The sequence below is a fragment of the Heloderma suspectum genome, chromosome 5, assembly GCF_057233095.1.
Source record: "Heloderma suspectum isolate Gila_16-S chromosome 5, 16-S_ref, whole genome shotgun sequence".
In the NCBI taxonomy this organism is placed as follows: domain Eukaryota; kingdom Metazoa; phylum Chordata; class Lepidosauria; order Squamata; family Helodermatidae; genus Heloderma; species Heloderma suspectum.
Window position 1 is genome coordinate 45333427 of NC_139462.1, and position 249635 is coordinate 45583061.

The 249635-nt window shown below is 44.0% G+C and overlaps 2 protein-coding genes and 1 pseudogene across 3 annotated transcripts; 2 read left to right on the forward strand and 1 right to left on the reverse strand.

Moving 5' to 3' along the window:
* The first annotated feature begins 8468 nt into the window (after window positions 1–8468).
* Window positions 8469–189231, forward strand: SYNPO2 (synaptopodin 2). Its single transcript, XM_084855912.1, has 5 exons — window positions 8469–8756; window positions 135300–135451; window positions 153736–154550; window positions 159395–161607; window positions 188659–189231. The coding sequence occupies exons 1-5, from the start codon at window positions 8652–8654 to the stop codon at window positions 189229–189231; spliced, it is 3858 nt and encodes a 1285-aa protein (XP_084712038.1). The 5' UTR covers window positions 8469–8651.
* Window positions 145400–146675, reverse strand: LOC146343838 (arylacetamide deacetylase-like 4 pseudogene; annotated as a pseudogene). Its single transcript, XR_014792049.1, has one exon. The product of XR_014792049.1 is annotated as an arylacetamide deacetylase-like 4 pseudogene (transcript).
* Window positions 189232–235793: 46562 nt separating the features above from the next.
* On the forward strand, window positions 235794–238798 carry LOC146343839 (uncharacterized). The gene is made up of 3 exons (XM_084855913.1): window positions 235794–235929; window positions 237172–237520; window positions 237939–238798. The coding sequence occupies exons 2-3, from the start codon at window positions 237243–237245 to the stop codon at window positions 237961–237963; spliced, it is 303 nt and encodes a 100-aa protein (XP_084712039.1). The 5' UTR covers window positions 235794–235929; window positions 237172–237242; the 3' UTR covers window positions 237964–238798.
* The last annotated feature ends 10837 nt before the right edge of the window (window positions 238799–249635 follow it).

The following is a 249635-nucleotide window of genomic DNA, read 5'->3' on the forward strand; positions in this document are numbered from 1 at the left end:
TGTGTTTAATACATTGTATTAGTTTTATTATAAATACAAAATCCCATGTGTTGGTTTGTTTTATTACTCTACCCGATTTTTTTTTTTTAACTATTTCCTTGTTACTTCTCCTGTTTTGGGTTGAAGAAACCAATTAATCATATTGGGTGTCTCGTTGGCCCCGAGTAAAAGGGCTGAAGCTTTGTGTGTCAGTGAGGACATGTAACCAAAGTGGAGGCAGAGGTCCAGAGGGGTTTTTCAGTTTCAACAAGGTGCAGAAGGTGTAACCCCAGAGCAGGAGTGTCACACTGGCTTTAGGTCCTATGCACCTTGACATGGGTGGGAGGTAGGCTCCTCCTCCTCTGCCTCAGGCAGAAAAATGTCTTGGGTGGGCCTTGGCCAATAAGTAGCTTTACCTATTCTGAAAATTTCTTAATTCATTAGTGAGTGGATAACATTCAAAGTTTTTCTGTAAAGAAATGGAAAATGTTGAAGAACATGCTAAAATGTAAGAGCATTTGCTATGAACAGAAATATTCTAGCCTGAGATGGCTTACAAGCCCCCTTAAATCGATGTCGTCTCATTGGTACTCTGCATTGTGCATTTGCCTAAATATTTAGTTATTTGCATGAAGGAGAGAATATAACCTGAGCATATCAACTAAGAAAATAAAGAGGTCCTGTGACAATTAACCTCTGCCTTTTACTGACATGTTTTCATTCTGGTCCTTTGAGTTATGTAAACATAGTTCAGTGCTTATACAATTATTTTTATCTCAAGATATAAAACCTTTTGAAAAGTAGGTCATGGAACTGATCCCTGTAGGGTCTATAATGTTGGTTGGCTCTTTTTTATTTTTATTTTTTACCAGTGTCCTATTTGTAAAAATGGGAAGGGTAAAAATGCATGCCATAAAACAGATACATTCTCATTTAATACAGTCACTAGAATTTTGGCCATGTAATGAAATAATGATTTAATCAGCTTTCTGGAGTCTCATTCAGCATGGATGCACGCTTAGGTCGCATAAGCATATAAGTGACAAGCAAGGTCGTATTGCAGATACTGGCCCCAAACCTCCATTTCTCAGAGTAGAAGACTGGACTTGGAAACTGAACTCATGTGGGCAAGGGGCTTGATTCAAAACAAAAGGGATCACACATTATAAATGTTAAGTGATTTTGTGATTTTATCTTTGAAGATTTTATGTGTTTATATTTGAAGATTTTATGACTTGGAATGTCAGAAAGCTAGGATTAAACAGTCAGAGCAATGTTTAATGTGTTTATTTAAACACTCAGAGCAACCATTGACTAGCCCATGTTAAATTGCCCATGTGCTTTCTATAAGTATTTCTACATGAGGCAGTTTATCGTCTGTTAATCCACTGTATCTACTTTCAGTTTCGTCTCAGAACTGAGATCCGAGCACTACGTTTCCTTTCCTGCTTTTCTGCTACATAACCTTTAGGAGGCACTGTGCTATAGTGGGATAGCACAAACACGCAAGAGGAAATTGCACTTTCTTTTGCTTTCACAATGAAATGCTGCATTTTCCCTGCTCTAAAAAACCTTGCTGAAAGTGCTGGTTAGACACAGAAGTGAAACTGAAGGGTCATGATATCATCTAAAGAACCCATAAACAACTATAAGTAGGGCATGACGAGTGTGTGATAAATGCCTCATGCAGAAAGGCCCTACAGCTCCCCTCTACCATTAACAAACTCTCTTAGGAAACAGAAATGGGGAAGTGGAGGTGGAGGCGGAGAGTGACAGTAGTACTGCTCTCAGTATTTCTTTTAGCATATATTTATTATCATTAATTATTATTATTATTATTATCAGTTATATATCACCTTATTTGCTAAAAAGCTGTCAAGGTGGTATATAACAATTTAAAACAATAAAACCTTAACAGAGGAATCCTATGGTCCCTGGGAACACATCCCAGAGATCATAGGATAGAGCAGATTTCCCCTCCTGAGGCTGTAGACACAGCTACGACCTTGCGAGGGGAAATCCAAGTGGCTATTTCTCCTCCCCCACCCCTAGCTGCCCCAGAAAGCACTGCAGTGGCTTTTCTTGCAAGGATTCAACAGCATCCTTCAAAGAGGTCCAGGAGCGTGCAAAGGGGGAGGGGTGTGGGATGGAGAGACATGGATCCACACAATCCATGAGGCTTGCTCTCTCCCTGCTCTGCTTCTAGGTGAGTATGTGAGCTGGATGGGCAAAGAGGCCTGCCTTGCTCTACATAGCAAAATGGAGGAACAGGAGGCTGTAAAAGGCTCTGCTGTTCCTCCCACTCTGCCTGGCTCTGGCCAACAGGGCATGGGATAGACAGAGCATCAGTCCCTTCGGATTGTTCTCTAACACATTTTTTTAAAGCCAAGAACATTACAAACAGCAAAACATGAAAAACATAAACCTACATAATTTCAAATCCTAAATTAAGAAGATGTGTTTTTGCATCCTTCGTAAAAGCCAAGACAGTGGGAGACAATTGTAGTTCTTGGGGGAGCTCATTTCACACAGGAGAAACCCCTTTCACATGCGCTTAACAAATGGGCCTCTGTCCTGAAGATATCTTCTCCTGTCAGTCTATATAACCAGGCAGGTTCAAAACTAGACAGGCAGTCCCTTAGATAGCTAGGCCCTAAGCCACTTAGGGCTTAAAAGGTTAAAACCAACACCTTAAATTGAATCTGGAAAGCAATTGACAAACACTGCAGGTCTTTCAAGTCAAGTATAATATGGTCCCAGTACCGTGCGCTGGTTAGCAGCCTACCTACCTCATTTTACATCAATTGAAGCTTCCGTACACTCTTCAGGGGTAGCCCCAGGTAGAGTTCATTGCAGTTGCCTAAACGTAATGTATAGCAGGAAAGAGGATAAAGAAAGTAGCAATGGTAACATTCCATTCCACCAGAAGAGAGGAAGGAGGTAGATATGTTCTCCTGTGGAGAATATATAGCTTTATATGCAGAGAGAACAGAACACTGGCCTGCTTTTTTCTAGAAGGGCAAGGTGTGCAATAAAATCAATGCACATGACCTAAATAAAGACATTTTACTTTGATGTTACTGTGCATATGCTGCAGCTAAATGAGTAAATGTAACTTTTTAAAGGCTCGGACAGATGGTGCAGGGACACTTCCATTGTGAAGAATGGTAGCTAGCCGCTTGTCTTTTAAAAGCTGTATCTTTGTTCTCCAAATCTTGCATTTTAAAGCTGGAGGCAAGGAAACAGGGGGCGTTCTAATTAGGGTTGGGGAGAAACTGTGATTCCACCAAAATTTTGTGAAATTGACCCAGTTTTATTAAATGGTTCCTCCCCCAACTTAGTTTTAACATGCATGTTTGGTCTCTCTCTTAGCTTTCACAAATAAGACAGCTGCTAATGTTTGCTTTGAAGTCTTTTCTGATTTATGAACATACAGAAATCCCAAAAGATGCAGACTGTGAAAGGAGATAAAGCTAACTATAAAAACAAGATGCACCAATAAATAGCATTTAAGGAAGTTATATATGGTAATAGGAATTATGGATACTCAATAAAGACACTAGGGCTGTTTTTAAGAGATATTTTTAAACCTTTCTTCTGTGGGAATGAGTTACTCACATTCTTGAAATGAATATTTCTCCAAGTTGGACTACTTATATAGCAAATGGCCCTACAGTTTGATGGAGCATATAGGCGTGAATAGTAAGAAGCAGAGACATCACCTTGCCGACAAAGGTCCGTCTAATCAAAGCTATGGTTTTCCCAGTGGTAACGTATGGCTGTGAGAGCTGGACTATAAGGAAGGCTGAGCGTCGAAGAATTGATGCTTTCGAACTGTGGTGCTGGAGAAGACTCTTACGAGTCCCCTGGACTGCAAGGAGGTCAAATCAGTCCATCCTAAAGGAAATCAACCCTGAGTGCTCATTGGAAGGAAAGATAATGAAGCTGAAGCTCCAATATTTTGGCCACCTAATGCGAAGAGAAAACTCCCTGGAAAAGACCCTGATGCTGGGAAAGACTGAAGGCAAAAGGAGAAGGGGACGGCAGAGGATGAGATGGCTAGATAGCATCACGGATGCAATGAATATGAACTTGAGCACGCTCCGGGAGAGAGCGCAGGACAGGAAGGCCTGGCGTGCTATGGTCCATGGGGTCACGAAGAGTCGGACACGACTGAACGACTGAACAACAACAACAAATAGGCGTGAATCACCAGTCCTCATGTCCAGTCTCCAAAATCCTCTTTCTCTTTCAGGGTGACTAGCAAATGAAGTGAGGGGGTGGCCATTTCAGTTCTGGACACCCCAGTTGTGGAATGCACTCCCCAGAGAGGCTCACCTGGCACTTACATTGTGGTCTTTTTGATACCAGATGAAGACCTTTATATTCTCCAAGACAATATAGTCCTTCAGTTTCACTTGTTTTAAATCTGTCATTGTATTTTTAGTCTTACACTGTTGCTGGTTTTTACTTTGGTTTTATACTGTCGTTTAAAACTTATGTTTTATCATGTTGTTGTATTTTATGTTGTGAACTGTCCAGAGAGCTTTGGCTATTGGGTGGTATAGAAATATAATACATAAATAAATGCAAGTGTAGGTGCCAGCCTCTCCAGTATAGCCTGGCAAAGCTCTATTGAGGCTTTTCAGGACTTCTGTGTCTTCAATTAGAAGCTTGTTTTCTCTGGAAGGAATCTCTCCTCTTTCTCTTTCCTCTTCAAGATGGCCAGCATTACTGGTGAATAACTGATGAGCCGTCCTTTAAGTGTACCATTATTAGTCAGTTCTTATTCCCCACAATACATACACACACGTGTGTGTGTTCAGTTACAAGTTTATTTTCATTTTACCCTTTTCTTATTTTTATAATGAAGTAGCACCACTTCACAGTAAAAGTTGGGAGGAAGGAAAGTGAAAAGAAACCAGTAATAATTGCACACTCTCCTTTTCTGGTGGGGAAGAGGAACTGACTAATAAAAGGAGAATTAACACGCAATTTACACATAATGTGGGCTGTACTGAACAGGAAACCATAACAAGGAGACACTGCAAATAGCAACTGCTAACTAAAGTTGCAGGGGACCTTTTCTGAATGACACTTTCTTCTGAGCAAACATTATAGAAGAATCTTGCCCATGGGATGGGTGTCAGATACCTGGTCCATGGTTTTCCTTGTAGTCAAGCTGTCAAGTTGTATTTCCAGTCAATTACTTTTATTAAGCATACTACAAACAAACAGGCATTGCCTCAAGCTACAGACAGCAGCATCATGGAGCAATAACTATACAGACAGGTTTTCCTAAGACGTTTTGCATAATACAGTATCGCACAGACCTCAGGTCGCTACCCAGAATTAAAGCACCAGGAAAGATAGTTGCTACAAAGCTGCCACTGGCTACTACAGACTTCCCTTCTCAACCTGAGAGGGCTGCCTCAAAGTGGGTCTTTTCATGGGCTCACCTTCCTTGCTGTATATCTCTTAAAGTGCCTCGTGACCCAGTGTTGCTCCTCCCATTTCATCGGTTGCCCATCCCTTGGATCACTTATTCCTACCCCCTCCTCCTCTTTGTTAAAAGCCTGCATTTTCACAGGTTCAGAGGGCCCGACACAGCTGTCATCCAACTGGGCTTCATCCTCTTTGTCACTGCTATTCTCTGTTAACTCTGACCTCCTACTCCCATGACCTTGGTGCCCTGACAACACCCCCCCCCCCGCCCCCGTCTAACTCAAAATCACTATACATGTCTTCTTGGGGCATGTCTGCAATGATGCTGGGACCAATCCCTACAATGGGATCTGGTAGATAATAATTCCATCGGAAGTGTTCTGTGGAACCATTGTTTCATTTCCACTTCCAGTTGGTCACAGAAAAGAAATGCCTCAGCAGTGCTATATGGCCCTAGTGTGGAAGCAACCATAGTCTGGTCCATCTCACCTTCTGAAGCAGCCATGGCAGGCTTTCCCTTCTGTCACATACATACATATTCAAGCAAGTACACACAGCCAACAAACTTTTCTTATACCTTGCCCAAATAAAGGGAACAAAAGAGAGCACAAAGTTGCACGAAGGAAATGGAAATAACAATGGGACATGCAAAAAAGCATTTTGAAGAGCATATTGCTAACAATATCAAGGCCAACAATAAAGAATTCTTTAAATATATCCAAAGCAGAAAACCAGCTAGGGAGGCAATTGCACTGTTGGATGACAATGGAGTCAAAGGAATACTAAAGGAGGATAAGGAAATTGTGAAAAAAGCTGAATGAATTATTTTCATCTGTCCTTACTGCAGAAGATGTAAGACAGATACCTGTGCCTGAATTGATGTTTTCAGGAAGGGAGTTTGAGGAACTGATGCAAACAGTGGTGACAAAAGATGAAGTTCTCAACCTTACTGACAAATTGAAAGTTAATAAAGTTAATAAATCACTGGGCCCAGATCGTATCCATCCTAGAGTCCTTAAAGAACTCAAATATGAAGCTGCTGATCTTCTAATAAAAATATATAACATGTCCTTAAGAACAGCCTCCATAGCAGAGGACTGGAGAATGGACAATGTAATGCCAATTTTTAAAAAGGGATCCAAGGGTATCTGGGGAATTACAGGCTGGTTAGCTTAACATCTGTTCCAGGTAAATTGGTTGAAAGCATTATTAAAGATAAAACTAGTAGGCACATATAAGGACAAGCCCTACTGAAAAAAAATGAACATGGCTTCCACAAAGGTAAGCCCTGTCTCACTAACCTTTTAGAGTTCTTTGAGAGTGTCAATAAACATGTGGGCAGGGGGGATCCAGTAGACCTTGTTTACTTGGATTTCCAAAAGGCCTTTAATGAAGTCCCCCATCAAAGACTCCTGAACAAACTCAGCAGTCATGGAATAAGAGGACAGGTCCTCTTATGGGTCAGTAACCAGTTAAAGAAGAGAAAGCAGAGAGTGGGAATAAAAGGTAAGGATGTAAACAGTGGGGTCCTACATCTTTATTGGGACCGGTGCTTTTCAACTTGCGTATAAATGATCTGGAATTAGGAGTGAGCAGTGAGGTGGCCAAGTTATTCGTTGGCATAGCTCTTGTGCTGGTGGTCTGTCTGTCTGTCTGTCTGTCTGTCTGTCTGTCTATCTATCTATCTATCTATCTATCTATCTATCTATCTATCTATCATCTTCACTTGCATGATCCTCTACCAATTGGTTCATCAGTTCTTCATTTCATTCATTTCATTTATCACATTTCTATACCACCCAATAGCCAAATTTCTCTAGGCAGTTTACAAAGATTAAAAACCTTTAATAAAAACAGTTTAGCTACAAACATATAAACAGAGCAGACACACATATACACACATATATCCAAACAACATCCCATGATCTGATTAAAAAAAACACCCTATCATTTGCTGCCAAATGCCTGGGACTAGAGGACGGTCTTAACCTGGTGCCAGACCACCCCTGAGAAGGTCCTTTCCCTTGATGCCAACTTCCAAGGAGGCCCCTGGAAGAGGGCCTGGGGTGATGAATGTAGTGTATGGGTAGGGCCATGACAGGAGAGATGCTCCATCAGCTATTGCAGTCCCAAGCCATGTAAGGCTTTATAGGTCAAAAACAGCACCTTGAATTGGGCTCTGAAAGCATTCAGGCAGCCAGTGCAAGCGGCCCAGAATTGGAGTTCTATGTTCGGATCTTCTTGTCCCTGTCATCAGTTTGGCTGCTACATTTTGCACAACCTGCGGCTTCTGAACCATTCTTCCCATATACCTTGGTGCGAAGCTACTTTTTGTGCCGCCAAATCCACTGGCCCTCTGTCCACCACATGCTGAGCACCTCTGATTTGTCATGCTTGCCCATTCTGTGTGTATTTCTCGGGGAACAAGATGCATTATGTTGCTTTCATATCTCACGGTAGGAGAAAAGCAATTATGGCACAACCCTAGATGCTTACTGCTTAGACATAATGGCAAGTCTATAACGGGGAGAACGAGAGGCACATGGTAAAAGCTTCGAAAGATCAGACTAGTGCCACTTGATAATTATCCCATGAATGTGAATATCATTGTTGCTAATCCATTCTCTGTGGGACATTTCAGTACAGTGTACAGTGTCTGTTGCAGGGGAGGGGGTCCCCCCTTTCTGTTTTCCTCTGACACTTTGTTTGGATTATGAAAATACAAAACGTGCTGTGATGATAGCTTAACAAGTCTGGTACCATTTACAAAAGTAAACTCTTTGTCTAAAACCATTGCTGGGAGATTTACAAGTCCTCTGCTCTGCTGTTTTGATTTCGCTGTGAGGGGCAAAAGGCCCTTGGGTTTAAATATAGCCTGCCCCTGCCCCCCCTTCACAGCCAAGTCCTTTTCATTTGTGTTCTGTTTCCTCAACATTATTTTGCTTTACCATGAAGGTGGGCTGAGAGCAGAGCAGAGCAGAACTGACGCAAGAGTGGGCTGTTCCTTTGGTCTGGGAGAACTCGCTCACGCTCAGTAAATGAGCATGCTACAAGAGTGCAGTGCACAGGCAGTGTCAGCAGGAGTGAGTCTGCTGGTCCTCTCTTGCTAACACCATCTGGAAGGCAAGCTTCCAGTTCAGGGAACATCCACTGTTTCTAGGCGTTGCTGTTTTTTAATTAAATTACTTCTGCCAATGAATACTGCCTGATCTTCCCCAGGAAGAAAAATGGGTACAGGGGATTATATCTGTATCACCATGACTGGTGGGGCACCTTGGGGTTTTCGACTTCAAGGTGGCAAAGAAGAAAAGCAGCCTTTGCAGATTGCCAAGGTAAGACAATAGGAGGATGTTACCACCTTTATCAGTGTTTTGTAAAAAGGATGGAAAAGTTGTCTGTAAGATGTGTATTTTTAGTGGAAGGGGAGCAAGGGCAGTGTTTCCAATTTTAAGATCTTGATGGAGACTTTATTCCAGCCCTTATTTTAAACTTGCAGTGGTACTCCCAAATGTATTCTTAGCAAGTGTGGTGTTTGATTTGAAGAAAATGAACATTTCCTAAACTTTCTTACCTTGATCAGATAGGAAGGACAAAGAATTATTTTTCTCTCCCTGCACATAAATATGCAGGTCCTCTGAGATGCTGATTGTTTTCACCTCCTGTTGAACTTGCTGAATGGTGTTGAAAGAATTCTGTACAGTAAGGACTGGTTCTTGAGGTAGCAAACCCTCCCTTGATGAAAGATTTGTGACACTTTTCCTCTAGTCTTGGCAAAGGAATAAATGCATGCCAGAGAGAGAGAGAGAGAGAGAGAGAGAGAGCAAAATACACCTACCGTTTTGAGCAATGTTGGAAAGCATGATGATGAAGCTGTTGCTTAATATGAATCAAACCCACAATCTCTAGAATTGCTTTTATGAGATGCTGCTTATGTCCTGGTATATATTTCATAGATTATAACTGAATATTTGTGATCCACATCATGGATCATGTAGGAAATTTAACACATTGCTCTGAAATCTTCTGCATCTTCAAGGGATTTGTATGAAATCTGGTATATATGTATATATATGTATGTATGTATAACAAAAATTAATGGGGAACAAATTGTGCCCATCATTGAATTCAACATTTCTACATCCGTAATGCTTGAGACAGTAGGATTTAGGATTAATTAATATAAATCAAAACATGCTAACTGAACTTAAAGAAGCAGCCCAATTCTATACATATTTACTTATAAGGAAGTTCCAATGCAATTCTACCCAAACTTACTTGGGAGTAAGACAGTGAGATTTACTCCAAAGTATTTGCATATAAGTTCATGCTGCATGGCCATATCCTAAAGCCTCATTTAATTCAGTGAAATTTACTTCTCAGTAAACGTGCATAACTTCAAGCTGCACTATACAGCTTGTTTCCAATAAAGGAAAAGATAATAATAGTTCTATGAAACAAATATTTAGTAATATGATGTATTCTGCTAGCTGGAGGACTCCCAAGAGAAACATTAAACTTTGCTGGAACCTATTAGCTCAGTTTGTTTTCATATAGATAAAAAATATTACTTGGAAGTAGATGTTTATAACTCTGTTAGAATAGTTAACTTCCCTTGGTCAAGGAATATTGCCTATCATTCTTTATGAAAAAACTACATCACATTTTTCTTAATCCTGAAACCAGTGTACAAATATAAAATACATGTATTGTGATCTGATATGAAACATTTTTGTAATGTACAAGTAGATCTCTCTCATTTTAGTAAAAAAATAAAAATAAAAAGTCCTCTGTCTTGAATGCAACCGTTGTTTCACATGGGACAGTAGAATCCTGCCACCTAGTGAAACTTTGGTAGGTTAAAGTATAGAAATAATTTGAATAAAAGAGATTGGGGCGGGGGAGGGGGGAGAACACAATCTAAAATAATAGTAACAGCAACCTATGCTGGAGTTTAAAGTTTTGGAACATCCAACTCAGATTCAAGGGCTGAAAAGCAAAGTCACTGCATCCTTAAACAAGGATCCTTACAAGGACCTTGAAGGATGCATCTTTGCAAGGCTGGCAGCTACATCCAAAGTGAGATTTTATACAATGCAAGGATTAGCAGTAACTAGTTCTATTGCTCATATCATAAGAACATAAGAACTGCCTTGCCAATTGAAACCAAGACTGATCTGTCTAGTCCAGCATTTTCTTTCCAACAGCAGCCAGTCAGATAGGAGGAGCTCACAACTAGGGCGTAAAGGTGATGGTCATCCCTGTTGTTTGTCTACAGCATCTGGTTTTCAGAGGTATACTACCTCTGTGGATGGATGTTGCATTTTGCTATCATGCCTAATAGCCCTTGCTAGGCCGATCCTCCATGAATTCATCTAAACCTTAAAAAAAATCACCACCACCATCCCTTTATTCATATGCTTCATTTCTGTGGTAAATATTACTACTACTACTACTACTACTACTAATGAATTGTTGTTGTTGTTGTTGTTATTATTATTAACAGCATTTTTACCCACTCTTCAGCCAAAAAAGGCTTCCATTACGATTCTCACAACAACATCAGCGAAGTTTACATAAAAATAGCAACATTTCAAGATAATTTACCAAACAATTACAAGACATAACAAAATTCCAACAGCCATACATGTATGAATAGGCTCATGAAAATATCTCGTATTAATTAATTTACACTAAGAATAAGCATTCCAAGAATTCATGCTAAGGCCTAACAGTAGAATTTTTTTTAAAAAAACAACGTTCCAAATAGAAGCAAAGATGCAACTTATCCAAGACTAAATGTTGCCCCCAGCAACAAGCCCCCCAAAATACCCCCTGATGGTCTCTCAACACCTGGAACAGCAGGAGCAGCAACAATCAGTTGGGGCCCTGCCCTCACAGCCAAAGTGGAAATGAGCCAGAGGAAGGAACTGGGACCAGGTTTTGCAGGACTCCACAGCTAAATGGTCCTTCTAAGGGAATGGCTAAAACCCAACTTGTAGGAGTGAATTCGTAAGTAAATCCAAATATTGCTTGAAAACGTCGTTCAGCCCTAAGTTATTCAATGATATCCTCCATTTAGAACTGAGTAAATGTGTATTCTCCAGAATTATTGATGTTTACTGTTTGAAGATGTATATTGAGGAAGAAGCAATCCACTAAGCATCACTAATGCTCAACCTCCATTTTCTGCTGTGACGTTCCTTCTTGTCAAGCCATACTGAAATGAATTTAGGTAATTCAGCAATAGTGTCTGATTGGGTCTTTCCATTGAAAACTGAGGAATGCATTTTTGTGTGAAGCAGTCTCTAATCCATGAAAGTTTATGCCATATAAATCTGTCAGCCTTTACAATATTTTTTGGTGAAATGGTTATAAAATTGAAGAGAGAGAAAAAGCTCCCCAGAGTTTACTTTTGATAGGCTTGTAATGGAATATGAAGTCTATTCAAGTTACATATTTTTTCCTTCTCTGTGTGTTAATTCACTATTTCTTACTATTTGAGCTGAGCCATTGGTTATAATGTAAAACTACTGGGATTAAATGCATTTAACTATCTATTTTAAAAATAGGAAGCTTAGAAAGAGGGCTTGGTGAAACAACCCCTTGCAAAAAATCCATGGTAGTCATGAGACTCCATTGGATTAGAATCTTTCCCAGCATATTGTTGGCCTGTGAGGGAGAGGGAAGCCTGCCAAACTTTGTTCCAGTATGTTCTGCTATCAAAATTTCCCAAGAGAACTAGTGACTCAGCACATCTTCCGAATATCCTGCTCTGATATCTAGGCTCTGCAAAGGAATTCTGGGGTCTCAGGCATGGATGGCATTGAAAGCTCCTTCAATTACTTCGGTCTGTTTGGCTCTGCAATCTTTCATCTTACATATATATGTGATTACTCTCCATTTATCCTGTGATATCCACCCAAGAATTTGCTTTAGCCTTTGGTTTATACAGGATATGACCCATAGGTTAAAGTAAGCTGCAAGCGTATTTAGTACCCTGCCAAGACCAGAGGTTCCTGACTCATCTCTTTAACCCCTTTCACAAGTTCTTGCAGCGGTGCAGACTGAAACTATGGAGGGAAAGCATGATCAGGCTGCTGTCTCTACCCCCGGCCTCCACATATTGACAATGCCTGTGAGCAGAGAGCCTACATGCATACAACTTTTATGTGCAAAGGCTCTCTTCATATGATCAGGGATCCAGTGTTGATGGCACCAAGTTAACCTCTTTGGGAAGTCTATAACTGGGGTGCCATTGCTGAGAAAGGCCTCTTCCTTGTAGATGATCTTCATACCTCAGATGACCTTAAAGAAAGAGCAGGTTGATATGAGAGTAAGTACCATAGCAAGAACCTATTGGACCAATGAGATTTATGCGCCTTTTCTATACAGCAGCACCATGGTTGACTAGGAAACCAGTAAAGTAGGCAGGTATGCCTGATGACTGCAACCATCTATTAGTAACTTCTATGGGCTTCAACACACTAGGCTTTTTATCCCACAACTTATCATGGTTTCTGCTTCCAGATTCTTTGAGGGATTAAGATCAGCTCCTTACCCAGGCTGACATGGGCTGTTTTCTTTGGGGCTGTCTTTCTCGGCAAGTTCTCAGCAAGTTCTATACGTTTCATTTCACAGCCTTTATGTATGTATGTATGTATGTATGTATTCATTCACTCATTCATTCATTTCTATACTGCCCAATAGCGGAAGCTCTTTGGGTGGGCCACAAAAATTAAAGCCACAGCGTGCAACTAAAAACAATATAAAATATAAAAGCTTAAAACCACAATATAACAATACAACCAAAATAAAACCTAGCATTTAAAATACAGATTTAAAATACCAGAGCTAGAAGATTAAGGGTGCATCTATATGACACCGCTTTGATCCCCCACCCCGTAGCAACTGTGCAGAAATGCGGCTTCGAGTCAGCATGCCCTGTGATACACCCATGATGTACTGTGTGCTTCCCTAACAGACTCGCCGCGCCCTTTTCTTTTTCCATTATACTAAGGATGGACAAAAGTCCCTTACCTGGTCCCGCAGCTTGCTTCGCGGTGGGAGGGAGGCGCTTCGGTTCTCCCCCCAAAGTTCTTGGTGGGGGGGAGGCGCCCCACCCCTCCCGGCCGAAATTCAGGCCGGGGGAGAGGCGCCCCATCCCTCACCGCTGAAATTCAGGCCGGGGGGGAGCGCCCCGTCTCCCTGGCTGCGAAATAAAAAAAGTAAAGTAAAAAAAAAAACATGATAGGCTACGTAACGATTTACGTAGGCTATCACGGCTAGATTTTCAAAGTCAGCCGTGATAGGCTACGTAAATCTTTACGTAGCCTATCACGGGTGACTTTGAAAAGAAAAAAAAAAGCGCGTACACAAATGGCGGCGCCCATGGGCGCCGCCATCTGCATTCCTTATTTGGGCAGGGGTAGTCTACATAAAGATTTACATAGACTACGGCGAAAATAAGGGCAATGCAAATAGCGTTGCCCTTATTTTCGCCGTAGTCTACGTAAATCTTTACGTAGACTACCCCTGCCCAAATATGGAACGCAAATGGCGGCGCCCATGGGCGCCACCATTTGCGTAAACGCTTTTTTTTTTCCCAAAGTCACCCGTGATAGGCTACGTAAAGATTTACGTAGCCTATCACGGCTGACTTTGAAAATCTAGCCGTGATAGGCTACGTAAATCGTTACATAGCCTATCACGGGGTTTGTTTGTTTTTTTCTTTACTTTGTAATGGCGGCGGCGGCAGCCGGTCGGAAGACCGGCCGCCGCCCCCGCCCCCGCCGAACCGCCGCCGGGACCCACTGCCGAGAGGGACATTTGAAGGAGGTAAGTCCCATCCCGGGGGGGGCCCCGGAGAATTTCACCACCAATTTTGGGGGGCTGAATGCGTTGGCATTCAGCCTCCCGGGGATTCGTGGAGAAATTCTCCACCATCCCTACATTATACTGAAAAGCACGGCTGGTCAGTCCCGTGAGCATGGGGGTGCAATGCTTCACTGGCTGTTTTGTATTTGAGGGGCTCTGCTGTGTCTTTCCATCCCTTTTTAGGTAAAAAGTGGGTGTTTTGTGCTCCTTCATTTCTGCACTGTCAGTTTGTCAATTCCCCAGCCCAAGACTCTCATGATGGTTCTCACTCACAAGCGTGAGCACTACGTGCCTAGCCATTGCTCCAAAATGGTGGCCGGAGCAATGTTGGTCCTTCCCCAAGACCCCACCCCCCCTCCCCTTGGGTACTGAGTCCAAAAGCAACCGTTGCGAAGATATGAAGCTGCAAATATGTGTGAAAGTGTGATTAAATAGATGAAAACATCCCTCTGTTCCTCTGTAACTGTGCAGCTGCGAAGGGATGGGGGAAGTAAAGGGGTGTCACAGAGTGATGCAGGCACTACGCATGCCTACAACGCGCCCACTGCAAAATGTGAAGTTGGTTCAGGGAAGGAACAGAAAGCAGCAACTCCAAAGAATCGCAGTAAAATGACTCCTTGGAACTCTGCATTTTCTGGGTGAAAACCACAGCTGGCTGCAAAGTCACAACTGTGTCATCTATCATGAGGGACCTTGACTCGCACCTGCCCCGGCATAAAAGCCTGGTATAGATGGGGCCTAAGAAGCTAAAATGCTAAAATAATGGGAGAATAAAAAAAAGTAAAGTCTTCACCTGGCGCTGGAAGGAGAATGTAGGCGCTAGGTGAACCTCTCTAGGAGCTCATTCCACAGCTGGGGGGCCACAGCAGAAAAGGCCCTCCTCCTGGTAGCCACCCGCATCACTTCCTTTGGCAGGGGCTTCCAGAGAAGGACCCCTGAGGATGATATTAGGGTGCTCGCAGGCACATATGGAGGAGGCAATCCTTCAGATAATCTGGCCCCAAGCCATTGAGGGCTTTGAATGTTAATACCAGCACTTTGAATCGAGCCCAGAAATGGACTAGCAACCAGCGCAGCTGGAAAAGTACTGGCATGATATGATCTCATTGGCCAGTCCCTGTTAACCACTAGATGGTGCTGTGGTTATAGCACAACTCTGTCATTACACACACCCAATATATTGGATTAATGTTCCTTACTGGGTTATCTCTGATCTTTTAAAAAGTGGGGTAAAAGAAAGTGTGGGAGATACCCTGGAGGTTGATGATGTCGTGTAAAGAACTTGAAAACGTCCGTGAGTGACCAATCACGAGTGAGCAATAAAAGCCTTGTGTAGAAATGCTCTATGTCTTGGCTTTCTTCAACACAGGTTTTCCATCATAGCCCTTTCCTCTAATTCAGGTCCCTTGAGAGTTGTTTATGATTAGATATGGTTGCAATCTTGTACACATTTACCTGGGAATAAACCCCATTTAACACAGTGGGATTTACTTCTGTGTAGGCATGAATAGCATTATGCTGTTAATTACCATACAAATGGCTTGTCCGAATCCATCCTGTTATATTGACCGATTCGTTGCAGATGACTGGAGTAAATATTGCCAAATAGGTTTAATTCACTATCTGTGGTAAACAGCAATTTAATGAGCTCCTTTGCTTACATTTGTCAAAGTCTTGTTGGTTTTCTGTAGGATGCTACACAAAAGGAGTCAGGCTAATCAAACACCATACATTCCATTCCTCAGGCAGATACATGATTGAAAAATGTGTTAGTCGGAGCAGTACATTCTCAGAAATGTGTCAGACAACCATGAGAATATATGTGATTTAGGCCTTCTGGCATGTTATCAAACAGAAGTTGGAAAATAATTGTTTTTTTCACAGGATTCCCAGGGGTAAATATATCAGAATAAACTTTTCCTCAAAAACTGCACTGGTAGATGTCACCCAGGGCAGCTTCACCTGAACTGGTATAAAGGTTTGAAGTCTGACTATTGCTGTGTGTCTGTTGGCGAGAACTGAGGGACGGAGGATGGAATAAAGAGAGAGTATGAGTTAAAGTGCTTCATGTTTTAGTTTAACATTTCCTGTGTGTATAATTGTGCCAAATAGGGCCTCTTTGTTGCAATCTTGAAATTTGCGAAACAAAGATTATACAACAGGAGTAAGGCAAAGCAGCTCTGAACACATGGTGTGAACTTCTGAATGTATTGCTTTTATAATGATATCATGACATCTAGGCCAGGCCAGAAATGATCAATAACAGCTTTGTGTGAAGGAACCTCAAATGCATGTTTGACATGAAAAAGGCAAAAATAGTGGGCTGGATCCAAACTTAGACATACTTAGAGCAGACACATTGAAATCAAAGAGATTTAAATCCGTCATGACTAACTCAAGATTGAGATCAGCGGGTCTAAGTCTGGATCCAATCCAATATTTTGTAAAAACAATTATTTCTGGACAATTGTTGCTACATTCCATGCCTTCTACCCTAAGTTCCTGAATTTGTTTTCAATGTTTGGGACAATTCAGTATTTCAGAACTGTTGTTAAGACTATTGGGGGACATCTTAAAGATGCTGACTATTTATCATTTATGTAGGACTTTTAGCATGCAGAATGCTTTATTTTTATCACAGTTCCTTTCAGCAATACTGTTATATAGGTCAGAATTAATACAATTTCACAGCGTAGAATCTGAGCCTTTGTGACTCTACATTGGAAGGGCAGGCTGATCACATAGGTGTTTCCCAGCCAATTGGCAACCTCCCAGCACGGATTTTACTGATCACATAGGAAAGACCCATGTGATCAGCTGCAGCTACTTGGTTGTAATACTCGCACGTGCTTGCCAGCGGTGTGTGGTCATGCCAAAGTGGTTCCTACTCAGTTCTGAACCATCAGATCCCCAGATTTAAGCTTTCTATATTATCCTTTGGGCCACACCGGCTCTTATTTGAAATCAATCATAACGCTTAATGAAGACCAGCTTTATCTGAATAATAGTTTTCTTATGACAGTTTGTGCGTTACATATTGAGTTTCTGTGGCAACCACTCTCTAATCTTTTTTATCATCCCTAAAATTAAATTGGCACTATTCTTCTCTGCTGGGTTTTGCCATGTTAAAAACTATGTAGATCACTTTTATAAGCATTGTACCAAATAGTACCAACGCAATACTAGTGAACTGTGTGGTATCTAGCAGAAACATATTTGTATCCCAGTGGATGTCTGTGCGAATGTGAATAAACTGCACCTAATCTTTTATTTAAAAGTGTAAAAGCTGCTAGAGTCTTGGAGGGAGCAATCTTATGGCCCCTAGACAGCATCTAACCCCCTCCCACTCCTCCTCCCAGCATCTAACCCCCTCCCACTCCTCCTCCCAGCATCTAACCCCCTCGCACCCAACCTCGGAGAAAGGGGCATTCCAGTGGCAGGGAATGGAGGAGACTGGAGAGGCCAGGATATGAGTCTTCCTGAGTCTTCTTCAGCCTCCTTCTCTCCCTCTCTGAAGACCCCCAACTAAATGGGCAAAAAAGCCCATCTAGCGAAAAATGCAGGGCAGGAGGGCAGGGAGGTGACGATCGCCTCCACCGCTCATCCTGCCCCTCATTGGATGATGAAAAACCACCGACTTCAGGGGCTTACGATGATCATAGATTGCTCATAGGACAGTGCCAAAGATACAAGTTTCACACTGAATATCATAGTTCCTGAAGTATTTAGGAGGAATCTGTTGAACAAGCCTAGCATTCAAGAATGCCATGAGTAGGAGCATGTTGTTAGAACTAGAAGGGATAATTGTAAATATTGTTTTTCTCTAAAAGGAGACTTCAACCTATCACATGACAAATATCTACAGAGAAGCCATTTTTCCAAATAAATTCAATGCTTCCCATCCAGCAAGACTGATTTTTAAAAGTTGGCTGGATGCAAACAGTTTAACAATGTCATAATCAAAGCTTTCTGCAAAGAGCTCCCGGAAAATGTTGTTTCATGTACTGGAGGATTTCAATACTTCATAACACTAAAAAAGAAAAGAAAAGCAAAAGACCAAAGTGAATTGGAGAACACCCACCCATATTATACTGCAGCCATCCATACTGTACTGTGTGTGCACTGGTTTCTCTGACACTGATGGGGTGAGCTGGTATAATGGTAGTGAATTTCAAGTTGCACAGGAAACAAAGCAACTTTCAGTACAGCTTCTGTGAGGAGTAGATAAGTTGCCTATTTGGCTAGGATGATATCCTCCCCCAATGGGTGGCAGAGGACTGGGAACAGATTTTGACATATAGGGAAACTGAGGAACAGGGAACCCTGAGGCATGGAAGTTGAGAAGGGTGCAGAATAGGAAATGGACTGAGAGAGAGTGTAATCTGAATGAAAGGTAGAGGAGGCTGGGAATTGAGGCAAGACGGGCACAATCCCTTCTAACTTTAGCAAAAAAAATCAAGGTAAAGCTCCACGCTGAAAGTCCTCAAACACTTACGGATTTTCTGTGCGAGGATTTTATTGTGCACTCATGATTCGTTACTTACAGTAGTTTGCGGGTCCTTAACACGACGTTGTCAACCTCCAGGGCCTCTCCCATGCTTTCTGACTGTTATCGCAGCTTTTTTCTTAATGGAGAAAATGCAGCATTTAATTTTACTTGCAGATTTAAGTGCTCCAACAGCTCATGTACTTCCGCAATTCCAGTATATCACAACTATACCACAGTGCCATCTAGTGGCTGTATAATGAAATATATCGAACTTGCAGAGACAGGAAATCCCTGAAAAAAGCATGTGTAAAGGAGCTGATGTTAATCCCACAAAGAATCTAGAAGCAGAAGCCCTGGTAAAGGTGTGGGATAAAAGCCTGGTGTGGTGAAGCCCTTACTCTGGGATAGTCCCAGTGACACATCAGAACAACCTGATTTTGTAAACCAGCATCGGCCCAAACCTCACTGAAGCAAATACAAAGCCTTTGTGTCTTATGTTGGTTCTGTATTGCACCTAGGTTTTACAAGTACCATGTGAACGAATGTTGCTATTAAAAAAACAAAATCAGAATATCACAATTTTTCCCTTTTACCGGAAGAGCCAAAGAAGGGGCAGCACAAGGCAAAGCAGATTGGACAGGTCTCCTTTGCTTCTACAAATATGAGGCAATTATCTTCGATTTCCAGAAATAAATTACACATTCTGTTTGGGGGTATATTTACACATCAGGTTTGACACATTGTTAAGCTGGGCAGCATGTAGGAAAAAGTAGCTCACTGCAAGCCAGTCCTCTTTTATAGGCGCTTTCCCAGGGTGTTGCGTTTGGGTAATATAGCCTGGAAGGAATGTTTCAGCCACTTTCATTGCCAAATAAGTAATACAAGAATTTAACTTCAGCACAGCACGGCAATTATAGAGCAAGAGTCTGGGCTGCTTTTGCCTACCTGAGAAGGTACACATTTTCCAATGATTGCAACAAAAGGACTTTTGTATGGGTATAAGGTACATGAGTCCTATGAAGCAACTGATTTATGTGGGGCACCCCAAAGAACCATCCCAAATACGATTTGGTTTACCTCCTAACAGGCACGGCTGAAATCTGTGCCATTTTGTGTAGAAATGTTTCTTGGCCTATAAAAATGCTAAAATGTGACACAATTTTAGTAGGGCCAGATCAGATGGTCTCAAGACAGCTGTGGATAGTTAGTTGGACTAGGCCCTAATGGACTTGGGTTGAATGCCACACTCAGCCATGAAGCTGACTGGGTGACCTTGGGCCAACCATCATATCTCAGCCTAATCTACTTCACAGGATTGTTGTGAGAATAAAAAGGCAGATTGGCAGGAAGGACCATGAATGTTGTCCTGAGCTCAGTGGATGAAGGGCAGAATAAAAATATAATAAATACATATTTTGGCCACTTAATGCGAAAGGAAAACTCACTGGAAAAGACCCTGATGCTGGGAAAGACTGAAGGCAAAAGGAGAAGGGGATGGCAGAGGATGAGAAGGCTAGATAGCATCACGGATGCAATGAATATGAACTTGAGCACGCTCCGGGAGAGAGCGCAGGACAGGAAGGCCTGGCGTGCTATGGTCCATGGGGTCACGAAGAGTCGGACACGACTGAACGACTGAACAACAACAACAACAACAACACAGATGTTATAAGGCACATGACTGAAACCACATTTGTGTGGAAATGTGCCCTAGCATATAAAATATTTAACTCTGACATGGGGGGGGGGGAGGCTCCTCAGTCAGACTTCCATACATAGGCCCTTTATTTACCTATGTTTACCTAAGACAGCTTCGGCTATTGGGTGGTATAGAAATAAATAAATACCTCACAATGTTCCTGATTAAAATCTTGGAGGCTGTTCCAAGTGGTCCGGAGCCTGGTCGGTCCTGTGGCTCCGGAACCACTGGAGCATTCTAAGGCCTCCTGTGAGGCCTTGGCAAGGGACTTTGCAGATAAAATTGATCAGATTAGGTGTGTTACTCTGCATGCTGTGGATACAGTTAGTGAGCAAGAGGCGGCCTGTGGCAAACCGGTTTTGTGGGATCGGTTCCAGCTTCTTCCTCCTGATGAAGTGGACAAGGTGCTTTCATCTGTAAGGCTGACCACCTGCTTACTTGATCCTTGCCCATCTTGGCTCATTATGAGCTGCAGAGAGAGACTGGGTGAGGGGATCAAGGCGGTGGTGAACGCCTCCCTTGAGGAGGGAGTGATGCCATCAGCCCTCAAGGAGGCAGTGATAAGACCGCTCTTAAAGAAGCCCTCCTTGGATCCTCAAGTTCTGAACAACTTTCGCCCAGTCTCAAATCTGCCATTTTTGGGCAAGGTGATTGAGCGGGTGGTGGCGGTGCAGTTGAAGGCACACTTGGAAGAAACTGATTATCTTGACCCATTTCAGTTGGGCTTCAGGCCTGGGCATGGGACAGAAATGGCCTTGGTCGCCTTGGTGGATGATATGAGGAGGGCTCTGGATAGGGGTGAATGCTCCTTCCTTGTTCTCCTCGACCTCTCAGCGGCTTTTGATACCGTTGACCATGGTATCCTCCTGGACCGCCTGGAGGGGTTGGGCATTGGAGACACTGTATTGCGGTGGTTCCGATCCTTCCTCTCCGGCAGGTACCAGAGGGTAGCGCTGGGAGAGGAGGTTTCGGACCCGTGGCCACTTACTTGTGGGGTGCCACAGGGTTCCATCCTCTCCCCGATGCTATTTAACATCTATGTGAAGCCGCTGGGGGCTATCATCAGGAGGTTTGGGGTGCAGTGTCATCAATATGCGGATGACACGCAGCTCTACCTCTCATTCAAATCTTCACCAAGGTTGGCCGTAGAATCCCTATCCAAATGTCTGGAGACGGTGAGTGGCTGGATGGGGAGGAATAAGCTGAAGCTCAACCCTGACAAGACCGAGGTACTTTTGGTGGGAAACAAGAGGAGGCTGGGGGATGTTGACCTGGTGTTGAATGGGGTACAGCTACCCTTGAAAGACCAGGTCCGCAGCCTGGGGGTCATTTTGGACTCCCAGCTGTCCATGGAGGCTCAGGTGTCAGCTGTGAGCCAGACAGCGCTGTATCAACTCCATCTGATACGGCGGCTGCGCCCCTTCCTTCCCGACCATCTGCTCCCATCGGTAGTACATGCCCTGGTCTCCTCTCGTTTAGACTACTGTAATGCGCTCTACGTGGGGTTACCCTTGAAGACGGTTCGGAAGCTGCAGCTGGTACAGAACGCAGCGGCTTGCCTGATTAAAGGCAGCCGCCGGCGAGATCACATCACTCCAGTGCTGAAGGAGTTGCACTGGTTACCAGTTGTTTTCCGGGCCAAATTCAAGGTGTTGGTTTTGACCTTTAAAACCCTATATGGTTCCAGCCCAGCCTATCTTAAGGAGCGCCTCCAGCAACACCAGACAGGCCGCTTAACAAGATCAGCCTCGGATGGCCTTCTGTCTGTCCCATCAGCCAGGACAGCTAGACTGGTGGGGACGAGGGAGAGGGCCTTTTCTGTGGTGGCCCCCACTCTGTGGAACTCCCTCCCTAGGGAACTCCGTCATGCCCCCTCTTTAATGAGCTTCCGTCGTGCATTAAAAACGTGGTTGTTCAGGCAGGCATTTGGGGTGGGTTAGGGTATTTAAAAAAAAAAATTATGGTAGAATTTTATTGTTTTAAATTGTTTTATGGTGTGTTGTACATCGCCCAGAGTGGCTGGGTGACCAGCCAGATGGGCGATTAATAAATTTAATAAATAAATAAATAAATAAATAAATAATCTGTGCCATTTTGTGTGTAAGCTTTTCCTCAATCAACCAAACAGATTATTGTAAACATTTTGTACTCATTATAGTAACAGTGCAACATAATAATCATGTATAAAATTCAGTAAGCCTAACAAGTCTTATTGATTGTATAAAAGGTTGTATTCATTAACCATCACAATGTGTTTATTCAGGTATGGATCACGTTTTTTTAATGCCAATAGGCCAGGGCAGCTGCCAAAATAGGGTCTCGGTTCTTCATGCTGAACACAGAAAATAATTTTATATGTGCCATTGTATCTTGTACAGCATGCAGAAATTTCACTTGAACATGCTGCACTACCATCATAATAACACCCAAATTTACCCATCTTTACATTGCCAACCTTGGATGCATCCAGTGGTGCCATTCCACTAGTGCAAAGCTTCTACCGCTTATGGAAACCCTGTTTTCATCCTTCTGCTAGTGTCAAATCCAATGCTTTGATTTCACTTTTGCAAGGAGTTACACAACCCATTACAACTTCATTAGGCTAGGTGTTGCTTGCTCTAGTTATGCTAATTGTTCTGCTAGCGGTTTGGCTACTGCTAGCAGAACAATGGCAACTCATGTAATTTTTCTGCTAACATACCATTAGATACATAGATAGTTCCTCAGCTGGACTTTTTCATCTTTCAATAGGGCTATTCACAAGAGATCCATCCATACATAATGGAGGAGTCATCAGACTGTACCCACTGATCTCACATCCAGTGTCTGCATGCCACACCCAGTGTCTCCTGTCCCTGATTTCTGTGTGTTGAAAAAGAGTGGCTTATGGACATTCAACTGTATGTGCACAAGCTCTCCATGCCAGTGGGTACCCCAGTTGTGCGGGGTTCCCACTGGTATGGAGAGCCTACATGTGTATAGCTGTATGCATTGGCAACTTCCAGAGCAGGCCAATGAGATATGTGAAAGGGTGCAAGAGGAGGGCAATCGTTGTATATGCAATGTGTGGCTCACCAGATGTTTTGGCCTACAATTTCCATCAGCCCTAGCCAGTATAGACAATGGTGAGGGGTCATGGGAATTGTTGGCCAAAACATCTGGAGTGCCACAAGCTGCCCACCCCTGTGTTTACAAATGGTGTTTTCAGTGGTATGCCAAAAAGTCAAATCTTGCAAGTGGTGGCAAACACATATGGCCTGCTTGTCATTGGCCAAAGCAGCCAGGGACAGGGGGGAGACATGAGCAACCCTTTACTTGCAGCCCACATATGCATGAAAATAAGTCCCAAATATTGTATTACAAGCTTTTCAAAGGCTTGTTTACCAAAAGCAGAACTGTAAAAAGCACTCGACAGTACGGCTTAATTAAACTCACCATTCCAGTTGCCATTCCAACAATGTGTGAAGAGAGACGGCTGGAACATGAACAAGAACATTCCCCATATTTGTGCTTCAGCCACTGCAAAAATATCACGCTCGTATTTGAATACAGCCATTCAAACGTTTCTCCAAGGTGGGAAAATTTCCGTAATGAAAAGGCTGTGGCTGACAAGTCAAATCTTAGAATCATACGGTTGGAAGGGGCCTACAAGACCACTGAATCCAACCCCCTGCTCAATGCAGGAAGCCTGATTCCCAGGCAGTTTCCCATCCAAGTACTAACCAGGGCTGACCCCGCTTAGCTTCCAAGATCAGACGAAATCAGGCGCATCCAGCCCTTTGCTCTGGCATGTTGTTTAAGGAAACTGCCACGAGGAGGAAATTATCGTCCATACATCTTAAAAGCTGTGCTAGTAAGTAGTGGAGCAGACAATCTCTAAGATAGCTTTCCCAACTAATTGCCCTCCAGATGTGCTGGGCTGCAGCACCCATCATCCCCAGCATGCCCATTGGACAAATGGTCCAACACATCTGGAGGGCGACAGGTTGAGGAAGGCTGCTCTAAGATATACAGTACAGCTGTAAATGTGTCACTATCAGTGTCACAGTCAAGCCAGAATAGCCCTATGCATTGAGGGCATTGAAAAATCCATTACCTGTACACATGAGCAGGTAGCAGGGCCACGCTGTGCAGCCCCTACAGGAAAGACTACAGCTCACTTGTAGAGCACCTGCTTTGCATGTAGAAGGTCCCAGTTTGATCGCCGTCATCTCCCAGCAGGGCAGGAAAAGCTCCTGCCTGAAACCCTGGACAGCCACTGCCAGTCAGTGCCGACAATACTGGGCTAGATGGACCCATGGTCTGACTCAGTATAAGGCAGCTTCCTCTGATCCTATATGTGTGTGAGCATGTGTGAGCCGTAATGTTAACTATAAAAAGGATATCCTGAAGTTATAGTAGGACTTTCTCTCAGAAGGGAGCATATTTTGCAGAACGCTTCATATCCCACGAGACTTGCATGCAGCTCCGGAGAATGTTCACGCAGTTCAGTTAATGGGTAAAATGTAGCAAGAGAAGCTGCCAGCTCTCTAAAGTGAAGAGTGGGTCTCTTCTCTTTAAGTATGAGTTCAAAAATACAAACTTTGATGCAGATACTTGAATCGGGTTTGGAAGATACCGGTGAAACAAATCCTTTGAGTGATCCCGCACCCAGTATTCCAGGTTCTCTACATGGAGCTGTGTTTAAGATGTTTTCCATAAACCTTCACATTGTTTGCAAAATTCATTTTTTCACATGAGATTAATAAATGCTTCCCATCTGGATGCTTTCTCATAAACATAGAGCAGAAAATGCATGTTGTTGTTGCTGTTGCTTTCAAACTCCTATCCTTGGTAAAAACCGCTCAGTTTGAGGTGATCTCATTGGGTGAAAAGATACAGGTGGCTGGCTGACATGGATACTGTATTAACATGTGAAACAGCAAGATATGTGAATTAATCTGAAGGGTAATGTTTAAATATTTGAGGTGGCAGTTAGATATTTGTGCTTGGAGAATGATAACGTTCCCATAAGTAAAAAAAAAATGAGAGAAATCAGTAAACAAACAAACACAGGGAACTGCTTACTTCATGTGTCTTCTACCATAACAGTTATGATTGTTAATGCTTCTAAGAACTGACCTCTTGTTAAGAGGGCCTCATTACATGTGTCACTGACTGAAAGAAGAGCCATAATCCTCCATTATGCAGATTAAATCAATTATAAGTTTGCTATGGCTGGATAGAGCAATGGACATTCAGGTAAGACACAACTGTCTATCCAGATGGATCCGAAAGCTACTTTTCCTTTGTTCTCATGGGGTTTGGGGGAGACCTAGATGCAAACCATTTCAAGTGGTGAGCAAAGGTCCTTTGATGAAACAAGGATATTTGAGGAAGAATCCAACTCTATGCAATCTGCTGTTCAGGTTGAGGGCCCAGCTCAGACTACTTGTTGGAGCATCTCCCCTATCATGAGAGAAGGTTACAACAGCTGGGATTGTTTAGCCTGGAAAAAAGGAGGCTAAGGAGAGACAAGATAGAAGTGTACAAAATCATGCATGATGTGGAGAATGTGGATAAGGAGACATTTTGCTCCCTCTCTCATAATACTAGAACCTAGGGTCATCCCATGAAGCTGCATGGTGGGAGATTCAGGACAGATAAAAGGAAGTACTTCTTCACATGACACATAGTTAAACTATGGAATTTGTTACCACAGAAAGTAGTGATGGCCACCCATTTGGATGGCTTTAAAAAGGGGTTAGACAAATTCCTGGAGGAGAAGGCTATCAGTGGCTACTAGTCTTGATGGCTATGTGCTACCTCCAGTACCAGAGGCAGTGAGCCTGTGTACACCAGTTGCTGGGGAACATGGGTGGAACGGCGCTGTTGTGCTCATGCCCTGCTTGTGGGTCCCTGGTCGACAGCTGGTTGGCCACTGTGTGAACAGAATGTTGGATTAGATGGACCCTTGGTCTGATCCAGCAAGGCTCTTCTTATGTTATCTACATGACTCTCTATGGGTATCAGGAGTGTCTATGTTGTTATTCTCTATAGATTCCCCAAGGGCTTAATCCTATGCATGTTTGGACAGAAAAAATTCCTACAACTCCCAGCATCCCCCAGCCAACCATGCTGGCTGGGGGATGCTGGGATTTGTAGCACTTTTCTTCTGTCCAAACATGCATAGGATTGAGCCCTATGCATAGGATGCATAGGAGCCATGACACAAGTAGCCTGTTGGCCCATTATGTGGAAGCAGCATAACAGGGAAAGATAGCCTACATCTCAGCCCTGGTGCAAGCTCTCCCGCTGCCTAAGGCACAGACGCTGCCATGTCATGACCCCTCCAACTCCCTTCCCTTTACTATACTGTGCCCCCACCTTCTCCATCGCACCACCATGTCATGCCCCCGCCCACCCCTTCTTTTTACCCTTTACATTCTAGTTTAACTCAGCGCACAGATTGGGTTGGAGGAAACCTCTGTTTAGAATGGTCAATCATTTTGAGCCAGGATTGAAAACGTACAATCTAAACTTGGGTGATTCAGATGATTCAGAGGAGGATAATGTAAGCCGCCTTGAGTTCCTTGCGAGAGGGAGAAAGGCAGGGTATAAATGCAATAAATAAATAAATAAATAAATGATACATGCTGATCAATATGTATGTTTCCCACCCACCCTCCCCACCCCCACGAGTGACATTTTGTTTCTGTACCACTTGCTTCAAAGACCAGCTGCCACTGCCAGATTTAACTGACCCAGTTTTGAAAAGCATATGGAAATCATCTGAAAGGCAAGAATAATTTCATGACGAATGGACTTAGGAAGGTAATAAAGTCCCGAGCAAGTAAGTAAAATGTCATGTAGCTGATTCGATGGCCAGTTGTACAAATATTACTTCAGTAGAGCTTGGAAGACTGGTAGATATGGGTATTCATTTTAGACCAGTATTGAATAACAACCAATACACTGAACAAGCTGCAAAAGTCAGTATCCCTTGTGTTGAGTGTAAGCAAAGCTAAATTAACCTCCAAGACAGGGGTGAGCCATCTCTTTTGGTCTCGGCTGGATTGGTCCCCTGGACAAAGCTGGTGGCTCCTCCCCCTCCCATGATGTCACCCAGCCCTGCCCACTTTTCTTTTCTCCATGCCTCTCTGCATGGAGAAAGGAGTGCCAGCCAAGTCCTGCATCTTCTTCCCACTCTGCTTTAGGAAGGAACTCCACAAGTGCCTGTGCAGTCCAGGTAAATCAGAAATAACAAAGAGATTCCCTTTCATGCTCTCCCATGAAAGCACAACTTTTGAAGTATAGGGGCGTTGGTACAGTGCCTAGTGGAGTTCTATTCTTCCCCTCTTATATCTATAGGATCTACCTGATGCACCAGCTTACAAGTTTCTTGAGCACAGGTTTTACTCACACAGGGATAGATTACATCCACGGAGATTAAGATTTTGAATGTGAAGTCCTGTTATGATTTCTGTATGCTGTAGTACAGGATAATTATTTCACTAGGTAGTGCTTATTTCTCTATAACACAAAGGGCTTTTCTACATGAGGCTTTTAACCCGCCTCTTTACCGAGGCTTCTGCTTTCAGATCTTTTGTGGGATTAAGATCAGCTCCTTTACATGTGTTTTTTTCCCCAGGGTTTTCTTTCCCTGCCTTTCTATATCTTCAATTACCCAATGACTAGGTGGTGCTATGGTACAGTAGAATTGCACAAATGCACCAGGGTTTCATGCCGCCATTCATGGAAGTACCAGACTTTCCTCATTAGAAACCCCCCCACCCCCACTATAATGGTTGAAAAGCACAGGAGAGTCCCTCAAGGATGACGACATAATGTAAAGCACCCATAAACTACCATGAATGAGGAATCACGAGTGTACAATAAATGCCTTGTGTAAAAAGGCTCAAGATGTCCTGTCCATCTCTAAACCGAGTCTTGATATCACAAGACCACTTAGGGTGCTTCCAGATGCAGTTTTTATCGTGCCATCACCCTGCCCCATTCAAGGAATTTTACAGAGGGCCTAGATGACAATCTCATTCACTTACAGCCCTCCTGGTGTTTTCCCACCACTTCTTCTATTTTTTTTTAGTGCTGTGCCAAAAATTTATCCCACATTTTTTTGACCATTCTCATTCAATTTGATAGAAAAGAAGTTGCTTTTGAAAAGAAATTCAAAGGAGGAGAAATTTCAGAGAAATTCTCATAGGTTGGGTTTGGGGTTCTTGGGCTTACCTTACTTATGAGGTGGCTGAGGAGTGTGCATGATCGTCCTGTTTGTCATTGTACAATAATCTCTGTGGCAGCCTGTAGCCTCCTCGGCTTCCCACACTTCAGTTAAAGCCATCCTGAGGAAGACATCATGGGGCAATTCCTCCCATGGGGCTTTTTCAGAAGTGCAGGTGGCCTGGAAGGCTGCACAGCAATGTAAAGATATGTAATAGAGAGAGAAAACACATACCTCAGCCACTTCGCAGTGATTAGGTAAGCTCAAAAATATCACCAAAAGAAATTCAAAATTCTGCCTCAAAAAAGTGGAAGCCTCAACACAGCTGATGCTGTTGCCACCTACAGAAGCAGTACAATAAATCAAAAACCCTTAGAAAAAAAGGAAGAACCTGTGTTACAACTGCTGCCAATCGTCAGCCCTATCTGTGAGAAACTGTTGGAGAACTTCTCTCCTAGGTGAAATTCGGTGAAATTGTCCCCCCAATTTCCCTGCCCACAAATAGGCTGGAGAATTTTAAGAGGCCATCTGTGCACAACTCTAGTTTATTTCCTTACTGCAGAAAACCCATTAAGGAAAAAAAAAAGATGGAATTGCTGCATAATGCTTCCTGGTTGGTAGCGCTAGGAGCCCTCCATCTGGAAGCATCCTTATAGCTACCCTCCCATTACAATTATAAAAGCACCACAGATACCTATGGCATTTGAGGAAAGAATATCCACGTAGACAAACTAGTACTGGAGTAGTAAGAACATTTTCCAGTACTTGACTGAATTTTTTGACTGGATTTCTGCTCGACTGGATTTTTGCTTGAATGCTCAGGGTATAACTGTAAACGATACTAGCGATAGGAAAAGAACCTGGATAGATTGGCTGCTGAGTGGCTCTTGTGGTTTTCAGTGTCTCATGGGAACAATTTTGGCTAAAAGAGTGATCTGAAATTCAGACCTACATTACTCTACAGTGGGGAAAACATAACAGACCTTCCTCTGTTGTGGCTATTGTTAAAACCAAGTTGAGTGAATTATAAAATTATCTAATGTGAAGTGATGCAGTAAAATCTCAAGAGGGAATGGGATGCACAGCATGATAATTAGTTTCAGGTTTGGGGAAGACGATCATCTTTGTCCTTTATTTTAAAATGTCTCATGAATAAACAGAAAATTGAAATAGTCACAGAGAACAAAGGCATATTGCATGCATCTCTTGTTTGCCCCCTCACTTTCTGTTTTCGTCAGATTTTCATTTGCATCGCTGGCCTAGAAAAAGCACTGTTGATCACAGTTAACAAAAACATACAGTTGGTACCACTGGGTGAAACTAAAAATCAGACCAAAACACTTGGCTTTAGGTATTGTTGCTTGGCCAGGCCATAGGAAAGGAGAGGAGAGATAAGTCTCTTCAGTGCAAGGAAAGTTATCGTAGCATTTGGCTAATAAAACTTGCCATTTCTTGGCTAAATCTTTGTTGAATTAGAAAAGAATACAAACACAGTTGTCATATCCCAGTCCTAAGCATATTTATCTATTGAATTGCTGGACATAATCTAGTCTATAAATAATAATACAAGATAGCCAGCAAGACATAAAATTGAATATGCATGCTCCCGTGAGCTTTTTAAAGGAAGGGCTGAATTTTTTAAAAATGTGACAAACGAAATAAGAACTAACTTGTGGTTATTCTTAAACTTTAACCAATACTTTTGCAGTAACTTCATATTTCACAATAAATGGTCCATCTTTTTTAATCCCCATGTTTGCCTTCTATAGGCAGTCTGCTTTCATGTACAACAGCCCCAGTTTTTTGCTTACTTAAAATATTAATGAACCTTATAACTAATTTTAGGATTCCTAAAAGCTACATGTAAAACTACCCACTAAGAGACACAGAGCGGTAGGCGGCAGTATCGCAACCGAAACTCTCCCCACGACCTGAGTTCGATCCCAGTGGAAGCTGGGTCTCGGGCAGCTGGCTCAGGTCAACTCAGCCCTCCATCCTTCCGAGGTCGGTAAAATTAGGACCCAGCTTGCTGGGGGAAAGGTAGTCACGACTGTGGAAGGCAATGGCAAACCACCCCGCTATAGTCTGCCATGAAAACGCCAGCGCAAGTGGCGTCCCTCTAGGGGTCAGTAATGACCCGGTGCTTGCACAGGAGGAACCTTTCCTTTCCTTTCCTTTCCTTTCCTTTCCTTTCCTTTCCTTTCCTTTCCTTTCCTTTCCTTTCCTTTCCTTTCCTTTCCTTTCCTTTCCTTTCCTTTCCTTTCCTTCTCATAACTCCAGTGCAGGAGTGAGGGGGATGGCAGTGGGATTGCTCAGCCCTTCCTCCCTCTGTTAATTCTCACCTGCAAATATCCTCCCTCTACCGTTTTCATTTTCATTTTTTTCCCAAGCCAGCAGTAGAGGCTGGTGGCTCCAGTGTCAGTGGGGTTGTAAATCTGTTCCAGGTTTCAGTCAGAACCTGTCAGAATCTTCACACCTTGGATGGTTCCTTTAGAGTTCTGACTGGTTCTGACTGAAACCTGGAGCGGATTCCCTGCCCCACTGACATCAAAGCCATCAACCTTCACTTTAAGCCAGTTACCCAGAAATAAAGCCCAGATGGGGGGTGGGGTGGAACACAAGGTCTTCGGGGGGAAGGCAAGAGGGTGAATTGGTCACCATTGAGGAGGTTAAGCGCATCTACCAATTCTCCCCTGTGCGTATTCTTCACCCCAACCCTGTATTTGGCAAACGTGTGTTTGGAAACTTGCATTTTTTCTGACATTTGCCCTCAGAGAGAAAGAAAGATTACAGAACATATAAAACAGAATGATGTGGTTCAGCTGTTTGTACTTAGTGTTGCATGCAGCTTTATTCAAAAGAAGCTGACAGTTTCAAGTAAAGATTGTCATTGCCTTGACAAGCTTTCATAGCTAAAAGTGAGCCCTGATTGCATGCATGATTTGCTCAGACTTATGATATCCTAAGGACTGTCCTGGTGTTGAAATATTTGACCAGTATCTAGCTGGGATGGAGTAGTCCAAAAGAAAAAGGGGTAAATTATATAAGACAGCATCCCCCAATTTGGTGCCCTTCAGATGTTTTGGACTTCAACTCCCATCAGCCCCAGCCAGCATGGCTAATGGTTGGGAATGCTGGGAGTTGTAGTCCAAAACATCAGGAGGGCACTAGATTGGGGAAGGCTGATTTAAGCCATGAATAAGGAGAAATGTAAATGTAGTTCCTGTTTTCCCTTTCTGCAGGGATCATTTCCAAAGAACCAGCCAGCAGCAATCTAGTATTTTGCTCAAAGATCTTTGCTGGAAAATTCAAGCAGCTCAGTTCAGACCAAACATTTTCCACATGTAGTCCTTTACAGGGAAGGATGCAAAAAGCAATACCGTAGAGGAAAGCATTAGTCCGGCCTTGTCCTAAGGCTAGTACAGCGGTGGTGCAAGATGGCCTGAGGCAGGAAGTCACATGCCACAGCCACTGGCATGCCCCCTGGAATGGGTGAGATCGGACGGGTGACCTCTCTGGAGAGGCGCCCAGGCCTGAATGCTGCACTTTGAAAGGTCTCCAGGGCTACCTCACAATGATGCACTTTGAGAAGGACCCCTCAAAGCATGGCATTAGGGCGTGGGTGCCTTTCCAGGGAGGCTGCCTGCCTGATCTCTCATTCAGGAGACTCTCCCGGAGAGGCCACCTGCCTGCTGGATCTCTCACTCTGGGCAAGTTCCCCAAATGGGAAATTGGGCAGGCAGCATCTCCAGAGAGGCACGTCGGATGGTTTGTGTGGCTGACGCAGCTCTCAGGAGAGGCTGCCTACCCAATCTCTCTCTTTGGGAGAGTCCTCAAAGTGAGAGATTGGGTGGGCAAATGGGTGGCCTCTCCAAAGAGCACATCCCATCTCACACTCTGAGCCCTCTCCCAAAATGAGAGATCAGGTAGGCAACCTCTCCAGAGGGCCTGCCCACCTGATCTCTCACTTTGGGAGAGGTCTCAGAGCAAGTGATGGGGGGTTACATGTCCTCCAAGGAGCCCTACTGACTTGCTGCTCTCCCGCTGTGGCATTTACTGCAGTGGGCAAGCAAGGCTGGTGCAGAGGCAGCAGTGTCCGCAGGAGCCCTCCCAGTGGAGTGTGTGTGTGCATTCTGCTGCCCCTCCTGGTCTTCCACCTAAGCAGGGGATTCATCGTGCCTCATGGAAGGGCTGGCCCTGGGCTAGTACCTATTCACTCGAGACTGGTGTATACGATCAGGGGAAATAGGGCAATTATAGAGATTGCTAATTCAGCTAGAATCGACAACTTTGCTTGCACAATCCAAGGCTGCTACCACAGGACCGGACCAAGAGACAGACAAAATTTGGAGATGGAGTGCCATTCCTGTCAATGGCAATTTTGGCTTTAATGGGAAGTGGACTGCCTCCATTCGAGAAGGTTAGCCATCTAGATGGAACATCTGACTCTTCTTGGGTCATAAGAATCATGACTGACCATTGTCTATCTTTTTCCCTGTATACGGTCAAGAAAAATTAAAATAGGTTCAGTAGCCCTGAAACAACTGCTTATAAAGAAATGGAAGGTATATATTATAAGAATGAAGTTATATGGGGTTGAATATTATACATTGAGTCACATAAATGTTGGAGAACAATTCCCTTGTTAAACACAAATATTTTATTAATGATTCTACATAGATCTATCAGGGAAAGGTAAGTCTCAGGTCAAAATAATAAAAGGAACAGGAAACGGCACACATCTTAACTTTATTTTCATTTATAATGGTAATTACTTCTGACATCTGTTTAAAGACCATCCAGACCTTTAAAGTCTGTTTCCTGGAGAAAGCTGAACTGGTTTTTGTAGTTTTTACAGCTGAGAGTATTGGAATGGACTGTTCCTCAGAATTAGATTAATGAAGATAATGCCACAACAGTTGAAGCCATTTACGAAGGCACATATGGCTGAGGTAATCTGAAGTAAAAGAAAAGTGACACCATGTGTTAAATTCCTACTTAGATGTTTGATACCTTAAACACCACAGGAAGATCACTAGTTGGTGTGACTGCACCAGTTTTAGCCAATCACTTTACTAAAATGTTGAAATAGATTAAATAGAATAAATGTTTTATCTTTAGGGCACCCCATTATGGGCTGAAATGGGCTTGTTACCTCTTGGGTTCAATTGATATTGCTCTCATGGATCTAACGTAGCCTTCCCCAACCTGTGCCCTTCCGATGTGTTGGATTACAATGCCTATCATCACCAGGCAGCACTACCATTGGCTGTGCAGGCTGGGAATGATAGGAGTTGTAATCCAACACATCTGGAAGTCACCAGGTCGGGGAAGGCCTATCTAACAGTGATAAATGTTCCTGAATATGTATGTGTGTGAATTAGTATTATGAATTATTGATACGGTCTAAATTCCATCAAAGTCCTATGCATTTTCTTAAGTACTTCCCAAATGAGAGAACAGTAGGACATGACCATGTCAGCACTCTCAGCAGGGCCAGGCAGCTGGGTCTAGCCTTCATTTAACTTTCCCCCCATGCCCTGACATACTGCCACACTGGGGCATTATGGGAAATCAAAATGGTGGCCAGTCTGCCCACCCCACCCCACCCCACCCCCCACACAACCAAGCCTGCCAGAGGGAACCCTCCAGATAGCACTTTGACCAGGACTGCATCAAACCTGGAGCCAACCCTGGCTTTGTGTCTCTTTAACTGCCATCGCTCTCACCAAATAAATTAATCCTGGGAATCACAGGTGCTGAGAATTCTCCTAGCTACCATTTCCCTGTCAGAACTACAATTCCCAGTGTTCCCTAGGAAAAGGGCAGGACTATTATGGGGCAAGGCTATGCATGTCTACTAAAAAGTAATTTTCTTTGAGTTCAATGGGACTTACCCTAAGTGAGTGTGTATATGATTATAGCCTTACATCAGTTTAAGAGCTTTTCTACATGAGGCATTTATTGTGTGCTCATGATTCCTTACAGTTGTTTACAGATTCTTTAGATGACATCGTAATCCTCCAATTTTGCTTCTGTTTTTTAATAGCACTTTCCCTGTTTTTTTTAAGAGCAGGGAAAACAGGGTATCTTTTCTGAAGTGAAAGAACTACTTGTGTATTCCACTATAACACAGTGCCGCCTCGAGGTTATGTAGCGGAAGAGCAGGAAAGGAAAAGCTGTTTGTGTAGAGCTCAGGTCTCAATTCTGCAATGAAACTGGAAGTAGATACAGTGATTAACAGCCTCGTGTAGAAAAGCTCTAAGAACGCATGTAGGGATGCCCTGTGAGATAAACTCTTTCAGACATTTGGAAGGGAGGAGCCTGAACCCATATAGTGGCATGTTCTGCTGCCCCTGTGTGTACCATTGCACATCTGCAATGTGCCAACCTGTGCATATGCTTCTTTCCATGATCAGGAACCCTGCCTCACAGGGAGAGATGCGTAGGCATGTAGATACATTGCAAGCATGCGACTGAAGGAACATACATAGGGTGGTGGTAGAACCTGCCATCACAATTCTGCCACCCTGACCTACACACATTAATTGAACACATGGAACCCCTCACAAAATCTTAAACATGGCTACTGTGACAGAGACCACCTAATAATCTTCCTAAGGGAGCAGGATTTGAACATAAGACTCCTGTGTTGAAAACCAATGACCAGAAACCCACTAACTTACCTAGAGGTCACCACACACCATTGGCAAGGTTTGATCTATTATTGATTTGTTTAACCCTAGCGCTTTTCTTTTCCTGTTTATTTCTCTTCTTCGTGTTATTCCTACTTCATTGCATTCAAAAGACACCCAACATTTTTGTTCTGAAACATCAACTAGGGCTGGCCAACATCAAACCTTCTTTCTGACATGTTTCCCAAGACAAATATATTATATCAATATCAGGCCTTACCTCTGGATTATTTTTCTTTTCACTAAGAATCTCTGAGGGGGGAAAATAGCACTCGGGCTATGACAGGGAGCAGATGGCGCAAATTCCATTTCCTGTTCAATTCCACTCTCGTGTATGTGACCTCCATCTGGGGCTTAGTGTGCCCTGCAGAGCTCAGATCTGAAGGGAAACACTACACTGGAACTTTATGTTTTGTTCTTATAGTTGCCCTTTCCTTAATCTCCATCACTGAAACCCCTGGTAAAGGACTCAGTTTCAGCGGTGTAAAAAAAAATAATAATGAAGCAATCTCTTACTTTGTTGTGGAGAAACATTTTGTTCATCCTCAAGTATGATGGTCTGGAGTATAGAAGCATAAATACAAGGATAATATTTTGAGAAATCGTCATGTCTACCTTTACCAGGTTAGACTTGTAATGCAAGCAATGATTATACTTGATAAGGAGACAGATGCACTGCCAAGTCACCAGTTGGGCAAAATAATTCCCTCATACAAACCATGCTCCTAGCAAATGGAGGAACCGAAAATCAAAAGGAACCCTTAACTCCTATGGTAAAATAGTTGTAGCTCTGATCTACAAGCCAACTAAATGGAGTGCCTTTGTTAAGACAATTCCAAGCTTTGATAAACCAGTGCAGTCACATAACTGAATTAGAGAACAAACTGTATGAATTCTGGGCATATTTTACTTGCTCAGTTACCCACTGGAATAAAGATTTCAAATAGGTATTTAAATTTAAAAAAATAGTTTCAACTGTACATGTTATTTGAATTGCACATACTATTTAGTGAATGTATTTGTTTAAAATCTCTACATAAGAATCGTAGACATATGTAGGCAGGATGGCTTAAGGCTTAGGCTAAGCAAAAAAGGGATTGATACAGCAGGAGGCTGCATTCTGGGATGATCGAGAAGAGATCCTGGCCTTCCTCTGTGTGACAACCTTTCAAGTACTTGAAGAGCGCTATCATATCTCCCCTCAGTCTTCTCAACTTGTGGCCTGCCAGATGTTCTGGCCTACAACTCCCATGATCCCTCACCATTGGCTATGCTAACTAGGGCTCATGGGAGTTGTAGGCCAAAGTATACAGAGGGCCATAAGTTGTCTATCCATACTCTAGAGGATTGGAGCAGTAAATATCTCACAAAAATTACAGGCGGACAGGTCTGTAAGGCAGAGTGACATATTGTTTTTTTTGGGGGGGGAACCCACAGCCAAATATCTGGCTACCAGTGGAGGCTGGTGGCTCCAATTTCGGTGAGGATATAAATCTATTCCAGGTTTCCGTCAGATCCAGACAGAACTCTAAAGGAGCTACGTAAGGTGCTGAAGATAGTTTGGGGATAGGGTTCAGCACCTTGGATAGCTCATTTAGAGTTCTGGTTGGTTCTGACTGAAACCTGGAATGGATGCACAGCCCCACCGAAATCGGAGCCACCAGCCTCCACTGCTGGCTCCATACTTACAGTACTCTGAGATGCCACAGAGAGCCTAGTGGAACTTGGTGCCTTGTTTACACTAATGGTGCTTACAGTGCTTATGGAATACTTTGGGGGCATTTCACACTCTAGCATGGCTGTTGCCACAGGAAGGGGCCACGATGTGAAATGTGGCACAATTGTTTCCCACTGTTATGTACACAGACTGGATCAATCAATGTAGGGTGTGAAAAATCACGGCCCACTAGAACCAAATCCTCCAGCATTTCAGTGAAAGAAACAGGAACGCAAAAGTATAATAGTAAACCACTGTGCTCCAGCCAGGGTCTCTTGAAAAAGGGTGCTTTGGTACTATACATCTGCTTTTTGAGTGCTGTCAGGACTGGCATCAATAGCTGGCATGGAGGAGAAATCCCCACCACATCTGACGGTGGTCTCCCTTCGTTTTCATTGTTTATTTTTAAAACAATTCCCTTAAAAAAAAAATCATTTTAAGGGCCCAGCACTCTGAAAAGAAGCATCGGGTGACTTGACATCTTAATTTATCCAGAATGTCTTGGGCCCTCATTCTGGGAAATGAAGATGATGTCTGCTGCCGCCACTTCACCCGGTATTCTCTTTCATGCTTACGCAGGGCCCCCTCAAAGCTGGTGCTGGCCCTGAGTAGTGTAGTTGGGTTTTTTTGTTTTGTTTTTAAACCCACTTAAATGAACCAGAGAAGTAAGGATTTTCATCTAAATCAATAGGGATAATATTTACATACTGTATCTCTAATGCTGAAGTTTCTAAAAATAAAATGAAAGTTCATGTTTATTTAAATCTTCCAACTCCCCCACCCCGCCATCTAACACTGCATAATATTAATCCCTTTATGGTTTACTTTTTTCTGAGAAGTTTATACAATACAGTACTGAAATGTGAAGAAAAAAGTGTGTGAGACTGATATCGAATGAATAGGATGGGATTTGTTCTAAATTTTGTAAAGATGTCATTTAACATGGATTTACAGTACAATCCTACCTTTGTCTTATACTTGCTGGACAAGGATAGGGTTGCTATAAATCACTTGTGGCTGTGATCTGTGCTCACATTGTACCAGAGATCCATCACTGTAACCTGTGCCTCTCAAGAGTGCCTGACAGGCAGCAGTGCAACAGGTGCAGCTGTACCTAGCATGGAGGTGTGCTGATGGGGATATGTATGATATGCTGCTTTCAAAGTTACAGGGACCTATATTGCTGGCTGGGGATGATGGAAGTTGCAGGCTAACACATCTGGAGGGCACCAGGTCAGGGAAGGCTGAAATAGATGAAAAGAAGCATACAAATCTATGGTGGACCACACTTAGAATACTGTGTACAGTTCTGGTCACTGAACCTAAGAAAGGATGTCGTAGAGCTGGAAAAAGTGCAGAAAAGGCCAATTGAAATGATCAAGGGGCTGGAGCATTTCCCCTATGAGGGAAGGTAAAAAACAGCTGGGATTTTTTAGCTTGGAAAAAAAGGATGCTAAGGGGAGACATGGTAGAGGTGTACAAAATTATGCATGGTGTGGAGAATGTGGATAGGGAGACATTTTTCTCCCTCTCTCAAAATACTAGAACCTAGTGGGGTCATCCCATGTGGCTGATTGGTGGGAGATTCAGGAAGTACGTCTTCACACAGCACATAGTTAAACTATGGAATTCACTACCACAAGATGGAGAGTTGGCCACCAATTTGGATGGCTTTAAAAGAGGGTTAGATAAATTTCTGGAGGAGAAGGCTATCCATGGCTACTAGTCCTGATGGCTATCCAGTATCAGAGGCAGTATGCCAGTGTACACCAGTTGCGGGAGAACATGGGTAGGAGAGTGCTGCTTCACTTGTGTCCTCTTTGTGGGTTCCTGGTTGACAGCTGGTTGGCCACTGTGTGATCAGACGACGAGATGGATCCTTGCTCTGATCCAGCATGGCTCTTCTTATGTTCTTAAATACTGAATTACTGGAGCACAAACTGGCCATCAAGAAGAGGTATGTGATATATTGCTATCTCTCTCAGTTCTCATAATGGAGGTGGGATGGTAAATTCCCTGGGTTTTGTGGCTTACTTATATATATTTGGCAATACACAAGTAGTTAAAAACAAAACTAAAACTAAATACATTAGCCAATTTTAAATCATTTCATATATTAAAAGTGCAATCCTATGCATGTTTAAATGGGTAAGAAGTCCTACAACTCCTAGCATTCAGCCAGCATCACTGGCTTGGGAATGTTGAGAATTGTAGGACTTTTTTCTATCTAAATGTGCAGAGGATTGTGCCCTGAATTATTTAAAACACACACACACACACATACGTTTCTGTTACAAATGCTGAGATAATATAGTAAATATTGAAGTTATGGTGGGAAAGAATCTCTAATCTTGTGGGTTTTGAGGCTCAGCAGCATCCAGATTTGAAGCAGTGGCATACTGGCTTTCCTGGGTGTGAATGCAGCTTCTTTGTTTTAAGTGGTGGAACCATGCCAAAGCCAGATGGATGTTCGATATCTTTCCCTGCCTTGTATCAACCAGAAATGAGCTCAAGCAATCTTTTTACTAGCCCCGGGGCACATGGGAGGAAAGCTATGAATAGTTGTACAGCTCTAGAAAGATTCTGTAGTAAACAGTGAAGCTACATGCCAGATTTGAGGAGGTCCTGGTGGGCCCCCTGGAAACTTGCTAGGGCAGCGATGGGGTAGACAGTGAGAAGCAGTGAGGACAGGTGGTGGAGCACAACCTTGTGCTCAACAAAAAGCATTATATGAGACGGCTGCAGCTGCCATACTAAGATCCAGTGTGGCATAGTGGCTAGAGTGTTGGGCTGGGACTCGGTAGATCTGGGTTCTAGTCCCCACTTGACCATGAAGCTCACTGGGTGTCTTTGGGCCAGGCACCGGCTCTCAGCCTAACCTACCTCACAGGGTTGTTGTGAGGATAAAATGGAGAGGAGGAAGGGGAAAAGGTAGGATATCATCATCATCCCCAGACTGCCTCTGGGCTTTACATTGGGGCCCAGAGGCATTCTGGGGAAAGTACACGGAAGCAGCTATAGCTGCCGTGCCTGCACTTTTCTTCAGAATGCTGTGCTTAAACAAACTAAATAAAAATATTCATTAAAAAACAAGCAGTGGTGTTGAATCTCTTCCAGCCCAAGAAGGCTGAGAAACTGCGGGAGGGCTCATTCCAGTGGTGGGTGAGAATGAAGGCAAAACCAGGTGGGGCCAATGGCAAAATGCCAGCATGTTTTAGCTTAATGCTTTTACTGTCAGTAACTCAGCCTTAGGAGAGGCATCTCAACCTTTTTAGAATGGGCGGGGGAAGCCTGCACAAAATCCAGGAGTCAGCGGAAAGGAGGTGGTGCCTGGCTAAGAGGGAATCCCAAAAGGCCAGATTTCTGCACTCCAGTTTTCAAGGAAGCCAGCGTCAGTGTCCCATGTCAAGTGCTGGAGCCAAGCCTTCTATGGGCTTACCGGGCTTGTTTTTCAGCAGGATTTGAGGAAGACCGAAAAATGTAGAGTTGTGATAAGATGCCAATGTCTTGATCCAAAGTGTTTGTGGGGCTGCACCTGATACGTAAAGTTAAAGCTGAAAAAATAATGGGTTAGATCCAAAAGTGCACTTCCACATGCAGAAAGCACCTTTTGCTCACAGAAGAGCTGCTCTACACCTCTCACTAAGGGCTTTTCTACACAAGGCTATTAAGCTGCTGCATCTACTTTTGGTTTCGTAGCAAAACTGAGCTCCGAGCACTACACGAGGAGTGTTTCCTTTCCTGCATTTCTGCCACATAACCTCTAGGTGGCCCTGTGGTATAGCAGAATAGAGCAAATACACAAGGGGAAATCACAATTTCTTTTGCTATCAGAAAGAATACCCAATTTTCCCTGCTCTAAAAAAAATTAAAAAAAACCTCACGGAAAGTGCTGTTTATGAGGGATCGCGGCATCGGCTAAAGAACCCATAAACAGCCATGACTAAATCCAAAGATGCTCTTCTGCGTGCAAACAATTTATTGCGCAATGTTTTTCCCAAAAGGAAGCAGGAGATCTAGTATTTTAGATGTGTGTGAGTTCTTGTGCAAGGTCTTCTTCAAGCATTTGTGGAACAGCACTTGCAGTTATTTTCCTTCCACCTATAGTTCCTTGGACCAAGCCCTATGACTACTATGATCATGATGTTTTTTATATCTTGCCACATAATGTTATAGAACAACATTAGTTGTATAAACTGGGGGACCTATTTATGTTTTAAATTTTCAAGGTTAGGTAAAATAAAACGGAAGACATCTCCAGGTCCTAATCCCCACCCCCCTGCCCTTAATACAAGCTAATATGTAGCTTGTAGCACCCGTATTTCAGGCATTGCATATATGTAAACTGTAGAGCATGTTAAACAAAGCACTCTGCTCCTAATGTGTACGTATCTTCCAAATAAAAGGAGGTGATGTTTTTATAACTATCAATTCTTGGGCTATGGAGAATGTCTTCAAATAGGACTGGAAAGAAGTTTATCACAGCAAACAGATCTGATTCCCTTAAAAGGAAGCAGCTTAGTTTTTCTTCTGCCTCTCTGGAGAACTGGCTACAAACTGGGAATTGTTATTGTATGACTCATTGGAGGACCATAGCTACACAGAGTTCAGATAGGATTTTAATAAAACAGACCCCAGATTACGGGAAGGCAGCCTTTTCTTTAAGGAGGAAAATCTCAAACTGTTTCAAGGCAACATGATAAATGAATTTTCTGTAAAGCAGCAACAGCCAAGATGGCGTTAAAATCCCAGATGCTGGTCTTAACTGCACTGGGGAAAATTCTGCCCCGTGCAAAGGAAATTCTGCATTGAAGTTTTACAGCTCTGCTGATCAACGGGGTGATGCAGGTTTTTATAGACATAAGCATGCAAACCACTGAGAACTGATAATAAGCACAAGAGTGCTTAGAGTTACAGATAGGTCATCCAGCTGTGCTAGGATATTGCAGTTTATCTCCTCTCCTTCCACTGTGGCTTCCTTACAACCTCAATGTAACAAAAATACGAGATGACATATTTTGGATTTGATTTCCATTGATTAGAGATGTACTTCATGCTAATGCACACAAGGCATCTGGGCAGAAAATCCCGCAGTAAAATCTTTTCAGAGCACCAGACTGCCCACATCACACCCATCACCACTTCTACGTTCCCCTCTGCTCCTTGGCAAACTCACAGGAGGGAGAGGGGATCATGGCAGTGTTTGCCCAGCCCCCCCCCCCCCCCCGATCCTATTCTGTTCACACTGAGTTCCAAGTCTGAAGGAAGGCACAGGATCAAATAACAAGCAGCGTGATGACTCCCTAAAATTTTCATGTAACTTCTCTGTGTCAGTGTTCAACATGGTGGAAAGGCTGAGTTGGATCCTAATACCCTCTGCATTTAGACAGGGGGATTCAGGTGCATTCCTGATGGCTTTGGGGGAGTTTCCTGTTGTCATGATGGGGGCTTCTGTCAAAGCCTTGATTAACCTTTGGAATGGGGAGATGGCTTGGGCAGTAGACACAGTTGCTCTTAAGCAACACCTCTGACTTGTAAGAGTCTGGGACAGACTTCCCGGTTTTCTAGAAAGCTGGGGGCAATGAAACAGCAGGGACGTGATGGAGGAAAATGAATGGCCAGCCTGATCAAACACAGCCTAGAGACCATTTTAGGAGCTACTCTGTCCGTGGTGGTAATGGCAGCAAAGAAATCTTACCTGTCCAACACCCTTGAGTCTGTACAGTGTTGGCCAGCTGATCAGTGGTGAGAGGCCTGTTACGTCTTGTCCCTTGAGGAGTGGGAATGAGCACTCAGTGGCTCACTGCAAGCAATTTGCAAGACAATTTGTAGATAACATTGTAGATAACTATTCCAACTTGGTCTCCACTTTGACTGTGGAGTCTGTGGATGTGCCTCTGGCTTCTCTCTCTCTGTATTGTTGTTATGGGTACTTTTCAGCTTGTCAGCCAAAGACCGTAGACAGGATCTTTGGAGGTGTGGCACTGACCACCTGCATTCTCAACTCTTCCCCATCCTGGCTCATTAATGCAATCAGTTAGGTGGGTGAAGAGATTAGAACAGGCTGCTGACTCCGATGTCAGTGCAGTGGTGAATCCACTCCGGGTTTCAGTCAGAACCAGTTAGAACTTGGAGCTATCCAAGGTGTGAAGGTTCTGACTGGTTCTGACTGAAACCCGCAGCGGATTTACTGCCTCACTGACATCAGAGCCACCAGCCTCCACTGGATTAGAAATGCTTCCTTGAAAGTGAACACAATGCCAACTGTTTTGAAGGAAGGCCTCCTTATATTCCACCATCCTGGGCAAAGTGATTGATCATGTGATGGTGTTCAGATTCAGGTATTTCTGGATAGTAATGATAAGCTTGATCCTTATTAATCTAGCTTCCAACCTGGCTTTGGTGCTGAGATGGCCTTGATCACCCTGGTGGGCAACTGATGCTGGGAGTGGACAGTGGGAATGTGTCTCTGAGGTTTTCTACATGAGGCTGTTAATTGGCTGCATCTACTTTCAGTTTCATTGGAGAACTGAGCTCTGCGCACTACACGAGGAACATTTCCTTTCCCGCATTTCTGCTACATAACCTCTAGGTGGCACTGTGGTATAGCAGAATAGTGCAAATACACAAAAGGCAATCATGCTTTCTTTCACTTTTACAATTAAATGCCACATTTTCCCCGCTCTAAAATAAAATCACTGAAAGTGCTGGTTAGACACAGAAGTGAAACTGGCAGGTCACAGCATCATCTAAAGAACCCATAAACAACCATGAGTAGGGAGTGACAAGTGCACAATAAGTGTCTCATGTCGAAAAGCCCTCTGTTGGTCTTAAAAGATGGTGCTGGGGTATACAGACAGACCCATAGCTATTGGTTTATGGAATCCCACAGGGATCCATCTTGTCCCTAATGCTGTTTTAACATCTACCTAACACTGTTGGGCAAGTTTGTCCAGAGATTTATAGTATAGTATCAGTATGCTGATAATAGCCAACCCTATCTCTCCTTTCTCTCAGACTCCAGGGAGGCATTTGACTGGTGTCTGAAGTCAGTGATGGACTGGATGTGGGCTAACAAGCTGAGACATAATCCAGACAAAATAAGGGGGGCGGGGTTGTTCAGTAAGAAAACTGATTTTTCTAAAAATAAAAAATAAAAACCAATATATGATGGCTAGAACTGCTATAGTTACTCTGAGATATACACAAGAAAATAATCACAACACATGCTCTGAAAAATAAATTGTATTGCCTCCCCCCACCCCCTGCCCCAGAATTTTAATTGTTAATGTATTGGAGCCTTACAGAACCCCCAATCTCCTCACAAGATAAATAAATAATGGCACCCCAATACAATGTATTTTATGTACAAAGTGAAATAAAGTCAACATATTTTGATGTCTGACTGTGTCCCACCTGGGGGCTTTCTCCACGACAAGAGAAGGAGACAGAAGGAGAAGCCAGTCATGGCTTACCTGAATTTTTCAAGGAGCTGGCTTTGCTCTGTGCAGGGCTCCACGAGCAAGTGTATCATACCAGTAAAGGTTGCTTCACAGAACATACTTCCGGGTGGGGTGGGGTAGGGGTGGGGTTTGGAATGAATTACATCTGACGGAAAGGGGCTGCTCAACCAATAAGAGAGGCTCCCCCCCTCCCTTTCTCCTTTGATAAAATCCCAGGAGGTTTCTTCCTGTGTCAATACATAAATCACTCTCCTTCTCTCTCTCTCTCTGTCTCCCCCACCCCAACATTATTTACTCCATTAAAGAACAATCACTAAAAGAACACAGCATGCTCCTTCCCCTGAAACTGAACAATCTGCTTCTCTCCTCACCCTGCCCCTCAGCTCACTTAAAGAGCAATCACTAAAAGAACATAATGTTGTTTCTGCCTTGATCAGCAGATGATGCGATCAGTTGAAGCTTCGAAGCTTCAAAGCACCTAAATTAAGGCTTCTAAATGCATTATTTCCATTCATGGGGACCTAGTAACTCTGGGAGTGCACATTTTAGGGACAAGCCTCATTAACTACAGTGGGAGTTACTTCTGAGTAGACACAGATACGCTTATGCTGAGAAAGACAGAGGGGAAATGAAGGGATGGGAAACCAGCCCGCTTTCTAACCTGATGCTGCACAGGATCCGGTGATCGAAGGTGGAAGTAGTTACTTCCAAATGGCAATAAATCAAACAACAGAGAATCGCAGCTTCTGGAAAGCGCTTTACAGCCTTTAGGGAATTAATGCTTTAAAATCTGCTGTTTCGGTTGAGGGGGATCTCTGTAAATGGTGGTGTGTGCATTCAGGGACCAAGCCTCATTGACCACAATTGGAGTTACTTCTGAGTAGACACTAACTGGTTTATATGGGGATGGGAAACACACAGGAAACACGCCTAGACCAGGGTCATGGTGAAAGGCACACCCCTGGCAGGGCTAGCATACCTGAGGTCAATGCGGGGGTTGGGGCACACAGCAACTATACAGAGGAGAACCCGACTTGAGGAAAAGAATCGGACTTTGAGCAGTCTCAGGAAATCCGGGTTTTCTGTGATAAGCTCCGGGGTGGCTGCTGGATGGCCACGACATCATATATCCCTAACGACCTCCAGACACTGCCAGCTTGGAGTAAATTCCTCATGGAGACACCCCCCTGGTCATTCATCCTCACTGAATGATCAAGACTTCATTCCAAATCATAAGAATTTCTCCCCAAGGAAGCAACATGAAATTGTATATCACTTATGCTCATCATTATAACCTGAATGCCCACTAAAATATGGTTTGTGAGTGAGTTGTGTGTATGTGTGTTAAAGGTGTCATGGCTGGGAAACAGCTGCCAATAATTTCTTTTAAAAGCCGTCAAGAGGAAGGATTATTTTCATTCTTAACTTTAGTCACTGATCTGCGCAAAGGGAATGTATATGCAGTAGATTGAACCTGTGCCATGACCATCTTAGTTCGGCTTACTGTCCAGACAATTTAGGGCACAATCCACCGGGAACTTCTCCCACACATTAGAATTAATAGGAAGCATGCAAAAGAAACCTTTGTACATCGCTTTTCCATTTCAATGAGGCTTGCAAAGGAAGAGACGTGCCCCTATGGATTGCAGCTGCTATTGATTTATCCACAGTTGGGTGGGATGCTGCACTTCTGATAATAATCATCCCACTTAAATATCTGCTAAGCTTAATAATTTGCACACACAAAAATTGGACACGTTGCCCTCTTTGTTTAAACTGTTTGAGACTAGTGGGATGACAGGCCATAATGCTGGGAGTATCACTGCCAATATCATGGGAGTAGTCATCTGGAAAGAAATATAGTATACTGAAAAAGATTACTTTAAACAAAGAGCTTGCAAAGCAAAATCAGAGAGAGATATGGGACATAACTGGGCATCCGTTTGCTCTGCATTCCACTCTATCTTTGGTGTTTGTATTTGGGGTTGTATTTTCAGATTCCACTTATCTGAGTGGAGGTCCTAGGTTCTTCTTGGTTCTCTCTTTTCTTTCTTCTGTGGGTTCAAATTTACCAATTTATTTTAATTTATATCCCGCCTTTCCACCAGTGGCGGTTACTCACAAACAGTAAGGGCCAATTGACACTATGCCGTGCTTAACCCTTTCCCCCTTGTGCCATTTTCCCAATCCAACTTGTTCTCCCAAAGCTGTCGCTGGCCCACTGTGGCAGCGGGAGGGGGAAATAGAGACATGATACCATTACTGGTATTTCCCACCCACCACACCACACAGTGAGGCTAGCAGCCAGAAACTTGGGAGTGGGGGAACAAATTTAAATCAGGAAAATGCAGTCAGCTCTCTGAACTTTAAAACAACAACAGACGTTTAAAACATCCATGAGGGGCTTTGCAATTGATTGGAGTGGCAGCACTGGGGAGGGGGTGTTGAGAACTTTCTGCTGGGACATTTTCCTGATCTATATCCCCCCCCTCCTTTAAAGCTGCCCTGGAGGCTGACAGCATTGGTATGGGAAATAAGCAATCATCCAGCCTTCCTATGTCGGTTGCATATATCACACACACTGGAGTGGTGTGGGAAGCAGCACAGGGAAACATCAGCACCACCACTCCAGTAGCATAAGAACAGGGACCAAAGGCTAGTTCATTTCTGGCCTGTTCCCGAACCAGTACCAAACAATTCTTTGTTGTTTGTTTGAAATGTTTAGATGTGTTTGGTCAGTCTGCTCTCTGCTGCTTCCTGCCTTTGTGTGATGATGCCAGGACCTGTTCACTAGTTTACTAAAAGGAACAGAAATTGATTAGGATTACAGTGCTTTTCAGGCATAATGAATATGCATGGGTGTGTGTGTATGAGGAAAGGACATTCTGGCAGCAGCTTACAACTCCTGATCTATGCAAGTTGCTGCTGCTGCTGTTGTTGTTTCTTACATTTCTATACCATCCCATAGCTGAAGCTCTGGGCGGTTTAGGGAGGAATCCTATCTAGATAGGCAGCTGCCTCTGAACTCTGAGGCAACCGCCTATCCAAAGCAGGGCAGGAGAAGCACGGAGGGGATCATTCCCTCCACGCTCCTCCTGCCCTGCATTTTCGGCTAGACAGCCGATTGCGGCTGTCTAGCCACAGGAGGATGGAGCAGGGAAGGAGGCTGCTGTACGACACATAGGATGTGTCATACAGGCAGTTACGCTCTCCCCGCCCTGGAACGCCCTCAGCCGCATTCTTTGCAGGCCAGCTATACTCCTCTTGCGAGCACAGAGGATGGGGCTGTCCCATGCTGCCTCCAAAGCAGCACAGAAGCGGGGGGAGGTCGGTTCCCGGAAAACAACATATCCTATGGCTGTCTAGCCGCTGTCTAGCGGCCATAGGATTGCTCCCTTACAGAAGTTAACACATTAAAATACAATATACAAAGTTTAAAAGCCATTTACATAAAATTGCTCCCTTACAGAAGTTAACACATTAAAATACAATATACAAAGTTTAAAAGCCATTTACATAAAAATGCACAGACAATATACACAAACAACATATAACTAAAAATACATGTTGGTAGAACATATGAAGAGCTCCCTTCTGTATATGGCTTTATGCACAGAGGGCTGTCTTCAGACAGCCTGAGGGCCAAAACAGACTTTATTTTAACATGCTTTCTATATGAGGCTTTTATTGTGCACCCGTGATTGCTCACTCATGGTAGTTTGTGTCTTTGACACAACATCGTCCTCCTCCAGGGCCTCTCCCGTGCTTTGCAACTATTATTGCAGGGTTTTTTAGATCGAGGAAAGTGCTGTATTTTCTGAATAGCATTATATTTATAGTGTGTACTTGTGCAATTCCACTATACCACAGCACCATCTAGAGGCTGCATAATGAAACATATAGATAGGCAGAGAAGAAAAAACCCTGGGAAAAAAAGCATGTGTAACAGAGTCGAACTTAATACCACAAAGAATCCGGAAGCAGACGCCCCAGTAAAGCAGATGCCCAGTGCAGAATAAAAGCCTTATATAGAAATGCCCTAAATCCGTAGCATATATGTCTGCTGCTGCTGCTTCTTTTTACATTTTTATTCTAGAGTACATGCAGGGAGCCCAATGCAGAGCTTAAAAGCCCCCCCCCCCATGCCCACACTGGGGTTCTGATCCAGATTGTGGCCCCTATGACTATTCTAGAGTAAAAATGAAAAAAGAAGATGTAGCTTCTAGATACAGATTTAAAATTATGTCTGTTTTAGCTCTAAGGCAGCCTCTCCCAATGGGAGCCCTGCAGATGTGATGGACTACAACTCCCCAAATCCACCAGCTGACTGGTGGATTCTGGGAGTTGTAGTCCAACACATCTGAAGGGCTCCAGGTTTCGGGGGCAACTCTAAGGAATGCATGCAGGCCAAAAGCCTGCACCCACACTGTGTGTCTTGATTATCCCCAAACTGAACACCCAAGAAGGGCTCATAGACAAATCATACAAGCCGCTTTCCAAGTAACTTGTTTAAAAATACATCGCCTCCACCACACCTCACTGGATTGCTGCTTTTCACATTAGTGAAAGGTAGTTTTTAAAGACATGGCTGCAATTTGATGAAATTATGCCTTATGAGCCTGGAATTCCCTTTCTAGCAAAGTCTATCTAACTTCCTCTCAGATGGTCTTCCACCAACAGATAAAGACCTTTTTCTTTAGATGGACCTTTAGTTGATTGCTGTTTAGTTGATTACTCTTTCCTGCAGCTGGTTGGTGGTTTTAGTTTAGTTGGCTGCTGTTTTTATACTGTGTAGTATATTTGTTTTATTCTACTGTAATGTGATTATCTTATAAATTTATTATTGTTAGCTGACCTGGGTGGTTAGACCAGAGAGGCATGATAGAAGTTCAAATAATAAATGAATAAGGCTACACTCCTATACATACTTACCAGGGAGTAAGCTCCATTGAAGTCAATGGGGCTTACTTCTGAGTAGGCATGTATAGGCTTGCACTGTAAATGGCAAGGTGATGTCAGACACAAATGGAACTGAGAACAGGGCATGGCATGAAACTGTAGTTGCTGATGTGAGCGGGGGGGGGGGAATCAAACATTTTTCTTGGAGGTTCGGAGGTTTTCAATGCATTTCCAGTTCTACTTCTGCAGATGTCTCTTCTTCAAATCACTTCCCATTTTTAGTGTGAAAATGAGAAGCAAAAGTATGATGCCTCTCGATGATGAATAGATGCTAACAAGCTGTGCTGTGTAATGTGAGATGATTAAGATGCCAGAAAATCTTCACATAATAAATCACACCATTTTAACACAGCTGGCAACAGTCCCAAGTCCACAGGTGTTCAGTGTGTCGCTCTGAGTAGCAGCACCTTTGTGATGCTCTTCCTCCAATCTTCTTATGAGGCCTTAATCCGTGCCAGTATTCAGCTGACCTAAACATGGTCTGAGGCAACCTTCCCCAGCCTGTGCCCTCCAGATGTGTTGGACTACAACTCCCAGCATTCCCAACCAGCCATGCTGGTCTGAGGGCACCTTACACAGCCACCTTGCTGAAGCTTAGCAGGTCTGGGTCTGATGAGTGCCGGCACAGAAGACCCCTTGGGAACCCCACACATGCCTCTGTGGTGCTTCCAAGATGGCTGGGCCCTAGTGCTGCCAGTCAAAAGGCATTCTGCCAGTGGAGGCTGGTGGTTCCGATGTCAATGGGGCAGTGAATCCACTCCAGGTTTCAGTCAGAACCAGTCAGAGCTCTAAAAGAGCTATCCAAGGTGCTTCACAGGTGGTGGCAGAATTCTGAAGTGATTGAAGGGACTGTTCCACTTTGGGCTACAGATGATGGATGCCCCCTCCCCCCATGTACATAAGCACATCACAGTGGAAGGTTCCAGCTCAGCTTACTCTCTACTATGATATTCTACCTACATGAGTTTTGGGTTGTGGTTGTTGTTTTTAAAACACACACACATAGAGAGCCATTCAAAAATGTGGTTTTCTTTCTGTGCAAAATCTGAATTGTTATAGTCCATTCTACCATTTTGGGACCCCACCACGTAATTCCCCCCCCCCCAATTAGGAATTTAGGAAGATGCCTCATACCAAGTCAGACCATGGGTCCATCGAGCCCAGTATTGTCAACGCTGACTGGCAGTGGGTCTTCAGAGTTTCAGGCAGGAGGTTTTCTTAAGCCCTCCGTGGACATGCTCTACGTGGGATTGAACCTGGGCTGTTCTGCATGCAAAGCAGGTCACTGAGCTATGGCCGCTCCCTGCTGCATGCCTAGAGCAGGCTTTAGTTACTGAGCCTTTCTACATGAGGCTTTTATTGTGCACTAGTGATTGCTCACTCAGGGATGACACTGTCATCCTCCAGGGCCTCTCCCGCTCAAGCCATTTCCTTGGCTTTTTTTAGATCAAGGAAAGTGTGGTATTATTTAGAAATGGCAGAATGAGACTCTTGTGTAATTGCACAATTCTGCAGTACCACAGTGCCATCTAGTGTAATGAAACACATAGAAAGGCAGAGAGAGAAACCCCTGGAAAAAATCTTGTGTAAAGGAGCCAAACTCAATCCCGCAAAGAATCCGGAAGCAGAAGGCTCGGTAAAGGTGCAGGTTAAAAGCCTCATTTAGAAAAGCCCATTGATGAACCCCACTCTATATGCTAAATACATGAAGGCAGCCAGTGCACTGAAAGAGCAGTGGGTCCACACCATTGGTCCACCCCTGATATTGTGCCATTTTCCCAGTCCCATCCCCCAGTGTCCATGCATTAGGCACAGGTGTCTGAGCCGGGGAAACTAAGACGATGCTAAGATTGCATGCTAAGACTTCCAATGGGAGCTGGAACCCTGACCCCAGAGGGTTCCAGTTCCTGTGGAAGCCTAGCCCAACATATGTTGGGGTGGGGCTGGAGAAGTCATGTGATGGTTGGGGCAGGCACAGCAGCGCAACCCCACTGCCCCTTTCAATGTGTGGGCCCCCTTCATGCATATAATATGTGAGGGGGGCTTATATTTGTGCATTTCATGTGTTTTTCACAAGGAGAAAATGTTTCCCATCTGTACTTTGCTTGTCATGAAAGGCTAAGCACACTCCCAGGGTTGAGTGATTTGGTGTGGTGTGTGAAAGCATTTATTTAGGGCAATATGGTAACCGGGACATCATACCCAGTGGCTATATCTGTATGCACAATCCCTCCTTTTCTTCGGAGGAATGAGCAAAAATTCCACAAGCAGAAGTTCCACAAGCAGAGGGCCACTTCCAAGAAGACCCTATCACTCATGCCCACCAGCCCAATTGTTCTGACAGGCAGGCACACACGCAGGGCCTCTGATGCTGATCTCAGAGTGCAGGCAGGTTGGTATGGGTGAAGGCAGTTCTTCATGTAACTGTCAGCATGGAAACTGAGCCCATAGAGCCCCAGAGCAGTTCTGATTCTGAGGAAGAGCAACAACCCTTGGGAAAGGAGCTCGCTCATCTCTCACAGGCACAGCAGCAGAGAGAGATTCCTCCTGCCTGCATTCCTGAGAGAGATAGTGACCCTGGCAGTGAGAGACCGGGGGATGGGGCCTTACTGGATACTCGGCACAGACGCAGGGAGTGGTGCCAGATGGAGGGCGCCGAGAGGAGGCACTCTGCTTGCTTGGTGCTAAAACAACGGTCATGTCCTGAGGACCCAAGAGTAAGAGGGAGGACCTCTCCAAGTTCAGAGTCTTCCCGCCCTCCTCCTTCAAACGGGGACCGACTGCCTAACCTGGAGCTTAGGCTACTCTGCTACTACCCCAGTGCAGTTCCTTGCTTAGTCGCTGGTGATTAGCATCTGAAAGAGTCATTAAGTTGTAAAGGGAATAAAGCCTTGGAAAGAATCCTTTTCATCTGTGTTTTGAGTTGGCTATTGGAGGGGACTGTAAGAGGCAGCTAGGGCGCTCCTGACAGTAACCTGGACCCAAAGTGTTTAGGGCTTTAAAGGCCAATATCAGCACTTTAAAATGGGCTTGGAAATGCACTGGCAACCAGTGCAACTGGTACGAAATAGGTTTCACCCAGTGGAGCTGCTCCAGGTTTCAGTCAGAACTCTAAAGGAGCTCTCTAAGTTGCAGAGCCCTACCCCAAAATGAGTTCAGCACCCTGGAGAGATCCTTTAGAGCTGGTTCTGACTGAAACCCGGAGTGAATTTATCACCCCACTGGCATCGGAGCCACCAGCCTCCACTGGTTCAAGCCATACTTGAGCAACTGCATTTCATACCAGATGAAGTTTCCAAACAGTCTTTAAAGGCTGCCCCACACAGAGTGCATTACAATAATCCAGCCTGGAAGTCACTAGAGCATGGATAACTGAAGCAAGGTCCATCCCCTGTAGACAGGGTTGCAGTTGGCAGACCAGCCTAAGCTGGTTGGACGCACCCCCGACCACTGCCGCCATATGAGGTTCTCCAATCCAGGAGAATTCCCCAAATGTGCACTTAGTCCTTCATACTTGGTCACACATAAGACACATATTCAGTATCTCCGTGTATCCAAGTCAGCAGAGTGTGTCCATCCCTTGGAAAACATTATTCCCTTAGGGCATTATGTTGTGCTTGTTAAAACCAATTGCATAGTTCCTGTTTTTGTAAGAACTACACTGAGGACAAATTGGGTTGCAGAACACAGGATTTGGCCCTATGTCTTTTATGGCTGGTTGTTATTACCATTCTTTATACCGAACGCAACTATCTTGAGATAAATCTGCTAACTCCTAACAGTGAACAACTTGAAATTGTCTCCTGGACAGCTTCCATGCTAAAATGTGCCTATTTTGATTCCTATAAAACACTAGGATTTCTGCCCTGAATTACAGTGGCTTAAAACAGTCATTTGGGATATTGTCTTTTAAATGCAGAAGTCTGAATGTATGAGCTACCATTTTACAATTTATATCATTTCAGCTGGACAACAGAAGGAAGCTTCAACTGCTTGTAAGGTTGTGGGTTTTTGGGTTTTTTTAATGGCATGCTCTTAAAAATAAAACAGTGAAAAATCAGTTTGGGGCTTGGACTACAGTGCTTATTCTTATAACTTGCATTTATATCTGGCTTCCTTCTTCTAGCAGTATTCCATGTCAAAAGCATATGCTGGAGCAATCCATCCAAAGTCAAGCATGTCTAAATCTCACTGAAGTCAATGGAAAAATTAAGCATGTTCTTAAATCTGTCCCTTTGAAGTCAGTGGGGCTTAAAAGTGCTGAACTTTGGATGGATCATGTGTTTAGGGTTGCATTTGTTGGATTTTTCTGAGTAAACTGAGTTTCCTCAGGGGTATGCAACTGCCATTTAGTTGCCATGATTATTAATAATTGCTTTAGTACTTTATCTCTTTTAACCTCACAATATTTATTTATTTATTTATCATATTTTTAGTCTACCCCAAAACAGATGTTCTCTGTGGACAGCTCACAAGAACTAAAAGAATACAATACAATATAAAATCATACAACAAAACAGCACTGGAATAAATATAAAGTATATAAGAACAGCCATAAAATCTAAAAAAAAAACCCCTAAATTCTAAAATGCCTGGGAGAAAAGTAAGGTCTTCACCTAGCCCTTGAAAAGATAACAACATAGGCATGAGGTGAGCCTCCATGGGGAAGGTATTCCATAAATGGACCACCACAAGCCTCCTGTCTTGTGGCCACCTATCTAACCTCCTTTGGTGAGGGCTCTCTGCATTGCGTCTGAAAAGTAAAGCCTACGTATGAGCAGCTGTGATCTGATTGCCATTTTCTTCTGCCTCAATCCCCCTCTGGCTCCAAGGAAGACTCAGAGAAGGAGGAGGCATCATCCAGTGAGCCATCATCCACTATTCCAGGACTTTCGAAGCTGAGGATGTGGCCCTCTGGAGGCCTGGAGGCCCCTTCCCCTGATGCAGTAGGAGTCAGTGGCTACAGATTCAGGCAATGACCCTTTTAGGAATACAGACAGCTTCTCAGAGGGGGCAGGGTTAACGGCAGGTCCAGACCAGCTGTTCATGAGCAACATGTAGAGGCCTTCATAAGGCCTCTACATGTCGCTGAGTCAACAGATCTCCTTGGGTGAGTGCCTGTTACCGTCCTTTGTCTAATGGCCTGGCCTGTTTTGATATAGTCTGATGTGACCATATAGGCTACCATATAGCCTGATGTGACTATTGGATGTGACCCTACCCTTCCAGTAATCAGCTTCCCCCTGGGAGCCTTGAGCCAAGCTAAAACAGGACACTGATTTTGCAGGTGTCATGACTGTGTGGAACCCCTAGGCATGAACAATTGTTCATGTGTAGGATTTGCTGTTTTAGATAACCATGCTCAATGTGCAAAGATTGGAGGCAGAGCTAACCCAGGGATGCAAAGTTAGTGGTGGGGGCAGCAGTGTGGTTTTGCTCCTGTTGCAACACATGAGTGCCCTATACATGAGTAATGTATGAATAAGACTTGTGTTAGCATTCTATCTTAATGAGCTCTTCGGCCCAGTAGGCATGGTGGCATTCCAGTAATATGGGAACCACAGCAGTGCTGCTCATTCCCATCTGTTAGAATCATGTAAGAAACCTGGACCAGGCTGGAGGAGCTAATGATAAAGCTCCTTCTCATACTAGCATCAACATTTGGGAAACTGGGCTAACAGTCGCATGGGAAATACTCATAGTGTGCGCTTCTTTCACATGGTGTCTTCCAGTGGTGACACTACTGAGGGCTTCTCCACACAAAGGCTTTTTATCTTGCAATTTTACTGGGGCTTCTGCTTCCAGATTCTTTGTAGGATTAAGATTGGCTCTTTACATGCACTTCCCTCTCCCCCACCCTACTCCCCCCCTTTATCTGCGAGTTTTATATGTTTCATTACACAGCCACTAGATGGTGCTGTTGTTATAGCACCACTTCCTCTTTACATGGACAAATTCAAATGTATTCAAACTGGTTCTTTTTATTAGCTCATTATTTCTGTTTCAAATTAAGCCCTGGAAATGGTTGGAAACCACAGGAGAGGCTCTGGGGGTTGACGATGTCATGTAAAGGACCCATAAATTTCTGTGAGTAACCAATCTCAATCAAAGGGGGAAAAGCCCCATGTGGAGAAGCCCGGAGGCTCCCACATCACAAGAGTGATGTAACCACCAGCCCTGAGTGACTTTCAGCTTTCCTATCTCAAAGAATATCAAGGGCTCATCTAGTGAATGTGTGCAACTATAAAATGTCTAATCAAGAAGAAAGCCCTGTATATCTCATCCTTTGAAACATGGGCAGTTGGACTGAACAGGACTATGGAGCAAGGCAGATAATGACTTAGGCTTTACTCACATTTGTCATTACTCTGGGAGATGGTTCAGCATAGGGATGTCAGAGGATTCCGCCACGGGTTTCAAACAAAGCCCCTCCGCTCCACCACCCCACGAAAGGCATGCAAAACGGAGCACTTACCTGGCGCCATTCACGCTGCTATGCGAATGACGACCACATCTGCGGCCGCCATTCGCTTCCCCATTTTTGCCGTGATAGACGACGTAAATACTTACGTAGCCTATCACAGCTAATGCAGGGACACCATTTGTGTCCCTGCAGAGGCCGTGATAGGCTATGTAAATATTTACATAGCATATCACAGCAGAAAAGGGAACGCAAATGGCGGCAGCTACGGCGGCCGCCATTTGCGTTCCTGTTTTTTTGTCATGATAGGCTACATAAATATTTACGTAGCCTATCACAGTGAAAGTCAGGGGCACAAATGGCAGCCGCTACGCCATTTGCGCCCCTGTTTTTTTGCCGTGATAGGCTACATAAATATTTACGTAGCCTATCATGGCAAAAAAACAGGAATGTAAATGGCAGCCGCCATAGCCGCTGCCATTTGCATCCGCAGACTCCGCATGCCTGTGAATGCACCCGGCTGGCAGCTCCGCAGAGCTGCCACAGAGCGGAGCTGGCCAGGTTAGGATTTCGGGGGGAGGTGCAGAGCGCCTCCCCTCCCCCACGAATCACCCGTTCAAAAAGGTAAGTGACTTTCGCACATCCCTAGTTCAGCATGGTTCTTTCTCACACTACCAGGGTAACATCAGTGGAAGCCCTGGGCCATGTGGCAGGTGTTTTCTTCCCAAATCAAACATTGTTACTCCTGATACTGACATGGGAAGGAAGCATGCCATGGATTAATCCCATGTGGCCCAGGGCACTGCCGCAGCTCTCACTCTGCTTAGGTAACATCAGAGTGTTCCAGTTGACAGTCAACAGTTGTAGCATATAATTAGCTGAGTTCTAGCTGCAAACATGTTTGTAGCAGCAGACACTGAAGTTGCAAGTTTTGGCTCCAAACAAGTGACATCTCTTAACTTCAAAAAATAAAGACATATATCTTATAAATTATGCAGCCACCCATCCTTCAGTTCAGGTATACCATTAATTTTCTTTAATAGTTTGGTAATTCCAAGGGTGCCTCCCTCCCTCTTTCCACCCTGTCTTTTTCTCTCACACATGTGTGTCTCAAGGAACCCAATTGGTATTTAAGTGGAGTTGTTAAGGTCCAAGTAAAACACAAGTTCCGTATATTCACAGCCTGGCATGGCATAGTTGGTCTGATGTGGCATTTACCAATGCAAGCCTCTTGACTTGTCCTATTTAGGAAATGATTATTTTGTTTTTCGTCCTTCAGTTGGATGTGAATTCACAATGTAACTAGGAACCATGGTGATTAAAAAAAATGGTAACAAGATTTATTCATTCTAAATAGAGAAGAAATATGGTCTCAAAGATCACCTTTCTTCATTTGTCTAGGGTCAAACTGTCTGACTTTTGGCAAGGACGTTCTGGGTATCAAGGGCTTGCAAGGCATTTGGCCTTACGTTTCTGTTTATTTCTTATGAAATGTAGTGATGAAAAGTTTTTAAAAGGCAATTTCAGTTTCCTGCACAGCACCACCGTTCAAGACTTAAGGGCACTCCCAGATGTGGCTTTTAGCATGCCATCTCCCTGCCTCATCTGGGAGCGCCCTTAAGTCTCGAATGATAGTGTTGTGTGGGAAAGAAGCAGTTTCCCTACCGCTTCTTCCAACTCTTAGTTCTCTTAGTTTTCTCCATTAAAAAGAAAAAGATGGAATCGCTGCACAATGTCTTCCCATGAGTAACACTAGGAACCCTCCATCTAGCAGCACCCTCAGCGGAGGGCCAAATTATATGTTACGCATCAGACATGTGTTACAGTCTCCTGATTTTTTTTCTCTTAATGAAAAGCAGATGTGAGAAGCTGAAAGTTTGAGAAGAAGCTGCTTAATTTTGATGATTTGATGAGAAGAAGCTGCTTAATTTTGATGCTTTGATGAGAAGAAGCTGCTTAATTTTGATGATTTGATGAGAAGAAGCTACTTAATTTTGATGATTTGAAGAAGAAGCTGCTTAATTTTGATGATTTGATGAGAAGAAGGTGCTTAATTTTGATGATTTGATGAGAAGAAGCTGCTTAATTTTGATGATTTGATGAGAAGAAGCTGCTTAATTTTGACAATTTTCTGAGAAGAAGCTGCTTAATTTTTATGATTTCTGCTCAAACTCCATTCCCTCCAGCTGCTTTTCCACCTGTGAACACCCAAATCTTTCCTTCCCTAGTTGGAAAAGCAGCTAATGTCAATACAATGCTCTACTTTTGTTTTTTGGATAGGAAATGAGTCAATTCCCCCACCTCACACGATCATAGTATCTTAGGGCCAATCTACATTGGTGGATCTTACGGATCCATCGCAATGGATTCGGTGTCCCGTTGGGTTAAACACTCTCACATTAAAACGTGATTATTCACACTCACCCATTTTCCCCGTTGCAGTGCTTCATTGAATGCGCGAGCTCGGTTCACACTCGAGCGCTGTGCTGTTTTCCTGCGTGCACTTGTCTGATCTCGGATGCTAAGCAGGATCGGCCCCAGTCAGTAGTTGGATGGGCGACCACCTGGGAATCAGGCTTCACAACTTCAAATCTTCGAAGATCATGCCTGAATTAGAAAAAAAAACATTGCGGAGAAGCCCCAATTCTGCGAGGATAACACCTTAATTTTAAAAAAAACATCCAGAGCGGGGGATAGGAGGGGGTAAAACTTAGTCTCATTTGAAGGGATAGAACAACCCCCTGCTCAGTGCAGGAAGCCTGATTCCCAGGTGGTCTCCCATCCAAGCACTGACCAAGACCGCCCCTGCTTAGCTTCTCAGATCAGACAAGAGCACACACATCCAGCCCTTTGCTTGTTGCTGAGGAAATGGGGGCTGCTGAGGAAGCTATGCGATCAGTAGCCGGAAGAAGACATGGGGCCGTCGAGAGCTGTGATTGGACAGGAGGGAAATACAAACACTGCTGTATATGGACAGGCAGGGGAGGGGACTACGACCGGATACGGTAGCGAAGGCGGAAAATCAGAGCACATTAAGGGGAAATACCAGGATATTAGGGTAGTGAAAGTGGGAGCACAGAAGTGGGAAATTCCAGTTCCAATTCGAGGCGGGTACTGCGTCGTGTGAAAGGTGGGTGGTGAAACCTCATTGGAAGCGAAAAAAGGGGGTAAGTGTAGTTCCAGCCTTAGAACTGGAATGGATCTTCAAGATCATCCAGTCCGGGGGTGGACAGACTTCAGGCTTGTGGGATCTACTTTGGGTTTGTTTGTTTGTTTGCTTGCTTGTTTTTACTAGAACTGTAAGATCCACAAACCAGAGTCTGGTGCTAAAGGCATACCTTTAGAATTAATTCTGAGCCCAGGAATTTGTTTGGAGTACCAGAACTGAACAGAGCTTACAGTCCTTCCACACATCCACTCCTGCTTACCCTAAGCTTTCTTCATTGCAGTAGTATAATTTAGGGCAGGACAGGAAAGACATTTTGTTACTGCTATTGTTAAACATCTGGATGTCAGAAATCCTTGTTGATCTGCAGCAAATCGCCCAGAGACCAACCAGTAGATCTTCTGTCTTTGTTGTTGTTCAGTCGTTCAGTCGTGTCCGACTCTTCGTGACCCCATGGACCATAGCACGCCAGGCCTTCCTGTCCTGCGTTCTCTCCCGGAGCATGCTCAAGTCCATATTCATTGCATCAGTGATGCTATCTAGCCATCTCATCCTCTGCCGTCCCCTTCTCCTTTTGCCTTCAGTCTTTCCCAGCATCAGGGTCTTTTCCAGAGAGTTTTCTCTTCGCATTAGGTGGCCAAAATATTTGAGCTTCAGCTTCAGTATCTGTCCTTCCAATGAGCACTCAGGGTTGATTTCCTTTAGTATGGACTGGTTTGACCTCCTTGCAGTCCAGGGGACTCGGAAGAGACTTCTCCAGCACCACAGTTCGAAAGCATCAATTCTTCGGCGCTCAGCCTTCCTTATAGTCCAGCTCTCACAGCCATATGTTACTACTGGGAAAACCATAGCTTTGATTATATGGACCTTTGTTGGCAAGGTGAATTCTCTGCTTCTTACTATGCTGTCTAGGTTTGCCATAGCTTTCCTCCCAAGGAGCAAGCGTCTTTTAATTTCATGGCTACAGTCACCATCTGCGGTGATCTTGGAGCCCAAGAAAATAAAATCTGTCACAGCTTCCATTTCTTCCCCTTCCATATGCCAGGAAGTGATGGGGCCAGATGCCATGATCTTCGTTTTTTTAATGTTGAGTTTCAAACCAGCTTTTGCACTCTCCTCTTTCACCCTCAACAAGAGACTCTTTAGATCCTCTTCGCTTTCTGCCATTAGGGTGGTATCATCTGCATATCTGAGGTTGTTGATAATTCTCCTGGCAATCTTAATTCCGACCTGTGATTCATCCAACCCGGCGTTTCTCATGATGTACTCTGCATATAAGTTAAATAAGCAGGGCGACAATATGCAGCCTTGTCGTACTCCTTTCCCAATTTGGAACCAATCGGTTGTTCCATGTCTGGTTCTTACTGTTGCTTCTTGACCCTCATACAGGTTTCTCAGGAGACAGGTAAGGTGGTCTGGTATCCCCATCTCTTTCAGAATTTGCCACAGTTTGTTGTGATCCACACAATCAAAGGCTTTAGCGTAGTCAATGAAGCAGAAACAGATCTTCTGTCTACCCTGGGTATAAAGTGCCTTAGCCTTAAAGTGCCTTTTGTTAAAGTACCTGAGACATTTTAAACACTTTCAAATACTCTTGCAAAGTTGTTTAATGGCTCTGTAAGACAAGAGTGAAGTAATACAGGATGAAGTAATATGAAATTACATGAAATTATATGAAATGCCTAACGAGTAATGGAAGAAATCAGACGCAGTGTTCTCTTAATCCTATCTTCTTCTTTTTAAATGAAAAATACTTTTTTCATTAGAGAAATCCTGTTAACAAATTCTTGGTAGACAGACCTAACTTATAGTAGGGAGCTTTCAAAAAGCGGAATACTATCCTCATTCTAAATATCGTAGTGTCCAAATATTCTCCATATTTCATTATTTCGGTAAAGTCTTTGAGACTAGGACTTGCCTTTTGGTTATGTTACTATGCAAAGAGCCAGGTATGCTGAAGGTGCTATATAAATTAAGGTTGAGCTGAAATATTGCGCATGGGAAGCAGTGGAGTGACATGGAGGTTATGGGTTTCAAAATGTCTCTGCCAAATATACTCCCACATGTACACTATAAATTTCTCCTGTCGTGGTTTGCACCCACAGTGACTGGCATTTTTTAATTCTTCCTGAACAATTCCATGCCTAAAAATAGGGAGGGTCACCCGGTTGTCTAGTGCTGGAAAACAGGGAGTATTTGTCTGGACTGTGTATAGATATCTTAAATGTGGGCTATAAATGGTCATATAAAATAAATATCCCCACAGTTCCAGAATACAGAGAAGCATATCCACACTGTCGAAGGCAATGCAGCCACTCATCCTGTCTTCCAGCCTTTGCCAGTATGAAAGATAGGAATGCATTGCCCACACAATATTTGTTTGTTTGTTTGTTTATTTATAACATTTATATCCCACTCTGTATCATTAAGATCTCAGGGCGGCTTACAGTTAAAATCAATGTAAACAGTATAAAACAATAAAATTATACCCATTGATTAAAAGAGGTAATCAATCAATCAAAAAAAATGAGGGGTCCAACATGAAGTCAATGGGACTGTTTTGGGATAGTCCTAATATAAATGATAAAGATCAAGTGCAAATGTTGCATGGAATAGCCTCAATCTCTTACTGCCAGTAACTAAGAATGTAAGAAGAGCCCTGCTGGATCAGACCATGGGTCCATCTAGTCCAAAGCAGGGAAACCACACCAACAAATCAATGGTCAGAAGAAAGGGGCCAGAGCCAGAGGAAGGGGCCATGGCCATCTGGGGAACACAGGAGGGCTGGATTTAGTCCATGCACCTGAGGTTCTACAACCCTGCTTGAGATGCTGTGACGCAAATGGTGATTGTCATTACAATACCCGAAATAGCATAGAATTTGCATTTGACTGTTTGAGGAGGGTGACCTGGTGTTGAGGGGTCAAAGATGGTGAGGAACAAAGGGAAGAGCTGGGTACATTCAGCCTGAAGAACAGAAGATTAGGAGGAGAAATGGTAGCGGTCTTGCAGATGATGGAGCAGATGTGTTTTCTGTTGCTTCAGAGGGCAGGGTTAACCAACAGGTGGAAATTGCAGGGAAGCAGATTTCAGCTCAACTTTAGTAGAAAGTTACTAGAAACTTCCTAATGGTCAGAGCTATTTGACAGTAGAGCAAACTGCCTTGGGAGGTGGTGGGTTCTCCTTAGCTAGAGGTATTTAAGCAGAGGATGGACAGCCATCTGTTGGAGACATTGTAGTTGCATCCTGCATTGCAGGTCCTGCATTGAGTTGTGGGCTGGACTAGATCTGCCCTCCCCAACCTGGTGCCCTGCAGATATTTTAGACTTCCAATTTCCATCAGCTCAGCCGGCATGGAATGCTGGGAGTTGTGGTCCAAAAGTTCTGGAGGGCTTCAGGTAGGTAAAGGCTGGCCTAGATTAAAGGTGGACATAAGGTAGATTGGGATATACTGGTAGATCTTGGGGTGGTTTGCAGTAGATTGTCAAGGGTTTCTCACTCCCAATTGTTTAACAGGAACAACAAAAAGACTCCCCACCCTAAATTAGACTGCTGAAATGAAGAAAGCTGTTTGGGGAAGATCAGAAGTGAATGGTTTTGCAAATAGGATTGTAAATTTAGTTCGTGTACAACAACTAATTTCAGGACTTAGGCCAGGTTCAAAAGATATACATTTAGAATTAAAGGGGAGGGTGCCCCTGAGCACATTCTGAGCTCAGAAATTTGCACTCGGTACCGGAACTGAATTGAGATCACAGTTCTTTCACACAAAACTCCACTCCTGGTTACCCCAAGCTTTCTTCATGTCAGCAGCCTAATTTACAGTAGGTGGGAAATTTGCTGTTGGCACTGTTAACAATTGAGAGTCAGGGCATCTCCACATAAGGCTTTTATCATGCACTCATGGAAGTTTGCGGGTCCTTTACGTGACATCATCAACCTCCAGGGCCTTTCCTGTGCTTTATAACCTTTATCCCATTTTTTTTTTAAGATTGGGGAAAGTCCGGCGTTTTTCCTAGAAGTACAACAATGGCTGCATACAATTGGGCAATTCCGCTATATCACAGCACCATCTAGTGGCTGTATAATAAAACTTATAGAACTTGCAGAGAAAGGAAATCCCTGAAAAAAGCATGTGTAGCATGTGTAAAGGAGCCAATCTTAATCCCTCAAAGAATCTGGAAGCAGAAGCCGTGGTAAAGGCTCAAGATAAAACCCTGGTGTAGAGAAGCCCTCAGAAACTTTTGCCAATCTACTCCAAATCATACCAGTAGACCTTCTGCTCACCCTGAAGTAACAACAGCAACAAAGTAGATCCTGCAAGCCTGAAGTTTGCTCCCCCTTGCCCGTCAATACCATTTAAAAAAACCACATTTCTATGCCCATGCTCTGTTAATCGGGAGAGTGACAGTGCTTGCATAATGAAGGTTTTGAATGCTTCAATCAACACATTAAAACACTTCACAGTGATGTGCAAAAAGTGTGACCCTGTGTGGCAGTTGCACAAGATCAGCTGGCCATCAGCCGGGAGACAGCACTGAATGTTCCCTACTAGATCAAAATGGATCATCATCTACATTTCATTGTTACACAAAAATGGCCACCTCTCTCAAACTGATCTAGACACTCTTGTCAAGGAGTGTACCATTTGTTATTACAAAGAGGTGTGACTTTCATACGACAATTGTACATCAGTGAACACATGGAGGGCAGAAGTGTTATTATGCCTGCTCACCCTCCCCTGGCTCTTTTGTGTTCAGCTGAAGGTCTGAACAGAGACTGCATGTGTTCTTCTATAAGACAACATGAACAACTCTCCAAGTTTATATGATATTATATCATAATGGCTATTAAATGATAGCATCCCAGTTGTGAAATGCCCTGTCCAAAGAGGTTCACCAAGCACCACCTTTATAGTCTTTTCAGGTCCAGGCAAAGCATTTTTTTTTAATTCTCCCAGGCTTTTTAGGAGTTTTTTAGACTTTTTAGCTAAAGTCTATTTAGCTTTAATAGACTTTGAGATTTCTGCTTTTTAAAGTTTGAAGTCCTTTCTGTGTTTAAGCAAGGCAATTAAACTTTGTTATGCATTTTATACTGTGATTGTATCTCTATTATTTATCATGTATTTTAACAACTTTTTATTTACACGGCCCAGATAACTTTGTTTATAGGATGACATAGCAACACAATAGAGTAAATAAATCAATAGTGCATGCATAGGTTCTATTCACACATTTAGCTGAATGCATTCAGGCTGAGAGCGAGGCCAGAGGGTGCAAATCCAACTCTTTGCTCTATGCATTCTCTGAACATGTGAAAGCGGCTTTTGTCTTTTCTAATTTTATCGGATCTGCCTTAAATCCAACCTACTCAACAATATCACCCAAATCAACACCAGTGTATTTACCAGCCCTTCTAAGAGCAACAGGTAAGAGTGAGAAAGCACATACAAGGAACACAGCCTGTGTAAGCATCAGTGGAGGCTAGTGGCTCCGATTTTGGTGGGGCTGTGGATCCAATTTTGGTTTCAGTAAGAACCAGCCAGAGCTCTAGAGGAGCGATCCAAGTTGCTGAACCTAGCTTGGAGGTCAGTTTCAGCACCTTGGATGGCTCCTTTAGAGGCCTAGCTGGTTCTGACTGAAACCCATAAAGGATTCACAGCACACACACACCCGCCGAAATTAGAGCCACCAGCCTCCACTGGAGGCTTGTAGGACTGACTTTGTGTGTGAACATGTGCTGTGGTAAATTGTGAAATGCAGATACTCATCATAACAGCCCCCCTAGACATGCCCCCAAGGGGAGTCCAAAAATGCAGGCAGCTGTGTTGATCCATATCAATAAACGAGTACTTGCCTGGAGCAGGTCCTTTGTAAAGTGAATGCATGTTAATTGCCCATTCAAGACCAGGCCAAATACTTTGCATTAAAACAGGGATCACCCCCAGCAATATATTGTTGCTTGGAAAATTAATCCCCCTCTCCCTCCGGCCCAGCTAAGCTCAGAGGGAACAAGGAAGTCTGACGTGGGCCCCAGCCAATGCAATCATATCTGCTAATCAAAAACTCCTGGGACTTTGACCCTGTGAGCCCTGGCTCCACTAAAACACACACACACACACACACACACACGTGTGTGTGTGTGTGTGTGTGTATATATATATATATATATATATATATATATATATACACATATACACATACATATATATTCCAGCACAATGAACAAACTTACCTATCACTAGCAAATCATCAGCAATCATATCAGATTTGTTATTAAGTATTTATTATATACCATATAATAAATATGCCATGCCCCCTCTTTAATGAGCTTCCGTTGTGCATTAAAAACGTGGTTGTTCAGGCAGGCATTTGGGGTGGGTTAGGGTATTTTAGAAAATGTTTTTACTGTAGAATTTTATTGTTTTAAACTGTTTTGTTGTATGTTGTACATCACCCAGAGTGGCTGGGTGACCGGCCAGATGGGCGATTAATAAATTTAATAATAATAATAATAATAATAATAATAATAATACACCCAATAATCGATGTTCTCTGGGCGGATTACAAACAGATTACTAAAATTCCATACAGGTAGTTAAAAATATAAAATACAACACAAAACACACAGCACAGGGCTGTTTATAACAGCCATAACAATCTAGAACTAGGGTCTAAAATGCCTAGGAGAAAAGAAAGGTCTTTGCCTGGTATCAAAAAGATAAAATCATAGGCACCAGGGAAACTGCTTTGGGGAGGATGTGGCATAAGCAGGGTGCCTCCACTGAGAAGGCCCTCTCTTTTGTAACCACCTGCCTTAATTCCTTTGACAGGGGCACCTGGAGGAGGGCCTCTGAAGATGACTTAAGGGTCTGAGCAGGTATATATAGGCTTGATATATCTGCAGAGTGGGTCAGAAACAAAATCTCAACACTGGTCCCCAGCTGACACCACTTTCTCACTGAAGGTCCCAGGCAAACACTCTCAACCAGTTATAAGAGGACATTCTGAATTTCTGGCCAATTTAGGTAAAAGACAAGATAGAAACATGATCAACTGCATTATTCAGGGGGAGTGCAATCTCAGTAACATTGATCACTGCCTTGTTGTGGCAAAGGGGTTTGCGTAACTCAGTGAAGCCATAAGCTATGCCGTGCAGGCCCACCCAAGACAGACAGGTCATGGCAGAGAGTTCTGACAAAATGTGGTCCACTGGAGAAGGAAATGGCAACCCACTCCAGTATTCTTGACAAAAAAACCCCATGGAACGCATCACAAGGCCAAAAGATAGGACGCAGGAAGATGAGCCCCTCAGGTCGGAAGGTGTCCAATATACTACTGGGGAAGAGCAGAGGGAATTTCCAAGTAGCGCCAGAAAGAGTGAAGCGGCTTGGCCAAAGCCGAAAGGACACTCAGCTGTGGATGTGTCTGTGGTGAAAAGAAAATCCGATGCTGTAAAGAACAATATTGTTTAGGAACCTGGAATGTAAGATCAATGAATCAAGGTAAGCTGGAGTCAAACATGAGATGGCAAGACTGAACATCGACATCTTGGGAATCAGCGAACTCAAATGGACAAGCATGGGCGAATTAAATTCAGGTGACCTTATATCTACTACTGTGGGCAAGAATCCCATAGAAGAAATGGAGTAGCACTCATAGTCAACAAAAGGGTGGGAAAAGCAGTACTGGGGTACAATCTCAAAAACAATAGAATGATCTCAGTACGAATCCAAGGCAAACCATTCAACACCACAGTAATTCAAGTCTATGCCCCAACCACTGAGGCCGAAGAAGCTGAGGTTGATCGGTTCTATGAAGACCTACACCTTCTAGATCTAACACCAAAAAAAGATGTCCTCTTCATCATAGGGGATTGGAATGCTAAAGTAGGAAGTCAAGAAATCACCGGGATAACAGGCAAGCATGGCCTTGGTGTACAAAATGAAGCAGGACAAAGCCTAATAGAGTTTTGCCAAGAGATCACGCTGATCATAGCAAACACTCTTTTCCAACAGCACAAGAGGCAACTCTATACATGGACATCACCAGATGGTCAATACTGAAAGCAGATGGATTATGTACTTTGCAGCCAAAGATGGAGAAGCTCTATACAGTCAGTAAAAACAAGACCTGGAGCTGACTGTGGCTCAGATCATGAGCTTCTTGTTGCAAAATTTCAACTTAAATTGAAGAACGTAGGGAAAACCACTAAACCATTCAGGTATGACCTCAATCATATCCCTGATGAATATACAGTGGAGGTGAGGAATAGATTTCAGGGATTAGACCTGATAGACAGAGTGCCTGAGGAACTATGGATGGAGGTCCGTAACATTGTTCAGGAGGCAGCAACGAAATCCATCCCAAAGAAAAAGAAATGTAAGAAAGCAAAGTGGCTGTCTGAGGAGGCTTTACAAGTAGCTGAGGAAAGAAGGGAAGCGAAAAGCAAGGGAGAAAGGGGAAGATATATCCAACTGAATGCAGAGTTCCAGAGAATAGCAAGGAGAGACAAGAAGGCCTTCTTAAATGAACAATGCAAAGAAATTGAGGAAAACAATAGAATGGGAAAGACTAGAGATCTTTTCAAGAAAATCGGAGAATTCAAGGGAAAGTTTTGTGCAAAGACGGGCATGATAAAGGACAAAGAAGGCAGGGACCTAACAGAAGCAGATGAGATTAAGAGGTGGAAAGAATACACAGAAGTACTATACAGGAAAGATCTGAATGTCCCTGATAGCCACGATAGTGCGGTCACTGAATTTGAGCCGGACATCCTCGAGAGTGAAGTCAAGTGGGCCTTAGGAAGCATTAGTAACAACAAAGCTAGTGGAGATGACAGTATTCCAGCTGAGCTATTTAAAATCCTAAAAGATGATGCTGTTAAAGTGCTGCACTCAATATGCCAACACATTTGGAACACTCAACAGTGGCCACAAGACTGGAAAAGGTCAGTTTACATTCCAATTCCAAAGAAGGGCAATGCCAAAGGGTGTTCAAACTACCGTATAATTGCGCTCATTTCACATGCCAGCAAGGTGATGCTCAAAATCCTACAAGCTAGGCTTCAGCAGCATGTGAACCGAAAACTACCGGAAGTACAAGCTGGGTTTCGAAGAGGCAGAGGAACTAGAGATCAAATCGCCAACGTTTGCTGGATGATGGAGAAAGCAAGAGAATTCCAGAAAAACGTCTATTTCTGCTTCATTGACTATGCTAAAGCCTTTGATTGTGTGGATCACAACAAACTGTGGCAAATTCTTAAAGAGATGGGAGTACCAGACCACCTTACCTGTCTCCTGAGAAACCTGTACGAGGGTCAAGAAGCAGACATGGAACAACCGATTGGTTCCAAATTGGGAAAGGAGTACGACAAGGCTGCATATTGTCGCCCTGCTTATTTAACTTATATGCAGAGTACATCATGAGAAACGCCGGGTTGGATGAATCACAGGTCGGAATTAAGATTGCCAGGAGAATTATCAACAACCTCAGATATGCAGATGATACCACCCTAATGGCAGAAAGCGAAGAGGATCTAAAGAGTCTCTTGTTGAGGGTGAAAGAGGAGAGTACAAAAGCTGGTTTGAAACTCAACATTAAAAAAACGAAGATCATGGCATCTGGCCCCATCACTTCCTGGCATATGGAAGGGGAAGAAATGGAAGCTGTGACAGCTTTTACTTTCTTGGGCTCCAAGATCACCGCAGATGGTGACTATAGCCATGAAATTAAAAGACGCTTGTTCCTTGGGAGGAAAGCTGTGGCAAACCCAGACAGCATAGTAAGACGCAGAGACATCACCTTGCCGACAAAGGTCCATATAATCAAAGCTATGGTTTCCCAGTAGTAATGTATGGCTGTGAGAGCTGGACTATAAGGAAGGCTGAGCGCCGAAGAATTGATGCTTTTGAACTGTGGTGCTGGAGAAGACTCTTCCGAGTCTCCTGGACTGCAAGGAGGTCAAATCAGTCAATCCTAAAGGAAATCAACCCTGGCTGCTCATTGGAAGGACTGATACTGAAGCTGAAGCTCAAATATTTTGGCCACCTAATGCGAAGAGAAAACTCCCTGGAAAAGACCCTGATGCTGGGAAAGATTGAAGGCAAAAGGAGAAGGGGACGGCAGAGGGTGAGATGGCTAGATAGCATCACTGATGCAATGAATATGAACTTGAGCACGCTCCGGGAGAGAGCGGAGGACAGGAAGGCCTGGCGTGCTATGGTCCATGGGATCACGAAGAGTCGGACATGACTTAACGACTGAACAACAAAAAGAAGAACCAAAGAGTTAGGTTCAATGATACAGATTGTTATTGAATCCTCCTTCACGACCTCTAAGCGCTCCTTGTTTTTCATTTTATTTTAGAAACTATAAGACAAAGAATTTGCACCCTTATTCTTTCCCCCGCTTTGGGGTTGTCATTTGTCTTGTCTCTTGTCATTCTAAATCACAAAGGCTTTTAATGATCCTTGTTTTAAAATGTTGATATAAGCTTCTACCTTTGGTACTTACATTGTTCTCTTTATAAACTAGAAATTCTGACAGTATAGACACGGTGTGACTTGCTCATGCTGGACTCCCACTGATGGGAAAGGAATCAAACTGAAGTCTTTGGCAACTCAATGATTATATTATAAGGCCCACATTTTGGAAGTCCTCCCTCTTCCAAGAAAACTTGTGTTGTGGTCCCTTAACTTTGAACAGTTAAAGACATGAATTATCTTTAGAATTTTAATCCCCAGAAAATAAACACAGCTTCAATACACAGTTTTTCATGCTAGAATGTTCATTTTCAACATGAAAACAAAGTAAGTATAAGATGCCTGAACTTGTGCATAATTGACCCTCCAATGGGCTCAGAGTGGCTAATCTATTACAGTTGTTATTTCTGGCATTCTCCTGCATGTGAATAATGCTGAATGCTATTTTCTTGCTTCAAATCCCCAGATAACTGCTCTGAAATGCATTACAAAAAAGAAAGAAATGAAGGAAGGAAGGAAGGAAGGAAGGAAGGAAGGAAGGTGGGGGAAGAACTTTTAAGGCAAGAAAGCAATCAGTGACTGAAGATGTACACCCAGATGACCTTTCCTCTGGCCTGTCTCTTCCGTTTTGGTTAGGCAAATACAGGCAATCTGTTGCTATGGGAATTAAGATGGCCCAAGAAGATTAGGTGATGTTGGAGGCAGTGATGTACTGGTAAATTTTCAACTGCAAGTGTTCATCACAACAGTCCCCATAAGCATGCCCCCAAAGAGAATCCAAAAATTGAGGCAGCTGTGTTGATTCATATCAACAAATCAGTTCTAGCAGTTGTCCTCTCCACCAGGAGCAGATCTTTTGTAAAGCTGATGGGTCTTAATTGCCCATTCAAGACCAAACATCCCCCCAATACTTCGCATTACAACAGGGATTTTTACCAGGGTTCCAGACAAACCCTGTGTATTTTCCCACTGCTTCTTCCATATTTTTTCTTTCCACAAAAAATCTGTTAAAGAAGAAAAGATGGGATAGCTATACAGTGCCTTCGGATTGGTAGTGCTTTGTGAGAATCACCCACAGAGAGATGAGTTTTGTGCTCTGGAAACCTCTTAGGGTGGTGTCTGTCTTCCCAGGCATCTGATATGGAATCTGGACTCTTGACCGCCTATTTTTTTAATTTATTACACAGGTTTATATACTACTTACCAGTGAACTATCAAAGCAGTTAGCAATAATAATGTAACCATAACTATAAATAAAATAATCACAAGTTGGCAATAAAACTATAACTATACTGGCTGGGTCATACTTCAGGGGCAAGCTGCGCAAAGAGGTGGGTCTTAAGTAGATGTCCAAAGATCAAAACTTAAGACACACATCTAACATGAACAGGGAGTGCGTTCCAGAGGGTGGGTGCTGTGGCACTAACTGCTCTGTTAGAAGTATTCCTGAGGCAAAACTCAGGAACATGTGCCACCATCAGAAGTTCTCCTTCTGAGGACCACAAGGACCAGGCAAGGCCATAAGAGGCGAGACGTTTCCTAAGATAACCTGGTCCCAAGTCTTTTAGGGCTCTGTATGTTAACAACAGAACCATAAACTTGGCCTGATAGCTTATTGGCAGCCAGTACAGTTCTTTTAGGAGAGGTGTAACCCTATCAGAGGCCCCATCAGTAGCCTTGCAGCTGCATTTGGCACCAGCTGCAGCTTTCGGACCAGGCCCAAAGGTAGCCCCACGCAGAGCGCATTACAATAATTCAATCCTGAGGTTACCTGAGTGTTACCTGAGTGAAATCCTGAGTGAGGTTACCTGAGTGAAATCCTGAGTGTTTTAAGCTGTGTGCCCATCCTATGCTCATTTGGTTCATTCAGAGCACAATCCTATGGCAATGCCCACAAGCCTCCGAACTCAAAGGCTTACAGGCATCCTATGCAGAGCAGGAGCAATCTTCGCCTCTGTGCTCCTCCCGCTCTGCATTTTGGCAAGATGGGCTTTTTCAGCCATCTAGCTGGGATGCATCATAATCTGGCTTCCTCAGTCCCCTCCCCTCACCACCCACCAGTATGCCCCCTTTACCCCCTCTGACGTAAATAACACACTGGTGACCTCAGAAAGGGGGTAAAGGGGGTTTGTGACCTCAGAGAGGAAGGTGGTGCAGTTTTCTCCATGCTGGCTGTGAGCGGGAGGGGACAGGGAGCACGAATTCTTGGATCCATGGTCAGAGGGCTGTCTCCAACCTTGGATCCAGGAATCCAAATTATCCCATGGCCCCGCAGATTCTTCCTAGCGGCCATAGGATTGCTTCCTTGGAAAGAAAGGCAAATACTACAGAACACCAATAAACCTCCGCTAAGGATGTCTGGTGTGGGGACACCCTGCCCTCTTGGGGCTCAACGGATTTCCCTGGACTCCATGGCTCAGCTTGTGTTTGTGAGCCAAGCCACAGACTCCACACTGGAACTCACCAACTCCCACCCATGCCAGCAGCTGTGTGCAAGTCTCTCCCTTCTCCCTGCTGGAGCCTGGCAGGGAGAACCAGGGACTGCGCCCAGCCACCTGTGGCGGCAGGAAGCCAGTGTTATGCTCCTTCCCTCCCTCCCTGCCACCGCCACCACCGCGATCACCCACCAGCTGCTCTGCACAACTCTTTTGAGCAAGGAAGGTGTGCAGAGCAGCTGGCAACGGCAGAGGCAGTGGAAGTTTGCGAGCAGGCCTGTCTCGACACAGGTCAAGTCAGGCCAGCTTGTGGAAAGCAAGCTGGAGTCCCGGGGGCCAAGCCACCAAAAGCTTGGTGGACTTGATGCCTTGGACAGATTCCTCTGACATCCCTAACCTCCAGTAATCTCCTTCCAAATCTGGGGAAATGCTGTGCTTCTCCCAGCTCCCAGAAGTGGTATGTGAATAACAATATTATCTTCGCTAGAGTAAGGTTATCACCCCACATCCAAAATATGCAATTCAGACTCCCCACCCGCTCCTCATACATACCATCCTTTATCTGAACACTTCAGTTGTTCAATTTTTACTGCAGACAGTGAGGATACATCCACACAGCAAATGTCCTTTATGGACTGACTTCTCCACAGAGACAGCTGCCAATCTTGGGGGCACTTCCTATGCCTGCATGGGCTGAACAAATGACAAAGATGTCCTCAGGGGAATTTAGCAGTAGAAGTTGCAGACAAATTTCATGCCATTTCAAGGTTCTGCCTTACTTGGACTAACTTCCCTTAGTGATAGAACGAAACAAAGTTTCTGAAGTTTGGGCATCTGTAGAGAATCATAAAGCTGGAAAGGGCCAGACACTGTTTGTTCTACAGAAGGATTCTATCCATGCATCACTCTAAGCCACATTTTGGTGTAGGGCTGGGAACATTTTGGAGTTGCTAAGAGTGTAGACACAGAGCTGGTGGTTTAATGTTTTTTGGATGAGCCACAGGAAAGCTTGGGCCTGTACAGTTTCCTGCTCCCATTCTCCAGCAAGGCTGAGTTGAAACGTGAAGTGTCTGCTAATGTTTTAGATTAACCACAGCTATGCATAGTCGCCAAACCCTAAACTGTGGCTAACCTTAATCTTAACTATGGTTAGTGGAAACAAGCCAGCTTTGTAAACTGTGGTTTGAAGTGGGCTTCTTTGTACTAACCATAGTTAGGGTTAACCACAGCTTGTCAGGTTTGAATGATAGGAGAAGCTGTAATTAATAAAAAATGGAAACAAAATCTTCAAAACTCTTCACAGAGGAGGAGGAGGGAGCATGCAAGCCCAAAGCTTGACAAAGATCATTCTTGTATGATCCTAAACAATGTGTAGCATTACAAATGCACATTGTCCTAGTACACTTATACAACTTCATGACAACTGGGAGCCCAGTTGAAGTGGCACCTTACCTCTACCCTTTAGTAAGCTTACCCCAATGAAAACAGTCAACACAGGAGGACAGTGTGTAAATGTGCAAACGATTCTTGGGAAATAGAATGAGTTTTTTGTAAAATGTTTTTTTGAGAAAAATAAATAAATGGAAACCTTAATTCAAAGAAAAAGAAAGGGTGCATGAGACTGTTTGAAATATCCTCTACAGCAGGGGAGGGAAACTGTGGCCTCTTCAAATGTTCTTGAATGACAAATCCCATCATCCCTGTCCATTGGCCACACTATTGGGGCTGGTGGGAGCTGTAGTCCAACAACATCTGGAGGCCGCTGGTTCCCCACCCTGCTTTACGGAATATCCAGCTGTAATAAAGATGGAAGGTGCAACTAGAAACATATGCATTTGTATTCTATTAAAAATTTCAACTCACAGTAATCTTTCCAGTGCCATCTAGGGTTCTGCAGTGACTTAGTAGGGGATATAGTTCCTAATTTGTGGGTGGGGGGAGGGTTCAAATGGTGTTTCAAAATGAATGTAGCATGAAGGAGCAGCATCTGCAACTCATAAACTAGATTCGGCATCTTTATTTCCAACCCCAGTATGCAGGACTGACTGTCATCCCCTTTCTGTTTAATCCCAAGCAGTAAATTGGGCTGAAAGCTCTTAAAATCCCCCTCTCTTCTGCCTGTAAAATGCTTAGCAATGAATTCCATGGGTGTGGTTCAGGCACGATGAGACTGGAGGACCTGAGTAAGCCAAGCTTTGAAGAAATCCATTGCCTCAAATGGAGCAGCAACTTTACATAACCACATAAACATGTGTTTATTATGACATTTTCAGCACCAGACAGGACCACAGTCGCTATGGTCCTGTATGTAGCTGACAGAATGAGATGCTTCCGTTCCACCAAGCAGTCACAACTTGAGCCCTAAATGTAGCTCCAAACTTTGTTGTAATACCTAAGGAATTTGCTAAATCATTTTCAGGTGCTTTTAGACCTGTGTGGCCTCTGCAATGGAACTGAGCAGGAAAGGAGTATAAGGTTACTATTTTGTTTTGTCATAAGGAGCAAGTCTTTTCCTCCTCAAGATTCTTTGCCTGAACTGTAGATGGCTACCTCCAGGGATCTCGACTTAAAGAAAGCCAGCTGTACATGTACATTTGCCTTAGGAACTCCCCCCTCCCCCATTCTATGTGGCCACCATGTGTGTCCACCATGCCGGCAAAAAGAATGCCATGAAAAATACAGTGGTATTATATATTGCTATTCTTACCGACACCTTTGCTGAGCAGATTTATTCCTAAGTATTTCTATGCTTCAAGCAGTATCAGGGCTTGTATGTGAGGCACTGATGAACATCATTCAGATTGGGAGGCATTTGTGCAAAAAGAAACTATGATAAAGTTACCACACCAGCCAAGGTGGTGGAAGCTGGCATCTGGACAGGAGCAGGGAATACTAGTTTTCAAGCTGCAATCATTCCACACACACTCAAAGCAAAAAGATGAGAGCTTTCTTGGAACCAGGGCAGGGGTCCTAGCTAGGACATTAAAAATTTACAAGAGGAAAGAAGGCAGGGAAACTGGCCAAAAAGCCAAACTACATGTGACATTAAATTCATTTTTGCATTTAATGTGCAGGTCCTTTCAGCGCCAGGTGAAGACCTTTTTATTTTTCCAACATTTTAGCACCCTAGTCTTTTAGCTCTGCTGTTTTAAATCTGTATTTCAAATCTCTGCTTTGCTGCTAGGTTTTATTCTGGTTGTACTTTATACTGTAGTTTTAAGCTTTCATATTTTATATTGTTTTATGCTGTACTTTGTGGTTTAAATTTTTGTGACCCACCCAGACAACTTCGGCTATTGGGCAGTATAGAAATGAAATAAAGAACTAAAGAAATAAATATTTTTAAAAATGCAAATAACATCAGCTGATGGGGATGGGGGTGCTGACAATTATTGTGATTGCAGCAGGCTGATTTTCCTCAGTGGTTCTGCGGAAAATCTCTCCCCTGAAGCTGCTATTTACACTGGAGCAATCCCTTTTGATGCTAATGGGGAATTCCCCCTCCCTGCAAAAAAGCAAATCTCAGCTTCAAAGGAGGGATTTTCCCCAGGATTGCCGCATCGGAGGAAAGGATTATTCCCTGTGTTATACTGCTGTGATCCCAAAAATTATCACACACAACCCCAACACACACATATTGATACTATTTGCATTTTTTAAAAAATCCTGCTCGTTAAATACAGCGATGTATTTAACATCACATGCCAATAAGGGAAACAGTTATCCACAGCTTGCTTGACCTGACCAGCTGCATACACCAGGGGTGGGTAACTTCTGGGGTCAGGGGGCCACAGCGTCCCAGCGGGGCTACACCCCATGCCTGCTGCTACCAAAATTGCTGCCAAATCAGCTGCCACAGTGGCAGTGGCAGCCAAAATTGTGGCAATCTTGCAAGGAAACCAGGTGTGCCTTGTTTGCAAGCAGGATGGCAGAGCGTGATTCTCCTGGCAAATAAGGAACATGCTCCCCATGTGCCTTGTTTCCTTGTGAAATCACTGTGTTGTGTATGTGTTTTTGACACCTGTGCCACAGCAGCAAATTTGAAACATAGGTGTCTCACACAGCTGTCTTCCACTGAGTCGATGCCATTAGTACATCTAGCCCGGTATTGTCAACATTGACTGGCAGTAGCTCTCCAGGGTGGCAGGCAGGATTCTTCCCTAGCCCTATCTGGACACACCGGGGATTGAACCTGGGTCCTTCTGCATGCAAAGCAGCTGCTCTTCCAGTGAACTACAGCCCCTCTTTCCACAGCGGCAGGGGAATGCATGTGGTCTGCAGGCCGCATGTTGCACACCCCTGGCATATACTGAAGAGGCAGAGGGAGAGCAAGCAGGATTGTGGCTGCAGGCCCCTCTTATGAGCTCCATGTCTTCGTTGGCTCTTCGGCATGGAGCTGGCATGTATGCAAGTTGTCTGTATGTAGGCTCTTTCTGCACAGTCAGGGACTCTGAAAAAGCTGAGTTTCTGATTGTGCAATCCTACAAGCATCCAGGTTGTTTGCACATAGGTGTTTCTTTTTGTGATCTTTTGATTGGCCTAATGAAGGTATTACACTGATATGGATTTGGGAATTTTGCTTGTGGTCAACATGGCTACCTTTGTTTTTAGGACTGAAGAATTCGGAGCCCAGGAATTTGTTTGGAGTACCAGAAATGAATGGAGCACATGGTCCTTCCACCCCAAAATTGAAGCCTTTTTCATTTCAGAAGTATAATTAAGGGCAGGAAGGGAGTCACTTCATTGCTGCTTTTGTTAAACAATTAGGAGTCAGAAATCCTTGCTGATCAAATCACCCAGAGAACTGCCAGTAGATCTAGATCTACCTTCTGCCCGCCCCTGCCATACGGCAGGTTTGCATATGCCTTTAGGGACGTTTCTTCTCTCTGATTGGTCTGGTGCTCCCCCATCCCACCCCACTCAGAAAGGTGCACCCGAAGGCAGCTGCCAGGGCTTTGTTTTAGTAATGTGTTTCCTTTCTGTATCACATGCCTGCAAAAAAGCAGGCAGTTATGTGTTGTTAAAAATAGCTGCAGGATAGATCCGCTTTCACACATGCACCTCTGGTGGGGAGCATTAAGCAGAGAGTAGAAGAAAGCTCCCAAATGCCTGTGGGACGCTTCTCCCTAGTTGCAATGCTGAAAAATGTGGGCCCATTTAATGACTAGCCTTTTATGGCAAAGTAACTAAAGCATGGGAATTAGTCAAGGCAAATTTCTCTGGTAGTTTAAAATATTATCTTCAGAGTGATACCAAGAAGGATTTAGTCAGCTCCCATTAAGGTAAAGGCTGGGCTCAAATGCCACACATCAGGAGAACAACATGTCCTTCTAACTTGGCACAGGGTCACACACACAATGCAAGTACTCATCTGTAGGAGAGAGAGAGAGAGAGAGAATGAGAGAGCTTATTTTCCCCATCTAAACACTATTCAACTACTGAGATGCCTTGTAATTAGGGATGCATGGATTTTGTTAAATCCATTCCGTCTGCGTTTTGCAGATTGTCAGGCGCCTTTTGTTCCATCATCTGCTCATTGACAGAATCAATTTTTAAAACAAACCAACAAACAGAATTTAGTTCTACTTGCACCAATGCACATTAGTGCTGATCTCCCCCCAAAGTGAAAAACTGGTCAGCAAGTCCACAGAATCTGCTTGACTCAGAAAAAGCCAGTCCTCTGCAGAATCCACAGGTCAGATTCATAGAAATTTGAATTCATTTGAATCCATTGAGCATTTCTCCAACATCCCTACTTGTAATGAATGTTCTCCAAGTACAAAGCCTAGTTAACATATTCTCCAGACAGTTCTATCCCCATTTAGTTCATGGAGTTTTGAGTTCAGCCTTCTTAAGACAATTCCCTTCAAAACAAAGTATTGGGGTGATTGTGACTTCAGAAAAGTTGGCCAGGATCCACAGAGCCCCATGCCGGTGTCAGAGATGCTTCATCTCTCTCACATACAGAGAGATGGAAGGGTTGCCCATTTTCTTTTCTGACTGCAGCCCTTCACAGTGCATCAGATGCTACTCTGGTGAATGCTCTGACCTTCAGGAACATGTTCTTGGGAGAGGGTTGATTTGAACAGCATACTTTGCTTCATGATCACAGCCGAAGCAGATTTGCGAATAGTACGTATTCGATATTAGAAAAACCTTCTGCTATTTTATGTTCTTGCCACTTACAACAAACAGTGCATACTAATAGCCCAGTTGTCACAATAAGATATCTGAGACAGGGATGGGTGAACCTGTCAGTTTCCCTTTTTTCCTGCACTAAAGTTGTCTCTTCCAAATATGAACTTTGCAAATTTTGCTAAATTCTGATCAAAAACAAACTGAACTGAAATGCTCATCCATCTGCACCAGCAAAATTCAATAGGTTCAGCTATTACCCTTGATAATGGGTACCTGTCTGCCCTATAGCTGTTGAAGATGAGGAGCCTGACAAAAAAAAGAGGTAGCAACCCTAATTCAGTATGAACATGGTTGAATACACAGAGATTCAGGCCTAGGCCTTTAAAGAGCAAAGCACGTCCCTGCATCTGGGTGGATGGCTTCACTTTCTCCCACATTTGAATTCTTTTACATCTCAACCTCTTTCTGTCCCAAATGTGGAAAACCTTGTGAATGTTGGAAAATTCTGATCAAAACCAAACTGAAATGAAATTCTCACCCGTCCCTAACCTGAGACAGTCATTCTTATCTGCAACTATTATTGGGCGAAGTGCTTCATATTTCTGAGCTGCCATCTTGCACCTATTGAATGGACCTTACAGATGTTTAGCTGGGGACATGAGGAGGATGGGGAAAAACCTATCTATGTGGCATTCTAAATACACAAGTGGAAGGCCAATATGTGAGCTGAGCCTTGACTGTTTGTCTCCCACGTCGCACCAGTGCCAGCTCCAGGTTTTGGAAGGCCAAATGTCCTCAGTGGCCCAGCTCTTCCTTGTCAATGTCACTGCCCATTTACTTACCCTCTCCCTCTGGACCCTATCTGTGCATGCAAGACTGGGTCCAGAGGGATGCTCCTTCTCCGCCCAGAAGGAGCGTGCAAGTACACAATACATAATTAATTTCTGTGGTTCACTGCCACAAGATCTGGTGAGGGTGGCCACTAGCTTAGATGATTTTAAAAGTGGGTTAGGCAAACCCATGGAGGACAGGCCTGTCAATAGCTAAATTGAACCTCCGTTGTCACTGTGCCTCTGAATAGCAGTTGCCGGGAGAGGACAAATAGCAGGGAGAAGAACTGTTGCCTTCATTGCTGCTGCTGCTGCCGCCGCCGCCGCCACCACCCGCACTTTGTGGACTTCCCAGAGGGATGCAGTTGGCCATTGTTGGTAACAAGATGCTGAACAAGATGATGAACCTTTGGTCTGAAACATGAGAGCTTTCCTGATACGCTTATGTAGAAGTGAGTGCATCCATATATTAAAGCAGGGTTGTTGAACCGCTTTCAGCCTGAAGGCCAAGTTCCATTTTGGATGAGCTCTCGGGAGCCGCATTCCAGTGGTGGGAGGGTCCAAAGGCAAAAGGGGTGGGGCCCAAAACAAAGTCAAAAAAGAAACAGCCGCACCAATTGAATTCACAATGTATTTTGACACTTGGTCTTTATCAAGGGAAAAACTCTTGGAGATCCTTTTGGAGGATTCCCTCTCCCTTGCTTCTTCCAAAGAAGATGAAGTGTCGAAACACGTTGGGAATTCAACTGGTGCAGCTGTTTCTTTTTTGACTTTGGCTTCCAGCCTTACAGCTGTTTTTTCTGGTGCCTATTGGTGGGGCCCAAAACACCCAAAATGCCACCATGTTTTAACCTAAAGCTCCAGTTGCCTGTAACTAAGCCTTAGGAGAGGCATTTCAACATTTTAGAATGTGGGGGAAGAACTACACAAAAGCCGGGATGCCACCAAACGATTGGTGATTGGGGAAAAGGAGGTGGTGCCTGAGAAAGGGTGTGGAGCCATCTGGGGAATCCCAGAGGGCCAGTTTTGGCCCCTGGGCCTGAGTTTCTGCACCTCTGCATTAAAGCATACCATAAATGCACTCAAAAGGCATTGCCCTTTGTACATGTGGAGTGTTTTAAGGCAGCCCTTTGATTTAAACCAGAAAACCTTTTCATTCCTCCATCCTTGAATCAAGCTGGCACATTTCCTTCAGGAGAACAAGGCAGCTTGCTCAAGATTATTCATTCGAATGGAGCCACCTTCCAAGCACTGAGCAGATCATCTGTTTCTTCTTCTCAATGTTGGCGTGGAAGCCAGTTGAATGATTTCATATCGAGTGTGAGAAAGATCAAGACAGCCACACAGGGAGAGCTGCTCTGCCAAAAAATTTCAGCAGGGTGTTGCATTGGGGTGTCTTATCTATTTATTCGCTTACGCCTACCTGAGCAAGGGAGAATGATCCACTGTGCGTCCAAGGACTCTTTTGGTATTGAATAGAGCGAGGGAGGTCGCATTCTTTTCAGATCTTGCAAAACTGGAGAGCACCGCTCGTGTTCAGCAGGGGGTGAGTGTAAAATGTTACACAAGAGAGAAAGGGAGCCAAGTGTACACACAGTATATGAAGGTTAGCTGGCCAGGCAGTAGCATTTCTGAGAAGTCTTGTGGGTTATTGTGGCTAATGAATTGAACACGAATCAGCAATGCGATGCTTTGGCACAAAAGGCGAATGACATGTTTGATCGTATTAGCATGAGGACTGCATGCAGGACTCAGGAATTAATAGCGCTTTCAAGGTCAGGGATAGGGGAAATATGATGGATGGCTTTTATTTATTATGATATATCAGAAAGAAAGAAAGAAAGAAAGAAAGAAAGAAAGAAAGAAAGAAAGAAAGACAGACAGACAGACAGACAGACAGACAACAGTGTTGCCCTTTACTCACTCGGGGCAATCTACAAAACACTGGGTTTAAATTATAAGGAGAGTTGTTGGCCAGTCCTCCTGTCCTAAGGAAACTGTCCAGCTGCTTTCTACAGCAAAACCACCCTCCGAAGTATGCAATCGGAGCAGGCTTGCCATTCAAACAGCTAGGAAGCACTATATTTCCCCTTACTGTATATTTCCTAGCCTGGTGTTCTCATCATACTGTGGATCTCCCGATTTCTCCAGCGGTTTTTTGGATCCCATTCAAGGGGTTGTTGGTAGCTCCAGTGGTCCATCTGTCAACAGACTGAGAAATCCTTGCCCATAGAGGCATTCTGGAGATGGAAATGTACATGGAACAGCAGTGCCAATGTGGCTACTGTTCAGCCAAAATGGGGGTTGGGGTTGGGCTCCAAGGGCTTTCCTCTTGCACCAGTTCTAGGGCCCGAATGTAGGATCTCATCCGCATCAGTACACCAGCTGATAGGACTAGGCAGCTAGTCACACAACAGGAGCAGTGCAGTGGCTAAGAGCTGAATTAGGACATTCCTGGTTCAAATTGCACCTCAGCCATGAACTTACTTAGATAAGCGACTGCCTTTCTGCCTCTGTGGTGGAGCACATGCTTTCCATGCAGGAGGTCCCAGCAGGGCTGGGGTCAAGAGTAGGCATGGTTGGGCAGCTGCCAAGGGACCACACCCCACAAGGGCCTACTGGCAAGAGCCCCCTGGACTTGCTCCTCCTCTTCTCCATTGCTCACCAGCCTCTCATTCTTGCCCAGGCAATGGTGGTGGCGAGAAGGAAGAAGAATAGATGCCACAGCTGGCTTGCTCCCTGGCTCTCTGCCTGTCAAGCAAGCGAGTGGCAGCAATGAGGAGAAAGAGGTGGAGGAGCAAGCGCAGCTGGTGATGATGGTGGTGAGAAGCTAGGCTCACAGAGGCCCACTGAAGGTGTCTTGTCCAAGGGCCCTTAAAACCCTGGAGCCAGCACTGCGTCCCCCAGATTCAGTCGCAACCTCTCCAGCTAAAAGGATCAGGTAGCAGGTGACAGGAAACACTTCTCTCTACCTGAGACCCCAGAAAGCTGGTGCCAGTCAGAATAGTGGTCTAGATCCAGGGTGGGCAGACTTCAGGTTTGTGGGCTCAGTGGACACGGGTGGCTCTGATTTTGGTGGAGCTGTGATTCCATTCTGGGTGTTAGCCAGAACCAGCCAAAACTCTAGGAGCTATCCAAGGTGCTGAACCCCCCCCCAAAAAAAAATAGTTTCAGCACCTTGGATAGCTCCTTTAGAGGCCTGTCTGGTTCCGAGTGAAACCCAGAATGGAATCACAGCCCCCCAGCCTCCACTGTGTGGGATCTACATTCTTTGGGCTCCTTCACACAGAGCTTTTATCCTGTGATTGAAATTGCTCCCTCACAGACATTTGTGGGCAGTTTACATGACGCCGTGATCCTCCAAGGCGTCTCCTGCACTAAATGCCCTTTGTTGTGTTTTTAAATAGATCGCAGATAATGAGCTATCAAATTACCCCGTGGTGTTCTGCTTTGGTTTCCTCCATGAAAAGAGTAAAAGCAACAAGAAGAGGAACAAGATCAATGAAAGATAATAGAAGACTCAGATACGGGAAGAAGGGGGGGAGGCAGGGAAGGAAGCACATGGAAAAGGGAGTTGTGATCCTGCATTTAAAACAGAAGCAGAAAGCCCTTTTTAAATGCAGGATTTTAGGCTGGTGTAGAGTTGCCCTGTTTTTACTAAAATCCCAAGACCCACCATCTGAAGCCTGATGCCAAAGGCATTCACTTGATTTCTTAAATTAATTTTTAACTGTAAATTTCAACAAAACAAAACCATACAAGAGAAAAAAGGAGAAAAATGAATATAATATAGCTGCATGATTTAAATGCATCAATTTCAGTTGATATATATGAAATGCGCACGCGTGTGTGTGTGTGTGTGTGTATGAAAATACAGCTTTCTAGAAAGAGAAAATTATGTGTAAACTTCAACAAAAGCAGACCAAATGTCGATGTACTGTATGTGTCCATTTGTGAGGGGCGTCTATATGTCACACATTCAAATGTTGGTAGCGTTGAAAGATCCTCAATCCATTGCATTATATTAGGTGAGCATTTATCCTTCCAATGTTGTAATATCAGCCTTTCAGTTGTCAAGAGGGTGGAGAGAAACCATTTACACTGACCATGTGTTCACTTCCAGGAAGCCAGTAAATAATTTATGAGGACATGTATGTCAGTAAATAAGAAAGAGTGTTCCAATGCAAAGTTATTTGAAAAACAACTTCCTCCCAAAAGGAGGCAACTATTGGGTGTTGTGAAAACATATGGTTAAGAGAAGCATTAGCTGTGTTACACCTCCAGCAATTAGCTGACTTGGACAAACCCTTATTGACCAGATATTGTAGCAGCAAACGTACACTTAAAACTAAAGAATTCTGAGTAAGGATTCTGTTTTGGTGTACTGGAACTGAATGGAATTCACAGTCCTTCCACACAAAAAGCCACTCCCGGTTACCCAATCTTTCTTCATTTTGGAAGTATGATTTATGGCAGGGAGGAGCCATATTGTTGCTGCTATTGTTAAACAATTGGGAGTCAGAAATCCTTGCTGATCTACTAAGATTTACCATTGGATCATCTTCTACCCACCCCTGGTATAGACGGACAGATAGTCTGACCTAATATAAGGCAGCATTCCATGTTACCTTTTGCAACGATGACGACATAATACTAAATATCTTACAACAGGGGTGGGCAACATATGGCCCACAGGCTGCATGTGCCACCCCACTGACCCCCCTGGCCCTGCCACCAACATTATGCCACCAAAATTTGTGATGGTGGCACAAAAAATGGGTAGTTGGCAGCTGAATATGGACAGCGGACCACTACAGAAGGCTAAAACAGTCACATTTAGCTTGTTTTCAATGTAAATTTGGCTGCTGCAGTCTTCCATAGCAGCTTGCCACTGGAAATTGGTGGCAAGTTCCAGATTCCTTTTTTAATTGCCACCACCACTAAATTCAACTCCTCCACAGTGTGTGGGATGACAGGGGCGGGGGTGAAAATGACCCCCAGACACCCAAAGTTGCTTAGCCCTGCCTTACAAGATTATTGCAAGGACTGCTGAACATACTTGAAGCATTTTGAACATTCCAAATATATAACAAATAGGATCAAGATTTAGTCAGACTTGGGGTAGACCCATTGAAATCAATGGGATTTAAGTTAGTCTACTCTAAGTATGCCTACATCTGGGCCCTATCATTCATATGTGTGTGTGTGTATATATATATATGTATATATATATATATATATATATATATATATACACACACACACACACACACAAACACACACGATTTCACTACACCCAACTCTGTTTTTAACACTGTCCAGCCAGGTACCTCTGGAACCTCTGTCGGTCCCTGTCGTTTGTCTCTAATCAGATGTTGTAATCAGAAGTTCCATTTTAACCTCCCCCACTGAGGTTCCTTTTAGCTTTCATTGCTAGTAGCCCCTCATAGACTTAACCTATGTGCCTTGGTCTAATCCTTTTTAAAGCCATTTACTGTGCAACCCTATACATGTCTACTTACAAGGAAACCCCAGTGAGTTCATAGAATCATAGAATCATAGAATATAGCCTACAAGGCCATCGAGTCCAACCCCCTGCTCAATGCAGGAATCCAAGTCAGAGCAGCCCTGACAGATGGCTGTCCAGCCTCGTCTTGAAGGCCTCCAGTGTGGGAGAGCCCACCACCTCCCCAGGTAATTGGTTCCATTGTCGTATTGCTCTTACAGTCAGGAAGTTTTTCCTGATGTTCAGCCGGAATCTGGCTTCCTGTAACTTGAGCCCAGTATTCCGTGTCCTGCACTCTGGGATGATCAAGAAGAGATCCTGGCCTTCTTCTCTGTGACAACCTTTCAAGTACTTGAAGAGCGCTATCCTATCGCCCCTCAGTCTTCTCTTCTCAAGGCTAAACATGCCCAGTTCTTTCAGTCTCTCTTCATAGGGCTTTGCTTCCAGTCCCCTGATCATCTTTGTTGCCCCCCTCTGAACCCTCTCCAGTTTGTCTGCATCCTTCTTAAAGTGTGGTGCCCAGAACTGGATACAGTACTCCAGATGAGGCCTAACCAGTGCTGAGTAGAGGGGAACTAGTACTTCCCGGGATTTGGAAGCGATGCTTCTATGAATGCAGCCCAAAATAGCATTTGCCTTTTTTGCAGCCACCTCACATTGTTGGCTCATATTCAGCTTGTGATCGACAACAATTCCAAGATCCTTCTCGCTTGTAGTGTGGTTGAGCCACGTATCCCCCATCTTGTAACTGTGCATTTGGTTTCTTTTTCCTAGGTGCAGAACTTGGCATTTATCCCTATTAAATGTCATTCTGTTGTTTTCTGCCCAGCACTCCAGTCTATCCAGATCACTTTGAATTTTGTTTCTATCTTCCAAAGTATTAGCTATCCCTCCCAATTTGGAGGGATAAGTTCAATGGGACTTATTCCCTGAGAAGTCTATATAGCCTTGCAGGTTTAAGCTACTGAGTTGCTGTCATCACACAACTTGAGCTGTGCCATAAGCTCCACCCGTCAATTGTGCATTGTCTGTAGACATCCCTTGGTGTGTCCTGAACTGCCAATTTCATTGAGTTCCATATACTATACAATGATAAGGGAGGTCTGTATCAAAATGTTGCAATGTGAAGTGGTCCCTGTCCAGGATTCCAGCTACTCCATTTCATTCCCCCTCCCACCTAAACAGCATTTCATGGCCACTGAGCACATTCAGTCTTCATTGGGCCATTTCTGGGGTCCCCCTTAGAGGGTCATGTCCCCCCCCCCCCCGCAAGATTGTGTGAACTTCTGCAAACCTTGGGGTTTCCTGAAGCCTGCTGATACCTCTCTCTTTTTCATGGCTGGTAACATTTTGGCTGCATAAGTAACGGCACTCGCAGCCTGAACATCAGATATAGTGGGGAAAATGATGATGTTGACCACCATCACCATCAACATCTCCATCACCTGCTTAACTCTTCTCCCCAGCATTTGGCAGCATATGATAAGTTTTAATCGATCCTGGAATGTCTTATTGTTAGGGTTGTTTGCTTTTGAGATTATTTGTCTGAAGTTGTTTTAGATACATGTGTTTCTTTTGTGTATATTGTTGTTCATTTTTTTTTAATGTAAATGGTTTTTAATCTCTGTATATTATATTTTTAATGTTTTTAATCTTTGTAAACTGCCCAGAGAGCTCCAGCTATTGGGAAGTATAGAAATGTAATAACAGCAGCAACAACAACAACAACAACAACAACAACAACTCAATTACTGAAAAGAACAACTCATACATACTGAACTTTTCCATTTCCACAAGAAACGGAATGAAAATAAACATAATATACATGAAGTAGCTTCTCCTTTCCAGGGACTTCCACACCAGCTTTCTAAGTGAAATTTGAAATGGTTAAAGTAGCCACCCAACTTAGATGGGAACTCAAGCTGTTTCCAAAGGTATTTTTGGTCCCTTGTATAATGGAAATCAGTAAAATAATCTTTTGCCTGTCAAATGTGAGATTCAGGTGGAGCCTTAATTATGTTTTTGCTATCATTTCCCCCCCATAACAGGATAGTTCCCCCCAGTTAATCATACTTGTTTCTCCCCTTCTGTGAATTCACTGCCCCCTGCTGCCAAGAACAATGAACACATAGAATCTGTTGATTTTGGAGAAAACTATTAATAATATCAATTTAAGAGAGACGGTTATTGTTGAATTGCCAAGTTAAACATTATCTGACTTGGAGATGCTGTCATTGTGAAAGAACTGGTAATAAATCTAGCCAGTTTTGTTAATAGAAAAGGCCCCTGTGGCATGAAAAGAGCTTTCATTTAAAAATACCATGGGGATTTTCATTGATGGTTTTTGATATAGTTTCATGAAAGCAAGTTGCATTCATTTATACTGAGGGGGAAAGGGATAGCAATGGCCACATTGTAAATAATAAACCACCATCACCTTAGAGTTTTTCCCCTTAAGATTATACTTCCGGAAACCTTGGAATTCCCTGAAGCCTACTGATACCTCCTTCTTGTGCGTGGATTTTGCAACAGCACTCACAGCCTGAACATAAGTTATAGAGGGAATAATGATGATGTTGACCACCATTGTCATTAATATCTGCATCACATCACCATCACCTGATTAACTCAAATTACAGAAAAGAGCTCATGGTTTTCCCTAGGGGAGCTGTACAGCCTGATCCTATGCAAGTTTACTCAGAGGTAAGTTCCACTGTGTTTGGTGTACATCCAAGTAAACGTGCATAGGATTGTAGCTTAAGCCTTTTTACAGAGCAATCCAATACTCTAGTGGAAAAGATATGCCACCACTACACTACGAAAATAGCCACTGTATCCTATACCTGGTCAGCTGAGTGCAGAGGGAAAACCCTTGGGAAAAAACCAAGATGGCATAAAATGGCACTTCCAGGAAATACTGCTGAAATGGCCCAATCAGGGAATGTACTGGCAACACTGCCCCCATGCTGCCCATATACTGCCCACGTGCTGCCCACACATGAACTTATGATGATGGGGACCCTGCTCCGGCCCACACTTCTGCATCACAATACATATCACCCCCCCCCCACCAGAGGGTCCCCACTCTATCATCCGCTGTGGAACAGCCAACAATGACTTCTGATAGCACATCCAGCAACTAGACCTCAGGCATCCCTCCAGGCAGGGGTTCAAATCCTCATATGGTCCTCACAAATTTTGGAGCACAACACACCAAGGGGAGGAATGACAGCCCAAACCACACAGCATTCACATAGCTCACTGGGCAGGATGCCTGCAGAAAGCAGAAATGACCCTCCATCCAAGGAGGAAAGGGGCTTCTCTACACCAGGGTTTTATTCCACACTTTTACTGGGGCTTCTGCTTCTGGATTCTTTGTGGATTAAGATCTCCTCCTTTACGGGTGCTTACACATGCTTTTTTCAGGGATTTCCTTTCTCTGAAAATTCTATATGTCTCATTATACAGCCACTAGAAGGCACTGTGGTATAGTGGAATTGTGGATGTACATTGTACACACAGCTGTTGCAGAGCTTCAGCATGCTTCAAGAAAAAATGCTGGACTTTCTCCCAATCTTAAAAAAAAACCAGGATAAAGGTTATAAAGCACAGGAGAGGCCCTAAAGGTTGACGACGTTGTGTAAAGGACCCACAAACATCCATGAGTGCCCAATCATAAGCGCATGATAAAAGCCTCGTGTAGAGATGCACAAATACTCTTTTACCAAGCAGGCAAAGGGGAGCTGGGAGAGAGAGACAGGACTCCCAGGAAGGGCAGCCACAGACACATTGGCAGCAGCATCCTCCACTGGCTCCCTGAAGAAGGCATAAGGTTGAGAAACAGGGCACAGGAGTTCAAACCACACCATGGGGAAGGGGTGAATATGGCCCCACTCAATTTTTGCCAGCCCCCCAAAAAGCCATGTCTGGGGCAAACATGATATGGAACCCATGCTGCAAACACCACAGAGTGGTTCCCTAAGCACTTAGCTACAGCCTCCATCAAGGGGCACTTGTCTTCCCCAATGTCCAACTCCAAGACCCAGTCATGGATGGCAGGAACATTGTGTGCCTGCAGAAGGAGGCCTGGTCTGGTGGAGCTGCTTACAATTTACATGCAGTGGGTCCTGAGTGCGAATGCAGGATACAGACCCACACTAGGTGAGGGAGGGAGACCCCTACCACACACACAGGCCTGAGGCAATCAAGAGGAGAGCCTCATGGGCCAACCAGACGTTTTGTGCCACCCTTTCCCCTGGCACCCTGTGTGACCAATCTACCCCTGCTATTTTACCCAACAGGCTAATCAGGAAGTCTCCTTGCACCATCCCCTCCTCAGCCCTCCTTCTCCCCCAAGTCTAGAGTCCCAGACCATCCTCTGTTTGAAGGTCTTCCCAGTCCAAATCTGGTATAGAGATCCAGAACACCAGAAGGAAGCGCTGGGCCTTGAAGTTGCCCATCAGTATTTAGCACCTGGACAGGAGACTGAGCAAGGCACACAGGACACCTGGTCACAACCTTCCCCATGATGAAATTGTATTTCTATGTAAATTACAAGAATGATGTCTAAATCTGCATTTATACATAAAAATTAGTGTATGCAACTCTTATGCAAGTCAGTGTCCCCTTGTGTCCCTTTTGTCGGCACCCTGCTCCCCCCCCTTAAGCCACAGACTCTCAGCCCAACCTACCTCACAGGGTTGTTGTTGTGAGGATAAAAGGGAGAGGAGGTGGATCATGTAAGCCTCCTTGGGTTCCTTGCAAGAGGAAAAAAGGCGGGGTATAAATGCAATAAATAAATACATAAATAAAAACACAGTGCTCATACTAGCAGCAGCACCCATTCCATCCGCCCAGAGAGGCCCATCCCCTCACAGTCCAGGGCCACCTATGCACTGCCAAAAAAGAGGGCACCAATTTGCCCAAGATTTGCATATGTTAATGTATAGATGCAAATTTGGAAGTAATTACTCTAATTTTCAAACAGAAATGCAGTCCATCTCACCATAGTGTGGAAGAGTGTGACCAGGTGACCTTGCTCAATCTGCTGCTCACGTGTGGTTGATGGGCAGCTTCAAGGCCCAGCTGTTCCTTCTGCTGCCGAGGACCTGTAGATGGGCAAGTTCAGGGCCCAGCTCTCCCTTCTTAGGGTTCTTGACCATTAAACTGGACTTGGATTACTCATCTCTGGATGTCTTCAAAACAGATGACAGTCCTCTGGCAGCCCTTCAAAGAGGGAGATGTCTTGTGTCAAAGAGTACACAAGGCCACCCTATGTCCCGAGGGAAGCTGAGTGAGCAGACTGGAGAACCCATCAAGCTCCCTGCCCGCCCACCCCCTCCCAGCCCGGTCGGGAAGCCCAGCTGAAGCCGCATTGTACTGGGGTGTGGGAAGGGGATCCCTCTTTAAAAGGACTCCCTAGTAACAAAGAAACAACACATGCCACAGTCAAAGCCCTCATAGCATCTGGGATGGAGAATATCCTGGAGGAGAAAAGACCTTTGTAGGGTTGCCAACCAGTCACTCCAGCATGACTCTTCTGCCTTGGACAGTGGCTCGAAAGACAGCAGGGCAGGTGCAGGGTCCCTTATGGCATAAGCGGGCAGTTCCACCAGCATGACTGCCATGGCAGTACAGTGTCTCCTGTTCCGCCCAATCCTAGAGCCCCTCAGCTGCCGTAACCTGCATATAGGGTTGCTCTGTGAATCATACATCATTTTTGTGTTTGGAATTATTTTTTTCACATGAAGGTATGTTTAAGGGCTCAGAACTGAATCCATTCCAGCCCAGCATATCACCAGCACTTTTGACCCAATTTCGCATGGCATATTCTAGATATTCGTGACTCCTAATGTCTATACTCATTTCTCCTCCCATCACCATTTGGAGAGATATCAGTCGTGTAGTTATTAAATGTATTGTCCATGGCTTGGCCTCATTAAAAAAAATGTTTATTTTATTTTTTATTTTATTAGAACATTTCTATCCAACTTTTTTCCTCTTCCAAGGAACCCAAGATGGCTTACATGGTCCTCCTCCTCTCCATTTTATTCTCACAACAAGGTAGGTTAGGCTGAGATCCAGTGACTGGCCCAAAGTCACCCAGTGAGCTTCGTGGCTGAGTAGGGACTAGAACCCTGATCTCCTGAGTCCCAGCCTGGCTCTAACCACTACACCACACTGGCTCTCAATTGCTTCTTTATCAACTCTACTATAATGCCATCTTGCCTGCACTCAGATCCATCAAACTACTGAGCCATCTATCTCAAAATGCCTTCAAACAGCACTGGAGCAATTATTCAAGCACTGGTGACTGAAATCAGACAACTTCCTGTAACTTTTAATGAGTGACCAAGATGAATTGTTGTCTGAGGGAAAGCCAGAGGACTGTTGTTGTTGTTCAGTCGTTCAGTCGTGTCCAACTCTTCGTGATCCCATGGACCATAGCACACCAGGCCTTCCTGTCCTGCGCTCTCTCCCGGAGCGTGCTCAAGTCCATATTCATTGCATTGGTGATGCTATCTAGCCATCTCATCCTCTGCCATCCCCTTCTCCTTTTGCCTTCAGACTTTCCCAGCATCAGGGTCTTTTCCAGAGAGTTTTCTCTTCGCATTAGGTGGCCAAAATATTTGAGCTTCAGCTTCAGTATCTCTGAGCATCAGGAAAAACTTCCTGACTGTTAGAGCAATACGACAATGGAACAAATTACCTAGGGAGGTGGTGGGCTCTCCCACACTGGAGGCATTCAAGGTGAGGCTGGACAGCCATCTGTCAGGGCTGCTCTGACTTGGATTCCTGCATTGAGCAGGGGGTTGGACTCAATGATCTTGTAGACCGCTTCCAACCCTACTATTCTATGATTCTATGATTAATTATTAATTCCTTGCAAATACCTGACACTGAGCTCCTTTTACAGATAAATGACACTTTTACAATAATAAATGAATATCATATGGTGCTCATTAGAATTCTTATATTATGAAGAACTTGTCTTAAGATTCAGAATCCAAGTCTTGGACCTTCTATACAAGGTATTTCATGGCCTTCAGCATTCCAGAAGCCATATACTGGGGGTGAGTAATATGGTGCCAGTGGGTACAAGTGCACTTCTGGACACCTTTCATGGTGCCCATGGAGATGGTACTCTTCCCACTTTGGGGCTCAGAGACATTCTTAGGAAAGGAAGATGATGGGCAGCTACAGGATGAAGCTTTTCTCTGCAGCACACCCTACCACCAAGAAAGAGGGAGAAAAGGAAAAGGGACTTTTGTCACTTCTGTCTGGTAAACTATGGGGGGCTAAAGTATATGGGCAGGTTCCAACGATGCCCTTGCTCGGGTGACCAGGTCTGCTGGTTCTGGTATGCGTGCAGCCATCCCTACCATCCCTGGTGCACTAGCAGCCCCTACCACTGGAGGACACGATATAGCTCTTCCAGAGCGAGCCGCACAATAAGCAGAAATGCTCATTTCTGGAAGGGTGCAACCTGTCCCTTCCAGAAACCAGCATGTCCACTCATCTTGCGGCTCGCCCCCAGAAACGCTACATCGTGGCTACCAGCGGTAAGGGCCATTCAGTTGGTAGACTGGTCTAAGGCCTAAAGCCCCCCAGCCTCTTAAAGAGATGATTCCAAAGGTTATTGCAGAGTGCCCATGACTGCCATCCTCAAAAGCCTCATCCCTGAGTCAAGCAATGCATCAATTGTGGCAGCAATACATCATCCCAGAGCAATGAGTTGCTATGAGATGGTGGGGAAAATCATGCTACCAAGTGCTAGTGTAGTTCCTGGAATGCATCTATATCTATCCCTGTATATCCTAGCCCTGATGTCAGCACCCAGTGAAGTGTGTAGTGAGACACAGTTCCACAAAACTACCTACAGACATGATAGGGCCGTAGGAAGCCTATCTGAGCGCTGAGGCCTTGTCCCTCTTTTATGGCCCCAGGGTGGGCTGAACAGGAGAAGTCTTTCCTGAGGTTCCCCCTAAAAGATAACGTGAGGTTCAACTCTTCCTTTTCCTAAAGCTTACGAGAGCTACCTTCACATGTTGCAAAAATGTTTACCTGAGAATATTCTTTGCTAATTTGCAATGTGTGACAAAAGTTGACCTTCCATAAATGATAGCCCTATTCAGGCGATAAAACCCACGCATCGTAGAACGTGTGAGGGTAGGCAGCAGGGAAGGGATGCATCACCATGCCCAGCTCAGGGTTCTGTCACATGGGGAGCCTACTGAAGTGCAGCAGTCTCCCCACTGCAGATGTTTGCCCTGCAACATGTGTCGGGCTCCAGAACTGGGCATGGTGATGTGATGGAGGGGGTGGGGCCGATGAGTGCTTCCCTGCTACTTCCCCCCCCCCCGTATTCTACCACATGTGCATTTTAACACCTGAATAGGGCCATCGTAAAGAGTAGAACTGCATTGTTCTCAGTGCATACGGAGGCATTTTTTCTCCTTCTTTCCTAATACTAGAAGCCAAAGAAGTCACCCCATGAAGCTAAATGATGGGAGATTCAGGACAGGTAAAAGGAAATACTTCTTCTCACTGCACATAGTTGAACTATGGAATTCACTACCACAGGATGTAGATTAGACAAATTAGACACATTCATCAGGGAGAAGGCTGTCAATGACTACTGGTCATTATGGCTATATGCTCCCCCCAGTATCATGTTGCTGGGGAACATGAGCATGATGGTGCTGTTGCACTCATTTCCTATTTGTGGTTTCCCACAGGCAGCTGCTCTGAACAGAATGGTGGATGAGATAGGCCCTTGGTCTGATCCAACTGGGCTCTTACATATAGAGAGACAGGCAGTTATTCTCGAAACATCACTCATTAATGCCTCTTGCCTACTGTTTTCCAAGAAATCCTTTCTTTTGCCCATTACAAAACTGGCTGAGATATTCCTCATGTCAGGTTAATTTGGAGTCTACCTTCTGACATGTAAAAGTAACCCTCACATTTTTATAAAATGCAGAGATAGCAGGGCACATTAATTTTCTTTCAAGAAAAGTTGATCAAAGGGCTTGTAGAGTTTTGCCAGGGAACATGATTTAAAAACAAAATCCTTGGGAATGCTCCAATGACCTATGTCAGTGGCTTTGGTCCAGTCCTGAGGAAAGAGATGTTCACATCACCATGAAAATGAGCATTAATTAGAAACACTGGCAAGCAGGAGGCCGAAAGCTGGATGGGTATGGACAATGAACCTTCCTTAAAGATGTTCTCTCCAGTTCAGGAATGGTCACATTGGCTGAAAATCTAAACCCGTGATAGGGCCTTATTATTTTTCATCTCCAATGGAGTTTACCCACACACAAACATGGGACTGGGGCCACTGTAATATGGGCAATACACAAATTTGTATAACATATTGAATTTGCCTAAGTTTGTAGGGGGAAAGGCTGTAGCTCAGTGGTTGAACACATGCTCTGCAAGCAGAAGGTCCCAGGTTTGATCCCCAGCATCTCCAGGTAGGGCTGGAAAAAACTCCTGCCTGAAGCCCTGGAGAGCCGCTGTCTGTCAGTGTTGACAATGCTGGACGAGATGAACCAGTGATCTGACTCAGTATAAGGCAACTACCTATGTTCCAAAGTCTTGAAGCAGCACAATAAAGAGACATGCAGGATCCAAACCAGTAAATCAGTAGTAACTTCCATACACTATCAAGGTCAGAGCTGTAGAGGTTTCACCAAGTACTTTGCAAGGAAGAAGAAAACTACAGAAACTGCTGGTTAATAGGGGTGACATTTAGGAGAAGATACAAGAGAAACTTATGCTCCATGCCTCCGTTGCTTTTATGTTCTCCAAATCATTAGTATAGTTCTACTACCACAACTATATTTAGCATTTATTTAGTACCAGCCATGTTCTAAGTCAGCCTTATCCAACCGGTGTCCTCCAGATATTTCAGACTCCCCAGGCATTCCTGGCTGGGTGGGGCTGAATGCTGTTGAAGTCCAAAACATCTGGAGGCCACTGGGGCTTGATCTACATTCCTGCTTTTTATCACTTTAGAAGCGCACTGATAACAGTTGGAGCACATTACGTATTCTGTATACTGCTTTTCTAGCATTACTTCCCACTTTTTATTCCCTATTATCCAAAATACCACAACAGATGTCATTGTGCATGCTACGAGGCATAAATGTGCAAGAAGGGATATAGCATCACCATGATGGGATTGTATCGATATGTCATGAGGTGTAGATCTGGCCCTGGTTGAGCAAGCCTGCTCCAAGTCCTATGCAGAACAGTGATATGGTCCTTGTCCAGGAGGTTAAATCTACATCAGAGAGACAAGACAAGGAGGGCAATTTATTTATTTATTTATTTATTTATTTATTATTAAATTTATTAATCGCCCATCTGGCTGGTCACCCAGACACTCTGGGCGATGTACAACATACAATAAAAACAGTTTAAAACAATAAAATTCTACAATAAAAACATTTTCTAAAATACCCTAACCCACCCCAAATGCCTGCCTGAACAACAACGTTTTTAATGCACGACGGAAGCTCATTAAAGAGGGGGCATGACGGAGTTCCCTAGGGAGGGAGTTCCACAGAGTGGGGGCCACCACAGAAAAGGCCCTCTCCCTCGTCCCCACCAGTCTAGCTGTCCTGGCTGATGGGACAGAGAGAAGGCCATCCGAGGCTGATTTGTTAAGCGGCCTGTCTGGTGCTGCTGGAGGTGCTCCTTAAGATAGGCTGGGCCGGAACCATATAGGGTTTTAAAGGTCAAAACCAACACCTTGAATTTGGCCCGGAAAACAACTGGTAACCAGTGCAACTCCTTCAGCACTGGAGTGATGTGATCTCGCCGGCGGCTGCCTTTAATCAGGCGAGCCGCTGTGTTCTGTACCAGCTGCAGTTTCCGAACCGTCTTCAAGGGTAACCCCACGTAGAGCGCATTACAGTAGTCTAAACGAGAGGAGACCAGGGCATGTACTACTGATGGGAGCAGATGGTCGGGAAGGAAGGGGCGCAGCCGCCGTATCAGATGGAGTTGATACAGCGCTGTCCAGCTCACAGCTGACACCTGAGCCTCCATGGACAGCTGGGAGTCCAAAATGACCCCCAGGCTGTGGACCTGGTCTTTCAAGGGTAGCTGTACCCCATTCAACACCAGGTCAACATCCCCCAGCCTCCTCTTGTCTCCCACCAAAAGTACCTCGGTCTTGTCAGGGTTCAGCTTCAGCCTATTCCTCCCCATCCAGCCACTCACCGTCTCCAGACATTTGGACAGGGATTCTATGGCCAACCTTGGTGAAGATTTAAATGAGAGGTAGAGCTGCGTGTCATCCGCATATTGATGACAATGCACCCCAAACCTCCTGATGATAGCCCCCAGCGGCTTCACATAGATGTTAAATAGCATCGGGGAGAGGATGGAACCCTGTGGCACCCCACAAGTAAGTGGCCACGGGTCCGAAACCTCCTCTCCCAGTGCTACCCTCTGGTACCTGCCAGAGAGGAAGGACCGGAACCACCGCAATACAGTGTCCCCAATGCCCAACCCCTCCAGGTGGTCCAGGAGGATACCGTGGTCAATGGTATCAAAAGCCACTGAGAGGTCAAGGAGAACAAGGAAGGCGCATTCTTCCCTATCCAGAGCCCTCCTCATATCATCTACCAAGGCGACCAAGGCCGTTTCTGCCCCATGCCCAGGCCTGAAGCCCGACTGAAATGGGTCTAGATAATCAGTTTCTTCCAAGTGTGCCTTCAACTGCACCGCCACCACCCGCTCAATCACCTTGCCCAAAAATGGCAGATTTGAGACTGGGCGAAAGTTGTTCAAAACTTGAGGATCCAAGGAGGGCTTCTTTAAGAGCGGTCTTATCACTGCCTCCTTGAGGGCTGATGGCATCACTCCCTCCTCAAGGGAGGCGTTCACCACCGCCTTGATCCCCTCACCCAGTCTCTCTCTGCAGCTCATAATGAGCCAAGATGGGCAAGGATCAAGTAAGCAGGTGGTCGGCCGTACCAATGAAAGCACCTTGTCCACTTCATCAGGAGGAAGAAGCTGGAACCGATCCCACAAAACCGGTTTGCCACAGGCCGCCTCTTGCTCACTAACTGTATCCACAGCGTGCAGCGTACACACCTAATCTGATCAATTTTATCTGCAAAGTGCCTTGCCAAGGCCTCACAGGAGGCCTTAGAATGCTCCAGTGGTTCCGGAATTGAGCCAGAAACAAAAAATAGCAAAATCAGTTAAAACCAGTAGCTCCAACTCAGCAATATTATTTCACATATCAGAATTCAGTTAATTTCAGAGATTCATTAACATTGGACTGTCACCTATGCTTCCTAAAACTGCAGCAGACCAGATTTCTGTATGACACATTACAACAGTATTCAATTATCTAAAATACAGTGTTACCATAAGATTACCAGATTAGTTTGATTCAAAGCTGATTACCACATTACTGCAGCCAAAAATGCTTCCTGATGGTGGTGGCTCTACCCAGCGGCCTTATCATGCAGGAACCCATGCATTAAATGAATCACTCCAATTGTGAGAAGATTTTCCATGGTAGTGCTATGCATTTCTAGATGTGGCTGGTACTAGTGTGGAAGGGCACACTATTAGATATCGATATCGTATCATGTTTGTAGCAGTTAAGACAAATAATTCCACCCATGGGCATCCCAACTGCTCAGGAAGCCCTGCCATCAGAATGTTTGCAGAGAGATGTGAGGCCAGAAGAGGACCTGAAGAAATCCCATAGTGCTAAAGGTCAGGAGAGAGTAGGGCTGTATACTATGTGCAGAGAAGGAGAAAGGCGTTCTAGGGAGGGGGGTCTGGCCAAGAGACAGATTGACCACAAGAAATGGAACAAAGTACACAATGGATTAGAAAACAGAGACCTGGGGAAACCAATGGGCAGTACAGAGATGGAATAAACCAGGGGTGGGCAAGAAGTAGACCTCCAGATGTTTTGTACTTCAACTCCCAGCATTCCTGACCATTGGCCATGCTGGCAGGGGCTTCTGGGTGTTAAAGACCAAAACACCTGGAGAATTTCTGCCCACCCCTCATGTAGACCGCATATGGGCAACTCCAATATAACTGTGCGCGTGCGTGCGTGCGTGCGTGGGAAGCATAGGATTGCTTGGTCCGATACTAATGAACAGATCAACAAAGGGTCAAACTATACATGCTGCTGGTTTTGTGCAAGCAGACAGTCTCAGTTATGTGAATGGTTTTAAAAGTAAATAACAGGAGGGGGCAATCCAGATAGGATCATTTATGGGGTGAGGGGAAGGGAGCTTGATCCAGTTAGGGACCATGGAATAAGGGGAACAAAGGGTTGAAGGTCCCCTACACCACTGCCAGAATCCCAATATGAATTGGGACCCTCTGACTCCTTTTTACTATTTCAAAAAGCAGCCGTGCAATTGCTAATTGCATAAAGGTTGGTAGGTCTAGTGTTCCCCTCAAAATATATAGTTAAAATTTGGGCTTGCCAGCCAAGTCTGGCAAGCCCAAATTGAGTGACTTTGCCACCAGGTGGCAGCATTGTCTTATTTTAAAGTCTCCCCCCCTCCCTCTGAAACTGAATAACTATAGGTCCATGCACTCTGTTTTCTCATTCGTCAATTCCTGGCTTGCCTTGTCTTGGTATGATACTGGTCATTTTTTGCTTGTCTTAAGATAGTAGAATATGAACCATTATAGGCCCATCTCCTCACACCCCCTCACCCAGAATTCAGTGAACCTTAATTGAAACCCGCTCACATACCGTCTGCTTGCACGAAAACATTTGGTGGTGGATGCTTATTCTTCAAATCGCATGACTTAAAAAATATTTTTCCTCTCTCCAAATATTTTCTCCCAGGAAAAGAAATGAGCTGTCCATCTCAGGCACATCTGGCCAGATATACATAATAACAAATTCCAGTTTGGAGAAGTGCTTGGGGGGGGGGGAAGAGGGTGCATTCTGAAGGTGGGTGGGGCCAATGGAAAAAGGTGTGGAGCCAAAGTAATCAAAATACTGAAAAATGCTCAAATTACTCAAAATACGCAACATACCAGCATATTGTAGCTTAGAGCTCTTACTGTCATTAACTAAGCTCTAGGAAAGGAATTTCAAACTCTTGGAATGAGGGGAAAATTGCAGAAAGTCTGAGAAACCACCCAACAATTGGGGTGGCTCCAGGGGAGGGGGCATGGTCACCCTAGGGAGTGCCAAGTCCTTTCCAATCTTTATCATTTGGAGTCACCCAGCTCCAAGGTAGCTCACTATTCCTCCCATTTTACAGATGTGTATCTCAGGCTGAGAGCTGGTGAGCTGTCTGAGGCCATAAATGAATCCATGACGAAAGTAGGACTTTGACCTTTAGTTTCCTTAACGCAAGGCCAAAACTCAGTTGGATGGACCGTGTGGGCAGCCTCTCTTTTTGTTTAACTAATCTGAGTCATTGAAGTTGTTGAGACAAATTGGAAAAAGGGACACTGGTATCTGTCTATCAATCCATCCCACTCTACCCCAGGGTCATATAGAAATTGTTCTAAATGTTATTAGTTCTGTCCACAAGGGGATCTAAGAAAATAAAATGATTTGGGGGACAAGGGAGGACACATGAAATTAAAATGACATTGTGAACATCAAATCGAGAGCTAATGTGGTGTAGTGGTTAGAGTGTTGGACTGGAATTCAGGAGGTCCCACTTGGCCGTGAAGCTCACTGGTTGACTTTGGGCCAGTCACTGACTCTCAGCCTAACCTACTTCACAGGGCTGTTGTGAGGATGAAATGGAGAAGAGGAAGCCCACGTGAGCCACCATGGGTTCCTTGCAAGAGGAAAAAAAGTGGGATATAAATGTCGTCATCATCATCATCTGTTTTAAAATGTAACCTTCCCATAACAAACTGGTCTAAAAAGCCTCCTAAATGACAGTGGGGTTTTTTGGTTTTGTTTTTTTGTCCTGCAGGCAGTTACCTATTAAATGTCTCTCTGTCACAGAGGCCCTGTAGATTTGAAATGGGCTGGATGGGAGCACAGCTCAGTTCCATATGTGTGATAATGGTTTCTCTGGAGCTCTGCCCAGGAGGTAGATGGATCTTTATTCCTGGGTCTTGGAATCAGAATCTGATCCTGCTGTGTTAAAAGCTTGTACTCTTAACATGATAAAAACCATGAATTTAACGGCGTAGTTCTACCCTTGAAAGCAGCCCCTTCCATTGCTAGTGGGGTCAATCCAGATTGGGACCCTGGCATGGCAGGTTAAGGTGGTGTTAACCCGTTGTTGTGGCTGAATCCAGAGCAGCCCCTCCCCACACACCTACAATTTGCATTGCATTTTTTTTAACGATCTAATTAATTTCAATGGGACAATTTTTGCACGGTAAATTGCAGGCTCAGAAGAGAGGCAATCTAGATCAGTGCTACAGAGGAGGGCAAAGGGGTAAAGCCCCCAACCTTCACACTAGGTTCCCCTCCAAATTGTCCTCCCTCCCCCATGCTGATAATTTGTGTGTGTTGGGGCGGGCGGGCGAGGGAACTAGTTCTCAAGGGCAGAGTTTTTATAGAGTTTGGCCCCTAGAAATATAATATTTGGAGACATCATGAAATTGAGATGCTTGCATCTTTATTTTCTAAGTCCGTTTACAGAATGTGGTGATACTGTCTGAAAATGCTTCACATTTGGGGTGACAAGTTGCAGAATAAAGATAGTTATGACAGAGTGCAACATGCCCAGCATAAGAATATCTACATTTGATGTTGTATTTAAGTCACACACCTTTACAAACAAAGATGCTTCTGGTTCTGTGAGGAGAAAAGATGAAAATAGGGGGAATGTTTAATCCAAACTAACTATAGTGTCCAATACATTTCATGTCATGACTCTGAAGGCGGATCATTGTGATTTTGGGTTCCTTGGGGCTGACAATTCTGTGTAGCCCAAATAATGCCACTGGGCCTAGAATTATTGCTTTTTCTACCCTCAGCAACCTTGAAGCAGCCTCTGATTTAACTTCTGTGGAAGGCATAGAGTCGGTGTCCTTAATTTAGCCCTGATATCTCATCTAACCCTGACAGTTGAAGGCCAGGCTGGCCTTCCGAAAGACTGCTATGTGAACATTGTGTGTTTGCAGCAGCTGCTGCTACAGCTTTTTGCCATTCTTAAGTGCCCGCATCGGGACCAACGCAATCCTGCCCCTGAAAAGATTGTGGCACACTAAGTGGGTGCAATACCTCGGGATGCTTCAGAAATTCACCTTATCTACATTACCTCCTGGATTCTGGAATCCCGAGTTACCTGGTCTTGTTACCGAAGCGTAATCAGTGTATTAGGAATTCTCCATTGTAGTTGCTGTTGCTGCTTTTGTTCCTAAATTTTGTACAGAATGCAGTGCCGGAACAGTTTGCTGCAGTTTTTCATTCCTTCATGTCTTCCACACACACACCCTCCATTACCGAGGGGCTTATGCGCATTGTTAAAACTTGCAAACCATCATTTTGGTTTGATCATATGCATCAGATTGGATCAAGATTCTTTTAGTACAGTGTTTTACCAATGTGTGGGTGCACTTGTGTGCCTTGATAAAACACCACAAAAAGCAAGGCTGGTGTGTGACGGTGCCCCTTGTTGAATCAAGAATCTTTTTGTGTAGTGTTCTACCAATGTGCAGGACCTTCATTTATTAGTAAGAAACCACACAAAAAGATGATTCTAGGCAGCACTGCATCAAGATTGCTCTCTGAAGTGTCTTATTAATAAACACATGCACACTGGTAACACTGAGGGACAACAAGAGGCAAACCATGCATGCTCCAGTTTCAGCATTTAATTGAAAACTTCTCTTCATTAAACTGGAATTCAGGAGGCAGGGCAAAGGGAACCAGAGGAACAATAAAGGAATGGAATGGGAGGAATTCCTTCACCCCTAACTATAACAACATGACCATTGTAGGCGTGTCCAGTACACATTTAGAAAAGCAACATATTGGGTGTGATTCAGACTTATTCATACTTAGAGTAGACCATAGAAATCAACAGGACTTAAATTAGCCATGACTAACTTAGTCGAAGTATGACTAAGTCAGTATCCACCCCATTGTGGATGATATTTTTGACATCTTTCTTTAATGCCTGATTAGACCAAGCGTGCATAATCTGGCCCTCTGGGATTCCCCAGAGGGCCACGCCTCCTTCCCTTGGCCCCACCTCCTTTCCCCCAGCCACCAGTCATCTGGTGGTTTCCCACCTTTAGATAATACAAGGTACATGTGACTGGTACGTTTGTATCGGAAGTTGGGTTGGATCCAGATTTTGTTATACTTAGAGAAGACCAATTGAAATCAATGGAACTTAGGATAGTCATGACTAACTCAAGTCTCATTAATTTCAGTGGGTCTACTCTAAGAATGACTAAATCTGGATCTAGCCCTTGCTTCTGTCCTGATCACTTCACCATGATTATTAAAATGAAGTAATTATTGTATTAGAGAAGGCATACCTTGGCAGAGGATGGGAAGATGGGACATGTGCATTTGAAAAAGAGAACCACACACCTGTATTGTGTAAATGTAAAACACTGACAATAATATACATTCCAGCTGGACTGATTTCATACTGATATCAGTAACATTTCTCCTTATCTGCATTCAGGTCCCTGAGAATAGAATCAGTTCTTTCTTCCTTCACAGAATAACTGCCACTTTGATGTATTATACAAAAGCACCTGTCTTTCCAGCACAGCCTTATATAGCTGGTTGACTGGGACGTCCCTCTAAAAATAGCATTCTCTTTGACGTTGAGGTGCCTGGCAATATGGAAACTGTTATATTTCAAGTTGACATTTTGGGAAATGTATCCAGGATTCCTTTCATTGTCTAGCAACCATGTAAAATACATGAACTGGTCCATCAGGCCCTATGAAAATAAAACACAGCAAGCCGAAGCATTTTTCCTAGGCATAATAAAAGATAGAACCACCTTGATTTGATGCTGCTTGAGTCACACCTTTGGAGGTTTAAGACCTTTCTTAGGATATTAGCCCTATTCCCCAGCCAGAAGTCAGTGGGGAAACTGGAACTTCTTTTAACAGATATGGATGCAACATTTATACCTGAACCCAAATATATTTAGGATCAGGTTGTATGCTGCTGGTGATGTAGGATTGCATCATCAAAGTGTCCTGCTGATATGATTCAGTACTGACTCAGAAAAAAAAAATCTCCCTGTAGTTGGATAAGGACGCTTTAATAGCTGCTGTCATGCCACTTCTGCAATGCTGAAGGGAAGCAAGAGGAGTCAAAATGCCTTCAACCATTGAGAGTGTTCTAGCTATGAGAAAACTCTGCATGCTGGTTCTCAGCCTGTGGCTAACCAAGTCCAAGCCAGGACATGGGTAGCATAACTAGGGAAAATTAAAGGCAAAATAGGCAGAAAACAGGAATGGTGGGTAAGATACAGGGAGAGACAAGGTGGAGCAAGATGAAGGGAAGCACAGAGAGGTCTGATACTCAACCAAAGAGCTCTAACTGGAGCTACTGAGCAACATAGCAGCAGCCACTCTGGCTTCCTTTTAAAAGGGCTGCGAAGAGACTGGAGCAAAGCTTAAACAGAGCTGTAACAGTCCACAGGCTTATCTAGTGCATATGTGATTGAGTTGCCCAGCAGGGATCCTGGTTAGGACCTGGCTTTAGGTCCTAACCAGGATCAGCATGGTCCTTGGAATTTCACTCAGTGTAAAAGATGCCCATGCATTAGTGGGATATATTTGGGGCAAATGGGATTTGGCAAAGGGGCATGCTGCATGGTTTAGTAAGGCCGCACTAATGCCTACTCTTTTACACCACTAGAAAGCAAATAAAACCCCAAATGTACACAACTGGATTCAGGATCTATTGACCTTAGCTGCCCATGAAAATGTATATCATGCCCAATTACTAAAAAATAAAATAACCTGCAGTTAATATGGGGACATTTACTTGAATCATATGCAGAGTAATATTGAGTTTCAGTTACTGAGGCCTGAGGATGCGGACAAGGTGCTTGGCCAAGTCCGATCGACCACTTGTGTGCTTGACCCTTGCCCTTCATGGCTTATTAAATCAAACAAGGAGGGGTTGTCCGGCTGGGTCCAGGAGGTTGTAAATTCCTCCTTGAGAGAGGGAGTGGTGCCTGCTGCTTTAAAAGAGGCAGTAATTAGACCACTCCTGAAAAAGCCTAACCTGGACCCAGAGGTTGTTAACAATTATAGGCCAGTGGCCAACATCCCTTTCCTGGGCAAGGTGCTTGAGCGGGTGGTTGTAGGACAGCTCCAGGCACTCTTGAATGAAACGGATTATCTAGATCCATTTCAATCAGGCTTCAGGCCTGGTTTTGGAATGGAAACTGCCTTGGTCGCCCTGTGGGATGATCTCTGCTGGGAGAGGGACAGGGGGAGTGCGACCCTGTTGATTCTCCTGGACCTCTCAGCGGCATTCGATACCATCGACCATGGTATCCTTCTGGATAGGTTGTCTGGGTTGGGAGTTGGAGGCACTGCACTACAGTGGTTCCGCTCCTACTTGGATGGCCGATTCCAGAAGGTGGTGCTGGGGGATTATTGCTCTGTGCCATGGCAATTGTGCCATGGGGTTCCACAGGGCTCTATTCTATCCCCCATGCTGTTTAACATCTACATGAAACCGCTGGGGGAGGTTATCCGGAGGTGTGGGCTGAGGTGCCATCAATATGCGGATGACACCCAGCTCTACCTCTCTTTTTCATCAAAACCAGGTGAGGCAGTGGCTGTTCTGAACCAGTGCCTGGGCACGGTAATGGACTGGATGAGGGCTAATAAACTGAAACTCAATCCAGACAAGACGGAGGTACTGTTAGTGGGTGGTTCGTCTGCCCAGCTAGGTGATATTCAACCTGTTCTGGAGGGGGTTGCACTCCCCCTAAAGGATCAGGTTCGTAGTTTGGGGGTGCTCTTGGATCCAGAACTGTCACTTGAGGCACAGGTGAACTCAGTGGCACGGACCACTTTTTATCAGCTTAGGCTGGTATACCAACTACGCCCTTATCTGGACAGAGATAGCCTAGCTACAGTTATCCATGCTCTGATAACTTCTCGTCTGGATTACTGCAATGCGTTATACGTGGGGCTGCCTTTGAAAACGGTCCAGAAACTTCAGCTGGTCCAAAATAGGGCAGCAAGATTGTTAACAGAGACTGGCCTGCGAGCTCATATTACGCCAGTACTTTTCCAGCTGCACTGGCTGCCAGTCCGTTTCCGGGCCCAATTCAAAGTGCTGGTGTTAACATTCAAAGCCCTTAACGGCTTGGGGCCAGGTTACCTGAAGGATCACCTCCTCCCATATGTGACTGCCCGGACCTTAAGATCATCATCAGCGGCCCTTCTCCATGAGCCCCTGCCAAAGGAAGTGAGGCGGGTGGCTACTAGGAGGAGGGCTTTTTCTGTTGTGGCACCCCGGCTCTGGAATGAGCTCCCTAGTGAGGTTCGCCTGGCGCCTACATTGTACTCCTTTCGGCGCCAGGTGAAGACCTTTTTATTTTCCCAGGCATTTTAGCTTTCTAAATTTTTATCTTTGCTGTTTTAAATCTGTATTTTAAACTCCTGTACTGCTGCTAGGTTTTATTGTGGTTGTATTGTTATATTGTGGTTTTAATGTTCTATATATTTTAAATTGTTTTATTGTGTGTTGTTTGGTTTTAGTTTTTGTGAACCGCCCAGAGAGCTTCGGCTATTGGGCGGTATAGAAATGAAATGAATAAATAAATAAATAAATAAATTGATCCACTGCAAAACCAGTGCAGGCCTTTTATTTTATTTATTTTTAAAAAATCAATGTAACTATTCATTTATCCAAGTTTTGATTAAAGAATTTACTTATATACATGAAAACTTTACTCTTTTAGTATAGGATGATATGACGAAGGAAGGGGAACCCTAAATGGGAGGGAATGGGAGCTGAGTTTACTGTTCGTATTGTGCTGTAAAATGAAAAACAGCAACAATGAATAAACTGTTAATAATACCAACAAGCAGAGTCTCTTCAAGAGTGCTTCTGTTCCTAAACAGAGGCTGAGCTACTCTCAATAGTTGTTGTTGTTGTTGTTCAGTCGTTAAGTCGTGTCCGACTCTTTGTGACCCCATGGACCATAGCACGCCAGGCCTTCCTGTCCTCCGCTCTCTCACGGAGTGTGCTTAAGTTCATATTCATTGCATCAGTGATGCTATCTAGCCATCTCATCCTCTGCTGTCCCCTTCTCCTTTTGCCTTCAATCTTTCCCAGCATCAGGGTCTTTTCCAGGGAGTTTTCTCTTCGCATTAGGTGGCCAAAATATTTGAGCTTCAGCTTCAGTATCTGTCCTTCCAATGAGCAGTCAGGGTTGATTTCCTTTAGTATTGACTGATTTGACCTAATGGTCACGTGAATTAAATTCGCCCATGCCTGTCCATTTTAGTTCGCTGATTCCCAAGATGTCGATGTCCAATCTTGCCATCTCATGTTTGACCACCTCCAGCTTACTTTGATTCATTGATCTGACATTCCAGGTTCCTAAACAATATTGTTCTTTACAGCATTGGACTTTCTTTTCGCCACCAGACACATCCACAGCTGAGTGTCCTTTCAGCTTTGGCCCAGCGGCTTCACTCTTTCTGGAGCTACTTGGAAATACCCTCTGCTCTTCCCCAGTAATATATTGGACACCTTCCGACCTGAGGGGCTCACCTTCCGGCATCATATCTTTTAGCCTTGTGATACGTTCCATGGGGTTTTCTTGGCAAGAATACTGGAGTGGGTTGTCATTTCCTTCTCCAGTGGACCACATTTTGTCAGAACTCTCTGCCATGACCTGTCCGTCTTGGGTGGCCCTGCACGGCATAGCTTATGGCTTCACTGAGTTACGCAAGCCCCTTCGCCACAATAAGGCAGTGATCCATGAAGGGGTCTCTCAATAGTATCCTTACCCTTATTACTATTGAGTTTCTCTCAATAGTATCCTTACCCTTATGGAAACCTTTTGGCAAACTATTGTGTCACTTTTCAAATGTGGTTAAAAAGGGGGGGGGGACAAAAACAAAGCTGAATTCTGCACGTGGGGGTAGATGTACATGACAACACATGCATGACCATTCCATGGCTACTACAGAAGAAGGTGGTTGTGTGAGTCAGCCGTGTATCTCTGCATGAAAAGCGGAACAATGCATAGAATCCTAGAAGCCTCCCTAAATTATTATTGTCCTGGGCCTTCTGGCAACTTTAATCAGCTCCTAGAAACCTGAAATTGGACCCTTAATGGACTGATCTAGCATTTGTCAGGTCAACATTCCAAAATGAAAGGTCACCAGCAAAATGGTTCTGAACAAATGGATATGTACTATGATGCATGAAGCTACAATGTTTGAGAAAAAGTTTGTGTCAATATCTGAACTAGGTTTGAAGCTCCGGAATCTTGTTTTTACACTCAGTGAATCTTGTTCTCTTCTTTTGACAGCATGGCAATAGCTCTCTTCTTACAGAGTAGTCCCAGAGAGCTGAATACCACCACTGTAGAGTAAAATGGTTTTTAAGTCAGTGCTCAAATTAGTGGGTGGGTAGGTGGGTTGGGGAAAATAGGAGGCCCTTAATGAAATCCACAAACCTTACCCCGTCCTCTCTCAAGTTCTAGCCAAATCATGCCCTCCTGTGCCTTTAAAAAGAGCAGCTAAAGGAAGTCACAAATCCCTCCCCTGTCATTTGAGTGCTGTTTTAAATCCAGCTCCGGTGCTTTGTGGCTCCTGGCGGACTGAGAGCTGCCCAGGCAATGAGACAAGTAGCAAAAAATACTGCCTTGAGTGTATATTTCAATATTACCCAGTGATATCACTGAGAGTGATCATTGCATACTGGGTGAAAAAGATGCCTATAAAATGGTCTCATTTCTCTTCATGCCGCTTGCAGTACTCCTGTTGGGCAAAGACACGCATACCTTCCTGGTTTATTTATGTCATCAAGTGCAGGAAAGCAATAAATTAGATCAATTGGAAGAAACAGATCCAGGCAATAGAAGCAGCAATTAGCTGTAGCTGCTGCAAGGATTATTGATGCTGAGATTATGATCAAGCATGATTTGTAATAGACATTATCCTCTATCAGCAACATCTGAACTGACAATTTATAGAGAGAAAGCCAAACCATACTGAGGTGGAAGCAGGTACCACATCTGTGTGAGGTCCATGAAACAACAAGCCCCCACGTAAACACACAGTTATGCTGCCTTACCAAGAAGGCATCTATAAACACTCTGTGCTTCTAGTCTGGCAGATAGGGCAGATTCTGACAAGGTGTTGCTGTTACTTTGTGTACTTTTAACAGTATATGTGTGAAAAGCAGGGAGAAAGGCTTGTACTGTTGTGTTAATGAAAAAAAAACCAGAACTTTGTGAAGAATTAAAAACAAAGTATGAGGCAAGATTATGGGACCAGGAACACGAAAGACTTCAGACCATATAGAGCAGCCTTCTCCAAAATGGTGTCCCCCAGACGTTTTAGACTTCAACTCCGACCAGCCCCAGCCAGTATGGTCAATGGGGCGGCATGATGGAAACTGCAGTCCAACAACATCTGGATGGCACTGTGTTGTAGATGGATGATGTAGAGGAAGGTAGGCAATGGTACCATAGTGAGCAACAATTTGTCTCTTTTCCCTGTTCGTGTCCTGGTAACACATTCCTCAAGATGAAAGAAGTGTTAGCAGGGCAAGCTATACAACAGTAAGATCTGTAAAACAATATATATTGGAGAGTGGACAAAATAAGGGTAAACACTGTGCTAATGGACTTGCACAATATCCTCTCATAGAACATGAAGTTCTAGTGTGATGCCTGGAGCTCCCTGTTCAGAAATGTGCTGTGTTGTCAGTTTACCAGATTGGAGATCATGACCTCATTCCTCCTTCAGTTGCTCACCTTGGAATTCTGCCAGCCTGGGGGTGGGGGGCAGAGAGGGAAGGAGGGAAAGGCAATCATTAGCAAGATGATAATGATAGGCCATTTAAGTCCTGCTTTTGAAATTCAAGCAAGCTTTTCCTTCCCCTGAAGTCAACTGGTTGTTTGGCTGCAGTCATCGAAAGTGGGCCTGGATGTACAGAGCGGGATGGCTGGTCTCTCACAGCGTTCCATTTTTGCCTGTGTAACAAAACTGAGATGTGTACCACAAAAGGTGGCATTCCTTCTGCCATATCTTTGAAGCCTGTGTATCTAAACAAGCTCCACTGATGTCATGTTTAGGACTGGGGACATGGCACAGCCAGGAGGGGAGAGAGATAAGCCTCATATGCAATATATAGAATAATGGGAGACAAGTTTATTTTGGAACGGAGCAAAGGTGAAGAACCTGCACACATACAAACTCTCTAGACTAGGGATAGGCAGAAGATAGATCAGGATCTATTGGTAGATCTCTGGCTGGTTTTCACTAGAACAGCAAGAATTGCCAACTTGCACTTGTTTAGCAATAGCAACAAAAGCCACTGTGGTGTAGTGGTTAGAGTGTTGGCCTGGGACTCAGGAGATCCAGGTTCAAGTTCCCGCTCAGCCATGAAGTGCACTGGGTGACTTTGGGATAGATATCAACTCTTAGCCTAACCTACCTCACAGGGTTGTTGTGAAGATAAAATGGAGGAGGATTATGTAAGCTGCCCTGGGTTCCTTGGAGGGTAAAAGGCAGGATATAAATGAAATAATAATAAAATTAAATAAAAAACAACAAAATGACTTGCCCATCTATATTAGGGTGCTGAAATGAAGCAAGCTTGGGGGTTAACCAGGATTCTTGTGAAAAAGAACTGCAAACTCAGTTCTGGGTCTTGAAAAAAAATATTGGGCTCAACGTTCGCTCAGAGGCATCTAGTTCCCTTATTACTTCTGCCCCCAGATCCCCTGTTTTGCACTTGGCTCCAATTGGTGGACTTCGGGTTCATAGAATCATAGAATCATAGAATGGTAGGGTTGGAAGGGCCTACAAGGCCATTGAGTCCACCCCTTGCTCCATGCAGGAATCCAAGTCAGAGCTAGGGTTGGCGGAGAATTTCTCCCCGAAACTTCGGGGGGCCGAGCGCCAACGTGTTCGGCCCCCCGAACAAGTTTCGGGGAGAAATCCTCCAACCCCCCCCCCCCGGGACGGGACTTACCTTCGCCGAATGTCCCTCTCGGCGGCGGGTCCGGCCGGCGGTTCTGCGGGTGTTCGAGCAGGGCGGGAGCGGCAGCCGGTCTTTCGGCAGCCGCCATTGCAATAAAAAAAAAACACCCCCTGATAGGCTACGTAACGATTAACGTAGCCTATCACGGCTAGATTTGCAAAGTCATCCGTGATAGGCTACGTCAATCGTCACGTAGCCTATCATGGGTGACTTAAAAAAAAAAGCGCGTACGGATAAAGGCGGCCCCCATAGGGAGCCGCCATTCCCGTTCCTTATTTGGTCACTGTAGTCTACGTAAAGATTTACGTAGACTACGGTGACTAAATAAGGAACGCGAATGGCGGCTCCCTATGGGGGCCGCCATTAGCGTACACGCTTTTTTTTTTTTAAGTCACCCGTGATAGGCTACGTGACGATTGACGTAGCCTATCACGGCTGACTTTGCAGATCTAGCCGTGATAGGCTACGTTAATCGTCACGTAGCCTATCAGGGGGCGTTTAAAAAAAAAAAAAAAAACTTTCGTGTTTGCGGCCGGGCGAGGTGGGAAGCCTCCCCCCCGGCCTGAATTTCGGCCGGGGCGAGGCGGGAAGCCTCCCCCCCCGGCCTGAACTTCGCGGGGGGAGCAGCGAAGCGCCTCCCCCCCACCGCGAACGTCCTTCGAGGACAGGTAAGGGACTTTCGTCCACCCCTAGTCAGAGCATCCCCAACAGATGGCTGTCCAGCCTCATCTTGAACGCCTCCAGCGTGGGAGAGCCCACCACCTCCCTAGGTCATTGGTTCCATTGTCGTATTGCTCTAACAGTCAGGAGGTTTTTCCTGATGTTCAGCCAGAATCTGGCTTCCTGTAACTTGAGCCCATTATTCCATGTCCTGCACTCTGGGATGATCGAGAAGAGATCCTGGCCTTCCTCTCTGTGACAACTTTTCAAGTACTTGAAGAGCGCTACCATATCTCCCCTCAGTCTTTTCTTCTCAAGGCTAAACATGCCCAGTTCTTTCAGTCTCTCTTCATAGGGCTTTGTTTCCAGTCCCCTGATCATCTTTGTTGCCCTCCTCTGAACCCTCTGCAGTTTGTCTGCATCCTTCTTAAAGTGTGGTGCCCAAAACTGGACACAGTACTCCAGATGAGGCCTAACCAGTGCTGAGTAGAGGGGAACTAGTACTTCCTGGGATTTGGAAGCTATGCTTCTGTTAATGCAGCCCAAAATAGCATTTGCCTTTTTTGCAGCCACATTACATTGTTGGCTCATATTCAGCTTGTGATCGACAACAATTCCAAGTTCCTTCTCGCTTGTTGTTTTGTTGAGCCACGTATCCCCCATCTTGTAACTGTGCATTTGGTTTCTTTTTCCTAGGTGCAGAACTTGGCATTTATCCCTATTAAATGTCATTCTGTTGTTTTCTGCCCAGAACTCCAGTCTATCAAGATCACTTTGAATTTTGTTTCTGTCTTCAGAAGTATTAGCTATCCTGCCCAATTTTGTGTCATCTGCAAATCTGATCAGCATTCCCTGCACCTCCTCCTCCAAGTCATTCATAAAAATGTTGAAGAGCACTGGGCCCAGGACTGAGCCCTGCGGTACCCCACTCATTACCTCTCCCCAGTTTGAGAAGATCCCATTGATAAGCACTCTTTGAGTCCAATTCCGTAGCCAACTGTGGATCCACCAGATCGTTGTTTCATCTAGGTTTTTGCTAGTTTGCTCATCAGGATATCATGCGGCACTTTGTCGAAAGCTTTGCTGAAGTCGGGGTATATGATGTCCACAGCATTCCCACAGTCCATAAGGGAGGTTACTTGATCAAAAAAAGGAGATCAGATTCATCTGGCAGGATTTGTTCTTGACAAATCCATGTTGGCTTCGAGTAATCACTGCATTGTTTTCAAGGTGCTTCCAGATGGATTGCTTTATCATCTGCTTCAGAATTTTCCCAGGGATTGATGTCAGACTGACTGGTCTGTAGTTCCCAGATTCCTCCTTTTTACCCTTTTTGAAGACAGGGACAACATTAACCCTCCTCCAGTCATCTATCACTTCACCCGTCCTCCATGATTTTTCAAAGAGAATAGACAGTGGTTCTGAGAGTTCTTCTGCCAGTTCCTTTATTACTCTAGGATGCAGTTCATCTGGCCCTGGAGATTTGAACTCATTCAAAGTAATTAGGTGTTCCTTGACCATATGCCTATCGATCTCAAGCTGCAATCCTGCCCCTTCAGCCTGTACTTCGCCTTTGCCAGGGGGGTCATAGACCCTCTTTTGGGAGAAGACTGAGCCAAAATAGGAATTGAGCACCTCTGCCTTTTCTTTGTCATCTGTTATCATTTTGCCATCCTTATTTAATAGCTGAACAACCATTTCTTTCCTCTGCCTTTTACTATGCACGTAGCTGAAGAAAGCCTTTTTGTTGTTTTTAGCATCCCTCGCTAACCTCAGCTCGTTCTCAGCTTTAGCCTTCCTGACGCCATCCCTGCAATTCTGTGCTACCTGCCTGTACTCTTCCTTTGTTGCTTCGCCTTCTTTCCACTTTCTGTATGTGTCCTTTTTTGTTTTCAGGTTATCTCTAAGCTTTTTGTGAAGCCACACTGGCTTCTTCTGTTGTCTGCCACCTTTTCTTCTTGTTGGAATTGTTTGTAATTGTGCCTTGAGAATTTCCTTTCTTAAAAGCTCCCACCCATCTTGGACTCGTTTTCTCATTAGAGTCGCTTGCCATGGGACCTTCCTGACCATTGTTCTGAGTTTATTAAAATCAGCTTTCCTAAAATCCAGGGTATGCGTTTGACTACACTAGGCTTTTGCTTCCCTTAGAACCATGAACTGAAGTACAACATGGTCGCTTTCTCCCAGAGTTCCTGTAACTGCTACTTTATCCACTAAGTCATCTCTGTTGGTTAGGATCAAGTCAAGGATAGCCGATCCTCTAGTTCCTTCCTCTACTTTCTGTAGGAGGAAGTTATCCGCCACACAAGTCAGGAATTTCCTGGAGGGGCCATGTTTTGCAGAATTTGTCTCCCAACAAATATCGGGGAAATTGAAGTCCCCCATTACTACTACATCATGCTTCCTTAAAACATTGGCTATTTGCTATTCAAAAGTTTCATCCTTATCTTCTCCTTGATTGGGTGGCCGGTAGTAGACTCCGACCACCAGGTTCCTTTTATTCTTTGCTCCATTTATTTTGATCCAGATGCTCTTGATGGGGCTACCAAGCTCATCCTCCTGTATTTCTGTGCAGAGATATGTATTTTTCACATACAGTGCAACCCTGCCTCCCTTTCTGTTCCTCCTGTTCTTTCTGAACAAGTTATATCCTTCAATTGCTGTATTCCAGTCATGAGAGTCATCCCACCAAGACTCAGTTATACCTATCAAGTCGCAATTTCCCTCTTGTATTAAGAGTTCAAGTTCATTCTGTTTGTTTCCCATACTCTGGGCATTAGTATATAGACAGTAAAGACTATGTGCTTCATAGTCTGGCTTTCTTCCTACACGCGTCTAAAGACTATTATTGGGCGCTATTAGAGCTGTTCTCTCCGTTGCAGTGCATGAGCCTATGTCCATTGTTTTCCCCAACTTTACATCTCCCTTCCCCGTAGGATTCAGTTTAAAGCCCTCCTGATGAAGTTCTTCATGCTGTGGCCAAACACATTCTTCCCATCCTTTGTGAGGTGCAACCCGTCCCTTGCCAACAGCCCATCTTCCAGGAAGTATAGCTCATGGTCCCAGAATCCAAATCTCTCTCATCGGCACCACCTTCATAGTAGGGATGTCAGAGAATTTCGCCACGAATCTCAGGGAGGCCGAATGCCAGCGCATTCGGCCCCCCGAAATTGGTGGCGAAACGGTCTGCCACCCCCCCACCCCCCCGGGACAGGCCTTACCTTGGGCGAATCCTCCTGGCGGCGGCGGCTCCGGTGGTGGTTTGACGGCGGTTCAGCAGCGGCAGCTGCAGCGGCTGGTCTTCTGACTGGCTGCCGCCGCTGCCATTTCCAGTAAAAACAACAACAACAACAAAACGTGATAGGCTATGTAAAGATTTACGTAGCCTATCATGGCTAGATTTTTTAAAAAATACCGTGATAGGCTACATAAATGTTTACGTAGCCTATCACGGCTGAGTAAAAAAACCCAAAAAACCGCACGTACGCAAATGGCGGCGCCCATGGGCGCCGCCATTTGCATTCCTTATTTTGGCACATCTAGTCTACATAAACATTTACGTAGACTACGGCGAAAATAAGGGGAATGCAAATAGCGTAGCGCCTTTTGTGGGATGGGGGGGTGGGGGGGCTTCGTTCCGCCACGGATTTTAGGGGGTCGAATGCACTGAGATCCATGGTGGAATTCTCCAACATCCCTACCAGCCATCAAATCAAGAAGAAGACGAGGATGAAACTTTTGAAAAGTAAATAGCCAATGTTTCAAGGAAGCATGATGTATTAGTAGTGGGGGACTTCAATTTCCCCGATATTTGTTGGGAGACAAATTCTGCAAAACATGGCCCCTCCAAGGGATTCCTGACTTGTGTTGCTGATAATTTCCTCCTACAGAAAGTAGAGGAAGGAACTGGAGGATTGGCTATTCTTGACTTGATGCCAACCAACAGAGATGACTAGTGGATAAAGCAGCAGTTACAGGAACTCTGGGGGAAAGTCACCATGTTATACTTGAGTTCTTGGTTCTAAAGGAAGCAAAAGCTGAGTGTAGTCAAACACATACCCTGGATTTTAGGAAAGCCAATTTTAATAAACTCAGAACAATGATAAGTAAGGTCCCATGCCAAGCGACTCTAATGAGAAAAGGAGTCCAAGATGGGTGGGAGTTTTTAAATTCAATTTGATCTTGATAGGCTGGAGTGCTGGGCAGAAAACAATGGAATGAAATTTAAACAGCATAAATGCCAAGTTCTGCACATAGGACAAAGAAGCCAATGCACAGTTACAAGATGGGCGATACATGGCTCAACAATGCTACCAGCGAGAAGGATCTTGGAATTGTTGTAGATCACAAGATGAATATGAGCCAACAATGTGATGTGGCTGCAAAAAAGGCAAATGCTATTTGGGGCTGCATTAATAGAAGCATAGCTTCCAAATCCCAGGAAGTACTAGTTCCCCGGTTAGGCCTCATCTTGAGTACTGTGTCTAGTTCTGGGCACCCAGACTGCCCTTTGGGCCCAACCTCCAGTACATGCACTCAGCAACCTTGGTCTCCCGGAGAGGGGGGTCTGGTGAAGACCAAGGACTCTCGGTAGATAACAGCCACTCCCCCTCCCCGATCCCCAGCCCTCGGCTGCTGTGCATACGAAACTCCAGCTGGACACATGGCTGCAAGGGTTGGAGCAGCAGCCTCGGCCAGCTAGGTCTCCGTAATACATGCCAGGTCTGCACCCTCATCCAGGATCATGTCACGGATGAGGGAGGTTTTCTGGGTAACAGACCTGGCATTGCAGAGCAGCAAACGACAGCCAGAAGATGGGGTCATGCCTCCCCCAGCCATCCTTTGGCTCTGGACAGGCCCGGAGCAGGGGACAGATACTACACATCTCTCCCTTGTTCCCCTTACCTGGCTTGGCCTGCCCCTAGCGCTCCGCCAATGCCTGCCGCCCAGCCTCGGTATGTTCTGGTCCCCAACACTCCCCCCACTGCCTCCATCAGGTGGACACATGCCCCCTCGCTCCCGCCTATCAGGCAGGCTACCCACCCCTAAAACCACAACAAAATCCCCCAGGAAAAAGAAAACACACACACACAAAAAAAACAATTAAAAATCCCCTTTAAAATAATGCCAGGCCGGAGTCCACAGGGAAGGCCAGGTGGCGGCGGCGGGTGCACCTCTTCCCCGGTGATGGTGGTGGCCTCTCCTGCAGGCCCTGGCTCTCCCAGGCCACCTCAGCCAGCCAGCTTATGTAGCCCCTCCAGGGAGGGCAGGTGGAGCAGCACAGCTGGCTCGGTACCTGGGGGCCTGGTCCTGCAGGGACTGGCGGTCTGCCAGGCAGAAGTCTCCAGGGAAGGCCTGGTGGTGGTGGCAGCGGCAGCAGCAGCAGGCCCAGCAGCAGCAGGCCCGCCTCTTCCCCAGTGGTGGTGGTGGCCTCTCCTGCAGGCCCTGGCTCTCTTGAATTACTGTGATGTTGAATGGTTTGCTGATTCGTACTGAGATCATTCTGTCGTTTTTGAGATCGTACCCCAGTACTGCTTTTCCCACCCTTTTGTTGACTATGAGTGCTACTCCATTTCTTCTAAGGGATTCTTGCCCACAGTAGTAGATATAATGGTCACCTGAATTAAATTCGCCCATGCTTGTCCATTTTTGTTCACTGATTCCCATGATGTCGATATTCAGTCTTGCCATCTCATGTTTGACCACCTCCAGCTTACCTTGATTCATTTTACATTCCAGGTTCCTAAACAATATTGTTCTTTATAGCATCGGATTTTCTTTTCACCACCAGACACATCCACACCTGAGTGTCCTTTCGGCTTTGGCCCAGCCGCTTCACTCTTTCTGGCGCTACTTGGAAATTCTCTCTGCTCTTCCCCAGTAGTATATTGGACACCTTCCGACCTGAGGGGCTCATCTTCCGGCATCATATCTTTTAGCCTTGTGATACGTTCCATGGGGTTTTCTTGGCAAGAATACTGGAGTGGGTTGCCATTTCCTTCTCCAGTGGACCACATTTGTCAGAACTCTCTGCCATGATCTGTCCGTCTTGGGTGGGCCTGCATGGCATAGCTTATGGCTTCACTGAGTTATGCAAGCCCCTTCACCACAACAAGGCAGTGATCCATGAAGGGGTCATAGAAGTAGGCTGTAGCATAAATAAACAATCAATGATTAGGTAACATCTTTAATTTTATGATTAAGGTGAAATAGATGGAAATTGAGAACATGGGCAGAATAAAACCTATTCTTCACTATAAATGGATTTCTGGCTACGTGCAAATAAATTAAATGTACAATTATGCTCACAAACAGCATGCATATTGCTGATTCATATGGTTTTATATTTGAACTCACAAAGAAGTGTGGATGAACAAAAGCACCATGTACTTCCAAACACCTATTCAGTACTAATAATAGATTTGCACTATCAACCCCAAGCACTTCTTATGCGCTAAAAAGTTACTAGACTATTCCTTTGGGCTAATTAGTGGTTTAGTGGCAATCACTGCAGCCATATAAATATCTTGGCTATATTTCATAACCTTTGATTATGAAATGTTTGTTTTATTTTATTAGAAACTTTAGGGTGCAATCCTATGTATGTTTAGACAGAAAAAAGTCCTAAAATTCCCACCATTCCCCAGCCAGCCATGCATAGGATTTCACCTTTAGTCTTTTGGAAAAGTATGGACTTGTGCTACATATGGAAACTATAAACCTGGGCTGGACAACATGCAGCCCCCCATGGCCTTGGGTGCAGCCCCCCCCCCTGCTGCCCTCACACTGCTGAAATTCAGCGGTGCAGCAGCAAAAGGGAAATTGGCAGTTTGCTGCTGTAATTCAGCAGCAAACCGCTATGGAGACCCCAACGTGCCAAATTTAGCTTGTTTTCAAGCTTAGATGTGACCCTTTTGAGTTCCCATAGTGGTGTGTCACCAATTTGTTTTTGCCACTGCAGGTGCCGTGGTAACAGTAGTGTGGTCCCTGGGGGAGTCCAGGGGATGGAAATTGGCCCCTGGACTGCTGGAAGTTGCCCACCCTTGCTATAAGCCACTTTAAGTATTATCTGCCTGCAAGGCTAATTAAACATAATTACGTGCTGCGCTTTAGTAACAGTGCATCCCCCCCTAGGAAATTGTTTTCTGATGGTACAGGTCTTAGGGTCTGACAGTTAGATGTACCAGATGAACTGAATTGGCTCTTGAGATCAGCTAAGCATCGGGGGGGGGGGGCATGCTTAGCGTTCCTTCTGTAAAGAGGTCAAGTCTCTGAAGAGATGTAGCAGGATCTTGGTGGTTGTCCCAGTTCTTTGGAACTCTTTGCTCAAGGAAGTTCAATTCCGTCTCCAGTGTAGACCAGAAATCATGGCAATAGATTGAACTACTTTGAATGATAGAACAGATATTCAAAATTACTTTAGGGAGAATCAGGGCACAGTAAATCATTTAACAACATTATGAGATGCATTTAAAACAGTTATTCAAGGCTCATGCATCAATATACTGGCAGCAAGAAATAAGATAGAGAACAAAGGATTAAAGAAATCGAGAGGCTGGAATGTCAGCATAAAATAAATAACTTACCTGATATACTAACAACTAGAGCAATTAGTAATAGGTAGGGAAAAGCTGGAGTTATTAGAAGCAAAATATGCATAAAAGACATTTGCTTGTCTCAGACAAAGGTATTTAAAAGGGGGGGGGCTAAGCAAGACCAATTATTGGCATTACAGAAGCAGAATATGATCCACCTTGTTAAGCTATCTACAGGGCAAATAGCAAAGAATATGGAAGAGACCAAGGTGGAAAGTTATGATTTCTACAGCAAACTTTATAATAGAAAAATCCAAATGGAGAAGATATCATGGAATTTAGGGGCAAAATACAAGTACCTCAATTCATGGAAAAGGATGACCATAGTTTAGGTGAGATAATGGGCAGTTTTGTATGTAATGCTAAGCCACCCTGAAGGATAAGCCACTGCAGGTTGTTGTTGTTGGTGGTGGTGGTGGTTATATTTATATTTATTTATATCCTGCCTTTTTCCCAATACTGGGACTCAAGGCAGCTTTACAACATTAAAACTTGTACAATTAAAACCTATAAATAGAAATATAAATACAAGTGTACAAAAGTTAAAAATATAATTAAATCATCAATATTAAAATTGTAAAAATATCAAAACATTAAAAGACAACAAGAAAAATAGTATCCATTCATCATATTTTCACAGGTCCAGACTAGTTATCCCCAAAGTCCTGTTGGAACAAAAAAGTTTTTATATGCCTACGAAAGCATATCAAGGAGGGTGCCACTCTCGCCTCCCTGGGAAGGGAGTTCCAGAGCCTTAGGGCAGCCACCAAGAAGGCCCTCTCCCGCATTCCCACCAGGCATGCCTGTGATGGTGGTGGGATGGTGAGAAGAGCTTCCCCTGAAGATCTCAGGGCACGAGTAGGCTCATAGGGGAGAATACGGTCTTTCAGATAACCTGGACCCGAGCCATATAGGGTTGCTCTCTCACCATTACTCCCGACAGACCATCAGGCATCTGGTGGCTCAGCATGGCTTGATTCCCTGTCAGTCCCTTTTAGTCCTTCAGCCCACTCCATGCATGTTTCCCTGTGTCCTTCATGGCACAATCCATCTCATCTCTTCATTCCAGCCCCCTCCTCGCTCCGATCGCTACCTCTTTTTGGAGCACTTACTTTGTTTGCCACTCTTTTCCCGGTGCCTCAAAATTGCACATATGTGGTCATAATTTTTTTTTAATTGTTGTTGTTGGTCTTTTGCAAGTGCGCAAGAATGCAGATTTGGCTGTCAGCTATGTGTAGTCTTGCCTGGTCAATTTCCTTGTATGTTTCAGCTGTCAAAGGGAGCACTGAAGTGGAGTAGGTAACATACAAGGAAACTGACAAGGCGAGACTTCATATAGGCTAATTTCCACACAGTTGCTAAGGTCTAGGGGAGAAATAATAATAAGAGAAAGGAGGGACCCATTAGTGCAATTCAGAAGCGCCGAAAATGGGGGGAAAGGGCAAGTAGAGTAAGTGCAACAAAAGAGGTGGGGGAAACAATATCTTGCACTTGGCAATGTAATCTTCTCACTTTTAGGTCTTGAACTGACACTTGTCGGTGTCCTGCACCCTTTCAGCACTTCCCCATATCTCCAGCTAGTTCAGAAATGGGAGTTATTAACTCCCCGCCCCTTTTCACAGCTGGTATTCAGAGCAGTTACTGCTGCGATTACTGTGCTTCAGCAGATATGCACAAATCTCCCTGACAGTTTAAAAAAAAAAAAAAACTTAGAAGGCAGCTGCATGGGATGGAGTGAATGGGGCCCCATGGGGGGTGGGCAAGTGTAAGTACTGCTGGTGTGGGTGCCCCATTTGCTCCATTCAGCCACCCTCTTAAAAAAAAAAATGTTGGGAATATTTGTGCAAATGTAAAGGCTGGGAAATAAACGGAGGGGAAATGTCCACAAATTTAAGATTTGGGAAGTAAATGGAGGGGAAATTTGCAGTAACTGCTCTGAAAAGGAGCTGTGAAAAGGATGAATTTTTTGTTTTTATTTATTTGCTTACCATTGCTAGTGGATTATAGAAAAGTGAAAAGCTGGCAAACATGATTGATAATTTTATTTGGGAAAATAAACCATCAAGGGTAGAAGGTTTACATAATGTACAAGGTGGGAGGCTGAGCAGTTCCTAACTCAATTACATATTTTCAAGTCTTTCAGTTAGCCTGGATGGCAACATGGATGTCTGGGGACACCAATGATATGTTAAATTATTTAGAATAGCTGTATATTGAAGCCCCATTGCAAATTTGCCTTGTATTTCCAAGGAACATAGAAGTGAATGGTTTGAAATGAGCATAATCCCAAATCAAATATTAAGAAAATATAAACAGAGGTTCAGCCCAGGCTTTTATCCTTTTGCATCAGTAATAAGAAGCAAAAAAAAAAAAAAAAAAAAAATCAGCCTTAATGGAAAAATACAGCAATTTCAAAATTGGAAAACAAACAACATATATAAATTTGGCTCTTTAATAGAGGGCAAATATTGACTAGAAATGATAAATTGGGTTCTTTAAACAGATGGAGGGCAAATGTTGTCTAGAAATGAAACTGGACAAAATATAGAGGGTGTTCAGTCAATTGGGAGTTAGGGGAGAATGTAGGCAGTTCACAATTTGGAAAGCATAATGATGAGCAGCAGTGGGTAAGATTCATAGGCTGATAACTATTAAGGGTGCAATCCTATCCAGATAGGTGGCTGCCTCCGAACTTGGAGGCGACCACCTATCCAATGCAGGGCAGGAGAAGCATGGATGGGATCATTCCCTCCACGCTCCTCCTGCCCTGCATTTTCGGCTAGGCAGCCGATTGCGGCTGTCTAGTCGCAGGAGGGCTGAGCGGGGAAGGAGGCTGCTGTACAACATATTGGATGTGTCATACAGGCATTTCCACCCTCCCCGCCTTGCAAGTGCAGAGGATGGGGCTGTTCTGCACTGCCTCCAAGGCAGTTGAGAGGTGAGAGGAGGTCAGTTCCCAGAAAACAAGTGATCCTATGGCCGTCTAGCCACTGTCTAGCAGCCATAGGATTGCTCCCGAAGAGCCCTAAATTTAAAAGGTTATGAGAAAGAGATCTTGGAGTACCAGTCTGAGAGCATGAATGGGCTAATATATGTTTATCCATTAAGGATGCAATATTATGCATGTTTAGACCAAGAAAAGTCCTACAACACCCAGCATTCCCTAGCCAATCATGCTGGCTGGGAGTTGTATTTTATTTATTTATTTAATGCATTTATATCCTGCCTTTTTTCCTCTTGCAAGGAACTCAAGGTGGCTTACATTATCGTCCTTTCCATGTTATCCTCACAACAACAACCCTGTGAGGTAGGTTGGGCTGAGAGTCTGTGACTGGCCCAGAGTCACCCAGTGAGCTTCCATGGCCGAGTGGGGACTAGAACCCAGATCTCCCAACTCTTGCGCTAAGCAAACTTTGGTCAACTTTTCAGTTCAGGTTATTAAATATAAGGTGATTCTTAAGTGGTATTTGTTTTCAGCTACTCAGCACATATGTCAGAAGTGCAAAGTAACTACAGCAGATATTCCAAATCCATCTTAATGTAATACCTGTATTAGGCCAACCAAAAGATCACAAAAAACATGCATGTTTCCAAAACCTCTAGATCTCTTCATCAGGCAAGATGTTACAAAAAGCAGGTTTGGATATGTACCATATGTGGTGGGAACTGGGAATGCCAGTATGCCTATGTATTTTGGCAGCAATTGATCAATGAGATATCACAAACAGTAGATCATATCACTGTTAACCCTTTATTGATTGCATTTAATCTGACAGAAACCAGTTTACCTAGGATAGGAAGGCTATTGACATCAAACTTGCTAATTGCAGCTAAAATAGTTTGGGCTAGACACTGGAAAAAATCCCAACCTGCAACAATAAAAGAATGGCTGTTGAAGTGCATAGATACAGCAAAAATGAATAAATTCACAGAGGAGATTCTACGGGTTGTGTCAGCAGCAGTAAAATGGGATTCATTTGGCTGGCTGGGGAATGCTGGGAGTTGTAGGCCTATTCTCTGTCTAAACAAGTATAGGATTGCTCTAAGTGGAATAGATCTCAGGATCATATAAGACTGGAAAGATTTTTATTTCTGTGACCTAATATGAATTCGCAAGGTAGCGAAGTTCAGTGGAATTAAGGGAGTGATCCTAAGGCCGCTAGTCAGCAGCTAGACAGCCATAGGATACGTTGGTTTCTGGGAACCAACCTCAGACCCTGCGCTCTGAGGTTGGTTCCCTGAGAACCGACCTTCCCCACCTCCCACGCTGCCTTGCAGGCAGTTCAGAACGGCCCCGCACTCTGCACTCAGAAGAGGAGCATGGAGCAGCCAAAACTGGGCATTTCTGGGGGTGTTCCAGGGTGGGGAAGGCGGAAATGCCAATACGACATATCCATTGGCTGTCTAGCTGCAAATGCAGAGTGGCTGAAGTCTACCTGCAAATGCAGAGTGGATCGTCCCCTCCGCGCTGTTCCTGCCCTACATTGGATAAGTGGTCGCCTCCAAGTTCGGAGGTGGCCACCTATCCCGATAGGATTGCACCCTTAGTGTATAAACTCTATATGATTATTAAACTCTGGACATGGGTTGATTGTACTGATTTTGTTATAAATGTTTGTTCTGGGTAATTTGATTTTGAATAATTTTTTAAAACCCAAGGAAGTCAATATAAATGCAATGAAATCAAGAGCAGAATAAAACAGCCATAGTTTGAGCAACAGGGGATACGAAAGCTAGGCAAAATAAAAGGCTCTTGACAACTTGCCTAAAGATTAAGAGGGATGGGAGCCAACCAAACCTCTCTAGAGAGAGAGTTCCAGATCCTGATACCACAATGGAAACCAACATCCCAACCAACTAAGTCTCTGAGGGTGGTGAAGCACACACTAAAGTCTCTGATACTGAGTGCAGTTGGCAGGGGTGGAGGTGGGGGGATTATATGAAAGGAGGCTATCCAGTATCTTGATCCCAAACTGTTTAGGGCTTCATAGGTAAGAACTAGCACTTTATATAAGAACAACAGAAGAGCCATGGATCAGACCAAAAGCCTATCTGGTTCATCATTCTTTTCACATAGTGGCCAACCAGAAGCCCATGAGAAGAAGCCCAGAAGCAGGACATTAATTGTTCCTGGAAATGAACTGGGACCCAGTGCAGATAAAACAGAATAATATATTCCAAAAGCAGGCCTCAGAAGTCACTCTGGCTGCCACAGAGCGATTCCTGGAGATCTGCTGCTGTTAAATCTGTGTTTTGTTCCCTTAGAGTTATCAGTTTGAATGCAGTGATTTTAACATACTGTCAAAGCTGGTGGGGTTAAGTCCCCAAGTCATCAGGTTTTGGAGTGCATGGTGGCAGGGGGGGACTATAAAAATGAATTACCATAAAGAAACGTAGGCTTTTAAGTCTGTGCTCTGAAGAATTCAGGTTTGTGTTTATTGTGTGCAGTTCCTGTGTGCAGTTCCAACCAGCAGGTGGCACACAATTGGGCTTATCTTAAAAGATGAGCTGTATATTATGGGACACATCTTTCATCAGCAATGCTTTCTGCACCAGGGCAAAGGAAAGAGAGACTTCTGGATGTTCCAGTAGGCAGCTGTTGTCTAGACGTATTAAGAATAAGGTGTTTCTAGACTGCAGAAAGTGTCCACTGAAGGCCAGAATGGATACTATTGGAAAGCTGATGTTAAATCAAGGGCAAACATTTCTTTAATAATCATGTTAGAACACATTAGGGTGCAAAATATGAGACACAGTTTCCATTAACCTTCTGTGCGTCTGGTGTAGTTAATTAAACATCCTAACAGTGAATGTGAGGAATTTTAGTTCAGCTGTATACTTTAACTATGGAGTGGGCAACTTGTGGCCCTCCAGATATTTTGGCTTACACAACCCCCACCAGCTTTAGCCAACATAGTCAATGGTGAGGGATAGTGGGAGTGGTAGGCCAAAACATTTGGAGGGCTGCAAGCAGCAATTAATGGCCTGGACCACATTAAGACTGGAAAATGTATATTATATCCCCTTTGCATCCTGGACATCTCTTTTTTACAAACCAAATATAACATTTCATTATTCCTCCGCACCCAGCCCTAGAATGCACATCACATTCTTATCTGCTATAAGAACACAGACTCCCATGTGCTACCAAATATTAGCACAAAGAGCTGCTGGAAAAGTCCTAGATGTTCCACCCAACAACAAAGACAGCTTTAACTGCAGCTGTTAGAGGAACACCCCAAAGACCTAAGGCCCTAGCTCTTTCATGAGTGCATAAATGTCTATGTATTCCTTCAAGGAAAAGATGTGCACAGCATACCTCTCCATATTTGTAAATGTTTATCATGCAAGGAGCAAAAAGGCTATGGAGGGAGTGCTTCAGTGTGGTTCCAAGTGAATGTTCAGTATTTTAAACAATTAAGAGGAATGGCCCACAGCTGTGCCAAGGATTACTTACTGATGCTTGTCTTTAAGGCAATTGTGTCATTTACAGTCTCTTAATATGACAGGTCCAAAGGAGGAGCATTAAGGGGAAATGATGACTTTATTCTGTGTCTGGCTGCCCAGCAGTTTTGAGGGGGGAGTGGCTAGGAATTGTTGTTTGCAACCAAGTGGAAGTTAGAACAGGCCTTGATGTGATCCCCAGTACCACAAGAATCACCACAAGGAAGTTGCTATGGCTGAAGCAACAAATAAATAGATCTCAATTGAAGAACTTCATCTTTGGAGTTCAGTTGACCCTTGGCGTAGTGGCAAATTTTGAGGTGCAGGCACTCATCATGATTGTCTCCATAGCCACACCCCCAAGGAAAGTCCAACAATTCAGGCAGCTGTGTTGATCCATATCAACAAATCAGTTCTAGCAGATCCACCAAGAGCAGATCTTATGAAAAGCTTATGGGTCTTAATTGCTCTTTCAAGACCAAGCCACTGCAAAATGCTTCACATTAGAAGAGAGAACAGTATATTGTTACTGGGAAAATTCACTTCCCCCCAGCCACTGTGAGGATTGCAGCTAAACTCAGAGGGAGCAGGGAAGTCTGTGGGGGCTGGTAGATTATGTCATTATGCTAACAAAAATTGCTGGTGCTGCATACCTGTGGGTCCTGGTTCCACTACATCACTGCAATTAACACACTGAACATTGGCCAATCTTCAAATTGTCATATGGGTTTTTGGTTCTCCTGCCAATTCTCCAACACCAAAAGTGTATTGGTCCACACACTGGAAGATTGCCTCATAACAATTTTGTTGTTACGGATGAGATCTACCTATGCATTGATTGCTAATAATACAAGGAAGTAAATGAATAAGGCTTTCACTGAAATGGATACTAGACCAGCATTCCGCTGGACAGAGCAATAACTAATTTGTGAATGATCACTGAATCTGTTTCAGACATTCATGAATGGATTTTACCTTGACTTATCTGTTTCTGTACATTTGATTTTTGTATTTAGCTTACTGCAATGCTATGCTTACATAAGTGGAGTTGAACTTACCTTGTTTGTCCTGTTAAGAATTCAGTTGTTTCTGTATTTAGCTTTATAAATCCATTCATGAATGTCTGAAACAGATTCAGTGATCATTCACAAATGAGTTATTGCTCTGTCCAGTGGAATGCTGGTCTAGTATCCATTTCAGTGAAAGCCTTATTCATTTACTTCCTTGTATTATTGCATTCCTCCCCACCCCATGCACAATTTCAGGTATCCCTTTTCATCCATGGATCTGTGCAATGCCAAAAATTCTATGAATATGTGCAAGTAGGTATCTTGCTGGGCACTGATGAGCTCATTTCCTATCTCTTTGCAGAGATGTCCTTATTATATGTTGATCAATATAATGTAGTCCTTAGATATCCACTCAGTTAATGTGATATCACTCATTTCAGAATATTATATTATTTTATGGTCTGTGTCAACTATAAAAGAATGTCAAGATCTTATGTTAGTCCTGGAACTCATAAAACAATTTATCTTGCTTGTGCTTGCAAGGATAAGCTGCCAGTTCCAACAATGTAAGTTTCTATTTATGGCCTGTAGTGCTTTATGTGACTTGATAACCCAGGCCTCTTTCTTCTAACCATGCAACCTGAAATAATGCAAGGAATGTAAACTTGTTTTAATTCATGGATCAGTTGTGTTTGGACAAAAAAAAGTGAGGGCTACACTTCACACCTGAAAATAAGTATGAGAACTCCTTTTCCCCATATGTTTAATTTGTACTTCTATTGAACTGGTTTGCTTGAAAGAGCTTCAGATCAGGGAATTTACAAAGAATAGCTGACCTAACTGGCTTATAACTATAATTATGATGGTTTTCTTCAAATTTGTGTATAATAGTAGAAATGTTGCATAGTCCAAGTGAAAGGAGCTCCAAATCTGTAAGCAATGCTAACAAGATTGCTCCACTCTTGAAATCTACTGGTCTTTACCTCCTAAATTCATTATGCTTCTATCTCAATTCCATTTTATTAAAAAAAAGACAAATACCCTCTCCAGTGGGATAGCCTGCCTGGCCCACTTCAGATTTAGTTTAAAAGGAAACTGTTTCAACGGAGACTTCTCTCTTGGATCAGACTAAAGTCCCTGGCTTCCTTATGTTTGTGGCGGCAGCTGGATTCTCTCCGAGTCAAGAGTTGGGGTTCTAAAGTTATTTTTAATGCAGCTAAGTATGACTCAGGAAGCATGTGGAGTGGTGAGTCTTAGAGGGGCTGGAGGTGTCAGATTTAGAAGAAGGCATTTATTGTCACCTCAAGACTCTTTTGTTGAATTTTGCATTAATGGCACAAGTAACTAAAGCCTGGTCTGCATTTACAGCCAGCATAATAAGTGGTGTAGTGGAAGCAGGGCTAACCAGCACTTTTTGATTGGCAAGGATGCTGACATCATCTGCTGTCCCTCCCCCCCTCAGAATTTTCTCTTTGAGTTTAGCTGCCTGCAGTCCTCAGAGTAGCTGGGGTGGGTGGATGAATTGTCTCATCAACAATGTATAATTGTGAGCTATTCTTGCTGTGATGCATTGTAAAGTTTTTTAGGCTGGCTTGGTCTTGACTGGGTAATTAAGACCCAATCGTTTTACAAAAGTCCTGCTCCTGGTAGAGATGAAACCTGCTAGAACTGGTTTGTTGATATTGATCAACACAGCTGCCTGAAATTTTGGACTCTCTTTGGAGGCGTGGCTATGGGGACTGTCATGATGACCGCCTACACTTCAAAATTTACCACTATGCCACTGAGCATAATGAAACAATAGAATTCTGGACAGTACCACTCCAGACTACAGGTGGGCACTACCATTTCAGAATGATCATATATATCTATATCTATATCTATATATATATCTCACAAACACCTCCCTACAAGTTAAAAAGAACACTTGCACATCAGGAACAGACTACACAAAAGCTTTCTCCCTGATGTGCTAAATTATTACATGCAAGGAGTTTCCTACATACGGGAGAATTTAAAAAATGTAACAAGCCCCTCCCCTTCTGCCTACAGTCTGAACCAGTTCTGTCCATCCTGCCACCTCATTCTGCTGCATGAGTAGACAAAGGCTAACAAAGTGAATGTAATTGGCCAGTTTATATTAGCTAGTGCAAGCATTCATTCACATGAGCATTTCATCCCTAGCAGTCAGCTGTTGTTGTTTTATAATTATGGTGTTGATGCTTCTGCTGCTGCTGCTGCTTCCCATCATCATTATCATTTTGCTCACAGTATTATATGTTCTTTAGGTATATTGTCTGTGTGCTTTCATGTAAATGGCTTTTAAACTTTTTATATTGTATTTAATGTTTTAACTTCTGTAAACTGCCCAGACAGCTTTGGCTATGGGGTGGTATAGAAATGCAATTATGATTATGATTGTTATTGTTAATAACAATAATAACATGGGCAGAGCACTGCAGATCATGTGAAAAGTGCCTGCTGAGACCAATTTGGCTTTTTTGCACAGGAGCAGTACAAATAAGACTTTTTGAGCAGTTGCAATCGTATGTGAAAAACAGATCCTGTCTCAATGCAATGTATAGTGCGTTGCAGCAAGCGGCTATCACAAACTATGGCTGGGCAAGTAAAAGGCAGCACAGTATGACCAAAGAAAGGAAGAGAGCTGGGCTACAAGTTCAAATTGCTGTGCACATGAGCTACAATATTCATGCTCCTGCATTCTGTCCAGTCACCATTGGGTCTACTTCACGATCCTCTGCCTGTACCGATTTCATTCACCTCCTCTAGGCTTCTAATTTCACAGCTAGATGGGAAATATGCAGAAAAAGAAATTCTGTTCATATCAACTTTGATTAGGTAAAGGCGAAGTCAAAGTATCTAATTTTTATTCAATATGGCGAGCTTTTGTTTCATATACAAATCAGGGACGTAAGCAGCAACATCTATCAAAGCCTTTCCTCAGGTTATAGGAAAGGGACTAAATATAATTTATTATGAAAAGTCATAAAGGAAACCTCCAAGCAGCCAATGGAGCCCACCCACATTTTTGCCTGTAAAGGGGGAAAATATGTTAAATATCCCACCCTCTGTAAACGACGGGATTTAAACCTCTGTTCTTCAGGTGCATTGAGATTTCCATTATTTCTGTGGGAAACCCGCCACAGAAGCACACTTACAGTGCTCAGATATATAATATTCTCTTAAGGACTGAGCTCAGAGGAATCATATTCGTGCTGTTTGTCACTGGAGACAGCTGTGCACAGCTTTAACTGGCTGATTCCCTATGACCCCACAAAGCAGTTTTTCAACTTAAAAAAAAAGTTTATTTAAACAAAAGTCAAGGGATGAACAAATATTCAATACAATGAATGAACTCACCTGCTGGGCTAAAAATATATATATTAAGAACAAATGAAGAGCCCTGCTGGATCAGACCAAGGCTCCATCTAGTCCAGCATTCTGTTCACACAGTGGCCAACCAGCTGTCGACTGGGAACCCACGAGCAGGACACGACTAGGGATGTACGAAACTCACTTACCTTTTCGTGGAATCTTTTGTGGTGGGGGGGGATGGGGGGGAGGCGATCCGGTCCTCCCCCCCGGAATCCTCGACGGCCAGCTCAGCTCCGCGGCCAGGCCGCAGAGCAGCTGGCCAGGGCCATCCGCAGCCGGATTTCCAGCCGTGGATGGGCTGCTGCGGACACAAATGGCGGCTGCCATAGTGGCTGCCATTTGCAACCAGCCAGGCAGCCGTGATAGGCTACATAAGAATTTACATAGCCTATCACAGGTAAACCCCCCCCAAAAAACCCCAGCGTACGCAAATGGCGGCGGCTACAGCGGCCGCCATTTGCGTTCCCTATTTTTGGCCGATTTATCTTACGTCAATATTTACGTAGGCTAGAACGATGAAAAATAAAGGAACGCAAATAGCGCCCACTACGCTATTTGCGTTCCCCCTTTTTTCGCCATTTTATCTTACGTAAATATTTACGTAAGATAAATCGGCGAAAAATAGGGAACTCAAATGGCGGCCGCCGTAGCCGCCGCCATTTGCGTACGCTGGGGGGGGTTGGGGGGGTTAGCCGTGATAGACTATGTAAATTCATACGTAGCCTATCACAGCTGCAAGGATGGTAATGGCGGTGGCAGCAGCCCAGCCGCGGCCGGCCAGGAGACCAGCCGGAGCCGCCGCCAGAGCCACCGCCGCCAAATCCGCCGCCAAATCCGCCGCCAAATCCACCCCAGGTAAGTGCTGTCCTGGGGGGAATCCGTGGGGGGGCAGGGGGGTGGGCCGTTCCGCCACGGATTTCGGGGGGCTGAATGCCGGTGCATTCGGCCTCACTGAAATCCGTGGCGGAATTCTCCGCCATCCCTAAGTGCAACAGCACCCCAGCAACTGGTGTACACAAGCTCACTGCCTCTGGTACTGGAGGCAGCACATAGCCATCAGGACTAGTGGCCATTGATAGTCTTCTCCTCCAGGAGTTTCTCCAGCTAGCCCCTTTTTAAAGCCATTGTCTTGCCAATGGCAAGGGTTCTTTTTGGATTCAGGAGCAATAAGCACACAAGTGAGTTGAAGTCAAAGGATTTTATTTAAAGCAGGCAAAAGGATATCCAGAAGAATATACAATACCAAGCAAGCAGTCCTCAATCAGTTGTCGGGAGCCCCAGGGACGACAACGAGGAGACCCCAGTCTACGGCCGGCATGCAGCACCTTCCCGGTCAGGTCTGCATCAAAGCTCCCTTTGGGCAAACTGCAAGGCTTTTTTATACCTTAATCTCTTGAGTGCTATGTGCCGCTTAGGACAGCACCTTAATTAATCACACCTGTTGTGCTTAAGCCACCTGATGACGTATGTCATATCTGTACCACTCAAAAGATTAGGCGAAGCGAGTGGACAATAGCCAGATGGTACCCTCCCGCATTCCAAGGCCATCCCATCGTTCACGTCATCCTCCCACATTCGTGCCATCCCCACCTGCAACCAACTCTGAAAACTGAATTTCACACTAAAGGCCTTAAGGAGGCCAAAGTATTAAGGTCTTCCAGGAGACATGGGAAGAGAAGGAACAACTGTGGCACACCATCCCTATCTCCTCAATATACAATAGTCTTCCAGTGGTTTTCCTCTACATTCCACTCCTTGGTGTGCGCAATTCTTCTTTCAAGTCCTATTGTCTGTCTCCTGCCTCATTTCGCCAAATGAGGGTCTGCACTTTTATATACAGTTGCTTAACCCTAATATAAAGAACACATACTAATATCAGCCCACCCCTGTAACCTTTATACAATTGCCTTGAGTACTCGGAAGCCACTGCTTCTGTGACAGGACTTGTTGCTCACACAATGAGAGGGTAGTCACGTTGCCCTTCCCAGGTGTCAGCGGCAGCATGGATTTTGATAGGGAAGCCCTTTCCCGAGCAGGCAGGCCAGATTGTGCCCAGACAAGCACTAAGAATGCTGGCCACATTAATCTCATTCTTATTCTATATGCAAAGAAATAAAACAGAAATAAAGTTACTACACCTGTACATTACACATCATGTTCCTTTTAGCAATACCGGCAACATAAGTAGGGTAACGAAAGTTTCGCATTCAGAAGACTTCCAGGCCTGAAAAAGTGCCATGGAGCTAACGAATCTTCCTATGACAGGGATTCTCTCTCCGGCACGCCAGTAAGCAGTAGCTTAATGTAGGGCACCCCCCAAAGTCCATCCCAATCGGGCAATTGCCTCAATTGGATGGAGACTAAAGCAGGACACTCCGGGTGCGGTCCTTGCACTAGGCCAACACCCCCCACTGGCATTTCTATGCCGTGACAGTTAAGAGAGCATTGTGAGGGCATCCATCCCATGCCCAAACCTGTTTTTGCCATTTTCTTGTCATACAGGTATCTGGTCTTAAGAAGTGCAGCTAGTTGGGCCTTTTTGTGCATGTTTCCGGCAGTGTGCCCCAGCTCATCTTCGCCATGTTGCGGCAACACGTAGGGGAACATGCATTTTAATCATTCTCGACGCTTCAGTTTAGCTATGTCGAGACAGACAGGAGAGGTGGCAGTGGCTAGCAATACCCAATACGTAGCCCCTGGCCCTTTACTGAGAACGTCTCCTGTCTGATCAGGTTGATTTGGATACATCACCTATACCTTCTGCCCTGGGGTTAGATCCTTGTCTGTGGATCTAAATCCTTTGTCCCCTCTGCTCGTGGGGTTACCAGGACCTGCTACCTCTTGGATAGTAGGCACACTCAGTTTTTTACAAAATAGCTGGGCTATATGCTGCCCAGTGGAAAGGGCTACATCCTCTGCACTTATGTTATGTAGCAGCACCTTTAGTTCACCCTGGAAGTCGGAATTCACTACCCCTCCTAACACCTGTATTCTCTTAAGGGCTAGGCCAGATCATGGCGCAATTCGCCCATAGGTTCCACAGGGGACGGTCACCCCTATGCCAAGGGGTACAGTGACCCGCCCTCCGGCAGGTACTACCACCCCTTCTGGCATTGCAAGGTCCGCCCCTGCACTGTCTGGTGTTGCCCAGAGGGGCAGGATTCCATACAGCTGGGTTTTCCATACCATGAGGTGCTCCACTGGTGCTGGCGCTACCAATCCCACCATACGTTGCAGAGGTGTTTGGCCAGCCCCTAGGGGGCGGCTGTTCAAACTCAGCTTGTTCCAAGACTGTCCTCCACCTTTTTAAGGTATGATCGGGGGTCAGCTGTTTCAGCTTTTGCTTTAACAACCCATTCATCGGTTCAATCAACCCAGATGCTTGTGGATGATGGGGAACGTGGTATATCCACTGGATATTCCACTCATTGGCCCAGTCCCTCACGTCTGCACCTGTGAAGTGACTCCCATTATCAGACTGGATTTTAATGGGTGCCCCATATCTCCTGAACAGAAAGTCCAATCCCTTGATTGTACTTTGTTGTGTAGCTCGGGCACATGGGTATGTTAATAAGTACCCTGAATAGGTATCTACCATGGTTAGTAGATACTGCCACCTTCCAAACTGGGGCAGTGGACCTACATAGTCCACCAGCCATATCTGCCCTGGCCCCCCTCCTCTGTGCAGCTGCCCTAGAGGAACCTTCGGGAGGGGCATCTGCTTGAGCTTCAGGCACAATTTACATGTAGCAACTGCGGTGGCTGCTGTATCCACAGGGCAGGGAATGCCTCTATGAATAGCCCATTCCCGAGTTGCCTTGGCCCCCAGGTGCCCAGACTTTTCATGTGCCCATCGGGCCAATGTCAGCATCTCCTCCCCCTGGTCTAGCGTAGGCAGGGCTGCCTGCACTTTAGCCAGTTGATCAACAGCCTGATTGTACAAAGCTTCAGGTGTTCCTGAGACATGCCCATCCACATGTCTAACATATACTGTGATTTGCTGGAGCAATTGAATGATTTGCTTCCAGAGCTTCTGACCCCACAAGGGGCGGTTATGTATGCAAAACTCATCTTGCTTCCACTTGGGAAGCCAGGTTGTCAATCCCTTATACACTGCCCAAGAGTCAGTATATATGTACACGGTATCAGATTGTTGTTCTACCCCATGTTCAATCACCATCATTACTGCCATTAGCTCGGCATATTGGCTGGATTTGCCTCATCCAGCACGGGACAAGGTAACCTGCTTTTTAGGATTGATGGCACTGCCCTCCATACCCTTTCATTCCCCTGGTATCTGGCAGACCCATCTGTGAACCATGTTTCAGTGAGGCTCACTTGAGCATAGGGTGGGGCTTCCAGCACTGGAGACTTGTCTATCTCTGTTACAGGGCTCTCTTGCATCTCTTCCCCAGTGGGGGTCAAGGCTAGCACTTACTCTTGGAGTGTACTTATGCCCTGAGGGCCCGGTTTTGCCCGCTCTGCAATATACCACTTCCATTTGATTATGGAAGACTGTTGCGCCCACCCCACACGTGGACGCAAACTGATCTTGGGATGCTGTGTCAATCAGAATGGAGAAGAAGGCATTAGCTAAATCTATCACTGCATGCCACACCCCAGCGTTCTTTTCTAAGTGTTCCAGTAATGTTACCATGTCAGGTACAGCTGCTGCCAGGGGCGGGGCATGCTTATTTAACTGGCGGTAGTCTACCGTTATCCTCCAGGACCCATCGGGTTTCTTCAGGGGCCACACCGAGGAGTTAAAGGGGGACACCGCAGAACAAATGATTCTCACCTCTAGAAGCCCCTGAATTGTCTCAGAGATTTCTTTATGCCCTCCTGGCAACTGATACTGCTTCATGTTTACTGGGCGGTCAGGCGGAGGGATGGTCAAGGGTGTCTATTTAGCCTTTCCCACTACTATGGCCCGAACTCCAAAGGCAAATCGACCCAATGGGGTCTGAAATGTGTGTCCCTTTAATAGGTCAATGCCTATGATGTACTCAGGGACTCGCGAAATTAATACATCTGCCACAAATGGGCTGACTTTCTCAAAGCCAATCGCACCCGTACCCCTGTGGTGCGTTCCTCCCCATCCCCGTATGCGTTAATGTATACAGTCTCTCCCATGTGCTTATTTGGATTTTCATGAATTAAAGTAACCTCTGCTCCCGTGTCAAGCAGAGCCAAAACTCTTCGAGTGTTCCCGCTGGACCAATAGATTGTTAAGGGAAAATGTGGGTGCTGGTCTCCAGGGATGGCTGTCTTTATTAGCCTTACCTCTGAAACCTTGCCACACCCCTAATCTATGGGTTGGGGCATTTGCCATCCCCCCACCCCTTCACCTGGTAGCAGGGGATATAAGTGGTCCTTGGGTGGGGCAGTTGGGGTAGCTCCCCTCACCTGTGGGCCACCCTTGTTAGCCTCCCCCTGATCTGCACACTTCTTCTACATTTCAGGTGGCAAATCTGTCAGACCTCTGGCACCTGCGCCCCCCAAGCTGCACCTGCCAAGCTCCCCCCCCCCACTCGCCGGGCACATAGACTTATACAAAAAAAGTGCTGTGTATCACCCATATACCCTAGTTTCACAGCGCTATTTTGCGTATAGGTCTATGGGCAAGCGCTGCCAATTGCCATGTTTTTTAAAAACATGATGATCGGGACAGAGTTGAACAGGCCCGGGTAAGTTGCGGGCTGCTTACCGAGTGCGGACGAGGGGCTCATCTGCAGCCCGGAGGGCCAGCAAGCAGGAGGACAGCTCGGATGGCACTTGGAGAACCTGAGCTGGGATGGGTTCTCAGATCCCTCTGAGAGTCCTGTTGTTGTTTTGGGTATGTCTCTGTATGGTTCTGCATTATTTGTTACTGGGGATGGATGAATCTGTCAGTTTCTGTTTCTTTCAGTTTCTCATTTTCATCATCTTAAATTCGGTTCATCTCAAACTTTGTGCATTTCTCCATTCTTAAGTTCAGTTCATCCTAAACATTGAGATTTTTTTTAAAGCTTGCATGAAAATTCATAAGCATTTTTGTGCATATTTTTCCTAATGCCGTTTTTTTGTATGCATTTTTGCTTAATATACCCATTTTTGCAATCAATTTTCCTAATATAATGCAGTTTAAAAATATTGTTTTCCCCAATATACATATTGTTGTGCACCTTTTTTGATTGGAGAATTCTATTGCAAAATTTGGGGAAGTGTGAATTTAGAAGGACAACTGAATTTTGGTTCACATAGTCATTCAAAAGTGCTGAATTAAGTACATTTGCATTAATCGTTTCCCCCCACCCCATTCCTATTCATTAGTAAATTTGGATCTGACTGCAGTTCCTACCTGATACTTCCACAGAAATGAAAGCAAACAAAGAATCTAGTTGCTCACTATTGAAAAAACAAACAAAAAACCACTGGCTCAGAGATTTTAGAAATTCTGTGTTTGCATCCCCCCACCCCACCCCCACATGAATTATATAATCAGATTTTATTTTACTTTTAATTTGTTTTAGATTCGTAATAAGAGCAAAGCATCCAAAGCTGGGCTATGTGAAGGTGATGAGGTGATATCTATAAATGGCAACCCTTGTGCTGACTTGACCTATTCTGAAGTTATCACCCTGATGGAAGGCTTGGCTGACACTCTCCAGATGCTTATCAAGAGGTAAAGGAAATTCACAGGCGTTATATATTCTGATACAGCCATGCACAGTCTTCGATGTTACTGATTTTGGGGGGAAAGCTTGACATTTTGTATGTCACTCATTTATTTACCTATAATGGTATTTATAGGCCACCTTTTAGAATGTAGTCTGTAACAAAACATCTCAAAAGAAATAATGATGATGATAATGATGATAATAATATACCATTGGCCATGGCAGCTGGGGAAAATGGGAGTCAGAATTCAACAAGATGAGCCACTGAAAGCCAGTGCTGATCAGGAGTTCACACACAGCCTCCGTTGCTTTTCAAATGAGGCCCTCCAATCAGATTCACTGCAGAGCATCAGTTGGGCCTATCTATACAAGGAGGCACGCTGGCAAGGGAGCCAACGCTCCGAGCATGAGGAGCTCCTGTGACAAAGCGTTAGCAAACAAGCGAGTTAAGCAACTGTGCTAGTTTAGCATCACAGCAAGGAAGCCAGGGCAGTCAGCTTTTTCCTCCCTATTCCATACTCACAGTAAGTAAGTGTAAATAAATACCTATAAATCATTTCCCCATCTTTTCATAGTAAACAACTAAGTTTTCCTGGGAAAACATACCAAATAATAATTAAAAAAAAACAGTTATGAAGTAGAAAGCCAGCAGGGGGGCAAGGCCTATCCAGTGTATTGCACTGAGTGCCACATGTACGACTATCTCCCTGCTGGATGGAAGTTGTGGGTGTAATGAGCTCTTGGCTCTCAGGGAACAAGTACGTTCCCTTGAGGCCAAGGCTGCTGACCTAGAGAGGCTAAGAGAGGTTGGTGGATGAGACCTTCAAAGACCTATTAGCTGTGTCCCACTCCCAGGGTGACAGGTGCTCTGCTGTCATGGAAAATGTGGGTCTTGAGGAAGGAGGGCATCATTCTGAGGAAGAGGGAAATGATCCCTTAGAAGGGACCCATTCCTCAGAAGATGAACAAATATCCTCTCACACTGAGGATGTGCCTCTGGGGGGAAAAGGGGGCTTGTGGTAGTGGGAGATTTGATCATTAGACACATAGATAGCTGGGTTTGTGATGGGAGCGTAGACCGCATGGTGAATTGCCTGCCGAGTGTGAAGACTACGGATATCACGCACCGTCTAAATAGCCTAGTATTTGGTGCTGGGGTGGAGTCAGTGGTTGTGGTCCATGCTGGTACCAAGGATGTGGGGAAATATAGTTATGAGGTCCTGGAAGCCAAATTTAGTTTGCTAGGTAGGAGGTTGAAATCCAGGACCAGCAAGGTGGCTTTCTCAGAAATGCTACCTGTTCCATGGTCAGGGCCAGCCAGACAGGCAAAGCTGAGGAGTCCCAATGCGTGGATGAGATGGTGGTGCAGGGAGGAGGGGTTCAGATTTATTAGGCACTGGGGAACGTTTTGAGACAAGCCAGGCCTGTACAAGAGGGACGGACTCCACTTTAACCAAAATGGAACCAGCCTGCTGTTGCTAAACATGAAAAGGGTGGCAGAGCAGCTTTTACACTAAACCCTGGGGGAAAGCCAACAGGAGCTGGGAAGCATCCGGTTCAGGTTAAATCATCCCAAAGGGATAAAGAAGAAAATGTTGTTGATTGCCCAAATGTAGAAGGGGACAACATAGGCCAGGACTACATGGTGGAATGTAATAGCCAATCAAAGGGGCCAACGTCCCATAGCAAAAGATGCACACGCCAGAGGCATCTGGGGAGGGACACTGTGTATAGGTGTTTTTATGCAAATGCTAGAAGCCTCCAAGTTGGAGTGCTTGATTTTAAAGGAAAACCTGGATATAGTGGGCATTACAGAAACCTGGTGGAGCAGAGAGAACCAGTGGGATGCAGTCACCTCTGGATATAAACTCTATAGGAAGGACAGGGAAGGGCGTACTGGGGGAGGTGTTGCCCTGTTCGTCAAAGAGGGCATAGTGTTGAGTGGACTAGAACACCTAAAAGGGGTAGGCTCTTCCACAGAAGCACTGTGGGTGACAATACCAGGCTCCAAAACTAATTTAGTGCTAGGAACATGCTATCATCCCCCAGACCAGAATGCTCAGAGTGACCTTGAAATGGAAAATGAAAAAAGGGAGGCCTCCAAACAAGGAACTGTTGTAATAATGGGCAACTTCAATTACCCCCACATTGATGGGATAAATGCATGTTCCAGCCACGACAAAGAGGTTAAGTTTCTCGATGCCCTAAATGATTGTGCCCTAGAACAGATGGTCATGGAACTGACCAGAGGGGAGGCAACCTTGGATTTAATCCTAAGTGGTGTCGCCCAGGATCTAGTACGAGATTGAAATGTTGTTGAACTAGGGATGTGCGGAACCCCTACCTTTTGTTCCGGGGGGGGGTCCACAGGGGCGGAGGCGATCTGTCGTCCCCCCCCAGGATCCTCTTGAACGTCTGTGCATCCGCTGGGTTCCGCAGACCAGCACACCTGCTGCCATTGCCGTTTTGCTTTGAGAAAGACAGCTGCAAATGGAGGCTGGATTCCAAAGAATTGGAGTCCGCGGCAGATTTCTCCAACATCCCTATGTTGAACCAATTGGAAATAGTGATCACAGTGCTGTCAGCTTTAATATACTGTATATTTAAGTGGAAAATTGCCCAGGAAGTCCAACACAGTCACATTTGACTTCAAAAGACAAAACTTCTCTAAAACGAGGGAACTGGTGAAATGGAAGTTAAAAAGAGATTAGTCAAAACCACAATAATAGAAGCCCAGCTAAAATGTATACCACAGGTTAGGAAAGGTAGCGCCAAGTCCAAGAGGTTGCTGGCATGGTTAACGAGCAGTGTTAAAGGAGCTATTAGAGAAAAGAGAGCTTCCTTCAGAACATGGAAGTCTTGCCCAAGTGAGGAAAACAAAAGGGAGCACGAGCTTGCACAAAGGCGGTGCAAGCAAACAATAACAGATGCAAAAAAGCATTTTGAAGAGCTTATCGCTAACAACATCAAGGCCAACAATAAAAAATTCTTTAAATATATCAGAAGCAGAAAACCAGCTAGGGAGGCAGTTGGACCACTGGATGACAATGGATTTAAGGGAGTACTGAAGGAGGACAAGGAGATTGAGGAGAAGCTGAATGAATTCTTTTTGTCTGTCTTCACTGCAGAAGATATAGGACAGATACCTGTGTCTAAACTGATGTTTCCAGGAAGAGAGTCTGAGGAGCTGAGGCAAATAGTGGTGACAAAAGATGAAGTTCTCAACCTTATTGATAAACTGAAAGCAAATAAATCACTGGGCCCAGATGGTATCCATCCTAGAGTTCTCAAAGAACTCAAATATGAAATTGCTGATCTTCTAACCAAAATATGCAACATGTCCCTAAGATCAGCCTCTATACCAGAGGACTGGAAGATGGTCAATGTTACACCAGTTTTCAAAAAGGGATCCGGGGGGATCCAGGAAATTACAGGCCGGTTAGCTTAACATCTGTTCCGGTTAGATTGGTTGAAGGCATTATTAAAGATAACATTAATAACCGTATAAAAGTACAAGCCCTACTGAAAAAGAATCAACACGGGTTTCGCAAAGGTAAGTCCTCTCACACTAACCTTTTAAAGTTCTTTGACAGTGTCAATAAACATGTAGATGGGGTGATCCAGTAGACATTGCTTACTCGGACTTCCAAAAGGCTTTTGACAAAGTCCCTCACCAAAGACTCCTGAGCAAACTTAGCAGTCATGGAATAAGAAGACAGGTCCTTTTATGGATCAGTAACCAGTTAAAGAGTGGAAAGCAGAGAGTAGGAATGAATGGTAAATTCTCCCACAGAGATCTGTATTAGGACCAATGCTTTTCAACCTGTTCATAAATGATCTGGAATTATGAGTGAGCAGTGAAATTACCAAGTCTGCAGATGACACCAAATTATTTAGGGTGGTTAAAACCAAAAGGGATTGTGAAGAGCTCCAAAAGGATCTCTCCAAACTGAGAGAACGGGCATCAAAATTGCAAATGCAGTTCAATGTAAGCAAGTGTAAAGTGATGCATGCTGTGGCAAAAAATCCCAACTTCAAGTATAGCCTGATGGGATCTGAGCTAGCAGCGACTGACCAGGGAAGAGATCTTGGGGTTGTGGTGGACAGCTCAGTGAAGAGGTCAACCCAGTGTGCGGCCGCTGTAAAAAAAAAAGGCCATGTTAGGCATAATTAGAAAAGGAATTGAGAATAAAATTGCCAATATCATACTGCTCCTATACCAATCTATGGTGTGACCACACTTGGAATACTGTGTCCACTTCTGGTCACCACACCTAAAAAAAGATACTGTCAAGCTGGAAAAAGTGCAGAAAAGGGCAACTCAAATGATCAAGGGGCTAGAGCACCTGGAGAGAAGATTGGGATTGCTTAGCCTGGAAAAAAGGAGGCTAAGGGGAAACATGATAGAGGTGTACAAAATTATGCATGGTGTGGAGAATGTGGATAGGAGACATTTTTCTCCCTCTCTCAAAATACTAGAACCCAGGGTCATCCCATGAAGCTGATTGGTGGGAGATTCAGGACAGATAAAAGGAAGTACTACTTCACACAGCACATAGTTAAACTATGGAATTTGCTACCACAGGATGTAGTGATGATCACCAGTTTGGATGTTTGTAAAAGGGGGTTGGACAAATTCCTGGAGGACAAGGCTATCAGTGGCTACTAGTCTTGATGGCTATGTGCTACCTCCAGTATCAGGGCCATTGAGCCTATGTACACCAGTTGCTGGGGAACATGGCTGGGAGGGCACTGTTGCGCTCATGCCCTGCTTGTGGGTTCCTGGTCAACAGCTGGTTGGCCACTGTGTGAACTGAATGCTGGACTACATGGATCCTTGCTCTGATCCAGCATGGCTCTTCTTATGTTTTTAAGATGTGGAGGGCCACGGATTGTTTACCCCTGTTATAGGCAATATATCTGTGCAATCAGAGCAAAGGTTAATAGTTTTCCTTATATAAATAATAACATTTGAGTTCTGGGGTTGCGATGCATTTTGATTTCCATGGTGAGTGTCCCCACAAAAGGAGTGCTGCTTTGTGGAACAATGTCTGATCCTGCTCAACAAATGACAAACTCTGTGTTTATTGTTTTGCAGGAGGGGAGATTGTATAGAAAATTTCCAAGTATATCCATAGGCAGAAGGCCTTTTAAGGGGCAATTTCTCTCTATGTGTGTCTTTCTGCATCTCTCTCTCTCTCATTCTCTCTCTGCACACACACAGTCACTCACACACAGATGCAGACACCGAGTTACCAATAAAGGCTAACTTTTATCTGGCTTACCCCCAGATTTCTATCCTACAAGGAAATGTTTATGGATTCATAGTTTATATCTACTGAGTACCAGAACTGATTGCCCAAGTAATGCAACATGATAGAAACCAGCTACAACACCAGAACTTCATAAATTGAGATGTCTGAGAACTTTTAGGAGCTCCAACCATGCTCTGATAGTTGTTATAGATTGGTAAATCCTGTTTCTACCAACTGGTACAGATGTGAGCAATTGTGAGGTATTTTTGTTTACACCATAGGTTTTTGGGGCCAAACAACAACAAGTGAGCACTTTTGCATCCCACATGCTCATTGCTTCTGCTTTCAATCAACAACCCAGGAATGCCCCATTCCTGGGTTGTTATTGGGATATTATTGTGATATAGAGTTAACCCAACAATCACTATGGTTGTTTAGCCAGGGTTGTTTGTTCCGTATTCAGATGTCAATAGCAACCCAGGATTGGGGCATTCCTGGATTGTAAATTGAAAGTGGAGGTGATGAGCGCACAATGACTGAGGCTGCTTACTGAGGGCCCAAACAGACATTACTTTAAATCTGTGTCTAGCAGGTACATCTCCTTTTTCATTTTTTACTGCAGAGTAGATGCAGGGGAGGCAATTTGGATCAGGATCTGAGAGTAGTGGGGGGTAGGAAGCTTTCAAGATCCGTATCAGATGCCTTTTAATCTAGAGTAAAAATGAAAAAAAGTCAAAGCTATTAAACAAAGATTGAAAGTAATGTCTGTTTTGGCCCTGGGACTGGCTGTTTTGAACATATTACTCCAGTGCTGCATCTGGAATCATTTCTGGCACTGATTCAAAATGTTGGTGCTGATCTTTAAACCCGTAAGTGGCTTAGGACCAGTCTAACTGAAGGAGCACCTTCTCCCATAGTTTCCTGCCTGATTCTAAGAACGTCTTCAAAGGTTGTTTTCTAGCACTGTGCCACATTTTTGAACCTACTTATTTTTTACCATTTGTTGTGGGGAAGGGGCAAAAAGAAACTGCACCTGAAAACTGTGGGAATGGGTGAGAATTTTGGAGAAATTTCTCTGGGTGCAGGGCTTCAGTGGTTACCTTACTGTAAGGAGGTGGCAGAGGTGTGTGTGTGTGCTCTTTCTTTTACCATTTCCACACTCCACCCCATTCTGTCCTTGCAGCCTCTCTGGCTGCTTGAGCTGCTTGGAAAGCCCCCAGGAGGACTTAGCCAGGACTTCCCTCCCCTGGGGCTTTCCAGAAGCAGAAGCAGAAGAACTCTCTCAGCTTTCAGGCACTCAGCAGGCAGCAACATTAGAAAGCCCCAAGGCAGGAAGTCCTGGCTAAGTCCTCTAGGGAGCTTTCCAAGAAGCTCAAGCAGCCGGAGAGGCTGCAAGGACAGAAGAGGGGGGATATGGTAAAAGCAAACACACGCTCCAGCCACTTCCTTACTGTAAAGTAAGCACTGAAGCTCTGCACTTGAGAAATTTCTCCAAAATTCTCAGCAACCCAATGAAAGAGGCAGAAAAATGACTGCCTCTTTTGCAGGGAAATGAATTGGTTGCAAAAGGGCAGGTAGTGTTTCAGCGCAGCACTACTCTTTTCTGGGTATTGTCGGCCACATCTACACTAGATGGATGGATGGATGGATGATAGGCTAAGATCTTCCTTTTTCGGCAGGCATCTAATCTGTAATTTGTTGCTTTTATTATCAGTTTTACTGCTGGCTCAATATTTTTAATAGTTTAATATTTCATTATTTAATTGGCTGTATAATTGTTTTTGGTTGTTATCTTATTGTTGCTTTGGGCTTTTATGATTGTAAACTGGCCCAGGGGCAATTGTTAGTTGGGCAACGTATAAATCGAATAAATAAATATATATCTGGAGGGTTGGGGAAGGCTACACTAGGGATGCTTCTGTACTAGAACCCATTGGCTCTGTTGGGGCATCGCTTTCCTGCAATAAACTGTAAGTGGTATCCAACTATTTTCACAAAGCACAATATAGCACTATATATTAACTAGCAATGCCCTTCCCCATGCCCCAAATCCTCCCTGCTCACAGGTAAATTCTATTCCCTAGTGAAGTAAAAAAAACATTTTGCTCAGAGATTCAGTCCATTTTATTGCTTCCTATAGATCCCAGCTTGGGGGTGGGGGATTAGTGAGTAATTTCCCCATGAATAGACTCTCTATGAAGTAAATAACATCATTTCACAAATTTAAAAAGAAAAGAAATGAATGAGAGCTGCCGACGGGAAATCCACAACCTGCACTCATGTCCTGCTTGTGGGTTTCCTGTGGGCAGCTAGTTGGCCACTATGTGAACAGAATGCTGGACTAGATGGACCCTTGGTCTGATCCAGCAGGGCTCTTCTGATGTTCTTATGAGAGGAAATCAGTACTTAAATATTGATTGATTGCAGTTTTAGACTGTCTAATAACCATAGGTCCCTGTGCACATAGCTAGGGATGTACGGATTTTGTTAAATCTGTTCCATCTGTGTTTCACGGATTGTCAGGCACCTTTCATTCTGTCATTGGCTCATTGATGGAAATGGACTCCCCCCTCCTCCAGAATTTCATTCTATTTGTGCTAATTCACATTAGCGCTAATGCCTACTTGCACAAATGCATTAAATCCACATTAATGCAGATTAGTGCATTCGTGCATGTGGACATTAGTGCTAATACACATTTGTGCTAATGTGCATTAGCACAAGTGTGAATTAGCGGGAATCCCCCCAAAACTGAAAAACCAGTCTGCAAATCCGCGTGACTCAGAAAAAGCCAGTTCACTGGGGAATCTACAGGTCAGATTGCTAGAAATCCAAACCCATTAGAATCTGTTGCAGATTTCTCCAACATCCCTACACACAACAACAATATAGCATAAAATATAAACAGTAAACAATGATAAAAATAGCACATAATAAAAACAAGGTAAAACCAGTAGTGAAAGGTAAAAACATTGCAACACATAAAACCAAAGTAAAACCTTTTGTTAAAAATTTTGTTAAAAATTTTGAATTTGTTAATTCAAGACGAGGCTGGACAGCCATCTGTCAGGGATGCTCTGACTTGGATTCCTGCATTGAGCAGGGGGTTGGACTCGATGGCCTTGTAGGCCCCTTCCAACCCTACTATTCTATGATTCTAAAAGGCCTGGGAGAGTAAAAAGGCTCAGGTTGGCATCAAAGGTAGGCATGTTTGGGCAACTGCCAAGGATCCACATCCCAGCAGAAGCCCACTGACAAAAGCAGAAACCCTGGAATTGTTTTGCAAAAGCAAAACCCCTGGAATTGTTCCTGCTCTTCACCATTGCAACCAGCTTGTTCACTTGCCTCTTGCTCTGGCCCAGACAATGGTGGGGGTGAGAAGGAGGAACAGTAAATGGGTGCCACCACTGAAAAGGCCCTTTCACTTGTAGCTACCCACTTTACCTCATTAGGTGGTGGCAGCTAGAGGAGGGCCTCAGACAATGATCTTAGATAAGGAAGGTGAGGCTTCTTTGAGCTACCTGGCTCCAAGCCATTTAGGGATTTAAAAGTGTATTGGGCCTGGAAATGCACTGACAGCCAGTATAGATGGCAAAGTACTGGCCCCATCTTCCTTCCACAAAGTTCATGCTTTTTTTCTTGGGGAAGGTAGAGGGACTGGCAAGCAGGACAATGTTGTAATAGAGACTCCTCTAATAGCAGAAGGACTAGAACAACATATCTGAATATAAAATGCAATCGAAGCCCAAAGCCTCTAACTGCAGCTAGCCATCTTGACAACAACATCTATCTAACAATAAGCAGAGTTCTTCCCAGACTGTCTCTGGGAAGCTGATGCCCCTCCTACAGTTATTAAGGGAGCAATCCTAACTAGATAGGTGGCCGCCTCCGAACTTGGAGGTGACTGCCTATCCTAAGCAAGGCAGGAGAGGCACGGGGGGTGGGATCGTTGCCTCTTCTGACTTGCTCTTTTTTGCTAGACAGCCGTTTTCGGCTGTCTAGCGGCAGGGGGTCTGACCGGGACAGGAAGCTGCCGTAGGACACATTGGATGTGTCGTACACGCAGCTCCACTCTCCCCGCCCCAGAACACCCCCCCCAGCCCCTCCCCTTTTCAATTGCTCTGTGCTCCTCTTCCAAGTACAGAGGACAGGGCTTCTCTGCGCTGTCTCTGAGGCAGCACGGATGAGGGGGGAGGTCAGATTTCTGGGAACTGACCTCTGAGCAAAGGCTCCGAGGTTGGTTCCCGGAAAGGAGCATATCCTATGGCCCTCCAGACAGTGTCTAGTGGCCATAGGATTGCTCCCTCTGTCTTCATTCACCACAATCTGATTTCTTGCACTTTACCTCATTCAGGATAGCAGTGGAGGTAGCGCCCAGGCCAAAGGGGGCTTGACCTAACTTGAAACATGGCCAGACATTTCACGCAGAAGGAATTTGCTTTTTGAATTTGCCCTCCCTTTGAAGACTCAAGCCACCTCCAGTTTAAGTGCTGAAGTCTAAAATCCTTAAACTATGCTTTGTGGAATAGTTCCACTGACTTGTGTGAGAGAAAAACTCACTCCACCTCCCCCCCATAACACAAAATATTAGAAAGTGTTCTCCTTGCCCATGTGACAAAGCCTAGGTGTCTGACTGGAAGCATGTTCTTTTCTTCTTTCTTTCTTTCTTTCTTTCTTTCTTTCTTTCTTTTTCTCCCCCCCTTTTAAAATAAATCTAGAATTTAATTAAAAACCAAAACCAAAACCCAAAACATTGTCATAAGCCTTTTAGAAATGTTGCAGTGCTGTTGATTACCTTTTTCCCAGAGGGAAATGACAAAAACCCATGGAATCCATCTTCAATGTGGTACCAAGTGACTGGAACCCCACTGGCCTCCAGCTGTTTCTTGTAGAGGATACCATCATCCCTTAGAACATCATACTCACAGGTTACAATGCATGTCTTAGGAAGCTGGCCAAGAACCACATCTTCTGCCATAAGTGGCGAGAAGGTTGTCTCTAAAACTTGCTTCACCACTTCATAGACATCTTCTAAGAAGGAAGTGGCTGACTGTGGCTTGTAACCCCTGACCTTAAATTCTTTGGGGCTGTTCTCTGAATTGATCCATTTCCTAGTTCTCATTTTTATGTCACTGGGAACATGGCATCCCTGTATAACACTTTCTAACACTGACAAATCCTTATTGAGATATCGCAAGGCAGCACAGACTACATTTTCCCAATACGTGATTGGTACAACTCGGTTTTGTTGGTAAGAAGGCAAGTTGAAATCTACTGCCTGAAGACCAGGATAGATCAAAACCTGAGCCAGTGGCTTTGTGAGATCAGATCTACTCACTAAAGCTTGGCAAACAGAGGCAGCTAAATTTCCCCCAACGCTGTCCCCAGCAACAATAATGTGAGCAGGATCTACTCCATAGTCTTTTGCGGTCTTCATAAAGTGTATGCTGGCACTGGCAGTCAGGCAATCCTTAAACTAGGATGGGTATTTCTCCTCAGGTGCCAAACGATAGCCAACAGACACAATCACTGAATCACTTTCTTTGGCAAGGTACCGACATACATGATCGTGGGAATTGATACTCCCAGACATCCAGGCTCCTCCGTGGAAGTAGACAACTCCTCTCCTGCTTTGCTCTGATTTTGACTCTCTTGGCTGGTAAACTCTCACGTGGATGTCCTCAAATGTTAGGTCCTTAATGTTGAGTTTGGGGTCCTCCCCTAGTTCTTTTTTGGATCGGGTGTAGCGGATGAACTGAATCTCACAGCAAAGGGATAGGTTCTCTAGAATCTTGCCCAAACAAGAAGAAAGAACCATGAGCCAGTTAAGAATACGAAGCTTCATAGGTTGGTCAATTCCAGGAGGAACCTCCGATATAGAGAAGTCATAATAAATGACCCAGGCTAACAACAGCACAAAAGGAATGATCAGTATTTCAAAAATGATCACCAAAAAGGTATAGCTTAGCTCCATTTTCTCTTTAAAGTGATGTGTTCCAGCTGGCTGGAGGTTCCAGATTCTTGATATCTCCAGTGCCTATTGTTCTCTAGAGATGCAAGCAAGGTACCACAGGAAATTGAATCATTTGTGAAGCTCTGGTTACAACAGAAGCACAGGAATCCCCAGAAGTCTTTTAAAAGGGACATTGAGCAGGTGACGTCAATAATATGCCATTTAAGAGATTAGGAAGTAAGAAAGATTAGCAAAATGTGACCATTTCATCCATTCTGTCCTTGGAGTCCATGTGGAGTTGTTTGCTTACTTCCACTACCAATGGCAGAGGTTCAGGAAAACCTGACATAACAAAGATTATCCCAGATTACTCAATGCAAAGGCATGCCAAAACAACCACCAATTGCAAAGGATGCAGTGGGGTGGGGCAAATTATACAAACCATGCATAACCATTTTATGATTTCTATAACTAGAAAAATGAAGTCACATGGCTGACAGAAATTGTATGGAATTGGTATCTAAGCAAGATTCATTTAGATTCCTCAGTTGTTTCTTTGTATCTAACAGAACATACCCTTATTTTTCAATATTTAGGGCCAAATTAGACGTGAGGCTGTACTTTCACCTAACCAAAAAAAAAAAAGCTTCTATAGGGGTGGCAGGGCTAGGAGACAGGGGGGAGGGAAGAATGGATGAAATTAGCCAGGATGTGAGATCCACTGCAATTTCCACATGTCAGCCAATAGGGATGCCTTTCTTATAGCATGTGTGCCTTGGGTATCTTGACTTATAAATTTGTGGGCGTTTTTCTTTTTTAAAACACTTTATTTAATCATACACACACATGCGTGAGCACGAATGATACATAAGCACTCACCCAATACATGTGTACATATCTTTATCAACAAAAAATCAGATCAGGGAAAATGATGAATATGGATGAACATTATCTCTAAAATTATCATTCCAAAACATGACAAAGACACTCCATCTTATCCTAATGTTTGCTTCTTTAGCCTTAAATAATGTTCATTTCATTATTATCGCCACATCCCAAATCCTGAAGAAACAATCAAACAGAGGAGAGGCAATACCCTTTTTTCTAAAATGAAGCTATTGAGATTTTTGCTGTCAAAAGATTAATTACTAATTCCACATCCATGTTTTCCACACAATCTTTTAAATAGTTAAGGAGTATACTAAGCACCCCCTTCATGGATCACTGCCTTGTTGTGGTGAAGGGGCTTGCGTAACTCAGTGAAGCCATAAGCTATGCCGTGCAGGGCCACCCAAGACGGTGAAGGGGCTTGCGTAACTCAGTGAAGCCATAAGCTATGCCGTGCAGGGCCACCCAAGACGGACAGGTTATGGCAGAGAGTTCTGACAAAATGCGGTCCACTGGAGAAGGAAATGGCAACCCACTCCAATATTCTTGCCAAGAAAACCCCATGGAACGTATCACAAGGCTAAAAGATATGACGCCGGAAGATGAGCCCCTCAGGTCGGAAGGTGTCCAATATACTACTGGGGAAGAGCAGAGGATATTTCCAAGTAGCGCCAGAAAGAGTGAAGCGGCTGGGCCAAAGCCGAAAGGACACTCAGCTGTGGATATGTCTGGTGGTGAAAAGATAATCCGATGCTGTAAATAACAATATTGTTTAGGAACCTGGAATGTAAGATCAATGAATCAAGGTAAGCTGGAGGTGGTCAAACATGAGATGGCAAGATTGAACATCGACATCTTGGGAATCAGCGAACTAAAATGGACAGGCATGGGCGAATTTAATTCAGGTGACCATCATATCTACTATTGTGGCCAAGAATCTCTTAGAAGAAATGGAGTAGCACTCATAGTCAACAAAAGGGTGGGAAAAGCAGTACTGGGGTACAATCTCAAAAATGATAGAATGATCTCAGTACGAATCCAAGGCAAACCATTCAACATCACAGTAATTCAAGTCTATGCCCCAACCACTGATGCTGAAGAAGCTGAGGTTGATCGGTTCTATGAAGACCTCCAACTCCTTCTAGAACTAACACCAAAAAAAGATGTCCTCTTCATCATAGGGGACTGGAATGCTAAAGGAGGAAGTCAAGAAATCACCGGGATAACAGGCAAGCATGGCCTTGGTGTACAAAATGAAGCAGGACAAAAGCTAATAGAGTTTTGCCAAGAGAACACGCTGATCATAGCAAACACTCTTTTCCAACAGCACAAGAGACGACTCTACACATGGACATCACCAGATGGTCAATATCGAAATCAGATTGATTATGTCCTTTGCAGCCAAAGATGGAGAAGCTCCATACAGTCAGTCAAAACAAGACCTGGAGCTGACTGTGGCTCAGATCATGAGCTGCTTCTTGCAAAATTTCGGCTTAAATGGAAGAACGTAGGGAAAACCAATAAACCATTCAGGTATGACCTAAATCATATCCCTTATGAATATACAATGGGGGTGAGGAATAGATTTCAGGGATTAGACCTGATAGACAGAGTGCCTGAGGAACTATAGACGGAGGTCCGTAACATTGTTCAGGAGGCAGCAACTCAATCCATCCCAAAGAAAAAGAAATGCAAGAAAGCCAAATGGCTGTCTGATGAAGCTTTACAAGTAGCTCACGAAAGAAGGGAAGCGAAAAGCAAGGGAGAAAGGGGAAGATATACCCAACTGAATGCAGAGTTCTAGAGAATAGCAAGGAGAGACAAGAAGGCCTTCTTAAATTAACAATGCAAGGAAATCGAGGGAAACAACAGAAAGGGAAAGACTAGAGATCTCTTCAAGAAAATTGGAGATCTCAAGGGAACGTTTTGTGCAAAGACGGGCATGATAAAGGACAAAGAAGGCAGGGACCTCACAGAAGCAGATGAGATTAAGAAGAGGTGGCAAGAATACACAGAAGAACTATACAGGAAAGATCTTAATGTCCTTGATAGCCATGATAGTAATGTCCTTGATAGCCATGATAGTGCGGTCACTGAACTTGAGCCGGACATCCTAGAGAGTGAAGTCAAGTGGGCCTTAGGAAGCATTAGTAACAACAAAGCTAGCGGAGATGACAGTATTCCAGCTGAGCTATTTAAAATCCTAAAAGATGATGCTGTTAAAGTGCTGCATTCAATATGCCAACAAATTTGGAACACTCAGCAATGGCCACAAGACTGGAAAAGGTCAGTTTACATTCCAATACCAAAGAAGGGCAACGCCAAAGAGTGTTCAAACTACCGCACAATTGCGCTCATTTCACATGCCAGCAAGGTGATGCTCAAAATCCTACAAGCTAGGCTTCAGCAGTATGCGAACCGAGAACTACCGGAAGTACAAGCTGGGTTTCGAAGAGGCAGAGGAACTAGAGATCAAATCGCCAACATTCGCTGGAACATGGAGAAAGCAAGAGAATTCCAGAAAAACATCTATTTCTGCTTCATTGACTACGCTAAAGCCTTTGATTGTGTGGATCACAACAAACTGTGGCAAATTCTTAAAGTGATGGGAGTACCAGACCACCTTACCTGTCTCCTGAGAAACCTGTACGAGGGTCAAGAAGCAACAGTAAGAACCGGACATGGAACAACCGAGTGGCTCAAAATTGGGAAAGGAGTACGACAAGGCTGCATATTGTCACCCTGCTTATTTAACTTATATGCAGAGTACATCATGAGAAATGCCGGGTTGGATGAATCAGAGGTCGGAATTAAGATTGCTGGGAGAATTATCAACAACCTCCGATATGCAGACGATACCACCCTAATGGCAGAAAGTGAAGAGGATCTAAAGAGCCTCTTGTTGAGGGTGAAAGAGGAGAGTGCAAAAGCTGGTTTGAAACTCAACATTAAAAAAACGAAGATCATGGCATCTGGCCCTATCACTTCCTGGCATATAGAAGGGGAAGAAATGGAAGCAGTGACAGATTTTACTTTCTTGGGCTCCAAGATCACCACAGACGGTGACTGTAGCCATGAAATTAAAAGACGCTTGCTCCTTGGGAGGAAAGCTATGGCAAACCTAGACAGCATAGTAAGAAGCAGAGACATCACCTTGCCGACAAAGGTCCGTCTAATCAAAGCTATGGTTTTCCCAGTAGTAATGTATGGCTGTGAGAGCTGGACTATAAGGAAGGCTGAGCGCCGAAGAATTGATGCTTTCGAACTGTGGTGCTGGAGAAGACTCTTACGAGTCCCCTGGACTGCAAGGAGGTCAAATCAGTCCATCCTAAAGGAAATCAACCCTGAGTGCTCATTGGAAGGACAGATACTGAAGCTGAAGCTCAAATATTTTGGCCACCTAATGCGAAGAGAAAACTCTCTGGAAAAGACCCTGATGCTGGGAAAGACTGAAGGCAAAAGGAGAAGGGGACGGCAGAGGATGAGATGGCTAGATAGCATCACCGATGCAATGAATATGAACCTGAGCACACTCCGGGAGAGTGCTCAGGACAGGAAGGCCTGGTGTGCTATGGTCCATGGGGTCACGAAGAGTCGGACACGACTGAACGACTGAACAACAACAAATACTAAGCAGATCTATTGGAAGCTTATAACCTGTTATCTCCTCAATATAAAACACAACCAGAGTTCAATAAAATTAAATTTTAGCATGATGCCAAAAATGTGCATATAATGTGCTCCACAAGAACTACATCTCCAACATCTAGCATATTCTAAGCCATATATCTTCTTAAGGTGTTAAATATAATTGATGTACTGTTTTAAAATAGTTTTGTTTCAAATTTATTGCAAATAGGCTTTTTTCCATATTGACTGTAGGCACTTTCAACAGCTGCATAAAGCTGAGGTGAGAGCATATGTTTAAAACCTTGTATCAGAATTTAGGAATAGCTGTGGCAATATAAATTTAGGAATTCTTGTTCAATGTAGTAGTTAAAATCTCATCTTCTATGAATTTGTCTAATCCTCTTTTAAAACCTTCTAAGTTAGTGGCTGCTACCAATTCTTGTGGTAGTGAACTCCACAGCTTAACTATGTGCTGTGTGAATAAGTGCTTCCTTTTGTCTGTTCTGAATCTCCTACTATTCGGCTTCATTTTATATATTTATTAATTTATATCCTGCCTTTCCACTACAAATAGTGCTCAGTGTAGCTAACAACAATAAAATACTGTCTATGATAAAATACAAAATTTAAAACATAAAAGCAAATCAATTAAAAACAGAATAAAAAAGAAATAGTATTCAGCAGTTAAAACCAACTTCAACACTTAAATCAACAGCCAAATATCTGTTGAATAAAAACATCTTTGCCTGCTAGGGGAAGGACAACTGAGATAAAGCTAGTCTGGCTTCCCTTGGCAGGGAGTTCTAGAGCCTGGGAGTAGCCATGGAGAAGGCCCTGTCTCGCATTCCCACCATAATAAGTGCGTCCGGTGGTGGTGGAACAGAGAGAAGTGCCTCTCCCAAGAATCTTAAACCCAGGCAGGCTCATATGGGAGAATGTGGTCTTTCAAATAGTCCCAAGTCATATAAGGCTTTACAGGTTATGATCAGCACTTTGAATTGTGCCCAGAAATGGACTAATAGCAAGGGAAGCTGTTGTAACAAGGGAGTCACATGCTCTCTCTAACCAGCCCCTGCATTCTACCTGTAACTGGCCCCAGTCAACAGTTTGGCTGCAGTATTCTGGACCAGCTGAAGTTTCCAAACACTTTTCAAAGGCAGCCTCATGTAGAATGTATAGCAGTAGTTCAAATGGTATGTAACTAAGATACGTGTCACCATGACCGGATCTGATATCTCCAGGAATATCAGCAGTCGGTGCACTTGCCTTAGGTGGCCACCAACATCTGAACACCCAGGGTCAGGGCTAGATCCAGGAGCACACCCAAACTGCAAACTGAATCTTCAAGGGGAGTGTAACCCCATCCAAGACAGGTTGAATCCTTAGTATTATGAGGGAGGGAGAAAAAATGTATCTCCATCTACTTTCTCCACACCATGCATAGTTTTATTTCATACATGAAGTTTTAATTAGTGTAATGTGCTGGGGAGTGCAATCTTATGGTCCCTGGAGAGCATCCCAGGGACCAAAGGATCCTTCAGAGCCCCCCGCCCCCGGCCAGGCCATAGACACTGCTGCAACCTCAGAAGGGGGACTCTAAAATCTGATCCCTCTCCACACCCGCCCCGCCCCCTTCCAGCCACCGTGGAAAGAACTGTTCTGGCTACATTATGAGGTCGCAAAAGTAGCCTCAGAGGACGTTGGAGAGATCTAAAAGGGGGCATTGCGGTGGGTGGGGAGGGGAGGGGAGGGGAGGGGCCAGATTACAAAGAATCGTATGGCCTCTCAGGCTCCAGCCCTGCCCCCACCAGCACGCCTCCACTATATGGGCTCAGAGGCCCATCTAGAATGGAAAAAAACAAACAAAGGAGGATGAAGAAGTAAAGTCATCTCTGTTGCTCTTCCCACCCTTTCTACAGCTTCATGATAGGGCATTGGATACTCAGAAGCCTCTGAGATTAGAGGCTCCCATCCAACAAGGGTGCAACACGTAGGATTGCACCCTAAGTGGTTCTACTGTGCAAATGAAAATCGTGTACCAGCTAGAATGAAGGTTCCTTTCTGTTCTGCATTCGATCTGAGTTTAGTATCATACTCATGTAACAACATTTGTTCAAGCCAGGGACCACCCCGCAATGGTCTCATGACTCAGATCACCACATCAAAATGTTGCAAGTAATACTATTTATTTACATGTAATCAGAACTTTTAATGGGATTTAGGAATTGACTTATTGCATTTGTATTTAATCGTTTTTCCAAGGAACTTGAGGCAACATACATGTGTGTATGCCATTTTATCTTCACAAGAACCCTGCAAGGTAGGTTAAACACATAGTCACCCAGTGAGATTCATAGGTAAAAATTCCAGTTTGTTCAATGGTCTTTATATTGCACTGATTTTATATATATTATATATATATATATATATATATATATGTGTGTGTGTGTGTGTGTGCGCGCGTGTGTGCGCATGTGCACGTGTGCATGCACACATGTGCATGAATAGCTAATTGTACTTACAGATATAGGTTATTTAGAATTTGCTTTTTGTGTGCCCGCAGGACTTCCAGTGGGGTGAATGAGATCTTAAGTCCTGAAACAGAAAATGGAAAACATGGAGACATTAAAAATGAGGAATATAAAGAAAGCACCACCCTGCAAATCAGAACAGCAGTGTTGCAGCCCCACCGGGAGTTGCAGATCACAGGGGAGGCCACCGAGGAAGTTTTCCAGAAAGATGTGGAGCAAAGTGATGTGGATTTTTCTGGGACAAAGCAAGAACAAGAGCTAAGCCACTGTCACAAAATCCCTCCCAAAGTGATAGAAGCCCCCAAAGCACACTTCATTGAAGTGCCTGCTTTCACCGGGGGGACTGGAGAAACGCCAGGCCCTACAGTTGAGCTGCAGTTGTCCCTCTCATATGACAAGCAGAAAGGCAGCCGTGCTCCCGGTCTGACTGTTCTGGGGGCTGAACAGGGGAAGCCTTCCAAAACAGGACCCAGCCAGCCGCAAGATGGGACTAGCTGGGTGACTGCAGTTCCTGCCACTGAGAAGGACCCCGCTGTCCAATGGTCGAGCAGGACATTTCAGATTGCTAGTGGCAAGGAGGTCAAAGCGAGCTATGGAGCTGAGACAAAGGAGCCCTCCCTCACCAAGGTGGAAGTGATCCTAGACTGCTCTGACCGGGTGAAGGAAGCATCCAGGTCTCTGACTGAAAAGGGGTGTGTGGATTCTCAAGGGGAAGGAGGGCAGTCAGAAGCACCTCCTTCTGCAGTCTCCTTTGGAATCTCATCAGAAGGCACAGAGCAGGGAGAAGACGACCAGCACTCCGAAAGGGAACATAGCAGACCTCACAAACACCGGGCAAGGCACGCCAGTAAGTATGTCACAGCTAAATGGCAGGGGGGAGGGGAGCATTGCTTGAGGGCTAAACTTTGTAAGATACATTTCAGAGCTCAATTGCATCCGTGTGCTTAGGACTAAGATATCCTTTAAAGCGATATTTCCTAAAATGTTCTTACTTCCCCCACTCTCTTCTTAAAAAAAAAAAAAAAAAAGCCACCCAGTTTCTAGTGTTTTGATATTGTTTTTAGAAACCCTATAATAAAAAGTTACGTCAAGAACTGATCAGGCTCTGTAATTGGGAAGCATGATTTTTAACATAATCTAACCCTGCTTTTGTGCGAGGCTCCAACCACAAACTTTCTGCTTCTAACTCAAAATACTTGCCTGTACAGACAACCTGCCCAGCGTATTAACAAAGACTTAAAAGGCAATCTGGCAAAGGTTGTAGCAGAGGAGAGAAATGCTGTCAGGCATCTCATTGCTTGCTTTAGGTTCTGCCATTTACACACACACACAAATGCATTTCATCTGGAATAAGGAGGCATCTTCAAAAATACAAATGATGCTACTTCTATGAAAAGCCGAGCACAATTTAAAAAGAAAAGAAAAGAAAGAAAAGCCTCATAGTGAAGCTTGATGATGCTTGCAGAAAGTCACTTTGACAGACACCAGCATGTGTATTTTTGGCAAGTTATATGATCCTTTCAGTTTTGCAAGGCTTCCCTAAACTGTACAATGAACATACTAGTCCTTCTGCCTTCCATACCTAGAGGTCAATACAAAAATCATTCTATACAAGGTATTTAATTGGAAGTAAACTGGATGACAAATAGTAATACAGCTAAGAAGATGAACTGAGATGGTGCTTTTCTCAAAGCATCTGTTTATCTATTCAGTTCTATTGCTGGCACATGAGCAGTCATTCCTGACTATTTCAAGAATTCTGTCAAGGGGTTTCATTGCAAAATGGCAAAGGCTCAATGATATACTGTAGCACTGAGCTATCGTACGCAGATTGCCAGGATAAGCATACTAACCCATGGCTAATTCCTCCATAAGCATATTTTTAGAGTTACAGCCATTTGTACTGGTGTATGGATTAAGCTGTTAGTTATGCGTAAAGTGTCTGTATGTAATCCACATATTTATGTCATATTAAATGGAGTATAAAGGAACAGTGCACATACTTTGCATTTTGGCAGTGAAGCCAACAGCAACTGTAGGGTTGTGTCTGTCATAGTACACCATTGGTTTAATTAGGAAAGCATAGAACTAAAAAAACTGTGTTAAAGTTTTCCATCTAATATGGTACTGTCTTGAATCAAATATGATTTGAATTCTTACAAATCAGGTGATGGCTTCGACATTTGAAAAAAGACATCCATTCATTTATTTCCAAACTTAGGTTGGTCCCTAAAGAGCCACTTCAATTTTAGTTATGCCCAAAGGGGCTAATGGGCACCCAAGGAGTGTTTTGTCTTTTAAAAATTGTTTTAATAGAAGGCCACCATGCCCATGCCACATCATAAAGTGCTTTATAAATTCCCCACCCTTTCAAAGGTATTTTGCCATAAGATGTGGAGACTGCTTTTTGAAAAATCTCAAGCCATCTTGGGAATGTGCAACTTGTTTTGTGGTCCTCTGGATCCTGGCAAGTATCTGGTGCAAAGTTATGTCACAATGGGCAGTGATTATGATGCTTGAGAAGCAAAATGGGGTAGTAAATTTAGGACCAGCCCTACCGTTAGACAGAGTGAGGTGGCCACCTCCAGCAGTTGATTTCGAACATCATGATAGTGCAGCAAATTGTTAGTTACCTCATTTATTATTGCTGCAATTCTGCTGTCAGTGAGGAGGCCTCAGACACCAAATTTGTCTGGCCTTGAGTACTATGAACGTTGCCTTTGAAGGTGCCTCATTTGGTGCTCCACCTCAGGCAGCAAAATGTCTTGGACTGGTCCTGCACTGAAATATAAGCCAGCCTGTAAAAACAACAGGGTACATACCAGCTATGTATTGTTGGATCAGCTGTGTATTATAAGAGCAATATATTCTATACTTATAGAATATTCTATAAGTATATATAGATTCTAATATATATTTTTATTTATTTATTGCATTTATACCCCGCCTTTTTTCCTCTTGCAAGGAACCCAAGGCGGCTGACATTATCCTCCTCCTCTCCATTTTATCCTCACAACAACAACCCTGTGAGGTGGGTTGGGCTGAGAGTCTGTGACTGGCCCAAAGTCACCCAGTGAGTTTCCATGGCTGAGTGGGGACTAGAACCTGGATCTCCCAGCTCCTAGTCCAACGCTCTTGCCACTCAGACCAAGGCCTGATTATCATGTAAAATGTGCATTCTTGTGTTTAAGATAATATATGTTCTCTGATTGCCATTCAGGTGTCTTATTTCTTTCTCTTTTTTTGCCCAGTACATGCTTCTGGAATTCACTGGGCAGCCCAATCCTATGCATCTTTACTCAGAAGTAAGTCGCATTGTAGTCAATGAGACTTACTGTCAGGTAGGTATGCACAGGATTGTATTTTCAATTTCCTGATATTGGTAGAGGCATTTTTCCATTACAGAATGAGTGTGCATTCGCACTTAGGTATAGACCTACTTGTCTAAAAATATAAAATGAAAAGCAATGAAGATAGAAGGAAAAGTAACTTATCTCAGTATAAGCAGAACATGAGGATTCTCTAGCAGATTCTCTGCTCAAGGTGAAATACAAGTTTCTATCCTCTGAAGATCTTTTAAAAATATATTAGAGTTGTTAACAGCCTGAGTACATGTAAATTGTCTTCAATTTACAATGTAAATGGACACCATTGGTCAGTATTTAAGTCTAGGTAATTCCCAAACAGCATTGTCTACTCAGAAGTAAGTCCCACTGAGTTCAATAGAACTTACTCCCAGGTAATTGGGTATAGGATTGCAGCTTTAAAGAGGTATTTTCCTTAATCACGGTCTGATCACATTTAATTATGATATTTGCTCAGTCTTCTAAAAATGTCAGCACCTATTTTGAATAGCTTTATAAAATACCATGGTGAAAATAATGCAAGAGATTTTAAGGGTTGGGGCAATCAAAATCATTATTTTCCATAACATCTTAAAAATTGATCATTCTAACAACAGAAGTCATTTCTGAAGTTTCTGACTAGGTAGCTCACTTGAGTGAGAACAAGCTGAATTGAATTTAGGAACTGGAGGAACAGTTAGAAGCATTAGCTATATAATCCCACTATTTTTATGTGGATATATGACTCTTTGAGGAGACCACTACAGGTATTGTCTTCCCCTTCTGTCTCTATTTGTACAAGTCTTTGTGATTTATCTTGTCCTGTGGGCCAAGATCCCAATAGCCAATTTAGGCACGAGGGCTTGGTCTCTACCAATGGGGGCTTCCCCCCCTTTTTTTCTTTGGACAGCAGACTTCAATGCCTTGTCATAAACTGTTTTTGAAAGCCTCCTCCATTGCAAATGTGGTTTACTACACATCATGGAAGGATGCTGTTGAAGAAATGCAAGAACAAAAATAAAAGTACAAAATCAAACCTGGGATGTTCAGAACTAATTATGGCCCAGTAGGTATAACGGCCTATTTTTTTTTCCCCTGGCTTGATTCCTTATACAATGAATTCAGGCAGTTCTATAACAAGATATCCAATAGTTTCCAGTAGTATTTTCACACTATCAGTAATACATTAGGTGGCCCAGATCTGCTTGCTCTCTTTGAATCTGACCTTTCCATTTCAATGGGATCAAATCACACCCTGGTTATAAAAAAGATATAAATGGGAGAGGCTATAGTAACCAGCTGCAGTCTTAAGTGTATATTAGTGAGACTTAATCCAGCTATTTATGTAAATGTGCAACCTGCCCTGTCCTGAATGCTCAGCATAGGTAACATATCTCAGATCAGATAGAAAATACCAATTAAACAAAAAGATTTTTAAAAAATAAAATATATTTGCCCATGAAAATAAACTCTCCAGTAGTTTATGTATTTCACAATTTACCAAATGCCAGCCAAAGTACCATTTGGTGCCCCCAGAAAATATTCATAACTGGAACATGCTGTTCATTCTATGAACACTCATACACAAAAAGTCAAATATTATAGACAAATATTATACTCTCTAGAGTCTATAGGACATGCTGGGCACATGGAGAGGGTTGAGAGTACATGCAGTTTTGGGGCTGTGGGTTGCCCATCCCTGCTCTAGACGAAAAGCCAAGAATGTATTGCCTATATGCAGCAACTACATTCCACAAAGAGTTTGGAGAAAAACCTCTGGACATATTATGCTCAAGGAGACTATTCTTATAAAGGTGCCTTCATCCACTTTTCCAACAAGCAGTTTTCCCTTTTGAATTAAGGAAGCTATTTGCTACTGATCTAGTTCAAATTAGTAGATAGATTCCCAAGCCATCTCTGGGAGCACAAATGCCTACGTCAATACCCATAATATATCTACATGTCAGTGACAATGCTGATTTATCTTCTATCTGATACTGGCTTATATATGTACGCATAGAGAAGCAGATATGTAACATCAAAAGCTCGTGTAAGTTGAGCTAGCAGATCTGTAAAAGGTGGGATGGGGGGGAGATTGCTCAAAGAATGTCAGTCAGGGAGGAATGATTGCTATGGAATTTTTATCATGGTTGGAACTGTGGGAAAAGATTAATTTTAATGCCCTGCCCATGCATCTTTGCATAAGGGAGGATTCCAGCTCTAGAGGAAGAAAGATTAGTATTGCACTCTTGCACCCGAAATATCTATTGTGCGTCTTATAGTTAAAATTGCTCTCATGTTACACTGGGCTCTGCATTGAAATATGTTCCTTAATCTTTTTCCTCAGGGCTCAGACGGAGTGAGAGCCTGTCAGAGAAGCAAGTGAAAGAAGCCAAGTCTAAATGTAAGAGCATTGCCCTACTGCTGACGGCAGCTCCAAATCCCAATTCCAAGGGGGTGTTGATGTTCAAGAAGCGTCGCCAAAGGGCCAGGAAATATACTTTGGTCAGCTACGGCACTGGGGAGCTAGAGCGTTACGAGGACGAAGAAGACGAGGGCGAAGAAGGTGACAAAGAGAACGCGTTTGAAGTAACCTTACTAGGCACGAGTGAGTCGGAAATCGATGAAGATTTCTTCTCCGACCTTGAGAAAGAAGACCGGATTGTGACATTTGACTGGGACACTGGGATACTCGAAGTTGAAAAGAAACCAAAAAGTGGGGACGAGATGTCTCAGCTGCTTCCAGAGAGCAAGGGCAAAGGGGCACTTATGTTTGCCAAAAGACGTCAAAGGGTGGACCAGGTCACTGCGGAACAAGAGGCAACGAAGATGCAGGCAGTGCACAGGAGTTCTGAGGGGCACCGAGAGGCTACTTCAATGGAGAGCACCCAAAAAATTAGTTCCTCCTCTTATCAGGCAAAACATGAAGAAGCATCCAGAGTTCAGCAGAGCCATATAAGCAAAAGCTACATAGAAATGAGCCACAGACACGGCACAACAATTCAGCAAAATGGCATCGGGATCGCTCCTGAGACAAACATGATGTATCCGTCTTCCGAAGCCCTTAAATCATCTGCTTCAAACCGAACAGCCAAGCCTTTCCCTGGTGTACAGAACAGAGCAGCAGCTCCGTTTTCACCCACCAGAAGCATGACTAGCCCCCTCTCAGATCTACCTGCCCCACCTCCTTACACTTCAGTCAGCCCGCCACCTGAAACCTTATATAGAACTGTTTTGACTCCGGTTGCCACCAGCATGACTCAGTCGCCTCTGTGGTCCCCAACAGAATCGACAGAGCAGATCGCTTCCAGGGATGAAAGGATTGCAGTGCCTGCCAAAAGAACTGGAATATTGCAAGAGGCAAAGAGAAGAAGCACAGCAAAGCCAATGTTTACTTTCAAAGAAGCCCCCAAGGTGAGTCCTAATCCTGCTCTTTTGTCCCTTGTGCAGAACACGGAAGGCAAAAAAGGTGCTGCCGCTGGTTTTGAATCAGGTCCTGAAGAAGACTACCTCAGCTTGGGAGCAGAGGCCTGCAATTTCATGCAAATCCAAGCAGCCAAACAAAAGATCCCACCTCCAGTTGCTCCAAAACCCTCACTAAAGGTTTCTCCTACTGCCACAACACCTGTTTCACCAGTCTGGTCACCGCCAGCTGTGGCTGTAACCCAGTCTCCCATCTTTCCAGCTCCAAATTCGCCTGAAGTGGCAACTCCAGCAGTTATCAAAATATCACAGCCTGCTTATCCCCCGCCTCAGCCCCCCAGTACTCTTAACCTAACTGGTCCCTTTAAAGGGCCTCAAACAGCATCACCACACCACAATTACGCACCCAAAATAACACCCACCACACCACTAGGAAATGCTGTGCTTGCTGGAGGGGTGGGGCCAGCTTTTGAGATGCCCTCAGCTTTTAGTGGGAAGGGAGCCCAGCTCTTTGCCAAGAGGCAATCCCGAATGGAAAAGTATGTGGTAGACTCTGAAACCGTGCAGGCCAACATGGCACGGGCTTCATCACCAACTCCATCTTTACCAGCTTCTTGGAAATATTCGTCGAATGTTCGAGCACCACCACCTGTGGCTTATAATCCTATCCAGTCCCCATCTTACCCTCTGGCTGCTACCAAACCACAGTCAAAGTCCTCTGGAGTTGCCAAAACTACCAAGAAAAAAACTAAGAAAGCACTTAGTTCCTTGGAAGTTATGAAGCATCAACCATACCAGCTTAATGCGTCCCTATTCACTTTTCAACCTCCCTCTGATAAGGAAGGCCTCCTTCCTAAGCCACCTGCAAAGCTTGACTCACTGTCTGCCTCAAAACAAGCTCTACCTTCAAGATCACTGAATGCTGGTTCTCCTTCTAACATCCGAGCATCTTCAGTGTACTCTGTACCAGCCTACAGTTCACAAGCGTTCTTCCCGTCGAATGCCTCTAGCCCTGTAATTGAGTCCTGTGCATCAACAGGCTACCCTACCTTTTTGAAGCAAGAGCCAGTGGCATCCTCTACGTTTACTACTCCCAAGCCAAAGTTCTCAGCCAAGAAAGTTGGTGTCACAGCACAGGTGTGGAAACCCTCCGCCATTGAAGAGTAAAACCTAGCTACAACTCAGTATTCACTTTGCTTGCAATGAATTGTTTGCCGTAGTGATCTGGTGCCCAAAGCAACCCCCAGCTTACTTAATAACTGTCAGATATATCACATGAAATCTGGGTCCAAAAAAAAGCTTACATCTGAAATCCTATGCACACTTACCTGGGACTAAGCCCCACTGAACACAGCGTGACTTACGTCTGGGTAAACATGCATAAGATTGTGCAGTAAACATTTTTAGATGAATCAAAATGAATATTAATGTGAGATGACACACATTTATGCATGCAGTCATCTGTAATACACAGGCATGCTCACACAGTGTCCTAAAATGGACATGTGCCACTCAGTATTAAGTAAGCAGGATGCTAGGTGTTAGTGCTTCAGTACACACATACACAGTGAACACTGTTCCTGTATTTCAACTGTTAGAACATAGCTTTCGGGGGGTGGGGGGAATACTGTTCTCAGCTGGCCAAAGTGTTCGAATACAATCAACAATTAATGATACAAGATTTACAGTATTTCTAAAAAGTGCCTTCCAATATTATATCTCTTGTGAAGGTTGTGTACAAAATAGATACAAAGAGTATCTCACCCAACTCTGCAGTTGAGTTCTCATGGAGAATCTCCTTCAGAGGCCTCCTCAGAGCCCCATTCATCTTAATAAGAGAGTGGGCTTTTCCCCCATGGCAACCACGTGTGTGGGGATGAATTACTTCATTTTTGCATATCCACAATCAAAATGTGTCTATGCAAAGTGGTGAAATCATAAGCAGTGCTTCCTTGATTCTCAGATTACATGTGGACCAGCACTACGGATCTATAACAGCTCACCTTATATCAGCACTGTGATAATGTGGCTATGTTTCATGTGATCCCATTACCCCATAGCCACAGGAAAATAATTTATGCAAATTAGCACCGATGGTTCTTCTATAGTTTATTTCACTTAAGATTCTATTGTAGAATTGGATCCTTAGAGAGTCAACTGAGGCTTAATTGTGATCTGCACTCATGAATTACCTCTTTGATTCCCCCCCCCCCCAAAGGTGCCTGTTTGGAGTAAGTATTACAGTGTTTGGAAGAAGAAAGACATTAAAGGAAGACACTTAGGCTGGAGAGGTTGTTAGATATTTCCCATTTTTAAGGAAACAGTGACCTCCTCAGTACTAGCACTGTTTTTTGACAACCAGAGAATGACCTATCATGGGAGAAAGACAGTTAGAACTATTGAAGAGCTAGGAACAAGCTGAGTTCTACAGCTGTGGAAGTGGTGCAATATGTTCTTGTGAAAGCGTAGCAACTAAAATCTAAAGGGACTCATCCTTGAATACCAGTTTTGCAACCAGAGTACTATGTGCCTTAAAAATAACTGTCTAATGATATGCCATGGTTCCTGACCTCATCTTTCTGCTGATCACGTGGGCACATTCTTGTTTTCACTATGGGCTTTCTAATCCTGCCTCTTTCCCTGGTATTTCTTTTTACTCTGTTCTTGCTCTTTCACCCTACTTTTAATTAATACACTGTGCACCAGGAGGATCAAGACACTGTTACCATGCCAAGTTCTGCTGAGTATTCAGGGCTAGATTCTGCCACTTTGATTTATGGCTGTGATACAAAAGAACAATATTTGACACGTCCAGTAACTCTATAGTATCTGGACTGTTGTCTGGGTATTTACAGAATCACTGAGCACAGATGAGCTTACCCTTTTAAACCATGTTTTTGTGATCACACATTGAAAAAGTGGTTAACAGCTAGCCTTTTCCCACTCTTCCAGCAAAAATGTAGAGTGCCGGCTTTAATTTCTGCTCATGAAGATAAAAATACTTAGCTTAATGACTATCACAATATAAATTACGTTACTTCCTTTAGGAACAGGAAAATTATTTAGCTGGATTGAGACAAACAGCCAAGGTGGTGTGTAACTGAGTTGTGAATGCCCTGATTAATGATGAGCATATTCCCCAAAGTCTATTTGGAGATTGTTCGAACTTACATGAATGAACATATGAACCTGCTGAAGGGTTCGTGTAGCCTAATATTGTCTACTCCGACTGTCAGTATCTCTCCAGTGTCTCAGGCAGAGGTCTTTCCCATCACCTGCTACCTTGTCCTTTCAACTGGACATGCCAACAATTGGATGTGGGACCTTCTGCACACAAAGTGTGCTACAACCCTTCCCACAAAGCTTGGACAAACCAGACCGCTTACCTGTACATCCAAACTGAGGCCACCCCTAGTGGACATCCAAACCGCATCTAGCCCTTAGAGACCGCTAGGCCTTGGTATGAAGTCGTGGAGGCCCCAAACCCTACTGTGGCCATAATGCCATGAATTGGTCTCTTCTCATTCCCTCCCTTTTGCATTGCTTACTGAGGCAGAGGGCCTGACCAGGAGAGCCTGAATCGCAAGGCTGGAGATCATGGGAGATGTATCCCCATTTGTCAAGTGCTGCGATTGCAACTCACTCTTAGCTCCTTGAATCCCTTTGAGGTGTGGAATGAGCTATGCCCTGCCTACAGCCCAGTTCACACAAACAGTCACCACTTGAGTTTTAAAGGCTAGAGCAATGCATGAAGGACACATGAGGCAGCTGTTCCCATGCCTCTAAATCAACGTCAGTTTCAAAAAGCTTCTGATTCCATATTTCTTAAGTGTCCAACATTGTAAAGCATATTAGTTTTAGGAAAGCCCTGCCTGCCCCCTTCGCCAGACCACTTGTAGTGGTCAAAATTACTTCCATGCAATGTGCCCTGATTGTTTATGAGGATATTTTCCATAGAGAATACAATGTGTGGCCAGGAGCAGCAGGGGTGCTGTGGTGGGTAGCATGCACAGATTTGCAGCTTCCTGACTGCTATTTCCACCATTGTGGCATGAAATACCTGGCAGGAAGTCATCTCTATATATGTGTACCAATTAGGTCACCATCATTGGAACCTCCATGTGACTGTGGACACATAGACAATGGAGAACAGCTTTCCCCACATTGTGTGGATGGCAGTTTGACTGTGTAATGTTGAAAGGTACGAGAAGGCAGGTCACCTTCAGAAAATGCGAACAAGTGTGAAATGTGCCTCACACCTGGAAAACATTTGAGATGTTTGTTTCATTGTGCACATAAAAAGCAAGCATTGCTTGACATGCAGTCTTTATCCAAAGCCCATGGTGCAAATGGAAGAACTCTCATTGATCTAGAACAGGGGTGGGCAGAAAGTAGATTTTCGATGTTTGGACTTCAACTCCCAGCATTCCTGATCATTGGCCATGCTGGCAGGGGCTTCTGGGGGTTGAAGTCCAAAACATTTGGAGATCTACCTTCTGCCCACTGCTGATCTAGAATATATTTGCTCAAGTAGTCCTGTTGGTTCCAATGGGGCTTTCATCCAAAGTTGAGGGTGTTAACTGATTTTGGATAGATTCTTTTCACCGAATTAGTCTATACTGGAAGTCAAGGGTGACTTAATTAATTTTAAGAAACCAGCCCAGTCTACATAGAAATGTACATACAGGATTCATTTTGCAACACAACAAAATATGGTACCAATATTTTAATCCTCTTGAGATCTTTCTGTTCATTTTCCAGTTACAACCTGCTGTATTTTTTCTCTAATATTAAAATTGTTCCTTTCTTCTGTACTTGTTCTTTTGCTTTTTATTTGTTTTTACATGCTTTATCTACAATTAAAATATAGTTTAGGTTTCCTTCCCTCCTTCCTATGGCTACAATTTCTCAAAACACCACAGGATGCCATCCAAATTTCACTGAAATGAATTCACCTTTACCAGCAATGCCATTAAATCCAAGTATTTTAATCTGAGTAAGGTTTGCCCCTTGACATCAATATAACTAAAGTGCCATAAATCCAGTTTATAGGATCGGAGCCTGGCACAGCCCAAAGACAGTAAGGAGGGAGATCCACCAGCTGATTACTTTGGATGTCATATATGTTGGCCTTTCTTTGCTATTAAAACTAGCAGGAAAAAGTAGCCCCACTGTCTCTTCTTCTTCTTTATATTTGCTCACCAGGTATCCCAATACTTGACCCGATTCATCAGGTGTACTAGACAATACCTACAGGGAAAGATTAAGTTTCTTTTCAGAATCCCTAACATTCTGCTCTCCTCGGCTTTCCTTCTCCCTTCTACTTCTTAATCTATCTCTTAAATGTTGACCAGAAAAAGTCATCAAGATAATGTCCCAAGGCTGACACCTCATCATTGTGAGAACATCTCAGAAATGTGTCATCATTCTTCCCTGGTCTGTCCTCCTAAGAGTAGCTAGTGTTGGACACATTTCTAGTATTTCAAAGTTGCTGACATCATCTGCTCTGCTTCTCAGGGCATCCTTCTGCTTTGAGTAAGGTGAGTGGATCCCATCATATCTGTCAGAACTGGATTATGAATTGGGTTGACAAGCTGAGATCCTATGAACACTCAGTTGGAAGTTTAAATGGAAATAGATTACTCTCACCTAATTTATACAAAACTTTTTAATGCATTGAGTCGACATGAGTTGCTTTGTCAATGGATCTATATATATTGAATTAGAGTTGTGAAAGTTTTGAAACCTGTGCTTCAGGCCTGAGCTAAGGCACAGTGAGTTGTAATTTGAATATGTGCTGAAGCTTTCACAACACTGATTTATCCCATGAGAGTCCACAAAGTAAATATGTGTTGACTTCAACTTGTTAAAGATATTTCTTTGAATCAGAAATTGCTTCTATATAAATGGGGCAGGTGTTAGAATCCGTAAAAAAAGCAATTTATTCCTTAATGAGAACATTTGACTTTCAGTTACTTGCAGTTAAAAGGACATGCACTTTTCAAAATAAGTACCCAAGATGCCTTTTAAGAAAGAGGTATTTATAATTGAAGGACATTTCCTGAGAATTGTACTGTTGGTGCACCTATATATATATAGGTTATATATATTGCCTATATAGGCAATATTGCCTATATAGGCAATATATATAACCTATATATATTGCCATGACACAGGGAAGTCCTGTCCTCTTCCCGAGTTGAGAGGAGCGCTTTAGATGCTTTTCATTTTTAACTCCACAGGGAATGAGTTGCAAAGGGGACTGGTAATAGAATACAGTGCCTCTCACCTCTTGTTCAAATATGGCCTAGGACAGGAATGACTGAAAGCCTTGACCAGCTGCTGATTAGTCTGAGTGACATCAGTGGATGTTGACTGTCACTCAGTCCAGTTTAAGCACCGTAGTTTCCCTCACACCCAACCACAACTCGAATCAGCATTAATTGTCATTCTTATTGGAAGACTCAGAAGGGCCAAGGAAAGATGGGAACAAAAGTAAAGATAAAGCTATGCTCATGGCTATGTATCAACACCCCCCACCCCTCAAATCTGAATTATCTGTCAAGGGGACACAATGTTTTTTATGCACTCGATATTTTCAAATTGCTTTGAATTTTGTGACAAAGACTGCAGAGGCTGAGGGGCGTGCATGAGGGAAAGGAATGGAGTTAGGCCAGTGGCATGAGAAGGCTGGGAATAGAGAACTTTGGAGATCTGTGAAAGGTATTAAGTTTTGCAGCATTTGCCAGTCATTACCCTGTTACCAAGCTTTTTATACATTATATTTTCTAGATGCCAACTTCCACACTTCATACCAATGTTAGCTCTCCTGTGGTGAACACACGCACATACACACCAGCCTTGGCTATGCTACATCCCCTTCTGATCAAGTGAGTTTCATTAAAGCAACGTGTTGGGCTAGAGCTACATGTTACACTGGCAGACCCAGGTTCCCACTCTCATGTTTACTGAATAACTAGGGTGACCATAGGTCCCCTATTTGAAGGCATCCTGTATTTGAAGGGCTGCCCTGTCCAGATCCAGTTGTGTGATAAAGAATCATAAAGGGTTGCCCGTTGACAGCATCTGGGCAGCAGGCTGAACAGGCAGACACACAGTCACCTGGTCACAACCTTTTGCACTATGACTGCATTTCTATTTGAATTCTCAAAATCTTTTCTAAATTTGCATATATACATATAAATTAACACATGCCAATTCTATGCAGATCACTGTCCTCTTTAGTCCTTTTTTTTGGTGATGAGTTTCCTCTCTTTGGGCAATTCATAAATGTCACCCTATGAATAACATGAACGCATACAGCGGCGGGGCATTTGTAGAGGCAAAGCAGTGGGTGGGACTGGATGCTTAACCCTTGTTCTGCCCACCACTTTTCTGCTGCAGCTCCTTCTCTCCTCCCATCATTTCTCCCTGCCTCCTCTCTCCCCCAGATTCTGAGTTCTGGGGGGGAAATGGCCTAGGGAGCGGGGTTGTAGAGAAGAAGCAGAGTATGAATAAGGGATACACATCTCCTTCACCTGATGCTTCTCCCCATGCCCCCATTAATGTTATATGGAAAACACAAGGTTGGGAATCCAGGTTTGCCAGTGTAATAGTTCCATTCTGTAGAATGAAGTTTCTAACTAGGGAGGGAGGAAAGCCTGGACTCATGGGAAGACCCTTCCTTTGATGACACAGAAGATAGGACAATGCTAATGACTCCTTCCTCAGGGAGTGGCTCCGTGACTTAGAAAGCAGAATCTTTGCCTTTACCATACTCTTCTATTTCAACTGACAACACAGGTTAGGTGGAATTTGTTCATGGGATATCTCTCAGTTACTGGGCATCTTTAGCCACCACAACGTGCTTTAGACATAGTGGAGGCCAGTAGCTCCAGTGTCAGTGGGGTGGTAAATCTACTCTGGGTTTCAGCTTCACACCTTAGATAGCTCCTTTAGAGTTCTGACAGAAACCCAGAGCAAATTCACTGCTCCACTGACATCAGAGCCAGCAGGCCAGCCTCCACTCTTTAGACAGATACTGTATGCTATTATTAGTGACAGAAAAGCTACTCTGTAGGTGAGCTAGAAAGCTTTGGATCTTAAAGCTTTATAAATGATCTGTGATCACTATTTACAGTAATATTGATAAAATACTGCAAGAGTTCTCAATCTTAAAATAAAGGCTGCTTCCTCACTAGGCATTTAATGTGGAATTGCCGTGTCTTGTTTGCTCACATTTTACAGGGGGACCACACAACATCATCATCTGTTTCCTCTAGTATTTCCCCAATTACCCTTCCAGATTTTTTTTACAGCAGAATGTCCAACTCTTTTGCGAAATTTAGAAGTGTAGTGCAATCTCCATAGATGTAGATGACCTTATTGCTACACTTCTGTCTTTTTTAAGAGGTGTAGTTGTCAGGAACGCCCTGCGGCCTCTTTCAGTAGACTCCAATAGCCAACTCAAGACACAGATGAAAATATTCTTTTTAAAGCTTTAATCCTTTTACAACTTAATGACTCTTTCAGATGCTAATCACCAGCGACTAAAGCAAGGAACAGCAGAGTGGCCTAAGCTTTGAATAGGCAGTTGATCCCCATTTGAAAGAGAGTCACTTGAAGACCCAGAACTTATGGGCTAGGGATAGATCTTCCCTCTTTCCCTTGGGTCCATGGGAGGCAGCCGTTGCTTGCGCACCAAACGGGCGCTACGCCTCCTTTCCGCGCCCTCCATCGCTCATCGCTCTCTGCATCTGCATCGAGCATCTAGCAAGCCCCATTCCTGCACTTTCTCACTGCTAGGATCACTATCTATCTCAGGAATGCCGGCAGGAGGAATCTCTGCCAGCTGCTGTGCCTGTGAGGGAGGAGCTGGCTCCTCTCCCATGGATTGCTGTTCCTCCTCAGAATCAGAACTGCTCTGGGGCTCTATGGGCTCAGTTTCCACCCTGACAGTAGTTTTCAAATGGGCATGGATGCAACAGGCAGGTGAACCTATCACAGTTCTGCACGCATTCACTCTAACCTTTATCATGGGCAACATTTTATAAACTCAGTAATTTTTTATCAATCTTTTAATTAGTGCTAAATGTTTTCCCAGCTATTTTTTTAAAAAAATAAAATATTATTGAAGCACTTTAAATGAAATATACTGCTGTAACAGTATAATACTAATAAAAAAAACATTTCCAGTCATTTTCCTTTTAGCAAGATAGGTTTTTTTATAACTAAACACTTCCAATCTATACATATGATCCATTTTTTAAAAAAAATTAAGATGTTCCCGAAATATTGCTTAAATGAAACAGTGTTTTAGTGCTAATTTAAAATGATGGGGGGAAGGGAACCTTTCTGCCCATTCAGCAATGTCACCACCATTTTTCAATATGGTTTTCTCCTCATTAAACACTTCCGATCTACACATCTGATCCAAAACACATGTTAAACACTGGTTTTTGACATTTCACGGGTAGTACTGAGCAATCACACTTAAATTAATAAGTTGTTGTTGTTCAGTCGTTAAGTCATGTCCGACTCTTCGTGACCCCATGGACCACAGCATGCCAGGCTGTGCCTATCCTCCGCTTCCTCCCAGAGTGTGCTCAAATTCATATTCATTGCATCGGTGATGCTATTTAGCCATCTCATCCTCTGCCATCCCCTTCTCCTTTTGCCTTCAATTTTTCCCAGCATCAGGGTCTTTTCCAGTGACTTTTCGCATTAGGTTAGGGATGTCAGAGAATTCCGTGACGGATCTCAGTGAGGCTGAATGCCAGTGCATTCGCCCCCCCGAAATCCATCGTGGAATGGCCTGCCCCCCCGCCCCCCGCGGATCCCCCCCGGGACGAGACTTACCTGGGGCAGATGGTCCGGACGGCGGTGACTCCAGTGGCAGCTTCGGCGGTGGCAGCGGTGGTGGCTGGTCTTCCGACCAGCTGCCGCCGCCGCCATTTGCAGTCTGGCCTTTTTCTTTTTTTCCCCCCATAGATGTGATAGGCTACATAAAGACTTACGTAGCCTATCACATCTGGGTAAAAAAAACACACACACATGTATGCAAATGGCGGCGGCTATGGCTGCCACCATTTGCGTTCCTTATTTTTCACCGTCTTAGTCTACGTCAATATTTACGACGACTAAGATGAAGAAAAGAAAGGGGAATGCAAATAGCGCCCACTACGACGCTCAGCTTTCCTTATAGTCCAGCTCTCACAGCCATACGTTGCTACTGGGAAAACCATAGCTTTGATTATACGAATCTTTGTCGGCAAGGTGATGTCTCTGCTTCTTACTATGCTGTCTAGGTTTGCCATAGCTTTCCTCCCAAGGAGCAAGCATCTTTTAATTTCATGGCTACAGTCACCGTCTGCGGTGATCTTGGAGCCCAGTAAAATACGATCTGTCACTACTTCCATTTCTTCCCCTTCTATATGCCAGGAAGTGATGGGGCCACATACCATGATCTTAGTTTTTTTAATGTTGAGTTTCAAACCAGCTTTTGCACTCTCCACTTTTGCCCTCAACAAGAGGCTCTTTAGATCCTCTTCGCTTTCTGCCATTAGGGTGGTATCATCTGCATATCTGAGGTTGTTGATAATTCTCCCGGCAATCTTAATTCCGACCTGTGATTCAACCAACCTGGCGTTTCTCATGATGTACTCTGCATATAAATTAAATAAGCAGGGCGACAATATACAGCCTTGTCGTACTCCTTTCCCAATTTGGAACCAATCGGTTGTTCCATGTCTGGTTCTTCCTGTTGCTTCTTGACCCTCGTACAGGTTTCCCAGGAGACAGGTAAGGTGGTCTGGTACTCCCATCACTTTAAGAATTTGCCACAGTTTGTTGTGATCCACACAATCAAAGGCTTTAGCGTAGTCAATGAAGCAGAAATAGATATTTTTCTGGAATTCTCTTGCTTTCTCCATGTTCCAGCGAATGTTGGCGATTTGATCTCTAGTTCCTCTGCCTCTTCAGAACCCAGCTTGTACTTCCGGTAGTTCTCGGTTCACATGCTGCTGAAGCCTAACTTGTAGGATTTTGAGCATAACCTTGCTGGCATGTGAAATGAGCGCAAGTGTGCGGTAGTTTGAACATTCTTTGGCATTGCCCTTCTTTGGAATTGGAATGTAAACTGACCTTTTCCAGTCTTGTGGCCACTGTTGAGTGTTCCAAATTTGTTGGCATATTGAGTGCAGCACTTTAACAGCATCATCTTTTAGGATTTTAAATCGCTCAGCTGGAATACTATCATCTCCACTAGCTTTGTTGTTAGTAATGCTTGCTAAGGCCCATTTGATTTCACTCTCTAGGATGTCCGGCTCAAACTCAGTGACTGCACTATCATGGCTATCAGGGACATTCAGATCTTTCCTGTATAGTTCTTCTGTGTATTCTTTCCACCTCTTCTTAATCTCATCTGCTTCTGTTAGGTCCCTGCCTTCTTTGTCCTTTATCATGCCCGTCTTTGCACAAAACGTTCCCTTGATATCTCCAATTTTCTTGAAGAGATCTCTAGTCTTTCCCTTTCTGTTGTTTTCCTCGATTTCTTTGCATTGTTCATTTAAGAAGGCCTTCTTGTCTCTCCTTGCTATTCTTTGGAGCTCTGCATTCAGTTGGATATATCTTCCCCTTTCTACCTTGCTTTTCACTTCCCTTCTTTCCTCATCAGACAGCCACTTTGCTTTCCTGCATTTCTTTTTCTTTGGGATGGATTTCGTTGCTGCCTCCTGAACAATGTTATGGACCTCCGTCCATAGTTCCTCAGGCACTCTGTCTATCAGGTCTAATCCCTTAAATCTATTCCTCACCTCCACTGTATATTCATAAGGGATATGATTTAAGTCATACCTGAATGGTTTAGTGGTTTTCCCTACATTCAATTTAAGCTGAAATTTTGCAACAAGAAGCTCATGATCTGAGCTACAGTCAGCTCCACAGTCTTGTTTTTACTGACTGTATGGAGCGTCTCCATCTTTGGCTGCAAAGGATATAATCCATCTGATTTCGATATTGACCATCTGGTGATGTCCATGTGTAGAGTCGCCTCTTGTGCCGTTGGAAAAGAGTGTTTGCTATGATCAGCGTGTTCTCTTGGCAAAATTCTATTAGGCTTTGTCCTGCTTCATTTTGTACACCAAGGCCATGCTTGCCTGTTATCCCGGTGATTTCTTGACTTCCTACTTTAGCATTCCAATCCCCTATGATGAAGAGGACATCTTTTTTTGGTGTTCGTTCTAGAAGGTGTTGTAGGTCTTCATAGAACTGATCAACCTCAGCTTCTTCGGCCTCAGTGGTTGGGGCATAGACTTGAATTACTGTGATGTTGAATGGTTTGCCTTGGATTCGTACTGAGATCATTCTGTCGTTTTTGAGATTGTACCCCAGTACTGCTTTTCCCACCCTTTTGTTGACTATGAGTGCTACTCCATTTCTTCTAAGGGATTCTTGCCCACAGTAGTAGATATGATGGTCACCTGAATTAAATTCGCCCATGCCTGTCCATTTTAGTTCGCTGATTCCCAAGATGTCGATGTTCAATCTTGCCATCTCATGTTTGACCACCTCCAGCTTACCTTGATTCATTGATCTTACATTCCAGGTTCCTAAACAATATGGTTCTTTACAGCATCGGACTTTCTTTTCACCACCAGACACACCCACAGCTGAGTGTCCTTTTGGCTTTGGCCCAGCCGCTTCACTCTTTCTGGCGCTACTTGGAAATTCCCTCTGCTCTTCCCCAGTAGTATATTCCACCTTCCGACCCGAGAGGCTCATCTTCCGGCGTCATATCTTTTAGCCTTGTGATACATTCCATGGGGTTTTCTTGGCAAGAATACTGGAGTGGGTTGCCATTTCCTTCTCCAGTGGACCACATTTTGTCAAAACTCTCCGCCATGACCTGTCCGTCTTGGGTGGCCCTGCATGGCACAGCTTATGGCTTCACTGAGTTATGCAAGCCCCTTTGCCACAACAAGGCAGTGATCCATGAAGGGGAAATTATTTAATAAGTGCTTAGTTCTAAATAAATAATTATTTCAACTTTAGAGATTGCTTTTTGGAACAAGAGGTTTTGGGTTGTGGTTTTGAAGGCTCTTTTTGGAGTTTTTTCTGAGCTACTGGTCTTTGTAACTGTAAGTAGGGAGATCTTTGTGGCCAGTAGGTGGTGGACATAGCACCTTTTTTTGGTCTTGCTATGCCAATGAACAAGAAGAAGAAGAAGAAGAAGAAGCTGCTGCTGCTGCTTTATTTTTTTCAAGTGCCCATAGGTGAATTGGACCTTTCCCTTCACCAACCACAGCACCTATGCTACATCCACTGGTGTGGACAGAACGCAACAGGATGAACATACAGAAAACCTACGATATCCCCAAACATGTGGAAGTCAGTTACCATTCCACTTGTAGCTTACAGTGGAAGAGCACTGATTTATTAGCACTAGAATCCAGATGTCTGGAAGCAGCCAAAGACATATGGAAGTGTGGATCCTTATTTGGTAATGTGCTGGAATTATCAGCTCTTGGCAACCTTCCAAATTATCATTGAACTATTTAAATTAGGTGTTTTTCTCTACAAATGTCTGATGTAAAGACCTTAAGAGATACTACCTATGTTACATTATAGAGATATAACATGGGTATCCCAACATAGAGGGGACTTGATCACCATAAGAAGATGCATGCACAGCTGAGTCACTTAAGGGAATCTTACAATGCATGTCCTTCTTTGAACTACATACCAATCTTTACCAAGTGATGTTTAGACATGGAAGAGACTTGAGAGTACTCTCATTTCTTTGAAGCATAAAATAAGAAGTGGTGATAACAGATATTAAGAGACAGCTGAGTATTTTCACTCAGATCTAGAGTCTGATGGTCAACATACTTATATGGCTCAAAAACGTTTTTTTTTTATTGTGGGGTTAACAGTGAATTCCATAAAAGTAGCAAAAGGACTCATATTGCAAGAGGGAGATTTGGCTGACTTAAAATCACTTTCAATGTAAGTAGCAAGTCTGATGTCCAGAAACATTTTTATCCAGCACCATCACAATTCATTTTATATACTCTTTAAAAAATATTGTGACTACATTTTTAACAATACAAATGAAATAATCAATTACTGGGGAAGTGGCACATGAAAACGATGGGTTAAGTTGTTTTGACCACATAAATTATAAATAAATAAAGACAACATATGTTGGGCTGCCAAAAAAGTTAGTCAGAAGAGGGACTTGAAGACAGAGGAGTGAGTGGGATACGAGAGAGAGAGAGAGAGAGAGAGAGAGAGAGAGAGAGCACTGTTATTTCTTATACTCTGTCAAAATGACTACTTGTTCTGGATATGTTCCCATAAATAAATGTATATTTACTTATTTATTCTGTTCTCTGTAAATCAGTAGGTAGTGGCAGCTGGTTATTTGGGGAAATATTAGGGGAAGTCTGGATTCAGTAGACAGGCTGAGTCACTTACCCAATGACCTGTAGGAGTCACAGCCTTCTAGGGGACTCTGACGGTGCCATAATAGTGCTCCTGAGGGAAACACAAGCAGAAAAATTGAGCCCTCAAGTTTCTAGCATCCCCAACTCATTTTCTATAAAAACAGAAATACTCTCTGTTGTAATTCCTTTCAGAACTCCCTGATCTGAAGGCAGCACCTTACAGTTTTCACTGCCAATATATATTACTTAAATGCTGGGCGAAGCTGATATCTCTTTGCTACTGCTTATATCATTAAGTACATTAGCATCTCCTGTAAAAGAGAAGTATACTGCCTGCCATAAGCTGCACCCAACAGACCTCAAGACTAAGCTCTCCATGCTAGAACCCCCATTTTAAACCTTCAGGTTATTGGCTGTGATTTTCTCCACACCACTCTTACTTTACAGAAGGCCCCAACGATCCTGATGGCATTGAACTATGTCTATGTTGTGGCAGTTATGAGCAGTGTGGAGTGGATTTAGAGCAATCTGGAGGGTCCTCTATGTGGGGTTGCCCTTGAAAAAGAGTGAGAATCTTCACTTGGTGCAAAAGGCAATCACCAGTCTATTAGTTACAGTGTGAAAAAGAGATCAGATCACCCCCGATTTTAGTTCAATTGCAAAATGGTTGCCTATTTGCTTGAAGCTGGTCTCACTTCAAGGTGTTGCTTATCTTTAAATCCCTGAGCAGCCAGGCTCCTACATACTTTCTGGAGCACCATTTGGGTGGCCATGTGTCCTCTTTAGACAGTTCTGTTATTGAAGGTCTGTCAGAGGACAGTCCTCTGTTTTAAGATGTCCTCTGTTTGAAGGGCTGCCCAGTCCAAGCCTGGTTCAGAGATAAAGAACCATAAGACAGGACAGCAGGGTCCTTGAAGTTGCCCATCAACGCACTTGGAGCAAGGTACACATGTCACCTGGTCACAGTCTTCAACACTGTGGTGAGATGTACTGTATTTCTGTTTAAACTATAACAACTATTTCTAAATTAATATCTATACATATAAATTAGCACATGCAACTTTTATCTAAATAGGCATCCTCTTTTGTCCTCTTTTTTTGGTGATTCATATGTGGCCACCCTAAGCATTTTCTTCCAAATGTGCTTCCTTGCTCATTGATATAATTGGGAGGTCCCTTGTTCCACATTTACTGTAGTTAGCTATGAGAGGGTGTGAAGCAAAGCAAGCCTTTTTCTATTGGGTCACACACCCTGTGAAACTTTCTCCCCCAGGTGCTTAGATTGGTCCCCTCTTTATATAAGTTCTGCCAGCAAGGGACAACATTTGCATTTGCATTGGACTTTAATGGATTCTGCTAAGTGTGTTTGTGTGTTTTACTGCTCTGCTTGATCATTGTTGTTTTGTTGTTGCTTTTTAAATGATGGTACTAGGGCCGCGGTGGCTTAGTGGTTAAGACGCTGAACTGCAGACTGGAAGGTCGGCAGGTCAGCAGTTCGAGACCCGAGTGCTGCATGACAGAGTGAGCTCCCGTCTTCAGTCCCAGCTCCTGCCAACCTACCTAGCAGTTCGAAAGCAAGAAATTGCAAGTAGATAAATAGGTACCGCCTCGGCGGGAAAGGTAACAGCGTTCCGTGCACCTCGGTGTGCAGTCATGCCAGCCACATGACCACGGAAGCGTCTTCGGACAGCGCTGGCTCTTCGGCTTAGAAACGGGGATGAGCACCGCACCCTAGAGTCGGACACGACTGGTTGGGGACACCTTTACCTTTACCTTTTATTATAAAGATAGCAGATTATCTTGAGCACCATGTGGCAAGAAAGAAAGATGTCTAAGTGCATGATACTATGCATGCTTCGACAGAAAAAAGTCCCTTTCCGGACTTTTTTCTGTCGAAACTTGCATAGGATTGCATTCTAAGATGTTTTATTTATTTTTTAAAAATTACAAAATGAAATTATTATCCCAAAGCTACAAAGAGTCATGCAGCACCTTAAAAAGTAAAACAACACTTTTGTGTATGCCATAATACACAATCTGATGAAGGGGGCTCTAGTCCATGAATACTTATGCCGTAATAAATTCGTTAGTCTTTAAGATGCAACAAGACTATTGCTTTTGCTGCAACAAACTAACACAGCTACCACGACCACCCTGGACAGGAATAGTGTGGGCACCCAATCAGGTCTGGGAATCCAGCAGACCCCCCCCCCCCGCTCCCACCACGCTCCTTGCCCTGCCGGACCTCCCCCTGCTCGCCAAGCTGCCCGCACTCACCCCGGGCCCATTCAGCAATCTCTGCACCTGACATTTTTTTGGGGGGGGGAAATGGTGGGCACAGATATGCACACATTTGCTCTTTCACAAAATGGCACTGTGAATGGCCAATGTACACAAGGTTACAGGCATAAATGGGACATTTATTAGCTGAGATAATATCAGCTAATAAATATACACAAATAATCATTATACACTCCCAACAATTACAAGCTATCAAGTTTTTGTGCATGTGACTCCATAGAGCTTGCTAAAACCTCCACTTGGAGCTGTATAATGATGCTCATAATGCCACACTGGAGCACATAGCAGAGTTCTAGTACACAGATTAAAGCCATAAATTTGATTCATAGAATCATAGAATAGTGGGGTTGGAAGGGGCCCATAAGATCATGGAGTCCAACCCCCTGCTCAATGCAGGAATCCAAGTCAGAGCATCCCTGACAGATGGCTGTCCAGCCTCGTCTTGAACGCCTCCAGTGTGGGAGAGTTCTTGAAGTCTATAAGAGAAAATGTGGTTGTATCCTGGGGGATTCTATAGGAGGTAGGGGTGTGTGTGTGTGTGTGTGTGTGTGTATAGCTGTGGATATCCACTAACAGTTACACACACAGAGTCTATAAGAGTAAAGTCACATATTATGTCGTTGCAACAAAAATCTTGAAACATATGAAGAAAAATTATCTTCCAGAGTTGTTACCAGCACCGTAGTCTCATTCCCAGGTATTCTCACCTTTTGAGAACATACAGGGAGATTCTTCTCTGAAAAGCTGGAGCAGCTGAGCATCTCTGTAATCTGGATAGCTCATTGAGGCGAGGGACTACACACTCTGTATAAGCAGTTCTCCCTCCTGGGCAGGCTTTCTGTTACAGGACTTTCCAATACTATCAGGGGGGATTATGACCACAGTGCTTTAATTCTACAGTTCCCCTATAAAAATTTGGCCTCTCTTTAGAGGTGCCAGTAATAGCCACAAAAAACACAACCTCCTCCTTCTAGATCACTTTGGATTGCCAACCAGCTTTTTCTCACCACCTAGCTGGTTACTACAACTTTTTTAATGAAAACAGTGCTCTCTTTCCTCCCACCCCTTCTTTATGCACACAGAGCACACACAAGAGACTTCAGTTTGCATTGGTCTGTGTTCTCAATTTTCAGGCTGCTGTGCAGAACTCAGTTCTTTCTTGTGCATGGCCACTTTATTCACTAGCTGCCGGGTAGTGCCCATGCTACTATGCAAGAGGCTAACTGTGATGGCAGATACCATTTTAAAGCATGGTATGTATTGAATGAACAGTATAGCTAGTGCTGTGCCAGAAATTTCGCTTCTTCCATTTTTGGCCGGAGGGGCGGGGGTGAAATGAAACTTCTGGCGAAAGAGGCTGGGGAGGTAAGATTTTCAAGTAACTTTCTCCTTGGGGAAGAGGACAGGATTTCCACTTTTTAAGTGTAGGTGGTGACTGAGGATCTTCCATTTTTTTTTACTTTAAAAATGCCCCCAACCCAGCAGTTGCAGCTGCCCAGGACTTTTTAGAGAGAAGCTTCTCCAGCCTAGCAGCTCTTTCTGAACTCCCAGGAGACCACGTGACTTCTCCCTCTCCTGTAGGCATTCAGGAAGGGCTCCTAGGCTGCAGAAGCTCTGCAGAGCAAGAACAAATGGGGCTTTTAGAGCTTTGGAAAAATTCTTTTCTTCCTTGCATCAACATACAGCAAGCAAAATAACAGTTTTTTCTAAAGCTCCAAAAGTCACATTTGTTCTTGAGTGCAACAGCCCTGGACCTTTTGCAAAACTTCTGCAGCCTGGGAATTCTTCTTGAATGCCTATTGGAGAGGGCAAAGTCACGTGGTCTCATGGAAGTTCAAGAAGTGCTGCTGGTCTAGAGTAGCCTCTCTGTAAAGAGTCTCATGCTGGGGGCATTTTTCAAGTAAAATAAAATAGAAAGAAGATCCTTTAGTCACCTCCCAAACTTAAAAAGGTATGTGGAAACCCTTTCCCCCTCCCCAAGGAGAAAATTCTCTGAAATTCTCCCCCTCCCTGCAAAAGAGGCAGAAAAAACAGTGCCTCTTTCTCAGGGAGAGAAAAAATTCCCTCAAATAGGGGGCAGGATTTGGCATAGCACTGACTTTAGCTATACTGTGATTGCCATGAGTAAGTGGCAAGTACAAGCCAGTAGCCCTTAGGCCAGGCTGGCAGTCAAGTCCTTAACATCATCATCTAAGTATATTGTGCACGGTACATGCATAAAACACATGGGTTTCTGCCAGCAGGTTCATCTGCATGCCCAATTGATAAAGTATGAAGACATTCAAAATCAAAATTGCAGAACACTGTTGGCCACTTCCATATTGCCAAAAATACAAATGCATCACCAAAAAAGAGGACATAGATTTACATAAAATTTGCACATTTAGAAATAATTACTATGGTATAAACAGAAATGCAGTATATCTCACCATAGTGGGGAAGACTATGCTCAGGTGACCTGTGGGTCTCCTCAGTCTGCTGTCCAAGTACTACTGTTGATGGGCAACTTCAAAGCCCAGCATTTCCTTCTGATGGTTCTTTATCTTTAAATCAGATTTGGCCTAAACAGCCTGTCAAATAGAGGACTGTCCTCTGTAAGGTAGAGGACATATGGCCACCTAAGTACATTAGAAACTAAACATAGAAATAGACATACTGCATAGACAAGATTTAGAAACTTCCTGTGTGGTGACACTTTATGAAGAACTTGTGTATCTCTTGCTCTGGTCACATAATGGGCATGTTTCTACAACAGCAAAAGAAAGAAAACAAGCAAGCTAGCAAACAAGCAGGGGAATGGCACCACTTGACTCACTACATAGCCAGAGCCTAGAAATAATTAGTTCTTTGCGTGGCAAGGTACCCTAATTAAGTGACAGGTTTGCAGTAAGTAATCATCTATTTCCATTCCAATGCCTGTATTTTGGCTATAAGAAGTAAGTGCAGGAAGTGAAGAATGACCCAGTGTATGATGGGAATGGATGCATGGACGAATGGACGGATGGATTGAAGTCCAGTAATTTGGACCACTTTGCAACATAAAAAAGTTAATTGAATATAACACAACTCAATTGGAAAGCACTAAACATATATACAAGCAATACAAAACCAAATGGGAAGCAACTCCAGCAACAAAAGCCTTGAGAAATGAAACCAAATTGGTTAATCAATTTTAATCCTACAGCAGGGATGAAGAACCTTTTCAATACAAAGTCCCCATTTGTTTCTGAGCAATTCTCTGGAGGCCTACAAAAAGTAGGTGGGTCCAAAGCAATATTTTCTATCTCCCTTTTTCTCACCCCCCCTTCACACTCTCTTTCTCTTTCACTCTTCTGTTCATCTTTCCCAACTACTCTCTTCCCCTCACCTTTCTGTCCCACCTTGTGTGTGTTTCCTCTCTGTGACTTGAGAAAGGGTATGCCCCTTCCTGAGTGCACAGAGAAGAAAATGCAGTGATCTCTTCCTGCATCATCAGATCACTGCAGAAAAGGGGCAGGGGAGGAAGCAAGACAATGAGGGAGCATAGGCTGGTGGAGAGAACTGGCAGACTGGATGTGGCCTATGTACTGAAGGTTCCACACTGCTGTTCTAAAGCTTCAAATTCTATGGGTGTTTTGGAACATGGTGTTTTTTTAGCTTCGGTTATTGGGCAGCACAGAAATTAAATAAACAAACAAACAAATAAATAAATAAATTTAGACTTTAATTTGGTTTGTTAGAGATGGCCTGCCTTAAGAGACTGGAATTTTCCATTTTTAACGTCTGCTTTGTATCCATTATCTCATGTGGTGGGACGATTCTGCTGGTTGTTGTAAAGGCATTGTTCACATGTGTCATGTTGGCTGGAAGAGTTGGTCGTAAGCGTGGTTGATGGAGTGTTGTATTAAAAGGTAAAGAAAAATTGTGGACTGAATTGTATCTGTGTGTGTATTCTGAGAGCACGGTTTTCATCTGGAAGATCAATAGCTGGATTTGGAGAATATTGGCACACACATGTGCTTGTGGATGTGTATTCAGTGGCTGTGTTCGCATGTAACGTAAGCTATAGTTTAGTGTTACCTGTATGAGCCTCAAGCTTGCACATTCCCCACTTCCGTTTCCTCCAGCACAGCCATGAGGAAACTGGAAATATTGGTTCCATTTTCAACTAACTGTGGTTTGTTGCTATGTCTGAACCTGGACAAACTATGATTAGTGTTAAGCCTGGTTTATGAAAAAAAAAACAACTTTAACCCTGATTTGATTCAATAAACTATAGCTAACACTAGCCACAGTTCCCATTTTGGACACAACAACAAAACTATGGTTAGTTGATAATGGGATGCTTCCAATCTCTTGATGGCCACAAAAGAGGAGGAGAGGAGGCACAGAAGACTAAGGCTCATGCACATATTACTAAACTATGGTTTTGTGTTATATGTGAAGCTGGCCAGTGCCAATATCAGTTTTGGCTCTGATGTTTGCAAATTCTGAACATTCAGTGTCCAAAAATATGTTCTTTCATTTACCTGTTGTAATTTGACTGATAATAAATTATAATTGCAGAATGTTAAGCAATTCTTTTTTTAAAAAAAATAGCTTAAGAATTATGCAGTTCTTAATTTAAAAATATTCACTGACATTGATTTCTAGCCAAACTCTAAAGTAGTGACAGGCTCATAAACTGCACCTCTTATCAAGTATCTAGTGTCTTCTCCAAGTGAAATCATTCAAGCATGATATTACTCTTGGTCTCCAGAAGGTGGTAGTAGTGAATGTCTTTTTATTATAGAAAAACGGCTTTTAGTTGATTTTTTTCTTGAAAAGGAGATGCGAATAGGAAATGAGTAATGCTGGCTTTTTGTGAACTGCATTTATAATAATTAGAAAGTTTATAACTGCCAAATTTTGCCCTCTTCTCAAGCATGGCCATGAGGAGATTAGAAGCTTTCACTTCCATGTTCAATTCACCATGGTTTAGTATAACATCCAAAACTGTATTTATCCTTAACTATGATTTAGGGAAACCAGGACTGTAAACCATGGTTTGAAATTGGGTTGTTTCCCTAAACCATAGTTAAGGTTAAGCAAAGTTTGTCTGGATTCAGACATAATGATAAACCATGTGAAAGCTTTCAATCTCCTCCTCATGGCTGTGGTGGAGAAGGAGAGGGGAGGAAGAATTGCCAAGCCTGAGGCTCATTCACATAATGCTAAGTTTAGTGTTATGTCCAAACAAGGCCATTGAGTACACAAAGCTATGACAGCAACCTGTTTGCCTTGTGGGTAATCTGTCATGTCTCATGACGTATCCTATCACAGACAAGAATAGAGAAACTGTTGTATACCTTTAAGACTCCTGGTTATTCCCCAAGAATCACATGGTGTGTGTCTCCCACACACCTAAAAACCACAGCCCAGCCCTATCTCCTGTACATCAAGTTGCCAGCATTTTATCCAGCCCTTGCTGCTGTGCCTTTAACTGTTGGCTTGATCCCAGCATGGAGACAAATGCTATTTGCTGCAGAACATGCTTCTGTTAAAGGCACAGCTACAGAGGTCAGTTGAAAAACTAGCCCGTTGGTACTTGTTTTCTCTTGCCCATCCTTGGATGACATATCATTCCAATAAATCCATTTGAAAGAGCTGTTGTATACATTCATAACAACACTCTGGCATACAGATAGTCTGTGCTGAGAAAAAATTCCACACTTATGAAGAGCCATGTCAGCAATGAAGATATGAATCTTGGTATGTGACTTCAGGCCAGATTGAGGACTGCTCACAGGGCTTCTGAACCAGAGTATGTTAGCAAACTTACCATAACAGCTTCCTTTCCATGGTTGATATATTAAATCTATATTTAATAGATTTATTAAATATTAAATGTTATGAGCAAGGGAAACTCATGATTTTTTTTTTAACTGTATCCTCAAAAGGCAAAGTAGATACAAAATCTGGGCAGTGATTTATCAGGAACAGTATTAGAAATAGTGATTGACAGCTGGAAGCTATTATGTAATCTTGCTTTTTAAATATCTCTTCATTGTGGCATGGCTGGTGTAGATCCTGTATTCACTGCCATGGAGTGACTTTACCAGCAAAGAATCGAGTATAGGCAGGAAGTAAGGGAAACAGAGCAAACTCTGCAGGATAATTACAAAAATACTGTGCAAGTTTGTTGGTAGATAATGTCCCAGTTCATATTTTTGCTGGAACAGGTGTTGTCCTCATGTGGCAGTGGAATAAACTTGCCTCTTCTTCCTTTCTCTGCATACATAAAATCTAGGATGAAACAGGCCTTCTATGTGAATACTGAGTTCGGTGGAGGCCCAGTTTATGCTATGCAAACAGGACTTCTGCATAATTGGAACACCCACTTCACACAAAGTCTTGTCTGCATGGTGGAAGGCGTGACATCCACCATGCAAGAAAAGCAGCAGCCCTGGTAACCTTATGAATGTGGACAATGTTTAGTTACCTGCTACAGGCATCCTAAATAGCCATGTTCTTTATCAGGAAAAGTAAACGTAGGAAATTAACTACTGCTAGCATTATGACTTATACACTCAGCTCTGTGTTGGTACAACTGTGCAGCAGAAACATTACACAAGGTTACCATATCATGTCATGCTGTCCTCGTGTTATGTTTGTGCTGCAGTGTTGTGCCAACACAGCTATTATTGTGTAAAGTTGTTAAGTAAGAATGCTTGACAGCAGTTAATTTCCTATATTTAGCTTTGTGGATTTCCACAACCTGAGATTTCAAGCCATGTATTTTCTCCTCACCAGTTTCCCTCTTTCTTTCATAGCTGCAAAAGAGGAACAGGACCAGAGATGACTCTCCAGTTGGGTTATACCAACTCTCTTTCCCCTACTTTGTTGCTTAGATTTTCAGCCTTTCTTTTTTCTCACTCTGCATTGGCTTATTCCTTAACTGCCCCTTCAATTCAGTCTAAGATCCTAGCATGGACCAGCCAAAACATCTTGTTCAGTTTCACACACTGACGCAAGAGTTTATTTTTTAAAACACACACACACACACACACACTAGTCCTGGATTTTTATGCCCATCCCCCCCCCCCCCGGTCACCTCATGCTAAGGATGCAGGGAAAATATGTTCAGTCTGAATTTTTATATGAACTTACCCAGTTTGCATCTCCTGAACCTATATGCAGACTGAAACACACTTGTGAACTGAAATCTGCACTGTTCACAGTTTTGTGATGCAGTTTGCAACTCAAACAATTGCGCACAAAAAATGTGCATATTAAAGAAAAGTGGGTACAAAAACCACTTGTAAAAAGTGTGCATGCTAGGAACAGTGTGTACAAAAATGTTAGGAGAAATATTATATTAGGAGAAATTCACACAACAATGTATATGAATATTTGTGTGGACCTTTTTTTCTTGCCAAATTCACAAACTGATGCAGAAATGGGCTGAAACGACTTTATGAGAAATTGAGCAAAATCAGATCTGCCCATCCCTACTTCATGCTATATTAATCTTGTGACTAGCTCAGCCCATCCCAGATTTTTGGTGCTTTCCAAAGAAGAATTGCTTGCAATCTTAATATATGGTGGATCATTTGTGAGACCAGGATACATGGACATATCTGCCTTTAGGTGACTGATAAAATAAAAATCAACTCATGTTAACAAAAACAGTCAAATTCATCACTGCAATAGGAGTTTACATAGCATCTCCTTAAAACAACTGCCATAAACTTTACCTGCAATTTGCTCATTTATTCAGAAGGTTCATTATATTTGTAGCTTATATTCACAGGAACATAAACACATTGGCCAGTATCCAGAGAAATAGGGATCTCTGGACTCTGTCCAGCAAAATTTAAGCAGAAGGGAGACACTGATGCTACTCTTTTGCCTTGTGATTTAACCAGTCTTTAAGGGAGGGGACCCTACATGATCACCTGTCTCTAAAGACATTTCACACATTTGTACATTTGCGGGACAGGCAGTGCCTCTGAACGGCAGTGGATTAATGTACCTTTGTGTGAGGTGTCAATAAGCTGAAATCCTTTGAACTAAATTTAGTATGCCATGAGTATACTAGAAATTACACAACAGGGTGATGTATGATTTAAGTCTGTTTAGTACACAATGACTAATTAAAGCAGTTTCATATATTACCTGGTCATACCAGGATAAATATAGAGAGGAACTTCACCAGCAATGAGTTTAGTTTCCGCAATAAAACTATAATTCGTGGCATTATCCACTGTATTATCTTGGCTCACTAAAAAAAAAAAAAAAAGCAGATGTGATATTGACTACAATAAGCATGCTCTTAGAAGAAATGAAAAGTGTTTGGCATGTTTTCCAGTGAATTCAGCATAGTTTAAATTAGTTCAGCTTGCACTAACTTATCCAGCTTTTGTCTTACACTAACACTTTTAGCTTTTCTCCAAATCTATTACAGATTTGGAAAAAAAAACCCTGTGTGACAACATCATAGGTGCAGCCTATGGTAGTCCGTAGGGCCTGAACTCCCCACCTCTCTCACATCACACACACATCTCTCTCCCCCCATATCACCATACAGGCACAGAGAAATTTAAACCTCCCTTCCTGGCATGCTGCAATCCTGGCACCAATAAGCTTGGCAGCGGGGTGGTGGGGTGGTGAAGTGCATCGCCTGGGTAGTGGGGAGCCAGATTACAGGCTGCATGGAAGTTAGCCAAGGGTTGCATGTGGCCCAGGACTGAAAAAATATATGGCTATTGGGCACAATCCATTGGGAATGTTTCTTGCCATTCTCCCATTGACATGAATAAGACTTTTAGAAAGGTTCCCATTCATTTCAGTGGAATGTATACAGACGTTCTGACAGTATTGTTCCTGTTATTTTCTGGTATGTTCCTGGTTACTATGTATATTGAATATACCATATAAATGGCCTCCTATCACTACATTAATGGCAGGAGAAAATTATTGTATTAGGATTTGGCCTTTGTAAAATGGATTGATGTTGATTTCCTAATTCATGCAATTTTTTGAAATAATTTTGGCCCTCAAACAATGCATGTTTTGTTTGTTCTTATTGGACTAAAAGATTGCCTTTACTGTGTAACTAAAGAATGCACCTTTACTTAAAAGTAACATTTTTCCCTGACTATTCAAATGAACCATTTCAGAATGAATTCCTCTTCATTCCCTCATAGCCAAAATGTCCTTCAATTGCAGTGTGAAACAAAAGTTGATGACAATTGCTGAGTGCATCAAGCTAATAGTTTTCAATCTGTGGTGCCCTGTTGACAAAAGAGGGTATTGATACTAGCATGTGGCCTTCCATGTCTGGATTGCTTTTGAGATGCAGGTTCAACATTTTTTACCACTTAGTTCTCAGGTCCACATTAGGCCTATAAATTAGGTACAGCTCAGTGGCATCACATTAGCAACCTGGTCCTACACACAGAGACCTAATTTGCACAATCACTGCAGGCTAATCAAGCCACCCAACAACAACCCATGGCTTATTTGAGGGTTGTTTCCCTCTTCAACCAGCCATGCTGCCCAGGTTTGGATGACATGACAAGCTGTGGCAGGACGGCTGATTATGCAAATCACTCCCGGCACGCATCACAGCTTAAACAAGCCACAATGGCTTCTTTAGCCGATGATGATCATGCAAACCAGGCCATTGAGCAGAGTTCCACCCATGGAATGGAATGTTCCCACCTCCCTTTCATGCTCCCCCAAAAGCATCTCCTGGGGGATGTGTGATCCTTTGAAATGACATGGGATTTGGCATGAAAGGGTGCTGCAGGAAAGTAGAATTGGTGAAAATCCTGCCTTGCATGAGTGGAAGTGACTTCTGTTCAGGCAACAGCATCTTTGGATCCAAGCCATTTACTCAGAACTATATGCCAGTGGCCTCAACAGAAACTACAGGCACATGTGTGTGCTTAAATTCACACATTTAAGGGAGAAATGATTTATTTCCAATTTCTATCATACTCCATCTCATGTGGCCAAAATAAGTTTTGTCTTTATGTGCCCTAGGGAGACCTCACTATACAACTAAATAGACTCATACAAATAGCCCAATATGATAGGCAGCGTTTGTGGGGAAAGGGTATGGTGTATATGAATGAATGAAGAGTACTGTGACAGAACATTTTGTCATACAAAGAGTTTATGAATAAAAGTGCTCATATCCTAAACAGATTAGGATTTGTGAAATATGAAAGAATTGCTCCTATAAATAGGTCAAAGTGTTCTGAAATTATCACAGCTTTTTCTTTTTAAGGAGCAGGGTTAAGCAAACTATGGCAGGAGATGAATATTTGCAATTAGGTAGGTCAGTTGTTTTAGTTTTCATCTGGGACCTTTCCTAATCATATTGAATTTAGCACAAAAAAGTATTTAGAATGAAGGGCAACCATAATTGTTTTCTTGAACAGAATAGTTTATACTGAATAGCTAACACACAGTGGAATAGGTTGGCAGGAGAGACAAATTACTTCAAAGAGTATACAGCATCACCTTTTCTTTTCAACAGTGAATAAGTGTTATAAACTACCAGGAGCTCCTATGAAACAAATAGGAGTTACATCACAAGTTGTGATTGGTAGGTTGGAATTACTCTCTTTAGAAGAGTATGGTTCAGATTCAGAGGCAAGAAGAAATAACTATGCAGCATACAATGAGTTGATTTCTTCACGGTTTTCTCTCTGTTGATATCTAATTTATCTTCTATCCCTCTCTGTCAATCACAATGAACAAGCATAAAAGATGAGTATCAGTACTCACTCTTCAGGCATTCACGGGCTACCTAAATACATCTAGATTCTCTTTGGCTAGTCCATTTTGCTATCCCCCCCCCCCCAAGCAGCTGACCTGTTTGTCACTTAAAATTCTGTCTCCTTAAATCTGCATTCCCTGATTGCCTGGGAACTTTTGTTTCTGCTTGTCTTTTACTTGTCCTTGAATTCCATCAGAGTTCGTTGTGCTTTTTGTGTTAGCTCTGCTATTCTTGGATACTAGGGCAGTGTAGTTCATGCACTACACTGCCCTAGACCTGGTCTTATTTTGTCTCCTCCTACCTGAACTTGATAATGCCACAGAACTGATCCTGCAAAAACTGTGCCCGCAATTCGGGCTGGCTGTTGCTTATGATTAGTTCCTTATGCTTTTTACAGCTTTCTTGAGCTCAATTAGCAACTGCTCAAAATTTCTTTGGGGAAGAAATCATTTTGTCAAAACATGTGAGAAAATAGCTGAAATTTCAGCTGCAAATGATGATGACATTTGGAGGGTTGTTTTTTTGTTTTTGCTAGTTAGAATGTCCCAGCAAATGTTCACCTGTTTACTAGTTTTTTCATAACACAGTACTACAATTATAGATCAATAGACAGATAACTATATGCTTCAATTTCAAAGTTTCTACGTTGCTGTTCAGTGAATATAATTATATTTGAGGTTTTGTTATTTCTAGGAAAGAGGAGCTGAACGATCTTTATCAGTCCCTGGATGGGTTCCTTCAATCACTTCGCGTTCCATGTCACCTATTTGTCCTGTGATGTTCCAATCTGCTCCTGATTATTTTAGCAAACCAGCTCCAGCAGTTGACAAGCCTGGGAAGAGGCTGACTCCTTGGGAAGCAGCAGCCAAATCCCCTCTTGGGCTCGTGGATGATGCCTTTGGCCCCCAAACCATGCAAGAGTCAATTGTTGCAAATGTTGTGTCAGCAGCTCGCAGGAAAACACTACCTGCACCACCAGATGACTGGAAACAAAAAGTGGCCTACGAGCATCCAGCCCCAAGTGCCCAGGCTAAATTAGCATCATTTGGAAGGAGCCATTCAGCCACCATATTCCCTGCAAAGAGCACAATGTCTGCTCCTAGCTCTAGTGCCCATTGCGGCTCTCGCCTGCAGTACGCATACTATGGTCAACGTGCCCGAACTGATCCTGACATGGTCTCCGTGGATTCCAGGTCAGATTGCTGCCTGTCAATAGCTGACTCCAACTATAATCCACATCCAAAGGGATGGCAACGCCAAACATGAAAACCAGAATACCCTGTCTTAGTTTCCTTTCTTGCAATACTACAAGTCTTAGATTCTAGGGTTAATTAAACATGCGAAGAAGTGGCTTGTGTTGTGAGAGATGTTTTCTGGCCTGACTACACTTTGACTAAGGAGATCAAGAGTTATCTAGAATGGAGCATGGTGGCCATGATATGTCTAGGTTCTCTGTACAACAGGTTTTGATCCCAGTTTATGAAGTTTCACTTTGTCTTTTAGTGTGTGTGTATGCGTGTGTTAAGAAGAAGTCATATTTGTGTAAGAACAACGTGCAAAGTGGTGAAAATGTGAAATATATGAAAGCTTAAGCTGGGAAGAGTACAACCATTGTGGAATTTGAATATTTGTAAGTGATCCAGTGAGCCTTTATCAAGAATGTAATCTGAGAGTTCTTGAAAAAAACTTTTTGAGCTTCCTCTCTCAACCTGCTTATGGCTGGTTAAAATGTCCAGCTCTATTGCTGACCACTCAATGCCATTATGAAACTTTCTGGTCTCCTTTTTTCTGGCTCGTGTAAATGTCACCACTAATTTAAACATGATAGGGCACAATCCTATGCATATTTAGGCAGAAAAAGGTCCCGCAACATGGCTGGCTGGGGCATGCTGGAAGATGTAGGACTTTTTTCTGTTTAAATAGCCATGGGATTGTGCCCTTAGTTGTGGTATTTTGATTTTTCGCTAAATCAAATAGGGCTTGTTCATCCAGACAAATAACTGGTTAGAGAGGGCGAGAGTGTGTAAAGTTTGCCTCAGCTTATTCCCCTGAATGCTTTAAACTGTAGGGCAGGGGTCATCGCCCAGGGGTGGAGCACATGCTTTGCATGCAGAAGGTCCCAGCTCATCCCTGGCATCTCCACGTAAAACAATCGGATACCAAGGGATGGGAAGACCTCTCTCTACTTGAAGGCCTAGACAGCTGCTGCCAGTCAGAGTAGGCGATGCTGGCCTAGATGGACAAATAATCTGGCCTTTTATGAGGTAGCTACTCATCCTTTGCTCCCCATTACAATGTTTGCTCCCCAAACACTCCTTCAGTTTTTATATTATGCAGTTTTGAGGATTCAAACTTCACAAATGTCCTCAATATTGCATAATTATTTTCAAGATCAGAAGGAGACATATCAAACAATACTTCAGGCAAGAGATAGATAAGACATAGAGCAGCATATCATACCATACAAAATAAAGCAACATAATCAATGGAGTAAGTTTTTATTTTATTTTATTAAAGGATGGGAAATGGGAAGTCTTCATATTTCTCAAACTCCATATGTGACCGGAAAGTCTAAAATCACTCATTAGAACAACGCTGTTTCCTTTCTGATGTTCTCAATGCTGTTGAAATAATATCTTCACCCTATTTACTAGTTCAGACCTGATGGCAGATACTCTGGGAATGGCCTTCTTCCTGGAATGTCATTCAGCTACTCATTGGTGAATGAGATGTCAAGATGCCTCTTTTCACATATATTCAGATCGGATGATGAGGGATAACATGGCCTGAGTAGGCTGGGAGAAGACTTAAAAAACAAAACAAAACTGTATACTGTTCTAAGATCTGCCAGAACTCTAGAGCTGTTTGATGATCTTATATAGCATAGTCCTATATATGTTTACTCAAAAGTGAATCACACTAAGCTCAGTGGGACTTACTCTCTTGTAAATGGGATTAGGATTGCAGCCTTAGTCTTCATACTGACATACATATCATGCGTGGCGAGCGTGTTGCAGTTCATTCCTTTTTGGATAGTGGTACAGCCTTCTCAAAAGAAGCAAGCTTCTGTTTCCAGCAGAAGCTGGCTGTGCTGCATGCTGATTGGCTGCCCTTGTAATAGCAAAACCACTCCCTCTTCTGCCACCCTCCCCAGCCACCTGGCTGAATATATAAAGTTAAATAAATAGTTTGGCTTTTTAAACTAAGATGCTGAATAAACATTTAACCACATAAACTGTGAAAAAAATAAGCCTGAGTCTCCATCATGTGCCTATGGTCACCAATGTTCCCCATGGACACCTCTCTTGGAGCCCATCAGGCTCCCTCCTATTATTTTTAACTGGGAGGCTGGCATGCTACAAAATGAAGTGCTGCCCAAAGTTCAAAAGAGTGATTTCATATTTTGGAGCTCAGCTCCCAGTTCTGCCTTGTACTTAGGTTCGTGGGCAAGTTACTTTTCTTTTAGTCTTGATAGCTGCCTTCTGGGAAATGAGTGTAATGTGACTGGCCATGCCCACCATGGCAGCCATTTTATGAATGGGCAAGCCCCCCTTCCATGACAGCCATTTTGTGAGCACCCATGACACTCAAACTTCCAAATGTGCCTACCGACTCAAAGAGGTTGGGAACCCCTGAATTAAGACAATAACCTGCCCAAAGAAGGGGGTAAGACTGAAGAGAAAAGCCTCCCAGGGTTTGGGCATAGGTATGTGTGTGTCAACAGAGAAGTGAAGAGAGGGAAGACAGTGGGAAAACTCCCACTGCTTCCTGTAGGAAGTAGAGCTTCCCTTAAGGGCCAAACAGACCTTACTTTAAATCTGTAGCAATTATGATTCTTTTTTATTATTACCCTACAGTAGGTGCAGGAGATCCAATCTGCATCTTAATACCCCCATACCCTCCATACTGGATTCCCAATCTGGATTCCCCCGCCCCCGCACCTTCTCGACAGTTAACAAACAACAACACGAAGCTGCTAGACACAGATTTAAAGTAATGTCTGTTTGGGCCTTTAGGTCTCTGTTAAGATGAGTTCTAATGCACCTGTCAGCCCCAGCCCTGAGAAAAGAAGTCGTATTGGGTATTCCTAGACACTTTGAGAATGGAATCTTTGGGCTTCTTCACATGGGGCTTTTATCCTGCTATTGAGATTGGTTACTCACAGAAGTTTGTGCATCCTTTACATGATGTCGTCAACCTCCAGAGCATCTCCCACGCTAAATGACCTTTATCCTATTTTTTAAAAGATCAGAGATAATGAGCTATCAAATTACACCATGTTTTGTTCCCTCATGGAAAGAGGAAATCCTGCAATAAGAGGCGCTACACCACTCATGCCATCTAATGGCTGTATAATGGAACATATAGAATAATGAAGATAGGGGGAAAAGGGTGGGGGAATGCATGTAAAGTGAGCCTGTCATGATCCTGCATTTAAAATGGAAGCAGAAAACCCCAGTAAAGTTGTGGAATTTTAGCCTAGTGTAGAAATGCTTTTTGTTTCTATAAGATTCTAGCATTCACTACATGGCAACTTTCCTTACTATGTTAGGAGATACAGTTCAAGGCTTTAGTTACCCAGAAAAGTAAATTAAAAATGTTTTTCATCAGATCCAATAGGTTTTAATACTTAGGACCATTTTTGTAATGCTCAGGACATTTTGGAAGTAGTTTCAAAGGTTTTTGAATATGTACAGGGTAGCCAGACAAAGAGAAACCATCAAATTGAGTATAGTCTCTTCAGCTAACCAGTAAACATGATAGGCTAGTCTACCATGAGCATATGTTTGAAGGTTGTGGGGGAGGTCTAGTATATGAAGCAATTATTCCTAGTATTTTAACACAGCAGGGAAGAGGATGACCTAACGATGGTAGATAATGTACGTGGAAGGGATTGGTTTAGATTTCATTTAAAGTGAGTAGGAGGCAAATGCTGCAGCCATTTCTGAATTATGCAAGCCTCTTTGCAGCTTGAGAAGTTGCATTTGTTTGTGAAATATTTTCCTTGCTAATTGTGCAGTGGATCACATTCTACTGTGTACTGTGTTTAGATGAGTAATTGTCATCAAACTTTTGACATAGTAGTAAGAGTTCAAACAACAATACAAAGCAAGAATGATTCAAATTGTAGGAAGTCCATTTTGTTATGAAGTAGGTTTATGATAAGTGTTCACTGGTTTGAGTCAGTTTAAGTTAACTCCTATGAAGAGACAGACATGAAAATATGAATGGATTTAAGTGAAGTACTTTGGTTTTTAAGCCAGTTGCATCTTACAGATATCAACAGGGCTAACATGTGTATTTATTTATTTATTACACTGCATCTAATACCACTGAAGTCAACCCCACACTGGAAGGACAAATGATCCAGTTTTCAAATTTTATGGTCATGACTTAACAGAGCATTTGAGTGATATGTATGTCCTGAAGCTTCCAGGAATAGCTTTGTGCTTAAGGCTGTGACCCTAAGCATACTTACTTAAGGTATCATTTATTTTCCACTGAAGTCAAAGGAACTTGTTTCCATGTAAATGCATTTGAGACGAGTGTGCCAGTGTATCAGAGTCTGTATTATGTCCCAAGTGATAAGGTCAGGTTTCTGTTTTGAAATTTTCTGCTTTTCTGTTTGGACCACAATTATAATCAGCTTTCTGAAAATAAGAATATTGCCAAATGTAGGTAGCTATGGGGATTTTTTCCATTTCTAAGTATTGGACCCCCACACCCACACCCCCAACTATGTATGTTTTCTTTGTAAACTTTGTGAAACCCAATGCAGCACAGATAAAAGCATGAAATAATATCCTATCACAACACAGAAAACAGAGAGTTGCTTCAAATGATTTCCCTGTCACAAGATGATTTCCTTAAAGGAATGCAAATATGGGGTGTGTGTGTGTGTGTGTGTGTGTGTTAGGCATGCCCTCTGCTCCCTGAGAACTCTGAGAATAACCCAGAGGATTGTCATTTATGAGTCCACCACAACAGATGATACAACATTGCAGACCAGAAGAATGTCATGAGATGATCAGGGGATTGCGCATGTCTAAGCACCATGTGATGGAACTTGTATGAAATGTTTCAGACGCTTTGCCCCATTTACCTCAACAGAGTCACTCTGGCTCCTCTCTGGTTGGAGACCTTAGACCCACCAAATTCAATGGAAACGTTTACTTCTGTTAGGCTAAGGCCTTTCAAAATTAACCCTGTCTCTAAGACGGTAGACAGACTATGCTAAGAAACAAAGCCATGACATGAGATTCTGCTTGGAAAAAGCCTGGAAATAGTTTTATTGTGAGTCAAACCAGTTCAAGTTTAAACAGGGAGTTAAAAACCCATTTTTCTTTTGGCTTAGTTCAGGCTCAGTGTGGTATGTTTTCCATGCTCAGTTGGGTTTACAGTTAAAAAAAACATACACAGAAACAATGAGCTCAATTCAGAGAAAGTTGAGAGCACTCAAGTCCTATGATTGAAATCAAAGGAGCGTAAGCATGCTTAACTTTCTCTAGGTACATTTACACAGGTGAATGGATCCCTCTAAGGCTGCGGTCTTAAGCACACTTCCCTGGAAGTAAGTCCCATTGAACTTTGCAGGACTTACATGCAAGTAGACATGCATAAGATTGCACTGTACATGTAACATTTCATAAGCAGAAATTGTACTTTTCATATTGTTGAATGCTTATTATATTCTTCTGCTGGCTGGATTTTATGCCTAAATTCCAATCCATCCATTTAACTTTTGTGGAATAGCAACTAGGATGACCATCTTCTTTTTTCACCGCTGACAGATATTCTGTGCAGAATTGCACAGAATTGCACAGTTTCTACTGGGGTGGAGATGGAGGAAATTGAACTTCTGCCTGTCTTTTGAAAATCTAAATGATGGGGGTTTAGAAGCTGCCTCCTGACCTCCACACTCACACACCATCTGTCCCCAGTACTTGATCCATGAAGAAGTAAAACTAAGAAAGCGAAAGTAGAGACTTTAAGGTTTGCACAGAATACACTCCTAACACATATGCTAAGCCTACAAGCAAAAACATTAAGGTGCTTCCCACTTTTTTTCTTTAAGGCTGAAGAGTAAATGTATTTATTTTATTTTATGGTCTGAAAAATCTAGTCTGGATAGGTCTTACTTCACTTGCTGGCAAAGAAACATGCAAGGATGTCTGCTTGTGTTTTTTTTTATTACTGTGTACAGGGAATTGTCTATGATCTAGGAGCTCAGGTTTTGCAAGGTTTCTTTTAATGAACGCAGCAAAACTTTACAATGTGCATTGTTCTGATCACATAAGCTCAACTTCTTTTAATTGCCAATACATTGACTAGGAAAACTCAGTAAACAAAGAATATGATAGCACTTTTTGGATTAAACTGATGGAACAAAAGCAACGTTGCTGGAGATCAGATTAAAGAGTGGAAAGTACAAGATCAGTCTCAAAATTGGTAGTGAGTCTCACTTAAATAGTTGATAGGTGTGAATGTATTTAGTGACTCTTGGCCTGCACTGATGGTATATTTATCACTTTCACGGTGTGATAGGCTGAGTGACCACACATATGGTGATCAGCTGGATTACTGCCCTGTGAATGCCCATTAAATCACTATGGAAGTCTGCCTACATGAAGGTTGGTGCACATTTTCACTGTCACCGTACAAGCAAAGGGCCCAGAAGAGAACTATTCATATTCATAATAGGAAGGAAGTTTTTGAAAGTTGGTAGAGCTTTTGCTTTAAAAAGTTGAAATTAATGTATATTTATTGCACTGCTGTATGGAAAAAATAGAATCAGTTTCTTAAAATTAATGTAAGATCCCATCTGCATTCATTCACTCATTGATTAATTCATTTCTGAGATAACTCAAAAGGAACATCAGGAAAGAAACAGTAGCTAGTATTGCAATACACACTATGTTATGCTTGGGAACCATAATTCAGCATTCTTTTCCTTCACTTGCACTGTACACTTTTACCCAGCTCCGTTCCTGGGGAAATATATTTTATTGAGATAGATAAGTGTGAGTTTTGTTGTATGAGTTCTGAACATCCACCCAAGTACTTCTTACTTTTTCGTGTACTTGTGTGTAAAGGAACAGACCTTATAATCCAATGAAGAAAATACTCCAGCAGTATTCAGGTAGCTCTTATGTACATCCTAACAGATTCTTATGCCCCAGAGGTTTCAGCGTAAAGACGCTGGAGAGTCTGAGTATGCAAGTGTTACTGAAAGTTACAGGTCTGTATTTATACTAGAAGGGAGATAGCATACTTCTGTGTTTATTTTCATTAGCTTCAGTGCTAGTTAATACTTATTACTACAGCCTTTGCATAACAGGTTAACATTTATATTCTAATTAAATAACTGTATTTTCATTTTCACCAGCTGATAGGTTGACAGGGAAGGACACTTTGTTAGAATGCATGATAGAGAGATATAAAATTGTATCACTTAATAAAATGATTTGACCAATCAGATGGAAGACCTAATTTTTTATTTTCTCTCCATTTGTGTTTGCCTGGACACAATCTGAATCATCATAATAAAGCTTAATCCCTCAGTCTGCACCACATTGTATTTCTCTATCTGTGACTCCTGGCTTCTGTCAACCTCTAGGAGCTTAAATAAATGTTGGGTCCCTTGGCAACATATCCAGTGCAGCAAGTTTCATCTGTGGACTTGAGAAACTGGTCCACGTCACAGTGTTTGCAGTGTTACCAAATCAGTTCTAATCTCCCCTCCCCACTCCACTATATGAAGATCATTTCTGAAATCAGCATCTGGATTTTTGTAGAGTGTTTGTAGATAAACATAGAGGACTGTATCTGAAAGGCCCCTAGAATGAGCAGAAGGCACTTATTCTGCTTCCTGATAGACTTCTCCTCCAGGAATTTGTCTACCCCCCTTTTAAAGCCATCCAAGTTGGTGGCCATCATTTCATCTTGCAGTAGCAAATTCCATAGTTTAACTATGTGCTGTGTGAAGAATTACTTCCTTTTATCTGTCCTGAATCTCCCACTAATCAGCTTCATGGGAAGACCCTACTGGGTTGTAGTATTATGAGATAGGGAGAAAAAAGTCTCCCTACCCACATTCTCCACACCATGCATAATTTTGTACACTACTATCATGTCTCCCCTTACCCTCCTTTTCTCCAAGCTAAACAATCCCAGCTGTTGTAACCTTCTCTCATAGGGGAGTTGCTCCAGCCCCTAGATCATTTGAGTTGCCCTTTTCTGCACTTTTTCCAGCTCTGCCATATCCTTTTTTTAGGTGTGGTGACCAGAACTGTACACAATATTCCAAGTGTGGTTGCACCATAGATTTGTATAAGGGCAGTGTGATATTGGCAGTTTTAGGCTTGAGGGCTATGTGCGACCACCAGAACCAGAGGCAATATGCCTAGGTACACCAGTCGCTGGGGAACATGGGCAGGAGGGTGCTGTTGCACTTGTATCCTGCTTGTGGTTTCCTGGTCGACAGCTGGTTGGTCACTGTTGATCCAGCATAGCTCTTCTTATGTTATTATGATGCAGTTGTGGCCCAAAATATCTCGAAAGCACCTGGTTGGGGAAAGCTAGTTTAAAGCTAATCATACAGTTCTAGTGCTACAGCAAAGCAGGCCTGGGCTTCTTGGCTGCCTGGATAGAACACAACCACATGTGAACCAGTGTGAGCGTCTTCAAAATAAGGGAAGAGGGGAGTGTTAATGTACCCATTAAAGAGGTCACTGGAGCATTTAAATAGGGCCACACCAGGAATTTAGATAACTGGGACATTTTGATCACTGAAATATGAATAATGGAGATGCTGTTCTTTATTTCTTTATTTTCCACCTTGTGTTTCTCTAGAAAATGTTCAAAGCAATTAATGAGGAGAAAGTGAAGAACAATAATTTAACAATAATTAAAGACAATAAGTTTAAAAACAATAATTGCTAACACAAGTCCTTAAAAAGACAGCAGTGAAAACAGTAGTAGCACTAACGTTTAAATATAAGAGGCCTAAAATAGCAGCAACTTTACTACACATTATAAGCCTGGACAAATAAGAAAGTCTTAGTGTGCTGCCTAAAATATATCAAACTAGACACTACATGGCCTTAGGGAGGGGCCTACCACTGAGAAGACCCTAGTCACCGCCTGCCTCACCTCAGATGGTGAAGATATATTTTATTCATTTTTTGTTTATTGAATTTATATTCTGCTCAGGGCTGACCAAAGACATTTTGCTGTCTGAAGCAAAGCCCCCATTCCACCTACAGATTCTGACCAGACAGGGAGATGAAATGAAACTTATTTCAGTGCTAGTGGTGGGACAGCATCCTTCACCTCAAGAGGGTGCAGGGCAGGCCATATGACACACAGAGCTCTTTTATCCAATAGACAGAAACAACCTGGGTCTACTGTCCCTTCCATAACACCCATCATTTGCTGCCTGGGGTGACTGCCAAACTCTGCCTAATGATAGGGCCAGCCCTGATCTTGCCATTCACTCTAGCCAGCATGGCCAATGGTCAGGGAAATAAAAATAATCTCAACAAACAGGCAGTGGGTGGTCAGGGACAGCTCAAGACATTTTAATGCCTGAGGCACACCAGCAAATGGCACGAACGCCTACACACACCCCTGCCCCCAAGTACCCCAAACTGGTCAAGTTATTTTGACATGTGAGGCAGAAAATCTCACAAGCATGTCCTCCTCTCTGGCAGTAAAACCAACAATAATAATTAAATAACTAAGAATTTACTGCCCTTTCATTTGTCATTTGTCCCTGAGACAGCCTCCTCACTCAGCCTAATGGTAGAGCTGGCCCCATGGGAGGTCCTTCTGGTACCCAGGTCTCAACCCATACAGGGCTTTAAAGGAAAGCATTAACACTTTGATTTGTGTCTGGAAACAGGAGAGGTATTTTAAGACTTCTGTTTCTCACCAACAGGATTTACTCTTTAGACGTTAGTCTTTTTCACAATTATTTTTTTTCCTGCCATTATGTAGTCAACCCAAATTCAGTTCAGTCAATTCCAGTTTTTAAAAAAGGGCGGGGAAAGAATGAGTCACTCCTTCAGTCTAACCTAATCACTCTGGAAACAGAGTGACGTGTAACAAATATGATACTGTGGAAATCCTAGAGTGCTGAACAGATTACAGAAACTTCATGACTCAGTTTACAGAAGCTGAGGTAATTTCCAGCCTGAATCCTGTAGGAGTATGAATAACAACTTTTTGAATATATGAATAACATTCTTTTCCCACAGTGGCCAAATAGATGTCTCTGGTTGAACATGGGTGCAATAGCACCCATCCACTCATGTTCTCCAGCAACTGGTATTGAGGGGAATACTGCGTCTGATAATGGAGGCATTATAAAGCTGTAGTAGACATTGATAGCCTTATCCTCCATTAGTTCGTCTAATCCCCCTTTTAAGCCAGTCAAATTGGTGGCCATCACTATATCTTGTGGTAGGAAATTCCATAGTTTATGCACTGTGTGAAGAAGTACTTCCTTTTATCCATCTAGAATCTCTCACCATTCAGCTTCATTGGATGACCTTGGGTTAAAATATAAGAGAGGGAGAAAAACTTCTCCCCATTCACTTTCTCCTCCATGCATGATTTTATGCACCTCTATCATGTCCCTCCTTACTTGCCTTTTTTCTAAGATAAAATGTGCCAATCATTGTAACCTTAGTTATCCTTTTCTGCACCTTCTACAATATCCCTTTTGAACTATACAGAGTCTGGCCGCACCATAGAATTGTATAAAGGCATTATGATAGTGGCAGTTTTATTTATTTTATTTTCCTGACAATCTACAACATAGAATATACATTTTTCACAGCTGCTACATACTGGATCAACTTTTTCATTGAAACCCAAGATTCCTTTCTTGGTGAGTGACTCCTAGACAAGACTCTGCCAGTGTATATGTGAAGTTAGGAATTTTTTGCCCTAATGTGCATTACTTTATACTTGCTTACATTGAACTGCATCTGCCATTTTAGTGCCCATTTCCCCAGTTTAGAGAGATCCATTTAGAGCTTTTCACTGTTTTAACCACCTTAAATAATCTGGTATCAACAGCAAATATAGCTACCTCACTTCTCACCCCACACTCCAGATCATTTAGGAACAAGTTAAAAAGCACCAGTTCCAATACAGATCCTTGGGGAACCCACTGTTTACATCCCTCTATTGTGACAACTGACCATTTATCCCCACTCTCTGCTATATTTGTCATCTTCGGGAGAAGATATGCCAATAACAAAAAAGCATATTCACTTGGGCAAAATGCTGCACCTGCCAAAATATGCTCTTCCACACAGCTATCACAGCCATGTCATCATCCTAGAAGTGTGTGAAATATTTCTTGATTCCGAAAGAGGTTCCTGGATGGTATGTTCGTGCCAGCTGCCAATGGGTTGAAATGACCTTTCTCATATAGTACAGAAGAGTGTGTGTGTGTGTGATGTGAGGATATATATATATATATATATATATAATCTTTAATTAAGATCTTCTTGATAACTACTCATACATGTATTTTTTCAGTCACAGCTTGATTGCACAGACAGTAAATTATTAGTTAAGTAGAAAAATACATTTATTGATTGCATGGATAATGAAATATCCACAGACCTTTGATTCATTACACTGAGTTTTCAAATGTGCACTGATTTTCCTTTGCCAAAGTTCAAGATAAAGATGGTTTAGTGCCAGACAGTCTTCACACAAAAGCAAAAATAATACAAGTGGCCCCAAAGGAACCACCTTAAGTGCCCTAATATAATCAGTAGCTTATTTATTAATGCATGGGATATCTTACTTTCACTACTATCTGTAAATATATAGGATTGTAGAAATTGCTACAATCTAGCAATGTTAAGCCCTTTTAGACTTAATCAGTTATTTCCTGCTATTAATGGGCAGCTTTGGCTTTAATCTGAGAAGATCACTCAGCGTTTGCTGGAAAATATCTTATTTGAAAGAGAGCCAGTGTGCTCATCGCTGCAGCATTTCTCCTGCAGTTTATTATATCAAGTGACAGATAAAATAGACAAGCAATATCTGTAGGCCTAATTATTTAACTATGCCAGTTATGGTGCATAATGCTTCTTGCATCATGGCATCACAAGGACATCGTGGTTGTTGGATTTTAGTAAGCTCGCTTTGACGTTTTCATGCAATCTAAAAACCAAAATTACAATGTCATTTGCAGAGATTCTGGTTCTCTGTGTGGCTGGATACACCTTAAATCATACAATATGGCTTTCACTCTGGACTCTGGCACATCGAGGTGTAATTTTGCACAGACAACAATTGCCCAGCTCTCATGGTTGTGAAGATAAACTTTGAAACGTGAAAGCTAAACATTCTACATAAAATTCAGATAAAGTTAAGTGGCTTGCATTTTATCATAAATCAATGGGATCTCAGCCCACAGTGGCTTTGATCCAGATGCTGCTTACATCTGTGGGAATCTTGATAGATTGCTTAAATAGACTTAGTGCATTTGCAGTACTGCACAAGATATAGTGGTAAATAGAGAAGTGACTGTGCAAAGCATGAACATTGGATCTGGGCAAATGTGTGTAACCCATTTTATTGTATCCAATTTTTATAGCTCTTCTTTTTTAATTGAAACATATGAAATTGTGCTGTGTTTTAATGTATCAAGCTGGATATCATATTCAATACTGATAGGGACTACGTATTCAATATTAATATGGACCAAACTGAATTTTAATACCCTTCCTAATGAGTGTAGAATGCTACTTGAGACAGGGAAACTGGCAAATAATTAACAAATGGGAGGCCAAATTTGCAACAGCTGAAGACCAAACATTGATGGGAGTCTAGTTTTGTCCATTAGAGGGCAGTGATACCTAGTAACACAAGCCAGCATAATATGGTACATATTCGCACTATTTAAAGCCTCCTGCTTAAAAGAGCATGATTGTACCCACACCAAATTCAAGTAGCCATGTGTCAGCTCTCATATTTATCCACGTTGATTTGGCCAATCAAGATGCACGCAGGCTTTCTAAAAGGCATAACATTTTGACAGAAGGGGGATTGGATCAAGCACACCACCTCCACTCTCTAAATTGGGGTTCATACTTATCTCTTCCTCCTACTCTATGATTAATTGAGATGCTCCCTTCCCCACACACAGTCTAGAGCAGGGTGGGCAACTTGTGGCCCTCCAGATGTTTTGGCTTATAACTCCCATCATCCATCCCCATTGGCTATACTGTCTAGTGCTGATGGGAGTGGTAGGCATAGGTTGCCTACCTCTGGTCTACAGGGATGTTCTTATACATATGTGGGGGGTTTTGCTCTTGGACCTCATTCTGCAGGCTCATTTTCAATAATGAATGATACTAGATGCACCCTTAAAAACAACAACACATGTCTCAAAGGTTTAAGGGAAAGTAGGCAGCCCAGTGAGGGGTGCTGGCAAGCAAAATCATTGTTGTGATTTGTTGCTGTTTTTAATTTTAACAGAGAAACCTCTGAGAATGCAAGTTTAAGGGATTGGTTAAAAAAAAGAAAAGAAGCAGCAGCAGCTAATTCGCCCCAGAAATCCCACAGCAATATCATATTCCTTTAATATTTGTGGTATGGCTATTTAATGCTGAAAGTTATATAACATGGGAAGGAGACTTTGAATTTGGCTTTGAATATTTTAGAAAGAATTATTTGAAAGTAATACTTACATGTAAATTGTATAGCAGGCCAAAGGGCCACGCATTGATTGATTCTGGGACTGTGGGGTTGTCTTCATGAGCGATTTAGTGCGAAGTTAGAGCAGTCTGAGTTCCTTTCCTTCGTGACAGATGACCTCGTCACCAATCCTCTGCCAACCAGCCTCTTCCCTCTTGAAAAGCATCATTTCCTGGAACTCCTTTTACTCCAACATTTTCACTGAAAGCAGCTCCCTGGCAGTTTTACCAGAGTGTGCCATGTCTCCCCACATTAAATCCTGTACATGCCTCTGTGACCTGTGATGTGGTCTGTGATGTGACCTGTGATGTGGTCAAGAGGGTGGGACGCCCCATTCCCTCTTGTTTCCCCAATGAAAGTAGTTTTCCCATTGAGAAAATCCCCAGGACCACAGCAGCAACCCTTCACGTTGCCACAGTAGTGAGGACACTCATTGAACTTAGCTAGCCTGCTTTTAATCTTTAACATATCCTCCCCTTCTGTGCATGTTTACTCAGAAGTAAGAAAGAAATCTCGCTACCCTGCAGTGAAAGGGTTAAAGGCTAACTTTAATAATTCACCCTAAAGCATTCTTTCACTTTTCTCTTAAATCGCTATTGCAATGCTGTGCTTCTTTGATGTTCTGTTGTTTCTCTGATGTAAAGTGGTTTTTCTGATGTTCCTTCTCCACTTTATTGCAAGTAATGATCTTTCGGGGTTACAGGAGCTTCTCATTGTGAGCAGAGAGAAAGAAAAAGGGGGGATTTGGAACCAATAACTCCGCAGCACAGTGCTGGAATGGGGCAAAAGGTGGGGGGACTGCTCTCGGGGGGAGTCTTTAGATGCTGCACTCAAGAATCAGGGATTCTGGCTTCTCAAAGCAAAAGTGCACACATGGGGAAAAATGGGGTGGGAGCAATAACTCCGTGGAAGATTGCTGGAATGGGGCAAAATTAGGGTGGGGGGAAACTCTCAGGGGGAGCCTTCAGATGCTGCACTCAAGAACTGGGGATTTGGGCTTATTCGGGGAAATCTGCACACATGGGGAAAATTAGTTGCTCTCAATTCATAATAATGTAGTAGCAGAGGGGAGCTTGGAGAGGGGTGGGAAACAAGCCTCTCTCACTGGTTGAGCACCCCCTGCCAGTTTGATGAAGTTCAATTCTACTCCTCTCACCCCACCCAGAAGTATGTTCCTTTCAAGCACTGTGTGACCCCTGAAAACCAGATTTTAAAGGTACGGTACACTCAGCTTAACTTGCTTCATGTGTCTCTGATGAACTAAAGCCAATTCCATGGAAATCCAGGTAATCCTCCAACGCGCTTCTCATTCTGTTGTCGTGAAGATCCCTCCCTCTGAGACAGTTTGTAAGTCAAATGATTGACACTCTGAGTCAAATGATTGACATTTGTGCAATCATTTGGCCTTGGGCAATCATGTGATCTACCTGTGTCATTCCCCCGCCCCCCATGCTTAGATTGCAACAGTTATATGTTTCACAAGACTGCTGGAAAATTTAATTAGCTAATGGTTATATTTTAAGTGGTGATCCAGAGCTGTCTGACATGTTTCATAGAACTCTTGTGACTGTGAACCAGATGTCATCACCATAGGTTCAGGCAAAGGCTGTAACTATATCATTTTCCCTTCAGAAAATCTCCCACTGAGATCCTCAGACCATTCTACACTCTCACAAGTTTAAAACATGGCTTCTGATTTGATGGTGGGGTGACCTGTGGAGGAAAAACAATGGGGAATACTTTTATTTTATTTTTTATGTATTTATTACATTTATATGCTGCCATTTTTCCTCCATAAGGAACCCAATGTGGCATACATAATCCTCCTCCTCTCCATTTTATCCTCACAACAGCAACCTTGTGAGGTAGGTTGGGCTGAGAGTCTGTGAAAGTCACTCCTAGAACCCAGATCTCCCAAACCCAGTTCAGCGCTCTAGCCACTACACCACTGTGGCTCTCATAGGAAGAGTATTGTCAACACTGACTGGCAGCAGCTCCCGGGGTTTCAGGGAGCATCCTTTCCTAGCCCTACCTGGAGATGTTAGGAATTGAACCTGGGACCTTCTGCATGCCAAGCGTGTCTCTACCAAGGAGCTGTGGCCCTTCCTCAGATGATCCCTCCTCCACATGTTAGAAGAACATATGAGGGATGTCACAAGGCCAAGTGGGCTAACCCTGCCCCCTGCTACTGACCCAGCAGCCATGCCCTCTGCTGGCCAAGTGTTCAGCCACTGTGTGCTGGTGCTCTAGGAGCATAAAGCTCCTCCTAGCTCAGTCAGGGTCCCCCAAGCAGGGAAGAGCTCTATGAGCATACCTCAGTATGTGCATTGAGCCCCTTCTTAAGCCAACCGAACATGCAGATGGCGGGGGGCATAGTTGCTGCAGTAGCCCACGTGGTCTTGCAAACCCCTCACAAGTTGATTCAATGTGTGTGTGTGTGGGGGGGGGTCATCTGACCTCCCCCAATAGTAATGCACATCTATTTGTGCACATCCAACCCATACTGGTTCATGACCACCCGCTCCAACAATTTGGACTAAACAACAGTAAATTCTGCAACCAAAAGGTCTGAATTCTACAATCAGAATAAACAGCATGAATTATTCGAATGTGCACAAATGTCTTAATTAGTGAATGGTATTCCAGATACAAAACTGGGGTTCTCACAGAGTTTCGAGTACTTTCAGTAAGCACATACAGACATTCTTACTGGAACCTGTCTATGTACAGAGGCAGGCAATCACTACATGCGAGGCAGTATTATCCATATTTTGCCCATTGTCCCTCTTCAGTGTGTTGTACTTAAAGAGCTATTAAAAATATAAACAAATATCATAGAATTTTACAGTTGGATAGGGGCAGAGGATATCTAATTCAAAGGCAAGGACATCTGTCCACCATCCCCACCCTTCCCCCAGGTCAAGAGATGCAATTTAGACCAAAAGAAGTGAGCAGGTGTGCTACTGAAATACACGCAAGCAAGAAAGCCAGGTACCATGATGTAGCAACTGCAGATGCTCCAGAAAGCTTGATCTGCAGTAAAATTCCTTCTCAATCCCAAACATGGCCACAAAGCATACCTTGGCCTTGAGCACAAAAGCACCCACCTCGTGGATAGGCCTTTGGTCCGTGCTTGGTGTCAGCTTCGAGATAACTGAATCCTGAGGCTACTAACCCCTCATTTCTTTCTAGGGCTCCTCTTAGTCTACAATCAGTTGTTTATGAGTGACCACGTTCTGAAAATGAAGCAAAATTATGCTTCACCTTGACTCAGCAAGGGAAGCAGACTTCCGTACACAGGATCAGGTGCTACGTGTACAAATGAATGTTTGACGTGTGGGGTTAAAAAATGAGAGCTGAGCCAAGATTGCTCAGAAGACATTTTTTTCCCAATTTTTAAATCTTTTTCCCAAACCCCCTATGGCGCAGGGGATTCTGCCATTTCTCCCCTACAATGACCCAGAACCACACTAGGGCTGGGACATTGTGGAGGATGCAAAAAGGCCAGCCATGCTGCCAACACAGTTGCTTTTGCTGCTGCCACTTGCAACAGCAAAACCTTTGGGGAAAAAGGAAGAGTCAGTGCTACCGCCACTGTTACTGGCGAACCCCAGCCGAGGGAAGCTGTTGGAGAATTTCTCCTTCCCCTTGAGAAATTTGGTGAAAGAGTTCTCCCAACTGCCCTGCCCACAAAGGGGGGTGGAGAATTTAAAGAGGGTGTTTGTGCACAACTCTACAGAAGAAGAAATCAACATCCAGTAACCAGGATAGGTTTCCATGAGTGTCTCACCAGCTGATTCACATTGCCACCTACTCCTGTTGAATATGAAGAAATGGTCCAAAGATGTGAGGCTGTTTAGAAATCAGTTTAATTTTTCAAAAGTGGATAGGGGGGAGGAGGGGAGTCATGCAAAACTTGTACTCGTTTGTGCAAAAGACTTGGTATCTTTATTCTTTGGTGGCATAATAAATAACGTTAGAGTCAGAGTTTTTTTTTTTTTAAATAACAACGGCCCAGAGTTTAAAACAAGTATCACTTCCACCCTATTGCATAAGGTGCTGGCTTTTAATGAGCAGGGTTATTGGCATGGGGATTTTTCACAGCAAGCCTATGCGTGTTTACTCAGAAGTCCCACTGTGTCCAATGGAGCTTACTCTCAAGTAAGTGTGTGTAGGATTGCAGCCTTACTCACATCTCAAGTCTGTGGAATTCCTGAGTTAGGCATATTCTGGGGGGTTGCTTTTGTGTTTTTGGTTTTGAAATACATTAAGACCCACCCTGTACGTTCAGGACAGAAATCTAAATAATTGTGTAAGAAATAAGCTAAAATAGTACATGCTTTAAGCAAGGAGCGGCCTAAGATGTGGGAGCAGGAAAAGAATGCAAAGCACACCCATTCCTAATGAGTCTTTCATAAAGGCAAAATAGCCTAGCAGCATGCCAGCAAAGTGTATACTTGGGTCATGGAAACAAACTGCTCAAAGTATTTGTTAACTCAGAAGGTATTTCATATGTTCACTAAACCACAGTAGTCTATACAATGTGGAAGTGGAGGGAAAGATTGGGCGCAGAGGTCACATTTCCTCTGACTAACAGTGGCCTCACGGACAGGTTTAACATTTAACCCATGTTAAAACTATCATTGTGACATAGTCACAAATAGGCTAATTCAGAGCACATACTGTACACACACAGACACCACTGACTTCTAAGAGCTTTTGCAGTGGCACAGTATATGTGGCTCCACACTAGGCATTCATTCTTCAACTTACCTTTTTGGATGGGTGGAATGGTATATGGTTCTGCCCCAGCTGGGCATTGCCTTATTTGTCACATTGCCCCCTCGGGGGTGTCTCCATGACAATGGAAGGAGAAGCGAATGGTGGCTTACCCAGATTTTTCAAGGAACCAGCTTTGGTCCACACAGGGCTCCACAAATGAGTGCACCACACCATTCTAAGTCTCTTCACAGGAGCATACTTCCAGGTGGGGTGGGGGTGGCGTGGAGTGAACATCGTCAGACTGGCAGGGGCTGCTCAACCAATAAGATAGGCTCCCACCCCTCCTTTCCTGAAGCTCCCTTAATGCAAAGGAGTGAAGCTTCGCATTAATTACTTCCTTACAGCAACAAAGCAAACAGTAAAGAAACGCAGCATCGATATTTAGGGAACAAGCCTCATTATCCACAATGGGAGTTACTTCAGAGGAGACACCTGCTTCCCTAACCTATGCCCAATTCCGCCAATTTTGTTTTTATTTCTTTTCCTCCCCTATCTCACTAGCGCACATTTGCCAGCAAGTCCTATAGCCCCTATCTCACTATCTCACTATCTTGCTATCTCACTATCACGCAATTGTGCAATAGTGAGATAAGGACTATAGGACTTGCTGGCAAATGTGAGATAGTGAGATAGGGGCTAAAGGACTTGCTGGAAAATGCAAGATAGTGAGATAGTGATATAGGGGGTGTAGGTATTGCTGGCAAATGTGTGACAGTGAGATAGGGGAGGGAAAGAAATAAAAACAAAATTGGTGGAATTGGGCATAGGTTGGGGAAGCAGGTGTCTCCTCGGAAGTAACTCCCATTGTGGTCAGTGAGGCTTGTTCCCTAAATATCAACAGTGAGATAGGGGGTATAGGTATTGCTGACCAAAAGCTATTTCGCTTTAATGCGTTACTTTAAAAAGGGGGGGGAGTAAGAGGCTGTCCAGAGCACACCTATACTTTGCAGGGATGGCCACCGGAGTTTAGTGGCAGGCGAGGTTAAGTAAATGCCATGAGGTAGCTCAGAACTCTGACAGCCAGCCCTGAAATGGTAGAAACATTGGGGAAACACAGGTGGGGAAAACACTGGGGAAACACCCCTTGACCAGGGTCAGTGAGGTCACGACCATGTGAAAGACACACCCCTGGGCAGAGAAATCATACCGGAGTAAATACGGAGGGTGGTGCACACCACAGCAGAAGTGCAGACAAGCCAAATTAAGGAAAACAATCCGACTAAAAGTAGTCTCAGAAGAACTGTTTTTTCAGTGCAAAACTCCAGGGTGGCTGCGAGATGGGCCTGACATCATATGCCCTGAATGACCTCTCAACACAGCAACCTCGCAGTAAACCACTCGTGGAGACATCCCCCTAGTCTTTGCCTTTAGAACTGCTTTAATTTTACCTGCATAGAATAGATCAGCGTGGGATATTTATTCCCAATTGTTCAATAATAGCAACAACAAAATGCTTCCTCCCTCCCCAAATTAGGCTGCTATAATCCCTGATCTGTACTAACTCTTGTGTAGTCTAGATTTGTAACTGACTCACCTCTCTGACCTACTGTTTTGCATCTGGCTCTGGTTGGTAGACATGGCTAATGAAAAAGGAAGTTAGCATGACTAAACTAATAGCACAACTAATGGTAGATAAGAACGTGCCTCATTTTTCTGCCACAAATGTATGTCAGCTTGATTACCTTTCATTTCCAGATGGAGGTAATAACAATGTCAATACTATCTCAGTGTTTTCATTTCTAATTACAGAGTAAATATAGCTGCACAACTAAACGTATAGCAAGGCATGTAGTAATATATGTCCTTTATCTTCTGCATGAACAAAAGCCTCTTTGTGATTACACTAAATCATGATACTTTTTAAGCCATAAACAAAAACATAAAAGAAACTTTTGTTGGAATGTTAGCATGACCATTCTGCACATTATGTAGATCTTCTTACATGTTTTTGGAGTTGCCACCTCTTGCTAATTAAAGCTGTTTCAAAAGGATGAGTCTTGGGCTTGGTTCCTCAACAAAGACTCAGTTTACACATAATGCTAATCCATGGGTTAACCCATGGTTTGTTGCTGTACCCAGGGTTTGTCCGACAGGTGATATTTTGTTTTTTCAGTCCCTGGGTTGTTTGTTTCCCTCTCTGTATCCCAAATGCCTTTGTGACAGGCATATCACAATGAGTTCTCAGCAATGAGAGGGCCTTTGTGGTGGTGGCCCCCCAACCATGGAATGATCTTTTTGTGAACCGTCCAAAGAGCTTCAGCTACTGGGCAGTATAGAAATAAACAAACAAACAAACAAACAAAAAAACTCCCCGATGAGGCCTGCCTGGCGCCAACATTGTTATCTTTTCAGCATCAGGTTAAGACTTTTCTCTTTTCCCAGGCATTTGGCAGCATGTGATGAGTTTTAAGTGATCCTAGATTAAACTTTATGGTTTGAGCAATAAAAACAATTGCTCAAAGTTGTTTTTAGTTATATGTTGTCTTTGTGTATACTGTCTGTTTCTGTGTTTTTTATATTTTAAATTTTGCATATTGTACTTTTAATGTTTTAACCTTAGCAGCCCAGAGAGCTTTGGCTATGGGGCGGTATAGAAATGTTAATAATAATAATGCAGAGCAGCTGTTATTTTTTTACCACTCTTGCCAACCACCACCACCACCATAGCCTAGAGAAACTAGGGATGTCAGAGAATTCCGTGACAGATCTCGGTGAGGCCAAATGCCAGTGCTATGGTCCATGGGGTCACGAAGAGTCGGACACAACTGAACGACTGAACAACAACAACAACAAACATTCATGAAAACAAAGTCAATACACAGTTTAAAGTCAATCCAATGTGGACAGAATTATGCCACACGTTATTAAAGTAAAGGTAAAGTTGTCCCCAACCAGTCGTGTCCGACTCTAGGGTGCGGTGCTCATCCCCATTTCTAAGCCGAAGAGCTTAGAAATGCTGCTGTCAGAAGACGCTTCCATGGTCATGTGGCCGGCATGACTGAACACCGAGGTGCACGGAATGCTGTTACCTTTCCCGCCGAGGCGGTACCTATTTATCTACTTGCAATTTCTTGCTTTCGAACTGCTAGGTAGGTTGGCAGGAGCTGGGAATGAAGATGGGAGCTCACTCCGTCACGCAGCACTCGGGTCTCGAACTGCTGACCTGCCAACCTTCCAGTCTGCAGTTCATCGTCTTAACCACGATACCTAAACAGCATATATATACACTAGGCTTCATATTCTAGTTGACAAGTCAAAAATGACTAAATGACAGGTATCATAGTATCTTAAAAAAGACAGAGTATTAATACACATATTACTATCAATATAATCGTGAAAGCTATGACAAAAGCTAATTTGGCCACAGCTATGCCACTGCTTACACTGGTATAGGCTAGACAATTTCCTCTAGTCAGGCATCGGTAAGGGCCAAAGCAGACATGACGTTCAATCTGTGACTAGCAGCTATGTATTTTTTTCATTTTTACTCTACATTAGGCACAGGCGGTCTGATCTGTATCTTAAAAGCCCCCTACATTCCACACTAAGGTCTCAATCTATATTGCTTCCCCTGTGCCTACTCTAGAGTAAAAAATGGGAAAAAGATGTAGTTGCTAGACAGATTGAAAATAATGTCTCTTTTTTACCTCAGTAAGCAGCCTCGCTGCTTTATTCTGCAGTAACTGAAGTTTCCAGACTGTCTTCAGACGTAGCCTCACTTCTAATGCATTATACAGTGGAGGCTGGTGGCTCCGGTGTTGGTGGGGCAGTGAATCCGCTCCATGCTTCGCACCTTGGATAGCTCCTTTAGAGTTCTGACTGGTTCTGACTGAAACCTGGACCAGATTCACTGCCCACTGACATTGGAGCCACCAGCCTCCACTGGCATTGCAATAGCCCAGGCAGGATTATCCATGGATTGCTGTAGTCAGGCTATCTCTGTCCTGGTTTTGGACTGCAACTCCCATCAGGCCTAGCCAGCATTGCCAATCATGAATTATGGGAATTGTAGTCTAAAACGTATGAAGGTCACCCATTGCAGAAAGTTGGCACAGTGTAACTGAAAGGAAAGGATGGAAGCCTTTGGTTGTTTGACTTGAATGTTATACATTCAATGTTAGAGGTGTTATTGAATGTTATATGTTCAAGTGTACCCATCAAGGACCTCCCTTATTCCCTTTTCCTTTCCTTGAATGTTATACATGGATTTTCTGTAACAAAGCAGGACTTCAGTGTGCTCAACAAAACCACTATACAGGATCTAGCAGTGTCCGATTATTTCAAAAACAGGCTGAAGATCTTTGGAAGTCTAAAACCACATTGCATGGCATAGGCACTAGAAAAGTCGTATGTCCTGACATTTAAAATAATGGCTGTTTTGGCCTTAACATACCCAAACAGTAACAACATTAAAATAACTTCAAACATGAACAGTGCGGCACACCATCTACAGCTCTACAATATGATGTTTGACCAGAAATACACAGTCCCAACCACGGCAGCTCCCAAGTGCCTTTGGCTTGCAGGAAGAAGTTGCCTTCACTGAATGTGTATGAACTAGGGGAGGGGGAAATCACAAGTAGGGATGTCGCAAGAGTCCATGGGGGCGTTGGAGTCTGATGGACTCCCACTTGCCCACCTCCCAGATCTTACTCACCAAACTGCGGGGTGCTGTGGGACCGGCTCGGCGAGTGCCCCGCAACTCGATGAGCACCCAGCAGCTGCCCTGTCTTCCTAGCAAGCTGTCATTGTGCACAACAGTGGTGACTTGGGGACTTCTGGGTAGATAACTTTGTGTAATTGGCAGCTATAAAGGGCCCATTTACACAACTTCACTGGTGTGAATGGAGCATTCACACCTCTAATGTTGCGTAAATGAGCCCTTTACAGTCGCCAGTTCTGCAACGATACCTACCTGGAAGCACTCAAGCTGCCATTGTTGAGCACAATGGCAGCTTGCCAGGAGGACAGGCTGCCTTGCTGCTTTGTTGGGCGCTCGCCAGGCTGTGACGAAGCTTGCACAGTGCTGTGAGCAGGGGTAGGCGGCAGCAATGGCTCCACAAATGCCCAAAGAAGCCAGGCGTGGGTGAGTCCATCCATCCCTAACCACAAGGTATGGAGTAGGGATGGCACGGGTGCCCAATTCAGTTGGGAGTCTGGCGGACTCCCCACCCACTCGTGCCCCCAAGTCCTTCCCACCAAGCTCCTGCCCCTGCTTGACCCCGCTGCCATGCTCACCAAGCTGCCAGTGCTCACCCAGGTCCCGTCCTCCAGTGTCACGATCACCATGTTACAAAAAAATGGGCTATCACAAATACGCGTACATAGAGCTACATGCAAAATGGCACTGTGAATCGCCCATATATGCAAGATTACAGGCATAAATAGGCACATGAGCAGGGGCAGGGGCTGGGGGGCACCCAAGGATCCTGGGGAGGGGGCCACCCATCCATCCCTATTGTGGAGGCAGGAGCTGCCTGGGCCAGCTCTGTGCACATGTGTGGCTGTACCTGCCCAGGGGGAAGTGCCTGGACATTCAACAATTACACATCTGCACAGGGTTGACTCAGATGCCCCATGCACTTTCCCTGCCTCCCAATGCCTGCTAGAAAGTGCATGGCACCCTTCTGTCCCTAGGCTGCTGCTTAGCCGAGGCAAGGCAACCTCCCCTACAAGCTGCACCCTCTTGCGATCCACTATTGCTGAGTGGTCTATACTCTCCAGAATTCTCGAGGACTCTTAAAAAACAAAACCTGGCATTATATTAAGTAGCTTCCAGTCCCCTGGTAAAGATGTTGATAATGGCAATATGTTATATGTTTTTGTTGAGCCGTTGAGGGATCAATAAAATGTGAGCCCCCAAGAATGTTCAGGTGACTGCCACCCAATCTTGGTGATGTGTTCCTTTTTAACTTAAAAATGAATCAAACAACTGTGAATGACCATCTCTATCATGCCCTGCTTCTGGACATCCCAGATGCATCTGCCTAACTCATTTTGTTGCAAACCAGGGGTTTGAGTATCTAAAGGTCAGCCTTCTGCCCTTCTCCAAATACCCGCACCCTCAGAGGATAGGCAGTTGGCTATTGGAAGGAGTGGCACCCATATTATGTAACCCCTTTCCTGGAGCTTTTCTCCAGGAAAGACATTTATTGTGTGTTCAAGTTTCCTCACCCATGGTAGTTTGTGGGTGCTTTAGACAATATTGTCATCCTCCAGGGCCTCTCCCGTGCTTTCCAAGCATTTGGGGGGGGGGGGTTGATCGGAGGAAATCTGGCATTTTGGGGAATGGCGGAATGAAACATTAGTGTAGATGTACAACTCTGCTATACTACGGTGCCACCTAGCAGTTATGTAGTGGAACATATAGAAAGGCAGTGAAGGAAAACACTTGGAAAACAAATGTGTGTAGAGGATCTGATCTCAGTCCTACAAAGAATACAGAAGCAGAAGCCACGGTAAGCTTCATCGAGAAAAGTACCCAGACATGTTTGCCTGGTAACTTCTTTGCTATCTTTTCGGTGGCAAGCAAAGAGCGCCCTGTTTTCTCACACTTTTAATGGTATCAGAGATCCTTTTAATGTTATGCCTGCTTAATTTGACCTTCAGTTTCTGTTCTTTTATCTTCTGGTGTGATGTTATTGTTGTTGTATTTTAGGCCACCTTGAGGCCTTCTGATGAAAAGCAAGATTGAAATGCTATTTAAAAAATAGCCATTAGACAGATAATAAAATAAATAAATAAATAAATAAATAGGCCTTGATCTGACTAACATCTCCAGTGCAAAGTCCATCCCATCCCATCCCATCCCCTGCCCAGTTCTGAGATGTGCAACACCTTTCACAGTGCAATTGCATTGGTGCAGCTGTGACGTTGAAATTGTACCTCCTAATTGCCTTGTGCAGGTGCGACACGATGAGTGCGGTGTGGTTGCCCTGGTTCAAGGGACTGCCTAACTATCTGACCAGTTCAAGGCCCTTTAGGAACAATACTATCCTGCTTATACATTACTGCAGAGCCTCGTGTGGCGCAGAGTGGCAGGCAGCAGTATTGCAACCAAAACTCTCCCCACGACCTGAGTTCGATCCCAGCGGAAGCTGGGTCTCAGGTAGCCGGCTCAGGTCGACTCAGCCTTCCATGCTTCCGAGGTCGGTAAAATGAGTGCCCAGCTTGCTGGGGGAAAGGTAGTCAGAAGGCAACGGCGAATCACCCCGCTATAGTCTGCCATGAAAACGCCAGTGCAAGCGGCGGCCCTCTAGGGGTCAGTAATGACCCGGTGCTTGCACAGGGGAAACCTTTCCTTTTCCCTTTTTCCTATACATTACTGACAGTGGATAGGGTCAGGCTATTATGAGCCCTGTTTCTTCATGGAAAATAACTAGCATAACCTTCAAAGATCTTGAGGCAGGTTTATTCCACACCTGTAGGAAACTGCCATTTGGAATGGAAGATATTTGTGGCATGATTGGATTGTTGTAAAGTGGAAAGCATGTGCTAGTAGGGTTGTTTTCTGTTAATCACCTAAAATGAACATGGCTGTGGATAGGGGAATATTTCTAAATTAATGCACCTGGTGCTTTTTTATGGAGGAAAAAGAGAAACAAAACAAGAGTAAGGCAGAAACTAACACAGTAAAACAGAGAGGTAGAGGACCATGTTCCATACCACAAACATTGGCTGAATCTACACAGAGCAGTTATACCACTATCATACCGTTATCATAACTCTTGGTGCCCACTGGTGTCATGTGTACCAATAGTTATGGTAACGGTTTGATAACGGTATAACTGCTATGTGTAGATTCGGCCATTCTGTAAAAATGGGAACCAGCTAGTCAGAAGTGAATATATGGAACAAATTGTCTTAGGGTGTGTCAAGCAGCAAGCTGTTCAGGAAAAATGCACTGGGGGAACTAGCAGGTAGCTGCTGCATCGATTTATTTTTTCCACAGTGAGAGACAGAAGCAATAAAAGAGTTGTTGTGGTATTTGGTATTTTATTTCTTTCTCCTGTGAGTTAGAAATTAGACACTTACCTAGATATATTTTCTTCAATAATTCTATTGGAGCCAAATAGAAAAGACATACTGTCCAAAGAAATCTGAGTGTTGCTGAAAGAATTTTATCAGCACTGACTCCTCTGTCCAAAAAGAAAATTGTGATAGGAAGCTTATAAAAGAGCTCAGCTACATTCCAAAGTATCTTGCATCTACTTTTCCTTTTGCAACTCAGACAATAGGATAAGGCAATAAATACACACGTTTATTATGTATACAACAACAAAGCTAAGCAGATATGCTATGTTTTACTTTTCATGAAAGGGGCTTCTATCATGGTATGAAATGGTATCATTTCAGCTGCTACATTGGATGTAATGGTTTGAATTTTCCAATACATAGCAAGAAAAGCGGTCTTGCACCAAATGGGAAGAGAGAGGGAAGGAGGGAGAACATGAAAACACTGCATATAATGGAATACTCAGATGACCGGCTGACTTTTCAATCCATATTCAGTCTTTGGGTTGGAAAATAAAGGGTGTGATTTAACAAGAGTGAAGGATTTTTCTAAGTCCATTGATCTCAGCAGGAAAATGAATCAATGTGTCTTAAAGTTGCTTACGTTTTGCTGGTTTGTGGCCATAGTTACTGCTCATCTGTCCATGTGGTGAAGGAGAAGCACCAAGACGCAGGAAGGCTTTAAAGAAAAGATGATAGGGCGCACACTCTTCACAGTGAAAACTGCAATTTTGTTTGGCTGCAGCCTATTTCAGTGTCCTTTGCATAAGGGCTAAACTATCCCTGAAAATTAGCAGAGAGGGAGCCTAGGCCCACAAAATGCGTCATACGAATTGGCCCTGCATTAAACACTAAGTTGAGAACTTTCCAGTAAAAAAAAGTTTAAAATGTCAAGTCAAAATCCATCTCAAGCCATGAAGTCAGTGCCAGACAATGCATCAGTTCCTGTGGAATAAGATGCATAAGGCAATGGTGTGGTGAGCACCATTTTCATTTCTTTGCCCATGGCACAATTATTTAGAGCTACTCAGGGGAATTGTTCACATGCATCAACAGGAAAATAAATCCTGACATACATACAATTTTTCAAGTTACGCTTTCTCAAAGCATTGCAGTCCAGTGTGAGTGTGCAGATGCACTGTGGCTTCATACTCCCACACAAACCCATCCCACCCATCCCCGTTTTTCAACTCTTCCCTCCTTGAATCAACCATTGTGTTTATTTGTTTTCTTTAAAATGTTTTGCCACTTGGGAAGGGTAAATATTCACTAGGGAAAAGCAGGAGGGTGGGGGAGAGCAGGATGATTAATGAGCGTGTGGTTCTAAAAAAAAACACGCCCAGCAACAGTGAAACAGTTCCAACAGGAGAAGGCATTTACTGTTCACTTCTTGTTTGTACAATGTGTGCACTCTGCACACACTGCAGAAACTGAAACATAAAAGAACAAAAACTTCCTTTGTGGACTTCAGGGGACTGGAGTTTAATAATATATGTGTTTCATCTCTTCTTCCACTGTTATATAATAATTATTAGCCAAACAGAAAGAGGGAGACAGAAGATTAATAAAGTGCAACCAGACCTCTTATTTTTAGTCAGTGCTGAAGTTATTTACTGGCTAATCTTTTCATATTCACCAATATATTCATAATATATTAAAGCTGTATACGCTAAAAAATCTAAAGCCAAACAATGATATATCCTCCAACAGTAGGAAACATTTATTTTGGTGTAGTATTAAGCTCATAACGCATCTGATATAATTGTCTTGCATATACAAAAATCTTGTGGAAATATTTTTAGCAAATTTTAAACAAAATGATCACACCTGTATGTATCCCACTCTACCTCCAAGAAGCTCACAGTGATATATGTGGAGGTTCTTTCATTTTATCTTCACATTTGTATTCTTACTATTTGAATGATTTTTGATAGACCAATCTGGGTAAAGAGGTGACACTCTAAGGGCATAATCCCATGCATGTTTGGACAGAAAAAATGTCCTACAGCTCCCAGGATTCAAAAAAAATCCTACAGCTTTCAGGATTCCCCAGCCATGATGGGAATTGTAGGACTTTTTTCTGTCTGAACATGCATAGGATTGCACCCTAAATGAATTTGTCTTCATGGCCAGATGAATTGCATCCTGGGGTACTAGAGGAACTTGCAGGTGCAATCTATAATCCTTGAAAGTTCTTGGAGAAGAAGTGGAATGTCCATGAGGTTGGAGATAGGCAATTGTTGTACCCATCTTCATAAAGAGGCAAAGAGAGAGCCCAGGCAACTACTGATGGGTTAGCCTGACATTGATATCTGGAAAAGCTCTAGACTAGAACAGATCAGTAAGCGGACCCTCTGTCAGCATTTTTTGTTTATTTAATTTAAAATATTTTTTATCCCACTCTTCAGCTGAAAATGGCTCCCAGAGTGGCTTATAAAGATCAATAATAAGACAGTCCCTTCCCTTAGGTTTACAATCTAAAAATACCTGACATAAAAGAAAAAGGGATTGCGGGGCAGGAGAGGGGAAAAGCAAACCCAAGCATTTGTTCTTGGTTATACCATTCAGCAAGTACTCATTCAGAAGGTCATGGAGCTGGATCTAAACATGATGGAAGGGCTGCTGTTTCTTCTCCCTCTGATGGTAGTTGGTATCTGGACAAAAAGCAGTTCCCATATCTAGGCATGATGGAAGGTGCCTAACTGTTGCTGCTTCCTTTTCTGGTGACCAAGATAATGGCAACTGATAGCAAGGGAGAGGGGGCTTTCAGCTGGAGCTGTATGTAATGATGGAGGATGTCTGAGTTCTGGTTTCACTTAACCTTAGCTCCTTCTTTGAAAGAGTTACTGGCCTGGTAGATTGGAGAAATTCTGTGAACATAATATATTTTTATTTCAGCAAGGCCCCCCATGGGTCCCCAATGATATTCTTCTTGGTAAGCTGGTAAGCTGTGAGCTAGACAATGCTACAAATCCACCTGATTTGTAGATGGTTGATGAACCATTCCCCCAAAGTGCTCATCAGCAGCTAAGAAATAACAAGTGGGGTGTGCAGGGTTCTGTCCTGGGCCCAATGTTGTTTAACATTTCCACAAATGACTTCGATGGAGTAGAGGGGATGAGCATCAAATGTTCAAATGACACCAACCTGGGGGGATGAGAGTGGGGACTAATACCTTACAAATAGGATTCAGGATGATCTTGACAGGGTAGAAAACTGAGCCAAAACTAAAAATATGAAGTTCAGAAGAGATCAATTTAAAGTTTTGCATTTAGGTAGGAAGACTCTGATGCACAAATACAGGATGGGTCACATGACAGTAACACATGTGAAAAGGATCTAGAAGTTTTAGGAGACCAAAAGTTGAATAAAGTGGCAGCTAAAAAAGCTAATGCAATTCTAGGCTGCACCAGCAGACACCATAGTGTCCAGATCATGAGAAGTAATGAGCCCTATTCAGGCGTGGACCTGCTCATGTGTAGGGCTAAACTGGGTAGGGGGATGTGGATGTGATCATGGGAACTCTGTAAGAGTGTTACAGAGCACTCAGCTGAACATGCTTACAGACCCCACTTCAGACCTTCTTGCTCAATGAGTGACAATTTACATGGAAGCTGAATGTGCAGGAATGTTGGGTGTAGGTGGAGGTAACGTCCATGCTCACATCTGCCCTACCCAGTTTAGCCCTATACATGAACAGGTGTGCACAACTAAATAGGACAATGGTATCAATCTGTTCTGCTTTGGTCAGACCTCACTGGGAGTAATGTATCCAGTTCTGGGTACTGCAGTATAAGAAGGACATCAATAAATTGGAATGTGTCCAGAGAAGGGTGAGGAAGATGATGAGGGGCTGAGAGACAAAATCTTTTGAGGCAAGGTTGAGGGAGTTCGGTATGGTTAACCTGTAAAAGAGACAATTAAGAAGTGATGTGACAGCCATCTTAAAATATTTGAAGAGCTGACACATGAATGGTGGAGCAAATTTGTTTTCTGTTGCTCCACAGGGTAGGACATGAACCAATGGGTTCAAATTATAAGAAAAATGGATTTAAACTAAACATTAGAAAGAACTTCCTGATAGTACAAGTTATTTGGCAGTGGAACAGACTGACTAGGATGTCAGAGAAATTTGTTCGGGGGATGGAATTTGATGAGTTTTCCTAGGTTCAGCCCCCTGGACTTTGTTTTGGTTCCTGCTGTAGCACCCAACTTGATCTGCATCAAATTGTGTCAGTTCAAGGCTTTTCTGGGAATTTTGCACATTTTTGGAAGGTTCTGCAATTTGCACAAATTATGGCTGAATTTGCACAAATTTCTGAGCAATTCGATCATATTATGGCTGAATTTGGATAATTTGTGCAAATGTGACTGTAATTTGCAAAAATTGCTCAGAAATTTACACAAATTGCAGAATCCCCCCTCCCATGTGCAAAAAAGTTCCCAGAGTTGGAACTTTTTTAGGGGGTTGACTTGATGGTCTCATAGGCCCCTTCCAATCCTACTATTGTATGATTCTATGAATTCAGGGAACGGCCAACAGCTCAGCTCACAGATGCAAAGCAAGTTGCATACATCACAGAACTCCGTCGAGCCAAAAAAGAACTGGATTTCCCAGCGATGGACATTCCTAAATCAGATATCATAGACTCTCTTTTGTTAGAGGTTTTAAAGCAGAGGCTGGATAGCACCTGTCAGGGGTGCTGAAGTTGTGTATTTCCTACATCTGCAGGAAAATGGACTAACTAGCAAATAGGAAGGAGTGAAGCCTGCTGTGTCAGGTGGCAGGCTGGAGTCTCCCTCCTCAGAAGTGGATCTGTTCAGTGGGCAGGCCTTCCTCACTCAAGCAGATCTGATTATGGGAATGGATTCTGGTAGTCTACCCTGAGACAGCAATAGAATATAAATAATAAAACAATAAAAGATCTGACTCAGCACTTTTGACTAAAAGCAGAGCAAAACAAGGACTTTTCAAGGTCCATTGAAAAGCTGATAAAGAACCTTGTAGCATCTTTGCTGATGAATAATACTCATGTTGTACTTACGTACACATGTACAGAGAGAGAGAGAGAGAGAGAAATACAGGTAATTATCAAGACAAGGAGGAACAAGCATGGGAGACTGCATCTTCTTGTCTAAATAAGAACAAATCTGGTACACTAGTGTGGTGCAGTGGTTAAAGTGTTCAGCTAGAACCAGGGAGTCCCAGTTTCAAGATTCCTGTTTAATAGGGTGGCCACTTACACACAGTCAAAAACAGAGAGGAAATGCATCACCCCCCAAAAAGGACAAAAGGGTGCAGAGATTTGCATAAAATTTGCATAGGCTAATTAAGAACATAAGAAGAGCCAGGCTGGATAAGACAAAGAGTCCATCTAGTCCAGCATTCTGTTCACACAGTGGCCAACCAGCTGACGGCCGGGAACGCTCAAGAAGGGCATGATTTTTTTGTATAGATGCAAATTTGGATATACTGACTATAACTGAAATAGAAAAAACAATATAACTCACCACAATGTACAAGGCTGTCTGTGCCCAGGTGACCCATGTGCCTGCTCCATTTGCTGTCCAAAGGCTAAGTATTATTGGGTGACTTCAAGGCCTCTGGTCTTCCTTCTTTTTTCTCTTTAAACTAGACATGGACAGCATAGCCTTTAAAATAGAAGATGCCTTCAAATAACAAACTATACTTTGACAGCTCTTCAAAGAAAGGACTATCCTCTGAAAAGAAAAACATACAGCCACCCTACAGCTCAGCCATGAAACTTTTTGGGTGATCTTGGACCAGTCACTATCTTTCAGCTTAAACCTCCTGACAGAGTTGTTGTGAGGATAAACTGGAAGGAGGGAGAAGAAGAACCATACACTCTGCCCTGAACTTCTTGAGGGCAGGAGGGCAGGATAGAAATGTCATATGACCAATAAAGCCATTGCTGATTTCACCCTGCCCCAGTCTTTGCATCAAATAGGTATCTGAATGACTGAACAAGATGACTGAAGGGATTTCTGAATGACTGAACGAAAAAGTGAAATTCTCCTCTGCTGGAGCCTTCTGCACAGTGCTTGAAGCTGCCAGGGATGTGAACATTGGGTTGGAACCAATGAGCATGGCCCTCCTCTTCCATCTCCACACATTCTTTGAACATGTGGAGTTTTAATTCTACATAGTGCTTAAAATATGAACATAATTGCTTCAACACAGCTGATCAATAATAAGGCCAAAATTTCTATGGGAACAGTAAAGAAACACCTTACATAAGTTTGTTTTCTACCCCACTGATTCTAAGCACAGTTTTCACATATCTTATTCATCCCATTTTCTCCTAAACAACCTCTCCAAGGGTCAGGAAACAAGCTACAGTTAATAGTGCCTTTAATAGTCTTGCACACAATCTCTTCCTGTGACCTTTTACCTCCACTACACTTCAGGACAGACTTTGCATACACCGACTTTGCCAGGCTGAGTTATTTGGCTGTTTCTGCTAAAGAGAAGCATGAAGACTTGGCAGAACACGTTGAATCTGAGATAGTGACTTGAACTTAGGTTTGTCTTGGGGAATGAGGGAACGGAAAAACTAACTTGAAGCGGAAACCATTTTTTAAAAACAACACAATGCCACAAGAAGACAGAATTTCAAAAGCTGCTGAATATTAAACAGGTACTTGACTCCTCCAAAGCGATCTTTTATTTTTACTGGGGACAGGTTGAAGGAAATTGTTAAACAAAGAATCAGACAGGTCTATTGCAAAACATAAGTTTGTATCCGATGGTGGCTTTGCACGAGCAGAAAGTGTTTCTGCTCACCCAAGGCGAGGCACACGATTTTTGCAAAACCCTATTACTTACAGCAGCGCTTCAGCCCACATTCCCTATTAGCCTTCCTCAACCTGGTGCCCTCCAAATGTGCTGGACTACAACCCCTATGGCCAATCTAACACATCTGGAGGGCACCAGTTTGGGGAAGGCTGCCCTATATCATTCCTGGAGTCCTCCAACCCTCAGGAGCAGCTTTTCATCAGTGGTTGGGTGGGAAAGATTAAAATTAACTGCCCCACCTGGTGGCAGCCCAATTGGATTCCATTAGCCCAGGGGTGGGAAATCTATGGACCTCCAGATGTTGTTGGACTACAACTCCCATCATTCCTAACCAGTGGCCATGCTGGCTGGGGCTGATGAGAGCTGGAAACCAACAACATCTGGAGGGTCTGGCCCACCGTTGTGCTAATCAAAGCCACCTTTAGATACAACCCACACTACGTAACAGTCAAGGGCATTTACAAAACCCTTTCTTATACAAACACATGAGTGAAACAATGTCCAAAAGTCAACATGGATCATTCCTAAAATCTAGGTTCAAAACAAAGTTAAAACAAAGGTCCAAAGCAAACCTAAATACATTCATAACAGGTAAAAACATAAATTACTGTTATCCATTATGATCAGGTTATATCATCAAACAATGTGCTTGGCAATAAACCTGTGATTGCAGGATGTTGGGAGTACGGCAACAGCTAGCTAAGGCACAATTGTCCTTAATTGCCTGGTGACTCCTTGTATATTTTTGCTGGAGATAAACACTCTTCCCCTGGATATTCGACAGATCATAAATCTGAAAACCAGGAAGTTGATTCTTGTAGTAAAACTTCATTTTATCTGATGGGCAAAAGCAAATAAAAGAAATTTGCCTCTGCCTCCATGTCAATGGCCATTGCTATAATTTTTAAAAGGCAGTGTAATTGTCACAGCATAACTCACAATAACATTTTGATAAAACAAAACTAACTGGTGCTCCACAAATGTATCTACTATTTATTTTATGTATTATTGAGGGGAGATATGATAGCACTCTTCAAGTACTTGAAAGGTTGTCACAGAGAGGAAGGCCAGGATCTCTTCTCGATCATCCCAGAGTGCAGGACACGGAATAATGGGCTCAAGTTACAGGAAGCCAGATTCCGGCTGAACCTCAGGAAAAACTTCCTGACTTAGAGCAATACGACAATGGAACCAATTACCTAGGGAGGCGGTGGGCTCTCCCACACTGGAGGCATTCAAGACGAGGCTGGACAGCCATCTGTCAGGGATGCTCTGACTTGGATTCCTGCATTGAGCAGGGTGTTGGACTCGATGGCCTTGTAGGCCCCTTCCAACCCTATTATTCTGTGATTCTATGATTCTATTTATTCTGTGCACGTCCTCTGAGGGGTTCAAAGTAGCTTACATATGGTTCCCAAGCAGGCTTCCACCCAGGCAATAGACAGGACCATATCTGTGTTGCTTATGGGGTAGAAGGGTTTCATGCGCCATCAGAGTACAGTGCTTTTAAGGTATCCCTGGGGGTGGAAGCAAACACCCCATTCCAGAACCTTTCAGCACTCTGATGCAAACAGCTCCAATGTTTCTGTAAGCCATTGTGGAAACATGTTTAAGGGTGGGGTATGAATCCTTAAAATAAATAAATACATGAAATAAATACTAGAATCTCTTGCACACGTAGGTCTCTCGACTTCCTTCAGTCAGCCAATGGAACGTGCATGCCGATCTGATGCCTCTAAATTAACGTGGCACCTCTAAATTAACATGGCACCTCTGGCAACTCCAGGACCACAAGCATTACTCATAGTTTTGTTTCCTTGGAATGAGGTCAATGGAGGCTTATGGCATTTTTGTGATAAATGGCTTATTTACACATATACAGCTTGAGCATAGATGGGGATTCTCTCAGTGTCAACGCTCCACCAGATACTAAACTCCCATTAGGTTTCTTGGGGGGCTCTTGCATCCTAAAGATGCCTTCGGAGCTCCAATTCAGCTCTGTGTCTCCCAGATTAATTTTGTCTCATTCTCTCCCTTAGCTACCAAAAATCACTTGTATTTACACAATCTGAATTGGCACATTTGTTAGGGGAGGGTAGAGAAGGTTGGGGGAGAAGCATTCCTTCAGATATTCACTGGCCATTAAGAGCCATTGACCTCACACAGCCTCCCCCAACCTGGTGCCCTCCAAATGTGTTGGGCTACAACTCCTATTATCCCCAGGAGTGGTGGGTGTGGTTGTCCAACACACCTTTAGTGTGGCTGGTTTAACACAATGGAGATCTGGCAAGCAAAACTTGTTCAACCAGTTTTGGCCTCCTACTAATTGTGAATCTTTTACAATCAGAGCCACTAGCCCAGCATTCCCAAACCTGGTGCCTTCCAGCAACTGGGAATGATGGGAGCTGTAGTCCAACATAGTGGAAAGGCACAGCTTTGAAGAAGGCTGCACTAGGCTTAGGGATTCCTGAAAGGTCATCTTGGCTAACCCTCCCCTCCCCAAATCTCATTGCACTATGTAACTGAAATAACATATATTCTTCCCCTGACCAAGCCTCCCTCCACTTCCCGCTCTTCCTTTGTTGTCTCCCCATGTCAAAGTACAGATTATAAGCTCCTTCAGGCAGGGACCTATGCTCTTGTACTCTGTAAAGCACCATGCACATTGATGGTACAAGACAAACAAACAGATATAATAGCATAGAAAATGCCTGGAAAGGAAATGCCTGGAAATATTTCTAAATATTTTATTCTTTGATAACCAAATAAACAACATTAGACTTCAAAATAACCTTTGTTTAATGAGTGCAACAGACCTAGAACAATGTGATGAAATTCAAGAATAGCCAGTATAAAATGTGGATATTACGCCAAAAGTATTAAACAAGAAAAAAGATATAAGCCAGCCTTCCCCAACTCAGTACCCTCCAGGTGGGCTGGACTACAATGCCTGTTATCCCCAGCCAGCACATCCTGGGCCATGCTAGCTATGGGTGATGGGGGTTGTAGTCCAGCACATTTGGAGGGCACCAGGTTGTCAAGGAATGCTGATACAGGACATAAATCTAAAAGCAGACATATAAAATAAAGTATGTGACTGCCTTAGCAATCACCAAGTTGAGGGGGATCATGGCCTTTAAGGTGTACTAAAAGCTGGATCTATGTAAGGATCCAATGGTAAAATAAGACAAAGCTTTGTGCCTAACTGAGATGGTTCCACTACAAATCAGGCTCTGGCAACAATTAACAAATACCTGAAGGTTGTCCAAAAGATATGGGGATTGAATGGTCTTTACTGATGTGAATGACGGAAAAAGGCAACTGTACACAGTGTACCATTGCAGCATTGCTAACTGAGATTAGAAATTGTCTTACCCATAAGTGTGATCAGGCGATAGGAAAATATTGCTAGGGAAAGTTGTGGAACCTGTTCCCCTGGAGTTTTTATGAGTAAGACTAAATAAACATGGGAGCTGTAGATTAGGGAGCTGTAGATCTGATTGCTATTTTATGTGTTATACAGTCTTATAGCATTGGGGTGCACTGAAGTTCCATCATGTTTATCCTGACATGAGGAAGATCAGCTTTCCCCAACCAGATGCCCTCCAGATATGTTGGACTACAACTGCTAATGACTATGCTGGCTGGGGGTTGCTGGGAGTTGTAGTCCAACACATCTGGAGGGCACCAGGTTGAGGAAAGCTGAGGTAGTTCATTGGAACCCGCATTTTACAAGTAGGGAACTGAAGGTGAGAGATTGCTCAAGGCAATCCAGTTAACCTAGTGTAGTTGAGATAGAATTTGAATCCAGGCCTCCAAAATCTGCCCAGGATTTGTTATTCTGGACTAGGGGAAGTATCCAACAGGGTGTTTACACCCCCTGGTTATTCTTTTGTGCCTGTAAGGATTGGGCCCAGCACCTTTGCAGAAGCATCTCGAGAGGGAATGGGAATGGACTCCGAGTCCAATGAGGAAGCCGGCAAAGCAATGGGGGAGTTACCAAGGTTTCAGGAGATGGAGCAGGGAGACAATGACCAGATGGCAGTTAATCAGTTGGATCAAGGCTGAACAGAAACTTCTCCATCTGTTGGAGTACAAGATCTTATGGGGAGGGAGGAGTTGGGAGTAGGGATGGTGGAGAATTTCTCCCCGAAACTTCAGGGGGCCAAGCGCCAACATGTTCGGCCCCCCGAACAAGTTTCGGGGAGAAATTCTCCGCACCCCCCCCCCCCGAGACGGGACTTACCTTTGCCGAATGTCCCTCCCGGCGATGGGTCCGGACGGCGGTTCGGCGGGTGTTCGTGCAGGGCGGGAGCGGCAGCCGGTCTTTCGACCGGCTGCCGCCGCCGCCATTCCAATAAAAGAAAGAAAGAAAAAACGCCCCCGTGATAGGCTACGTGACGATTAACGTAGCCTATCACGGCTAGATTTGCAAAGTCAGCCGTGATAGGCTACGTAAATCGTCACGTAGCCTATCACGGGTGACTTTAAAAAAAAAAAAGCACGTACGGATAATGGTGGCCCCCATAGGGAGCCACCATTCGCGTTCCTTATTTGGTCGCTGTAGTCTACGTAAAGATTTACGTAGACTACGGCGAAAATAAGGGCAACGCAAATAGCGTTGCCCTTATTTTCGCCGTAGTCTACGTAAATCTTTAAGTAGACTACAGTGAACAAATAAGGAACGCGAATGGTGGCTCCCTATGGGGGCCGCCATTAGCATACGCGCTTTTTTTTTTTTTTTTAAAGTCTTTGCAGATCTAGCCATGATAGGCTACGTTAATCGTCACGTAGCCTATCACGGGGGCGTTTTGTTTTTGTTTTTTTAAACTTTGGAGTTTGCGGCCGGGCGAGGCGGGAAGCTTCCTCCCCGGCCTGAATTTCGGCCGGGCGAGACAGGAAGCCTGCCCCCCGGCCTGAACTTCGCGGGGGGAGCAGCGAAGCGCCTCCCCCCCACCGCGAACAAGCTTCGACTACAGTTAAGTGACTTTCGTCCACCCCTAGTTGGAGTGACAGATGCCAGAATTAGATGCCAGGTCAAAAGGGAGGCACAACTTTGCGAAGTAAGGTGTTCTACAAGGTTGGCCCATCAAAAGAGGTTCCTAGGGGAAGACCTTCCCTGAGGGCGGGACTAGAAAAGCCACTCAGGTTTCATACAGCTGGCTGGCACCAGTTTTGTTGCAACTTTCATAGCAATAATGCATCCATCAAAAGGATCTTTGGGTAGTCTATGTAGCATTGTGCAAATCTAATTAGAGATCTGTTTCCCGCCTCCCAGCTGAGCAGAGCAGAGCAGAGCAAGCTGCTCCAGCTGGTCCAGGGACTACAGAAGCAGGCAAGCTCCCAGAGAGCGAGCGAACAGAGCGAGTGAACAGGGGGAGCAAACAGGAGTTGGCCAGGGGAGTTCAGCAGGGGAGGTCAAGGGGGAGGCCCTAACATTTTTTTTAATTATTTTTATTTTTTATTTTAACTAACTTTTTTCCATTTATTTGTCTTGTAACACACACTTTCACACCAGTGGGACTCTGCTTTTAACCTCTACTGAACAGAGGAGCAGGCACAGGCTAGTCTAGAACAATCACAAAGCTAGACACAAAAAAGGGAAAAGAGGCTATGGAAGGACAAGACTCTCCAGTGGTGGTGACCTGCAAGTTGTGTGCAATGTTTGTTTTCTTGCCTGAGAACATGGCCTACACCTGCAACAAGTGCAAGTTGATCACGCTGCTGGAGGAAAAAGTAAGTGGACTGGAGCGGCGACTGTCGACCCTCCGGGGAATAAGAGAACACGAAGAGTTCTTGGACAGAATGGGGGAACTACAGCAGCAAAGGGCAGACCAGAAGCTTGAAGAGCAACAGCAGTGGGAAATGCTGAGGTGAAGAAAAATGGAATAGAGGATACTCCTTGGAATAGGGTGACAGTTAGGAGAAGAAGAACTAGACCCCACTCTGCACCAGTGGAAGCAGTGGAGCTGTGGAACCGATTCCAGGTACTTGCGGATGAGACTGGAGGACAGCCTGCAGAGGAAGAATCACAGGGGAACCTGCATGAGAGTGAGCAAGAGGCTAAAGGTCAGTCAAACAGAGGCAATGAAACCCAGGCCTACAAGAAGAAGAGAAGAGTGGTAGTAGTGGGAGACTCCTTGCTGCGTGGGATCGAGACCCAAGTATGTCGCGAAGACCCATGGACTCGCCAGGTATGTTGTCTCCCGGGAGGACAGATTAGAGACGTGACTGAAAGGTTGCCTGCACTCATAAAGCCCACTGACAGATATCCCTTTCTTCTCATCCATGTGGGAACAAATGATACTGCCAAGCGGAGCTACGAAGAGATCACGTCAGACTTTGAAGCTTTGGGAAGGAAACTCAAGAACTTTGGGGCCTAGATAGTTTTCTCATCCATCCTTCCAGTAGTTAGAAGAGGGATAGAAAGGGAACGAAAAATACTCTGGGTGAATGACTGGCTACGAAGGTGGTGCCAACGAGAGAGATTTGGATTCTGGGACCACGGGCTATACTTCCTGGAAGATGGGCTGTTGGCAAGGGATGGGTTGCACCTCACAAAGGATGGGAAGAATGTGTTTGGCCACAGCATGAAGAACTTCATCAGGAGGGCTTTAAACTGAATCCTACGGGGAAGGGAGATGTAATGTTGGGGGTAACAATGGACATAGGCACATGCACTGCAATGGAGAGAACAGCTCTGATAGCGCCCAATAATAGTCTTCAGACACATGTAGGAAGAAAGCCAGACTATGAAGCACATGGTCTTCGATGTCTATATACTAATGCCCAGAGTATGGGAAACAAACAGAACGAACTTGAACTCTTAATACAAGAGGGAAATTATGACCTGATAGGTATAACTGAGACTTGGTGGGATGACTCTCATGACTGGAATACAGCAATTGAAGGATATAACTTGTTCAAAAAGAACAGGAGGAACAGAAAGGGAGATGGGGTTGCACTGTATGTGAAAAATACATATCTCTGCACAGAAATACAGGAGGAGGAGCTTGGTAGCCCCATCGAGAGCATCTAGGTTGAAATAAATGGAGCAAAGAATAAAAGGAACCTGGTGGTCGGAGTCTACTACCGGCCACCCAATCAAGGAGAAGACAAGGATGAAACTTTTGAAAAGCAAATAGCCAATGTTTTAAGGAAGCATGATGTAGTAGTAATGGGGGACTTCAATTTCCCCGATATTTGTTGGGAGACAAATTCTGCAAAACATGGCCCCTCCAGGAAATTCCTGACTTGTGTGGCAGATAACTTCCTCCTACAGAAAGTAGAGGAATGAACTAGAGGATCGGCTATCCTTGACTTGATCCTAACCAACAGAGATGACTTAGCGGATAAAGTAGCAGTTACAGGAACTCTGGGAGAAAGCGACCATGTTGTACTTCAGTTCATGGTTCTAAGGGAAGCAAAAGCCTAGTGTAGTCAAACGCATACCCTGGATTTTAGGAAAGCTGATTTTCATAAACTCAGAACAATGATCAGTAAGGTCCCATGGCAAGCGATGCTAGCGAGAAAACGAGTCCAAGATGGGTGGGAGCTTTTAAAAAAGGAAATTCTCAAGGCACAATCACAAGCAATTCCAACAAGAAGAAAAGGTGGAAGACAACAGGAGAAGCCAATGTGGCTTCACAAAAAGCTTAGGGATGACCTGAAAACAAAAAAGGACACATATAGGAAATGGAAAGAAGGCCAAGTAACAAAGGAAGAGTACAGGCAGATAGCACAGAATTTCAGGGATGGCGTCAGGAAGGCTAAAGCTGAGAATGAGCTGAGGTTAGCAAGGGATGTTAAAAACAACAAAAAGGCTTTCTTCAGCTACATGCATAGTAAAAGGCAGAGGAAAGAAATGGTGGTTCAGCTATTAAATAAGGATGGCAAAATGATAACAGATGACAAAGAAAAGGCAGAGGTGCTCAATTCCTACTTTGGCTCAATCTTCTCCCAAAAGAGGGTCTATGACCCCCCTGGCAAAGGTGAAGTATAGGCTGAAGGGGCAGGATTGCAGCTTAAGATCGACAGGCATATGGTCAAGGAACACCTCATTACTTTGAATGAGTTCAAATCTCCAGGGCCAGATGAACTGCATCCTAGAGTCATAAAGGAACTGGCAGAAGAACTCTCAGAACCGCTGTCTATTTTCTTTGAGAAATCATGGAGGACGGGGGAAGTGCCAGATGACTGGAGGAGGGCTAACGTTGTCCCTATCTTCAAAAAGGGTAAAAAGGAAGAACCTGGGAACTACAGACCAGTCAATCTGACATCAATCCCTGGGAAAATTCTGGAGCAGATCATAAAGCAATCCATCTGGAAGCACTTTGACAACAATGCCGTGATTACTCGAAGCCAACATGGATTTGTCAAAAACAAGTCCTGCCAGACAAATCTGATCTCATTTTTTGATCAAGTAACCTCCCTTGTAGACCGTGGGAATGCTGTAGACATCATATACCTCGACTTCAGCAAAGCTTTCAACAAAGTGCCCCATGATATCCTGATGAGCAAACTAGCTCAAAGTGGGCTAGATGAAACAACGATCCGGTGGATCCACAGTTGGCTACAGAATTGGACTCAAAGAGTGCTTATCAATGGGACCTTCTCAAACTGGGGAGAGGTAACGAGTGGGGTACCGCAGGGCTCAGTCCTGGGCCCAGTGCTCTTCAACATTTTTATTAATGACTTGGAGGAGGAGGTGCAGGGAATGCTGATCAAATTTGCAGATGACACAAAATTGGGAGGGATAGCTAATACTTTGGAAGACAGAAACAAAATTCAAAGTGATCTGGATAGACTGGAGCGCTGGGCAGAAAACAACAGAATGACATTTAATAGGGACAAATGCCAAGTTCTGCACCTAGGAAAAAGAAACCAAATGTACAGTTACAAGATGGGGGATACGTGGCTCAACCACACTACAAGCGAGAAGGATCTTGGAATTGTTGTCGATCACAAGCTGAATATGAGCCAACAATGTGATGTGGCTGCAAAAAAGGCCAATGCTATTTTGGGCTGCATTCATAGAAGCATCGCTTCCAAATCCCGGGAAGTACTAGTTCCCCTCTACTCAGCACTGGTTAGGCCTCATCTGGAGTATTGTGTCCAGTTCTGGGCACCACACTTTAAGAAGGATGCAGACAAACTGGAGAGGGTTCAGAGGAGGGCAACAAAGATGATCAGGGGACTGGAAACAAAGCCCTATGAAGAGAGCCTGAAAGAACTGGGCATGTTTAGCCTTGAGAAGAGAAGAGGGGAGATATGATAGCGCTCTTCAAGTACTTGAAAGGTTGTCACAGAGAAGAAGGCCAGGATCTCTTCTTGATCATCCCAGAGTGCAGGACACGGAATAATGGGCTCCAGTTACAGGAAGCCAGATTCCGGCTGAACATCAGGAAAAACGTCCTGACTGTAAGAGCAATACGACAATGGAACCAATTACCTAGGGAGGTTGTGGGCTCTCCCATACTGGAGGCCTTCAAGACGAGGCTGGACAGCCATTTGTCAGGGATGCTCTGACTTGGATTCCTGCATTGAGCAGGGGGTTGGACTCGATGGCCTTGTAGGCCCCTTCCAACCCTACTATTCTATGATTCTGTGATTCTGTGATCTTAGCACTAGGTGGCTGGAGGCTGAGAAAGTCTGACTGTAACCTGAAGCTCTGTTGATCTAATTCACATCGTAAAGGCTATTTACTAAGTGATCAACTTATTTCTTGGACTGGAAACACGCTGGGTGGTTTGGCACTTGACAATGCCCTGCCAATTCCTGCAAGCGGCCTTCACTCCTTGCGCAGTGGCGATTTAACGCTTCTGAGGGCACCCCAAAATAAGCCCAAACAATCGTTTCTGGAAAGGGGCAGGTCAGCGGAGCTTGCATAAGGGAGCTCTGCCAACCTGCCCCCTTCCAGAAATGAGCGCTTCACTAGCTTTAGGGTGACCTCCCCCTGGAAGTGCTAAATAGCCTTTCTGGAAGTGGTAGGGGTTGCTTGTGCAATGGAATTGGTGTGGCTGGCCATGCACAGACCAGAATCACAGCCAGCTCCACTAGAAGATGGGAAGCATTGGATTCTGCCCCATAAGTCCAATATCCAGATTTGATAAGTGATGTGGCTCCCGTGAACTTCAACATTTTATCTTATCAGTGCCCAACAAAATAACAATTACACATTTGTTTGTAAAATGCGGTTTTTGTAAATCCCTGTAACAGAAACAGAAACAGTGAGACTATCATATCCCCTTGTCCCTTTAAAGGAAAAACAAAAATCTTAATGCTTTTAATGTTGTGAAAACCGAACTTAAGACAACTAGGTCATGCTAAATTTGTGCCAGGAAAGCTTGCAGATATTCTTCTAACAGCCAAGATAATGGTTAAAGAAAACAATTTAAGAGATTAGAGGACAAACAGGAGTTGGGGCAAAACTGTGAAGGTCTATGTAACTGACACTTCACTCTTCAAAATACCTCAGTGAAGTGGTTAATAAAACTTTTTGCCTTATTGGAATGTTTTTATTAGTGCCTTTTTGTTATTATTGCCTTAAAGGTCAGAAGGGATATGCATTGTTCTCCCTTTGCATCGATCTTCTGACATCTGAGGCCTGTCCAAATGCAAGCAACCTGGGGTGACTGTTTGGGAAGACGACAAAGCATTCAATGTGAGACAGGTACTCCCAGGGCCCCTTGCAAATCTGAAGAGAACACTGGGGCACAATTTGTGCATTGCACATGGCTGCATGTGATTGCAGATTTGCAACACACATACACATGTGCATATACACAGACACATCCTCTGTGGCGTTTCAAGGGATCATGGGTGCACACGTTGAATTTTGCTGGGCAATCACTTGGGACTGCACAGTGTCTTGGGTTGGACCTGTTAAAAACAATTCCAGATTGGAAAGTGTTAGGGTTGTCACGTGGTTATTTCACCTCTCCTTCAGCACTGTATCTTTGGAATGCTGGCCAGTGGACCTTTTCCATGTGGTGAAGAACCTTTTGTGCTTTGGTTGCCTTTTGGCTATGTAATCAGCTTATGGAATTTACTAAGGTCTGCTTTGATGAATTTGCATTGCATTGCACAAATAAATTTGTTCCGAACTGGGACGCCATCGTTTTGTCAGAGTTCAGAGATGGATGCAGGCAGAACTGTAGGTGAGCATATTGTGCTGGTCACTTTTCAACTTGTGCAACCTGAGGATGTGGACCAGCTGCCTTGAGGAATGATCCTGTTGGATCCTTGTCCCTCCTGGCTAATAAAAACTGACAGGTCTGGGTTGGCAGTGTGGACTTTAGAAGTGGTGAACACTCGAGGGGAGGTATGGTGCCAAATGCCTTTAAAAAACGTGACAGTGAGGCCTCTATTGAAAAAAAAATCACATTTGGACCCTATGGTCTTGGATAACTACTGCCCCATATCTAAAGTTCCATTCTTTGAGCAAGTTCCTGGAGAGGGTAAAGGCATCTCAACTCCAGCCAGTCTTGGATGAAACTGATTATTTAGATCTGTTTCAATCTAGTTTTGGGCCTGGCCACCATGGTATGTAAACAGCCATGATGGATGGGGAATGGATAGGAGAATGCAACCCTGTTGTTTCTCCAGGACTGCTCAAGTAGCCTTCAGAACCATTGACCATAGTATCCTTCTGGTACTCCTGGCCAAGGTGGCTTAATATTAAGGTGGCTCCAGATTTTCCAGGTCAGGCATACCCAGTTGGTAGTGCTGGAGGACTTCTGTTCTACCTAGGATGGCCACTTAGACATTGCCCCCCCCAAAAAAGAGGGGAAATGCATCACCAAAAAAGAGGGCAAAAGATAACACAGATTTGCATACATTTTGCATGTGCTGATATATATGCAAAGCTGCAAATTCAGAAATAAATACTATAATTAAAATAGCGATACAATACATCTGACCAGAGAGGAGAAGACCAGGTACCTGCCTCTTCAATCTGCTGTCTGAGTGCTAACTTTTGATGGCAACTTTGAGTCTCCGGTGCTCCCTTCCTTTTTATAGTTATATATCATTAAACAGGCTTTGGACTGGACAGCCCTTCAAATAGAGGACTGCCCTCTGTAAAGTAGGACACATGGCCATCCTAGTTCTAGCATGTGGCCTTTAGCTTATAGGGTACCACAATGTTCTATTCTGTCCCCGAATCTTTTTAACATCTACATGAAGCTGCTGGGTGAAGTTATCCAGAGGTCTTGGCTAAAGTGTCATCAGTATGCCGATGACACACAGCTCTACCTTACATTGCCACCTACTAATCCCAGGGTGTCTGTGGAACTCCTGAACAGGTGTCTAGAGGACATTTGGATGAGGGTGAACAAACTGAAACTTAACCCAGGCAACATGGAAATACTGTGGGTGGGAAAGCCACACAGGGAACCGTCTCTGGACAGAGATATTCAACCTGTTTTAGATAGGGTTGCGCTCCCTTTGAAAGACCAAGTTTGCAGTTTGGGGATCCTCCTGGATTCAGTTGGAAGTGCAGGTGGCTGTGGTAGCTAGGAGCGCCTTTTACCAGCTGAGGGTGGTGCACCAGCTGCAACCTTATCTGTATGCAGCAGGTCTCACCTGTGTTACTCATGCCCTGCTTACATCCAGCAATGCTCCTTACCTGAGGCTATCATTGAAGACAGTTCAACAGTTTCAACAAATACAGACCACAGCAGCTCAGATTCTGGTGGGGGCAAGGCATTTGGACCGTGTTCTACCTATCTTTAACATATTTTAATAAAGAAATAATAAAGAAATATTTTGCACTGGCCGTCTATTCGCTTCCAATTCAATTCAAAGTGCTGGTATTGGTCTTTAAGGCCCTAAACAGTTTGGGACCAAGTTACCTGAAAAACTGCCTGGCTGCACCTAAGCTTTAAGGCCTTGCTCGCATGCCTCTTAGCAGCGTACTGTTAATTTTGAAACACAAGGGGCCCAGTTTGATTGCTTGCCAGTAGTAGCAATTAGATTGGTGGTGGGCACAAAGGCCTTTTTGGTGGTGTCCGCTTACTTGTGGAACTCCATCCCAGAGGATATATGTTCAGCTCAGTCCTTATTATCTTTCAGACAAGACATTAAGACTTGTCTATTTCAGTCTGACTTTGGTTAAGGTGAGCGTTGATTTTTATCCTGGGTTTTTAAACCTTTTTTTTCTGGATGGCTTTTGGATTTGGAATCTTGCAAATCTGACTGTTCAAAGATTTGCTGTGTGAAGCTATTGAGGTGTTGTGTTTAAATATTTTTGTTCTAATATGCAAGCCACTTTGGAAAAAAAAATTGAAAAGCAGCCTATAAATCTGAGAAATAGATAGATGATAGATAGATAGATAGATAGATAGATAGATAGATAGATAGATAATGGAAATATGCAACTAAATGGCGCAAAACAAATTAAATTTACCAGCTCATTTCATGATGCATGGCTCTTTAGATCTTTTCAAGTACGAGTTTCTACTGAACATAGTTTCTTTTCTTTTTCTAGATGCAGCATGCAGCTTTGATACAATGAAAGAATGCCAATAGTGAAGCTGGTGTAGGAAGCAGAGAGAGTAATTTTGTAGTGCTTGTGTTTTAAATTTAAAAGCACAGTGCTGAGATGGAGCTCTGACAATAAAGAAGTAGGTATTTCATTGTCAATTAAAACATACATTTCACTTTACTGACTCTCATTTTATGTTTTTAAACTCCCTCCATTTTTTGTCTACACAGTTTGGCTTAAACTATGGATGGAAACTAGACATACACACAAATGCATGTAGCAAAACGCCGACAGCCATTTCTGTCCTGCTCGCAGGCTTCCCATATGCATCTGGTTGGCCACTGTTGGAACAGAGAATTGGACTAGATGGGTCTCTGGTCTGATCCAGCAAGGCTCTTCTTATGTTCTTATGTTATCTTGTGTTCTGTAAAAGAAGGTGGCGAAGGGGATTATTTAGAGCAGAGGTGTAGGCTCAGGGTGCTTAACATTTCCCTGGCCTGCCACCTGTCGGCTACAACTCCCCACCCTGGTACTTTCCTCCCATGAAGTTCTAGACAGATGTTTGTAAAGGAACACACATGCCTGCTACTCTGCAGGAGCAAAAGCAATGGAAATGTGTTGGGCAGGAAAGAGTTAAGTATCTCTCCCTCCTTCTGACTGAAACCTTGTAAATGCCACACCACCGTGTTGGGACCATGCATTTGCAAATATGACGTCTAGTTTGCCCTGAAGGGCGAATGTTGTGCTTACTGCTGTGAGTGTGAGAGAGAGGCCCTGGGCCAATCTACATTGCCCCCGCCATCGCAACAAAGTCGGGCTCCTGCCCGCTTAAACGCACCCGCATTAAAACGTGATTATCCACACTCACCCGTCTTCCCCGGTTCTAGTGCTTCCTCGAATGCGCTATGCCAGTTCACACTCTGCCACCATGCTGTTTACCTGCTCTCCGGCAAGGCGCCTGTCATTGGCTGATTGGCAACTCCTCCCGCCTCAGCAAACACACGCCCCCTCCTCCCCTTCCCTCTGCATCTTTCTGCACTAGCTCAAGGCAAAATCCCACTGCGCCTGCGTTGCTCCCCCCCCCCCATTGATTCTCTTTGCACACTTTCCAGGCATATTGTATCCTTCTTCGGACCACAATTCTGCCAGAAGACATGCCTTGAGAAATGGCCACGTAGTACTGGCTGCTTTTTGTCTCCGCGAATGCCCTCTCAAGGCACTGATAGCTCTTGATTGTCTGGCATCCCAGCACAGGAGGTCCCGAGTCCAGATCCTGTGGTGGTACCATCAGTGCCGTCTGAACCTTGCTTCACGGGTGCAGCAAAACATGGTCACCCTCACCCAGAATATGCACTTCCTCCCCATCCCTCATATTTTCCAGAGGTACTGGGTATGACCGAGTAGCCAGGACTGGTGGAAGAGGCTTGTTCTGAAGGTCTGGAACGATGACAGATGGATCGAGCACTTCAGGATGTCTCATCAAACCTTTTTCCAAGTCGTGGCCGAGGTATCCTCATTACTGAGGAGACGTTCAACCCATATGTGCGCAGCGATCCCAGAGAAGAGGTGGCCATCGCAATTTGGAAGTTCGCCAATCCCTCATTGTACAAGTCTGTGGCGGAGCAGTTCGACGTTGGGAAATCCACTGTCGGGAAATTTTTGTGGAGGTGTGCCTTGCTCTGGAACATGTTCTACTATGGAGAACAGTGTCCCTGGGTGACATGGACGCGGTGAGTGGGGGTCGGGGGGGAGGGAGCGCAGCTTTTGGGGGGGAAGTAGGGATCTTCGAAGAATCGGATCTTCGAAGAAGCAATGTTCCATAGTTCACTGCTGTCCAGAACTCAGCTTTCCGGCACTGCTTCGGTCACGATATGCTCTGCGGTGAAATTTGTGGATGATAATACAGGAATGATCATGGGTGTACCCCTTGATGTGTGTGTGTGTGTGTGTGTGTGTGTGTGTGTGACCGCATCCCTGGGTGTGGGAGGCAAGCATGGAAGGTGCCGTGGGGCGCTTCGTGCTTGGCTGGGCTTGTCCAGGCAAGTGTGCGCGGAGATGGGGCAACGAGCAGGGAGGAGCATTCACTTGGGGACAGGCTGACATCCTTTCACTGCTCCCTACTAACTTGGCTCCCCCCTCTCTTTCCAGGCACTGCTCGGCTTCTCCCAGTTAGGCTTCCCGGGGGCCTTCATGGCTTGCGACAGGACGCATTTGTCCATAGTCTCCTCAATCAGACAGGGTGGCAAATTTATTAATAGGAAGCAGTACTACTCCATGCTTCTGCAAGGCACGACAGACCATGCCGGACGTTTCATCAATGCGAAGATAGGATGGAGCAGGAGAAATCATGATGCCTATGTCTTTTGGAACTCCATGCTCTGCGAGGCCATGGATGCTGGAGCACTTGTTCCTGGGAACCCAACATGGAGAGTTAGTGGAGTGCTGATTCCCCCACTGATACTTGCTGATGGTGTTTACCCCGTGTGACGCTGGCTGATGAAGCCCTTTGGGGGGAACCTTTCCCCACAGGAGGCTCACTTCAACTGCCACCTCAGCAGAGCCTGAAACGTGGTTGAGCGCGCTTTCGGGAGGCTAAAGAGCAGGTGGAGATATCTCGCTGGGAGAATGGTGGTGGCTGAGGAAAACGTTCCCTCAGTGATTTCTGTGTGTGTCACCCTACATAACATCTGCGAGACCAATGGGGAGGCTCTGACAGATGCATCGGGGGAAGGTAACCGTATCCTGTTGGACATATTGGGGCTTCCCTACGTCAATGATGACAATGTACACAAGGAACAGGGGGAGGCGGTTCAGCGGGTGCTTTGTGAGTACATGTGGGAGAACAGGGGACAATTGTGATGTGTAGAAATGTCTCGCGAACCTCGGGGTGCATGTTCATGGGTGGGCAGAGGTGTGGATCTCATCCCTACTGTCTCTCCCGCTTGCTCTCCATTGCTCGAGGCGAGCTTCTGTTGCTGTTCTTAGTCTGAATAAAAATCTGTGAATCACACGAAGGCTGTCTTCCATTCTTCTTCGCGTGGGGGCCGCAGTGGGAAGTCTCACCTCTCTTCAAGGATCTTCGAAGATTCGAAGAAGCATTTATTCGAAGGTTCATAGACAGGTGGTGCTGCGCTGAAACAGGGGCAGCAAGGTGCTCTATGGTCTCTGGAGAGGTCCCCCGGTGTCAGTAGGCTGCATAGAAAAACAGCGACTTGCAGGCTGGCCTACTGGCAGGACAGCAAGGTGGAGCTCATGCTCCAGCTTCTCCTGCAGGGCGGCCGTGTGGTGCACGTGATGTGCAGCTCCACACATGCCAACAAGGTGGTCTACAGGGCAGTGGCGAGGGGACTATCACAGGCGGGGTTCCCTTGCTCCCCCCTGCAGGCCAGGACAAAGTTTAAGGCCTTGAAGGCCAGGTTTCTCGAGGCACTTGAGAGGCACTTGGACCCCCCACCCCAGGGAGCAGAACTGCCCCACTACCACTACCTGCATGAGTTGTGGCTACACGCTGGCCAGCCAAGCTGGACTGAGCAGTGCAGTGCAGGTCAGCCTGTTGTGATCTCACTGGTTGATAATCTGAGAGTGGGCCAGGTTCTAATGATGACAGGGCTGGTGGTGCGCTCTCCTGAAGCACCTGCACCTCAAAGGAAAGGTGGGGTGATACCCACCTGCATGGGGGGGTTGTCTGGGCTGAGACCTTAGAACGTGGTCTGCGGTCTGCCCTTTCAAGGGGTGTCCTGACACTTACGGTCGGACCTCTTGCTAACCCCCCCATCTCACCTGTGACTGTGGCACCAAGGAAGGGATGTTGTGTGGGCTCTGCCCTCCAGGAGACCCAGGCCTCATCTGAGCAGAAGCCCCTGGTTTTGCATTGTGACAGGTGAGGCGCACCCAGAGTGGACCTATCAGGGGTTCTTTTGGACTGAGGCGGAGGACTTGGACACTCCCTACAATCCAAACGCCCCCGGGGGTACGTAGCGCTCCCTAAAGTGAGGCCCATCCTCAAGAGAGGATGCTGCTAAGACGGTGAACGGGGCACAGGTTGTTTCATGACTGAGGTCACAGCGCGGATGGGGGCTGGTGTGTGACTTCATGGGTGGGGAGGAGACCTGGGCAGCATGTGGGGTAAGCGGAAGCATCTGCCACCCCAGGGAATGAGTGGAATGCTTACTGTAGACCTCCTCCTCACAGCACTGCAACAGGGGAGGAGAACAAAATCCATCGTGAAAGCAATTCAGGAGGGGGAGCATTCCCGGGGAAGTTATTCTAGGACCCTTGGCCACCTCATGCAACACACTGGGAAAGTCTCCCAAAAAACATGTTCTGCTTGCCACCGTGGCAAGAGTAACTCCCAGCCCTGAAATCCCCAGGCGGCTGGGGGGAAGTATGCTCGAGGAGGAGAGTTTGCAGAGAAAGGGGGTGCTGGGGATGCGGCGGGGTGTAAGCAGGTGTGTCATGAGGAAAGCAGTGGAAGGTTTGAACGGGAATACACAGCGCCATTACAACGTGCACTCAGAAAGAGGCAGGCTGGGTGAATGCATGTACAGTTTGATCGCGGGGCACAGGGGAGCTGTGCGAGCGACACCTCCCGAACTCCAGTTCTTCAAAGATTCAAAGTTAATCTCTGAAGGAGGTAAAAAATGAGGGATGGGGTGTGGGAAGGCCAAGGGTTGAACACAGACTGGGGAGGAAGCAACGCTCTCGATACCCGGAAGATGAAAGGGTGCCATCGAGAGCTGTGATTAGGCAGGGGGGAAATCCAAAATAAGCCATATGTGGACAGGCATGGGAGGGGCCTGAGACTAGGGATGTACGAAAGTCACTTACCTTTTGCGGATTATGTTGATGGGGGGGGGGCGTTCTGTCCCTCTCCCCGGAATCCTTGCCGGGGGGAGGAGGCGCTCCGTTCCTTCCCCCCAGAATCTTCTGCAGCTGGATGTGCTCCGCAGCAGCTCCGCGGAGCAGCCGGCCAGGCCCAGCCAGGCCAGAGCCATCCGCAGCCGGATTTCCGGCCATGGAGGGCTCTGGGTAAAAAAAAAACACGTACGCAAATAAATATCTACATAGGCTAAAACGGCAAATCAAAAAGGGACGCAAATAGCACCCGCTACGCTATTTGCGTTCCCTTTTATTTTCGCCGTCATAGTCTACGTAAATATTTACATAGTTTAAGACGGCAAAAATAAGGAACGCAAATGGCGGCGGCCGTAGCCACCGCCATTTGCGTACGCGGTTTTTTGTTTTTTTTTAAACCCACCCAACCATGATAGGCTACGTAAAGATTTACATAGCCTATCACGTCGTGTGTGTTTTTTTAAACCTAGCCATGATAGGCTACGTAAATCTTTACGTAACCTATCACGTCTTTTTTTTTTTAATAGGCCTGGAAATGGCAGTGGCGGCAGCCAGTCGGAAGACCAGCCGCTGCCGAAGCCGCCGCCGCCCAAAAGATCCGCCACAGGTAAGTCTCGTCCCAGGGGGATCCGCAGGGGGGTGGGGGGTGGCAGGCCATTCCGCCACGGAGTTCGGGGAGCCGAACGCACTGGCATTCAGCCTCACCAAGATCCTTGGCGGAATTCTCTGACATCCCTACCTGAGACCACATTAGGTAACGAACGCGGGAGAAACAGAGCACATTGATGGGAGATACCGGGATATCAGGGTGTTGGAAGCGGTACAGCAGAAGCGGGAAATCCCGATTCCGATACGAGGTGAGTGCTGCATAGTGTGAAAGATGGGCGCTGAAACCTGTTTGGAGGAGTAAAAAAACGTGAGTGTAAATCAGTGGCATCGCTTTCACCCTTTACTCCAACACAACTGCACAGCATTTCAGCTTAGAATTCGCTTCTGCTGGGATACACTCACGGCCGGCTTCCCTAACAGACTCCACCATGCCCTTTTTTTGGCCATTATATTTTAATGCGCAGTTGTGCAGTCCAGTGAGTGTGGGGGTGCGACACTTCAGTGGCTGTTTTGTATTTTAGGGGTTCTGTTGTGTCTTTCCGTCCCACGTTAGGTAAAAAGTGAGCGTTCTATGCTCCTTCATTTCCACGCCAACTGTTTGTCAGTTCCCCAGCCTGAGACTCTCGTGATGGTTCGCACTCACAAGGCATGAGTGGTACGTGCCTACCCATCACTCCAAAATGGTGGCTGGAGTGAAGTTGGTCCTCCCCCAAGACCCGCCCCTGCCCCTCAGCCCTTGGGCACTGAGTCCAAAAGCAACCATTGCAAAGATACGAAGCTGCAAAAGTGTGCGAAAGTGTAATTAAATAAATGAAAATGCCTCTCTGTGCCTCTGTAACTGCGCAGCTGTGAAGGGACGGGGGGAGTACAGGGGTGTCACAGAGTGACACAAGCACTACACACGCCTACAACACCCCCACTGCAAAATGCGAAGTCAGTCTGGGGAAGGGACAGACGGCTCGCAACCTCAGGAAATCCGCAGCAAACGAAAAGCATCGCAGCAAAACACCTCTTTTGAAATACGTATTTTCCGAGGGAAAACCACGGCCGCAAAGTGGCAACTGCGTCATCTGCCCAGAAAGACCTTGACTCGCAGCTGCCCTGGAGTAAAAGGCTCGTGTAGATGGGGCCCCAGAGAGATCTCAATGAGGCATTTAAAAAAAGAAAAATGTTACCCCCAAATTCTATTTCATATATTACGAAAGAACCTATGGCCATGCTTAAAGTCTTTCTGGACATCAATGTCAGTTATTTTCTGCTGTAAATCTTTTTTTTCCTGCTGTAAGTCATTTTCCTATGGCATGGCTGAAAAAGAAATGTAGAACTTACAGAAAGGAGAAAACTGGCTTACGTGCTTCAGGTTTTTTCCATCTCCACGCTTGCTCTTCCTTTCTGGCCAGTTGTCCAAACCAAAGGAAACTGTGTGATGAACATGATCCCATGAGGAACAAGAGCAGACATGGAAAGTGTTGGCTCACTCAAACCAAAACTCTTAGAGGAAGAACTGAGGTCAGTATTGCCCTGGCCTCTAGATAGACTAATGTCTGCCATCCGTTCAAAAATATTTCCTTTCACTACAATCCAGTTTGTTTATGGTTTTGTCCTGCTGTGCCAAAGAGCTAAAACTTTTTGGTAGGAGCACATCACCTTGCGGCCAGCCATGTGGAACCAAATCTTGATGGCATCACAGAAGGGGAAGCAGAGAACAGAGGGCTTAACCCTTCTTCTGCCAATGGCTTTTCGCTTGAATCCTCAACCTCAGCTGCCTTTATCCCTGTGTGGTTCATGAGGTAAATATGAGTCTGGAATTGGCCAGAGTAAAAGCAGCTGGCGGAGAAAATTTCAGAGGAAAAGTGAATGAGGGAGAAAGATTAAGCAATCCCTTCTCCCCTGTCCTTTCTGTAGTGCCTGAATTATGGGGGGAAGGAGGAGGCCCTTTATGAAATTCACAAGCCCCAACAGCTGTTCCTCCACCTCACCCCAAGTTAGCCAAAAGGTTGTCACAAAAGGTTTGGGATTCAACCACTGCCTTTCCCCAGTGCAAGTCACTCCCTTCTTTGTAGGAGCGAAGGGGTTGTTGGGGCTTCTTTATGCATGGCTGCAGAGTGACAACTAGTTTGCGCCTTTAACTACTTTTAAACTTGATTTTTTAAAAAAAATGAATGAAGATGTGTTTCTTGCATTTCTGTCATCATGCAACATGACCTTAAGCATGTTTACTCAGAAGTAGGTCCCACTGACTTAATTGCAACTTACTCCCTACTTAGACCTACTAAACACAGTTACAAAAGAGTAAGTCCTGTGGGACACAATGGAACTTACTTTTGGGTAAACATTCATAGGATTGTGCTGCAAATGTGCTTAGAATTGCATCCATAAACTCACATCTCATGAACTCACATAACTCATTTCTTCCGGTGTACATGAGTTCACATATGTGTATACCTACCACCATTGCAGTCCGCTGTATGCATGATGAAGCAGGATTTTGCCTACAAAAGTTCATGCCACCATAAAATAGTTGAGCATTATCACTCATTTGGATGTAGGCATATACTGTCCTATATAGAGATATGTTTTTAAAAGTGTATCTGACACTTTGAAAGAATTAAGTTTTCACACAGGAAGTTAAGAGTGAAAGATAGAGGAACAGAAAGTTGCAAGCTAGGATAGATCACTGTGCAGTTTGTTCAATAAAGTTGTGTTAATATTGGAAATGAAGGTGTTTGAATAGTAAGCAACATTACAGGACATAATTACAGTACCTATAGTGCAATCCTATGTATGTTTACTCAAACATAAGCCTCCCTACCTTCTACGGGACCTATTCCCTAGTAAGTGTGTTTAGAATTACAGCTACTTTGCTGCCCCATTAATTTCTTAATGCTATAAAAGCACAGTATGGGGGGGGGGGGGACAAGCACATCTTTTTTGCTGTATGTTTAATATACATGTAAAAGGTAAAGGTGTCCCCAACCAGTCGTGTCCGACTCTAGGGTGCGGTGCTCATCCCCGTTTCTAAGCCGAAGAGCCAGCGCTGTACAAAGATGCTTCCATGGTCATGTGGCCGGCATGACTGAACACCGAGGTGCACGGAACGCTGTTACCTTTCCCGCCGAGGCGGTACCTATTTATCTACTTGCAATTTCTTGCTTTCAAACTGCTAGGTTGGCAGAAGCTGGGACTGAAGATGGGAGCTCACTCCGTCACGCAGCACTCGGGTCTCGAACTGCTGACCTGCTGACCCTTCCAGTCTGCAGTTCAGCATCTTAACCACTAAGCCACCGTGGTCAATATATGTAGCAAGATGCAATTTCCCATAGATACTACCACATGGACATACAGCACAAAAAAGTTGTGGGTGTGGGGTTTTTTTTAATGTTCTTTGTTTTTAATTGATATTTTAACCTGTCAAGGAGGGCAACAGTGGCAGCAGCAGGTGGGCCATGCTGTGCCTCTAGGCCCTCAGCAAGTGCCCGGCCATGCCGACCGCTGATGCCAGGCTTGGTGACACAGTCTATTCTACCACCTCATTCTGCTGCATGAGTAGACCAAGTCAATGATCAGCATCCGGTAGAGCTGAGTTGTTGGTGAACAAATGTTTTGATTAGCTTTTATGGACTTATGAAAACTGCAACAGAAACTACCCCACTGAACTAATCGCATTCTCATATAAATCTGGCAAAGCTCCCAAGGCAAGGAAAATAGGCCTCTGGAAGCCTTTCGCAAGAGATGGTTTAATGATCAACGTTTATATTGTCGAGTCTATAGGTAAAAGTTCCTTACACATAGCGTTCTGTTTTCTTCCAGATATCCCTTCCCTTCTCAGCGTAATGCATGGCAGAGTAAGCGATGAAGCAAATTAGGCGGAAGTTTAACAAAGCACTTAAATACATGATTAAAACTGGATGTCATAGAATTGCCAGGGTTGCCACTAATTGCCACTACTGGCTCCAGGTTTGACGGGGTTGGCTTGGTCAAGATAACCTGAGCAGGGCCCACTCCCTGAGTAGGTCCATCTCCCCCTTGCCACTGTCACATCTCTCCGTTCATTTGGCCTCTACCCCTAGACTCAGTTTGCACCACCATCCAGAAGAAGAGGGCAGATCAAATGGAGGCTGCTGTTGCTGTTGCTTCTCCTGACTCTTGTCACTGTTCACTCAGAAAGTGCAGGTGAACAGGCGGCAGGAAAACAGAAGGTGAGCATCCAAAGTAAACCACAAAGAGGAGAACCAGGTTCTCAGGATGCAAAAACAAAACAAAAATATTGTAGGAAGCCCAATGCATTTCGGACTTTTTTCTTATTTTTAGGCCTTCTTCACGGGGTAGAGAAAAAAGTCTGCAGAATTTTTTCAGCAACAGATTGTCTCCTGAGTCGCCAAAAGACTGACACAGGAGACAATCTGTTGCTGAAAAGATTCTGCAGACTTTTTTTCTCCACCCCCTGCAGAAGGCCTAAAAAATAAGAACAGGCAGCAGCAACTACTAAGGGCAACAGCAGGGCCAGGGCTCTAGCGGCTTGAAGCGGCTCCTCTGCTATGAACTGGGCCTTAGCAGCACCCAATGATATCAACCCCTGATGCTACCCCTACCCTGCCTGTTTCATACCTGGATAGTACAGGAATGGAGGATCTATGCAGCAGCAGCCCATAAAGCAGTTTGGTATTAGGAATTGCTGGCTGAACCTGTAGGAGACTGAGTGGGGAGAGGAATTCTCCCCCTGCTCCCCTGTGCTGGGGTCAAGAGCGCTTTGGTCAGAACTGTGTGCGTATATGGTTTCTGACAAGCTGCTTCTGCTGATGTACAACTCTCCAGGTCTCCACATGGGCAACTAGCCAGTCAGCAACTGCACAATACCAGTAACCACTTTGCAGTGATGAAATAGGAACAAACAGGAGCTGTTGCATTCAGAGTTTGCTTCTGAGGAGAAGAAGAAGAAGAAGAAGAAGAAGAAGAAGAAGAAGAAGAAGAAGAAGAAGAAGAAGAAGAAAGAAGAAGAAGAAGAAGAAGAAGAAGAAGAAGAAGAAGAAGAAGAAGAAGAAGAAGAAGGATATCCATAACAGTCACAACCGAAAATTCAGGTGAAGATAGCTGGAAGAAGCTACTGTTTGGAGAGAAACACCTGTTTGGTGCAGACGTTGCTCTGCACCAAACCTTTACAAGGTCAGATTACTTCTATGGCTACAACATAAGCCAATGTCAAGAGTGAAGAGCCAGGCTACAGTCAGCGTTATATGGCCAGATAAGAACTTCCGACAGCTCTCCGCTCCACAAGTCTGGGTTGTTCATCCCCCAACAACCCACAATTCCGAGTTCACGTGTCACGTTAAACAGTCAAGGAACAGAGTATCCCTGGGTTGTTTAGCACAGCAGGAGTGGGTGAGTGGTCAGGAGCCAACATGCTTGCGTGGTCCCACTCATTCATAATAACTCATGGTTTGTTTAAACTATGGGTTTTTATGATGTCCAAACTAGGTCACTGGCTCCTTGTATCATCTGATCCTTAGTAGGCTTGAAGCTATAGCCATGGCACTTCTGTAGATCTTTTAACACTGGAGTAATGTGTTACTGGTAGTGCCATGTCCCCAGTGGAGGAATCCTCCCTTTCCGAGGAGCGAGACCTCCCAGAGATGGATGATGCCAAGGAACCACCCATGTCAAGAGACCAGGGGAGCCTGGGCCCTTGGGGGAGATGATTGTGGGTTTATCCCCACAGGAGGAGGGAGTTCCACGTCTGGGGCATAGGCTAGGTGACACCTAGAGCCAATCTACATGGAAACGGGTTGTGAGGCAGTTCCATTTAAATACAGATTTTCATGAAATCGGGTTAGCTCCTCCCGGGGCAAATGGTAGCCAGTAATGCAATGTATCCCCTTCATGGATCACTGCCTTGTTGTGGCGAAGGGGCTTGCATAACTCAGTGAAGCCATAAGCTATGCCGTGCAGGGCCACCCAAGACGGACAGGTCATGGCAGAGAGTTCTGACAAAATGTGGTCCACTGGAGAAGGAAATGGCAACCCACTCCAGTATTCTTGCCAAGAAAACCCCATGGAACGTATCACAAGGCTAAAAGAGATGACGCCGGAAGATGAGCCCCTCAGGTCGGAAGGTGTCCAATATGCTACTGGGGAAGAGCAGAGGGAATTTCCAAGTAGCGCCAGAAAGAGTGAAGCAGCTGGGCCAAACCCGAAAGGACACTCAGCTGTGGATGTGTCTGGTGGTGAAAAGAAAATCCGATGCTGTAAAGAACAATATTGTTTAGGAACCTGGAATGTCAGATCAATGAATCAAGGTAAGCTGGAGGTGGTCAAACATGAGATGGCAAGATTGAACATCGACATCTTGGGAATCAGCGAACTAAAATGGACAGGCATGGGCGAATTTAATTCAGGTGACCATCATATCTACTATTGTGGGCAAGAATCCCTTAGAAGAAATGGAGTAGCACTCATAGTCAACAAAAGGGTGGGAAAAGCAGTACTGGGGTACAATCTTAAAAATGATAGAATGATCTCAGTACGAATCCAAGGCAAACCATTCAACATCACAGTAATTCAAGTCTATGCCCCAACCACTGAGGCTGAAGAAGCTGAGGTTGATCGGTTCTATGAAGACCTACAACACCTTCTAGAACTAACACCAAAAAAAGATGTCCTCTTCATCATAGGGGATTGGAATGCTAAAGTAGGAAGTCAAGAAATCACCGGGATAACAGGCAGGCATGGCCTTGGTGTACAAAATGAAGCAGGACAAAAGCTAATAGAGTTTTGCCAAGAGAACATGCTGATCATAGCAAACACTCTTTTCCAACAACACAAGAGGCGACTCTACACATGGACGTCACCAGATGGTCAATATCGAAATCAGATTGATTATGTCCTTTGCAGCCAAAGATGGAGAAGCTCTATACAGTCAGTCAAAACAAGACCTGGAGCTGACTGTGGCTCAGATCATGACCTTTTTCTTGCAAAATTTCGGCTTAAATTGAAGAACGTCGGGAAAACCACTAAACCGTTCAGGTATGACCTAAATCATATCCCTGATGAATATACAATGGAGGTGAGGAATAGATTTCAGGGATTAGACCTGATAGACAGAGTGCCTGAGGAACTATGGACGGAGGTCCGTAACATTGTTCAGGAGGCAGCAACGAAATCCGTCCCAAAGAAAAAGAAATGCAAGAAAGCCAAGTGGCTGTCTGATGAGGCTTTACAAGTAGCTGAGGAAAGAAGGGAAGCGAAAAGCAAGGGAGAAAGGGGAAGATATACCCAACTGAATGCAGAGTTCCAGAGAATAGCAAGGAGAGACAAGAAGGCCTTCTTAAATGAACAATGCAAAGAAATCGAGGAAAACAACAGAATGGGAAAGACTAGAGATCTCTTCAAGAAAATTGGAGATCTCAAGGGAACATTTTGTGCAAAGACGGGCATGATAAAGAACAAAGAAGGCAGGGACCTAACAGAAGCAGATGAGATTAAGAAGAGGTGGCAAGAATACACAGAAGAACTATACAGGAAAGATTTGAATGTCCCTGATAGCCATGATAGTGCGGTCACTGAACTTGAGCCGGACATCCTAGAGAGTGAAGTCAAGTGGGCCTTAGGAAGCATTAGTAACAACAAAGCTAGCGGAGATGACAGTATTCCAGCCGAGCTATTTAAAATCCTAAAAGATGATGCTGTTAAAGTGCTGCACTCAATATGCCAACAAATCTGGAACACTCAACAGTGGCCACAAGACTGGAAAAGGTCAGTTTACATTCCAATTCCAAAGAAGGGCAACGCCAAAGAGTGTTCAAACTACCGCATAATTGCACTCATTTCACATGCCAGCAAGGTGATGCTCAAAATCCTACAAGCTAGGCTTCAGCAGTATGCGAACCGAGAACTACCGGAAGTACAAGCTGGGTTTCGAAGAGGCAGAGGAACTAGAGATCAAATCGCCAACATTCGCTGCATCATGGAGAAAGCAAGAGAATTCCAGAAAAACGTCTATTTCTGCTTCATTGACTACGCTAAAGCCTTTGATTGTGTGGATCACAACAAACTGTGGCAAATTCTTAAAGTGATGGGAGTACCAGACCACCTTACCTGTCTCCTGAGAAACCTGTACGAGGGTCAAGAAGCAACAGTAAGAACCAGACATGGAACAACCGATTGGTTCAAAATTGGGAAAGGAGTACGACAAGGCTGCATATTGTCACCCTGCTTATTTAACTTATATGCAGAGTACATCATGAGAAATGCCGGGTTGGATGAATCAGAGATCGGAATTAAGATTGCCGGGAGAATTATCAACAACCTCCGATATGCAGATGATACCACCCTAATGGCAGAAAGCGAAGAGGATCTCAAGAGCCTCTTGTTGAGGGTGAAAGAGGA

What these genes read in the sequence shown, in the direction of transcription:
- SYNPO2 (XM_084855912.1), top strand. Translation starts at nt 8,652, where the DNA reads ATGGGTACAGGGGATTATATCTGTATCACCATGACTGGTGGGGCACCT. An exon ending in CTCCAGATGCTTATCAAGAG is followed by an intron (nt 135,452 to 153,735) that starts GTAAAGGAAATT and finishes GTGTGCCCGCAG; the next exon opens with GACTTCCAGTGGGGTGAATG. An exon ending in AAGTTGGTGTCACAGCACAG is followed by an intron (nt 161,608 to 188,658) that starts GTGTGGAAACCC and finishes TGTTATTTCTAG; the next exon opens with GAAAGAGGAGCTGAACGATC.
- LOC146343839 (XM_084855913.1), top strand. Translation starts at nt 237,243, where the DNA reads ATGGATCGAGCACTTCAGGATGTCTCATCAAACCTTTTTCCAAGTCGT. An exon ending in CCCTGGGTGACATGGACGCG is followed by an intron (nt 237,521 to 237,938) that starts GTGAGTGGGGGT and finishes CTCTCTTTCCAG; the next exon opens with GCACTGCTCGGCTTCTCCCA.